This window comes from Lissotriton vulgaris, chromosome 4_1, assembly GCF_964263255.1.
Source record: "Lissotriton vulgaris chromosome 4_1, aLisVul1.2, whole genome shotgun sequence".
Classification (NCBI taxonomy): domain Eukaryota; kingdom Metazoa; phylum Chordata; class Amphibia; order Caudata; family Salamandridae; genus Lissotriton; species Lissotriton vulgaris.
In genome coordinates this window covers 5,456,409-5,744,766 of record NC_141691.1, presented here as the reverse complement: position 1 = coordinate 5,744,766, position 288,358 = coordinate 5,456,409, and the positions used below count along the sequence as shown (strand labels likewise).

Sequence of the window (288,358 nt, the reverse complement as noted above, 5' to 3'; positions counted from 1 at the left end):
CTACCATACCAGTGACAACGTTACCAGTAGCTACACTACCAGCGACAGCACAGCCAGTAACGGTCGACCCAGGCGCAGGTCTAGGCGACCGCAATTTAGGAGCAGCGGGAGGAGGACCCCCTCTCACCCCGCCTCAAGTAAAACGAACATCACTAAGAGAACTAGCATTACAGCGTACGCCAAAAGTAGCTACATACACAGCCCTTAAACAGTACCTTACAGATTGCATATATGATCCAGTACCAGGCGAAGACCAAATGCTTGTATATTCATTACGTGTACGACGTGTTACAAACTATTTGACTATTCTACCAGACATGAGGGAACATTTAGGCAACATATATCACTTTATTAGGACGAAGGAGAGACCAGAAAGCATTCACGAGGCCATGGCACACAGGAAAGTGGAGATCCAACATATGACCTTACAGTTTTTGATAAATTGTTTGATAAGGGAACAAGACCAGCCAGGTAAAGATAAAGATGAGATGAAAGTCCTGACAAAATGGAGTGACAACATAGCTGATGGTAAACATAGTAGACAGAATTGTATAGAAGCCATGTACAGAAAGATTCTTAAGGTAATCCTTGACACACACGAGAGGGAAAGGAGAGAGAGAGAAGCCGGAAAAGGGGAGGTTGAAGTCTCAGAAGACGAGGATATAGAAATCGAGAACCCGGATAGAATACAGTACGTAGGTAGGGCGAGACCCTTTGATAGACCTATACGCCCAGAATGTAAGAAACGTTTTCCCATACCAGAACAATGTTCTCTTGAACATCTATTCCAAGCCACTGATAAAGTACTGAAACAACGAGTAGGTTATAGTGAACTTAGTACTATGCATGAACAGGAACTAGCCCGGTCAGCAGTACAATGGACTGGCAATACTAGTGTATATAAAGACGACGTAGTAGCGCAAACATTTTTGAATCTTTCCCCAGACGAACAGCGATTAGCTGGTATGTACATGATTCAGCATCTCATTACATTGTACGAAAGTCAGCATTCTGATCCAGGTCCCCTATGTAATATATTGGAAGAGTTACTCCTAGGTAGATGGAGAGGCCTAGGTACCGATTTAATTAATGTCATTCTAGAACAGCGACACAAATACAGGACTTTCCTGACTCCACATTTCGTTCCTGTTCCACACCCAGAAAGGAAAACATTTCACATAGACAGACTGAATCCCTTACGAGAAGTTCATCCCGTTCGGACAACAGGTGGAGAGCTTGAACGAGTATTTGTTTACACCCCCTTAACGAAAATAGAACTATTGGAAATGAAAAAATTAGTGCCCTGTCACGATAAAGATCCAGAAGGGTTCCACCGTGAATTAAAAGATATGCTCCGCATGGGGGAGTATACGTATCCCGATATTATTAAAATGTTAAAGGTACTGTTGCCAGCCGGCATTTACGAAAAACTTAAAGAAAAAGAGTGGGAGGTGGGAGAGAAAAAGATTGACTGGGCAGAATTAGAAAACGAAGATAATACACGAGTCCCTGGTACTGGTCTTGGGGAAAAAGCCAGAGCATTGCCCGAGTTGTTAATGCAGGTTTTGCCAATATTACTAGCTACTAAAAAGGAAGACTGGGATGCAATCTCAGCCTGCAAGCAGAAACAAGACGAAGACACTAGTGATTTTTATTCCAGATTCGAGAAATGTTTCATTAGTAATAGTACTGCGCATGAGTCTGTGTGTAGTGCTGTCCTAGACGCCGTCGATTTGAAAGCTTGCTCGGATTTAAATCTTTTAATATTCACTGCCGAATGCGTGGAATAGACATGTCGGCGCCTTGAATTGAAACAATCTTGTGCGCTATCCACCGCGGTCACACTCATGTGACTAGTTATTTCGACGAGCTCCGTTTTGGACGTCTCCCACTAATAGGGTTCCCATGAATAAGTGCAACTGTATCCCTCTGCAAAGAACAAATTACGACGGTTCTAACAATTGAATACGGACGGCCACTATGCACACGGCTTCCTCTACCTGCACTCTACTAGGTCCATCACCATCAAATTGTGTCAACCAATACCCACCTTGATACTTTTTCATTTCTAAATACAGAAGAGAACTTCAAAGGCCCTGAAGAGAATCCCCACAAGTCATTGGGATTCGAAACGCGTAGGCCCCAGCCATAGTACTGTCTGCTTTAGTGAAAAGCGTGAATGTCATGATTATTGTTGCTTATCACTAACTTTTGTACATTATCCTTTCTCTAATGATTTATAAAGTATTTTTTACACTTGACCATAGGAATGTACGGTATAATTGATTACGCACCAAATGAAAATATTGTTTAAGTGTTTTGCAGACGTTGGCTTTTCTTGTCTTATGTTTAACATTACATTGTAAATATTGTATGTTTTGGTAATTGTTGTAGCTCTCTTATCCAGTGCCCCCCTTCTCCCCATGAATGATTGCATGTTGTATGGTTGTGATATGATTGACATGATGAATGATTCCCCCCTGTCTTGACTTTTTGATAAATGTGTTTTATATGTTTGTTTTTTGAATACGAAAAAAGTTTCTCTTGATAAAATCATAAACAAGAATAAAAAGCTATTGACTAGCCCCCAGTCTTGAATGTTTTCTCAAGTACTGTGTCTGAATTCATGTTACTGCTGTGTTATCAGTACTGGCAATTCCTTTTTGTTATGTTCTATGACGGCTCAGCCATACTGATTAGAGCCAACCCTTAGTTGTTTATTGGTCATTATTAATAGCGGCCTGAAGACAAGTAGTGAATCATACCCATATCTTTTTGTGACCAAATTAGTAGAGAATTTCTTACCACAAGTTAAAAATAGAGTACTGAAAGTTGAGAGTACATGGCAAGCGAATAGCCCTTCCCAAATGTTACAAATGTTACAGTACCATCAAAACCGAATTAGAGAAGAACACGAACACGAACAGAGACGTATAAAAGACACGAAAATGAAAGTACTAGTTGCTCAGTCTGTCCCAGATGATGGTCAGAAGAGGGGTATGGCACCGCCAGGTCATTCTGCAGCTCCTGTTAAAGGGAACTGCAATTACTGTAAACAGCCAGGTCACTATATAAACGAATGTGCCGTTCTGAGACACAATATCGCTACCGGCAAGACGAAAGAAAGACCGCGTCCACCTAGAAAAGAACATGTTCCACAAAATATCCCGCAGAACACGCAACCTCCACAGAATGCACAACAGACAGTAGCTGTACCCAACCCCAACCCATTGCTGCCACACAACATGTCACGCAACAAATGTACCAGTATGCACAGTCAGACTACCCAGATTATCAGCAGTACTCATGAAACAGCCTAGAGAGGGAGGTTGGCTTGCCCCTTATCGAGGTACCTGTAGATCAAGATGGTCCCTATGTACATAGTCAGGTATTAGGGAAAGACAGACATTTTTTTATTGACACAGGGGGGAGCAGAACTACCATCAGTCATGACGAGGTTCCAGGGGCACCCCTCTCAGGCTCACAGAATGTTTCCCTGGGATTTTCAGGAAAGCCTATTGTTAACGAAGTATCAAAACCAGTTTCCCTAGAAGTTGGTCCATTGTCCCGCACTACAGATTTGTTGCTTACGAAATCATGTCCTGAAAACTTGCTTGGTATAAAAACGTTGAAAGCGCTAGGAGCAGTGATATGTTGTTCTCCGGAAGGAGTGAGATTATTTTTACGTGATTTTAAAGGACATTATGTGTTGAGAGATTTTGATCCAAGATTACAGAATGTTCCACAACAATTATGGGCACAAGGTCCGACTGATGTAGGTTGTATGCATATTACACCATATCGTGTTACCTCCTGGTTCACCGATGACCTTAAGAAATCCAAGAAATTCTGTCGCTCCCTCGAGAAGGCCTGAAAAAAAGACCCAACCACCAGCACCAAGGACGCCTTCAAAAACGCCACCCGCATACACCACCAACTAATCCTAAATGCTAAGAAAGCAGCCTTCAAGGACCGTCTAGATAACAACGCCCACAACAGCAAGGAATTATTCAACATTGTCAAGGAATTTACCAACCCATCAGCCAACTCCAACGACATCACCCCCTCTCAAGCCCTCTGCGACTCCCTAGCCTCATTCTTCTACAACAAAATTGCAGACATCCACAACAGCTTCGACAACCAACCCGGAGATCAACCCACCCATTCCCCTGCAGGACCCCTTCCCCCCCTGAACATCCTCAATGACTGGAAGCCAATCTCTACTGAGGACACCATCCGTCTGATGAACTCTATCCACTCAGGATCCCCCACAGACCCTTGCCCTCACTACATCTTCAACAAAGCAGACTCCATTATTGCACCGCACCTCCGAGACGTCATCAACTGCTCCCTCAACTCCGCAACCTTCCCGGAAAGTTGGAAACACGCCGAACTCAGCGCCCTCCTGAAGAAACCCACAGCTGACCCCACCGAACTCAAAAACTATCGCCCTATCTCACTCCTTCCATTCCCGGCCAAAGTCATCGAGAAAGCTGTCAACAACCAGCTCGCCGCCTTCCTCGAAACCAACAAATCCCTCGACCCCTCACAGTCCGGCTTCTGAGCCAAACACAGCACTGAGACCGCACTCATTGCAGCAACAGACGATATTCGAAAACTACTGGACAATGGAGACACAGTCGCCCTCATCCTCCTCGACCTCTCCGCAGCCTTCGACACAGTCTGTCATAGCACCCTTTTACAGCGCCTCAGAAACATCGGAATCCAAGGAAAAGCACTGGAATGGATCACCTCGTTCCTCACCGGAAGAACACAGAAAGTCCGCCTTCCACCATTCAAGTCAGAGGCTACTGAAGTCATCTGCGGCGTACCTCAAGGGTCCTCACTCAGTCCCACCCTCTTCAACGTTTACATGAGCCCCCTCGCGACCATCGCACGCCAACATAACCTCAACATCATCTCCTACGCCGACGACACTCAACTGATCCTATCACTCACCAAAGACCCTAACACAGCCAAAACCAACCTACACGAAGGAATGAAAGAAGTAGCCGAATGGATGAAGCACAGCTGTCTGAAGCTGAACTCGGACAAAACAGAAGTCCTCATCTTAGGTACCTCCCCCTGCGCCTGGGACGACTCTTGGTGGCCAGAGGCTCTTGGAAAAGCACCCATCCCGACGGACCACGCACGGAACCTGGGCGTCATCCTGGATTCCTCACTCTCGATGAACAGACAAGTCAACGCCGTCTCTTCATCTTGCTTTAACATCCTTCGCATGCTCAAAAAAACATTTCGCTGGATCCCTACCGAAACTAGAAAAACAGTCACCCACGCTCTGGTCACGAGCCGACTGGACTACGGAAACACCCTCTACGCCGGCACCACCGCAAAGCTCCAGAAAAAACTACAACGCATCCACAACGCCTCAGCCAGGCTCATATTAGACATCCCGCGTAAAGAACACATCTCTGATCACCTGAAAATCCTCCACTGGCTCCCCGTCAATAAGAGAATCACTTTCCGGCTCCTAACCCACGCTCACAAAGCACTCTACGAAATCGGACCCGAATGCCTCAACACAAGACTATCCTTCTACACCCCCTCCCGCCAGCTACGATCCTCCAACCAAGCCCTCGCCACTGTACCTCGCATCAACAAAACCACCATGGGAGGTAGATCCTTTTCCTACCTAGCAGCTAAAACTTGGAACTCACTTCCCACTCACCTTCGCCTTACCCAGAACCACCTAGCATTTAGAAAGCAACTCAAAAATTAGATATTCGACAAGTAACTCCCCACCCTTCTTCAAGCCCCTTGAGACCCTCTGGGTATGTAGCGCGCTATACAAATTTTTGGACTTGACTTGACTTGACACTCAAGCAAGGAGTTGTACTGCCACGAATCCGACAATACAAATTACCACCTGATGCTGTAGTTGCCTTACTGAAAATTGTTGACGAGCTCATTGCACAAGGAGTGGTTGTAGAAACCGACTCCAATGTATGTAATTCCCCTATCATCCCGATCCTTAAACGAACTGACCCAAATGCACCACCGGTCTACAGACTGGTGATTGACCTTCGAGAATTAAACAAATGCATAATACCCCAGTACCCAGTGGTCCCAGACATTTCTTCCTTATTGACTGCCATTGATTCCGAAGCTGCGTTCTTTACTGTAATTGATCTCAAGAACGCCTTCTTTAGTGTCCCCATTCACCTGGAAAGCCAGTATCTTTTCGGATTCTGTTTAAATGGCCGAAGCTTCAAATTTGCACGTGCTCCTCAAGGGTTCACGGAAAGTCCTAGTATTTACAGCCAAGCCCTGAAACGACAACTAGACAGTATTCACATGCCTACTGACACTGCCCTACTCCAGTATGTTGACGATCTATTGATCACAGCATGAACAGAACGAGACTGCGAACGTGCATCACTGACAGTCTTATTCTTCCTGGCCGAGAAGGGGCATAAAGTGTCCCCTTCGAAGCTACAATTCTGTGCCCAGCAAGTGGTATACCTTGGACACTTGCTGTCCAAGAGGGGTAGACAGCTGACACCCGACCGTATTCAGTTAATTGCACATCTTCCACAGCCCAAGACACAAAAGGAGGTACGGGCCTTCATTGGCCTCACTTCTTACTGCCGACAATGGATTCCTCAGTATGCATATCTAGCCAAGCCACTCATACAGTTGACAACACAGGAGGCAGCGACTTCGACTGTCCTCCCTTGGACTCAGGAACATACACTTGCTTTTGATGAATTGAAGAAAGCTTTATGTCAAGCACCTGTTTTAGCGACACCATGTTACAGCAAACCTTTTACACTTTTTGTCACTGAACGTGATGGCACAGCATTATCTGTTCTCACACAAGATCAAGCAGGAAGACACAAGCCTTGTGCTTATTTTTCTAGTACATTAGATCCAGTAGCCCAGGCTCTGCCTGCGTGCCTCAAATCCATTGCAGCAACAGCTCTAGCAATCAGACAAAGCGACTCAATAGTGTTAGGACATCCCCTGACAGTACAGGTTCCACACTCCGTGGAAGTTCTCCTGAACCGAACCCAGACACAACACCTGACCATAGCAAGACTGACAGGATATGAATTGACACTGTTTCAGCCACACATCGAGATCAGACGTTGCAACACGTTAAATCCTGCTACACTTTTACCTTCTAGTGCGACAAACCCTGCACCACATGACTGCGTGGAAATAATTAATACTGTAACAAAACCGAGACAAGACTTGACAGATATTGCATTACCCGACCCAGACCTGACACTTTAAGTGGATGGTTCATGTATGAGAACAAGCACAGGAGAGTTAGTGGCCGCATATGCAGTGACCACTGAAACTGAAGTCATAGAAACACATCGTATTGACACGTTGTCTGCCCAAGCAGCAGAACTCATCGCTCTGACCCAAGCCTGCATACGAGCCAAGAACCTGAAAGTAAACATATACACAGATTCACAGTACGCATTCGGAGTCGTTCACGACTTCGGTGTTCTCTGGAAAGAAAGAGGTTTTTTGACTTCTCATGGAGCCAAGATACAACATGGTCCCCTCATTCAAGCTCTGTTAGATGCAATACACTTACCTACAGCCATTGCCATCATGAAGTGCAAAGCACATACGAAAGTTACTGACACCATTTCCCAGGGCAACGACCTGGCAGATCGAACAGCTAAACTCACAGCTCAGACTCAAACAGACAAACGGACTGACCCGACAAAGACTGAAGTATCATCACAGACACATTGCATGACAGTTAAGGATCCCACACAAGATGTACTCGACATACAGACACATGCCACTCCGGACGAAATTAAGAAATGGACTGAACAAGAAGGGGTCCAGACAGATCAGGGATGGATGACGAAGGGAAAGGCCACATGGTTTCTCCCTGACTCTATGGTTCAAGTTATCATTAATACAGCACATAGTCCAGCACACTTAGGAGAAAAAGCCATGTTAGACAGCATACAGAATATTTGGTCCAACAAACATTTACGTGCAGCAGCAAAACAGAAAGTGCGTACCTGCATGATCTGTTGTCAGTTCAAACCAGGCAAAGGCATTCCCGTGGAACAAGGTGGATTTCATCCTCCTGACCACCCTTTCGAAGTCCTCCAGATGGATTATATTCAGATGGACAGATGTCAAGGATTCAAGTATGTCCTTGTAGTTGTACATGCCCTTTCCAGATGGACAGAAGCGTACCCAGTCCCAGATTACACTGCTGTAACCACTGCCAAGCAGTTGGTTCGTGAATTCTTCCCGCGATACGGCTTGCCCTGTGTCGTGTACTCAGATTTTTTTTTTTTTGTATGTTCTTATATAGCGCTCGACTACCCGGAGGCATCTCGGCGCTTGCCTTGGGAACCCGTCCTGGCTTTTCCCTGTGAGATAGCCCCTAACGGGCATCCCCAAGGTGAAAGCCAGGCATCCCGCCGCAGGGGGCCGTTGTGGAGATTAAGCAAGCTTAATGCCCAGAGTTGCAGAGTGTGAACCCATGATTAGGTCAGGCACCGAAGCGAGAATTATCGAGTCCGTGGACATTTGAGCTCAAGACCCTGCCGCGCCCAGATAATGGACAGCCATTCTCGTCCGAACTGATGAAACAGGTATCACTCCTGTTAGGGTACCAGTGGAAGTTCCATTGCGTACGACATCCAGAGGCCGCTGCCCTCGTGGAGCGTCATAATCAGACTCTGAAAACACGGTTAGCGAAGGTCTGTGCAGAAAAAGGTGTAGATTGGATGGTAGCCTTGCCGGTTGCCCTCTTTTACCTGCGCATGGTAGCTCATTCCAGAACCGGACTATCCCCGTACGAAGTGGTCTTTGGAAGACCACCGAATATGTGGGGTACGCCTATGCCGCGCAAGATCACCGATGTTGATAGTAATATGATGACAGATTACCTGGCTTCCTTGATGTCTGCACTACTCTCTTGTCGTTCACAGGTCGCGGCTGCTTTCCCGGACAACACCCAAGTGAAACCGCATGAAATCATTCCGGGTGATCTCGTTTGTATAAGGAACTTTGACCGCTCAAGCCCTCTGGAGCCCAGGTGGCCGGAGCCGAAGCTGGTGTTGATGACCACGAGGACCGCAGTGAAAGTCGAGGGAAGGAAAGGCTGGCTTCATTCCAGCAATGTAAAAAGATTCCATGGACTGTGTCCAGAGACATTTCCCAAGGACTGCCCTGATTCTGATACTGACACTAAGCTCCCCTTGTTAGAAAAAACTCTGCAGCAGGAGTATAGAAGCAAATTACGGTCTTGTAAGTCAGACAGCGTTTAATTGTTTAAGTCCCCCTCGGGTGAAGCGGTTAGACAGGTTTCTGACATGTATGAGATAGACCCAAATAGTGAGAGAGATAGACAGAAAGTCAAGAAAAACAAATACTGCAAGAATCTGCGTAGTAGATGCATTATTTCCTTAATCATTATGTTTTTTCTGAGTATATCGATTATATGTATAAGCTTGATACTACATGTTTTCTTTCCTCCTCTTGGTTCACATGTACATTCTTCCACAGAGCACACATTCAGTGATCTACCACCTCACGAACTATCCTATCGACTAGCAATGCGCAACAACACTTTCATTCGTATGTTACACCATTCTCACCAGACCAGCAATGCCACAAAGTGCTGGGTATGCGGCCGACTCCCACCTTATCAGAAATACAAGGGAGCTTTGCCCCTCTTTCCCTACCCGTTTACACATAATGGTTCGTGCGGAGCATGGTTTGCTTTAATGTCCTCCTTAGACAGTAAGTCCCAAGTTTCCCAGGGCAATTGGATATGGGGGGAACCTGAATACAGTCATGAATAAAGCATGTTTTCCAGACGCAGACGGTCTTCCCCAAAGGAAAGGAACCGATCTAGAAAATGATGTGTATGATTTAGGTAATTTTTCCCTTAACCTCATGATTCTGAACGTTCAGTCTGAGACTAATTCGGACTTACCGTTTATAACAGTTTTACCAGTAAAAGGTGAATTAGGCGTTAAAAAGAATGGTTCAGTACATCTAGGACACAGTGATTGTAATACTGTGGTCGAATTCAGTGATAAAGGAAAGTCTTCTTTCAGAGCTTCTCGCCATTCCTATTTTATTTGTGGTCAGACAGCTTATGTACATCTGCCCCTGGATTGGGATGGAACGTGTTACATCGCGTTCCTATTACCACCTGTTTTTCTAGCCCCATCCGATTATCATCGAAATTCACACCTTGTACATATAAGACATAGAAGGGAGATCGAGTCCCCGATTGTCGATCAGACTGAAACAACATTGGAGCAATATACCGATTTCAATAAAGGATTCTTTTTCTTCATAGGCCCTGTAGGAAGGGGGAGGCTCTAGTTGGCGCAGTGTAGCACTAGCGACAAGCAGGGACTCTCTCTTCCTCATCAGGGCTGAGGGTTACCTTCCAGACAACCTCTGCTTACCCTCTAGGTAGTGTGGCTTAAGCAGTCTTAGGCTAATCTTTGGGGCACATAGGGTTAAACATTTGCAATATTACACCATCACAACCAACCCACCACACAATGACACCAAACTGTATTTGTAAAAATATATATCTTTATATAAATTTCAAGCAGGCTTGTAAATACAGTTGTCAAACTTTCAATTGCGGTTCCAGTTTACTCAAGTTCAGGTTGCCACAGTTCTTTCTTAGCAATACGTAATCTTTTGGGCCTTCTGCCCAGGTTCAACAAGGTTCAGTGTCTCGTAGCGCCTCAATGCGCTTTCCGCTGTCTCCGCTCGCTTCAGAGAGGAGATCGGGCCTCGAGGACCAGGAGCTGTGCGAGCCTCGGTTCCAGAGGCGGCTCGCGTTGGGAGCAGATAGCGCGGTGCGAGCTCGAGTTGCAGGACGCTCGCACCGTGAGGATACAACACAGTACCTTTCAAATTCTTGTGGAGCGGGCGGCTTCCAGGGGAGCTGTCCCACGTCGCGTTGCTTTTCCGGGGTCGCTGTTCGCTGCGGCTCTCAGCCGGGCAGGTCACGGGTCATCCGGGGCGGCGGTGTTCAGTGGCGGCAGGGTCCTTCCTTCGTCGTTCGCTCCGACCCTGGAGGCGGCGGCTGTGTGGGGGCGGCAAGTGGCAGTACGGTCCCCAAGTGCAGGACGTACCCAGCCAAAGTGCCGGTTGCAGCTGTGCGTTCACAGCTGAGCTGTCGGGCAGGCTACCGACCAGAGGGGGGTTATCACAGGGCGGCTGTCCGTCTTCGCAGGTGGATTGACGGCTTGAAGCGCAGTCAATTCGGGAGCTTGGACCGGGCGGGTCCTCCTTCACTTTGCTCTCGGGCTCCCGGTGCAGATGCGGTCACGGGGTTCGGGCCAGCAACGGCTGGACCTCACGTTGCTCTCGCTGTTGCTTTGGGCCCCGGTCACGGTGCTTGGGGGGATGTCGATGCCTTGGATTACGGGGAGCGTGGCAGGCTTGCCCAGCACTCCCAGACCCCTCTGTCAGTACTGCAGCGATACGCAGCACACACAGTGGCTTTCTTCAGGATGTAGCGCCCACTGGTCCTGGGGCACTGGTCAGGGGGCAAGTTCAGCAGCAAGCCCTTGGAGATCTTTCAGCAAAGTTTGGCACAAAGTTTCATAAAGCAAAAGTCTTCTTCTAGTCTTTTCTTTTCCTCTCCTTCTGCAGCAAGGCACCAGACACAGGCAAGAGACAGCACTCTTCCTTGTCCCTCCAGGTCCTTCTCGTCGGGTAGAGTTCCTTCTGTAGCCCAAACAGGATCTAATTTACAAGGAGCAAGGCTCCGTCTTTTATACTGCATTTCTTTTGTTCTCTCAGGCCAGGGGGGGCCTTTGCATAGCCACTTTCAGTCCTTGAGTACTCTGGTGGGTGCACTCCGGCTTCTGCTTTCAGTGTGAGGGGCAGGCACATCAGACGCCCCACAGGAGGTGGAGCCAGCATTGTGTGGACAGGGGCAGCCAGAAGTACCTTGTTGATGAGGCTTCGCCCTTCCTGGGCCAGGTGTCGGCTGAGTCATCAGTCACTCCCCAGGAGGGTGGAGCCAGCATTGTGGTGGCAGAGCACAGCAAGATTCAGAGTCAAGAGCCACTCCTACCTCCCACTAAGGTGTAATCTGCGCCTTCACCACCTGTCATCCCCCAGCCCTGTCACTCACACATCCCAGACAGTCAGATACACATACCAGCAGAGGCGGGCTGAAATGGTTAGGCAAGCAAATGCTAACTTTCTAAAAGTAGCATTTGCAAACACAGGATATTAAAATAAACTTTGCTAAAAGAAATATTTTATTATTCTGAGTTCAGGCATACTAAACACGACTCTCTACCATGCTCCCTGAGCCTGCTGGGATTATAGAGTGTAATAATTCCAGCAGCCCATTCTGGCCTAACGGAAGCAGGTAGCAGGTAGCCTTACAATAGTGAAATACGAATTTAGTTGTGAGTCACTACTAGGACATGCCACACACATCAGGGCTTGTCCTACCTTACACCGACAATGCACCCTGCCCGCAGGCCTACCATAGGGGTGACAGCCACACCACAGAGCTTCAATGGACGGACCACAGCTGCGTCCACTTCACCTTCAAGAAAACAACGACCCACCACCACCAGCAACAGACCGCCCGCAGAAGCTGGAACAAGATCACAGCAGACCAGCTCGCCACCTCCCTGAGCCAGCACCCTCCTGCCAGCTCAGCGAACCCCAGCCAGGCCGCCGACAACCTCACGAAGTGGATCATCAACTGCGCGGACGAACTCGCCCCACTGAGGACCCCGCCCAGCAGACCCGGCAGCAAGAAAGCCCCATGGTTCACCGACGAACTCAAGAGCTCCAAGAAGAACTGCCGAGCCCTCGAGAAAGTCTGGAGAAGGGAACCGACACCGGACAACAGGACCTCCTTCAAACTTGCCACCCGGAAACACCACCAGCTGATCCGCGCCGCCAAGAAAACAGCATTCAAGGACCGGTTGGACAACAACGCACACAACTGCAAGGAACTCTTCAACATCGTCAAAGAGCTTTCCAACCCCAGCGCAGGAAACAACAACATCACCCCATCGCAAGACCTCTGCAACTCCCTGGCTTCATACTTCCACAACAAGATCGCGGACATACACAACAGCTTCAACAACCAACCAACGCACACCATGACCGAACAACCACCCCCCACCACCACCCTCCACGCCTGGACCCCGATCAGCACTGAAGACACCATCCGCACGATGAACTCCATCCACTCCGGATCACCGACCGACCCCTGCCCTCACCACGTCTTCAACAAAGCCGACGCTGTCATCGCACCCCACCTGCGAGACATCATCAACACATCCCTCGACACCACCATCTTCCCCGAGAGCTGGAAACACGCCGAACTCAGCGCCCTACTCAAGAAACCAACAGCGGACCCCACCGACCTCAAGAATTACCGCCCCATCTCGCTCCTCCCGTTTCCAGCCAAAGTCATCGAGAAGACCGTCAACAAGCAGATGGCCGCTTTCCTCGAGACGAACGGATCCCTCGACCCCTCACAGTCCGGCTTCCGAGCCAACCACAGCACCGAGACCGCCCTCATCGCCGCCACCGACGACATCCGAGCCCTGATGGACAATGGAGAAACAGCGGCCCTCATCCTCCTAGACCTCTCCGCGGCATTCGACACGGTCTGCCACCGCACCCTAGTACGGCGTCTCAGCAACGTCGGAATCCAGGACAAGGCGCTGGAGTGGATCACCTCCTTCCTCGACGGGAGAACACAGAGAGTCCGCCTACCACCGTACAAGTCAGAGGCCACCGAAGTCATCTGCGGCGTCCCCCAAGGATCATCTCTGAGCCCCACCCTCTTCAACGTCTACATGAGCCCCCTCGCGGCCATCGTACGCAAACACAACCTCAGCATAATCTCCTACGCCGACGACACCCAGCTGATCCTCTCCCTGACCAACGACCCCGCCGCCGCCAGAGCCAACCTGCATGAAGGGATGAAAGAGGTAGCCGAGTGGATGACGACCAGCCGCCTGAAACTGAACTCGGACAAGACGGAGGTCCTCATCCTGGGCTCCTCTCCCTCCGCCTGGGACGACTCCTGGTGGCCTCCCGCCCTGGGCACCGCACCCAAACCGACAGACCATGCACGCAACCTGGGCTTCATCCTGGACTCCTCCCTCTCCATGACCAGGCAAGTCAACAACGTCTCCTCGGCATGCTTCAACATCCTACGCATGCTACGGAAGATCTTCTGGTGGATCCCCACCGAGACCAGGAAGACCGTCACCCAGGCCCTCGTCACCAGCCGACTGGACTACGGCAACGCCCTCTACGCCGGGACCACCGCCAAGCTCCAGAAGAGACTCCAGCGGATCCAGAACGCCTCAGCCAGACTCATCCTCGACATCCCACGAACCAGCCACATCTCCGGACATCTGCGAGACCTTCACTGGCTCCCCGTCAACAAAAGAATCACCTTCCGCCTCCTCACCCACGCACACAAAGCCCTACACGACCAAGGCCCGAGCTACCTCAACAGCCGAGTCAACTTCTACGCTCCCAAACGCCACCTCCGATCAGCCAACCACGCCCTCGCCGCCGTCCCCCGCATCCGAAGAGCAACTACAGGAGGAAGGTCCTTCTCCCACCTGGCCGCCAAGACCTGGAACTCCCTCCCGACCGACCTGCGCCTGACCCAAGACCACCTCTCCTTCAGGAAGAAGCTGAAGACCTGGCTGTTCGAGCAGTAGCGGCTCCCCCCCCCCCCAGCGCCTTGAGACCCCACGGGTATGTAGCGCGCTTTATAAGTGTCACTGATTGATTGATTGATTGATTGACTGATATGAAGTTAAGGGAAGGTTTAGGGGCTGGCAAGAGGGTGCACTTGCCCAGCCAGCGTGACAGTACAAGCCTGCACGCGGGGTCTGCAATGGCGGACCCCAGACACATCTTAAGGCTGCTTCTGTGGGTGGCGCAACCAGCGCTGCAGGCCCACTAGCAGTATTGGCATTTACAAGCCCTGGCACTCCTGGAGCACTTTACTAGGGACTAACAGTAAATCCAATGAACCAATCATGGACATCAATCACATGTACAATTTACAGTAGGGAGCACTTGCACTGCGGCACGGGTCGGCCGTGGCGCAGTGCCCTGAGTATCGGAAAACCAGCAAAACATCGGAGGCACACCAGCAAAAAGTGGAAGGGAGACTCACGCCAAGGTGCCAGGTCTAACAGGCCCCATCCAAAATAGTAAATTAATACGTAGATTAACCAGAACCTTGGAAGCAGTAGTGAATGAAACTACATTTGCTTTAGGTAACTTAACCGAAGATCAGTCTGCTATGAGACTTGTTGTTCTTCAAAACCGCCTTGTTCTTGACATCATCCTGGCCGATAGGGGCGGGGCTTGTAGAGTGATCGGATCCAGTTGTTGTGTGTTTATTCCTAATAACGCACCGTCAGTATATAAAGCAATAACAAGGCTTCATACAATAGCTCACCAGATACACCAGAATCCAAGCACCTGGACTTGGTCCGGTTGGCTCTGGAGTGTGATATCCACCTGGGGATGGAAAGTGTTATCATTCCTAGGCATAGTACTGCTATATTATTCAGTTGTTGTCTCTGTCTGCAATGTGGGCCAGCAATTTGCGGCTTGTGCGCCACTGCTTGTGTTCCCCGTCCCCGTCCACGTTCCCGTTCCCATGCTCGAATAAGAAAAGATGAGCAAATGATGTTATATGAACAGATAGATGGTCTCATGAAAATAGACATATCCTAAAGGGCGCAGTGGGGGCCAAGGAGGGAATGAGGAAATAGAAATTTTTAGGTAGTCAGTGTGTCCCCCACTCGTACCCTATCCATGCACCTGTGCCCCATGTATGTCATGTAATTCCCTTCCCTTGTCTGCCTTGATAGTGCTTCTGCATTTCCGTCTAAATGTTAACATGTTAGTTAGTGAGCCTTCTGTGTATAAAGTATTGATTCCGCATTAAGGCCTACGTTTCCAATGCATTTACATGGTGCACTTTTAAATACCGCAAAGCACACGTCTTCCACGTTTTTCCAGCTCAGTCGAGCCAGGCCTTTAATTGAGGCTCCGAGCCCCTTATGTCTCGGAAAGCTGCAGTTTAGGTATGCATCCCTGACCTCTACCTTACTTCCTACCCAGGCGAGCGGTGCCCGGCTCGGCCTGGCCTGCCTGCCAAGACGGTATTTTGCCTACAGTTATCTGTTCAGCCTCCATGAAAACACATTCCAGTCTAGTGAAATAGGTAAACATATTCCCGCCTGCAGAGCAAAGGGCCCGGCCTTCCTGTCTCCTTGCAAGTGATTTACTGAACCAGTTGCAATGGTAGGCCCATGGCCCCCGTACATTGCATGAAGAACCATATGCACGCACTAGCATTCAGTAATGAACGGCCTCTGCCCGAGAGACCTTTTACTTCAGATAATACAACCTCCAAACACAAGATATCAGATATGCTATAGGTGCAGGTCGTTCTGACATCCCAGACACCAGACTCCTCTACTAGTGCTAAAGTCAAGCCCCCAGCTCTCCCCAGTTACACGTCAATTACACGTCATGACTAAAAGTTGTGCGCGCATGTCGAGTAAAGGTTTCTGCTGACCCTGCAAACTTTCTCTAAGCATCCAGCCACTTGTGACACTTATCTGACTCATCAAGTGCACGCCTATGTGTATGCCTCTTTACACGCCTTCTTTTATGCCAATATGTTCTTATCTCTCTCTCTTTTCACTTGTTACGCCTACTGTATTCATTTCAATTATACAGTTTTACTATATATATTGTGTGATGTTAATAAAACGTTGAATATCCCTTCCTGAACCTTAGTGGTGATGTAACCCGATGTCCAGTGACTCGAGCCACTTAATTAAAGCCCGTATGACTCAGATACCACGGACTCTGCCTCTCATTTATTATTGAGCTATCCTTATTGTCATTTAATGTATAGAAAAATAGTCCCGGTAATTTTAAATACCGGGTACAACTCGATGTCTGCTTTGCCACCACCTCCTGCCGGAGCCGGACACCAGAGCCCAACCAGACCCAGACATCTCAGAGCCCGATCCACAGTCCCTGCAAAGAAGAGACCTGTGGAGGCACCGAGAAACGTGGGACCGGACATCTCAAAAGACCCCCGAGAAGCTGACTGCGCAGCACCCGAGGCAACCTTGATCCTGTGCTTTAGGGTTTGACAAGCCCCACCACAGAGCAGCATTTGCACGGAAGATCAGCCCCCCATCTCGCTTCTTCCATTCCCGGCCAAAGTCATCGAGAAAGCCGTCAACAACCAGCTCGCCACCTTCCTCGAAACCAACAAATCCCTCGACTCCTCACAATCCGGCTTCCGAGCCAAACACAGACCGCACTTATCGCAGCAACAGACGACATTCGAACTCTACTAGACAATAGAGACACAGTCGTCCTCATCCTCCTCGACCTCTCCGCTGCCTTCGACACAGTCTGTCATAACACCCTTCTACAGCGCCTAAGAAACGTCGGAATCCAAGGAAAAGCATTGCAATGGATCAACTCGTTCCTCACCGGAAGAACCCAGAGAGTCCGCCTCCCACCATTCAAGTCAGAGGCCTCTGAAGTCATCTGCGGCATGCCACAAGGATCGTCACTCAGCCCCACCCTCTTCAACGTTTACATGAGCCCCCTTGCGGCCATCGCTCGCCAACACAATCTCAACATCATCTCTTACGCTGACGACACTCAACTGATCCTTTCACTCACCAAAGACCCTAACACCGCCAAAACCAACTTACACGAAGGAATGAAAGAAGTAGCCGAGTGGATGAAGCACAGCCGTCTGAAACTGAACTCAGACAAAACTGAAGTCCTCATCCTAGGCACCTCCCCCTCCACCTGGGATGACTCTTGGTGGCCAGAGGCCCTTGGAAAAGCACCCATCCCGACGAACCACGCACGAAACCTGGGCGTCATCTTGGACTCCTCACTCTCGATGACCAGACAAGTCAACGCCGTTTCATCATCCTGCTTCAACATTCTTCGCATGCTCAAAAAAAACATTTCGCTGGATCCCCACCAAAACTAGAAAGACGGTCACCCACGCACTAGTCACGAGCCGCCTGGACTACGGAAACACCCTATACGCCGGTACCACAGCTAAACTCCAGAAAAAACTCCTACACATTCAGAACGCTTCAGCCAGGCTCATACTAGACATCCCGCGCAAAGAACACATCTCTGGTCACCTGAAAACCTCCACTGGCTCCCCGTCAATAAGAGGATTACTTTCTGCCTCCTGACCCACGCTCACAAAGCACTTTATGACCTTGGACCCGAATGCCTCAACACACGACTCTCCTTCTACACCCCCCCGCCAGCTGCGATCTTCCAACCAAGCCCTTGCTATCGTACCTCGCATCAACAAAACCGCCATGGGAGGTAGATCCTTCTCATACCTGGCAGCTAAGACCTGGAACTCACTTCCCACTCACCTTCGTCTCACTCAGAACCACCTAGCATTCAGAAAGCAACTTAAAACTTGGATATTCGACAAGTAGTTCCCCACCCTTCTTCAAGCACCTGAGACCCTCTGGGTATATAGTGCGCTATATAAATATTTTGACTTTGACTTTGACGATCTGCGTGGGGCCCTTGTGCACTTTGCCACTCGATGCGCCATCCCGGCCACTTGCCAGGTGGCTAGCGGCCATCTTAGCAATGAAACCTACAAATAACACCACTGTTCTGGTTGCTCCAGACTGGCCCTCGCTCCCCTGAAAAGGAGCACCCGCTCTGACCTTGCTAGTCCGAGTGAAAAGCTTGCATCGATTCCTGCGTGGCTTGCATTAGCCAAGGCCTGTTTGTTCTGATCAAGAAGCCGATAGTGCCAACAGCTAGAGCCTTTTGTGGGACAGCTTGTGACTAAAGCCTGTACATCCTTGACCTCTTCGTGTCCACGTGGCTGCAGAGACAATCTTCACCTCTTTGCCTGTTTGCACCCGACATCGCCTGGTACCATCCTGGTTCCATGGTAGTCACTGGCTAGTGACTTTGAACATTGTCCCCTCTGCTTTCAGGTCTTCTCCTCTTCAGATCCACCCCTGGATCCACCTGAACCCTCCTCGTACCTGCTAGGTCCCTCCTCTGGGTGGGACCAGGAAGGAGGACGGTTACAACCCCATTCCTTTGTCTAGCTCTGTGCCAGTACTGGGGCTGGAAAGCCCCAGCACCGGTTTGGACTGGCTTATGCACGGGGACACCTTGTGTGCTCCAGGCATGTCTCAATCTATTCAGCCCTGTCCTACCCAATACACAAAATCCTGTCTGGGGTCGTGCTCGCACCTCCCAAGGCAGGAAACCCTTTGTCCAAGCCTCCCTCACTGGAAGGACTCCCAACAGCAGGAGGTCAGACTTGTGTCTGTGGTGGCAGAGTCCATTTTGTGATGCTGAGGCTCTGGTTAACTTTAACCGGGGTTAAGGCTACACATATATCGTGTCCCTCCAGAAGGGTGGAATGCTATCCCCGTCAACAGAACTGTCGAGGGGATAGTATTCCAAATAATATGACACCTTACTCGACATGTTTTGATAAAGCCAAACCAAAGTTAGCATACAACTGCGAGGATTATAATGCACTTAAGAGTATATGGTATGGCAATATCCCGGAACAGCTAAGGGAGTGGGTCCCAACAGCTGCAGACAGGCTCAGCTCATGCTAGAGCACCATCTCACATATTTCCAAGCACTCTGCCTCCAGGATTGATGAGGCCTTCCATAGGAGTGGCTGATAGGAACATAGGTGTCCAGTTTAAGGTTAGATATAGGGATACTATATCTAAGTAAGAGGTTATTACACCAACTTAACCCAGCTGAGTGATCAGCCAGTTGTGTCAAATATGGAGGCCAGGCCAGGGGTGGCACAATACATGCTGCAGCCCCTGGTAGGCCTTGGATGCACCTATGCCCTGGGTACCTAGGGTACACTGTTACAGGGGCCAATAAGGTGAACCAGTTCCAATTCGTAATGCACCTAGAGTGCATTGTCAGTAATTTAGAGCGAGAACAGCAGGCTGTGGGTCTGATTAGCAGGCCCACAGCCACAGTAAGTCATAAACCAGTGAAGCAAAAAGCAAATATTTGGGGTGACCATAGGATAGCAGACCCTACTCTCCTACACCACCCCCCCACCCCCCCAAACGCAGGGACATTAGATTAACTAATTTCAAATTTTTTTCAAACATTTTCTGGCAAAGAAGTCACTAAACCATTGCTTAGTAGTTATAAAAAAAATAGGCCTGCCCTGAAGTGGAGGATGCGTTAAAGATTATGGGAGTCACCTCAGCAAATTGAAAAAAGGAAGGTCACTATTTTATAAGGAATGCACTTCTCTGCGAGTGTTAGCTAAGTGAAAGAGATATGTTTGTGAACAGATGGTAGGGTAACTTGTTTTTGTGACAATAAGGCTCTTGTTCATGTCTTGTGATTCAACTTTGAATTCAAGGCCGGAATTCGCTGCCAGATGGAAACATCAAGGTTCCCATTCGGGGGTGAATAAACTACATTCTTACAGGGAAGCATATGCAGAGTGACTATTACCGCGTAAGCTTTGTCGTTTAAAAACTCATAATAATTTTCATTACATGAAAAAAAAATAACCACTGTTGAAGAGTAAGGAAAAAGTCGGCATTATAGCAGGCACTGGTGTATCTTTGAAAAGACATGCAACATTACAGAGTTTTTAGTTAAATAAGTCATGTAATTGAATGTGCCTGGATGTGAACGACTAATTACATGTTTTAGTACACTCATCTGTATACAGATATAGGGGCAGATTAACATGCTCCGTGCAGCACTTTTGCTCCACTTGTCTCATGTTAAAAGTGACGCTAAAGTGGCGTAAGGGGATTGTAAATCTGCCCGACATTTTTTTGCCGTCTCCAAGGCATTTGTAAGTGAAAGGAAGTGACTTGGTTTTATGACTGTAGGAGGTACTGAGCCACTTGTATCTATTTATGTGAAGAAATTTATAGAATGTGAACACTGAAAAAACGTGAAAGATAGACTAATTAATTCGTGCAATAGGCATGTTGCAGTTGCAGTTTCGGATACTAAAAAGGGAAAAGTGTCTAGGCGTTGAATGTGGAAAACTGAAAAAAAGCGTGTGTCATGGAAAGCAAACATGGTTTGAAAGTGAAATGTAAAGGTTTAAAGAGAGAGGAGACATTAAGATAGTTTCAGGCCTTTAAGTTGGCCGGGTCTCTTCGGGTCTCAGAACAGGCAGTTTCTTAAAGGTAGGCTTGCTGTCTATCGGGCTCCACTTTTGAGGCCTGGCGTAGGCAGACTGTTTACTTAACTTGTGCAGCTATGAATCTGTGTCAAAGGTATTAGTACTCAGTTGCTGTAGGTATAATGTTACCTGTTGTACCATACCTACATGCAAAAATATGGAGGGCAAAATGTACAGTGTGCTTTGTGGCCGAGAGCTGCACTGGTGAGAGGTCAGAGGGGAAAGGGTTGGGGCTAAAGGGAAACGAGAGTTGTGAGTATGAGGTTATGCAGAAGTTCCTGCAACAGATACGTTCTAGCACTAAGTTAATGGAGTCAGTATTAATATATATGCGTTGCTGTTTTCCTTTTCTCAACATACTGTTTTTGTGCTGCTTACTTCATATATTTTAGTGTGTCTGGTTCGCCCTCTGTATCTCTGTCTACTGTGAAGTTTTTGGCCATGTTGCCTAACCTCTAATTTCTACCGTTCCTGTGTCTCATACATTTTCTCTCTATGCAGTTCTTGTTCTCCCTCACTCTGTGTCCTATTCTTTCTGTTTATTATTATTTTTTATTTTTTCAAGTTATAGGGCGCAACAGCTACCCAAAAAGGGTTTCCCGGCGCCTAGACACAGCTAGTTTGAGGACAGAAAAAAAGGGGGGAAATGGCTGTTGAGTATTATTGTTCAAATATCCAGGTCTTAACAAGCTTTCTGAACCTGATGTAATTTTCTTCCTTCCGGATGAAGGGAGGGAGCGTGTTCCAAAGAGAGGGTCCCAGATGGGCGAAGGATCTGCCACCTGTTCTCGCCCGTTTGAATCTCGGTACACAGAAAAAGGCTGCCATCTGCGACCGAAGGTTACGCTTGGGAGTGTAGAGGTAGGCCAGGGTTTGAAGATATTTAGGTGCTGTACCTGCTTTAATTCTGAACATATAGTTCAGGGCTTTAAAGCGGATTCTGTTTTCAATCCTGAGCCAATAGAGTTCCCGACGATGGTTTGAGACTCCGGAGTTTTTGGGAATATTGCATAGTAGCCGAACTGCTGCGTTTTGCACCACCTGCAGTCGGCCGACTACAGATTTGTTTGCGCCCAGGTACAGAATGTTGCCGTAAGCAAGCCTTGATGTAATGAGGGCATTGACTACGGTCTTTTGCGTGGACAGGGGCAGCATCCAGAGGATCTTCCTCAACCATTTAACTATGGTGAGGCATAGGCCAGTTACTTTACTGGCCTGTTGGTTCATGGATAGGGAATTGTCCAGAATGAAGCCCAAATTTCGAGTGTGGATCACCGGAGTAGGAAGGGCGCCCATCTGGTCAGGCCAGTGTGCGGGATTCCACAGATCTTGATCTTTTCCCAGGACCAGTATCTCCGTCTTGTCGCCGTTTAGTTTTAGCTGTTTTTTTGTCATCCAGTTCAGGATGTTTAGGAGTCCTTCTTTGAGTAACGAAGGGGAGTGAGGACAAGATTCGGATAGGGAAAAAATGATTTGGGAGTCATCGGCATAGTTCATAAGAGTGAGACCTGATTGTTCAACAAGGTCGGCCAGGGGTTTGAGATATAAATTAAAGAACAGAGGGCTAAGAATAGACCCTTGGGGCACTCCATGGGATGCAGGCCGGATGTCCGAAACGGCTCGTGAAGATGTAATCTGGAAGGTTCGGTTTGTCAGGAAGGACCGGATCCAATCCAGTGCCTTTCCCCGTACACCATTTTTGTGCAATTCTTTGATAAGTGTTTCGTGGGAGATGGTGTCGAACGCCGCGCTCAGGTCTAATAGCACGAGCGCGACCGTCTGACTTTGATCAAGTAGCTTTCGGATGTGTTCAGTGACTCCAAGCAGGGAGGTTTCTGTAGAGAAGCCAGCCCTGAAACCAGATTGTGATGAATGTAGTAGAGAGTTTTCTTCTGCAAAAGTAGCTAAAGCAGAATGCACGTGTCTCTCCAAACATTTGGAAAATGCCGGGAGCAGGGATATGGGTCTGTAATTGGTGAGGATTTCCGGGTTTGCAGTCGGTTTTTTCAGAAGGGGCGTAACCATGGCATGTTTCCATAAGGCTGGGACAGTGGCAAGATGAAGGGATGAGTTCAGAAGATTTGCAATGATCTCCAATGAGTTTTCACCAAGTTGTTTAATGATTTTGATAGGGATGGGGTCCCTGGGGGAGCCGGATTTTATGGTTTTAAGAATTAATTTCAGTTTGTCTACTGAAAGAGCAGGCCAGGATTCCAGTAAGTTGTCACCAAGGGATGTTGGTACTGAGTCAGAGGGAGAGGATGGTTCTGTATTGTTTGCCTTGATATCTAGGATGATTTTATCAATTTTCTCAGTAAAAAAGCATGCTAACGCCTGACATTGTTGAGTATTTAAACTCAACAATTAACATTCTCTTGCTCTCTCTGTCTTTGTTGTGCTTTTTACTATATTTTTTTCATTTCTGTCATTCTTTTCTTTTCTGGCCTAAAATCACTCTTACCTTCACTCTCCCTTGTGATATCTCTCTCCTTCTCGTGCTCGTTTTGTATCTTTCTCTGTCTCCTGTTCTCAGTCTTCCTCCTACATTGTCTGTATGGTGGTGTATATCTCTCTCTCTCCTATTCACTCTTCTTCTCTCCATCTTTCTCTCTCTTCTGCTCTGCTTGTTCATCTCTGTGTTCTTTCTGCTGTGTCTCTGTCTGTATTATACTGTTTGCCTGCTGTCCTCTCTGTCCCTGTGCCTCATGCCTTTTGTCTCCTTTGTGCTCTATCTGTTATTTATACTCTGTGACTCCCTTTCTATGTTCATCTTTTACTTTATTGTACCATCCTTCTCTTTCTTGACTTTTCTATGCTCCTGTTTTTTTCTATCTCTCCATTTGTGCTTAGAATGCTGGTCTGGCTCTGCATGTTGCTACTGTCTCTCTCTCTCTTGTACTCTGTATCTCTCCTGTCCTGTGTCTCTTTTCTACTCTATATTTAATATTGTATTTAATATTTAGTTATTTGATGTGGTGAAAAAACAATTCATTGAATTTACTTAGGCATTGGGATATCTAATGGTAGAGAATCTTAGGGAATTTACCTGTTAGGCTTGTTGTTTGCTACAATGGGTGTATGTTGTGTAATAAATATGTCTCTAATATGTTAATTAAATTTACGTATTTCTCTTTTTTATAGTGTTTGGTGTTCAACAGCAACAACCTCTATTCCACGCTATCGAATTTTCAGCAATCACATTCTTTTTTTCAGGTGAATTGGTATTTTTGAAAGGCAATTTTTTGGGGTGCAGATTGAAATAATAAGCAAGATTATGTTTTGCGTGAAATCTGATGCCATTTGTTGTCTGGAGGTGCATGTTGCAGCATCTCTATGTGATTGTCACTATATTTGTGCCTGTGATTAGAATATTTGGAAAGTTTCGGTTTGGTGCATGATTTTATCTTCTATTTTTGCCATGTGTGTATCTGCTTGCACTAGATATGTATTTTGAGATACTTTTCCACTATCTGTTGACAGTATCTTTTTATGGGCCTGGTCCATGTGTTCTTTTCGATGCAGTTCTGGTTAATCTATCCTTTGACTATAATTCTTTGCTGTTTCCATGGAATAATTCTTGCCAAGTCTTCATTATTTCTCTAACTCATGCTGTATTATCTTTGGCAGTCTTTTTTATTCATTTACAGAGGTGTATTATGATATGGCTCTTGGAGTGATGGGCATCTTTTCTGCATATCTGTGACTGTACTATCTGTGAGCACTGTTTTACATACATTTGCAGAGCTTTATTATGATGTGGTTCCTCATGGTTAGAATGACATTTTGTACATGCTATGAAATTCACATGCTGAGTATGCTGTTGAAACATAAAAGCAACTGTCTCTGTGGGAAGTAGTAATCTGTTAAGTGAATGTTATGCTTTGTACAATGTGAGACTCCCCTTCAGACTGTATATAGTTTGAATAGCAGTTTGTAGTGGTGAACTCAGAAAATGGATCCCTAAAAATCAATTATAAAGTCTATCCATAGTTGTGATATCCAGAAAATCTAAAAACACATTTTACAGTAAGATTTCTTTTTTTACAGCAGTAATTATTTAATGAAAAAAAAGGAACAGTGTTAATGTCTAGGCTCATAGTGTCAATTTGTTTTCAAACAAGAGGAAGGTGCTATATTAATATATGTATGTAGTTAATGGGTTACAAAGTATAAAAATGAATGTACTTAGTAAAGGTAGTTTTAAGTAATCTTTTGATGAAAAAGATATAATTTAGTCTTTATATTTTTTTAAAAGGATACATAAGACAAAGATTACAAAAATTGAGAATTATTCTGAGAAAAGTGAATTAAACTTTGAAACCGCTAATGAACTACTAGAGGAAATACTAGATGGAGTTTTTGAGGAGGACAATGATACTGAAAATGATAACTTTATGGATAATACTTAGGACAGTGCCTATTTAGAGATGGTGGAAGGGGTAGAGCAGAGTTTGGAGGATGAGAATTTTGAATGTGAAGAAGTACCCGATAAAATAATGCTACAATTCCTTCTAGATTATGAACTTTTAAATAAATACAATTATTTTTTCATACTAAAGCATTCTTGAAGACAGTTGTATTGTACTATTCGTCGTTGATCTGCTTTATGAGAGTGACAATACATGTTCTCATGAAGTGTATAAGAGATTATAGTAAAAAAAATAAAAGCACTAGGATCACTGATAGTTCTTGAAAAACAGTGTACTGTTTGTATGCTTTAAAAAATAGAATCAGAAAATAATAATGTTAACACAGCTATGGACTGTCATAAATTTAGAACCAACATTCACTACAGGATTTCCAACTCTGTTCAGAGACTGTTTATTTGTCTTTATTCTACTTATAAATGAACCTGTGGTTATAATTTGTATGTTATATGTTAGTAGCGATCTATAATATTTGTTATCTTTGTTCTTTACAGATTGTCATTTTTATCAAAAACATAAATTAGTATGCCGACCAGAAATGAAAAAAGAAAACTGTATAAACGGACATACCATTTGAAGAGGAAATAATTAGAAGAATTATCAAAACAAAAAAGGACGGATAAAAAGAAGAGTGCTCCTGGTAAGAAAATCAAGGAATTTTTAAAAAGATTATGTCAAAGGAAAAATGCAAAGGATAATCTTCAAAAGGAAAAACAGTTATCAGTATCTACAAGGACAAATGCTAGCAAAAAGCAAAATGTTTCTCAAATCAGCAGAGAGGAAAATATGTACAGTAAAAGACGTACGAATCAGTTTACCGAAATCAGGAAGCCTATGTTTTATAACAGAGTAGTTTCGAATTTATTAAAAAAGGGAAACGTTTCTAAAAGAAAATCTGCTTTTTATAAGAAGAAAAAATATATAGAGGATGTTGCTGAGCACGCGTTTGAGACAAAAAGAAAATTATTTATTTTAGTAACTAATAGAGTAAATTCACTAAATAAGGCAATCAGAGTTTTAAAAGCTAAGAGTTAATGGAAGAGACACATAAATAGAAGTAATTTTTGTAAAGTGTTTTCTGGGAAATGGATGCATACTTCAACTTCTGAGCCATTTCTTAATGAAGAGAGTTACTTTCAAAGTAACGATTTGTTGCATGCAATTGACACCAGTGGTCGAGCATATGAGGTGAAGGATGGTTCTGCTATTGAGAAAGAGAAAATTAAATTGTGGTTAGAAATGCAGAAGAGGTGATAGCTGGAGAAGTTTTAGAGGGACGTCCTAATGTTCCTGTTTAGAGTTGGAATTGTAGTAGCATTTGCAGTGTACTACAGGATTCAATTGATTTCTTTCGCAATTTCTCACGTAAGTACACTAAGGAAAGTCTTAAAAAAATTGTATTGTTGCAAGAATTAGAGTGCGAGAAAAAATAGGTCTGCAAGGCCATTCTCTGGCTTGTCTTTCTAAAAAAATATGCCAGAGTGTGTTTCATCACTTCAGGATGTTAGCAGTGCATCATACGAAAATGAGAAAATTAGTGAGAAAGTTGTATTATGCAAAAAGTCCATCACTTAAACTTAAACAGTTAAATAGTGCTCTTTTGCATGGATATGAATTAGATGTTAAGAAGATTTGTGCAGAAATTGAGGTAAGTTATTTTGGTCCAGATGAAGACAATGCAGAAACTGATATAGTTATAGAAGGAAATGTGTTAGAAAATGTTGGAAATTTTAATACTGATGACTTTGAACAGGAAATAACAAAGTTTAAGGTCATTGCAGGTGAAAAAACAAATTTTCCTTGTGTGTGTTGTCGACGCATTCATTACAAAAGTCAAACTAGGTTAGTGGATTTATATTTAAAAAGTGAAGATGAAAATAATAGTCAGTGAAATATTTTGCAACGTATTTGTTGGTAGAAAACTATTTTGATTTGGGTTTTGAGCAAAGTATTTGTAAGTATTGTTATAATAAATTAAATGAAAATAGAATGCCTGCTAGAGCTGTACATAATAATCTTGAGTTGATAAATATTCCATTGGAACTGATGGATTTAAATACTTATGAGACTATTCTGATTCAATGTGTACATCCTTTTCAGGCTATTGTTCATATGGAGCCTAAGACTGGCAAATCCTTCAGATTTACAAAGAGGATTAAAGGGTAGAGATGTATATTTGCCACTTGATTAAAAAAAATATGGAGACAATTGGTGTTGAAAATGTAGAAGAGGAACCTTTAGTTATTCTAGTTAATGGTGTACCTACAAAGAGTAAGAAAATCTGGCAAGATTTAGTGGATGTTAGAAAAGTCAAAAAGGCAACGTTGTATTTAGTCCAAAACAATAAGTACTATAAAGATGTATACGTAGAAGAAGAAGAAGTAGTGAAGAAGAGGACAGTGATTTGTATATTGGACAAATTGAAAAAGTTGACTTATCCAGAAGTGAAGAAATATATGAGCATTACAGTGTTCATCCACTGCATTCCAAAGAAGCAATAGGGAATGCTATTGAATTATTTCAGATGAAAAAAGCAAAAGGAAATCCTATTAGTGTATGGGAAGAAATTTTGGAAAGTTGTTGTTTCCCACAGTTATTCCCTACAGGTGAAGGTACACGATATGATGATCGACCTATGCAGATTCCTGCATCCGAGTACCGGACAACAAGATTATATGCAGATGATCCGAGATTTCGTCAATGTATTCCATATTTGTTTCATCTTCTGTTTGAGAGTGACTTATCAATGTATTCCATATTTGTTCAATGTATTCCTTATTTGTTTCATCTTCTGTTTGAGAGTGACTTATCTGGTCTTTCTTATGCAGTAAACCATATCTTAAAATGTGGAGGGCATCTGCAAAATGTTTCAGCAAAGGAATTTATGGATAAAGTGCAACAGAAAGATAGTGTTTTGGATTCACACCTAATTAATTTAATGGCTTGTCAGCGTGGTACTAATGAGTATTGGTACCGACGTCATGGAGATTTGAAATGCATGCTTAGAAACTTAGGAGCACCTACATGGTTTTTAAATCTAAGCTGTGCAGAGTATGCTTGGGAAGATTTACTTGAATTTCTTCGGGAGGCGAATGCAAACATGGAAAATATAAACTACAAGACACCTGGAGAACTGTGTTCGTTGGATCCGGTTAATGTTTGTAGATATTTTAATCATAGATTTGAAGCTATGATGTCTTTTATTACAAATAGGAAAAATCCACCTCTTGGTGAAGTTCTGGATTTCTTTTGTAGAAAAGAATATCAAGCAAGAGGTGCTCCTCATATTCATATGCTGTTATGGATCAAGGATGCTTCCAAATTTGGAAGAGACACGGATGAGACTGTACTGTCTTTTATTGAACAATATGCTACTTGTGACATACCTAATAGTACAACTGATAAAGACTTAAGAGGAAAAGTGTTACGCTTTCAAAGTCATCGTTGTGGAAAATATTGTCGGCGAAAATTCAAATCAAAGACTAAATTCTACACCAAATGTCGTTTTGGATTTGCACGACCGGTACTTTCAAAAGGAAGAGTCAACAATTTTATGTCATCTTTGCGGCATAACATCACAAGAAGGTCACCTAAAAATACATACAATTTAAGAAGAGGTGAAGAGTTGAAATATATAAATGACTATAACCCAGTCATTTTGTCCATGTGGAATGCTAACATGGATATACATTATGTTGCAGACAACTCTATTGCTTGTGTCGTCTTACATCACGAAATCTGAAAAGACAGAACTCAAGGAGATGTGGAAGCCATTTCTCATGAAAAGAGCCTAAGCAAGAAATTGCATACGTACAGTTTGAAGATGTTATCTCATCGGGAAATTGGAGCATATGAATGTTGTGATCGCTTATCATCAGCAAGTCTTTATGCAAAATCAAGAACTATCCTGTGGGTGAGTTTGGGTCATGCAGAAACACGAAACGGTGTTCTGAAACCTGTGCAAGAACTTGATTATTTAGCACAGAAAGAACCAAACAGTACAGACATTCTGAAAACAAATATGTTGGATTCATACTATCCAAATAGAAGTACTCTGCTTGACAACATTTGTCTGTATGAAATACTTCAAAACTATAGTTTTAAAAGGAATATTACGGAGAATATTGATAAAGGTGTACATGCTGTAATTGGCCATGAAGGATTTTTGGTGAAACAAAGAAAAGGACACTTGATTAATCAACAAAAACTGAGTTGCGAAACACCTGACAAAAGAGATTTTTATTATTTAGCTCTTTTGCAACTCTTTAACCCTTTCGATGCTCATGACGAGCTCAGCTCGTCATGAGGCACAGTTGAGCTGTGCTGATGACGAGCTGAGCTCGTCATGAACAATGAGGATTAATAAAATTTCAGCACAGGAGGGGAAAATGCACAGCAGCCAGGGTGTTAAACCATGGCGTACAGAAGAGGAACTACTTGGTGACTTTGATAGTTATGAAGATTCATTTAACGCATCTAAATTAAGGTTATATAAGGTTATATTAGAGTCTGAAGAGGTTCATCGTATTATCACATGAATGATGTCATCAGTGATGTGATCAGTAATGTCAAATGAGATGTCATCAGTGATGTCATCAGTGATGTCATTTGAGATGTCATCAGTGATGCCATCAGTGATGTCATTTGAGATGTCATTAGTGATGTAATTTGAGATGTCATCAGTGATGTCATCAGTGATGTCACTGACCATGTCATGAATGATGTAATATGTGAAATGATCAGCAGTGGATTGCGGGTGCGCGATATATAGTTAGTGCAACTAACTATATATGCGAATTTCAATGGTTTTGTGTGAGTAAAATAAGGTTTTGTAAATGCTAATTCCTAACTATATATGGTTTATAACCTATGGTTTTTTCAGTGAATTTTCAAGGTTTTGTAAATGCTAATTCCTAACTATATAAGGTCTATAACCTATGGTTTTTTCAGTGAATTTCAATGTTTTTTTGAAAGCTAATATCTGTAGCTGTAAAATCTATTCTTTTTTAAATCTTTAAATATATTTTACATGTTTTTAATACATTTTTTAAAAAAAAAATGTTTTGTTCCGCTCCCAGTTCGCGAACCGGTCAGCTTTCCGTTAGCTCATTCTAAAGCCGCTCCTAGTCTGCGAACCGGTAAACGTTCTTTCAGCGTAACTGTTACGTTAGAATGACGTTTTGCGTTGTCGCGTAATACGTCATCGGACGCGCCAAGTTAGCGGACCCGGAAGCGGACCGGAAAGCGACGCAAAGCGCGAAACGTAAACACAGCAGGTCATGTGACTCGGTAATAACACTTTTCATTGGTTCATTTCACTTTTGGTTTCCTAATGATGTAATACTAGGTCATGTGATCTAAAATTAACACTTTTCATTGGTTTAGAACTTTGGCTTTTCCCAAATGATGAAAACCCCTCCTTCTTTCCTCACTCTGACTTTCATCTTGGTGAGAGAAAGACCTTTGTACAATCCAGAGAAATGGCTTCTGTTGTTGCTTCTGGTAGTGTTCCCCCCCCACCACCTCCACCTCCTCATGGAAAGAAAGGACCACCTACTCAACCAATCTTTCAAGAAGAGGAAGATCAGGAAGAGGAGGAAGAGCCTGAATATTTGCCAGAGGAGCCCAGGAGGTACAACAGGAAGGAAAATTTCATTTGGCAATTTTTTAAATTTCCACCAGGGCAAAAGAAAGTGAACGCCAGGTATGTCTTTTGCCGTATCTGTGATGATCGTCTTTCAAGAGGGACGGACAAAAAATATAGTTATGGGAATTTTACTATGCACAGGCACATGAGCAGGTGGCACCCAAATAACTATAGTGCTGCTCAGCTTCGGGACGAACAACAGAATTCCCCAGCAATAGCCAGAAGATCGGTCGTGCCAGAAGTTTTGGGACCAGAAGCAAGGGAGTTGATCCCGAATATTCAAATGGACATGGGGGAAGTGAAACAAGTTTGTGTGAGGTGCAATCAAATATTATGCTACCGCGAAAGTAGCATAACTCTTATAATAAGAGCAATCAAAAATCATGTATGTCCAAAACGCCCCCAAAAATAAATTCTTCTTTTTTTTGTTGCTCCTGTTGAGCCCTCTTCGATGAATCATATTTGTTTCCCCCCTCCCCCCAAAAAATAAAAAAAAATACAAAATGTTCAGAAAAAAACAAAAAAATATAAAAAATGTTCAGAAAACTAATAAAAAAAATTTAAAACAACAAAAACAAAAAAAAGTTCTTTTCAGAACTACCTCCCCATTATTAAAAAAAATTGGTAGAATTCTTTGAACTCTGCCAAGCTCTATTTCTATTAGTTCGCTCCCAGTTCGCACTCCGGTACGCGAACTTTGAGCGAACAAAAACATTTTTTTTTAAAAAAGAACAGTAAGTATAAGGAAAGGAAACAGACAGTTATGTTACAAAAAAGACAGCTATAGGGAGTAAAGAAAATATACTGTTACCCGCAATTCACTTCTGATCATGTCATATATTACATAATTTTTGACATGGTCAGTGACATCATCAGCAGTGGATTGCGAGTAACAGTTTTTTTTGTTTACTTCCTATAGCTGTCTTTCTTGTAACATAAATGTCTTTTCCTATCCTTATACTTACTGTTCTTGTTTTAAAAATTTTTGGAGATCATTCAGAAACAGAAACATTAATAGAGACAGAATTAGTGAATAATAATGAAGAAGTATGAGAAGAGAGGGAGTGAGAAAAATACTGGAAGGAGTAGAAAAATTAAGTAATAGAGAAAGGAATGAGAGAAGTAGCAAACACAGGAAAGTAAAGATTAAAGAAATGAAGCAGTAGAACTAATAGATGTTAAATGTGATAGATTAAATGATTGATTGAGGGTGACGATAAGGTGTGTCCTCTCTAAAAGTTTGTTTAAGGTGAACCGTACTCTGGGTTGCATATCAAATTTATGCTTGTTGAAGAATACAGAGGAGATAATAGATGTGAAGACCTACCATTGTAGTAAAACATACCCACTTATTACATCATTCATAACATAGTCAGTGACATCATCAGCAGTGGAATGCGGGTTAAAAAAGTAGAAAACATTTACCTTATAATTCTTGTTAACTTTTAAAGAAAATTTTTCATACATTCAATCTGTAAAAGAGAGAACAAACATTTCCAAAAATATTAAAACATGTATTTAAAAATTAGAAAAAAGAAGGGAAAAGGTTCAAGAAGAAACAGTTTTTAAACAACTTTGACACTTACAGAAACCTCTACTTCTCTACGACCCGTACACAATCCTAAAGATATTTATTTTAAATAAACAGTATCTTCATGCTGATGAAATGAGGCCTATTTTGAAACATGGTGCTTCTTTTGCATTGCTTATGTCTCACAATAGTGATGCAATAGCAGCGCAAAAGAGATGTAAAGCCATCATAAAATTGTGTCTAACATTTTAAATGATTGTTTTAGGATGCAAATAAGATGTGTGCTTTCAAGAGCTTTCTTTGAGGTGAGGCCTATTTCTTTTTTTAAAAAAAAAACAGTACCCAGAAGTACAGCACTGTAAGCATTAAAATTGACACTTACAGAAGACTCAGTTTCTCCATATCTACCTCACATTTCTAAATGTATATCATAAGTACAAAAAGCAGAACATTAATTATACATGTTAAATGGTTTATTTTTGCTGTTCTCAGAATGTATCAAATTTCACTTAAATCAGTGACTTGAAGGTATTCATCATGTAACAGCGGGAAAAAAAAAACACAATCAAAATGATTGTGTTTAAAAAACCCATACAACCTAAGAAATCTGAATTCAAAACTCCTTAAAATTAACTTACTTTCAATAACGTCGAAGGATCTCCTATGAACAGCATCCACTCTGTTGTGCTATAAATATTTTCAGCCCGCCACTTTCTGAAAGAAAACCTCCATCATTTCGAAAAATATGTTACATACAAGAAAAGACTTCTCACATTCTATCACATGTTTCCACTAGGCCAAATCATGTTGCAGCGATTCGCAACTCTTGTAATTCTTCCAATCAAATCCCGTCATTTTCTATTTTCGCATCTTTCAAAAAGAAAACATTTGAGATTATTTTCACAATCCTGGACTACTAATATCTTACTCTTCGTTGTCACTCATGTTCTCCTTTTCCTATGGCACTGATACTGCTTACTATGAAGCAGACTTACTTGCATCAGGTTTATATAGTTGGATTTTAAAATTGACATTATAATTAAAAGTTTTGGACCAATAATCTAGACAGCATTGCAGACTTACATTCCCTCTACTTGATGAACAATTTCCAATTCCTCACAGGAAATCCCAAAATTCTTTCTTTAAAATATTGGTTTTAAAAACACCAGGTAAGAATTTTTAAGGTCAAACGGCAATTTTTTTTTGAAAGTTACAACAGAATCATTGCAGAATGACCAGCCGTTTCGAGACTTTAAGTAAGCTGTATAATGTCCTGATGTTGTTGAAGGACCATCGTGATAGATAATTGCTACAGTTACAAAAGTCCTCCCTGATATTGACAGCTGAGAAGCCACAAAATGTTTTATTAAAGTTGACAATTTTGATCCATCAGGCCTACATCGTTGGATCATTAAAATGACATACTGGCCATATCTACGTATAAATAATGTTGACATCATATCACATTTACATTGGCTACACTCCATGTTGTGATCCGCTGCATTTACTAGCTTATTAAAGGACACTGATTTACTGTCTGGCAAAGTTAAATATATAAATCTTTCTGAGTCTACACTAGTAGTACTTGATACCATACAGTTCTCGCAGTCATGCTTCCATTGATAAGAAAGCCCAAACAGGTGATCTACATCTACACCCTCATCTTGCAATACATCAAGCCTATACATTAAAAACTCCTGACAATCTTGCTGATTATTTTCAGAGAAGTCTGTTTGACATGAACATTCATCTAACAGATAACGAACTTCAGACACACTTTCTACTTTTGTTCGATCAGTGCTACATTTCTCGAAAACAGAATTCAACAAACAGCATAAAATTTGTTCTGAATTCAACAGAATCTGTTCTTTTAAACTCTCTAGTGAAAAGAGAACATTAACCACTACATTTGCATAGCAGTTGACACCAGAACTGTTTTCAAATTGAAAACCGACAACATCTTCAACAGAATCCACTTTCTTTCTGCTAACAATTTTCGGTTCATTGAGTTTTAGTCTTTTTGCAACAACCTCCCTACTATTACTGATATTTCTACGTTTCCGGCCTACCACACGTTTCTCAAACAAAGGATATTGAGGCAAATGTGGCGCATACTCTCTTCTTAACCTATTGTATTCCTTAACACAATCTAGATCCGCACAAATGTTTGTGACATCACAGTCAATCAAGTACAATCCCGATAAAGTTCTAACTCGTGACAATGCCACATATGCCATACCCTCCTTGAACACAGAACTGCCAATATTCACCAATGCACTGTCTACACTTAAACCTTGCGATTTATGGATTGTCACCGCATATGTCAAGCAAACAGGAAACTGTTTACGGCGAACATATAAGTCTTTAACAAGCAAAAACCTAGCAGAACAACGACCAATTAGCTGTACTTCCTCATTGCCATCAAATTTAATTTTTAAAAATTCTATTCCATCTCTATTTCTGTATTTCTCAAAATCAACAACATTACCCATTGATCCATTTACCAGACCTCTTTCTACATTTAAATTCCTTCTCAAAATGATTTGGCAATTTAAGCACACATTCAGAGTCTTTTCAAAACCCGCAGTTTTAGATATAGTCTTCTCTAATGAATCCAATTTTGATTTCAAATTGTCTGACAAAATAATTGTTGATCCCATATGCTCTATTTTGTCGATAGCTTCAAGTTTCATAATCTCTTGCTTTTCTAAATTCAACATTTTGTTGTTGAAGATGGCACATTCTGCAAGAGTTGGCATCAAACATATCCCGGATTTCTTCTCAGTAATTTTCTGAAAAATATTCTCAGGCACAATCTCTTGTTTGGGATATAAATTTGACAGTAATCGTGCATTTAAAGCTTCTTTCCCATGCTCGGTCACTTTTCCAATTCTAATATCTTGTAGAATATTCTTGTAATCTTCATCCTTTGCCTGACGCATATTTTCATGCAGTTCAGCATAATTGAAGTTTAACCATATATTGACGTTGCCAATGCTCCCTAGGCACTTCCTGGTATCTTCATGCGTGAGTATTTTGAACACAGGTTGACCTTTTACTGGTGTCAGCTGCAGAAGATCTCCGAAATCAATGATTTGTTTGCCACCAAATAACACATCATATTCAGTTTTAAGTACTTCTTGCATTCTCAAATGCACAAAGGCAAGCATGACATTGGAAACCATGCTTACTTCGTCAATGATAAGTAGTTTCATTTTCCTCAAGACTCTTGAAACTTCACAGCAAGCATCCCCAGATAACTTGTGGTATTGTAATTTGTTGTCATGCTCCACTGGCAGCATCAGTAGACGATGCAAAGTAATACCTTTAATGTTATGTGCTGCCAGTCCAGTAGGAGCGGTGACAACACAAGACAGCGATGACTCAGTCCTTTCCTGCAAATAACAAGAAATTGCTTTAATGAGGAAACTTTTTCCAGTTCCCGCTTCTCCACTCACGTACAGTCGGACAGGCTTCAACGATGTACATGAGCACTCTTTCTTCTCATGACTTAATCCGTGCTCAATTTCCTTGGTAACGTCATCATATATTTTCCTCTGCTCAACGTTGAGTTGTTTTTCCAAGTCTTCTAAGTTAACTGAATCCTCCTGAGCATGTGCCATGGCTCTTTCCACTTCATTCATAGCAGTGGCAGCTTCATTTTCGATAATAGGTCCTCCAAGTGGATCTTGACTCAATGAAACAGAACTCTGACTGTCCTGAGAACTGTCTCTGGCAATCTCGGCTGCAATCGTTGCTTCCTGCTCAATTTCCAAAGTTAGCATATCTTGATATTTAGGAAAAGCAGGACATTCTATGGTCTCCTTAGCAGCAGTGAAAGAGTCTTCGTAACAGAGGAAATCTCCAAGCAGTTCCTCTTCTGCACGCCAAGGCTTGAAAAGTTGCAAAAGTGCTAAATAGAAAAACTCCTTTTTTTCTGGAGATTCACCACTCAATTTTCGATGGTTTACTAATTGGCATTTTCTTTGCTTGACCAGGCATCCCTCACTTCCAATTACAGCATACACTCCTTTCTCAATATCTTCTTTGATGTTCCTCTTGAATATATAATTTTGGAGAACCTCATATAGACAAACATTCTCAAGGTGACTGCTTCGATTTGGATAATATGTATCCAACATGTTGGTCTTCAAAATGTCGGTACTGTTTGGTTCCTTTTCTGCCAAATATTCAATTTCCCGGACAGGTTTTAGAACTCGATTTCGCGTTGCAGCAAGACCAAGACTCGCCCAAAAGATACTCCTGGATTTGGCATAGAGACTTGCTGAAGACAATCGATCAGAACATTCGTAAGCTCCGATTTCTCGATGCGACAACATCTTCAGACTGAAACTGTACAACTTCTTGCTGAGGCTCTTTTCATGGGAAATGTCCTCCCACATATCCTTCAGTTCTGTCTTTTCTTTTTTGGTGATGTAAGATGTCACATACCGAGCCACAGCCATACAGTTGTCAGCCACAAACTGTATATCCATGTTAGCATTCCACATGGACAAAATCACTGGGTTGTAGTCATTGATGTACTTGGACTCTTCGTTCCTTTTCAAATTGTATGTATTCTTGGGTGATTTCCTCATCACATTATGTCGCAGCGAAGACATCAAACTGTTCACTCTTCCTTTAGAAATCACCGGTCGTGGAAAGTTGAAACGACATTTGGTGTAGAACTTGTCCTTGTTTCTGAATTTACGACAACAGTACTTTCCAAAACGATGGCTTTGGAAACGTAGAACTTGTTCTCTTAGGCTTTTCTTCTCCGTTGCGTTTGGAACAGCACACGTAGAATACTGTTCTATGAAATTCATCACTAAGTCATCCGGATCTGTTCCAAATTTAGGTGCATCCTTAATCCACAACAACATATGTATATGAGGGGCACCTCTTGCTTGGTACTCCTTTCTCCAGAAGAAATCCAACACCTCTCCAAGAGGTGGATTCTTCTTATTTGTGATGAAAGACATCATAGCTTCAAATCTATGATTGAAGTACCTGCATACATTCACTGGATCCAAAGAACACAGTTCTCCAGGTGTCTTGAATTCAATGTTTTCAATATTTCCATTTGCCTCTCGTAGAAATTCAAGTAAGTCTTCCCAGCCATACTCGGCACAGCTCAGAGTGAGGAACCATGTCGGAGTTCCTAGGTTCCTCAGCATACATTTTAAATCACCATGACGACGGTACCAGTACTCATTAGTACCACGCTGACACGCCATGAGATTAATTAAGTGAGAATCCAAAATACTGTCTTGGACATTGATTTTATGCATAAAATCACTTGCCGAGATGTTTCGCATCTGTATACCACTTTTTAACCACATGGCTGCTGGGCGTTTTCCCCCCCCTGTGCTGAAAAATGCCATTTTAGTGGCACTATGACGAGCTGAGCTCGTCATCAGCACACGACACCCGTGGGTGATGACAAGCTCAGCTCGTCATCAGCATCGAAAGGGTTAAAATGTGGTTCACTGCATATGACAGTCCTGACAGATCGCTTTCAAACAGGAGATGAAACAAATAGGGAATGCATTGACGAAACCTAGGATCTTCTGCATACAATCGTAAAGTCCGGTATTCAGACGCAGGAATTTGATGAGGTCGCTCATCATATCTTCCTCCTTGACCTGTGGGAAATAGCTGTGGGAAACACTGAGCTTCCAAACTTTCCTCCCAAACACTAATGGGACTCCCTTTGGCTTGTTTCATTTGAAACAACTCAATAGCATTCCCCATGACTTCCTTGGAATGCAAAGGATGAACACTATAATGTTCATATATTTCTTCACTATTAGACACCTCTACTTTCTCAATTTGGCCAGCACACAAAACGCTATCCTCTTCATCACTTACTTCCTCTTCTGCAACATATACATTCTTATAGTACTTATTATTTTTCTTCAAATACAAAGTTGCATTTTTCACTTTCCTAACATCCACTAAATCTTGCCATATTTTCTTATTCTTTGTCGGAACCCCATTAACCAAGATAACCAGAGGTTCCTCTTCCACTTTCTCAACTCCAATTGTGTTAATGTTTTTGTTCAAATCTAGAGGCAAATAAACAACTCTTCCCTTTAATCCTCTCTGTAAATCTGTTGGAGGCAACTTCCCTGTCTTTGGCTCCATTCTTACAATAGCCTGAAAGGGATGGATACTTTGAATCAAAATAGATTCATAAGTATTTAAATCCTTCAATTCTGAAGGAATCTCAACCAATTCCAGATTATTATGAACTGCCCTAGCAGGCATCTGGTTTTGATTTAATTTATTGCAACAATAAGTACACACACGTTGGTCCACTCCCAAATCAAAACAATTTTCTACCATCAAGTATGTGGCAAAATCCTTCCATTCACTATTAATTTCCCTTTCAGTTTTTGCATATAAATCCACTAACTTAGTCTGATTCTTATAATAAGTGCGTCGACAACATACACAAGTGAAATTAGGCCTCTCACTTGATTTCATCTGAAACGTGGCAATTTCCTTCTGAAAATTATCTGAACTAGAAACCTGTATATTATCTTCAACATAACCCTCTACTTCTGGGTCAATTTGAACATTCTCATCTCTACTACCAAAGTAACAAAACTCAATTTCTTCACAAATATTCTTCACATCTATTTCAGAACCATGCAAAAGAGCAGCACATAATTGTTTAAGCATAATTGCTGGACTCTTAGCATAATACAACATTCTCACTAATTTTCTCACTTTATTATGATGCACTGCTAGCATCCTGAAATGATGAAAAACACTCTGGCATACTCTCCTGGAAAGACAAGCCAGTGAATGACCACGCAAACCTGTCATTTGTCTCACTCTGCAAGGATCTAAATCTTGCAACAACTTTATTTTCTGCTTCAAACTTTTCTTATTAAATGTCCGTATAAAATCACAAAGCAAATTGATGGAAACCTGTCGCACACTGCAAATAGAACTACACTTCCAAATGTACACAGGACCCTTAGGACGTCTTCCTAAAACCTCATCACTTAGCGCCTCTTCTGTCTCTGTTGTCACAAGTTGTTCTTTTTCAACTGGACAACCATCCTTCACTTCATAAGCTCGACCACTGGTGTCAACTGCAAACACCAAATCATTATCCTGAAAATAACTCTCCTCATTAAAAAATGCCTCACAACTTGAACTATGCATCCATTCTCCCGAAAAAACTTCACAAAAGTTAGTACGATTTACTACTCTCTTCCATCTACTTTTTGTTTTGAAATCAGAAATTACCTTGCTTAGTTTCCTAATTCTATTGATTACCAAAATAAACAACTTTCGCTTAATTTCAAAAGCATGATCAATAATTTTCTCTACATTTTTCTTCTTCTTATAAAATGCCGCTTTCTGTTGGCCTTTTTTTTTAATATTTTTCAATAAATTAACTATTATCCTGTTACGGAACATTCGATTTCGAAAACTGTTGTTTCCTTCTACTATCATGCACAGAGTTATCTCTTCCTCTACCAGTAACATTTTTGATGGGTCTCTCCTTTCCATTTAAATTGCTTTTCTTTTTGTGGACTGAAACATTTTTTGGAGAAATACTTTTTTTACTACAAATATTTCTTAAGAATGATTTTGGAAAGGGGCGACCATTCGGTCCCCCCGAACGTATGGCGGAGTACCACGATCCCCCCGGGAAGCCATCTCGGGCGGGAGGCGAGTCTCGGCTGGTATGCCCGAAGCGGCGTAGCCGGGGCGCGCCTTTTCCCGCCCTAGAGTGGGTTGGCCTAGACACGGACGCGGCTGGCCACGCCCTTGGGGCAGGCAGGGGCGGGTTTACGCCCGCCCTGAAGACGGATAAAAGGAGAAACAAGACCAGGAAGCATCCTCTTGTTCCTGTGCTCTGAAGCTGCACCTCCTCGCTGCACGTGAGCTCGAGACGGAACGAAGAGCCAATTTTGAGCGTTGTAATCGTTCTTGTTTGTTTTTCAGATACTCTGTCGGAGAATGCCGAAGAAGGCGGGAAAGCGAATGACTACCGACCAGATGCTACGTGTTCTCATGAAAGAGGTGACCGACCTAAAGAGGCGAATGGATAAAGACGAGGAAGGGGGGCCGAAACGTCCTTTGGCGGGAGCAGCCCCGGGAGGAAAAGGCAAGAGGCCCAGGAGGGGAGCAGCTGGGGGAGACATCCCGGGTCCCAGTACCCCGCTCGAAGCACCCACTCCCGTGCCGGAGGAAGGGAACCCGATTCCCGTAGTGGTCACTCCCGTGTCCGGGGAAGATATGCCGCCCGAACTGGCAGCACAATTAGCAGCGTGGTTGGGTAAAGGTAGCGAGGGCGCCACGGCTGTCGACGCGCAGGTGTTGATGAAGCAACTGCGTGAAACACGGGAAGCAGCGAAGGCATCCACGCCGGCTGCGGCAGTAGAGAAGTCACAGGGGACTGGTTCAGTCGCAGAGACAGCGTCCGGTTCAGGTAAGCGGCCATTGCCGATTGCGAGGGATGAGTCAGCACCCTCTCGAAGGGAAAAGTTGGGTCAGCATGTCCCTTTAGCTATTAAAGAAAAGATATGGGCAGGGGAGTATGTAAACATCTTCTCGTTGCTTACTGATCATTATGAGATGGAGCATGTTAAGGGCCAGAAGGACCTCATGCATCCGAGTGTTTGGCGCGCAAAGATGGCCGCCTTTAAGGTAAATGAAAACATTGGCAATTGGGGCAAAGCGTGGGGGATTTTTAAATCGATCTTAGGGGAACGAAGGCCCGAATTGCTACCCGAATTGCCGATTTATCAGTCACGGATCATGGGGTACTCTGTATCACACGAGGGTAATCATTGGTTCTGCTATGATAATCTGTTCAGAAAGGCAAAAGAACATGATAAAAACTTAACTTGGGATTGTTATGATTCTGTGTCCTGGTCCAAAATGGAGGATACTGGTATGTTGAAATTGCCATTGGTAGGGAGTAACGTTGGCGAATCCTCCCGCCAGTATGCGGGGACGCCCTTTCGATCAGGTACGGGTACCGACAATCACTCGAGGCCTACCGGCAATACAGGTAAAAGGGGGGTTTGTTGGAACTTTAACAGGGGTAAATGTACTAGGCCCCAGGGGTCGTGCAAATTTAGACACGAATGTAGTGGGTGTGGGCAATCATCCCATCCTGAGTCCACGTGCAGAGCCAAAACGGGTGATAACGGGGGTAGAGGAGGCGCCAAACAGGTCTAACATAGTCCGAGGGGCGCCTTTACCTACCCCGATTGATACCTTGGCAATGATTCCCTGGCTCAGCGAATACCCGGATCGTGCTTCCGCCGGGGTGTTGCGGAACGGGTTTTCATATGGTTTCCGCATCCCAGTGGGGGACTTTCAAGGTGTAGAGAAATGTAAAAATCAGATATCGGTCTTGCAGCATACGACCGTGGTACAGGAAAAGATCCGGAAGGAGGTTACTCGAGGTCGAGTCGCCGGTCCGTTTAGTGTACCCCCGGTTGCTAACTTTGTTTGTTCTCCTTTAGGGGTGGTCCCCAAGAAGGACCCGGGGGAGTTTCGGCTGATACATAATTTATCAGCCCCACGTGGTCTTTCCGTAAACGAAGCGATAGACCCGGAAGTGTGTTCGGTGCGGTACGCATCCTTCGATGAGGCCGTAGCCATTTTGAATCGCCTGGGGCCCGGTGCGCTGATGGCAAAATCTGATATCGAGTCAGCGTTCCGGTTGCTCCCGGTACATCCAGACGATCAGCGTCTCCTAGGTTTCATGTTTCAGGGTCATTATTACATGGATAGATGTATGCCGATGGGGTGCTCTATATCTTGTGCCTATTTCGAAAAATTCAGTAGTTTCCTACAATGGGTCTTCACAAAGAAGACGGGTTTCCAACATGTGATGCATTATCTCGATGATTTTTTGTTCCTGGGGGCAGCCGGGGATCCGGAATGTGGGCAGGCTTTGGCTGCATTTTGTGTCTTAATGAATCAGTTTGGCGTGCCATTGGCACCAGGTCAGACTGTTGGTCCTTCGACTTGCCTCGAGTTTCTGGGGATCGAGTTAAGACTCCGGAGAAGGTTGTTTCCGTTTACCAGGTGACAAAGTATTAAGGTTCAGGACATCCCTGCAAATGTGTATAAGTGAATCTAAGGTTAAGCTGCATCAATTACAGCAGTTAGTGGGACAGTTGAATTTTGCCCTAAGAGTTATACCAATGGCCCGCCCCTTTTCCCGCTCGATCGCTCAAGCCATGGTCGGCCTGAAGGAGGGCCATCATCGCACAAGGCTCTCGGCTGAGGTCCGCCAGGACATGCGCATTTGGTTGGCATTTCTGGCGGATTTCAATGGTCGAGTCGTCTGGAACAAACCGGCCGTGTCCTCTGAGGAGCTGGGGCTGTGGACAGATTCGGCAGGGAGCATAGGTTTTGGTGCCATTTTCGGCACTCGATGGTCTGCACAAAAGTGGCCGGCATGGTGGCATGACAGTGGACTGACAAGTAACATTGCTTTCCTGGAACTTTTCCCCATTTTGGTGGCCCTGAGAACGTGGCCCGAAGGGTTCAGAGATCACTCTGTGGTATTCTGGTCTGACAATATGACCGTGGTTGAGTGTATCAATAGCCAGGTAGCACGATGCAAATGGATTTTGAGGCTGCTCAAGGAAATCGTATTACTGTGTATGCAATTGAATGTGCTATTCAAGGCAAGACATGTCCCGGGGGTAATGAACCAGGCGGCTGATGCCCTTTCTCGTTTTCGTATGCAGGCCTTCTGGGGTTTTCTTCCCACAGCGGACCCGGAGCCGGCACCCTTTCCCGAAGCTCTCTGGTCTCTCGGTGCCCCGAACTTCGTAACCTCGTGGGAGAGAGTTTAGCACCCAGGACAAGGAAGGCATATGAAGGGGCGTTCCGGTCCTATTTAGCCTTTTTGGGGACTGCTAGAGAGGAGCTTTGGGGCCAGGAGGAATGGGTAGTGAACTTTCTGATGTCTTTACATCTGGCAGGGAAATCGGTGGCCACGGCCCAGAGGCATCGGGCTGCCATTTCCTTTGTTGCTAGGGCTCATGGGATCCAGGACCCGACAGCGTCTTTCGTTGTACAAAAAGCGCTACGTGGGTGGCAACGCCTTGAGGGTCGCAGAGTAGATGAGAGGCGCCCGATAGGTTTGGATAGGTTGGCCCAGTTATTATCCAGACTCCCTGCAACTTGTTCATCTCAGTTTGAGACAGTGTTATTCCGAGCCGCTTTTACGCTGGCATTTCATGGGGCTATGCGGGTAAGCGAATTAGTGGCGAGGAACAAGCAGGATGTGACGGGAGGGCTGTGCGCAGAGCACGTGCAGATCAGAGGGGAGACAATGACTGTCTCGTTTGTGAGGTCCAAGACCGATCAGAGTGGGATGGGTGACTGCATAATCATACGCAGGATTCCCGGGTCCTCCATGTGCCCGGTGAAGTGTTTAGAGGATTATTTAACACGAAGGGTGGCATCATGGGGGGGGACCTTGTTGAGACACGCTGACGCCACCCCACTGACAAGGTTTCAGTTTCAGCGGGTGCTTGCGATGTCGATTACAGCTGCGGGCTTGAACCCGGGCGAGTTTGGGACCCATTCCTTTCGGATAGGGGCTGCTACAGAGGCTACAGCCAGGGGTCTGAATGTGGAACAAGTTAAACGGGTGGGGCGTTGGTCCTCCAATTGTTATAAAAGGTATGTGCGTTTGCACATGTTGTGAAGCTGTAATGATGTACTCACGCTTCTTGTTTTGTTTGGTTTTCAGTTACGCAAGCCTACGAGGCGGGGCGGACTATGCAGTCGACCCAACACCGGGCCAGCGGTCAGACATCACCGGCTGTGAAAAGGGAGGTGTGGGTCGTGGGCCACTCATACGTGAGGCGTGCCGTGGACGTATTCAAGACAGGTGACATGATTCACGTGGCTGGGGAATACGGGTACAGTGTGTCCTTCTACGGAAGGGGCGGTCTCTGTATTGACCAGTTTCAATCATTTTTCGAGGGTTTGCTAGGGCGGACGAGGTCACCGCCGTCTGTAGTCATAGTACATCTTGGGGGCAATGATTTGGTCACCATTGGTAGACGACTTCTCCTTGAGGCGATGCTTTCCACTGTAAGTTGGTTAGCAAGGAGAGTTCCAGGGTGCACAATTGCGTGGTCCCATATGATCCCACGAAAAGTGTGACGGGGGCTTTTTCTGTTTCTGCTTTGAATCATTCTGTAAGAAAAATTAATAACAAAGTGAGTAGGTTGTTCCATTCCAATACACTGCATTCTATTTCGCATGGTTGTATTAATGAGGACAGTATGTATTTGAGGGATGGTGTTCATTTGTCTCGGGTGGGGAATGAGTTACTCATAGGAGACTTCATAGCTTGGCTAAAGACGTTAAAACATGACCTTTAGGTAGGAGTGTTGTGGGGGGTCCGGATAGCCGGTCAACTATCCGGGCCTGTGGCGGTAAGGTCATGATCGGTGAGCACTAATTGGAAGATCCCTATGAGTGGGCGTCACCCATTACGGATGGGAGCGCTCGGGGGAGGTGGCCATTGGCCCCTCAACGGGGAGGCGGTCCCTTCTAAGGATGGGTCGCCGAAAGGAAAGGAAAGGCGGTCAAGGCCCCTTCCTGGGTAGGAGGGGTTACAGCCCCCTCCTGGGGAATTTCCCGGGGCCAGGACGTCTGCGACGGCAGATGTGGTAAGTTGTGTGGGGTTTGGGAGGGGGTCTACGCTACCTTCTAGATACCTCACACGAGTCCTCATACGACCTTTAAGTGGCGTCGAGTTTTATTGGGGCCCCCGTCAAGTCAAGGGAAATTGGTAGTTGCACTTGAGGTACGCCTCTGTGCCGCCCCACACAAGTGAGGGGGATATTTCTGGGTTAGGGATCTTGACACCGGTTACGACCTTGCCGTTGGCCCTTAAACGTTAGGATGTACAATTTCAAAATTTCAAGTAAATGTTTTGTAGGATGTTAGTTCGGCTAGGAGAACCTTTGTATTAGAGAATATGTTAAGGTTAGCCAAACATCGCAATGTGGTAATGAAATTGTACATAATATGAAACTGTTAATTTTGTTTTAATTTTGTTTCATATTTTAATAAATACGGCCGGGAGGGTCACTCCCTCCCGTCTTCCAAAAACTTCAGAATTGTTTCCGGTTTCCCATCCTTGGGGATTGTGTTGAGAGGGGGTGGCGGGTATCTCAGCCATATGGAAAGGGGCGACCATTCGGTCCCCCCGAACGTATGGCGGAGTACCACGATCCCCCTGGGAAGCCATCTCGGGCGGGAGGCGAGTCTCGGCTGGTATGCCCGAAGCGGCGTAGCCGGGGCGCGCCTTTTCCCGCCCTAGAGTGGGTTGGCCTAGACACGGACGCGGCTGGCCACGCCCTTGGGGCAGGCAGGGGCGGGTTTACGCCCGCCCTGAAGATGGATAAAAGGAGAAACAAGACCAGGAAGCATCCTCTTGTTCCTGTGCTCTGAAGCTGCACCTCCTCGCTGCACGTGAGCTCGAGACGGAACGAAGAGCCAATTTTGACCCACCCACCAGCCCCTGAAGACAGCGAGTGGTTTTGAATAAAGTTTGATGGATAACTCTGATTTTCGTTTACAGGTTGTCGTATTATCGTGATGACTTTGAGTATGCAATAAAGAATGGTCCATTTGTGTTATGTTTCGCAAATAAAGTAATTCTGCTTTAGTGTTCATCAGTAAGCATGCTTTTAATAAAGTTGTTGTTGCTACTGTCTTTTTAATTTAGTCATTTGTAATTTAGTTAGCATTGTCGTATTTATTTTGGTCGGGCGGTAAGGTCATGATCGGTGAGCACTAATTGGAAGATCCCTATGAGTGGGCATCACCCATTACGGATGGGAGCGCTCGGGGGAGGTGGCCATTGGCCCCTCAACGGGGAGGCGGTCCCTTCTAAGGATGGGTCGCCGAAAGGAAAGGAAAGGCGGTCAAGGCCCCTTCCTGGGTAGGAGGGGTTACAGCCCCCTCCTGGGGAATTTCCCGGGGCCAGGACGTCTGCGACGGCAGATGTGGTAAGTTGTGTGGCGTTTGGGAGGGGGTCTACGCTACCTTCTAGATACCTCACACGAGTCCTCGTACGACCTTTAAGTGGCGTCGAGTTTTATTGGGGCCCCCGTCAAGTCAAGGGAAATTGGTAGTTGCACTTGAGGTACGCCTCTGTGCCGCCCCTCACAAGTGAGGGGGATATTTCTGGGTTAGGGATCTTGACACCGGTTACGACCTTGCCGTTGGCCCTTAAACGTTAGGATGTACAATTTCAAAATTTCAAGTAAATGTTTTGTAGGATGTTAGTTCGGCTAGGAGAACCTTTGTATTAGAGAATATGTTAAGGTTAGCCAAACATCGCAATGTGGTAATGAAATTGTACATAATATGAAACTGTTAATTTTGTTTTAATTTTGTTTCATATTTTAATAAATACGGCCGGGAGGGTCACTCCCTCCCGTCTTCCAAAAACTTCAGAATTGTTTCCGGTTTCCCATCCTTGGGGATTGTGTTGAGAGGGGGTGGCGGGTATCTCAGCCATACGTGCTCTTACCCGGACCTTTCTTTGTGTTTTGACAAGTATTTGGGGAAGAGGACTGCTGCAATAAAACATCATCCTGCTGTCTTTGACGTTTTCTAGCCTTTCTAATTCTATTTTTTGTAGGCATTTTCCAAACTATGAAAGAATCTGCAGTTGAATCTGTGGAAAAATATAATAAAAAATGTTATTAACCACTATTACCAAACAGTAAATGAATAACAGTCATCTAAAACTTAATGCCCTACTAATTATTTAACATAGCAAATCTTTTGCACCAGCACTGCATCACAAAAATGACACTCAATGGTACAAAACAGGCATAGAACAATCATAAATCACTCCCTAATATTTTAAATGATTAATTCAGGATGACGATAAGATGTGGCCTATCTAAAGGTTTGTTTAGGCCCAGATCTTTGGACTGGGGTGAATGTGTGTCATTGATCCACATTCGGTCCATCACCTGTTTTGTTTATTTGAGGTGAGGCCAACACATGGTTGCAGATAAGATTTTCACTGAAAAAAACCAAGGAGAAAATACATGTGAAGGCCTACCAATGAAGTAAGTCATTATTTGAAAACCATTACATTTCTGGATATGTACTGCTAGTGCTTCATAAGTTGTTTTGGGTCATATTTATAAGGCATTTGAGTGTCTATTATGCTATTTTACGTTCTTCATGGTGCAAATTTCTTGTAAATACGCTCCCACCTGCGGTTGGCAAATTTAAATTTCGATTATGGGAGTTACATAGGCATGTTAATAATTTCCCAAAAATGGTGTATGACCCCAAACAACCTATGAAGCTCTAGTAGTACATATTCAGAAATTTAATTGATTTCAAAATTCGTTTTTAAACACAGCATATAAATCAATTGTATACCTGCATTCATGAAGAAATGACTGAAAATGTCCTTGAGACACATGAAAGTGTTTTCTGGAATGCCCTAGCACCATTTTTGGGACACTATTAACATGGCTAGGTAACTCCCATAATCAAAATCTAAATTTGCCAAGCGCAAGTGGGAGCGTATTTACAAGACACTTGCCCCATGAGGAACGCTTTCCATTTAAAAAGGTAAACATAACATAAAAGACTCTAAAATGCCTTCTAAATATGAGCCCAAAGAACCTAAGAAGCTCTAGCAGTACATATCCAGAAATGTAATTGATTTCAAAAATCGTTTTTAAACCCAGCATATAAATCAATTGTATACCTGTATTCAAGAGGAAATAACTGAAAATGTCCTTGAGACACATGAAAGTGTTTTCTTGAATGCCCTAGCACCATTGTTTGAACATTATTAACATGGCTATATAACTCCCATAATCAAAATCTAAATTTGCCAAGCGCAAGTGGGAGCGTATTTACAAGACACTTGCAAACACAACAAGTGATGGACAGAATGTGGATCAATGTCACACACTCACCCCAGTCCAAGGATCTGGCCCTAAATCCATCGTTATTTTCCACTCCACACCACCCTGGGTCACATTCGGTCCATCACCTGTTTTGTTTACAAGACACTTGCCCCATGAGGAACACTTTCCATTTAAAAAGGGAAAAATAACATCAAAGACACTCAAATGCCTTATAAATATGACCCCAAACAACCTATGAAGCTCTAGTAGTACATATTCAGAAATGTAATTGATTTCAAAATTCGTTTTTAAACACAGCATATAAATCAATTGTATACCTGTATTCAAGAGGAAAGGACTGAAAATGTCCTAGAGACACAGGAAAGCGTTTTCTTGAATGCCCTACCACCATTGTTTGGACATTATTAACATGGCTATGTAACTCCCATAATCAAAATCTAAATTTGCAAAGCACAAGTGGGAGCGTATTTACAAGACACTTGCCCCATGAGGAACACTTTCCATTTAAAAAGGAAAACATAACATCAAAGACACTCAAATGCCTTATAAATATGGCCCAAAACAACCTATGAAGCTCTAGCAGTACATATCCAGAAATGTAATTGATTTCTAAAATCATTTTTAAAAACAACATATCTGTTTCAGCTTACATAAGAGACCATGGAATGGGCTCCATGTACCACAATAACTTGTGTTACTGCATGCCAGAATGCTACACCGAATATGCAATTACAATTTCTCAAAGAAACTAATTCTATTTGTATATCACTAGAGACAAAACCACATTTTAAAAACACAGCTTTCTTCATCATTTTCTTCTTAAATCATACTATTCTCTTTCTAAATTAAATAAATCTTTTCTCACCTTAGCAAATAGTTTTTGAGTTTTGAAAACAGTCTCAGAAATACACCAAATTGTCTTCAGCAGAAGAAAAAGGATGCACTCCAGAGGCTGCAGCTATTGAAAGCACAGACATACAGATATTCATTTCACATATCTCTCATATTAGCCAATCATAACTCTTCCCTCACTTTTTTCAAATCAAAACCCTTCCCCCCTCTGCCCTCTCTGCCTTTTTTCCATAGCAACCACCTCCTGGAAGACCTCTCATGTTTGCAAATTCACACAACAATGTTTCAATTGAACTCTGAACTCTCAGTGCACCTGCGTATCCAGTGCAATCTTTCATTAAATGTTTCTTCCTTGACCATTCAAATTACATCTTTCAAAGAACACATCCATGCACCCTAACTTTCTGTTTTCAGAAATGGAAATGCACCAATCACTGCTAATGATTCATTAGCATTGGAAATCCACAGTTTTTTTTCTTTACAAACTCCTACTGTTTCAACTGCCCTTTCATTACCACACTTCATCTGACTGCAGAACAACCTTCTCCCACCATGTTTAAGGTCTGGATTGTTGGACATAGTTACATCCACTGGGCTCAAAGGTATGCTGAGAACAGAAATCTACCTAACCTCAATTTACAGGATGTGGAAATTAAGTGGTTGGGCCAAAGAGGATTAAAATGTCACCAATTGATACCATTGGTGAAAACCTTTATGCATTTGCCAAAACCTGACCTGTTAATAGTGCACTGTGGAGGTAATGATTTGGACACTTTGACAGGGGTAGGTCTGGAAATGCTTTTAAAGGACACCTTGGAGCAATTAATGGCACTTTTTCCTCAAACTGCCTTGGTATATTCCAATATATGCCAAAGACAGAAATGGAGGTGGTCCAACCAATTTTCTCCACAAATTGAGAAAGCGAGGAAGCATGTAAACAAATCTGTTTCAGCTTTCATGAGAGACCATGGAATGGGCTCTCTGTACAACAATAACTTGCGTTACTACATGCAAGATATCTACAGAGGAGATGGAGTTCACTTCTCGGATGAGGGCAACAGAATTTTCATTCTGAATTTAAGACTGTGCATTGGTACCTACTTATAAGTACCTAAATGTACCATAAACCCAAAAGCTCTTCTCAGAGCTACCCTTCATCTGATCACACACTTTTATTATTTTTTTTCTAACTTTTTTCTGTAATTTTCAACAAACTACGCTCAAAGAGCGCTATCCGGTACGCGAACTGGAAGCTAACCGCGCAAAATTTCAAAAAAAAAGTTTTTTCTTCCCACATATAGTCCTCCTCAGCCACCCTCAGAAAACGTAGGGGGGCAAAATACTTGTACCATGCCCCCTTCTACCCATTCAGAACATTATTTACCCTCCATTTTATACCTTGATTCGACCGAAACACAAAATGGTGGACTCCCGTTACGCTCCTAGTTCCCGGACCGGACCGCTTTCCGGGAAGCGGTCCAAAAAAAAGGTGGGAAAGTAATTTACAGAAAAACGACTAGAGACACTCTCACCAAATATAAATTAGCTCATACTACATAACAATCCCTTTCATTCTCACAAATTTGATTGAAATTTCATTTAGCCATTTAGCCTGTAGACCTCTCCAAGTACCGTGAGGTAAATTACTTCACAAAACACATCTGAAGTGTTGGAATTGACAACCAATGAAAATGTTACTTTCATTTTCTACTTTTATTACCTGACATTTGATTGGTTATATACTTGAATATATATAAAGGAAGAGAAGAAAACACAGCCATTTTGACTACTACTTCTTGTTGTACATCACATTTCAATAGCTTCCAAAAACTTCAACTTCTTTGTGAAGGTAAGTTATAATTTTTAAAAATGAAATATATTGTGCACTATAACTTAATATAGTAGACTTTTTCTGCTAGATATACACTATCCCTCTGTAGTAGTAATGTATTTAGATAGACTTCTCTGTTATAGTTATGAATGGAGTTAGGCTTGTCTTGGTTAAATCACATACACTTTTTTATAGTCCTATTTCCACTCTGATACTATACACTGCCAAAAGATAAATTCACTGATAAAAACTGCCTATCTAAAATTAATCCCAACAGTGCCCTATCTCTACTAATATATATTTTTTTAATCCAAATTTCAGGCAAAATGGAAGGCGAAAACCAAGTTTCTTTTGAAATGGACCTGCAAGAGAGCAGCCAGGAATTGATTGAACAAATTGACATGGAATTTATGGATGAAAGCTTGGATAATGAACTGCTGCAATGTGTCCAAGCAGTAGATGCCCTCCTTGCAAATGAGGACATTTTACAACCTCACAGATTGCAAACAATATTTCAAGAAAATAATGACATTTCAGACACTGAAATGTTAGAAAGTTTAATAAATTATGAAAAGCAATCAAAATAAAAAAAAAACTTTAAAAATAAAGAAAACAAAAAAAAACAACAAAAACAACAAACAATTAACATACAGTCTTTGAAAAGTGTATCATTCTTTTATCCATAAAGTTCGCTGCCTAGAACGCTTTCCGGTTCGCGTACTAGGTGCTCATCGCGCAAAAAAAAAAAAAAAATGTTTTTTGACCCTGCTGGGCCCTTTTAAAACCTCCACATAAAACTTAGGGGGTCAACGAGGATCTACTATGCCCCCTTATGGTAATTTCCCCCTTTGTTTTGGCCTCCTCTTGTCTCTCGATCCTACCGAGAGACAAGATGGCGGCCGCTCCGGACTGTTTAGAATGTTGACAGACACCGGAGAACCAATCAGCTTCGCATCGCAAAGTTCCGATACGCGATAAGTACGCGAACCGGATCGCTGCCCGGAGCGCTGTTACAGATATATATCTTACTTTGAACGTTAATTTCTCAAAATCCACTGAAGCACATATATTGAGACCTAGCAAAGGCACATCGGGCTAACAGTCCCTACAATTTTGCCAAGTTTCGTGTAAATCCATTCAGGCGTTCGAGCTAAAAGTGAGTCCAACCGCCCTATGGAAATTAACATGGGAAAAACGTGTTTTGGGACCCCCTTTTATCTCAGCCCCCCCTTTCCGAACACCCCCTAAATTTTCAGGGGCTGCTCAGAAACAAAATGTGCCATTTTTCTGAAAATTTCAGCCGATTCCGTCCACAAACGCCAAAGTTATTAGACATAGAATTTTCAGAAATCCCATAGGGAAAAAAATCCTAACTATATATACCTACTGGCGACCGCCAGTAGGTAATATATATATATATATATTCACGGAAAAAACCATAGGTTTTACACACGTTATAGTTAGGAAGTAGAATTTAAAAAACCTATGAAATTCACTGAAAAAACCATAGGTTTGACACATGTTATAGTTAGCTGGAAATTTTACTGACATAAAACCAATGAAATTCCACGTTATAGTTAGTTGGACTCACTATAACTTGCGCGTGCAATGCACTGCTGATGACGTCACATATTACATCACTCATGACATGGTCAGTGACATCACTCATGACATCACTGATGACAGAGAGACTGACCTACTTTCACTCGCTAATATATGTATTCACTAAGATACACTTAATAAGGCAGATATCCAATTATTTTTTTTTAAAAACATCCATTAAGACAATAATTTAAACAAATATTCTTCCATCGACCTTAACATACATATATAAAACATATTTATTTATCTGAAAGACACACATTCACTGGATGGTGTCATCAGTGCATTACACGTGCAAGTTATAGTGAGTCCAACTAACTATAACGTGGGAATTTCAATGGTTTTATATCAGTACAATTTCCAGCTAACTATAACTGGTGTTAAACCTATGGTTTTTTCAGTGAATTTAATAGGTTTTTTAAATGCTAATTCCTAACTATAACTGGTGTGAAACCTATGGTTTTTTCAGTGAATATATATATATATATATATATATATATTACCTACTGGCGGTCGCCAGTAGGTAGTTATAGTTAGGATAATTTTCAATGTTAAATCTCAACATTCTATTTTGAATAACTTTGGCGCCGGTTGACGAATCTGCCTGAAATTTTCAGGAAAATGGTCTCATGGCGGTCCGGTCTTTCCCTGAAAGTTTGGGGGGGATTCGTCAAGCGGGGGCCGAGATAAAAGGGGGGTCCCAAAACGCGTTTTCCCCATGTTAATTTCCATAGGGCGGTCGATTTCACTTTTAGCTCGAACGGCTGAATGGATTTCCACCAAACTTGGCAAAATTGTAGGGACTGGTAGCCCGATGTGCCTTTGCTATGTCTCAAGATATGTGCTCCAGTGGATTTTGAGTAATTTAGGTTCAAAAAAATATATATATCTATAGCCGCGCTCCGGTGCGCGCACCGGAGAGCGCTCGAGGCGCGACACGCGACTTGCGCGCAGGAAGCTGATTGGATCTCAGTTGTCTGTAAACATTCTAAACAGTCTGGAGCGGCCGCCATCTTGTGTCTCGGTAAAATCGAGACACAAGAGGTGGCTAAAAGAAAGGGGGAAATGACAATAAGGGGGAAGAGTACACCCCCTCTGACCCCCTAGTTTTGATGTGGGGGCCATTAAAGGGCCCCGCGGGGCCTCAAAAAAAAATTATTTTTTTTCGATTTCCGCGGGGGGCGCACCCGGTACGCGTACCGGGGAGCTTACTGAGGAGCGTACTAAGGAGAAAAAAAATGACAGATTTTTTTCACAAAAAAATGCATTTTTTTATAAATTAGAGGTAGTTCTGAAAAGAACTTTTTTTTTTCTTCTTTTTGTTGTTTTATATTTTTTTGTGTTTTTTGAACTTTTTGAACTTTTTTTGGCTTTTTAAAACAATTTTATAATTTTTTTGGATTTTTGTCAAGGGAAAAACAAAAAACAGGAATTCAAAAACGGCTCAACAGGAGCAAAAAAATGTGAAAATTTAGGGACTGTCAGGGCAGCGGTGTTGCTGTTTCTTTAGGGCAATAAGTTCAACACTCTGCTCCCCATAGCAGAGCAGTTCGTTACACTCCGTGCACAGAAATTTGATGCCTGCAAACTCTGGCTGTATGTTAGGGACCATTCTTCTACGGGATGGTCCCGAAGGTGTTGCTCCACCAGTGGAGGTGCTGCCGCCATCTGTGGGTAATTTCCGTGCCAGGTCTCTGACACTCTCCCTCGCAAAGTTGTTTGGGTGTCTTCTTTTGACATGCCTGATTAAATTGGCATTACCAAAACTATATTTTTTCAGAGGATTGCCTCTGGATAAAGTACTCCCACATATTTTGCAGGTTACTTTTGGAGCGTTGACTTTTTTTTCACCTTCAGGGATGTTATAAAATTTCCAGATGAAATGGATTTTTTTCTTCTCCGTAGGAGGGTCCTCATCTACAAATGCATCTGAATCACTGCTGGATGACTCTCTTGCAGCCATTGCTGTAGATCAGGAAAGTAGGAGATGAAGATAGTACACAGAACAGCTCTTGCTCTCTCCAAGTACAAAGCAATAGTGAAGGAAATGGGTGGGGATTTCATTCTTTGTAAAAAAAACTGTTAGCAACCAATGAAAAGTGTTATTTTAGGGTCACATGACCCGACGCGCTTACGCTGCGCGCTTCGGAGCACTTCCGGTGCGTTTACGCGGCGCGAGCGGAGGCGCTTCCGGGGCGCAAACGTGGCGCGATCGTAGGCGCTTCCGGGTGCGTTTACGCGGCGCGATTTGAGGCGCTTCCGGGGCGCACATATGACGCGACCGTAGGCGCTTCTGCGTGCGTTTACGAGGCGCGAGCGTAGGCGCTTCCGAGGGCACTTACGTTGCGCGCCGAAGTGATGTCATCAAACTTTTACAGAAATGCATAATCATTTTCCTTATTAAAAAAAACTGATTTTATTTGTATAGTACGAAAAGTTTTGCATTATTATTATCTTTTCATTCATATTTTTTTTCACGAGCGACAATAGCGCTCCGGGTGCGCTTTCTGCTAAGCTCACCGGAAAGCTTACGGGAGCGCTTAGCTGAAAGCTTCTCGGAGCGCGCACCAAGAGCGCAAAAAAAAAAAATATATAAAAAAAAGAATACTTACAAAAAAACAGCAAATTGTAAAAAAAAAAAGGATACAAACTCGATATAGAAAGGAATTAGCATTTAAAAAACCTATGAAATTCACTGAAAAAACCATAGGTTTCACACCAGTTATAGTTAGGAATTAGCATTTAAAAAACCTATTAAATTCACTGAAAAAACCATAGGTTTGACCCCAGTTATAGTTAGCTGGAAATTTTACTGATATAAAACCATTGAAATTCACACGTTATAGTTAGTCGGACTCACTATAACTTGCGCGTGCAATGCACTGCTGATGACATCACATATTACATCACTCATGACATGGTCAGTGACATCACTCATGACATCACTGATGACACCATCCAGTGAATATGTGCCTTTCTGAAAAAGTAAATATTAGTGAGTAATGTTTAAATATTTAAATATATATATTAGTGTTTTACTTTGTGTATAAGTGGCTACATGTGTTGGTAAGTAGCTACATGCGTATGTATATGGGTTATTAGATGTTTCTCTTAGTATCAGTATGAGTGTCTATATGGTTTGGTGGGGGTATTACTTAGCACATAGATGCATGAGTGACTGACTCTCTGTTTCTATGTGTTTTGAAGACAGCATATGTACAGGACTGTATGGGTGGATGAGTGTCTATATGTGTTTGTTAGTGAGTGAATGACTGTCTCACTAGTGTCTTTATCAGTAACTACATATGTTTTAATCTAGTATATATGAATATTGATGTATATAAGTGAGTATATGTGAGAGTAAGAGATTGTAAGAGTTCCTGTTTAAATAAGTATGTGTTTCTATAAGTGATTGTTTAAGAGAATAAATATGTGTAATTTTAAATAGAAGTAAGGTGGAAGTGTGTGTATAACTCTATATTCAAATAAATGGATGTCCAATAGTTTATTTGCACGTGTGAATATGTGTGTGAGTAACTTTTGGATGAATGTCGGTGTGTAACAGGATGTATAGGTGTATCACTTCATATGATGAGTGAGTATATGTATGAGTGACTATATAAAACTATTGGTGAATGAGTGGATGTGTATATAGATAGTGGAATTACTGAATTGCTTGTTGTAACTGATATAGGTATCTCCATTTTTTTAAAAATTTCAGTTTCTATTTTTGAATATGTGTCTCAAGGGTTACATTATAGTGAAAGGAGGTCTGTCACTATGTCACAAGGATGGTGTCATGAGTGATGTCACTGACCATGTCATGAGTGATGTAATATGTGATGTCATCAGCAGTGCATTGCACGCGCAAGTTATAGTGAGTCCGACTAACTATAACGTGTGAATTTCAATGGTTTTATATCAGTAAAATTTCCAGCTAACTATAACTGGGGTCAAACCTATGGTTTTTTCAGTGAATTTAATAGGTTTTTTAAATGCTAATTCCTAACTATAACTGGTGTGAAACCTATGGTTTTTTCAGTGAATATATATATATATATATATATATATATTCAATGAAAAAACCATAGGTTATAGGCCATATATAGTTAGGAATTAGCATTTACAAAACCTTATTTTACTCGCATAAAACCATTGAAATTCCATATATAGTTAGCTAACTATAAGCGCTAACTATATATCGCGCACCCGCAATCCACTGCTGATGATGTCACATATTACATCATTCATGACATGGTCAGTGACATCACTGATGACATCACTGATCAAAACAACCAGTGATTGTATGTGTCTGTAAAGTTTAAATCTGTTTCACATATTGAAGAATGAGTGGATGTATAAGTGTCTGGATGAAGAATTTAGTAGGTGCATGACTGACTGTATGAGTGAGTGATTAAATGTGTCTCACTGAGTACATGGGTTAGTGACTAAACTGTCTTAATTCGTGCATCAGTATGTTTGTTGTTGTGTAAGCTGCTGCATGTGTTGATCAGTAGCTATAAGAGTGGCCATATGGGTTATTGATTGGTTGCCCAAATATTTGAATGGGAGGCTGAGTGTGTGTGTGGGTGGCTGGGAGGTGCGTGACTCTGTGCATAGATGTGTAAGCAGTTGATTCACTAGGAGTATGAGTTCAAGAGTGCATGTGGAAACAGCTATATGGGCGGTTGACTGTGCATGGGTGTGTTGGTGAGTGAATGGATTTCTCATTGCTACATGTGCAAGTAAGTACGTATGTAAAACACAATACATGTGAGAGTTGAGATATATAAATAACTGAACATAAGAGCCAGTGAATGTGTGAGTGGCTGTATCGATCACTGTGAGCTTGTATCAGGGATTATATAAGAGAGTAAATATGTGTTATTATATGTTTGAATAAGTAAGATGTGTATAACTGTATAGTTGAGGAAATGGAGGTGTGATTGATTCTTTGCATGACTGACTAGGTGTGTGAGTAACTCCATGGATGAGTGACAGTCTGTGAGTGTCTGTTTATACTGAGTGTATGTAAGGTTATATTAGAGTCTGAAGAGGTTCATTGTATTATCACATGAGTGATGTGATCAGTGATGACAAATGAGATGTCATCAGTGATGTCATTTGAGTTGTCATCAGTGATGTCATCAGTGATGTCATTTGAGATGTCATCATTGATATCATTTGAGTTGTCATCAGTGATGTCATTTGAGATGTCATCAGTGATGTCATCAGTGATGTCACTGACCATGTCATGAATGATGTAATATGTGACATCATCAGCAGTGGATTGCGGGTGCGCGATATATAGTTAGCGCTTATAGTTAGCTAACTATATATGGAATTTCAATGGTTTTATGCGAGTAAAATAAGGTTTTGTAAATGCTAATTCCTAACTATATATGGCCTATAACCTATGGTTTTTTCATTGAATTTTCAAGGTTTTGTAAATGCAAATTCCTAACTATATATCCACTATAACCTATGGTTTTTTCTGTGAATTTCATTGGTTTTTTAATAGCAAATATGAAAAGCTTTAAAATGTCAAGTACGTGATAGATAAAAACATTTTCGTATTTATGCACGCTGATGTGCTTTGAACGCTGCCCCCCCCCTCCCCTCTTTTGCCTTAGTAGTACTCTCTCTTTGCAGATACAGAAGGGTAGTTAACGCAGGCCTTTACCCCCGTTGTAATCCGTCGTACCTCCTTGTCTCTCCATTTGATTGATTGTTGTCCAAGCATTTACTGTTTTAGAATTGGTTCTCTTTGGATCATTCTCTATTTACAAACAAGCACAAAGTCGCAATACTCTGTTTAGTCTTTGCAGATAGTGAAAAATCGTGTAAAAAAATAAAAGTAATCGAGCAAAATCAGTAGGCCACTAATTGGATCTCTTTTTGACCTCGCTAAAATAGAAATATTAGGAACAACCCTTCTTGAGAAATACGAAAATAGTGAGATGAACTGAGCTCCACACCATGAGGGCTGCAAGACAGCTCGGCTCCATCACCCATCCCGCACAAAATAATGACAAACCCTATGCAAATATTAAAAATATAGACAACACACCAGCAAAGAAACAGGGTAAAACATTTTATTAAAAAACTATTTACATAACGTTGGTTTATAAGATGATGTCAGTAGTGGACCGATGTGTGAATAGATCGAAAACAGCACAAGGCTCCAAGATCCGGATAGCAAGCTCCTGGATGTTGGGTGCCATAGTTTAGAGTTCTGAATTTCAGCCTTTTTCAATGCCTGTGCTTTGTTGAATCAAAATGGCGGCTTGACACAAAGCTGACTCAAGCGTTGTTACTGATGCTATGCAGACCAAAACTGGTTTTCAGTTTGTACATTTTTCTAGATTTTTCAATCCAACTTTGGTTGACTTTGTAGAACGATGGCTTCAGATTTTCAACATACGGTGTGGTGGCGCTGACTGGGAGGGGGCGCTTCGCTCCTGCCCCCTCCCCAAGTAAGATTTTCATACGTGAAAGTACGTTAATGGTTTTGGTCCCTGAGATGCTTCGATGTCACTACCATTCTCAAATAGCATAAGTTCTAGATGTTGGGTGCCATAGTTAAGAGTTCTGAGCAGCGCTTGTAACACTGTCTGAAGCTTATTTCCACCTACTGCAGCTTCACTATTCTCAAAGTAAGTGAGTGTCGTTTGTGGACCTGACTGCATTAGAAAACAATGTGATATGTTACCTTCCTAAACAGCTTGACGGAGGCCCCTGAGGGGCGCTGTGATGGCCATGGACTCGGAGAAGACGCTTGGCTCCGACACCCTCCCCAAGTCTTATAGCACTGGTGTAGCCTGAGATCGCCCCCGACATAGGCGGCCGGCTCCCGGGGTCCGGCGGTACTTTTTGCCTTTTGATGACTCTTCAATTCTGGACCTTGTCCCACAATCCGTTTGACCTGAAGACAAGCTGTAGTGAGGCGCCCCTTTATCGTTTTAGTTGCCATTCCGCCCGCTTTTGCTACACTGTGCCTCTTCCGCCATTCAGCTGTTTTCCGCCCGCTCTTGCGACTACAGCGTCTCGCTCACCATGTAGTTGAGATGCGCCCGCTCTTGCGGTGCAGCGATAGGCGGCTGCCACAGGACTCTCAAAATGGCGGCCGGCTCTTCGGTTTTGGGCCTGGTCCACTAAAATGGCCCTGGGACACCTTGGAACTCGGACGCTTGTCTGCTAGGGCTTGGGTCCCATTCTCGAAAAGCGTCCCCTCAGCCGTGAAGATTCTACAAAAGTCTTGGGGGCCTCCGACTCCCGCAGGCTTCTGGTGGGGAGCGGCTGCCATGATTGCTCGTGGAATGGCCACGACGGAGCTACGAGATGGTAGTGGTCTCATGCTGACGCCAGCTTTAGTCTGAAACATCCAGAAACACTGTAGACTACCAATTCGATCAGTTCCGGTAGCGCCCCAACATGACCCGGAAGAGAAGAACTTGCCCTCCCCTCTTTGACTGATGGTTCTTATTGCCTGTCCCCTCTGTTGTCATTTAACAGAACTTTTTGGACTGCTGAAAGGGGTTGTGTTCTGAACGCTGGTTGGTGGAGACATTTAGACTATATTCTTGACCTACGTTGTCGCGTAATGCGTTTTATGACACGCCGCGTTAGCGCACCCGGAAGTGATCCGAGGCGCGGCGCGCAGCGCGTAACGTAAGCATAACAGGTCATGTGACTTGTTAATAAAACTTTTCATTGGTTCATTTTACTTTTGTTAATTTAATGATGAAAAGCTTGGTCATATGACCTAAAAATTACGCTTTTTATTATTTTCGAACAATATTTTTTTTTCAAACATATGTTATAATATTCCAGGCTAATGTACTTTCCCTGAAAATTTACAACTGTCTTGCAAGTAAAATATATTCCTTTTTCGAGAAAAAGGGCGTTTTTTCCTTCCATGACGGAGCCGTTGAGTAAAAGAGATTCGGCCTGCTGTCTTAGTCGCCGATACGCCTGATTATCAGATTCTTATCGATCACTTTATGTTGCAGACATGAAAAACACAACTGCCCTTGACCATTTATCTTTACTGCGTTCCTACATATTATACCTTTTATCCGTCATGTAATTGGACTGCTTTATTTCACTTGCCTTTTACTGATTCGAAAACAGTCACTAAAAGTAAAAACTTTACAAATGAAAATACTACTACCGTGTTTTGTTTTAAAAACCTTTATTGTGAAAATGTCAGTATACAAATACGGGCCTATAACCACGTGGGCCGGCCACGGAGCAAACTCAAATCGTATATGATGAGGAGACATTTACACTGTAGAAGAACGTAACGAGCGGGCCATTAGGTGACAAGAACAAAGGTGTCTAACAGTTGCGGAATCGGTGGACGTACATTTTGTAATTAAAATACGACAGGGCCACTTACAATAACATTTTCTAGATATACATTTGCGGGCAAAGAGTTACGAGTCCCATTTATACCGGCGCCATTTTGGGCGAGGCCGGGCAGGTCCAAGATATAGTCAAAATGTCTCCACCAACCATCGGCCAGACCAGAACCCCTTTCGGCCCTTTATGTTACAAGATGGTGTCTTCCATTCAGAAAATATTGGTGGCAGCATTTTGAAAGGAAACAGAAACAGCCGTTCTCCTAGTGAGTTTCACATTGTTACATTTAGGAAGAATGTTGAAGAGTAGTATGTGGAAAATCTGAAGCCATTTTTCTACAAACTCTCAATCAGACTTGGATGGAAAGAAAAACCTGAAGAATGTACAAACTGAAAACCAATTTTTGTCTGTATAGCACCAACAGTAACGCTTGAGTCAGCTTTGTGTCAAGCCGCCATTTTCATTCAATCAATAGCGTCCCCCTGCACACATTCAGGGACCTGGTCGTGTCTTCAGATGAAACGCATTGTAGGGAAAGAAGCAGAAAGGAAAAGGAAAAAAGTTCCGCCGGACCTAGTGAAGCTGCAGCAGGTGCAAATAAGCTTCAGACAGTCTTACAAGCACTGCTCAGAACTCTCAACTGAGGCACTCAACATCCAGGACTTGCCATTCGGATCTTGGCGCCTTGTATTTTTGTTTTGTTTTTGATGGAGGGGAAAGAACAAAAAACAGACATTGAAAAAGGCTCAACAGTGCAGGGCGCCTTGTGCTGGTTCCGACCTATTCACACATCGGTCCGCTACTGACATCACCTCATAAACCAACGGGGCACCCCACGCCGACTTTCGGCGCAGCATTGTAGGATGGCCACACCAGTGCAGCCACTTGCTGGACACCACCTCGGTGCCATCCGGATCTCAGCGCGTTCGAGTCACTGTGCCGGAAGAGTGACCGGAACTCAGCTGAACACGCCGTCTTTCGGCGCAGCATTGTAGGATGGCCACACCAGTGCGGCAATTTGCTGGACACCACCTCGGTGCCATCCAGATCTCGGCGCGTTCATTCATTCAATAGCGTCCCCCTGCACACATTCAGGGACCTGGTCGTGTCTTCAGAAGAAACGCATTGTAGGAAAAGAAGCAGAAAGGGAAAGGCAACAAGTTCCGCCGGACCTAGTGAAGCTGCAGCAGGTGCAAATAAGCTTCAGACAGTTCTACAAGCACTGCTCAGAAATCTCAACTGAGGCACTCAACATCCAGGACTTGCCATTCGGATCTTGGCGCCTTGTGCTGGTTCCGACCTATTCACACATCAGTCCACTACTGACATCACCTCATAAGCCAACGGGGCACCCCACGCCGACTTCCGGCGCAGCATTGTAGGATGGCCACACCAGTGCAGCCACTTGCTGGACACCACCTCGGTGCCATCCGGATCTCAGCGCGTTTGAGTCACTGTGCCGGAAGAGTGACCGGAACTCAGCTGAACACGCCGTCTTTCGGCGCAGCATTGTAGGATGGCCACACCAGTACGGCAATTTGCTGGACACCACCTCGGCGCCATCCGGATCTCGGCGCGTTCGAGTCACTGTACCGCAACAGTGACCGCAATTCAGCTGGACACGCCGTCTTTCGGCGCAGCATTGTAGGATGGCCACACCAGTGCGGCAATTTGCTGGACACCACCTCGGTGCCATCCGGATCTCGGCGCGTTGTGCTGCCTTCGGCCTATTCGCACATCGGTCCGCTACTGACGCCGCCTCACGTGCCAACGGATTTTCTACGCTTTTTGTAGCCCTATGTCGCATAACAGGTCATGTGACTTGTTTATAAAACTTTTCATTGGTTCATTTTACTTTTGGTTTCCTAAAGATGGAAGGCTTGGTCATATGACCTAAAAATAACACTTTTCATTGGTTTAGAACATTTTTTTTTCCCAAACGATGAAAGCCCCACCTTGTTTCTGGATCATTCAGACTGAAGCTGGCGTCAGCATGAGAGCACCACCATCTCTTGGCTCCGTCGTGGTCATTCCGCGAGCAATCATGTCAGCCGCTCCCCACCGGAAGCCTGCGGGAGTCGGGGGCCCCCAAGACTTTTATACAATCTTCACGGCTGAGGGGACGCTTTTCGAGAATGGAGCCCAAGCCCTAGCAGGCAAGCGTCCGACTTCCAAGGTGTCCCAGGGCCATTTCAGTGGACCAGGCCCAAAACCGAAGAGCCGTCCGCCATTTTGACAGCCATGTGGCAGCCGCCTATCGCTGCACTGCAAGAGTGGGAGCAACTCCACAACATGGTGAGCGAGACGCTGTGGCCGCAAGAGCGAGCGCAACTCAGCTAGATGGCCGCCACCTGGGGAGGCCCGTTCACGCCGCCTCCCCCCCCCCCCCCCCCGGGCCGCCGCACGCCAATTTTCGGAGCAGCATTGTAGGATACCAAAACCAGTGCGGCAGTTTACTGGACATCACCTGGGTGCCTGTCGTACATGTTGTGTCAGCCATGTGACACTGGACACAGACCGCTACTGACGAGGCCTCCCCCCGCACCACCCGGGACGCCCCACGCTGTTTTTCTGTGCTGCATTGTAGGATCCCTAAACCAGTGCGGCACCCAGGCGACATCACCTGGGTGCCGTCCAGAACTCTGCACGTTGTGCTGCCTTGGGACTATTCGCACAACAGACCGCTACTGACGAGGCCTCCCCCCGCCCCACCCGGGACGCCCCACGCCAATTTTCGGAGCAGCATTGTAGGATCCCTAAACCAGTGCGGCACCCAGGCGACATCACCTGGGTGCCGTCCAGAACTCTGCACGTTGTGCTGCCTTGGGACTATTCGCACAAAAGACAGCTTCTAACCATTGTTGCTTTTTGTGTTAATAAATGTTTAAATGTTTTTAGTTTTTGTTCTGTTCATTATCGTTAAAAGTTAATAAAGTTTTATAACCTTAATTTGTTGGAGTGTTATCTATTTTTTGAAAAACGGGTGAATGGGGCCTTGAATCGGGTTATTGTCATGTGTGGGCTTTGGAAGTGTGCTGCTGCAGGATCGGACATTTCAAACTCAAATGCACGTTCTTTTTCTTACCTTTCCGAAGCATGGAGCGCAATAGCAGGCAGAGAAAGGGTGATGCACGTGTTGAACACTACCTGACCTGGCAAGTTGCTGGCAGTGCCCCCCCCCCCGCCCGCTCCTGAAAGAGGGCACACACACACCGCCGCCCCGAGTACTTCACAAATCTTTAAAAGACCATGCGCTTGTTCATGAGGCTTAAATGGTTTATCACCTCTTCTAGAACCCCTACATCGACCCTCTGACGTTTCATGGAAAAATTACCATGTAACACAATACCAAGCCCTGTCAGCTGAAACCCCCAAGGAATCGTGGGGCATATTATCAAGGGGGTTTATCTCCGCTTTTTTGGCTTTAAAAACCATGAAAGCGGAGATAAAATTATTTCCCTATTATCAAGCTGTCGCTAACACCAGTTAGTGACACCTAAAAGGAGATAGCGACCATCTTGGGCCCGGCTTTGCATGTCAGTGATACTTATCACTAATGACATGCAAAGTGGCGTGCCAAGATGTTAGCGACTGGAAACAGTCCCTAACATCGCTACCTTCTATTACCAACTTTTGGAGATATTCGCGCTAAGCGCGAATATCTCCAAAATCTAACACCTGCCCTGAGCAGTTCTTAGCCATGTTATCCAATGGGAGGTGGATAACATGGCTAAGAGCATTAGGTCGATAATACATGAATATCGCTGACTTTTCTGCGATAATAGCAAGGTTTATCTGCGATAAAAATCGCCGATGTGCGGCGATAATTTTTGTCTCTAAACAAGTTATAGACAAAAATTATCGCTAGTTGTTCGTAATATGCCCCCGGATTTTTGCTTGCAGAAATCGGGAGGCGGGAGACTAGCACTGAAATCAGTACTCACACGCCTGAATCAGGAGGATTGGCATGTCTGAATTCTCTACAGCTGGGGCCATAAACTACATCCGCAGGGGTAGGTGATAGCCTGGGACCAGCCTGGCATCTAAAATGGCTGCCGTGCACGACAAAATTGTGGCATTCGAAAAAAGGCAAGATGGCGCAGCCGCTGGAAGAGATATATCAACATATATCAGCCTCCTCAGCCACCCTCAGGAAACATAGGGGATTAGGATATGTCTCCCGCACCCCTTATACCTAGTACTTTAATTAACGAAGCACAAAATGGCGAATTCCCGTTTCGCTACCAGTTTGCGGCCCAGTTCGCGGCCCGTGAAGCGCTTCTACCGTGAAAAATCATTTTTTTTTTATTTTCCCCACGGGACCCTTTAATAACCCCAACAACATTCCTAGGGGGTCAAGAGGGGGATACCTTGCCCCCTTTCATTAAATTCCCCCTTAGTTTTTCACCTTTTCTTCTCTCTCGATCCTACCGAGAGACAAGATGGCGGCCGCTCCGGACTGTCACGCAGCAAAAAAAAAAAAAAAGCTCACGCACAGCCGCTGGAAGAGATGTATCAACATATATCAGCCTCCTCACCCACCCTCAGGAAACATAGGGGATTAGGATACGTCTCCCGCACCCACTTATAACTAGTAATTTAATTTACGAAGCACAAAATGGCGAATTCCCGTTTCGCTACCAGTTCGCGGCCGCGCTTCTACCGTGAAAAATCATTTTTTTTTATTTTCCCCACGGGACCCTTTAATAACCCCAACAACATTCCTAGGGGGTCAAGAGGGGGATACCTTGCCCCCTTTCATTAAATTCCCCCTTCGTTTTCCACCTCTTCTTCTCTCTCGATCCTACCGAGAGACAAGATGGCGTCCGCTCCGGACTGTTTAGAATGTTGACAGACACCGGAGAGCCAATCAGCTTTCTGCGCGCAAAGTTCCGATAAGCGAAAAGTAAGCGGACCGGATCGCTGCCCAGAGCGCTGTTACAGATATATATCTTGGTTTGAACGTTAATTTCTCAAAAACTACTGGAGCACATATATTGAGACCTAGCAAAGGCACATCGGACTAACAGTCCCTACAATTTTGCCAAGTTTCGTGCAAATCCATTCAGCCGTTCGAGCTAAAAGTGAGTCCAACCGCCCTATGGAAAAATGAATGGGAAAAACGCGTTTTGGGACCCCCCTTTTTTCTCAGCCCCCCCTTGACGAAACCCCACCAAATTTTCAGGGACTGCTCAGAAACAAAATGTGCCATTTTCCTGAAAATTTCAGCCGATTCCGTCCACAAACACCAAAGTTATTAGACATAGAATTTTCAAAAGTCCCATAGGGAAAAAATTCTAACTATATATACCTACTGGCGATAGCCAGTAGGTAATATATATATATATATATATATATATATATATATATATATATATATATATATATGTATATCAGTGATGTCATCAGTAATGACATCTGAGGTGTCATCAGTGATGTCATCAGTGATGTCACTGACCATGTCATGAATGATATAATATGCGAGGTCATCAGCAGTGCATTGCGTCAGCGCGAGTTATAGTCAGCTGATCTAAGAGTAAAATGTCCAACTAACTATAACGACCCTGAAACCTATGTTTTTTCCAGTGAATTTCAATGTTTTTTTAAATGTTGATTTCCTAATGTATTGTCTGTAAAACCTAGTGATTTTTCAGTGAATATCAAGGGTTTTTTAAGTATTAAACTACTATACTGCTAGTTCTCAGTAGTACTGTTTTTTCTAACTTTTCCACTACAAAAGAGAAAATAAACTGTAAAATTGTTGTGTAATATAATATGTTTCACAAATTACAGTGTTACTTTTCAAATGATAACAAGTAATTTAATATTTTGAAAAAGTATTTTTCTCCCTTATTTTGCTGTTATCGGATTCTACTTAACTTCACTATTCACAGTGATGTTAGTGTAGTATCATCATTAACAGCTTGGAAAAAAACAATCAACTAGATTGTTAAAAAACAAACAAACAACTGATTGTACTGAAGCACAATACAAAATTAACACTAATAACATATCCAATACTATTTCAAATGTTTTAATCTTACCTGTACTCCGTGGTTTCAGTTCACATTTTTTAAATCATCCAGTATGAATTTCTTAAAGCATCTTAATATGTTCCCTCTAGTCCGAATAAAGTATCTAACATTTTTGTTTCAGAAAAATTAAATACCAGTTTCGTAATTCATAAGGCAATGTGCATATCATTGCAGTGACTCCAACCATTATTGCATTTAAAAATATACAGTTTAAATTCCACATGTGGTAGTAGCTCCAGCATGGAAAATAATAGCCAGTGTTGCGAAAGTTCTTCCATAAATAGAGACTTGACTAGCAACAACATTTTTAATTTTCAAATCCACTTTTCTTACATTTGGTCTACAGCCTTGAAGCATTAAAAATACATATTTTCTAAATCTTTGTAAGCATAATGTAGTTAACATTTCTGATTGATAACAAGAACATTTTATATCATGATTGGCTTTTTTACTAATTTTGTAAAAGAGACAGATTTGCCATCAGGTATTGTTAAATAAAGAAACTGTACTCTGTCAACTATAGTGCTTGAAGTTAATGAACACTGTTCACATTTATGATCCCATTTGTAACTGAGTCCAAATACATTCTCAATCTGGATTCTTTCATCTTCTAATACTCCAAGCATAACCATCAGAAATTCATGTGCATCCTGTTGAATGTTAGGTCTGAATGTTAAAGATCCAGGACATGTATCCAAGTGTTGGAGAATACCAGAAGCAGTATGGATCTTACTTCTGTCAGTTCTCAATTGTTGAAATAAAGTATAAAGTGCAGAACATAATCTTTTTTCCTGACTTTTCATAATTTCACCATAAAAATCTTCAAGATGAAATATAATGTTTAGAATAACATTACCATAGCAGTTGACAACAGAAGCATGTTCGTGGTATCCCAAAACATCATCACTTGTTTGTATTTTCTGTTTCTTTACATCTTTTCTGGTCTCTTGAATGTATTTTCTGCTTTTGAACAACACTTGATTCATCAACATGTTTGCGTTTTAAACACACAACAGGTTTTTCATGAATAGGATATACACCTAAACGTGGAGCATAAAGCCTTCTCAAACGGTTATATTCTCTTACACAATTAACATCTGAACTAACCTTGTTTTCATCAAAATCAATTAAAAACAAACCAGACAATGTTCTAACTAGAGATAATTCAACATATGCCATTCCTTATTTAAACACAGTTTTTCCAACATTTACTAAAGCATTATCTACCCTTAAACCTGTGAGATTCATGAATGATTATTGTATATGTTAAACAGAAGGGAAACTGTTTTCTACGAACATACAAGTCTTTTACCAGCAAAAAAATGCACATAACTGCGCTCAATCTATATTACCTCTGTATCTGATCAAATTTAATTTTCAAGAATTCAATTGCATTTTTGTTTTGATATTTTACAAATCCAACAACTTTCCCCATTGCTACATTCACTAAACCTTCTTCAATATTCAAATTACACCTCAAAATTACCCGACCGTTTATACATACATCTAAAGCAGTTTTAGATACTGACTTTTCCAAAGAATCCACCTAAGACCCCCAAGTTTCTCCAAAACTAAATATTTGACTGTTTTCTAACAAAGGCTGCCTCTGCCTCTGTTATTGACAAAGAAATGTTGGCAGTCGAACAGCGGCTATCCATAGAGAGGAGTTCGTTTGTCTCCTTGGACCAATATTTAGTGAACAGCGGGGTGCCCAAGGCTAATGAGCATGGAGTCCTGGAAAGCTCACAAATTACGTCTATATCCCTAATTGAACTAACACGCCTCCTGAGAAAGCACCCCCTGTTACCAGGTCCTCCTGCCAAAAAGAAGAGGAAGTTGAAACATTTGTAACCCTCAGTTGGAGCAAATACCAGGTCCAAGAAAAATCTGCAGCACCTATCGCAAGGGCACCACCTGGGAAGGTTCCATGGGCTCCCAGTGATTCTACATGTTCTTTGCACTGTTTCTAGTCAAAACGTGGTTGTTACGCCATTTTTAAGTATATGACTTGGTCTCCCCCTGCAGCCCGCTGTGTATTGTGCTACTTACAACTCTGCTATTGTGTGCTTTGTGTACTAACCTCGTGTAGAGGATAGTAGAGAGTGTTATATTAATAAATACATATTTTATATAACTACTATGTGGTGCTGCTTTAATTTAATCATTCAGGAATTTACGTTCTTGTAATACAAGCTGCTTTACATTCCTTCAAGATTAAGCCTGAAGGCTGCTCACCACAGCTACCACTAGGATAGAGTTGTGTGCACTGGTACAGGGTGCCAGTTTAATTAGTGGACAACATATCCCAGGCCACCTTCTCACAATATTCTTTACCGAAACCTGTGTTTTTTTTCCATCGCAACTATGTGTATAGGTTTCTTTAGAGTACAGGGCATATACTATGGAACCCAGAAGAATCACACACGTGCCTGCTGTGCACTAGTGAATATCACAAGTAGTGTAAGAGTCAGAGTTATCTTTTAGAAGTAGGTGCACTCCCATCTCTGAAGGAATCTTCAAACTTTATGTACTCAAGCCTCACCGCTTTCACAATGGTTCTATGTATTCAGGTACCTTAAGGTACAGATGGGTTGAATGACTATGTGTCCTTTAGGTTAGCATAGAGTAGGCATGGCTCTGTAGGAAGAGTGAACATTAGAAGGTACCATTGGCTAATCCATGGCATTTCTAGGACCCCAGGAGATGAAAGTTTAACCCACCCCCTTGATTGATCACGGGTCTTTCTCCTGAGTCTAGCTGGCTTCCACTCTGGTTCAATGAAAGAGTCAGCAGCAGTGACAACCTAAAGGTCTCTCTGTCAACAGAGGTCCCGCGCCTGAAACTGCAAAAGACTTGGCTTAAGTAGAGAAGAAAAGATTCCATACAGGAGGCTCTCTCTTCATTTAATAATTTAAAAAAGGCTTCAGAGTAGAAAAGGTGACCCCATGGGCAGATTAGCTGCTGGGGATAGTAGTCTATTTCTTTATAGTATTTCTGACTATTATGCGTACATCACACCCATCTAAGTAGGGTCTCTCGAAGGTGCTCTGGTCCTTTATCCCTCCTAATGATCGAAGCAAGCCTGATGTTAGCTGCAAGCTGGTATGTTGGGAGATCTGCAGTTTTTCAAGTGTTCTTCATTGAAATCTATGGTCAATAATCTACAGTTCAGAGCACACTCTTCATTTTGCTAAATTTTTGAAATTCACTCAGTTGGAAGATTTATCACTAACTCGACCACACTCGGTACATTGAATATTTCATTTTTAGAAACTATTTATTCCAAACCAAAACCCATTAGTGGTGCGGTTCTTTATAAACACATAGGGCCTAATTTTCTATTTTTTGACACAGGGCAGAGCTGCACACCGAATATAGCATGTTACAATGCATACTTTTACATCGCGGTTACAACGCAAGTCATTACATTGACTTGCAGTAAAATTAGGAATGTATAATTTATTAATCCAACTCTAGCCTACGCAACAGTAGGGGTGTTGTAATAGTAAAGTATACTATTCCTTATGTTAGAGCACCGTCTACTGCAATTCGATGAAATGACTTGTGTATTAAAGGCATTGTATTGTAACAATGCGGTTGTTGTAACAACCACGCTGTAAAGGAATGGCGGTCTAATGAACATGATGTAAAGGTTGTTTCCCATAACACCACTATGCTGCACTGACCTGCATCAAAGAAAATGACAGGAATGTGCTGTATCTATGAGAGAGTATTTCTATCCTCTTCACTTCTGCTGGCACCCAATTGGCTGTTTTGCGCCACCTCAGGCACCCTCGCACTCTGGTCAAGGGTGACTTCATTATAGTAATGTTTTTTCTGCAGAAATGGACACCTTCCTCTACACAATCTAACAATGGAGTTATTTCCCTTGTTCTATATGTGGCTCAGAATTCAGCACACATAGAAGGAGAAAAAATGAGGAGAAATACAGATATTTCTCCTTGTTACACCTCCGCTGGGGTTGGGTACGCTTATGATGGATTTCCAGGTTTACAAGTGCTTGAAAGTCTGGGAATGAATCAAAATCCTTGGGTATTGCGTGATAACACCCACTGTATCACCTGTGGAACTTCTCTCTGTTGACGAGTAGGGCAACGCCGCAACTTGCACTGATTTGCTTTTCTTCATATCTGTAAGGCCATTAAAAGCCATGCAAAGCAGCTTGTGTAGCCTCATAGGTATGGATCAGCACGATGCACCACCGCTGCATAAAAAAAGCACCGATGGAGCAATGGGCTTGAAAATGATTCTCTAAGGGCTGCATTCACTAGATTTTGATGCAGTCAGTTTGTTGCACTGCTCTGCCCGGCATCAAGAGATAAGGGCAGAAATGCACTGTATCTGCAATATACAGTGCATGCCTGGCCTCTTCCACTGCCATAACATACAATTGGCAGCTGTGCGCTAATGCAGACATCCTTGCACCATTTTGCAGGGGTTTCCACATTGTAGGAATCATTGCACCTATAACCATGCACAGTGGCTTTTCCTGTCCTTGTAAATATGGAGGAGCAAGATACGCAACCAGTACGTCACAACATGTGATGTACTGGTGGTGCAGGGGGCTTCCTAGAGAATGAAAAATCCAATCCTCTGCCTCAGGCACATTTGCAACCTTGCGACCGTATCACAGGTGCTCCATTGTCTAATAAGTCCTGACCCTCCAGCGGAAGTTCAGGGAGTTTTGTTCTCTGTAGACAGGAGTACAAACTGAGAGGAAATACCTCTTACATATATCAGCACCTTAGTGTGTGCTTCACATACAGGGCACAGACAATCACATAGATCCCTGTCACACCCCCACACATAGGTCCCGAAGAAAGCCAGTTTAATAAAAAAAGGCCTGGCTGAAACTATTCGACCACACTGGACGTGGGAGACCACAAGTCAACTCCTACACGTCCCAAGCCTTTGTTTTTAACCTTTTACTGGGGCCTACCAATAAAGTAACCATTAGGGACCTCAAGGACAGAATTTTAAAATCTCATGCAACACACCTGCACAGCACACTCACCTGCCAAAAAACCCACTCTGCAGTAATATGGTGTTGCAGCACACCTGAGGCACACTTGGTGCCTCGGGTGGAGCCCGATGATGAAGCATGCCACCAACTAGGTTGGTGGGTGAGGGACTTCATACTAAACCAAATGGTTATCCCATGCAGACACATAGCTCACAGACATAGCTAGTTCTCTTTGATTAACCACTATATCCTAGGGGAAACAAACTATCTACTTTAGTTCCTTTCTCTCTCCTTGATTAACAGAACATTTGCAACCCTGGAAGGTGGGAACATAAGGTCCTCAAGAGGTGTACATCCGCAGAAGCCTAGTCACACCCCTAGGGTGGGCTACTTGGTTTGTACAACCGAATAAGGGTTCTTCCATTTATAAAAGTAAGGGAACAGAGGTGACCACATGCGCAGATTAGATGCTGGGGATAGTAGTCTATTGTCTAATAAATCCCACCACCCTAAAGCCCCTAAATAAGGATTTAAAGAGCTCTTCTGACATCAGAACCTCAGATCTGATTGACTTTCAACCAAATGACAAAAAGAGACCCAAGGCTGCAACTTCAGGGCCTGAACAAATTAAAGGGCATCAAAGACTACTCCTGTGGCAACCAACCTGCAACTGCTCAACTAAGACTCGTCCTGGACTAAAAACTGAATCTAAAGGAAAGAGGTACTCCCAGGTGCAAGCCAAAGGGTACTCCAGAACCCCCTTGGACTACAGGTACTAGTCCCCTGCAGCCTGGAGCTAAAACCACACCCACATCCAAAGAATCACTAACCATCTGGCTCGCCGAGGGAATCACCCGAAAGTAAATGTTGTATTAGTATGTGAGATAAGTAGTTCTAACCTCCAGCAAGTTCTGAGTGGCTACTCTTTACCACCGCACTCCAGGGCATCACAGTGACCAAAGGCTGAGCTTGATTCTGCCAAGGCTTATTGGTGGCCAGTCTGGCTACTACTACCTTGGTTCGATGATGTGGCTTGAAGTAACCCTGCAGCGTCCTTGACCTGCCACACCTGTGATTTTGCATCTTCAAAAGATGATCATGTTCTTCAGCAACAGGAACAGCAAAGGCAACTCTACACCCGAGCCCTATAAGCCAGGTAAACATCAACTGACTATCAGAGCCTGGTACCGGGACCCACTTCACCTTCCACCCTCTTCCAATAAATTCTACCTGCAAGAGACCGTTGTCACAAGTGTATTTTCTTATTTACTGCAAGGCTACCATTTTGTAAGATTTAAATGCAGAATTTTTTTTCTTTGAAAATTTCAAAAATTCTGTTATACTCATCCGATTGTATCTATTTTAGTGTCTACATTTATATCAGAATTGACCTTATTTCTATAAACTGGTATTAAATTTCATTTAATTCATGACAATTAGTTGTCATCCATGTTAGTACTCTGAAATACTTGTTTCTCTAATAAAGCCCGACTACACTGTGCCACACTACCAGAACTGACCTAGGGATTTATTAGTATGAATCAAAAGGAACTGTTTGCGGTATAGTGAGATTACTAAATCATGAAGTCTAGCCAGCCTTACTGCATAATAATCCACTATTTTACAATAGCATTCTTCAATTTCATGGGGGACAGACATAAGAAAAGCAAGCAAGGCTGAATTATGGACAGATATAGTTTATGCTGGCAATGTTTTGTTCTACTAGCCACTTCTACTCCCACTATTGTTTACGCACCAACCTTGCCTTTGGTCAGGCCTAGTGATGAGAATGAAATGAGGAGGATGTCAACTTTGCTCCTTACTCACTGCTCCATGGGAGGGTCTCTATAAAACATGAGTGGTCGAAAGAAGGATCCAGAAAAGTAATAGATGTAGATTTGCTTGCAGTACAATCCATTGAAGTAATTTCCCTCTGTTCCTTTCCCTGTGGCAAATTTTTCACATGTGCTCCAAATAGTCACCAACAGGAAGGTGCATTTTAGAAACCTGTTTCCCCTCTTCCTACAATTCCCACTAAAAGGAAGAGCAGAAATGCCCTGTGATTATATGGGTATGTGTACACCACAACTTTTTTAGTAAATATTCAACCCCATGCATCAGTTCAGTAAATGTATATCTTTCCTCCAATTCACTTGTGCCACCTGAGTTGTCCCTTTGTATTCTGAGTCCATATAACAATAAAAAAAGATCAGAACAAAAAGTGTACATTATTCAGTGTTATATAAGTGATGTTACATTTAGATTACTTGATAAGACATGCAAACACATCTAAGCTCCCTAGGGTTGTAGTCACTCTGCTGCTCATTGTAAAATATCCGATGATCCGATTAAGAGGTCTTGAATAGCCATGCTGTGCTATGAAAACACAAAATCCACATGTGCAGAAATTGATCAATCACATGTACACTTTATTGGTTATTGCTAGAGCCGGTCTTTTGCATTAAGTATTGCTTGGTATTCAAGTCCGGCCTCCAGAGGATGATATAACACTTGGGAATGAAGATGCATCCCAGTAACCCAGCAGCTGAAGACAAGATAGCGAAGATCTCCACGGCCACCATGTACTTCCCCTGTGTGCTCAGATATGCGGGTATAAATGAGATCCAGACGGCCAGAAACATAAGCATACTGAAGGTGAGGAACTTGGCTTCGTTAAAACTCTGCGGCAAATTACGGGCATAAAATGCAACTAAAAAGCTGACAGAGGCCAACAAGCCCAGATATCCCAACATCAGATAAAAGAAGAGAACAGAGCCCTCGTCACACTGGATGATGGTGGTGTCCTGTATCTGTATCTTCAATGGGAACGGAGGATCAAGAAGCAGCCAGACTGTGCATATCAGGACTGGAGCAAATGAACACATAAGGACCACTCCACTGGGGACTCTGGTCCCAAGCCACCTTGAAGACCGGCTGGTTGGATCGCGAGCATTGAATGCTATGATCACAGTGATGGTCTTAGCCAGGATAGTGGAGATACTGATGGCAAAGCTAATACCAAAAGAGTTTTGTCGGAGCATACAGGTCACCATCGATGGATAGCCAATGAAGGTAAAGGAGGAGAGGAAACAGAGCATGATGGCAAATAGAAGCACATAGCTGAGGACTCGGTTATTTGCTTTGACAATTGGTGTGTCTTGGTACCTTCTGAAGGCACAGAAAACAAACAGAGTGATTAGGAAGAGAAGGCTGGTTAAAAATGAAAGAGTTGTCCCCAAAGGTTCTGCAAAGGAGAGGAACTGCAGAGTTGTGGAAAAACATTGCGTCTGTCTTTCATTTGGCCACTGGTCATCAGGACACGGCCAGCAGTCAACTGAATCTGAAAGGAAAGAATGAGGCTGTGGATAAGAATTTTATGGCAAATGAAATAGTGTATGGACTGGCTATCAGGTTGAGTTTAGCACAAATTATAAGCTAATAAACAACAACAATAACAACAATCCTGTTTACAATAACAATTTGCATAATTGTATTGTCTGATTAATTGAGAAAGTGTTGGGGTCTTTTTGAAGATGGGAAGGCTATTCAATTCTGTTCTCACACCTCCCATCTCTCTACAACCTTCACTCCCCTTCCTATGCCTCACATCCCTGCCTCCCCTCTTCGTAATTCCATGATATTCCCTCCCTCTGACCTAATACCTCCCATCTCTCCACAACCTATACTCCCCACTATGCTTTACAACCCTGTTTTCCCTCTTGGTAATTCCCCCCTCTTCCCTCCCTTTGACCTCATAGTCCTTCACTCCTCCCACAAGTACCATTTAGCTCAACCCCCCTACTCTGCCTGTTGCCTGTACCCCTAAATTCAACATTCATCACCCATGGTACCTGGCCTGCACTTTCTCTCTTCTCCCCATTCCTGTGGTCTTCCTTTGACTTCCCTCCCTCCCCTCCCTGTACAGCCCCTTCTCCTCTAATCTTACCATATCCATGGCCGTCCCATAACCCCCCTCCTCCCCTCCATATCTCGCCCTCCATTTCTACTGCTCAATTTTCCCCTCCTATGTATGATCTCTATTCTTCACCTCTGCTCATCAACAGTGAAAATGTCACTGTAACTTCATCCACTCCTTTCTACCACCATCTTTCCCCCATCCGACCCTTGCATTACATCACTCTCCCCAGTCCCCCACAGCCCCCTGTCCTCCTTTGCCTACTTCACTTCCTCCCCCACCTCCAACCATCGCATCCCAACACTCTCCCTGGTCCCCCACAACCCCCTGTCCTCCTTTGCTTAGTCCACTGTCTCCCTTAACCATTGAGCCACCCTTCATTCTGTGCTCAGCCCACCTCTCCCTGGAAACTGAACTTGATTCTCTCATCTGTTCCATTTCCCAGCTTGAAGCGTCCATTTCACTCTTAAGTGCTAAGATATCCCCCTCCCGAATAACCTCACGAGGAGTTCCTTGCTCCCGCGCCCCGATAAAGCCAACCATAGTCTGTCCTCCACAGACATCACCAACTTACTGGCTAGCTACAAGACTACCAACGTCAATTCCCCTCCACTCTCTTCTCCTAACAATTCTACTCAATGCACCATTCAGACCATCTCTTCTATCAGAACTTACCAGCCTCCCCCTCAAGGGGCACCCTCATTCAAGAATCTATTCCCTATCTCCCTTATCAGTCCAGACACTCACATCACCAAACAGTTGTGTCTGAGATACATTGTATGCTCCATAACTGCAGATCTGCAACCAAACACAAACTGGAAATCTCTGACACTATCACCCACCACAATACTCTTTCTCACTGAGACCTGGTTTAATGACTCCTCTCACACTTTATTTGATCTTTTGATACCTACCGACTACTCAATCCACAGAAACGACAGAACAGACAAGATTGGGGGAGGTGTTGTGATTATCTTCAGAAACTCCCTTCAAATCAAAGCCTTTCCCACCATCCTCTTCCGCACATTTGAATGCCTCTCTCTGGAACTCCAAGTTCATCACGGTTCACCCTTCAGATTCCATGCCATCAACCACCCTCCTAGTAATTGCTCTTCCTTCATGGAGGAACTCATCAACTTCATTAGTGATCAATATTCACAAAGCCACAAGCAGATCTTCCTAGGTGATTTCAATCTTCACTGGGGCTCCATGGAAGACTCGGCTGCCAACAAGCTTGCAACCTTTCTCTCAGCTAACGATCTTGTCCAACACTGCTCGCAAATTAAACGCGCCAGGGGCTCAATTCTGGACCTTGTTATTTCTAAATCCGACCAGCTTACCATAGCTCCCCCTATCCATGTAGACTAGTCAGACCATTTCCTCATTTCATTCCGTTTTCACCTCTCGTACATTATACCTCTTGGCCAACCTAAAAGGGCGTCTACTTGGTTCCACAACACAAAAAACATTAATCTTGAGACTCGATGTGATTCTGCTATGCGTTCACTTCCTAGTCTAGACCCCAATACAGATGTCAATGATCTCACCCCCATTGCCTCTCAATTCTTGAAGTCGAAATCAACAAGGTTGCTCCACTCCAAAGAAAAAGGAAAATACCCACTCCCTCAGCTCCTTGGTTCAATAAAGCTCTCTATGATGAAAGGAAAAACCTTAGAATCTTGGAGAAACATTGGAGACAATCTCCATCCACCTCCAACCTCTCTCTTTTACGTTCAGCAAGATCCAAATACCACGAGTACACCTTCCAGGAAAAAACACCACATTTCAGATCCTTCCTCGATTCAGCTAAAAACAGACCCAAAAAACTTTTTGACCTCATCAAAAACCCAAACTTTTCTCGTAAAACCATCAATCCTGAGGACGCTTCAAATAAAGCAACTGACTTCGCTATATTCTTCGATCAAAAGGTAAAATCACTGGTGGAACAGGTTACCCACCCCACCCCATTGAGGAGCAAAAATCCTTATTCACTTGGCAGAACTTTGCCGCCAGCTCGGAAGATGATCTCCTCAAATGCTTCCTCGAAACTAAGCCCTCCAACCATTCTTCTGACCCCATACCCAGTGTCATCACCATTGATTTCTATACCAATACTCTCTCCTACTGGACCAGGCTAGTTAATCTCTTTCTCAGTCAAGGATCCCCCCAGTTGTCCTCAAAACAGGACAGGTTACCCCTTCTAAAAAAAACCTCTGCAGATGCGAACAACCTCAATAACTTCCGTCCCATCACCAATCTCCCTTTTCTTTCATAGATCACAGAAAAATGAGTTGCAAAACAAAGTTCCCAACACATTATGGACAATAATTTCCTTGACGTGTTCCAGTCTGTCGTTATTCAAAATTGCAGTACCGAAACAGCCCTGCTGCGAGTGATCTATGATGCAATGCATATATACCTAATTCAGGGGAATTGTACCTTCTGATTCTTCTTGACCTCTCTGCAGCCTTTGACACAGTGAATCACAAAACCCTCCTTAGCATTCTTCAACAGAGAATGGGTGTGGAAGGCACAGTACTCAAATGGTTTCCTCTCGGACAGATCCCAAATGATCAAGATTGCGAACAGTCTCTTGTCTCCACTCGTGGTTGGTCAAGGCATCCCTCAAGGTTCTATACTGGCTCCCACTCTGTTTAATCTCTATCTGGAACCATTAGGGAACCTTCTAAGCAAATGTGGAATCCTCTACCATCTCTGTGCGGATGACACCCAAATCTACCACAAGGTGTCTTCCCCTCATGATCTCTCACTACTCAGCTCTACTCTCAACTCTATTCTACTGGATGTTAGCTGATCAACTCATTCTCAATTCCTCCAAAACTAAATTCCTCCTTCTATCTAGCTCTCTCTCCCCGCCTCCTTTCAATCCTGGATGGTTCAGTTGAATTTACTCAACCGTAAACCCATCATTGTCGACTGCGCTAAATCTCAAGGTGTCATACTTGACAAAATACTCAACCTGATCTCACACATCAACGCGCACGTTATCAGCTGTGCCTTCTTTGGGGTATTCATCAGGTCTTCCCAGAGAAAGACCTAAAAGCCTTGGTCCAATCTCTAGTTCTCTCTAGACTGGATTATTGTAATTCTCTTCTGACTAGTCTTCAAAAATCTCACCTCTCCCCCCCTCAAATCTGTCCTCCATTCAGCAGCTCGCATCATTTCAGGGTCAAACGAAGTGACCACATCAATCCTATCCTGTCTTCTCTCTAATGGCTTCCCATCGAGGCTAGAGCTATTTACAAAACAGCGTGCATCACCCACAAAGCTTTGCACTCTTCCTTCCCTCACTATCTGGCGAATAAACTGAAATTGTTTGGAGGCTCAAGACCTTCTCAGAATGCCGAAAAGTTCTTGCTTGAGCCCCACTCCTTCAAAAGGGAAAAATGAATGGCTCAATTATTCTAAGGTATTGTGGTGAGAATCTGAAATTTGCATCCTCCTTTACTCTGTGCCATCACCTCCATCCAGCTATTCAAAGCAGACCTAAAATCTCTTCTAGTCCAATGACACTTTCAGAACTGATTCCTTCCTTCTCAGACCCCGCCAGGAAGTTCTTTCGTCATTGTATATTTTTTTATATTTATTTATATTTTTGTCTGTACATTCTTTGCTTGCTGTGTTTGATATTGTGTTCCTTTTGCCTGCAGTGTTTTGATTCTGTGGCCTGCTATTTTTGTATGTTCCATTTTTTTACCATTTCGCTCATGTAACGTAACTGCTTCTATTGTACAGTGCTCTGACACCTTCGGTAAAGTCTGCACTTTATAAAAATGCATTAAATAAATAAATAAATAAATACACTATTAGCTATAATACAGGAATTATCTAGTGAATTCAGAGTGGTTTAACTAGGCATAATCTGATTGGTGGTGGTAGTTTTTTTCAAAATCCTAGATTGAATTCCTTTGATTATTTATAGGTCAAAATCTTTAGTTGTTACTCTTGACAAGAGAAATCATCTCCAATCACAGATTAACAATTTGGGTGAGTCGGGGCATATCTTTGCTGAGCAGCAGGATGGCCGCACCTTAGAGGGCTCTGCCGGTCGGACACCAAATCGGTTCATTCATCTGTTATTCTAGGGGTGCCTGACACTGTAAAAACATATGTACGTCTTTGCACTACACTCATGACATACCTGCTGCAAGCAATAACTGGGCGGTTGCTCTCAAGGCTCATATTGAGGCATGTGAAATTGGTCCTCCCGGGGCCTGGTGTTGCCTAGCTGGGATGTTGCGGTTGGCTGGAAATTACTACTTGGGTTGCCCCCACTTGCCACACCTTGTGCCGTGCCCACCATGGCTGGTTCATGCTACTCATGGGTCATGGCTGGCTGTGTCCTCTGAGCTATGGGCAGGACCCACCTGATGCCCCTTTGAGAATGCTGAGCTGGAAGGGCGTCCCATGATTCTCCTCTATCATGTTTGGGCACACCATCTACCTGTTATCCCTGGAGGAGGGGGCTGGGGCACAGCCACTGTATGGGCTGTGGCACTCACTATAAGTGTGCCCACGCCCAACTGCTTAGACCAGTGGGTGCGCAGGGCTCAAGGGTCACCGGTCCCCTATCGCAATGGGGTTGCAGCTCATTCCTCAGCTGGTGCTGTCTCCCACTTGCGTACAGCACCCTCAGGTTTGCCTGTCCCCAGCATCTGGGCTTGTGCATCTGAGGGCTGAGTGGTGTGCTAGTGCATCTGACATGGCAAACCCTGCTGTGGAGCCTAGATTCAGTTGTGGGCTGGCGACTGTGGTGGAATGCTCTCCGGCATGTAACTTATAGCCCTACTCCACAGGCTGTCCACTCCTCCATGAACAATTGGGCCTCTGTGCTCTCCCATGGGTTGTGCGTGGTCTACATCTCTCGCAGAGGCAACTCTTCCCTTAGGGCTACAGTCCGCATATCATAGTGTCTCCGTTAAAAACACAGTTGCAAACCTGCTGGACTATACCAATGAGGCCCTGTTCCACCTCAAATTGGGCAGCCAATTAAATCTGGCCCCACCCACCACACCTGCTACACCCTTTCCAGGTGTCCTGTTGCTGGCTACACTAACTGAAGTCCTGAGTCTGCTTGTGCCCCCTGTGCTGGTAGGAACCCAGGGTTAGGCGGGTATCTGTGAACCTCTGCTCTCCAGGCTGAATACATCAGCTCACAATTTCATTCCAACCTGGTAGCGATTGCCGACTTGCTCTTCTCTGTTTGGGTGCCCCTTGCTTAGGTTTGCCCATGCCAATCACACCTCCCATTGCACATCATGGACAAACACATTACCAAAGAATCCAAGCTCTCCTTTGAGAACAAGTGCCCTCCTCACCATGCTGACTAGAGTCAAGATCCTAAGCCCACTGCAGCTAGCGTGGGGCACAGTGATTCGCAGGATATAGACCATTGTGCTTTATTTATGGATGATAAAACAAGACTGAAAACCATTAAATCTAAACTTGACCTTCTTGCTATCAGACTAGATCAATACAAATAATGTGTCGACAAATACAACATCTGAGCTGACCAGCTAGGAACCTCGGTCTAGATGACTTCCAGGCTGACCCTAAATTTGTATTTTGTATTTGTTTATTCCAAGTTTCGGGTGGTACCCGGGAGGAAGATTTACCACCATGTATGACGGTGTGGACCTTTGGCACTGTCAAAAGGTATTTGCTATTGGATCTAAGGGTTCTTGCCTGTTGGTGTATAGTGAGTTTTTTAGCTAGGTAGTGAGGTCCTTTGTTATTAAGCGTCTTATGCACCAGACAGCACAGTTTGAAATGGATCCTCTTTTTGATTGGAAGCCAGTGGAGGGTCCTTAGACTGGGTGCAGAAGTAGAATGTGGGGGTATATTAAGGACCAGTCTTGCTGCTCTATTCTGCATGACCTGGAGCTTGGCCAGGAGTTCTACATTAGAAGAGGCAAGAAGAGAGTTACCGTAGTGCAGGTGACTAATTGTTAGTGCCTGTACTAGGGGGATGCGGGAGGAGAGTGGGATCCACTTGAATATTTTTCTGAGACTGTCCATAAGTCCACAGCAAATGCCGACCAGATTGTTAATGTGATCTGACATAGAGATTTTGGAGTCTAGAATTACACCAAGGTTGCGTGCAGCTGCCTTGGGAGGAGGACGAGGTCCTAGGATAGGGGGCCACCAGTCGTTGTTCCGTAGTTTGGCTGCGTTCCCAAAAGCAGAATCTCTGTTTTGTTGCAATTAAGGAGAAGGTGGTTGTTCATCATCCAGTTGTTTAAGGATATCATACAGAGTTTGAAGCGCTTTTTGGTCTCTGGGACATCTGATCCCATGGTGATTAACAGCTGAGTGTCATCTCCCTAAGACACTGTTTGAATTCAAAAAGATTTGAAAAGTTTGGCTAAGGGTGACACGTACAGGTTGAATAACGTAGGGCTCAAAATGGAGCCCTGAGGGACAACTTGGTCAATAAATTGGCTATCCAAGGAGAAGTCTCCTATTTGAACTGTAGTAGAGGAGTCCGCCATATAGCAACTGAGCCAGTTCAGGGCTACGCCTATGACACCAGATATGCACAGGCAATCAAGAAGGATGCCATGCGAGATGGTGTCGAAGGCAGCCGATAGGTCAAGTAAGACCAGTATTGCTGATTGTCTGGCGTCAAGGGAAAGTCTGATATTGTCGACCATTTTGAGTTGGGCCGTTTTGGTGCTGTGGAATGCCCTAAATCCTGATTGGGGGGATCCAGTAATTTATTATTTTCCAGGTGATGGGTAAGTTGTCTATTTACCAAAGACTCCAGAATTTTGCCAAAGAATGGTAAAAGGGATATTGGTCGATAATTGAATAACTGCTTGGGATCAGCAGAAGGCTTATTTAAAATGGGTCTGATAATGTCCTCTTTCCAGAGGGTGGGGACCATGGACTGCAACAGGGAGTGGTTACATAGTGCAGTAAGGTGGGGAAGGAAGACAGGGCCAATTTTGGATAGGACTTGTGCAGAGGTGGGATCGGTAGGAGAAGCTGATTTGATACGATTAAGAGTGGACAGTACTTTGTCCTCTGAAACTGTTCGGAAGTCAGTGAGAGGGACAGTTTGGAGATATAGGGGGTCAAAATTACTCCCACTGGGTATGAAATAGCTTGTGAATATCATTGATCTTTTCAACAAAGAAGGTGGAAAGGGAATTCACCCACTCCTGCGAAGCAATTAGCGGTTGTTGACAGGAGGGAGGGTTGGTGAATTCCTTAACGGATTTCCTGGGCAGGTGTCTCAACATTATAAATGCTACAAATCTGGAAGCACAGTCCAGAAAACACAATCTCTGTATCACTGGTATTCCAGAATCTACAGCTATCACCTAGATGGAGGACTATGCTGAGAACTTGCTGAGTGAACATTTTGGAGTAGGTCTGTTGGTGTTCTCCATTGTGGAGTGTGCCCACCTCTCTCCTGACCCGAGGTTGCCTGCATGTGTTCTGTTTTGCTTCATAGTGGCACACTTATTGAACTACTGAGACCGTGATGCAGTCATGTGACTGGCACGTGAACTTGGATCCCTTCAGAACCAGGGTAAAAACATCTCATTTTCACCCTAACAGTGCAAGCTGCCTGCTGGGTCTTCCTACCTGTCTAAAAACTCTTTCAACAAGCGGATGTACCCTGACAACTTGCAGGATTAACAAGAATGCAAAATGTACCTTTTTTTGCTGAAGTTAAAATTTGCTAAAAATGTAGAAACTGCAGTTCCAGGCAGACTCAATTCACTCATCAGTGGGTGCCCAGATCAGCGATAATGACTGATTGACTACAGTGAAGGACATTTTCGATTGTTTACCTCCATGGGTGGCTCTGAGTGTGGTCTATATCTCTTTAACCTCCTATAAATTTGACCACTCTGTGCTATTAGCAATGTAACTCCTAGGCAGAGCTCGCCCTCTTCATCCTCTGTCTTACCACAAAGCCACCTATGCAGGGGTGTTTGCCCTGTGTTTCCTTGTCCCCGTGGGATGACTCCCAAACTAGTGGGTGGGAGGCTAAAGCAAATAGCCTTATTGGGCAGTTGGTGTGGGTGGGGGGTTGCGGATTGCTTTGTTTGAGCTGTTGTTTAGTTTCCTGACTTTATTCACACCCTTTTCGACACCATGCTGCCACAATTGCTCAAAACACAATTGTCAACTGCTTGAACCATGACACTAGCCATCAACAGCCTCGTCCCATGACACTCTCCTGGGGATAATATAGCCAATATCTCTCGGATTGCATTGCGGGCTTAATGATCATAAAAAGTCATGCCTTGTTTATGCCTTTTCACAGAGACACAAAATAACAATTTGCTTTTTATAAGAGACACTTTTGAGTGCCCATTGGACCATGGCCTGCAAGTACACTGATGTATTCTCCTGCATACTCAAACTACACTGGGGATGTTGCTGTGCTTTTGCACATGTTTCTCCGCTGACAGTTATCTCATTCTCTCATAGAATATTATACCAGAAGGTTCCTTGCATAGGTGGCCAGTGATGGTGGCCACAGTGTATGAACCAAACTTCTATGACCCCGACTTCTTTTCTGGTATTAGGATAAAAATCTCATGCTTGGGCCCATGGGCTCTCATATGGAGCCGTGATTTTAATGCCATTATGGATAGCTAATTGGATCTCTCTGGGGCCTCACATCCATGTTCCCCTACAGCCCTGAACAAATAGTCCATGACAATTGCCTGCTAGACGACTGGGGAAAAGCACACCCTCTGACTCGAGAGGGCACTTGCATTTTAGCCTTTTATAAGGCTTGGTTCTGACTTGAATTCTGGCTGGTGTCCAGGGATAGCCAATCTTGGATCTCCTCGCTATCTCATCTACCATGTGTAGTTTCTGTCATGCTAATGTCACAGATTCTGCAGGTGCCTCCTCGTGCCTTTACTTGATGCTTGCCAGAGGGAGCACTACTAGACGCAACCTTTTGGGAGGAGATCTGTGATGACATATTGAAATATTTCACACATAACGTAGGCTCTGTCCAATCACCATCCACACATTGGGAGGCATTCAAGGTGGTAATAGGGGGCACATTTATTGCAATCCAAGTTTCTGAAGGCCATCAGGGGTATTCTAGCTAGACTTAAAAGAGATATTCAGTCTCTGGAAGAACATTAGTGTTAGAATTCTTGAAAGATGACAGGACGCAGTAGAATAGGAGATACAATTACTTTCACTCTAATGGCACTGACGCACTAGCCAGCCTCTGAGACAAACTCTCTGGATCGCAGGAGGAAGCCCTTTGTGAAAGTCGCTTTTTACACAACCATTCTAAAGCTAAAAGGTATCCGCCAGAGCAAGACACTTGGAAATATCTTACATACCCCTTGAACCTCTGCTTAAATCACTGAACTCCTGGACTCCAAACCTGTATCCTCTACAACTGAACTTCTAGAATTCATGACCTCCTTTAATGCCCAATTATATTCCTGGACCTCAACTGTAGATACTGTAGATACAGGCCGCAAAGGTTAATTATTATGGCACTCTACAGCTGTCATGGTTTGATAATATGTATTTGTAAAGTTCAAGCATATCACCCATCAAGGGTTTCAAGGCGCTAGAAACCATTGGACATATGAGGTCAGCTATCATTCAGAGTCACATGACGAGCTGAGCTGCTGCCGGCGATTGAACCATACTCCCTGTGCTCCTGAGTCAGCCACTCTGGCCGCTGCATCACAACTTTCCCACCTATTGCATGCTTGGTCATGATCACAGTGACTATGTAGACATGTCCATTCCCATAGAAGACTTTGAACTGCTCAAGATGGCAATGCCCTTTGCACTAACCTTGATGCCTTCCCCACTTAGCCTTCCTCCTATTTCTGAACCCACCTGATTTGAAGAAATTAATCAAGTTATAAGAAGTCTATTTGGTGATAAGGTGCCTGGCCTTGATGGGCTCACCACTGACTTTTATCAAAGAGAATACCTCATTACTAGCTCCTGACCGAGCCATGTTCCAGGGCACCCTGGACACAGGAGCGCCGTCACCTTCACTGAAACAGAGAGGTATCATTATACTCCTTAAACCAGGAAAACCTTCCAATCTCTGTGATTCTTATCGACCCCTCTCATTAATATTTGTGGACAGTAAAATCTTTCCCATGATCCTTGCAATGGACTGCAGCCTCCCCTGCCTATGATAGTATGACTGGATCAGTTAGGCTTCACCCCTGGCCACTCAGCATCTCACAATCTTCACACAATATATGCAGTCACGCACCGCCTTGAGCTGTGATTCTCGGCAATTGCTGACCTACTTGATGCTACTAAGGAATTTGATTTGCTGCAATGAGAATACCTCTTTCCCTTTCTAGCCCGGCTAGGTCATAGCCCTGGCTTTGTCAAACAAGTGCAACATCTGTACACCCTCCGCACCGCACAGTGATGCCTAAATAGGCAAATCTCTGACCCTCTTCTAGTTACATGGGGCATGCAACAGGGGTTCCCATTGTCACCGCTCTTTTTTGCAATCACAATTGAGCCATTGGTGGCAAGGAGGGGCATTGAATTCACATTCAAGGGACTGGCGGTGTCCTCGTATGTGGATGATATCACTCTGTATACCTGCAGACCAAGGCATAGTTCCAAGGAGTTATTTGATGTTTTACTACCAGCTGTGTTATAACTGGTGCATCCATCATAGCGAAGTGCTTAGAGATTGAGGTTGTGCTAGTATTGTTTTGCTATTCCGTCGGTGCCTAAGCAGTATATGTGAAGGAAAGTAAGTGTTTTTTGACTTTACTCAAAAGTAAACACTCCACTGTGGTAGATTCCTTCAACTGTATTACTGTGTGTTATTGGCAAATGCTTTACACATTGCCTCTTAGATAAGACTGACGGCTCATACCAAGATACCAAGGGGTGAGCAGGGGTTATTTTAGAAGTGTAATTCCCCCCGTCCTAACTAGACTGAAGGGTCCTTACTTGGACAGGGTACAAGCATGCCAACCAGAGTCACCCATTTCTAACATGGTCTAAACACCTAAAGTGTCTTTACTACACTTTCCTTTAGTACAGAAATCATTACAATGGCTTGCCTTAGGGAAAGCACTGGACTTCAAATATTATAATTTACTATTCCAACTCCAGTCTACGCAACAGTAGGGAAGGTGTTGGACTTTAAATCGAACACCAGTCTAGCCACCTGTTCTCTAAACTTGCTGTAACGTCTTGCATGGTAAAACAATGCGTCCTAGCGAGGCAGCCATTGTTGAGACAGACTTCTAAAGGCACTGTGTAGTTTAGACTGCGGGTTAATGGACGTTTTCTGCCAAACTGACCGCCACCCTTCCACAGAACAGAGACACAAAAAGCTCAATGGCCAAGGTGAACAAGAGCCTCATACAGCTCGATATCACCTACTAGGACAAAATTGCTCCTCCATTAATCCTGGCTATCAAGGAAGATTTACTCATTGTAAATAACCTTCTCAATCCCGTCTTTCTTTTTACTACAAACAACAAACAGGAACGATCTTAGCAACTTGTCTAACGTCTTCTCTATATCCAATTACATGACCATCGGCATTCCAGAGCTCTCAGAGTTTTGTGCAAGATTCAGAAAAAGTGCTATAAGTTCATCTGTGTTCCTCGCTAGTATAACTCTACTCTGGTCTGTTTGAACCAAGTTCACCATCAATCGTGCCAATCAAATGGCCAATATGTTAAGTAGTACTTTTTACTCCACATTTAATAATGGCAATTCCATGTAAGACTTAAAATCAAGAGGAGCCCGATTCTGGTTGGTCAGTACCACTACAATTATCTCTCTTATTGTGCATTGGAGTCTTCCCCTTTCCATGGCATTGTTTTGCATAGCTAAACATTTGGGAGCAATCATCCATGTATATATTGCATAGAACTCTACCCGTAATATACCTCCCAACAGTGTTTTTGCTTTTTCTGGCTGATTCATAGCCAGTTTGATCTCTTGTACTAATATTGATGAGTCTGATTCTTCTAGTTGGGTCTCTGAAATTGTGGTCTGCGAGATCAATCTCAAATATGATATAATCCCTTGTCTACTGGTATCAGCCACCCCGCTGTAAAGGTTCTTGTAGTAGTTAGCAAATATGTAATTTATTTGGTGTTGCCTATGCACTATGTGAGCAGAAGTGGAATGGAGGGCACTTTTTGAGATTCAGTTTGCTTCAGTGCGTACCAACCATGCTGGCAGCTGTTCAATCTTTCTCCCTCTAAATGCTGCCTGGCTAAACATTCCCAATAATGCACCCTCTGAATGCCCATGTTAATTGTATCACACACTTTTGATGCACCAATACGGACCCCTCATCTTCATTTAAATATTTGTCAATGTGGCACCCCTCCTCCACCCTAGCAGCTTCATCTAGCACGTTGCAGCCCCAAGTAGGTCTCTATGATATGAGTTCAGCAACTGTAATGGACAATAGCAGTAAATTATTGATTGACAGTGTATGTTGTGTGTCCCGATCTCCACATGTCAAATAATATGTCTAGTGAAGTGTGTATTTCTTGTACCAGTGATTAGAAAGAAAACTCCATGAGTTGTTGGTGTGCCTCCCCCATCTGTCAATCAGATTCCACTGACTTAACCAAATCAAAAAAGGTTGGGCATGCACCATTTGTTACCATATTAAAATCCCCTCCTATAAACGCCTTATCTCTGAAGGATGACAGTGCTGAATTCAGCTCCATTAGATCTTGTATCTGATTGACATTATGCCTGTATATGAACATTAGCGCTCACTGTGCACCTACCAAAAGGCATTTTCATATCACATAACAACCCTCAGTATATATTTATGTGAAGCCCAACACATATGGAAAAAGGTGAGCATGTGTTTCTGCATAAGTGCCTCTGCCATTTCATTTCCAGCTTTCTGAGCTCAGCTGCCATAAGATTGATTTCCCGGACATAAGCCACTTGAGGTTTTCTCCGTTTTAGATACAACAAGACTTTACGTCTCTTTGCTGGGGCATCCAGCCCTCTAACATTCCACCTGAGCCAATTATATCCTCCTAATTGTGCCATCTACATTACCTCCATGAACCAGTGCCCCGGGATTTGCTCCTATATTAGTTATCTGTTGGTCACCCTTGTCCCAACTCACCAGCCCCATCCAACAGCTTTCATTCTGATAAGTGTATCTGTAGCTACTTCCAACCTATATTTGCCAAAACCTTAGAGATTAGCAAAACAAGTTTTTGAATAATGCCTTCAGTTGTTATTTCCTTTCCCACTCTGGAGTTAGTGGAACCCATCATGCAAGCTTTCCTCCTGTACATTCAGTTTGAGCGTGTACTCAGGAACAACTATACATACAAAATTCATATTCCAGATAGACTCCCTATCCATTCAAAAATTGTTCAGTAACCCATTGATCAAGTAGGTCTGCCATGTTCTTTATATGTGCTGCACCATCCAGACCCAACTATAGGTCATAGGTTAACCTCCCACTTTACCTTGATTATCCATTAGCTACCACCTTTCCAATCGAACCCTTTCCTGAGAGAAGTTCAGCAGTCATGGGCGTCAAGTCTGGGCCCTGAGTCAGAGCCCCCAGTTCACTCTGACCATCCCTGTTATCTTCTAAGACTGTATGTTCAGTTTCTGACCCTGAATCCAATGAGCTTTGATCTCTTCGGACATCCACTGCCCTAATGCTGTGAAATCACAAAATGATTGTATTTAAGACATGTTTGATATTTGATATTTATGGGTATTTGTAAAGCGCAGACGTTCGCTCCCAGGGGAGCATCATGGCGCTGAGCGAGCTACAGTGAATAACTGAAAAGTGGAATGTGGTGAGAGAATTGAGGCTAGATGGCAGCCAGTACAGAGGTGTCAGGTTGTTGGTACACCCATGTCTTAAGGAGTTTTCTGAAACTGTTCTAGTTTTCAATTAATCTAAGGTTTGCTGGAAGGTTGTTCCAGGCCCAGGCTGCCAGGACAGTGAAAGATTTCCCACCTTTAGTATTATATTTGAATCTGAGGATCATGATGAGATTTGTCCCAGAGGATCTCAAGCAACGTGGGGGATTGTAACGCATAAAGCCATTTGCCAAGTAGTGGGGCCCTGTGTTTTGTATGGATTTGAAAACAGTGAGGAGCAATTTAAAGAGGATTCTTTTGTGCAATGGTAGCCAGTGCAGAGATTTTAGTGCTGCTGAGGCTGATGACCTTCTAGGGAGTTTTAGGACCAGTCTCGCAGCTGCATGTTGTATGCTCTGCAGCTTTCGGAGGGTGGACTTTTTCACTCCAGCCATTAATCCATTGCAGTAATCAAGTTGGGAGAGTATTAAGGCTACCGCGACTGATTTTCTAGCTGCAATGGGGAGGAAGTCAAAACATTTTTTCAAGGATTTTATGAGTCCAAAACAGCATCCAGCAGTAATCCTAACGTGGTCATCGAAAGAAAGGGATGAATCGAATTGCACGCCAAGGTTTCGTGCTGATGATACTGCACTGGGAGGGGCCTCCGATCCCAAAGGCCACCAGTCTTTCGGACAGAAAGACAGATTTTTACCCAGCGGAATGATTTCTGTCTTGGCACTATTGCATCTTAAGTGGTTTGTATTCAGCCATTTGAATACATCAGAGAGGCAGTTTTTGAACCGTAGGTCCGCATCCGACCACTTTTTGTCGATGGTGACGACAAGTTGTGTGTCGTCGGCATATGACGTGACAAGGATCCCATGCGATTCTATTACAGCGAGGAGGGGTGCCATGTAGATGTTAAAAAAAAGAGGACTTAATATAGACCCCTGGGGCACTCCGGATGTGATGGATTTTTCGCTGGATAGATAGGGACCAAGGGACACAGTCTGGGACCTATTAGATAGGAAAGATGTAATCCATGCCAAGGCTGTGTCTGTCACGCCAATCTCTCGCATTCTGTTAATCAGGATGACATGCGAGATAGTGTCGAATGCAGCTGTAAGGTCAAGCAGGATGAGGACTGCTTGCCTTCCCTCATCCTGCAGGAACTTGATGGAATCTTCTAGTTCGATCAAAGCTGTTTCGGTGGAGTGACCGGAACGGAAACCCGACTGTTGAGGGTGCAGGATGTTATGGGCCTCTGCAAATGTTTTTAGCTCTTCATGTACTAGCTGTTCCGTGATTTTACTAAGGACAGGTAGTAGAGAGATGGGGCGCATGTTGGTGAGGTCCGTTGGCGATTTATTCTGCTTCTTCATCAGGGGTTTGACACGATGTCAATTTATTACGGTCAGTGTTATCTAGCTGCTTATAATTGTTGGTTGCAATCTCAATAATTCAGGAAACTGCAATGAAACATCTCTGTGGGCCCCCAGTAAAAGATACTAGCCGGTTAAAAAGAAGAGGTGGTGTACCTTTTGAAAATATTTTGTGCGTACCAGTTCTCAAAATACTCCTCTGTAACTCTACCTTCTAATGCTTCTGAGAAGCCCACAATATACACATTATTGCACTGCTAACAAACCTCAGTAACCTCTAATCCATTTACACAATGAGACATGTTATTTGTCAATGTAGCTCACATACAATATATCGAAGTGCTGACAGTGTAAATGTATGATTGTGACCCTTTCATTTAGCAGTTACTGCATAAAGCTTGGTCTCAAATTATGTTTTGGTATCAAGGATTGCTTGTAGTATGACCTCAAATTTGCAATTGTGTAATTTCAGCACAGCTTCCCTAGCTGTTGGGGCATTATACGTCAAAACGTCATTAATTTGCTGCACCATAACATCTTTGTGACCAATTTAGATGTTTCTGTTTCTTAGTTTTCACCATTCATCTCTGTCAAGACATCCACTAGGTGTGTGTCTATTACCTGTTCGTATTATGGCCAAAACATAGGGGACATTGCTTCCTGCTACGAGGCTGGATCTCCGTGCCCATTTGCCAATGAGTACTCTACATTCTCTGCTTGCATCAGTTGTGCTTCCCTGTAAGCCCAGCCACTGTTAAATCATTACCAGCTTAAGCTGTTGGTCACTTCACATGTCTTCAAAGAGATAATTATAATTGGAATTGGAATTGGAACTTCTAGAGCTCATAACCACTGCCAGGTCTCTAACCGCTGTGAGAGGGAGCCCAACCTTGGACCGTCTACCAGAGAGTGTGTTGTGATTTGGTTAGCTTGGGCCCCAGGCTTCCGCATAGAGAAGTGATTTTAGCTTCTTCCTAAATGGGAGGAGGGAGGTACTGCCATATGTGTGTTTAATCTGTCACTTACTCAACCAATACATCACACTTGATCAGCCCCCCGAAAAATACAACAACTCAACGTATTACTCAACTTATCACAACTCACCTTACCAAAAATGGAGTGCCTTTTCTTGAGGAAATAAGTTTCTATTGTTGCCCTTGTAAGGAGCACCCGGGCCACCATACCTCTGTGTCTAAATATTATTGTGTCTTAGTAATCAGGGCTGCAAATCTTCTCAACACGGCAACCCTCCTATAGTTCTCCTGAGCCTGGAGGTAATTCCGTCCATACGTGGGGCCTCCAGCTGTCCAGGCAGTGAGGGTGCCAGCAGGCTTTTGCCCATTTTTGATATTTCAGACGACTGCTGTGCCCCACAGCTCTGTTTCAGATGCTCATCACAGCATGGCCACCTATTCTGCGTGGTATCTGCCATCTTGGCATGCAACCTTTCTCCTTTGTTCGCTGATGTATTTTGTAAAGACTGGGGGAAATAGAGGAGACCAGTGGGCACTCACTTGATCATTTCCAATTGCTTCATAGGTCTGTTGTCATTCCCGTCACCAAGACAAGAGCATGTTTCAGCAGGGCTGCTATGCCTCTGTTTGACCATGGCCTCTTTGGCCCTTTACTCATTCTGCATATGACTGCCATTTGCGGTGGGCTGCTAGGTATCAGGACAGCCTTCACAATCTCAATCATTGTAGAACCCTCTTGAGCCCCTCTGTATTCACGGTCAGGTCACAGGCAATACATTAGCCACTCTTTGGGGCTGGCCAAGCTAGAACACCACTGAAGTGCGACCTGCTCCTTTAGGCTCATGGACATGTCCCATTCACATATTTTCTTTTCTCCATTTCTTACAAATGTGTTTTCCAGTGATAGGTGGGGCATCTTTCTACAATCTGGTGTTGGGGACATGGATAGATATGAAAATAAAACTCATTCAGCTAGACGTAGAACCAAGGATAATCTGACTAGAGGTGAATGACTAGCCCTGAAAACTTTGAGTACGGAGCAAGACATCATCATAGGAGAGGCAGATAAGGGGGGCACTGTCATAATCATGAATAGCACGGACTATCACTATGAGATACTGATCCAGTTACAAGACAATTTATGTTACAAACTATTGAGCAGCAACCCCACAGGCCCTTTGACTCTGCTTAAGAACAGTAACCATGCTGATTGGCACACGCAAGGACTCATAGATGAAGACGAGACTCTGTACATGAAAGTTATGAGACCCACTTTTCCATAGATGTAAACACTTCCCAAGATATACAAACAAGCCTCATTTCCCCCAGGGAGACCGATTGTCTCAGGAATAGGAGGCCCTACAGAAAACTAGCAGAGTTCGTAGACTTGTTCCTGAACCCTATGGTCAAAAATCTACCCTCTTTTAATTGAAGACATGAAACACATCCTAGGTATCTTGGCAGAGGTTCAGTGACAACCCAACATGATCATGGCCACCCTTGATGTGGTATCTCTCTATACCTCAATCAAACCTGACTTAGGGCTTAAAGTAGTCACTCAGTTCCTATACAACAGGCCCGCCAATCTTTGGGAACACACTTACATGATCGTCTCCATGATGGAAATCATACTTTATAACAATTGCTTCATGTACAACTGTCAATGGTACAGAGAAATCAAGGGTGTACCCATGCGCCCTAGGTTCTCTTCCTCGTTTGCCAACCCATACATGGGGGTACTTGAACCGAAGTGGATATGGGGGAAGAAGGGAGCTCCATGGACAGATTGCATCATATACTGGGGCGGTATATTGATGACTGCCTTCTTCTCGCAAGAGAAATTAGAAACATTCTGTGAACACCTCAACTCAAATGACATGGACATGCAGTTCACTTGTCATTCTAGCCTCACCAACGTAACCTTCCTGGATGTGGAATTATATGTGAAAGGGAACACACTACAGATCAGACTATACCGCAGGGAGACCTCTTGCAACTCTACCCTACATGCTGCAAGTTTTCATCCCATACACCAGATACAAGCCATTCCATATGGTGAATTCACTAGAGCTAGAAGGAATTGTAGCGAAGACACTGAATTCGAGAAATGCTTGACAGATATGAAAAACAGATTTACCAAAAGGGGATACAAACCACTCAACATAAACAAATCAGCAAGAAGAATTGAAAAAATTGAAAGAAACATGACTCTTCGGGTCAAGAATAAGCCCAAATCGATTGAACAACCAGCACAGCTCATCGAAGATTACAATGAAGTGAGCATAGTAATGAGGAACAGTTTCAATAAACACTGGAGAACCCTATGAGCTGATAAATCATTAGAGAAATTCATCACCACAAGACCTCAGATCACCTTCAGGTGTGGCAGATCCTCAAGAAACAGACTGAGTCCCACTGTTCCATGCATGACCACTATCCCTTCCTGGCTCACTCCACACACAAAACTTTTTTTCAAATGTGGCTGTTGTACAACATCAATTGTAATATCAATTGTAACACCAAATATGTTGTATACCTTCTTGAGTGCACATGCACAAAGCAATATGTTGGGATTACCATAAGACCCTTGAAGGAATGGATCTTCGAACATGTCAGGGCTATGCACAATGGGGATGCCAGATACCCTATGGCTATACATGTTGCATCCTGCGCAACACAAGGACCTCACAAGAGACTAGCATTCTTTGGAATCGATGTCACAGAACCTAGTATCAGGGGAGGCAATCTTGAACTGAGACTGAGAAGGCTTGAGGCAATTTGGATAATGTGTCGACATACAGTGAAACATGGTCTGAACATCGAGCATGAACTTCAATATTTAATGGGCTCCTGAGACTCTTCATCCACTTCACTAGGAGTAACAGTATAGAATAATTGTCTCTTAACGATTCTACTTCCATATTGCCTACGTCATTTTGTTAGTGTTTCTATGTATAGGCTCATCTTGATATCACTGGTCTTGTTTCTATTCCTTCAGAGGCCCGATCCACCTGAGCCTGTTACATCACTTGAAATGTTTGTTTGCTATCTGAACTTGTGCCTTTTCCTGTCAACAGTTTTGAACGATCCTGTTTGATGTGTTGCTTTCTACTTTGTAGCGTTTTAGATGTACACCCACTCATGATGTTGCTGCACAATTTGTTTCTCCACACTTGTGAGGGATGCTTGTCCATACAGATTCCACCTTTAGTTTCTATTCATCAGGTTAGTGCTGCTCCGTTGTAGTCGACTCAATGACACCAACATATTGAACATACCTAATATACCTAATGTTGGTTGTTATTTAATTGTATTTTGATATATGTGCAAACTCTTTTAGATGTCTATCCTGTCCATTTTCATTGGTCCATGTTCTCTCCCTGCCTATTTTCAACTTACTGACTTTCCCTCCTTGCTGCTATCTGGTATTTCTAACAGCCATCGTGCCTGGGGTTATTAGCCCTTACGTTTAGCTGGATCCTATCCCACACCTGGTTAGTCTTTTACCCACTCCCCTTTCTCGGCTAACTATGGGGCGGTTTGCTTGCCGCTGCGTATGTTCCTGAACCCTACAGAGGAGTCTCAGTTTATGACCATTTTCCCCTTCTTTTAGGTGCCCCGACTGCACAGACGCATCCGTCCTTTGCGTTGGTGTTTTCAGCCTACCTTTGAAACACGGGGGAAGGACGACCCTTGCCTTCTCCTTCATTAGCTCTACTTCTTGTTACATGACCTGTTATGTTATGTTATGTTATGTTATGTTATGTTATTGGTTTTTATACCGCGCACAGCTGCCCCAGCAAAGGGGCGTCCTGGCGCCAGGAAAGGTAAACACAACATCACAGAGCGCAGCAAAGTCAGGGAAAATTAGTTAAAAAGAAAAGTTTTGATGGCACGTCTGAATAGCAGTAAATCCTCCATAGCTCGGATTTCACTGGGAAGAGAGTTCCACAATTTGGCCGCCACTACCCGGAAGGAGCGGCCACCCATCCTGCTCAGCAGAAAGCGTGGAACAACAGACAAATTCTGACCCATCAATCTCAAGGATCGAGAAGGAACATATGGGGTCAGTAAATTCATCAAAATAGGTGGAGCCATACCTTTCAAAATTTTAAAAGCTAGGCAGAGCACCTTAAACTCGATCCGACGAGCGACAGGCAGCCAGTGGAGCGATTGCAATGCTCTGGACGCCGAGCAACGACGGGGCAATCCTAGTACCGCTCTTGCGGCGGCGTTCTGCACTCGTTGCAGCCGCATGAGTTCTGCCTTGTTCGTACCTGCTAGTAGGACACTGGCATAATCTATCCTGGATAGGATCGAGGCCTGAACTACAAGCTGTCTAGTGGGGGCATCGAAGAATTTAAGCACCGGCCTGATACCCCTGATTATGCCGAAACAGGAGGCAGCCACCCTCTTAGTTTGGCAGATGAAGCTCAATGTAGGGTCCAGCCATACCCCGAGATTTTTTATCTCGACGGCAGGAGAAGGAATCGATCCTAACTCGGGGGGCCACCAGTTGTCATTCCACCATCCAGGTTGCTTTCCCACCACCATCACCTCGGTCTTCTTTGTGTTCAATTGGAGGCAATTTAGGTTCATCCAATTGGCCACCGCACGTAGCCCCTCACAGAAGTTGAGGGCGTCCACAGCTGAGTCCCCACTTAGTGTGACCGCCAGCTGCGTGTCGTCCGCATAGGACACCATTGTCAGGCCCCAGCGTTTGACTACCGCAGCCAGCGGGCTCACATATAGGTTAAAAAGAGTGGGGCTCAAAGATGAACCCTGTGGAACTCCCAAGGTGAGCGGGTGAGAGGTGGATTTGCCCGGTGGTATCGCAACCTGAAAGGATCTGTTGGTAAGGAAAGAGTGGAACCACCCTAGCGCTGAGCCCCTAACCCCAGCTTCCGCTAGCCTCCGCAATAGGATCTCGTGGGACACCGTATCGAAGGCGGCACTCAAGTCTAACAACAAGAGTGCCGCTGTTCGTCCGGTGTCCAGCACGGAGCGCAGATGTTCAACCATGTATAACAAGGCAGTCTCCGTGCTGTGGCCTGCACGGAATCCATTTTGCGTGGGATCCAAGATGTTAGCTTTGGCAAGATGGTCGGCCAGGATCCTATTCACGTGGGCTTCGGTGATTTTAGCAGGCCACGGCAGCAGTGAGACCTCTGTCCCGCTCGCCCGATGGACCTGGGAACAGAGGATAGCCCTCCGCCCACACAATGTCCTTTGCCCTGAGCTGGTTTATTCCATTCTGATCACCTCCCCATTCGTACAGGTCGCCCTGATACGCGGACCTATTAGTCCGTGTGTGCACTCATTTCACATGATACAGCTGAGGATTGGCGATCCTTCCTTGCCATCCTTTCTTCCGGTTTTCACCTGTGTTTTATTATTCACAGACCCATCCAAGTACCGGCTCGGAAGGATCACCGGTACTGCGGCGAGTACTCCTGATGCCAACCTTCATGATTGCATAACAGAAAGTACTTTGATTCATGGTTTTTACTCTAGTACCTATACTTCATATAAGTGTGAACAGGACCTGGTTATAGGTGCAGCATCTTGTTAACATTTCTAGATTGATGTATGATCGTTCTGTGTAGCCAGTGAGTCGCCTTCGATTACTGCAGGGTCTATATCTGTGTAATGACTTATAGAGTGTGAACCCAGCTCTGTATGAAATGCAAGGGTTGGATAAACTTGAATTACTAGTAGTAAGTGAAACCCTAGGAAAGATAAAGGAAGGGGACAGGGGTCTTCTGCATTATGTGTCCACGAAATGGAGCTGTTTACTTACAAGTGTTATGTGTAAAGAGCACAAAAAACATATCCAGTCCAGTTCATCTGATGCTCCCAGAGCTGTTGTTCTACTTCTGCTGAGTATACAGTTTTAAGCCTAGACAAGGCAGGGGGCCCTCTCTTGCTTGCATGGACTCAGCGTTATGCCACCATGTTATCAGCTCATCAACATGTCAATGCTGGCCTAACATTGTACTAGCTTGCATATAATACTAATAAGACCTTATTCTCACCTGTCTTATTAGAAATCTCTCCAGCAGGGCAGGGGACACAGTCAAAGCAGCAGATGGGCTGCCCTTTCCTCGCAGCCTGTCTGAACCCAGGAGGGCAACTCTCGCTGCAGAAGGAGCTGGGGACCTGATATCAAAGCAGAGGAAAAGTCAGAAAAATAAAGCCTCACTCAGAAACAGGGAGAGTAAACAAACATAAAAGACAAACACATGCATACACTAATAAAGACAAACACACACTGCACACACAGACAGACAGACACACACAGACACACGTACCCCCACACACACACCCCACACACACACACACAAATGCTCTCACACACACACTTACCCAGATCCTTGCTGCACATCTGGGATTTACGTACTATACAAGCACTGTGACACAGACGTGCAAATGAACCCCTATGTATAAGATATTTGATGCTTTTTTATGTAGGGTAAATAAATGACATTCATAAAAGGCACATATCTGAGTGAGGAAGCTGTGCTTTTTGTGTCAGTAAACCATTAACTAATCATAAAAACGTGTGTTGAACTGTAATTGCCTTCAGTTCCAGGCATGTGCGGCAAAGTCTGACTGAGTGTCAATTATTAACTGAATTGTGATAGAAAGGTGAGATGGCTCAAAGTGCGCATCCTATCTGCCCATACTCACCAGCTCTTTACATTGTGCTGTAGTGACGCACTGATTCTGTGATCTTGAGTGACGAAGAGCTGTCAGCTCCTCACGATTCTCCCAGCACAGGGATCTCAGCAGTTTGAAAGGTGTGTGCTGTCAGTGGTTCACAGCTCTCACAGGGCTCAGATGACACATTTGTACCTTAGTATTAGGATCACTCTGAGGAGCCGGCAGTACTAAGATCACAAGGTGCAGCCTCGAGTGCTTAGAGAGCGTGGGATGTGGGGACCAGGTAAGCAATAAAACCAACAGCTGCATGTTGGTAAAACAGGTTGGATAGGGAACGCACATGGGCAATGCAGAAAAGGAGATGTGGTACACCACAGCTCTGGCATTTTTTGACCACTGTACCCTTTGCAAGTAGGCAACGCAAGAGTGGTTTGGTGGCAAAGCCTGAGACTTATCTTTGGGCAAGTTTGGGACTTTCTTTTAAGACCCTAATAGCTTTTGGTCCAGGCAAGGTAGTTCAGGGATGAATGGTCCACCTCTCTTGGCCCTTTTTATTGTCTCTGGAGCAGGTCTTCCCAAACATTTTAGAATCACAGCCCACTTTTTAAAATGACAAACATTTGTAATGCACCTAGCTTTAACAGGCATGAGTTGGGGTGTTTTTCTGATCTAGTAGTAATTATGCTTTCAAAATGCAGTGAATGAAAACATTCACATGGTCTTTAATTTGGTAAGTCCATTGATATACTTTTATCAGACTTTTGCTGGTTTGTTTGCATGGATCCCAAGTCGGACACCTTGGTATACTTATGATGTGGACACAAGTGCCCTTCTAAAGAGAGATTTATAGGTTCTCAAACCAAGTCAAATCTATTATAAAGTCTGAGGTTGTTAACATGCTAGAGTTGTGGGTGTTTGAGCCCGGTGGTAGTGCACGGGGCAGGTCCACTGGTTCTGGCACCAAATCCAAACCAAATGATTTTCTGTGTGGACTACAGAGTTCTAAATGAAGTCACAGAGACTATTGCTCTCCGCATGCCCAAAGCCTAAAAGCTCATAGACAAGTTGGGGGCTGCCAGGTGTCTATGTGCATTTGACTTCACTTTAGGGTGCTGGCAGATAGGCCTCACATAAGGAGCTAAAGAGAGGTCAGCCTTTTCAACTCCTGAAGTCCACTTTCAGTTCAGAGTGAGTGATGTCCTTTGTGTTGACAAATGCACCTGCCACCTCCCAAAAGTTGATGAAAAAAGTTTTTTCATGTTTGGAAAGGGTTAAAAATTGGGCTACTGGTTGAGGGGGTAGAATGCTTCCAAAGCAACATCCACAATCCTTTTTTAGGGTGAATTAATGAGCAAACCCCAAATTAACTGGTGCGTAACCCTCTCATAGCGTTGCACAAAAGCTTTAAAGGTTTAACCTCAAGGCAATGTGTAAAGTATTTATGCACCACTTCAAACAGTAATGAAGTGAAACAACAAGGAAAAGCTCACAAAAATTTAGAAAAATAGAGTCAAATGCAACATATAATTTAAAACCAAAACAACCAAAATCTAAGCACAAAGCACTAACTGTGGTTGTCTAGTTGCACCGGGAGGAAGTCATAAGTTTAGGCTGACCGTGTTGGAGCACCAGTCAGCTATAGGGACCAAGCTAGTTATGATGCAGAGTCTCACGTCAAGGGTGTGTTGTGCAGTTGTGGTTCTTAGGAGCTTCGTGGCTGCAATGCAAGGTTATGTGTTGTCATCAATGATGTCATTGATGAGGGCCTTATAATGGGAAGTCCTGCGTTGAAGATGCATCATGCATTGGCTGTTTCAGAAGCAGCTGCGAGGCTCGCAATGCAGAGTCTTGCATTATCATGGGGGATGCCGTCAATAAGGGGCTTGGGATGCAAAAACCTGTAAGGAGAATTTATTGTGCAGAAGCGGCTCTTAGGAGGTTGCTGGCAGCAATGCAAAGTCCTGCATTGGGGATTCGTTATGCAGTGGTCGCGATGTGGAGTTTGGTGTCTGACATGTGAATTTTGCTTCCACCACTGGTGGGCTGGTAGTGCACCTTGCAGGTCCAGACTCTTGTGGCACCACTTAAAGGATAAAGGACAATTACGCACTTATATAGCGCACGACTACCCGGAGGCATCTTGGCTCTTGTACGAATACCGCCGAGGAACCCTTCCTGGCCTTTCCCTGTGAGGAGCCCACTTTTGGGCACCCACAAGGTGAAGTCAGGCATCCTCAGCATTGTTGAGATTGCAGAGATTAAGCAAGCTATTGCCCAGTGGTGCAGAGTGGGGCTCATGATCAGAATAGGCACGAGGTGAGAATGATCAGGTCAGTGGAATTTGAGCCCGAGACCCGCCGAGGCGGGAATTGAACCCTGGTCCCGGGCAGACTACTGCATCAGGGTCTGCAGCTCTAACCATTGAGCCACACTTCACTTGGGCGGACAGTGTTCTTAACTACCAGTGTTCAGATGATGGGTTGAAGATGGAGGAAGTCTGATCTGTCCCTAAGGCTTCTGATTGGGAGTAAAGCCAACTAGCCTTTGGAGTCACTCTGGTTTTCATAGGAAGGATTTGATCTGGATCCTGGGTACAGGATGCAGAAAAAATCATTCCCACTAAGTCAGGAATGCAGCACCGCAGCCCATCAGGTCAGCAGAGAGGCAGTCTTTCTTGCAGCAAAGCAGCACAGCAATTCTTTCTCTGAAGTCCTGATGTGTACTGAAGAGTTGGGGTCTAAGGTCCAATATTTACAGCATACCCACTTTCTAGTAGAAGGTGTTTCTAGAGGTTTCTATCCCCTGACTGAGAATGCTCAGGCAGAGCCTTTGTGATGTGCATGTGTGGTAGATCACAGCTTCTCCGACTTGTAATGTCAGAGGGGTCCTTCCTGCTAACACCTAGGTTCACTTTTTTCTCTCTACCTGGGAGCCAAACGCAAAGACCAACTACCAGCTACACCTAGCCATGTGACCCAGGAACAGGCTGCAGACACCAAATAGTTGTGTCAGGAAAATGGCAACTTTCTAAACGTGACATTTTCAGGATTGTGACTGAAAATCTGACTTTACCATTAAAGAGGGCTTTTAATTACCATTTTTTATACACCAAACACAACCTGATTGTCTGCTCCAAATTACAAGTTAACACTTATTAAATGAAGTATGGGAAACCAAAATTAGCCTATGGGAGAGTTAGGTGGTGTAGTAGTGAAAAACAAATTCGAGAGTTATTTTCTATCAGGACATGTAAAGCTTAAAGGTACATGCCCAGCATCTTAAACACACTGTTCAGGGCCTACTTTAGGCATGGATGCATGTATTAAAAAGGAAGGTAGTTGGCAGATCGAATTGGCAGTTTAGAAATGACAGACTCAAATGGCAGACCCGGGATATTCTTGTCGTACTACTTACGTGGGTGGGACAGTCAGTGCTGCAGGCCCACTAGTAGCATTTAATTTACAGGCTCTGGGAACATGAGGTGCCACTTTCCTAGGGACTTACAAGTACATTTGATGTGCCAAAGGGGTATGAGCCAATACTACCATGTTTAGTGGAAAGCACACAGACACTTTAGCACTGGGTAGCAGTGGCAATGTGCACAGTGTTCTAAGGCCAACAAAACCAAATTCAGAAAAACATAAGAAGGGTGGTAGGCAAAAGGTTTGGGGGTAACCCTGAAGAGAAGCCCAGGTCCAACAGAATATATATAAAAAGCTATGATCGTTCAATTAGCTAGATCTCAACTAGAGGAGTGCCACTACCCTAACAAGATCATATGAGAAGAAAAGACAGGTAGGCCTCAACCACATCTTTCTGGCATGCTTCATCATAGATGATCCTGTCCCATCTTGGTTAGATAATACAATCAAGGTGGTCTCTAGCTCAAGGTGAGGGAGATCCAAGAAATCTGTACTGGATAGAACTGGGATCAAGAAAATGTTAAAACTTCCTTGGTTTGGTTATGGGTATGGCAGGCACAAATAAAACTACCTACTAAATTTAACAGATGTATCATATATTGTTCATCCTTTCTTCCAGCATATTTTGCCCCCTATCCTTGTGCCTTCATCCGGGTAACCTGGATCCCATGTATATCAAGTTCCTAACAAGACCTGTGCTAAATGTGAGAAGGTCTTACCTCCTAATTCCGTCCAATATAAGCTGTTTGTGGAGAAAAACAGAGGTAGGTATTCTAACCACAATAGCACTGCAAATTAAGTCCTTTTATGTTCTGATTGTCACCTTGTATTCCAATGCAGGACATAAAAGCATAGGATACATGTGAGGATTTTAGTACATCCAGGTGGTATAGCCTATTACCCTACATTCTAGAGATTCGGGCTCCATGTGGTGTGGTAATTTACCCTACATTGTGGGGGTGTGCGCTTCATTGCAAATATGCATACAGCCCATATAGAGATATTTAAATTGTGTTTTGTGTTATAAACAAGAGCATCTTACAACTTTTTCTTTCACAGTCTCTGTACTACTCTACACCAGCAAATGTGTTTGATAATTCACTTTAAAGCTCCTCTTACTTTGCAGTCAGAGAAAGAAAATAAACCACCAAACCCTAAAATAACAAGCAGAAGACACAGCTTGACACTTATTTATTTCTCTTTCGCTTGTGATTCACTAGTGAGTCGTGACCTACAGTTGGGGAAATGCTGCTCCGGAGGGAAGAAAATACTTTTTCCCAACCCCAAACAGGGGGATGTTAAAATAGCACTAACCAATGGTTTATGGGTAAAAGCCCTATGTTCAATTTGTCTTCCTTAAATTAATTAGGGTCAAAACTTATTGACTCATATTTGACCCCATACTGTATCTGTGTGTATGATAGTGTAGGAAATGACCATCCTTTGTGTAGAACACACACAGATTTGCTGGCTGAGGAGCTCTGTGCACCGCTCTCTTGCTAACGAGTAGTAAAGTGCCTGTGCTCTCCCATTAACCTCTTCGATGCTAATGACAAAGCCAGTTCATCATGGGCATTACCTGCGCTACACGGATGACGAGCTGGCTTTGTCACGAATAATGGGATTCATAAAATGTCAGCACCCAGCGGGGAAAACCCATAGCACCCAATGTGTTAAATGTGATTCATGCAGAGTCACCTCATAGGCTGCAAGCCACTCATCTATGCCATCTCCTACCACATAAGTAAGCTTTGTTTAACCTTGTAGGCCCTGTGGGAATTCAAGTCCATCTTGCGCTGGCTTCTCCTATGGGCCAGCAGAGCCTTATTTTCCTTTAAGCCGAGGGTCAACTGTATTGATTGGTTTTGTAATACATAATTATGGAACTGAAACTAAATTATATCTAGACTCATTTTACTAAATATTGCTTAATATACATACACAATCATCAATAAAGTTTTTCTCTACAACATAGATTGCAACTCAAGTAAAACTTTTTATATTACCCATCACAGTTAGGACTTTCAAATCTAATTTTGTGTACTTCTTTTGCGTTAGACTTTTAGGAAACAATCCATACCTTCCTGTAATACATTTATATGTTGAACTATAGTGTCTAATGGATAATCACTGACCCATTTCTGACAAACATTACCTGTACTCTCAGTGTTAATATCTACTTTATTAAACTTAGTGTCCATTGTGTTTGCACGTGTGTCCGCCGCAGCGCGGGAAAATAAAAGGCAATGGCAAGCCTGTCTGTGCCCGTCTGCGCCCATACGGGTCCAGGGGCAAGACACCATGCCCAAACTCTCATTTACACCTCTGAGGAACTTAGGGCCCGATTCACAGATCTAACTTAAGAAAAAATCCTAAACCTACTACTATTTTGGTATTCGCAAAAGGCACTTACTCATTTTGGTATTCACAGACGGCACTTTCTCATTTCGGTCTTCACATAAGTTAGGAGTGCTAACTTTGGGACTCCTAAATGCCTTCTGTGAATACCGAAAGTCTTAAAGTTAGGATTTTTCTCAGTTTAGGAGTCCTAAAGTTAGGAGTCCTAACTTTACTACTCCTAAACTAATAACTTCTGTGAAAACCAAAATGAGTAAGTGCCTTCTGTGAATACCAAAATGAAGAAGTGCCTTCTGTGAATATCAAAATGGTAGTAAGTTTAGGATTTTTTCCTAAGTTAGTTCTTTGAATCGGGCCCTCTGACAACACAACTCGGTGTCATACGCACTCAATCCAGTTACATGGGCGCTTTTTAGCCACAAAAATACCCTGCGGACACAGAGATCCTTTACTGAAATCTTAGAACCTACTTCCCATAACCCCCGGTCACTGGGAACTAATAGACTCAGGTATTCGGCACTACGAAAATGCTTTCTAAACACCCGTTCTTTAGTAAGACATCAGCTTGCATTTTTTCTCCTCTTAGCGTCTGACAAACCAGACATCTTCTTCGTAACAGAAACCTGGCTGGCACTTGACTCCACCCCTGACAGTTTGGTTGCACTACCTAATGACTATTACATACTTGAAGTTAACAGCCCACCAGGAAAGGTAGGCGGCGGAGTAACAGTGATCATTCACCAAGACCACAAATTCACTGCCCTCACCTCCTAAAGTCTCCCTGCAGTAAATAACATTGCCATCAAATTAGAGTCTGACTCTGCCCTGCTCATCTGCGCTCTGGTCTACAGGCCTCCGCAGCACATGCCCCTGTTCCCTCTTTCGCTGAGTAAAACAATTGCCAATCTGGTAATGAATTACGCTAAAATACTATTAATAGGCGACTTCAACTATTGGTCTACTTGGCGGGCATCACTCTGCTAAATTGACTGATCCCCTAACCAACCTAAACTTTGTCCCGCAGGTATCCTCAGCCACACACTTTAAAGGTCACATCTTGGGCCAAGTTTGGACCTCTAATCTAACAGTGTCTACATATGGTCGGATCATCACCTAATAAAATTCACAATAACGATCCTTACCAGCAGCAAAAACCCCACAGTCGAGGGGGGAATAATTAGGAACTGGAATTCCCTTAACAAAAGGAAATTTCAGGACACACTGGCCAGCTTCAACCCAACCTTTGATCCTGATGTCAATGAATCAATCTATGAGTAAATCAATACATTTGTAGAGTGCACTACATACCCTCGAGAGTCTCAAGGTGCTGGGGGGAATGGGGGTGCTGCTACCGCTCGAGTAGCCAGGTATTGAGGTCTTGAGGAGTCTCCTGAAGGCCAGCAGGTCCTGGGTCTGTCGTAGGTGGATTGGGAGGGTGTTCAAGGTTTTTGCAGTGAGGTGGGAGAATGACCTGGCACCGGTGGTCGATCGACAGATGCGGGGTACCCTGGCAAGAGCAAGGTCAGTGGAGCAGAGCTTGAGGTTCGGAGTGTAGAAGGTGAGTCGTTCATTGAGGTACGCTGGTCCTGTGTTGTGGAGTGATTTTTGAGTGTGGGTGAGGAGCTTAAAGGTGATCCTCTTGTTGATAGGGAGCCAGTGCAGGTATTTCAGGTAGGCTGTGATGTGGCTGTGCAGGGGGGATGTCAAGGATGAGGTGTGCAGAGGCTCTCTGCTTGCGTTGTAATCGTTTCTGGAGTTTGGCTGAGGTTCCTGTGTAGAGAGCGTTGTCATAGTCCAGTCGGCTGCTGATGAGGGACTGGGTGACCATCCTTCTGTTTCCGAAGGGGATCCATCTGTATATCTTGTGGAGCATGCAAAGGGTGTATTAGGAGGAGGAGGAGACAACGTTTACTTGCTGAGTCATAGACAGTGCGGAGTCCAGGATGACTCCCAGGTTGCGTGCATGGTCAATGGGTGTCGGTGCAGCTCCCAGTGTGGCCTGCCACCATGAGTCGTCCCAAGCCTGAGGGAGTGGATCCGATGATTAGGACCTCCTTCTTGTCTGAGTTCAGTTTCAGGCAGCTGTTCATCATCCATTCGTCGATGGCCTTCATCCCTTCATGGAGGTTGGGCTTGGCGGTGGTGGGGGCTTTAGTGAGGGAGAGGTTCAACTGGGATTCGTCGGCATATGAGATAATGTTGAGGTTGTGCGATCAGGCAATGTTGGCAAGCGGTGCCATGTAGATGATCCTTGGGGTACGCTGCAGATGATCTTGGTGTCTTTAGAGCGTAATGGGGGAGGCGAACACTCTGGGTTCTGACGGTGAGGAAGGAGGAGGCCCAGTCCAGGGCTTTGTCACAGATCCCTGCTTTGTGGAGACATGTGCGAAGGGTGTTGTGACAGATGGTGTCGAAGACAGCTGAAAGGACCAGGAGGATGAGGGTTGCGGTTACTCCATTGACCATCATAGCCCTGATGTCGTCGGTGGCGGTGATGAGGGATGTTTTGGTGCTGTGGTTGCGGTAGAATCCAGATTGGGAAGAGTTCAGGGTGTTATTCTTTTCAAGGAAGGAGGTCAGTTGCCTGTTGACAATCTTCTCGATGACTTTCACCAGGAATGGGAGAATGAGGATGGGCCGGAACTTATTGAGGTCCTTGGGGTCCGCCTTGGCATTCTTGAGTAAGGTGTTGATCTTGGCGTGCTTCCAACTTTCTGGGAACGTGGCTGTCTTGAAGGAGCTGTTGATGATCTTGCGGAGATGGGGTGTGATGGTGGAGCTTGCTTTCTTAAAGATGTGGTGCGGGCAGGGGTCAGATGGTGAGCCGGAGTGGATTGTGTTCATGATTTTGAGGAAGTTATTGTCATTGACATGGGTCCAGGAGAGCAAGGGGTCGATTTTGCTGATGGGCAGTGGGTCTGGCATGTCTCTGTCTGTCAGGGGGTCTGTTTGCTGAATCTTTCGTGGATGTCTGCGATCTTGTGGTGGAAGAAGGTGTCTAGGGAGTCGCAGAGGAATGTCGTTGGAGTTGGAGCTGTGGTTATAGAGTTCCTTCACAATGGTGAAGAGCTCTTTTATGTTGCGTGCATAGTTGTCAATGTGCTATTTGATGGAGGTCCTTTTGGCGGTCCAGATGAGTTGCTGGTGTCTGCGGATGGTGCTCTTGTAGGCTGTGTTGCAGTCTGGTGTCTGTTTGTGGAGCCACTTCTTCTTGAGTCTACGGCAGGCCTGTTTGAATGCCTGGAGGTCAGCGGTGAACCAGATGGCTTTTCTGAATGTGCGTCTGTTCAAAGGTTTCTTGATTGAGGTGAGAGTGTTGGTGCAGTCCTAGATCCATTGTCTGAGGTTAAGGGTGGCGGAGTCGGTGTCGGTAGTGTCTGTTGGTGGGTTTCGGGCAAGGGTGGTGATTAGCTGGTCTTTGTTGACTTTTCTCCAGCTGCGGTGGGGGGCGTGTTGTGTGTGGTGGGGTGTGGTGGTCTTCTTGAAGATGAAGTGGACGCACTGGTGGTCGGTCCAGTGGAGGTTGGTGGTGTGGCTGAAGGTGACGTGGTTGCTGGCGGAGAAGATGGGGTTGAGCGTATGTCTGGCGGTGTGGGTGGGAGTCGTGATGAGCTGTTTGAGTCCGAGGTTGGCGAGGTTGTTGAGCGGGGAGGGGGAGTTGCTGTTGTTGATGTTCTCGAGGTAGAAGTTCAGGTCTCTGAGGAGGATGTAGTCCGTGGCTTCAAGGGCGTGCATGCTGACAAAGTTGGCAATGGAGTCACTGAATTGCGGCCGGGGGCCAGGTGGTCTGTAGAAGAGGGTTTTTTCTGAGGGTGGTGTTGGGGTCGGTGTGGATCTGGAAGTGCAGGTGTTTGGTGGCAATCGTCGTGTCGTCGATGCTGGTTGAGATTCTGAGGGTGTTTCTGTGGACAATGGCGATTCCTCCTCCTGTTCCGTTGATGCGGTCCCTGTCAGTGATCTTGTAGCTGCCAGGGATGGCTATGGCATTGTTGAGTGCCGAGGAGGGGTTCATCCATGTCTCTGTCAAGAAGGCGACTTCTGGGGAGGTGGAGTCGAGCACGTCCCAGAGTTCGATGGTGTATTTGCGGGCAGAGCGGGTGTTGAGTAGAAGGCATCGGAGGCTGTTTTGTCCTACCACGGCTGGCGTTGTGAAGGTTTGTAGGCTGTTGTAGTTGCAGTTCCGGCAGGAGAAGGGTCCATGGGTACGCTTCGGGGTGGCCAGGAAGCAGGTGTGTGATCGGCCGGAATTGACTGCCTGGAAGGTGTACAGTACACGGTCTTCTTCCTGTTTTACTTACAGTTCAGGATCTTCCTCCTGTTTTACTTACAATTCAGAATCTTCTTCCTGTTTTACTTACGGTCCAGGATCTTCCTCCTGTTTTACTTACAGTCCAGGATCTCCCACCTGTTTTACTTATAGTCTGGGATCCTCTTACTGTTTTACTTATGACCCAGGATCTTCCACCAGTTTTAATCAAAGTCTGGGATCTTCCTCCTGTTTTACTTACAGTCCACAATCTTCCTTCAGTTTTACTTACAGTTCTGTATCTGCTTCCTGTTTTACTTACACTTCATGATCTTTCCTCCTGTTTTACTTAAAGTCCAGGATCTTCAACCTGTTTTACTTACAGTCCACAATATTCCTTTTGTTTTACTTACAGTTCTAGATCTTTTCCTATTTTACTTACAGTCCAGAATCTTCCTCTTGTTTTATATTCAGACCAGTACCTTCCTTCTGTTTTACTTACGGTCCAGGATCTTCCTCCCGTTGTACTTACAGTCCAGGATCTTCTAACTGTTGTACTTACATTCCAGATTCTTCAGACTGTTTTACATACCGCCCAGGATCTTCCTCCTGTTTTACTTACAATCCAGTATCTTCTTCCTGTTTTACTTAAAGTCCGGGATCTTCCTTCTGTTTTTTTACAATCCACAACCTTCTTTCGGTTTTACTTACAGTCCAGGATCTTCCTCCTGTTTTACTTACAGTTTAGGATCTTCCTCCTGTTTTACTTACGGACCAAGATATTCCTCCTGTTTTACTGACAGTCCAGGATCTTCCGATTGTTTTACATTCCGTCCAGGATCTTCCACCTGTTTTACTTACAGTCCAGGATCTTCAAACTGTTGTAGTTACATTCCAGGATCTTCTGACTGTTTTACATACATTCCAGGATCTTCCTCCTGCTTTACTTACAGTCCTGGATCTTCCTTCTGTTTTGTACAATCCAGTATCTTCTTCCTGTTTTTCTTACAGTCCATGATCTTCCTCCTGTTTTACTTACAGTCCAGGACTTTCATCCTATTTTAATTACAGCCCAGGATTTTCCACCTGTTTTAGTTACAGTGTGGGATATTCCTCGTGTTTTATTTGTAGTCTGGGATCTTCCTTCTGTTTTTAAAAATCCAGGATCTCCCTCCTTTTTACTTACAGTCCAGGATCATTCTCCTGTTTTACTTACAGTCCAGGATCTTCATCCTGTTTTTAACAATCCAGGATCTCCCTCCTGCTTTACTTAAAGTCAAGGATCTTCCTTCTGTTTTACTTACAGTCCAGGATCTTACTCCAGTTTTATTTACAGTTCAGGACCTTCCTCCTGTTTTACTTACAGTTCAGGATCTTCTGACTGTTTTATTTATTGTCCAGGATCTTCCTCCTGTTTTACTTACAGTCCAGGATCTTCCTCTTGTTGTACTTGCAGCCCAGGATCTTTCACCTGTTTTACTTACATTCCAGGATCTTCCACCTGTTTTACTTACAGTCCAGTATCTGTCATAAATTGACAGCAATGGGTTAGCATTTAGCTGAAGCCATCTTGTATTTAGAAGTTATCTTATCCACTTTGTGAAAGCCATTTTATATTTCTGGCATCCATTTTGTTTGCCATGTGCTTGCCATGTGCTCTGTCCTCCCTCACTGTTAACTGCTCTTGTAGTCTGCCTCGAGACAAACTATACTTAGCATCTTCCACTTTCACACATGACCAGAAGGGCCTAGCTAGTAGAATGCACCTGCTTCTCTAGTATAACTGTCAGGCTATTTTTGCTGCTGCATGGAGAAGCAACTCTCCTCCCACGTTGTAGAGCAAGCACATCTTGTATGCCCATCTTAGACATTGTGCATGCTTTCATGAGCCAGGACTGCCCCTTGGTTTTATGCTGAGTATGTAACCGTAAACATATATGAAGCCTCTGTTTTCTGTACTCGTCAGACTGCCTCATTCAATTGCTGTGTGACGTAGTCTCACTCATTTGAGTTTAATAAAAATGCTTTTTTATATTTCAGCTTCTGTGCCAATTTCTTCTTTGTTGGTTTAAAAGGACTTAAGTATCAGTGAGACCCCTGAGATGGATTTTTGATACTTCAGAATTGCGCTCCAACGTGGACCTCATCAGAAGTGGCTATCTGAGGGAGTGATCTTGTCAGGAGACAGAAATCTACTGTGGAGGATAGGACAGGACTCTACTAAGGATGTACTCTGTGCACTGAGATTCTGGGGATTCCCTGTCTCTGCAGCCCAGTATATGTCTGATCTTCCTGATTTTGATCCTCCATATGATGTCACCCCTGACTGAGAACATTTTTGGCATGAGTATTTAAAAAAAATGACTGTTAGGTCATTCAGAACTTGGCAGTTAGAATTTGGACAACAATTTATTAGGCAATAGTGGTTCTGCTGCTCTTGCTGTTGTTTTAGATGCCTTGGATTGGTAAGGTAGTTTAGTAACGCTTACTGTGGCTTTGGAATTTTGGAATTTGTGTTGGCCAACCTTGGATTTGTATGGGATAGATATGCGAATTGCAATTTGTGTTGGCAGGTAATGAGGAGATTTTTCTCTGTCTGATTTTCGTTGAACGGTGACACGTGCGAAGAGTACCTTAAACACTACTTTGGGTATAATATTTGCATATTATGCAATATTTTCGGCATGCCTGGTTCAAGCACACATCGAAGAATGTGTTGCTATTTGGAGGTACCATAGTGAGATGTGAATTAAATTAGCCGGCTCCCTTGAGCGAATATCTAAATAGGTTTAGGTATTAAAACATATTTCTTCCTTGGTGATTCTGTATCCCCATGGAATTCAAATATTTACAAAAAAACATACAAGGATCCTTTCTCTGCGCAATTTTATGAATGGAGATATGCAGAGCAATATTTTGTTGGTGTTCTGCCAGTCAAAGCTATTGAATTGAGTGTATTTTGGCTTCTTGGAAATAAAACAGTCTGTTGGGCTGTTTTTGAAGTCTTTTGGAATACTATTGAGAAGAATTTCTTGTAAATATGATTTACAACTAGTATTTACAAATGGTTCAAGTACAGTCTATGGGCAGTCCTTTGTTTATGTACTGCGTGTTGATCTGTGGGTTAAATGTGTGTTTAAATGTATATGTGGTTCGTGGTTTTACATTGCAACTTCTGTAAGTAAATAGCTATTAAGCTATTAAGCGCGCTGTATTATGTGTCCTGAGTGTTTGACCCCTTCTGTATATGTCTAAAATGAGCTCCATGTGTGTGTTTGTGGTTTTTCTTGTTGTCTTCAGTCTGTTATGCAAAATGTCATTTAATTAATATTAAATAAAAATCCAGAAAAAAACCATATGATAGGCCTCATAAACGAAATTGGGTGTTTTGAAAAAAAAAAGAATTACAGCGTTTTTCTTAGATACATTGTATTAGATATTAACAGGCAGACACTTCAGCTGAAGTACATTTTTGCTGAACTGAAACGCATATTATAGAATACGCATTGAAAGGCCTCAGTTTTAAATAGACTGCCACCGTGCTTACATTTCAACACTAAGAAAAACAGGATTTTGTCAGTTAAAACACAGGGAAAAATCTTGCATTTCAGACTAATGTTTTTAAAAAGCTACAAAAATTAGGTTCATTATTTTAGATACCCAGAAAATATTTTCAATTGAGGATTTCCTTTTCTTACAGCTTTTCTTATAAGCATATTCTTGGTTCTAATGTTAAATAACTGTCCTTTAAAAAAAAAGTGGCACAAAAATTTAGCAAGTTTCAAGTTAGGCTTCTGTGCTTAGGCTTGTGAATGAAAGCGCCTAAATATGATAGGCAAGGGATGCAGCTTGCTTTTCCTATGTGGAAATATCAAAACTGATTGGTTTAATAAAAAAATATATATATTAATTATGTAAAATTATTAAAAAACATAAGTGCTTTTCAATTCGTTTTTAATATTTATAAAGCTTAATACTTATGCTATGACCTCCTAGCATTAAAATGTAATTTAAGTTGTGTTGTACCTCATAATGAGGACATTTGCATATGGAATTTCACTCTGTGCAGGTGTAAAAAAAACTCATTTTTTGAAGGTATTTATGATTATTTTCAATATCTAACTCCTGGGCTATGTAATGAATATTCTGATAATAATTATTATTCAAAGAAATTATAGGATATTTATTTTTAAATGCCCCAAATATCAAAGTCGCAATTGGGTAAAAAGCACCATTTAAACAGCCTTTTTTTCATTTAGAGTAGCTTTTAAACTGCCTTAGGCTTCAGTAAATGCATACATTTCGGTATAATACAAACAGCTGAGTTCTATATTATTAGACAAGTATATTGCACACTGCTTATAATTGAAAAAAAATATATAAAAAACAAGCAGAAGTTATTATTTTAACTACAAACAGGGGGATAAGTGCTTTCCAGCTTTCTGCCTCTAGAGTGACATTGAATAGGGAAAGCTGCATGGAAAATTTTCACACAGAAAAGGACAGCTGGGAAGAGTTAAATGTCAGCTCTATATTTAGATGCATAGCATGGCTCCCAGAGCAAGGTCTGCGTTGCCATATTAAAATGCACTTTATGCACTCCTGTGATAGACAATGATAAAATGGTATATGTGAACTTCTATTAACAGATACGCTTTGCCATATTTATACAGCACTAATGCTTAAAAGCTGAGGCAATGAAATTTGCTCTCAAACGTGCTATGTACCTCCTATAACTTTGTTTATGCCCTGTTGCTACACACAGGGGTTGATAGTGTTTACAGAAGTGAAACCTGTTTCAGATTTCAAATTGTCAAAATGGAGGAAGGAGGCTAGCTCCTATAAAAATTAAGGCTAAGTAATATGTATGTTGCTCTCTCCTTTTTTTAGCCTGTCTAATCTGTCTGTGAAATAGCAATGAGACATTTAATTGGCTATTAAGTAATACTGTTTTAAACATTGTTAGCATTAACAAAATGAATTAATATATAGGTTGTATTACTTCCCATCCTGTTTGATGAACTTATGACAGGATCAGTAGTTTAGACTTATGTTCCCTTATTTTGACCTTTAAGGGGAATTAGATGTGGGTAGTTTTGTTCTACAAGTCTTAGGTGATAACACCATTATCGTAGTTTTGGAAGGGCATTGCTATTTTTTTATTAGCTAGTCTGTGTAAATAAACTGACAGTCCTTATTAGAGCTGATGTTGCATAGTTTGGATGAAAAGTATAACATAGGGAAGATGCCCATGTGATCCTTAGAAAAAAATGCTTTGAAGGAAATATTGTTTTATAGATAAGAACTCCTGTTAAATTAGCAGTTTTAGATTTTCCTGCTGCTCCTATAACATGACAGAATGGTCCTAAAGCGTACAATGTAGGTATTGCCCACAAATCTGTCACACCTATCTCAGTTCTGAGCACTGAAGCTGACTATGATTGTAATAATTTACCTGTAGGAGTAAGGGTAAGATGTGTCAGTATTTCTCTGCATTTTATGTTGATTTGTAGACCGTGTATACCCTGTAAGGCTCTCTGATACCCTCACGAATCAAGTTTGCACTCTATTAGACACTAAAATAAAGGAAGAAAGAAAGAAATAGGAAGAATCATTTTAGAAGTGCCTGCAGTCCTGTAGAAATAATGTAAAGTTTATGAGCAAAAGTGTAGAAAATTTCCTTTTTTTTGAGGGTTTTCAGATTAGTACACCGGAATACACCAATGTAAGGATTTAGAGTATGTCTGTGTTTTTTCTCTTTTTCCTCTGAATTTAGAAAATGAATATACACTTTCTTGGCTGCTTAGGATTGGGTGATGTATTAATCTTGTTAGTTCATCGAAGAGTTCCTTTTATACTTGCCAATAGGTCCACAATGTATTTTTTTACTCTCTCATAGATAGATTAAAGTTGATGTTGGGTGCCTTGCTAAAATATGGGTCGTCCCAAGACTAGGACATTTTGAGACTATCCTCTCTGTTGATAGACTGTTTATGTGCCTTCTCTAAAAAACTTTTGTTCTGTCCACCAATAGATATTTGCTGTTGTACAAACCACTACCAGAGGGGTCCTGACATCAGATTCAGCCTGGGGAGTCAGCGTTAGCACCAGTCCAGCTTGAAGCAAAAGTGAAGGTAACCAGCACAGGCATCGCTGGGAACTAGGACCTCAGTGAAGGCAGAAGCCCTGGAATTAAGTGTGTAGCTGTCTTGAGCGAAAGACTGGGTCACAAATCAGAAAGGAGAAATTGTGGTTGATGCCCAGTTGAGAGTCACAAACCAACCAGAATGGTGAGGAGGCTTTGCTTGAGGTGACCCCTTTTGAAACAAGGGTTGCTTCAGAGATCCTAGCATCAGGCCTCTGAATCCTGGTCCCACAGTGAATACAAGTTTGCTCCTTTGTTTGTTGGTCAAGAGTGACCTGGGTACACTAGATGTAATGTTTAGCCCCAACGAATGAGCAGTGCGCCAGCAGAACAATACAGGAGTTAGAGAAGGACTTGAGATTAGGGCACAAATCCTGTGTCTGTGGTACCTGTTAGATTAAAGTGAAGAAAACGGGTGCACTGCCTGAGACACTGAACAGGATCTCTAAGAGCATTTTCCTGTTCGGTGACTGCCCTATCCTGAAAGAAGATACTTTTTTCCTTGAAACTGGACTGTGATTTTTGAGTTGCGAGTTTTGCAGCTCCACCGTGGAAACAACAAGGGCCTGCCTGTGAGGCTCAAATGGACACAGGGAGAAGACTCCCCCCTGGCTTGGTTGTACAACAGCTTCAATTTCCCCAAGGACTTCTTCTTTTTCTTGTCAATAATGTACCCCTTTAGTCGTCCCATTTTTGAGGAGGAGCAGCCCTTTGCAGCTCTTTGTCCTAATTCCTATGGCCCTGTGTGGTCCTCCTGGTCCCAGATATGATTGATGTTCTAGCTCTCATAAAAGGTAAATGTAACAGTCAATTGGAAAATGTTTTTATTAGATATGTGCTGTTAGCTATTCTGAAATTTAAAATGAATAGTCACTGAAATGCATAGGAGGCCTGAAAATGTCTAATAGATGATTTTAGGATTTACTTTTTCTTAGGACTAGGAAAAATGATAATTCTGTTTGTTATAGTCGTCATTACTTTCTCCTGCTATCTGAATGTTAATTGTGACCCAATGCCCCGTTCTATTTGTATTCCTGCTTATAGCTCACATGTACGTGCTTAAATGAAATGTTTAGGATGAGGAGCCCCCAGCACCTACTATGGACACCAACAAAACAATGGTGGTGACATACTGTGAAGCAGAGCGGAGAGACAAACAAGGCGCAGCCGATAGATGCCTGGCCTGCCCTCTTTTCTAGGATCCTACTCACACACTCAGAAAACAAAACTTTCCCAGGCATGTGGATATCACAACTGACTACAGCTGTGGTGGACTAGTAACAATAGGGCATGACAGAGAATTCAGGTGAGCAAACAATTGCACTGTCCATACCCTGACTTTGCCCCTCTTCCCTTCCTTCCCCTCCCTCTTTTTACTTATTCACCCACCCTTAGCATACAGCATGCAGACATGGGAGCTAATAACACCAGCTGCAACAGCCCATTCTTATTTGTAACATGTTACCAGGCAACATGAGCTGCAGTAATGCTCAATCTAGAGAACATTAGTGACGATCATGGGTACTGCTGCATCCTTGATTTTTTGAGCTTAAACATCCATGTCCCCAAATCTGCGTATATATTATTGATTGTATGCGTAAAATGATGATGTTATCTCCAAAGTATTAGTATTTTTTTATATCTTGTCAAACTTCAGCAAAACAATTTCCATTTACTTCTAGGCAGTTTGTTATCTTTAGATACTTCAACTTTATTTCTATTAATCTAATCCTTATGTAAGGCAACAGGACTAGGCCATCGCTCACCCCCTCACCTGGCCATTTCCAGTGTTCCACATCATGGCACCACTCTTCATCCTGACCTGCTTCCCTTCAGGGACACTGGAGTCATAAGTCCCCACTTTCACCATGTGTACTGTATCATTCTGTGAGATCTGGAGGTTTAAAAATTCAAACGCAGGGGGCACGTCTCCATTCTGATCAAAGAAGATTTCCTCTCCAGTGCTAGTGGTAAATCGCACATTCCTCACATAGTACAACATCTGGAATCAAAAATTAGAGGGCACAGTGAAAAATCTCATATGAACTCAGAACCTGTACCAGGCGAATCTTTTTCGTACATGTAAATAAATTGGCAGGTAGCCCCTTCGCAGCAGGGGTAAGTCCCCCGCTGTGCTGGGGGTGGGGGGACAGACACAGTGCTCCCGTGCTCATGATGAGCTCAGCTCGTCATGAGGCACAGTTCTCGTGTGCTGACCACACCCGTTCCTGTGGTATGCTCAGCACAGCATGGGAATTATCCTCGTGTGTGAGCATTCCACGGCTCATGACAAGCTCAGCTCGTCATGAGCACCATGCCTCAGGACGAGCTGAGCTCGTCATGAGCACGGAAAAGGTTAATATCAAGGTCAGTTTGAGTTTTCCTGCCAACATTTACAACTTAACCGAATATGCCTTGAATTTCTGCAAAAACACTAAGCACATTTTATTTATTGATATATTTCCTTCCACAACTGCCTAACATGCCGCTACCACGATTGATGCTGTTCTCTCCCTTTGATGCTAACATATTCCCTGGCTGCAATTGGTGATAGAATGTCACTAGATGAATCAATTCTTGGGACCAAATTTGGCATCTACGTCCTTGATGACTGACCAGGAATCATAATGTCATTCTCATGTTCTTAGGTTTCCACAGTTGGATTTAGTTTAAAGGACAAAAGAATGCATGCTGAAGTTTGCATCCAATTCTGGAGCTGCCAACAGAACGCATCCCATCTCTTCGCCACAATGCCCACCCACATGCTTAACAGATTTCCTTATCCACCCAGAAGCAGGCATTGAAGAGGTGACATGGCGAGATTGAAAATGTAGAGTGGATCAATATATAACGCCTGCATGTTTTCAGGAAGAAGGATTTACAACCCAATACTAATTGGTAAGTGGATGAAAATGTGGAGGTGGAATTTAGTCCATGTCATGAATGTTGTAATATGTGACATCATCACCAGTGGATTGCGGGTACAAGTGTTACAGTTAATACAACTAACTGTAAAGGAGGAATTTCAATGGTTTTGTAATGAAATGTCCAGCTAACTATAACACCCCTAAAACCTATGTTTTTTTTAATGAATTTCAAAGGTTTTTTTTAAATGATAATTCCTAACTATAACCTGTTTGAAACCCATGTTTTTTTCAGTAAATTTTAATGTTTTTTTAAAATGATATTTCCTGACTATAACCTGCCTGAAACGTATGTTTTTTTCAGTGTATTTCAAAGGTTTTTTAAACGAAAATTCCTAATTTCAATGTTTATTAAGCATATCTGTTTTTTTCTATATTTCTTAATTATTATCCTGTTCTCAGCATCGTAAGAACTGCAAATATTACCATTCTTCAAATTATTCCTTCCTCCAAGAAAATCGCCTCAAACCAGAACCGCAACTAACATTAACATTAAACAAACTATGCATTCCCTTTGTAAAAAAACAAAAAAACACCACTTCCCTATATTTTCAACAAAAAGCCAAATCTGCAATGCTACCTAAAAAAACAGGCAGTAGTTTCACTTACCACTAACAAATTAATATCAACTTTTAACTAGTGTAAGGACGTGGACTATGTACTGTGTAAATTACATCTAGTTCACATTCATATCGAAAGACAAATATGTAATACAGGTTCTAATTATTCACTTCCAACACCCAACAAAATGACAAGACCTAGTGCCACCACCACTACAACCACCTCTCCTGACCCCTCCCCCTCTACTACCTCAACAACAGTGCAAAACAGGACAACATACATTCCCAAAATAATATATCCCTCAACAGCACACTAGCTCAATGTTCAGAGATGTGGCAATCAACTATGTACAAGGGAAGGAACTCGCACATCAACAATATTGTACACAAGGCATAAGCATTAACAAACAACATTGAATTCAGTCTCAATTTATTTAAGGCAGAGACAATTGTACTCAGTCTTCAAATTTTCTCAAAGTATGTGACAAAAAGCATTCCTAGATGTTTGAATCTATTACTGCCTTACATATACACTGCGGACAGCAGGGTTCACAACTTGAATTCAGCTTTGCATCTACACTACAGACAGCATTGAAGTTAGCCTTGATTTATGTAAGGCAGAGACAATTTTGTTAAAGGATTTGAAATAAAAACATTTTTCAATGTCTGTACTGAGTACTGCCTTCAAATTTACACTGCGATCACCAGAGCTTACTACTTGATACCAGGAGCGCATCAGCACTACAGACAACCTTAAATTCAGTCTCAATTTATTTAAGGCAGAGACAATTGTACTCAGTGCTCAGATATTCTTAAAGTATGTGACAAAAAGCATTCCTCAGTGTCTTTGTCAACTACTGCCTCCGATCTGCAGTTCGGTGAGTAGAGTTTTCCACTTGATACTAGTTGCGCTTCAGCACTACAGACAACATTGAATTCAGTCTCGATAAATTTAAGGCAGAGACAATTGTACTGTGTCTTCAGATTTTGTTAAAGTATATGACAAAAAAGCATTCATCGATGTCTTTGTCAATAACTGCCTTCGATCTACACTGCGGACAGTAGGGTTCACTGCTTGAATTCAGCTTTGCATCTACACTATAGACAGTAGGAAATTCAGCCTTGACTTATTTAAGACAGAGACGATTTCACTGCATGTATTTAGATTGTGTTAAAATAAGTGACAAAAATCATTCGTCGATATCTATGGTTACTTTCCATCTACAGTGCGAACAGCAAGGTTCACAACTTGAATTCAGCTTTGCATGTACACTACAAACAGTAGGGAATTTAACCTTGATTTATTTAATGCAGAGCCAGTTGTACTGTATGTGTTCTGATTTTTGTTAAAATAAGTGACAAAAATCATTCATCGATATCTCTGCTGACTACCGCCTTTGATCTACAGTGCGGACAGCAGGGTTCACAACAGGAATACAACTTTGGATCTATACTACAAACAGCATGAAATTTAGCCTTGATTTTTTTAAGATAGAGATAATTGTAATTTATGTCCTCAGATTTTGTTAAAGGATACAACAAAAATAATTTCTTGATGTCTGTGATGACTACTGCTTTCGATCTGCATTGTGAAGGCTCACGATTCAGAAGGAATGGTGATTGCAGTTGACGCACTCCACGGGGCAAGAGACATTGTACCAGTGCGACTCGCCCGAACAACGAATCATTGTAGGGTGCGCACACGCTGAGTTCTGCAGGTACCACTAACTCACTGCACCACAAGCCATCTCTCTGTGGCCTTATCAAGGCAGAATTCACTAGGCAAAAAACATTACTCCCAGTGCAGCCTGCCCGGACCATGCATCATTGCAGGTTACATACAAGCTCAGTGCCAAAGGAACTACTAACTCAGTGCACCATAATTCATCGCCACATGACCGTATTGAGTCAGATGTCTTATTTGTAAGAAAAAATATCATAGTTTATAGAGATCTACTGCAACTTACTCCCGTAAAAGGACAACCAGTATTCATAAGAAAACTTGATTTTAAAGACTTTGCTACCAGTGCGTCCTGCTCAGATCACGCATCATTGCAGGTTCCACAGTACCTTGTTGCTTCAGGTGCCACTAACTCTGTGCAACACGTATCATCGTTGGCTACACACACACTAAATTACCAATATTGTGCAGCTCTACTCAATGCCATGTGGCTGTGGGCTCTTGCTAACCGCTGCCTCCTGCCTAAACTGTGGTCATCAGAGCTCACAATTAATTAAACTGTTGATTCATTATTTGCAGAGTACAATACCAAACCAAACTAAGTATAGCATTTTCAAACCCTATACAATATCCCTTTATTATGCTTCCTTTAAGAACTTCTTTTATATCACTTATATATTTAGTTGAATAATACAATTCACGCTAATGGGGCATACTTAAAGACAGTCTACACTGCGGACAGCAAAGGTCAAAATTTGAACCTCACTTTTTCTTCACTTTTTCTTCATTGGAAACCTGAATTTCTTTTTGGAGACAAAACTGGCTACACCACTGGAAGAATCATCTGGTTCTGATCATTTTGTTGCTGAAGAATTGATAACCATCAATGGTATTTAGTTTTTCCCCTCAAAGTACATGCAGTCCAGGATGCAACAGTCAATGCTTCGAATTCAGCCTGTTCAGACCACTCATCATCGTAGGGCGAGCATACGCTAAACATCAGAGGTACCACTAACTCAGTACACCATAAATAATCACCACAAGGCTTTATTGAGGCAAAATTCAATAGTCAAAAAACATTATCCCCAGTGCGGCCTGCCTGGACCACGCATCATCACAGGTTATGTACACGCTTAATCCCAAAGGTACGACTAACTCAGTGCACCATAATTCATCGCCACATGGCCTAATTCAGGCCGAATTCAACTGATTATTCATTCAGTGCAGTACTGAACAAAGTATAACGTCCCTCAAACTTAAACAATATCCCTTTAGTAGCCTTCCTTCAAAAACTTCTTTTATATCAGTTCTAGGTTTAGTTGAAAAACAAAATTCACCTTGCGAGTGTAAAGGAACACTCAATGATAGTCTACACTGCAGACAGAACTGATCACAACTTGAACTATAATGTCTCTGAAACATACATATTTCGACAATGTATTCCAAACATGTTTCATATTTGATTTCAATCGTGATTACAGATGATGCAGTCCAGTAGGCAACACGCTGAGCACCATACATACCACTAACTCAGTGCATCATAAATAATCGCCATGAGGCCTTATTAAGGCAAAATTCAGTAGCCAAAAGACATTTTTACCAGGTCTGCTTGAACGACGCATCATTGCAGGTTCCACACAAACCGACCCTACCTTATTGCACCACAACTCATGAACCCTTTACGATAGAATCTTCGGTGTATTATTTCTCATATAGTGCTCCTACCTTTCTACAGCAGAAGTCATAAACAATTTATGATTGAATATCTGTGTATGACATCATGATTACTATCCTACTTGTTACCAACAGCAACATAAAAAATTGGAGTCGTACCTACTTCAACTATCTATCTGTGTCTGAGTATTTATTATGTTTGTAAAATGCGGCTCCTGCGCCTTACCACATTATATTGTACTGGAAAAAGTGTATGCAACCATCTTACCTCTGCCAGTAACAAAAACTTTGATTATATAACCTTCTCTTGCTCATTCTACAATTACGAATGTATGAACTGGATCATTACAATAATGCAAGCATGTATAGTAAATTTACAAGTGTGTGCTATTTCTCTTTTTTTTTACCATATTTATATAGCGCAAAGTCGACTCAAAACTATATCAGCAATTTACATGGGCACCGTATTTACAGTACATTTTCAGGCACGCGTAGATTATGTCATTTCTCTACAATAACGAGATGTGGAAGCTACTCCGAGCCTCGAACACTGATTTCCAGCACCAACTGCGACAGTGTACCCGAATTACCACATACGTATTTATATATTAGCTGCCCTTCATGTGCCAAAAAATGCATCCTAAAGCTGTCATAGCCCTGTATTACAACAGCTACAACACTCCACTGAATGTTCAACAAACATTCATATTTGTAGAAATGCATCATGTCCACCATCTTTTATGGGTGCAACTATGGATGAATATAGGGTCAGTGATATCCCGTACCTTCCATGTTGGCCATGTTGTGGGACTTAACAGACATAATGATGCATTTGTGTTGAATACCAGGGTGACAGCAGCACTACAACATGGACACCGGAATCACTTGATTTCTCATACAGCTCACGCCTGAACCACGCCCATAACTCTAGAGTCATCGTTCACAGCCTCACGCAACACTGCCATACGTCAGGCCAGCCCACTTTGCTAACACTACCAGGAAAACACAACAACAACACATGGCCCAGATTTCCATTGTAGTGATTTCTTAGTTCCAGGTCTCATTGTAAGAACAGCACATACACTCTCTCGTGGCTGGTATACACCCAGACCACACCCATCCAGCACATGCGTCACAACATACCTGACCCTACCAATAAAAAGACTGGACGCACGTGCTCTATGCCATTTTAGGGTTACTTCCATCGCCAGCGTTATGATAGCCAGTGCTGGTGGTTCGGACACCTCCAGTAAGACCAAACTACGGAACAATGGGCCCACCACCACATGCATGGCCTCTTTGGTCACTGAGTTTGTGGTACCACAAGGACTGACAGGGAGAGGAACCTGCAATGAAGACGGGTGCACAAGTATGTCCTTTCCCATAGCGACATCAAGACTAACCACCAAATATGAGACTTCTTGGTGGCAGAGCAGGACTGCATGATGTAGAACATGCCATGTCAGTGAAAAGATAAGGAGTGAACCCTGGGTGCGCAACGGAGGAAGCCGACAGGGTGCAGCAGACTGCATTCATAAAGGCGACGTATCTTATTGAATTTGTATTTTTTTTCTATAGTCAGTCAAAAGTCCATTGAGTGTGATGATTGAAATCACGTGTATCACTACGCACCACTTGTTTTCTATAACCGTATGGAAATCATTACTACTATACTAATTGTTTATAAATCGAACCCCATTATATAAATAGTTCTATTTTTAATGCGGGAGGGAAGGTGAGTGAAAGGGCAATGTTATTCTACTCCACATTAAGATAGTGGCAATTATCAATCATAACATCTTTCTTTTACTATCTTTTATATGTAGAGCTTCAGGGTGCACTATGTCCCGGCATGTGGTGGAAAAGACACCGGTGACAGAAAGCTGCGAATATTCTTTTCAGTCACTCTCTCACTTCCTCTCTCCTTTCATAAACAAATTATGCACAATCGTATCTTCCTTTCAATCTAACAGGTTGTGTTTTAAAAATTGGCGTTCCCCCCCACAACACCTCCAAAGCGCAACGTTTGAAGATTCTGCGATGATGTGTGGCCATCGTAACAATGCATAAGAAGGCTGCTTTGACACGTAATGCACCCTCTGTCAAATCATGCCAATGGCACAAGGTGAGCAAAGAAGCTTGTTTCAAAAGCAACGAGATGTCACCTGTGTGTGGGGACAGTGGATACTGTGCAGCAACTTGAGTGCGTAGGAATGTACAATCACCCCTGGGCAGTGGGAGTGGATAGGTTACAACAGTCTGGGTACGCAGGAAAGGACACTCACTTCCAGACACTGGAAGTCAATGGGGTGCAACAGCCTGGGTACGCAGTAATGAGAACTCAACACTATGCAGTGGGAGTTCATGAGTATAGAACTCTGGGAGAAAAAGAGTGCACAGACATCTCCTTGCAGTGGACGTTGATGTAATACAGTATCCTGTGTGTCCAAAGGCATAACGCAGAAATATACTTGTACAGTTATATGTACTCTACTATCACTAAATCTATACTATCTTTCAGATCACTAAACTTGAGGGTGCACTGTCAACCGACACATGCTTGGTCACACAACGTAGGCAAAAAGGTGAGCTGCAAAGATTTTCTCCAGTATCAACACTTCCTCTCCTGTTCCATCTATTACTTTCTCACTCTCTCACTTTCAATGTTGTTTTTTCTCTCTTTCTCTATCTCCCTCTCTCTGACATTATTTCTCTTTCTTTATTCAAGTTATGGACGCTGCTGTCCACTCTGCAGATAAATAAATCAAGGCTGATTTTAATACAGTCTACAGTGTAGAAACAAAGCAGAACTCAAGTTGTGAGCTCTGTTGAACACAGTGTTTACAAAAGGTAAGCAGAGCAACCTAGATACACAATGCCTCAAATTTAATGCTTTGCAAATAAATGATATTGTCCTGCATAATGATGTGATCTCTTACCTAATTCTGTTTTATCTCTGAATCATTTTAAAGACCTACTCGATCATACTGTAGATCTGACACAGTATGCGCTTCCCTGCAAACACCTCTTCAACGCGGGCCTATGAGATTGGTGGGATGTATTAGGCACACTGCACATGTGCAAATAACCAATATTGCCAAGTGTTATGTTAATTTGTGATATTTGACCTCATTCAGTCACATCGAACTAATTTTAAACACTTATTTTCATTGTTGTTTTGCAGGTTATCTACCCTCCTACCATTGAAGTCCATATCACATTTTGTTTATTATATTGTTATGTTAAAGTTATGTTTATAGGTATTTATTTTTGTTCTAATAAAAGTTAATAAAAAAAGAGTGTATATGTCTTCTTTACCTTTGGTGGTAGTTGTATTATGTAGCACCGAGGAATGGCGGTCACCAGGCTACAGGGCCCCTCGGAACCCCCATCAAATGTAATATTTTTAGACCACGGGGTTTATCCATCCCAGGTACCTAATTTTTAAACAAACACAGGAGCCTGTGCTTCTTTTTTTATCTTTTATACGGTGGATCCATGCACCCAGCAAACATTTATCTGTTTATTCAAAGGGGGTTAAAATATTTGTTACCTGCCCCCTTTATACATTTTGAACCCTTGTTTCACTAATTTCTAGATCCTTGCTTCTACCGAGGCACAAAATGGCTTCCAACACTTCCTGGTTTTAAATGTTCACAACCACTTGACAGCCAATCAGCATTTAGCGCGTGATCGGGATAGTGCAGTGCGCTTATAGACCGCGCAAGATGCACGGATCCACTGAGGCCATAGATTTCTATTAACTTTTAATTGTTAATTTTCTCAGAAACTACTGAACAGATTTTCACCATTTAAGCAAAAGGCACGAGTCTGAACCAAGGACTACCACTTTGCCAAATTTGGTGTAATTCTGTTCAGCCATTCGGGCTGTATCCGCAGTGAACGGTTCCGATGGAAAATTGCATGGGGGAAACATGTTTTGAGACCCCATTTTTCTCAGCCCCCGCTACACGAATCCCCCCAAGACTTTCAGGATAGGAGAGGACAGAGTGCCCCACTAGTTCTTGAAATTTCGTGAAGATTCATCAACCGGCACTAAAGTTAATCCAAATAGAATGTTGCGGATTTCCTATGGAAAATAGGTCTTAACTATAACTACCTAGTGGCCACCGCCAGTAGGTAATAAAAAAACATAGGTTTCAGACATGTTACAGTTCGGAATTAGCCATTAAAAAAAACCTCAGAAATTCACGGAGAAAACCATAGGTTTTAGGGGTGTTAGCTGGACATTTCATTCGTACAAAACAATTTAAATTCCCTTGTTATAGTTAGTTGTACTAACTACAACTTGCATGCCCGCAATCCACTGCTGATGATGTCACATATTACAGCATTCAAGACATGGTCAGTGACATCACTGATGACATCTCAAATGACATCACTGATGACATCACTGATGACATCATCCAGTGAACGTGGTTTGATTCAATATTTAAATATGGAGTACCTACCCAATATATAAATCTGGGTATTCCACTTTTTACACACCGGCAACAAGCTCAGGGAAAGGTCAACCATCAGGGGGGCTCCACATTTGGGTTAGGATAGCATTAAATTGGGTAATTACAACTAATAATTCCATGTCAGAGGACCTTTTACATCTTACCATTAAGGGGAATCAGAAGTCAAACAACGTAGAAATGTATAATATCTACGTGAGCGGATCCCTGGGTGCCCAAATGTCTTCTACAATAACAGCCCCTGAGTCTGAATTAGCTAATAGGCCCCCACTCTCTAAAATTATTGTGGCCGGGAACTTAAATTGTACCCACGAACCCCTAAGCGGGGAAGATTTCCTAGGAACAGCAGAGGAAGATGCTAAATGGTCCATACCTACCTTGACGCTGGCACCTATCAAAAGATGGTCCCCTAGGGCAATTCAGATCAACACCCCAACCGTAGAATATAATTTAAGAGCGGTAAATGGAAGAACACCCTCAGACCAAGACAGGGCTAATACATTCAATAGGCTTAAGAGCCCATCTCGTATAGATTATATCTTAATAGACACCCGCCTTTGGGACAATTTACTATATATGGAAGTTATACCGTCCCAAGACAGTGAACACAACCCCCTATGTATGAGACTAAATTGGGAAATAACTAAGGTAAATAGAAGTACAAGCTCCCCAAAATTAACGTAGGAGGTTGCGCTTTGGAATTGCAACCGGCGGCTGAAGTGGGACAAGGTGAAATGCCAGGTAGGAACTCTAGACTCTATTAGTGACCCTATAATCCTGTTCACTGATGTGCTGAAACAATATGAGGGGGCAATTGATTGTCCCGTGGGCCACTCATTTGCTAAAGATCATAACAACATAATTGAGAAACTGAGTCAGTGTTTCTCTATGATGGGAAATGGTAAACAGAAACAGTGCCCACAAAAAACAAGTTTTCCTTGGTACACGGCCAAGTGTAAGGGTATGAGGAGGATGCTAACCACAGCACTGCTTAAAAAAGATCCATCCTTAGTAAGATCAGCTAGAAAGGCCTATGCCAGGGCAATAGTGCTAGCAAAGTGTGACTGGGAGGTACAACACTGGCAGGATCTCAAATATGCGTCCCAGAAGAAAGATTCTAAGTTATTTTGGGATTCAGTTAATAAGGCCAAGAGAAGAGGAAATAATCCAATTTCTAACCATATAACAGAACAGCAATGGTTTTTACATTTTCATGACTTGTATTGTGGTGGCACTGAACCAGGCCCCCCGATGACTAACGCTGTTCTCCCTGGGTCAGAACTCCAGGCTCCAGAGGAACCATTGACCTCTACGGAGGTACAGGTGGCTATAAAGAACTTAGCCCCGGGTAAGGCAGCAGGCCCTGATGGTCTTCCGGGGGACCTGCTTTTATATGACCCCGAATCCTGGGCAAACCTCATCTCCCGAATAATGAACTTAATTACAAGGGGCTATCTAGTCCCGGACTCATGGAAGGGAGCAGAGGTTGTGACAGTATTTAAAAAGGGGGAGAGAAATGACCCTGCTAACTACAGGCCGATCAGTTTGATTGACGTCCAAAAGGTGGTTGGCAGGGTCATTATCGCTAGGGTGGGGTTATGGCTAGAAGAAAAGAGTATTCTTTCCCACTTCCAAGCGGGTTTTAGAAAAAAGGTGGGCACAATGGACCAAGTATTTAGAGTTTTTGCTGTGTACCGGAAGACCGTTACAATAGGTAAAGGTAGCCTCTACTTGGCATTTATAGACCTCAGAATGGCTTTTTACTTGGTGCCACGCCATAAACTATGGCAGGTATTGCAAAAACTTGGCTTCCCCTTCGCCCTTCTTGAGTTCATAGTGAAACTGCATGAGGGTTATTATGGTAGGATTAGATGGGAGGATAATGGGCAGCTGACAGAGAGGGTAGCTGTGAGCAGGGGGTCCGCCAGGGCTGTGTGATGGCGCCGACCCTGTTCTCCCTATTTGTAAACAGGGTGGTGGACCATCTGAGGGAGATCTCGGCCGACTCCCCAGTCCTGGCGGGGGAGAAAATGCCCTCCCTGCTCTTTGCAGACGACACCCTCCTGTTATCAAAAACCCCAGCAGGCCTCCAAAAGTTGTTAGATCATTTTAGCTCATTCTGCGATGAAAATGGCCTTACCATTAACATCTCTAAAATGAAGCTGATGGCCATATCACCCTCAAAGAGGTTCAGGAATAACATCTCCCTCAATGGCGCTCCATTAGAGATGGTAGACTCTTTTGATTATTTGGGAGTAAGGGTGAATAGACGGATGAACTGGAAAGATCATATGCCCAAAATGCTTTTAAATCATAAGAGAGCATCAGGTGCAATTTTAAGAGTACATAGAGAGTCTATGAGTAAACCTATAGCCCCGGCCCTTGAGATGTATTCAGGGAAGGCACTGTCATCGGCAGTCTACGGATCAGAGCTATGGGGGTCGTAAAACACCGCCGATTTAGTAAGATCTGAAAATAAATTTCTAAGAGACTTGGGTTCACTCACCGTTTCTAATCCTATAAAACCTTTTCTCCATGATATGGGGAAGCGAGCATTAAAATATATAGTTTGTCTGCGTCTGCTACTTTTCTGGGCTCGCCTCAGACGAACACCAGAGTTGGCTAACTACGCAACTGTCCTTGATGAATTCATCAAACTCAACACCAGAAATAAGATCAAGTGGTTGGGTAATCTCAGGCAGTTGGTCATGAAACTAGGGCTGGGAGACGCCTGGGATAGCCAATGCCCCCCCTCGAAACAAATACTAAAGAGGATATATTGGAACTGGGTACATCAGGAAGAGCTATGTAATTGTAAATGGGGGTCCCTCACTGAGAAATTGTTGTCACATAAACCTGTGAGGAGTTTGGAACCTTTCCTGGATTTTATAGAAAAACCCAGGGACAGATGTCTCTACCTAAAGCTGAGGGTTGGGTCCCTCCCGGTAAATGCAATCACTGCCTGTTGGAAACATTCAGGCTTCCCCAACTCTTCCTGGCCCTGATACTTTGCCCCTAAGGAGTCTGTGGCCCATTTTCTCTTTGCTTTTCCTGCTTACAAGGCAGCTAGGAAAATTTGGATAAAACCAATTTGTAAGGAGTTGGGCCTCAGATGCCACAAGATGGCTTTACGTGCCTTGTCCACTGACACGTCATCCCTGATGGTAGTATGTGGGGTAGCAAAGTTTTTGGGTAGCTTTTGACAGACCCGTACTAGGCTGTTAAAAGTGACCCCCTCTTAAAAAATTCTGGCTGTGGACAGATAAAGGTTTTATACTTTATAAGATTCCTATGAGATTTTCTACGTGTTTTATTGTATATATATATATTTTTAATCTATTTTTTAAATGGTTTATGTATGCAGTATGTACAATGGATTGATGGAATTCTAATTACGACTGTCCAGGGATGTATAGACTTTTATGATAACATGTTTTATCGAATTAAGTATATTCAAATCGAATAATATTGAAATATGTATTATATATATATAGCAATCTGAATTGAAGAATTACTGGATGTGTAGGTGTCGGGATGGAGCATTTAGTAGCACTGTGATTGACAGTCTAAGTGACTAATTTATAGTGTCTCACTAAATATATGGATAGTGATTAAACTGTGTGAATATCTGTTCACTGTATCTCTTGTTGTGTAAACTACTACATAAGTTGGTTTCTACCTCCAAGTCTATATTACTATTAATTAGTTAAGTGAGTATCTGTATTGGATAGTGAATGTACTTGTGGTTGGGTTAGAAGTGTGTGACTGTCCAAAAATGTGTAACTAGTTGATTTAGTAGTTATATGAGTTTAGTACTGCATGTGGAAACACTTGTTTGGGTGAATCTCTCTATAGGTGTGGTGATGAGTAAATATATTTCTCAAATATACATATCCAACAAAGTTGAAATATAAAAGGCAGTGTATATGACACTTATTGTTTATAAATAAGTATACTTAAGACTCAGTGATTGTAAGAGTGACTGTATTGAAAACTGTATACCTGTAATAGTGATTTTATAACACAGTAAGTATAAGTTACTATCTATATGAATAACTAAAGTAGTTTTTTATAAGTGTGTAGATTAGTAAATATAAGTATGATCAATTGTTTGCAGAAGTGTGTAGGATGACTGCAAAGTGAATAGAATGTGTGCTGGTGTGTAATGTTGATGTAGGTGTATAAGTATATTTGATAATGTTCTATTGATCTATTTAAGCATGTATGAGTGAATCTATAGATAAGTGCTTAGATGTGTGTGGCGATGTAGGAATCACTTAGTGGGTTTTTACAAACTTGTATTGGTGTGTCAATGGTTTTAAACATGGTACTCCATATTGTATAATGAGTGTTGAAAGGTTATGCTACTATATGATGAGGTGTTTCAGTTTGTCACGTGGATGATTTCATCAGTGATCTCATTTGAGATGTCATCAGTGATGTCATCAGTGATGTCACTGACCTTGTCATGAATGATGTAATATGTGAAATAATCAGCAGTGGATCGCGGGCGCGCGAGTTATAGTTAGTACGAGGGAATTTCAATGGTTTTGTACGAGTGAAATGTCTAGCTAACCATAACACCCCAAAAACCTATGGTTTTTTCCATGAATTTCTAAGGGTTTTTAAATTCTAATTCCTAACTATAACATGTCTGAAACCGATGGTTTTTTCAGTGAATTTCAAAGTTTTTTTTAATGCTAATTCCTAACTATAACATATCTAAAAACAAAGTATTTTTAGTGAATTTAAAAGGTTTTTTAAATGATCATTTTCAAATATATTTATTGTTGTTTTTTAAAATATTTTTTAACTACTTTTTTAATCATTTTATTTTTAGATATGTTATTTTTTAAATTACATTATACATATTTTCTTAATATATTTATATGTTTAAATATATATTTTTTAATTATATTATATTGTTTATAATATGCGTACGTTATTATAATTTTTTTTATTGGAGGCTTGCATCCAAAGCGCACCACGCTCGTTCACTGCGCGAAACGTGTCAGCCTTTTTAGGATTGCTGTATAGGATCCGCGTAGGGTGTGCAATGAGTACGACTCTTCCAACGTGGTTGCTATGTGACTCGTACGGGACTTCTGGCGGATATGCCACATGTACGTATTACACAACCTGACGGACGCGCGGTAACAAGTGACGTCATATGCCTATCGGACGGGGTGGCTGCAAGACTCTTGCAAAGTTTTTTTAATGTTCAAAAACGTATATATATATATTTAAAATAAATATTAAGACAAGAAATTATCTGAGGTAATTATAAAAATAATGTTCTTTAATTTTCTAAAAAAGAACATCACTTTTAAATGATAATTTTTTTATTTATATTTATTTTATATAGCAGGCAATGATTTCCTAAGGAAGGAAATTCAAGTTACTGGTAAGTACAGTTAAAATTACTTTTCAGGAACAGTAGTGACCTGAAAGATGCAGCACTGAGGTGTCTCCTGATAACAGGTGAGTAAATCGGAATTCGTAGTTTGGCTGATTTTGGAGGAATTTTTTAAAATTCCAAAACTCCACACTTAGTAGAATTTCCAAGTGAAACTAGTCAATGTTAGCCTATAGAAGGAATTTCAAGTTACTGTAACTATGATTATAATTACTTTTCAGGATCCGTAGTGGGCTGAAAGATGCAGCACTGAGGTCTCTCCTGATAACAGGTGAGTAAATCGGAATTCGTAGTTCGGCTGATTTTAACGGAATATTTTGCTCAATAGTGAAGGAAGGAGGAGGGGCCTGAGGTGACATGTGTGCAAACACACCCTGTGGCGCATTTTAGTTTGGGGAATTAATTCCTCTTCAATCACACAGTTCACACAGGTGTTCTGTGGTAACAGGCAGAGAGTTCATTTGCGGTAGGTTGAACATTATTTTAGTTTGAAAGTATTGAAATGTACAACCAATTAAAATGTTAGTTTAGTTTAGTTTTTGCGTGGGAAGAAATTTGATTGGTTATGTACAGGGATATATGTGTGAAATGAGAGGAAATGACGACCATTTTGTCATTGCAGTGTCTGAGGTACATTTGTGAAAATGTGGCTTCATAACATCTGGTGTGTGATTCACACTGTAGTAAATCTTCAGCAGCATTTTAAAAGATGAGTACTTAAATTGTATGGGCAACTATGTTGTACAATTTCAGTTAAAAAGAAAAATGTTTTCTAATGTGGAAGTTTCTCATTTTAGTCTCTTTTTCTCTCTATCAAAGTCTCCCTTTCTCTCCACCACTGTTCTTTTTCCTTCCTCTCTTTTTCAAAAAATCCTTCTGTTTCACTTACCCTTTTCTCTTTTCTGGTAATATGTGTTTTTTTCTCACTCTCCTTTCCTCGCCTTCCTATCTCTCCCCTCACTTCACTATAAGTGCCATAGAAACTCTTTTACTAGCATTTCGTAATCATTTCAGGAAAATTCTGACAGAATAATTTGCATAGTTGATGTGTTTTTTAAAAATATGAGAATACATGTAGTCAGGAAGTTAGTCTGGCTTTAGAAGATGTAGTGTTAGAAAGTCCTATGCAGTATGTCTGTCAGGCTTCCTAATTCCCAAGTAGTCTCCTTGCTGTGTAAAAAGAAATGCTGGGTGTGCTGCATAAATGCAATAGAAACTCTTTCACTAGCATTTAGCACTGCCCTAAACCCTGAAATAAAGATAATGTGAGTTAGTGTGTTTTAGGGAATATTGTGACAGAATACTTGTTAAAGCTAGTTTTATTTTATCTATTACTAAAAATGATAAATTAAAGTGTTTAATTTTTTTTGCAAATGACAGCAACAAATTTGTTAAAAATATGGATCGCAATGAGGAGACAGTGGAAATTGAATTGAAGTTTCATCTACTTTCGTAGTAGATTTGAATGTTCCGTTTTATGACAACACTAATGAAGAAGAACTTAGTGTAAGAGATGGAACAAGTGACTTTTTTAATGAGTCTTTGGACAGTAAATTTCTGGAATGTTTGGAGATGATAGAGTTTGAAGAATCATGTTTGCCGACTTACGAAGAAGAAATTCCTGATGATTTGATGTTAGAAGTGATTTTACATTATAAAAATTCAGAAGAATACATTTATATTTAGAAATCCAAAATTTATTTGAAAAATTGTTCTATTTGTAATTGTAATTTATGAGGTAGTAGCCAAGTGATTGTGGTATAAAGTGAGATTTATAGTATAGAGTGCAACATTTTTGTGTTACATTGTAAGTTTACTTATAGTTACTCCCTTTCGCCCACTATACTTCCTTCTGTGTGTATCTGACATCTGTTCTCTTTTACGTATTTTTTCTGTCACTCTCCATCACCTACTCTCCTTCTCTTATTGAAATCCTGAGTCCCCTTTTTTCAAACCAGTTTTGTAACTCCCTACATCCCTTCACTGCACTTCTCTCTCCTTCACTCCCCCTCCCTCACTTTCTTTTATTCCCCTTTACTTATGTTCATACCCTTTCTCTCACCATCACTCCATTTCTGTTACTTTTACTCCCTTTGCCCTGCTTTACTTCTTCCTCTCAGCATTTTACTCACCTTTTCTATCTCCTGCTCCCTTTCTCTGACTCTCCCTCTTTGAAGCACCCTTCAGCTGCCATTTTGTGTAGTTTCAGAGGAGTGAAAAATGAAAGTTGGGAATGTGAAAAGGGGGCAGGGTAGAGACTTCCTGACCCCCTAGGCCTTCTCAGGGGGTCCCTGAAGCACCCCAAAGGTTAAAAAAAATGTTTTTTTATGAAAAAACGTTTGCGGGGTTCGTGCACAGTGCGCGCACCTCCCTCAAACTTAATGAAAAAATAAAGTTGTAAATCAAATTTGAGTGTTTAGATGTTAGTTGGCTGTAAAAAGAGCTGTTGTGTTTATTGTGTGTTAGGCATGGGCGGAAAATCCGTTCCGCTCGCGGATTTTGCGGATTTTCGGGAAATTCGCAATCCGCGAGATTCGCGAATCTCCCGCAAAATCCGCAAATCCGCGAGCAGCGGATTTTGCTCGCACTGCTCGCACTGTTCGCGTGAGTTCGCGCCCCGCGAATAAGTGCAAAATTGCAGAAATACGATCTTAGCAAAACTGAAAGTAACTACTTACCAGGTTCAAAAGTTCAGGCTCATCATTAGTAGCCATTTCCTGTAGTGCTTCCTGAGGGGCCCCTCCAGAGTTCAGTTGCCAGTTGAAACTATTATGTGACCCTGCTCTGAACCTCAGAATAGTTACACATATGCCACAAAGGTCCTGAATTACAGCTAAGGGAGACAAGCAGGAGCCAGGCTGGAAGTTAAAATCCATTAATCAGCCCCTAATTCATTATTGTCAGTTGGGGCAGGGCAGGTGTTGTAACTAATTTTGCAACAATGAAAGCACTTAGCAAGTGCAAAAGATCACTAATCAGGGCGCACTAAGGAAGCAGGTGCCAGCTAAAAAAATATTCTGTGACACATTAATCAGCCCCAAATTAATTCAGGTCACTTGAGGCAGGGAAGGTGTGCTTTGCTTTGCCGAAAATAATGTACACTGGACAACCAGAGGGTGTGGTGATGAAACAGAGGGTGGCATGGGTGGGCCAGAGGGTGGCATGAGTAGTCAGAGAGTGGCAGTGGTGACAGAGAGTGGCAGTGATGAAGAAGAGTGTCCCAAACAGGCTGGACACGTAGAAACAACAAGTTCGCGAAACTTGCGACCCGACAGGTAAGTTCGCAATTTGCGACATTGTACAAAACCCTCGCGAACTGGCAGAAACCCGCGCAAACACAAAAAAAAAAAAATCCGCAAATTCGCGAGAATTTGCGGATTTTGCGGATTGCGAATCCGCAAATCCGCAAAATTCGCGAACGCGAGATCCGCAAAATTCGCTCATGCTTATTGTGTGTTTCTTTGTACCTACAAGTAAGTACGGATGCAGAGTCTCATGTTACAGAGGAAGATTCTGTCCCACTCATCTGTGAAATGTACACCATCTCTCCTATATATGCCTTGCATGTTGTAACACAAGTTGTTGTGGTATATAGAACCTATGACACAGTCTCTGAGGAAAGCAGAAACATATTTATTCATATGTTTCCTTGCTTTCTCAATTTGCGGACAAAATTGGTTGGACCATTTCCATTTCTGCCTTTGGGTTATATTTGAATATACAAAGGCAGTTTGTGGAAAAAGTGACATCAATTGTCAAAAGGTGTCCTTTAATAGCATTTTCAGACCTACCCCAGTCAAAGTGACTAGGTCATTTCCACCACAGTGCACAATTATGAGGTCAGGGTGTGGCAGATGCAAAAAGGATTTTACCAATGGCATCAATTAGTGGCATCTCAATCCTCTGTGGCCAATCCACATAATGTCCACATTTGGTAAATCAAGGTTGAAAAAGCATCTATTTGCTGCATACCTTTCACTCCAGAAAATAAAACTGTGTCCTACTATCCACACTCTAGGGATTTTGAAGGCAGATCTGGTTGTACTCAGATGGGTTCTGGAAATGAAATGGCAGTTTGAGAAGCAGGAGTTTAGAAAAAAAATTGTGGAAGAGATTCAGTGCACCTGAAAAAAAAAGACATGATTGGTGGTTTCTGAAACTTCAACATTCAAAGCTAGGGTGTATTCTTCTGTTTTTTGAAAGAAGTAATGCTAATGGTTGAGAAAAGATCATTGAAAGGAACATTGCACAGGATAAGCTGGTGTATTGAGAGGTCAAACACCCTTGCTGAGTTTATTTGTAACATTGTATGATGCACTTTTCACCTGTGAGCTTAGTTTGTTGTTCTGTCGAGTGTTACCATGGTAACAGGTAGAAAGAGCAGAGGGGGGGATGCTTGAATATTATGTGAGTTTTATAGTGTTGAAATGTAGAACCAATTAAAATGCTAGTTTAGTTTTGAATTTTTGTGGGAACAAATTTGATTGGTTAAGGACAGGGATATGTGTGAAGAATGAGAGGCAATCAGTGCCATTTTTGGTTGCAGTGTCTGAGGTACATTTCAGAGATTCTGCTAAAGAAAATCTGGTGTGTCATTGCCACTGTTGTAAATCTTCCAAAGCATTTCTAAAGGTGAATTATTCATTTGAAAGGGGATATATGTTGAGCAGTTTAAGTTAATATTAAAAATGTCTTCTAATGTAGAAGTTACTAACTTTCCCTCTTTCACTGTCTCTTCTCTCTCATTGTCTTCCTCTCTTTTTCAATAAATCTTTTTGTTTCACTTAGTCCTTTCACCTGTCTCTTAATATGATTCTTTTTCTCTCATTCTCCTTTCCTTAATCTCATAACTGTTTTCTCACTGTAATTATCCCTTTTCTTTACTCCTCTTCTGTAACTGTGTTTACTCCCTCTTTCTCTCTCCCTTACCTTTTTTGTCTTCACTGTGTGTTGTGTCTCATGTTTGTATGTAATGCTGGCAAAATACGAATGGTGCATATTGGAAATGTATTTTGGAAAAGAGTCAGGTTTCTGCATTGTAATGTAGTTGTCATTTATATGGGCTGTGCTGTGTGTTTTAAACGATTGACTGTGCTATTGCTTTAACATTTTTTACTAGGATCACACTCAGTGTTTGTGTAAAGTAAAGAAATATATTTGCACCTTTTTCTAAAATGTTACCTGTGTCTATTCGCAGTTTGCATATCTTTGCTTTTAGGGAACTCTTTTTTATATTGTTTCTCATGGTTTGATTAAATGCTGGTATAGACATAGTGATGTAAATTGGAAATGGAATCTATTGTCTGTCTGCACTATCTCTGTGCCTCTGCCTGCACCATCTCCACTCTGCCTTTATCATCTCTCCCTCTGCGTGCGTCATCTCTCCCTCTGCCTGCGCTATGTGTCCCATGTCACCTTCTGCTTGCGCCATATTCCCCTCGGCCTGCGACAACTCTCCCTCCGCCTGCATCATGTCTCTCTCTGTGTGCGCCATCTCACCCTCTGCCTGCACCATCTCTCACCCTACCTGTGTCATCTTACCCTCTACCTGCGCCATTTCACCCTCTGCCTACGCCATCTCTCTCTCTGCCTGTGCCATCTCTCACTCTGCCTATGCCATGTCTCCTGTGCCTGCACTATCTCTCCCCTTAATCTGCACCATCTATCCTCTGCCTGCACCATCTCTCCCTCCACCTGCGCCATCTCTCCCTTTGGCTGCGCCATCTCACCATTTGCCTGTGCCATGTCTCTCTCTGCCTGTGGCATCTTACCCTCTGCCTGTGCCATTTCACCCTCTGCCTACGCCATCTCTCTCTGTGCCTATGCCATCTAACCCCCTGCTTGCGCCATCTGTCCCTCTGCCTGTGCCATGTCCCCTCTGCCTGTACCACTGAATGATTTCCTACTTTGGTCAGACACAGTTGCTGTGTTTTAAACTTACTTATGAAGTAAACCAGTGTTTATATCATTTAGTGATTCTAATTGCTATGTAGTATGTTAATAGTGGTCTATAACATGTTATTTTTTCTTCACAACAGATTATAATTATCTACAGAAAGATAAAGCAATATGCCTACTAAGAATGCAAAAAGAAGAAAATATAAACAGGCTTTATTGTCCAAGAAAACACAATTAGAAGATGTATCCAAAAAACAATGTTCAGAGAAAAATAAGAATGTTCCTGGTAAGCCAACTAAAGATTTTATAAGGAAATTAACCCAACGTAAAAAAAATGTGGAGAATGTGCAAAAGAAAAAAAAATATTTCGTAACTACTAAGAAAACTGCTACCTACCTTTTCCCTCCTGAGGCGGAAGCCGGGAGGTCTTCTTGCTTTTCTTTGGCTTTTTAATTTTAGCGTGTGAGACTTTCATGCTGTCATTTTAATTGTGTGCTTTTTGAAGCTCGTGCTCGCGCTTGTGTTATAAGCGTGTAGGAGCACAGCGCTGCTCGCTATTAGACTTCCCAGCGCTTGTAAGCACTTCGCTTTCCCCCCTCCTTTGCCTGGGACTCTGAGACCGCCCTCGGCTGAGTGTTGACGCCGAGGGCTGGGATCTCACTTTTGGCCGCCATCTTGGGGGTAGGACTCTTCACCCTCGCGCTCTAGCAGCGCTATAAAAAGCTATCCTTTTCCTCCGCACAGCGGACGCGATCAGCGGGCGCGCCGGATCTGCGCCGGAGTCGTGCCAGAGTCCTGCCCGTCTGCGCCCGTCAGCGTCCCGGAGGCGTTGGGCGTGGCAGGTACCTCTGGCCACTATGCTTTCCTACTCCGCTCAGGAGCTCTACTCGTTGCGCAACTGGAATGCGTCGTGTCACTCAGTTTTTCCTGGTCGCTATAGGGGTAAACATACGTGCCCTGCTTGCCATTGGCACCCTGTTCGCTCCCTCCCTTCCCCTATCCCTGCTAAGGAGTGTAGCATAAAACACCTTGGTTTACTCCTCAATACGAGGTCGTTGCACCGACACACTCAAGAGATTTTTGATCTCCTTTCGACGACCAGTCCTACCTGTTTGATGCTTACTGAGACATGGCTTAATGATTCCTCCCACCCGGACATTGTGGCAGCCATTCCCACTGACTATACCATCCATCGACAGGATAGAGACAAGGGCAGGGGAGGAGGAGTTGCCTTGGTTGTGAAAAAATCTCTTCCGTGCACGGTCACGCATACTCACACCATCGCAGGGGCTGACTCTTTAGCCTTTACCATCTCCCTATCGCCACAACAAGCGTTGAAGGGTCTGATTGTTTACAGACCTCCGGGCCCAGTGGGATCCTTTCTTGATGATCTCCAGCAGGCCATGTCGGTCCTTGTCCTTAGATCGGAGCGGTGCTTACTGGCGGGAGATTTTAATTTCCATATGGACGACCACAATGACCAGGACGCCATCAAACTGCTGGATATCGAATCCACCTTAGGCCTTTCCCCCTATCTCTCTGGTACGACCCACGACAAAGGCCACACACTTGATCAGGTTTTTTCCACCACACCTATCACGGCTGTAACACTTCTGCCAGTCGTTTGGTCTGATCATTATCTTGCCCATTTTGAAATACCATCTACTGTGACCCCTCCGGCCAGCGCCATGAGGCAGCAGGGCAGCAGCTATAGGGCACTCCATCGGGTGACCCCAGATATGCTAAGGCATGCCCTGGCAGATCACCCTGTGTCCTGTACGGGTGACCTGGAGAAAGATCTGGAGAGCCTGCAATCCTGGCTTCTTGCCAGACTAAATGAGCTCGCTCCCTTACAGCCACCCAGGTCTGCTGCCCTGCGGGTCTCTGCCCCCTGGTTTACGGAGGAATTAGCCCACGCCCGTAGGCAATGTAAAGTTGCTGAGCGGGCTTGGAGAGTCCATTATGAGCCTGAGGCTAAACAACGTTATAAAATCATGATGAAGTCATACCATGATCTAATTCTTCAGGGCAAGAAATGTTACTTCGCCAAAAGGATTGAAGACGCAGCTAACTCCTCTAAGGAGATTTTTTCAATTGTGCGTGAATTCACCAGCCCCCGGTCAATCTCTACTCAGGGTGTTCCGGTGGAGACCTGGGCTAACACTATTGCCAATTTCTTCACCACCAAAATCAGGCTTATTCAGGATTTTTTCCCGTTGTGATCTTTAGATGACTTATCTACGATGCTGACTGGGACAGCCTCTCTGTCTCCTCCTGGCCCAGTTTTGCTAGACTTTCCTCCCCTTCCGGTTGCCGCATCCTTGGCCTTGATGAGGAACCTTAAATCTGGCTCACCGTTGGATCCGTGTCCAGCAAAATTCTTAGCGAAAATGGCAGACGTCATCAACCCCATAGCTAATCCTATCCTCAATCTATCCCTGAGTCAGGGTTTTCTGCCCCAGGCCAGGAAGCAAGCCATGGTCATCCCCCTGATCAAGAAGCCCAATCTTGACCCAGAGGCGCCTTCCAATTATAGGCCAATCTCGCTCCTTCCAGCACTGACCAAGATCCTGGAGAAACACGTGCACAGCGTGCTTTCTAACTTCCTGGAGTCTAATGAGTTACTTCACGAATCCCAATCGGGCTTTCGTTCCAACTTAAGCACCGAGACGGTGCTCCTGGAAGTCTCGGAGATCGTTAAGGAGGTGCTGGACACGGGAGGCAGGGTGATGTTAGTCATGTTAGACCTGTCGGCGGCGTTTGACACCGTCCCCCATGAGGATCTCCTCACTAGACTTCATGACATCGGTCTAGGGGGGACGGTGCTCAACTGGTTTCGTTCCTTTCTGGCCAACCGCCGGCAGACGGTCTGGGTCCCACCCGCGTCCGCCGAGATGCCGCCATTGGGAGTCGGAGTGCCTCAGGGCTCTGTATTGAGCCCCACTCTATTTAACATCCTTATGACCCCTCTGGCGACATTGGCGGAGTCCTACGGGGCCCGGATCGTCTCTTATGCTGACGACACCCAGCTCCTATTCACCTGTCGTAAGAGCGAAGAGTTCAATGGAGAAAGGATCCGTGAGTGCCTTGGGGCTGTCTTTAGCTGGTTCTCACACAACAGCCTCAAGTGCAACTCGGACAAATCCGAAATACTATTCTTCGGATGCCCATCAGAACCAGATTGGCAGGGATGGTGGCCTGCTGACATGTTCCCTCCCACTCAGTCCTCTAAGTGGGCTAAGAACCTGGGAGTTAAAATTGACAACGAGCTCTCGCTCAAATCCCAGGTTTCTACTCTTACGGGAACATGCTTTGGGATCCTCAGAATGTTACGCAAGTTCTTTCCCCTTCTCTCGGAGGAACATCGGAGGATCACTGTTCAGGCACTCATAGGGTCCAGATTGGACTATGCAAATGTCCTATATCTGGGTCTGCCTGAATACCTCCTCCAGCGTTTGCAGGTTACCCAGAACGCCGCTGCTCGTGCAATTTTTGGCCTGCACCGCCGCACCAGTGCCTCCAATCTCCTTGTATCCCTTCACTGGCTTCCGGTGCGGAAGAGGATACTGTGTATTCCTTACCGGTGTCCTTGCGAAACACCGCAAACCTGCTGGTCTTCAGAAAAGACTTAAAAACCTGGCTGTTCGCTGGATAATCTGTCCCCTCTTTTAGGCCCCTGCTTTTTTAATGTTATGTTTTCCAGTTCTTTCTTTGGTCTGGAGCACAAAGCGCCGGGACACTCCTTTGGAGTAGCCGTTGCGCTATAAAAGTCCCATTTTAACATAACATAACATAACATAACAAAAAGCAGAGCCCCCAAAAAAATGTTGGAAATGTAGATGGAGATTATATTGTCTATAGTAATAGAAGCAAAAATCAGTTCATTGACATTCGTAGACGAATGTTTTATAACAGAGTTGTTGTTAATTTATTTAAAAATGTAAATATTTGTAAAAGGAAAACAGCTTTTTACAAGAAAAAGAAATGTATAGAGAGGACAGTTGATCAGGCTTTTGAAAATGAAAAAAAATTATACATTTTAGTAATCAATAGAATTCGTACACTGGACAAGGCAATCAATGTTTTGAAAGCAAAAAGTAAGTGGAAAAGAGTAATTAATAGGACTCATTTTTGTGATGTTTTTTTCTGGAGAATGGAAGCATAGTTCAAGTTGTGAGCCATTTTTTAATGAAGAGACTTACTTTCAGACTAATGATTTGTTGCATGCAGTTGACATCAGTGGTCGAGCATATGAGGTGAAGGACGGTTGTCCAATTGAAAAACAGAAAATTGTGTCTAGAAATTCAGAAGAGGTGTTAGCTGATGAAGTTTTAAGGAGACTTCCCAAGGCTCTCGTGTACACCTGGAAATGTAGTAGTATGTGTAGTGTGCGACGGGATTCAATTGATTTATTTCGCAATTTCTTACGTAATTATACTAAGAAAAGTCTCAAACAAAAGATGAAGATGTTGCAAGAATTAGATCCTTGCAGACTGAGAGAGAAAACAGGTTTGCAAGGGCATTCACTGGCTTGTCTTTCTAGAAAAGTATGTCAGAGTGTTTTTCACCATTTTTGGAGGAAATTAGTGAGAAGGTTGTATTATGCAAAAAGTCCAGCACTTAAGCTAAAACAGTTAAACAGTCCCCTTTTGCATGGATTTGTATTAGATGTAAAGAACATTTGTGAAGAAATTGAGTTTAGTTATTTTGGTGAAAAAGAGGACAGTGCAGAAACTGATACAGTAATTGAATACAATGTGGATGAAAATATACTGAAATTTAGTACAGAAAATTTTGACCAAGAAATTACAAACTCAAGGTCATTTCAAGTGAAAAGTCAAATTTTTGTTGTGTGTGTTGTCGACGAACTCATTATAAAAATCAGACTAGGTTTGTTGATGTATATGTAAAAAGTGAAAAGAAAAATAATAATGACTGATTTTGCAACTTATTTGTTGGTAGAGAATTGTTTTCATTTGCGTTCTGATCAACGTATTTGCAAATATTGTTATAATAAAATAAATTATAACAACATGCCTGCTAGAGCTGTACATAATAATCTTGAGTTGGTAAAGATTCATTCTTAATTGATGAATTTAAATACGTATGAGTCTATTCCGATTCAATCTGTGCATCCATTTCAGGCTATTGTTCGCATGGAGCCTAAGACAGGGAAATTACCTCCTTCAGATTTACAGAGAGGATTAAAGGGAAGAGTTGTTTATTTGCCTCTAGATTTTAGGAAATATATTGACACAATTGGTGTAGAGAAAGTAGAAGAGGAACCTCCGGTTATTCTAGTTAATGGCGATCCTACAAGGAATAAGAAAATCTGGCAAGAATTAGTGGATGTTAGGAAAGTCAAAAAGGCAAAGTTGTGTTTGGTAAAAAACAATCAGTACTACAACAATGTATATGTAGGAGAAGAGGAAACAACTGTAGAAGAGGACAATGATTTGTGAGCTGGGCAAATTAAAAGTGGATGTGTCCAGAAGTAAACAAATTCATGAGCATTATAGTGTTCATCCACTGCATTCAAAAGAAGTGATGGGGAATGATATTGAGTTATTCCAAATGAAAGAAGCAAAAGGAAGTCCTACAGTGTATGGGAAAAAAGCTTGTAGGTGTAGGTGGAAGATCTGATGACTGACCTGTGCAAATTCCTGCGTCTGAATACCGGACATCAAGATTATATGCAGAAGATCCAAGGTTTTGCCAATGCATTCCATATTTGTTTCATCTTCTGTTTGAGAGTGCCTTGTCTGGACTTTCTTATGCAGTGAACCATATACTAAAAAGTGGAGTACATCTGCAAAATGTTTCAGCAAGGGAACAGAAAGACACTTTTTTTGATTCTAAGCTAATTAATCTCATGGCTTGTAAGTGTGGTACTAACGAGTATTGGTTTCGTCGTCATGGAGAATTGAAATGTATGCTAAGAAACTTAGGAACTCCTACATGGTTCCTTACTCTTAGCTGTGCTGAGTATGCTTGGGAAGACTTACTTGAATTTCTTCGAGAGGCAAATGTAAATACAGAAAATATATATGCAGGTATTTCAATCATAGATTTGAAGCTATGATGTCTTTTATCACAAACAAAAAAAATCCTCCTCTTGGAGAGGTTTTGGATTTCGTTTGGAGAAAGAAGTATCAAGCAAGAGGTGCTCCTCACAAACATATGCTGCTATGGATCAAAGATGCTCCCAAATTTGGAACAGATTCGGATGACACAGTGATGAGTTTTATTGAACACGTCCACTAACATTGAAAGGAAGAGTGAACAATTTTATGTCATCTTTACGACATACTGTTACAAGAAAGTCACTGGAAAATACCTACAACTTAAGAAGAAAAGAAGAGTCTAAATACATAAATGACTATAGCCCAGTCATTTTGTGCATGTGAAATGCTAACATGGATATTCAATAAGTTGCAGACAACTCCATTGCTGTGGCTCGATAACGTCTTACATTACTAAATCTGGGAAGACAGAACTAAAGGAAATTTCTCATGAAAAGAGTCTAAGTAAGAAATTGTACAGTTACATGTTGTCTCATCGAGAAATTGGAGCATATGAATGTTCAGATCGTTTATCATCTGCAAGTCTATATGCCAAATCTAGGATAATCATCTGGGGAGACTAGGGGGGTCATTAGGATGACTGGCGGAAAACCACCCCGATCGCCATGGAGGCGGAAATCAATCAACCGCCACTAAAGAACGACCGTGGCAATAGCGGGCCAAGGAAGCCGTCCGAGGCGGGCGGTGATGGCCAAAAATCGACCGCGGCGGTCGGAAAAGCTGCGGAAAAGCTACAACCCGCCACAAGGACAGTGGACACACCGCACAGGAAATTAGGATAACCCCGAGGGTGCCGCGGTCGGAACCGCTGTTACCGACCGCCGCGGTCGCACACAGGAGTGAATGGGAAAAATAGCGGAAGAGCTGCAGCATAAACACCGCAGCAGACGGGACATGAAAAACATGGCGGATGATGCCAAAACACTGCAGTGATGCCAAACAATGCACAAATAAAATCGGACATGACCCCCAAATACATAACATACATACAAATAAAACAAATAAAGCTAAAATTAAAATCAAAACTCTGGACAACTCCCACAACACACCTGACACCCAAAATCCACTTGGACACACCCACACAGCTGAGTATAAATCCCCCCCCTACACAAACCACAATCCTTTGCAACACTCCAGATTGGAAGGCCATACCCCACATCTAACAGGAGAGGCAAAAGAGCACAGCACACATACACATCCACCACCACCATCACCACCACCTTTACACTAGCATAAATAATCCAACAGCACACAACACACCTCGCACCTCAACACCATACCCCTGCACCCACACCTCTGCACCCACAAACACCTCAACCACCACACACCATGACAACACAAAAAAATTCCCAAATTCACCGAAAGTGAGTTAACAGTCATGGTCAATGAGATTGTAAGAGTAGAGCCACAACTGTTTGGTAGCCTGAACCTGCACCTGAATGATCCTTCTTGCTCCACCAGCAGCAATCTTTTACAGGACTTGGCTGCTTTAAATATTACTTTACATAATTCTGGTCCTACTCATTAAGCAGGGAACCTTCTGGACTTCATTCTTTCTAACTTAGAAGCCATTGTCTGTGAGGCTCCTTCACCTATTGTATGGCCTGACCACTATATGGTGACTTTCATTGTTACCATTGGCCGTCAACCGAACACCCCCTCTAACTCTACAGAATCTAGACTATCCAGAAACTGGAATAAATTGGACTTTAGGAAACTCAACTCCTGTCTTGAGAATTCTAGACCTCTCACGGAAGTCACTAGTATTGAAGCAGCTGATGCTGTAAATGTCTGGCTTGCACAGGTTGCCGATGCATGCCTACCTCAGCGCATGCAAAAGGACAACCTTCACCACCCGCCTGCGCCCTGGTTTACAGCTGCCTTAAAAAAAGAAAAAAACATCTGCAAAAACCTTGAGCGCAAATGGTGCATAAAATATGATCTATGCTCCAAGCAAATCTACAAAGCTGCCTTAATAAAATACCATTCCTTATGCAAAACTGCAAAAGTTGAACATGTCAACTTAACTATCCTTGAGGCACAAAATCGTCCTAAAGCACTTTTTAAGGTAGTACAAAAGCTCTCGGGCGCATTGTGTCAGCCCAAACCACCATGTCTAGATACTGCACAGTGCAACTCACTGGCTGAATTTTTTATCACTAAAATTGATGATACCATTTATTCTGATTTTGAGAAACCTGCCCCCACCCCTTCTCTGCCCAACCTACCAGCCCCAATCTCATCTTCTGATCGAGTGACCTCAGAGGATAGGTCCCTTACCCCTGCTCAGCAGACCCCCCCGACAACACCTAATCTTACAATCTCCTGTGATTCAAGGTTCCCACGGGATACCTGTCCTCCCGCCTTACAGTTGATCGACACATGGGATCAGCTTAACATCAATACTCTTTCTGATATTATCAGTAAAATTAAATCGGCTCCCCACTGGATCCTCTTCCCCCCCAAATATTAAAAATGATGGACAATTCTTCCCTCAAACTCATTATGGATCTTCTAAACTCCTCCCTTAGAGAAGCTACAGTACCCTCTGCATGGAAACATGCGATGATAGTGCCTTTTCTAAAAAAGGCTAATGCTGACCCTAGCATTCCATCTAACTTCCTTCCAATTTCACTTCTTCCGGTTTTTTCAAAAATCATAGAAAAGCACATCAACTCCCAACTTTCAACCCATGTTGAATCGAGGGGAATTTTACATCCATCCCAATCCGGTTTTAGATCTGGTTTCTCGACAGAATCTACTCTGCTGGGGGTCTCTGAAAACATTCGATGCCGAGTAGATAGGGGGGAAACCGTGGCACTCATTCTGCTTGATTTGAGTGCCGCATTTGATACGGTTTCCAACCCCATTCTTATCAATGCCCTTAGATCATCTGGCATCACCGGCACAGCCCTCAACTGGTTTGTTAGCTTTCTATCGGACCGCACCTTCCAAGTTTTCTCTTCCTCATCTGCTTCCCAAACCTATACATCGGCGTACGGTGTTCCGCAGGGTTCCATCTTGAGCCCCTTGCTCTTCAATTTGTATGTCAGACCTTTGGCTACTATTGCGGAGCAAGTTGGGCTCACTATTTACTTGTACGCCGATGATACCCAGGTCATCTACTCTCTTTCCTCGGGTTCTCACTCCTCTTCCTCTTCCCTCTGCACAGGATTGAGTAACATCGCAGCCTGGATGTTTGATAACAAACTGAAACTGAACGGGGGGAAAACAGAACTTCTTCTGTTTGGCCATAACACCACCTTATGGGGATCCCAACACCGGCCCTCCCAAATGGGCACTTTACCCAACCCATCTAAACAGCACGCAACCTCGGTGTCATTTTTGACGACCAGTTATCTATGAAGAACCACGTGGTTAAAACTTCCTCCACTTGCATCACTATCATTAAGTGGTTGTGTAAGATCATCTGCATGCTCCCCCAGGATACTCAGAAAACCGTGGTCCAGGCTCTAATCACCTCTAGACTGGACTACGAGCAAAGAGGTGATTCGTAAATTACAGACAGTCCAGAATATGCAGCACGACATCTCTGTAAATTACCCAATATATCCCCTACCTCCAATTCCCTACGCACTCTGCACTGGCTTCACATTGAAAGCCGCACAAAATTTAAGGCCCTCTGCATCATGCACAGAATAAATACTGGCTTGGCCCTACCCTATCTTAATTCCTTGGTACAGCACTACTGTCCCCTCCGCACTCTGCGATCATCTAATCAGCACTTATTCTCAGTTCCCAGCATCAAAAAATCCAGAATGGGTGGCCGCTCTTTCTCCTGGCTGGCCCCCTCACTCTGGAATTCCCTTCCCCTCCTGTTACGAACTGAACCCTGCTACCTTAGGTTTCGCAGACAGGTAAAAACTTGGTTATTCAACATGTAACAGCCTTCCTTCTGACTCTCCCCTCTCATTTGGTTTTAGCGCCGGGAAACCTATGAGTGTTTTATAAACTTAAATATAATATAATAATAATAATAATAATAATAGCCTGGTCCAACAGACACCATTAGCCACTAGGACACAACTGTGGGAAAGGATAGTCCAAAGGGTGAATGCAGTGGGAACCACCCCAAGATCGAAGAAGGAGATCATTAAGCGGTGGAATGATCTCAAGAGGGTTGTCAAGAAGCGGAGGAGTAAGAACTGGACGCTGGCGAACGTGACTGGCAGTGGCATTCCCATCCCACAGAAAACACTCACACCATGGGAGGAGAAGGTGCTTGCCATACTGCTACCTGAGAGTCACACAGGAGTAGCCAGGGGAGCGGAGGCTAGTAAGTACAAACAAATGGCAAACAACACACTGAGAACTACTTCCTTGCTATACCTAAACACCATTACACTGTCCGGCCTCACACAACAGGTAGCTAGCCATCTTGCCTAGGAGGCCTGAATGGTGGAGGGAGGCATGCCCTACCACTCTCAGCATGCCTCCTGTCCCACACTCAAGCAGCATGGAGGCCTCCTCACCCAGGAGCATGTGTCAGCCATTGCACTGTTACATTCACCTAACAGGTAGGTAGCTATCTTTCTTATGATGTCTGTCTGTTGGAGGGAGGGAGGCCTGCACTACCACTCCCACCATGCCTCCTGTCCCACAGCAGAGCTCGATACAGGCCTCCCCACCCAGAAGCATGTGTCAGCTATTGCACTGTTCACCCTCATTTAACCGGTAGGTAGCTATCTTTACTTTTCCTGATGTGTGTGTGGGAGACCTGCATCACGAAACGCAGCAACAATTGCATGCAATGCATTGGCATCTAACATGTATGAGTAAATGATGTTCCTGTGCACCATGAAATTATACACAGTGTTGCCATGAATTGTACTACTGGTTACTTCATATTTGTGTAGTGTACAGACAGTCATTTATACGCAGCTGACACAACACTTGCACAGTGCCCAACACTGACCATTCCCCATCTACTCCACAGGTGATGAAGAACTCACTGCTGAGGACCACACCAACGACCAGCAGAGCCAGTCTCTACCCCCGGCACATGGACTCTCAGATGTGGACTCCCAGGGTAATTTGGACGATGAGCTCCAGCCCGGCCCATCTGGTGTGCCACAGACCCAGAGGCCACAGGCCCCCATCCTCCCAACCACCACGTCTGCTGCAACAACAGCGCAGCAGACCCTGCCGTCACGGCCTCTGCCTCCACCGCAGCCACCACCATCACCACCGCCACCGGCACTACCACTAGTATCACCAGTACCACCTGCAGCACCCTCCCTGTCCCAGGGGATGACCAGCCCACAGCAACTAATGTGGAGGGCAGGGGGAGAGTGCGTGGACCGACAGTGGTGATGCAAGAGGTCCATGGCAGAAGAGCAGGTGGGAGGGACAGGGCCGCCACCAGACCTCGGGAGAAGTGGACACCATCCCTGGACCACTTCACCAGAGTAGTGGAGGCATACCAAGAGGTCCAAGGATAAAGTGGCCGGTCGGATAAACTGTTAAGAGAGCTCATCCTGCTGATGAGGTCCATCGACAACCGCCTTGGACAGATGGCGGACCTCATAGGACAGCAAGTGGTGTTGCAGAGGGACAAGCCTGTGTCCCAACCACCACCTCCGTCCCCTCCTGTTGTGCTGCAGCATGACAGTGCACCATCCTCTCCTGCCCCAACAGAGAGGGACGAGTCCCCTGATGCTGCTGGCCATTCAGCAGGCCCCCACCACCAAAAAGACCTAGGGGGCATCAAAAGAAGAGCCTAGGATTCTCCGGAGGCAAAGCACATGCAACACGCTAGTCACAGAGCCAGCCGTAATGACAACCCTCTTCCCTACTGCATTGACTGTTTCGACTGTCTTTACCCACATTTCCTTGGCAATGTCACCAGTCTGTTGGACTGGGTCACCACATCCATGTGGACTCTACCATTGCATCTCAGCGAACAGGACTGTCAACTCACTACTCATTCCCCACTGTCATGTAAATATTCCCGCAAAAAATCACATGTACACTGTTAAAATAAAATACCTGATGCACCGGATGTTGTGCCGTATTGTTTTTAGTGCAATATTTACAATTTAGACAATGTCCATGCTGTGTCCAAATGATGTACAGTATGTAGTGCAGGATTTGTCTGTAGAACCTAGGGAGACACAACAGAACAACAGTCACTGGTCTCATTGTGCCATCACAGGCAGAATACTACACAAAACATACACAAGACACTACAGGCATACTAGACAATGGGCTGCAGGTGTGAACGAATATGGTCCAGCATACGTTCACATATGGAACGTCAATGTCACTTTTACCACACACAGGTGACTAAACGTGTGCCTGTCTGTTACATCCACACATAGCCCTTCACAACAACAGCAACCACACCACACAATGTACACAAAGGTACCTTGTCACCCACCTTCAAGTAAAGTAGCGTTCGATGAACTGCTGGCGCAGGTCTACTCCTTCATCCTCTGCACTGTCCTCATCACTAGACTCAGGTCCTTGAGCAGGTGTTGGCCTTGGTTCCTCACCATCGTCCGGGAGCAGGGGGATCCCCTTGTGGATGACCAGGTTGTCCAGCATACAGCATGCAAAAACTATCTTGCATACCTTCCCAGGCGAGTATGCCAGTGCACCTCCTATCCTGTCAAGGCAATGGAATCTAGACTTCAGCAGCCCAAAAGTCAGTTTGATTACCCGTCGGGTCCTGCCATGGGCGTCATTGTAGCGGATGTCAGCCAGGGTCCTGGGATTCCTGAGGTGGCTCAACAGCCATGGCCGACTGGGATATGCAGAGTCACCTGTGAATGACAAACACCCATTGCAATGTTGAACAGCCAGAGTGCAGCAGGTAACACACAGCACACCATATCAGTAGGCATACTCACCCACAATCCAAGCACGCTCAGGATGCAGATTCTCCATCATCCCAGGCACCATGCTGTTCGTCGTGATGTATGAATCATGCGCCGAGCCAGGATACTTCACACACACATGAGAAATGGTCATGTCCACAAGGCACACCACCTGCACATTGATGGAATGATAATGTTTGCGGTTCCAGTATATGTGCTCTGTCGCCTGTGGTGCCTCCAGACCTACATGGGTGCAATCGATGACACCAACAACATGTGGGATGCACCCAAGGGGATAGAAGTCACCCTTCACGGCAGCAAATTCTCCTCCCCTAGGGAAATGGATATGGCGATTCCGATACAGCATCATGGCAGCAAGAACATCCCTTAGCACCATGCTGAACATGGGCTGTGACATCCCTCCAGCGCTAGCCTTGGTCTCCTGGAAGGAACCTGTCGCAAAAAAGTGGAGTGCTGCCATCACCTTGTATGTGGGAGTGAATGCCGTTGGATAGTGATGGCGAAGCTCCAGGTGGGGCTCCAATAGATCAACCAGGCTCTTCAGTGTTGGTCTGTCCAGGCGGAATTTCCTAATTAATGCAATATTCTCCATGTCCTCCAGCACTGTCAGGTGACGTAGGAGATTTGGCCTCCTCCTAGTTGAGAAGTAAAAATCAGTGACAACCATCATGAGATGGCCAAAGCACATACCATCAATGATGTAATGGAAAAACATTGACTGCCTGAGAGATGCATGGCACACCAGGTTACATGGCTGGCCTTTTGATACACACAGAGGGCACACCTCTCCACTGTCAATACACAAGTGCCACAAACCCATCAGAGAATGTGAAAGCACACATACTGGAGATCACAATTCACATGTGCAGACAAGGTGCAGCAACATCGGCCAATCTTTGGAAAATTACCATGTCTGTATCACACCCATCTGCTGTACCTGTCACACCTCAATGCAACATCTTAACTCTGCACACATCCATCAACACAATGATCACAGTATCAGGAAAACGTTCACTTGTGTGCATGACCTGTTGTGAATGCACCAGTCTGATACGATACAAAGCAGTGACACAAGCCTTGTCAAGGTCATCACTGACCCACAACAAATGGATTTGTACCACACCATGAACACCAGCTCAAGAGTGTCAAGCATCATCAGCCATGACATGCTTTAATAACATGACAGGGACCACAGACCAAAGTGCGTCACACTGAACATGTGTCCACCTGTGGATGACATGGAAGTATGGCATTGTGTGTACAATGATGTGCCCTTCACCATGTTGCTGCTGTGTACTGATACAGTGTTCAGGATTTACATAGCTATTCATGGTCATGAAAATCGCGGTACCGACAACCTGTCCCCGGCGGAGTGACACCAGCACCACCCCCTTTACAAGTGTGGAAGCCATTGGCATATGGACCTGTGTACATGGCGGTGGGCATGCTCCGCCGCATGAATCACGGTACCTACCGCCTGTCCCCGACGGAGTGACACCAGCACCACCCCCTTCACAAGTGCAGAAGCCATTGGCATATGGACCTGTGTACATGGCGATGGGCATGCTCGGCCAGAGTGTAGGCGGTCATTGGATGATTTTGAATGATGCACCATCGCGGTAGGGCACCCCGGGCACCCGCGGTGCATCACCGCCATCGAGCATTGCCCACAGCTAATGGGAACGATGATCGCAGTGGCATGATGCACATTTGAAAAACGCGGAAGGTGTGCTTTGGTCATTGGATGATTTTGAAAGAGGCAGACCTGGACAACTAATTGTTGCTGCTTTGCAGCTTACAGACAACCCCATTGGGATATACGTTTGTGGGAGTGAGCCTCACATTTCCACTACTCACAGAGCCTGCTGCCTGGGACCCTCTCCTGCTACTGCCTCCTGAGCCTGCTGCCTGGGACACTCTCCTGCTGCTGCCTTCTGAGCCTGCTGCCTGGGACCCTTCACTACTCACTTCCGCCACAGGTGTTCCATGTCCACAGGGATGGTAAGGACAAAGAAGATCTGTGCCAGTCCATTCACCAGCGAGGAGCTAGAGGTCCTTGTGGATGCGGTGCTGGCACAGTACCCAAGGCTGTTTGGTGGTCCCAATGTCTTGGTAAGTCACAATGAAGGTAGCTGTCGGGCAGTAGGGTGTCAGACGTGTAGTTGTGCTGCTGCAGTATATGCCTGAGGGTGTGGGGTTGTGTCAGACACTGACAGACAAGCTGTCTCCAGGATGATGGAGTGTGTGTGTCACAATGTCACTCTTTTCCATGCCTGCTCCTGTATGTGTGAGTAGGGAGTGTCACATTCTCAGCTATCCAGAGCCACAGAATGTATGCCATGTAGGTGCCAGGACAGTAATTTCTTGTGTGAGTATTTCTGTGTGCCCCTGTTGTCTGACTCAGTGTGACCCAGAGAGTTGGACCAGTGGCTGCCCACATATCAGAAAAACACTACCAGACTTACATGGTCCTTGCTCCAGTTCCTTCCCACTGAATATTACATATGCCACATCTGTGCCATGTGTAATTACAGACTTACACACTTCTGTCGATGCATATTAAGTTGATGCATCTTGCATTTGTGAGATTATCCTGGACCCTCTATGCCCCAATGTGTGCATGCACTCACATCTGTGTGGGCCTTGCAGAGTGCCCTTGGGAGAAGTCCCCCAGTTTGGGAGGGAGGGAGGTTACAATAGGTCCTGAGTCTGGGTCTTGGTACTGTACTGATTGATGTTGGTACCTGACATTGTGGAACTGGTGATTGACACTTATTTTCTCTCATACATGCAGCTCAAGGTAAACCAGCGTAAGGCCATTTGGAGGGCCATTGCGGCAAAGGTGCGAGCCCTGTGGGTATCCAACTGCCGATGCACACACACACTCCCACAAGAGGTGGAACGACATCAGTCGGCTTGCAAAAAACGTGGCTGAGATGACATTGGGGATGCTACCAAGCACAGGGCGTTTGGCACGGCGCAGCATGACTCCAGTGATGGCAAGCATCTTGGCAGTGACTCATCCAGACCTGGATGCACGTCTGAAGGAGCATGGCAAGAAAGGCAGGGCTGCTGAGTATCTGGGGAGCGTGACTTAGGCTTGGAGTGGATGCATGTGTACAGGGCGTGTGGCAGTGTTGAGCCATGTGATGTGTGTGTGTTGCTGTGCTGTGCTGTGTCATGTGAGTGGCTGCTGTGATATGTGCTTGTAATAGGTACTGTGCCACCCTGGCCTTACTGAGCAGATTCTCCCTGCTGTACTTTCACATTCCTAGATGTGTTGGGCTCCACATGGTCATTCAGCGTTGGGATGGTGTGGGTGATCTTTTATGGGGTGAACATCAGTGTCCACTTTCTGAGTGTGAATGTATGTATGCCGACATTGCCTGCACCATGATCGTTGGTGCCCCAAAATCTGCAAATCATGTACCCCAGATTATCACATGGTGCTTGCTATGGCGTACGTGGCATTGGGGACTGAGATGTCCTAATAGGTGTGTGTGTTGTCCCCTCCTGTTCCCTGAAGGTCTGTTAGTGGTAATAAGTGTTGTACCCTCATCATGTCCCAAGGTGTGGGCAAGCCAAGTTGTGTGTGTGGTACACTTCATCTACAGGCAGGGTGTAGTGCTGTGTGGCATCAACATGGCTCACTCATGGCAGATATTCAGTGTTGCAGGCACTGTTGTGGTCTATGTTGTGTGTTGCTGCAAAGTGATTGCAGGGGGCTGGTTAACATGTAGATTTGGGCCTCTGCTGTAGTGCATTGTCTTGAATTTGTGTGACCAGATGATGACACTTACACAACCCTGTATCTCTCTCTCATGCAGATTTGCAAGGGACCACGGGGGAACATGAGCCCGAACCCAGTGGAGCCGAGAGTAGCACTACAGCTGCAGCCGAGGTCAGTGACACAGAGCCTACCAGTGCATCGGAGGGAGACAAAAGTTTGCAGGAGGAATCTGTGGCTGAGACACAGAGTAGCACTTCATCGAATTCCAGCGGGGATGCATCCATGCTGGCAGGCACAGGTGATGGGGATTCTGCATCATCATCTACCACCCAGTGGCCAGTGCCCATCCTCCCATCCACTTCTTCTGGTGCTGCCCATATCCGTGTCACTAAGAGGGGACGGGTCACATTCACACCTGGCACTGCTGCCCTGCACCTGTACCCCCCGCTGCCCTCACTGCAGAGTGTGTAGAGCTCCTGGGCCAGCTTTGTGTGGGCCAGACCGTCCTACTCAATGCCTTCAGTGACCATGACAAGAAATTAGGCCAGGTGGTTGCATACATGGAGGGCATACACTCTGAGCTGGGTGGGCTACACTGTACAGTCCAGGCGTTGTCATCCACAGTGACATCAGCTCTTCAACAGGCACATGCACCCATTGCAGCTCTGGTGCCTTTGTCCACCCCCCAGTCAGTGGCCACTTCAGGTGACTGTGACCACGGTTCGCCTGCGTCACCAAAAAGATACATCACAAGGAGCACACAACAGACACAAGGCATGCACTCCCGCCCACAGACACCATCCCCACTGAAGAGCAGGGCCACCCCACAATGCACAGACAAGAGCCATTCAGGGAAGATCAAGGCCAGGTGATCAATGAGGCAGGCATCAGGCTCACATGCAGCAGAGGCATCACCGGCAAAAGACTCTCCTGTCACTGAAACTTCACACAGACCTACACATGCAGTGTCTGTGTCTATTGAGGAAGTGTTGCATATCAGGGGTGCACCTAGGAAGAGCACAGGGACACATACACCCACCACATCTATTCCGAGTCAATTGAAGCAGGTGGAGGAGGGCACTGTAGACACCACCCCTGGCAAAAAGGCTAAGCAGGCCACTGTCGACACCACCCCTGGCAAAAGGCAAAGAAGGGCACTGTAGACACCACCCCTGCCAAAAAGGCAAAGCAGGGAACTGTAGACACCACCTCTGGCAAAAAGGTAAAGCAGGGAACTGTCAACACCACCCCTGGCACAAAGGCTAAGCAGGACACCGTTGACACCACCCCAGGCACAAAGGCAAAGCATGCCACTGTCGACACCACCCCTGGCACAAAGGCAAAGCAGGGCACTGTAGGGGGTACACCAGGCAAAGAGGGGAAGGAGGTCCTGAGGCGTAGCCAGACCAAGTGTTCCGCAGGTTCCAGCAAATCACCAGAGGTAGTGCCAGTGTCTGCACCTGATGTGGGACTTTTGGTGTGTGCCTGTTGGGTCATCAACACCTCCCATCAACCCCAAGACAGGGAAGCCAATTCATATTCCCAAAAAGTGGTAGGGCACCCCTCAAACCTCTCCCACCCACACTGTGTCAGAAGCCTGCATGACTCCACCTCCACGTGCCACTATGCCACCTGGTCCACACAACCCTCCAGCTTGCCAATCTACTGTTAGCCCAACATAACCTGGGGCTCAGTCACTCCAGTTAAGTGGGCCTGCTGTCACCAACACACAGCCAGGTCCAAGTCTGCAGGACTTCCAGGAGTGAGTTGACATCCCCCTCATGCTTCTGTGCCTCATATATGTGTGCTAATCCTGACCATTGTTCACTAGCATGGACACTGGCCCTGTTGGTCTGCTGTGTTGGCCTCTCCCCTGCCTTGGACACTGGCCCTGTTGCTCTGCTGTGTCATGCTCTCACCTGTGCCTTGCACACTGGCCCTGTTGCTCTGCTGTGTCATGATCTCACCTGTGCCTTGGACACTGGCCATGTTGTTCTGCTCTGTTGGCCTCTTCCCTGCCATAGACACTGGCCCTGTTGCTCTGCTGTGTTGGCCTCTCCCCTGCCATGGACACTGGGCCTGTTGCTCTGCTGTGCTGGCCTCTCACCTGTGCTATGGACACTGACCCTGTTGCTCTGCTTTGTTGGCCTCTCCCCTGCCTTGGACACTGGCCCTGTTGCTCTGCTGTGTTGGCCTCTCCCCTGCCTTGGACACTGGCCCTGTTGCTCTGCTGTGTGGTGCTCTCACCTGTGCATTGGACACTGGCCCTGTTGCTCTGCTGTGTCGTGCTCTCACCTGTGCCTTGGACATTGGCCCTGTTGCTCTGCTGTGTTTGCCTCTTCCCTGCCTTGGACACTGACCCTGTTGCTCTGCTGTGTTGGCCTCTCCCCTGCCTTGGACACTGGCCCTGTTGCTCTGCTGTGTGGTGCTCTCACCTGTGCATTGGACACTGGCCCTGTTGCTCTGCTGTGTCGTGCTCTCACCTGTGCCTTGGACATTGGCCCTGTTGCTCTGCTGTGTTTGCCTCTTCCCTGCCTTGGACACTGACCCTGTTGCTCTGCTGTGTTGGCCTCTCCCCTGCCTTGGACACTGGCCCTGTTGCTCTGCTGTGTTGGCCTCTCCCCTGCCTTGGACTCTGGCCATGTTGCTCTGCTGTGTCATGCTCTCACCTGTGTCTGGGACACTGGCCCTGTTGCTCTGCTGTGTTGGCCTCTCCCCTGCCTTGGACACTGGCCCTGTTGCTCTGCTGTGTCGTGCTCTCACCTGTATATTGGACACTGGCCCTGTTGCTCTGCTGTGCCGTGCTCTCACCTGTGCCTTGGACATTGGCCCTGTTTCTCTGCTGTGTTGGCCTCTCCCCTGCCTTGGACACTGGCCCTGTTGCTCTGCTGTGTTGGCCTCTCCCCTGCCTTGGACACTGGCCCTGTTGCTCTGCTGTGTTGGCCTCTCACCTGTGCCTTGGACACTGGCCTTCCTGTTTATGTTTCACGTGTGCATGGTATATGGCATTATTGCATCATTTTGAGCCTTGCTGTTGTCTACTATTGTTGTACCGCTGCATTTGTGCAATATGTGAATAAATACATTTACTTCTGGTGTGTGTTTTGTCGGTGTCCTTGCTAATTTCAGTTCTGTTTCTGTTCGCACATGATAGCCTGTGCACCATACTCCAAGTATCACTTCAACATTGCAAGGCTTTTTGTAGCCATCATAATTTTGGGCAGGGGTGACTGGGTCTTAAGTCCATTCTGAGCCTGCAACTTGTGTGATCTCTGATGGCTATTTTACCTGGTATTCAGTCATCTTGTTAGTGATTTGCAGTTGTTGCCTACACTGTTCACATGTCTGGTTGTGGAGCACTGCCAGCACAGGGTGTGATGCTGTGCAAATGTATCGAAGCTGGCTGGGATATGTAATGAAGTATGTGTGTGGATTGCTTTCTGTGTGCCCAGCTTGTCTGTGTATGGTCATCTTGTGTTGGGCCTTGGTACTGGTGCCATGGCCTACATGAGATGCGTGGTGTTGGGTGTAGCAGAGGTGTGCAGTGTGAAGGGTGTGAGTTTTTAGCAGATGTGTGAGTGCCCCTGTGTTGTGTGAGACACACATGTGTCACCCAGGAGTTGTATGCCTGCTGTTTGTTTTGTCTTGCCCTGGGCAGAGGATTGCATGCACTTATGTGAGCTGTTTATAGTGCACTGTGCTGTGTATTGGTGTGTCCATATTGATGTGTGTGACTCCTCCTTTTTGTGTTTGTCATTTTGGAGTGTACAAAGTGTGTGAGTTGCACATCAGCGTTGTGTTTGATTGATCCTCATTGTGTCTTGGATGCTTTTGTGTGAACTGTGTGGCCCTGCTGCTCAACACTGGCATTGTGTTTGTGTTAGTCATGCATTGCAGGCACATGGTGGTTTTGGGACTTTCGTATGGCATGGTGTTTGTGGTTTTAGGTCATCCCCTATGTGTGCCATTGAGCCTTCTCATTGTGTGTTACGTCCCTCTATTTGTGTGTGGTACACCCCTTACATGTCTGCTACTGACATGCAGGCTGTTTGACTTAGATGTCAGCTTTCCCCTTGGTTTCCATGTGTGTGTGCCTACCTATCACTTCATGCGTGGGCTTGTACTTTGTGGTGCAGCTCTTGGGCCAAAAGTGTTGTTCCACTCTAGAGATTGCCCCAATGGTTTATGTGTGATGTCCTTGTGCTATTGGTCATTTTGTAGTGGTCATGTGCACTTCATCTGTGTGTGCTGGCCAGTGCTCTGGTGGAGGTGGCTGTGCTCTTGTATCCCAGAGTGGTGCATGTGTAGTTGTTCTGTTGGATGTGTGGATGTAGGGTGTGGTATTGCTTCAGTTCCTGGGTGTGGTGTAGTATTTGTGCAGTGCTGATTTGTGGTGTGTGGTGCAGTTGTGTAAATTATGCCTGTTCTGCAGACAATGCTTGTCGTGCATGCGGTGCTGTGCGTATGTGGCCTTGGCATTGCCTGATGTGCATCCCCGATGTCTTGTGGTGTTTGTTGATTAAGGTTTCATATGCATCTGTGATGGGTTTGATGTGGCTGTGTGTGTTGGTCCAGATGCACTTCTTGTGTGATTTGTGTTATGGTGTGTGTGTTTTGTTCCTGAGTGATGTTGTTGTGTACTCCTGTTGTGTGTGTTCTGCCATTGATTTTCCCCAGTTTGGCTGACAGGTTAGGTGTGTTTCTGTTGGAGTTCAGTATATGTTCCTGTATTGTTTTTGTGTTGTTCTTGTGCAGGCATCGGTTGAGGCATCCATGTGTGTGTGTTGTGTTTGTGGCTACACCCAGGGTGTGTGTTTGTTTGTGTGTGTGTGCGTGTTGCCAAGGATTGTGAGCCTTGAGTGTGTGTGGCAGTGGTGTTGTGTGTTCCTTGTCGGCCACTCCTGCAGTGGCTGTCTCCCTGGTTGTGTGTTGTGTGGTGCAGGGAGTGTGTATTGTGCTTGTTGTTGCAGTGCTTGTTGGTGTGCATGGGATTGCATGGGATGGGCACCTGGCCTGTGAGTTGATTGTGTGTGTTGCTGTGTGGTTGGGGGATGTGTGTCCCTGTGGTGTTTGTGCCCTGCCCATGCCTTGGATTGACCTGCCTACTGCATAGTGCGCATGTGTTGACCGCAGCGGTGACGTGACCTGGACCGGGACGTTGCTGCTGGTTGGGGGTCGTTGTGTGTCCCAGATGCTGAGGGGTGCCTTGTTGTGAGGTGGGTGATGTTTGGGTGCCCTTGTGGATGTGTTGTTTCCCCCAGCAGGGTGTCTATGTGGTGATTGGACCCTGTGTCAGCCTGTGTTGTGTGTTGCATATGTGCCTTGGCATACCTGCGGTGGCATCCGCAACGGCCCATCTGACGATAGTGTTGTAGGAGGAACATCACCGGATTTATATGGAGGGCTGGGTTTATGGCGGTGAGGACCAGGTATCGACTATCTTGCTCCGCTGTCGAGTTTCCGCCTGCTCAGGCTGGGTGGTGTCTCCGCTGCGGTGCGTCTGCTTGTTTGAGCCATCCTAATTTGTTGAGCGGGGCGGACGTCATTCGGCATGGTGGAGAGTCTCGATTGGCTCCCGCCACCGCAATGGCGGGCGCACTTTGATGGCGGTGCGTGTCGCTCCGCGGCTGACAGGAAATTACCTATGTTTACCTATCCTAATGTAACGGACGTGAGTTCCGCTGCTCGCGGGTGGAAAAAGCTGTTTTTCCGCCCCTCTACCACCGCGGTGGTGCCACCGCCCGACGTCCTAATGGACCCCTAGGTCTTGCTGCAACATAAAATGGAGTTTTGAAATCGGTACAAGAAATTGAGTATTTAGCAGCAAAAAGAACCAAACAGTACAGATATGTTGAAGACAAATATGTTGGATAGAAACAATCCAAATAGAAGTAATCATCTGGAGAACATTTGTCTATATGAAGTGCTGCAAAGCTATACTTTTAAGAGGAATATTACAGACGATATCAATAAAGGAGTATATGCTGTGATTGGATCTAAAGGATGTCTGTTGAAACAAAGAAAAGGATATTTGATTAATCATCGAAAACTGAGTTGTGAAACTCCTGACAAAAGGGAATTTTACTATTTAGCTCTTTTGCAACTGTTTAAGCCCTGGCGTACAGAAGAGGAACTATTTGGAGATTTTGACAATTATGAAGATTCATTCAACGCAACTAAAGATATTATCCAATGTCCTATTTTTGCTACTTATCTTAAAATGTTAAATGACAAACTACAGCAAGAAGCTACAATTGCAGCAGAGATTGCAAGAGACAGTTCTCAAGATAGTCAGAGTTCTGCTTTGTTGAGTCAGGATCCACTAGGAGGACCAATTATCCAAAATGAAGCAGCTACTGCCATGGATGAGGTGGAAAGAGCAATTGAATAAGTTCAGGAGGATGTAATTAACTTAGAAGAATTGGAAAAACAACTAAATGTTGAACAAAATCAAATATATAACAAAGTGACAGAGCAGGTTGAGCACGATTTATGTCATGAGAAAAAAGAGTGCTCATCTACGTCATTTAAACCTGTCCGACTGTATGTGAGTGGAGAAGCTGGAACTGGAAAAAGTTTCCTAATTAATGGAACTGCAACTTATCTACAGAAAAGGACTGAGTCATCGCTCTCTTGTGTTGTTACTGCTCCAACTGGGTTGGCATCACATAACATTAAAGAGATTACTTTACATCGTTTATTGATGCTGCTAGTAGAGCATGAAAATAAATTAAAATACCACAAGCTATCTGGAGAAGCTTGTTGTGAAGTTTCTAGAGTCCTGAAAAAAATGAAACTTTTCATTATTGATGAGGTAAGCATGGTATCAAATGTAATGCTTGCTTTTGTGCATTTCACAATGCAACAAATTCTTAAAACCGAGTATGATGTGTTATTTGGAGGCAAACACATCATTGTTTTTGGAGATCTTCTGCAGCTAACTCCAGTGAAAGGACAACCAGTGTTTAAAATGCTTACACATAGAGATACCAGGAAGTGCCTAGGAAGTATTAGAAATGTTAATATATGGTTATAATTAAAATATACATAACTCCTTCAAAATATGCGTCAGGCAAAGGATGAGGATTATAGAAGAATTCTTCAAGATATAAGAATTGGAAAATTAAGTGAACATGGGAAAAAAGCTTTACAGGTACGATTACTTTCTAATTTGTTTCCAGAGGAAAAAATTCTCCCAGAGAATATTTATAGAAACATTGCTGAAAATAAATCAGTGATATGTTTGATGTCAACTCTGCACGAATGTTCAATCTTCAACAACAAAATGTTAAAGTTAGAAAATCAAGAAATTGTCAAACTGGAAGCTATTAATAGAATAGAGTATGAAGGAGCTACTATTATTTTGTCAGATAAGGTGAAGTCAAAATTGGATTCTTTAGAGAAGACAATATCTAAAACTGCTGTTTTTGAAAAGAGTCTATATGCATGTTTAAATTGTCGTATAGAGGTAGTGTAAGTGTATCACATAGTGAGTGATATCAGCATTACAGGAAATGTTGATCATGATAAAGATAAAGATAAAGGATGAGCAGAGTGTCATCAGCATACCACATGATGTTGAGATTCTGATAGCTTACTGGTTGTTTAACGTTCTATGTACATGATAAATAGCATCGGGTGGAGATATAACTATTGTTAGATGATAGAAAATATGTTGGAGCTTTTGATTCAGAAGGTTGCAAATTGGAAGTTTAACAGTACTATTAATTAAGTTCCAAACAAAGGACTTTCTATATACTATTTGGCAATGTGGAATAGTATGTCAATCAAAAATGAGTATTTTGGGTAAATGTTGTTAATATATGTTTACACATAACTTTACTTTGAGAGTATAAAAAAGAAGCAAGAATGTTTTATTAGTTTGTGATTGTTGTTATTTATTTAAGAAATTGCTGTTTTGGAAGAAAAATTATGTTTTTGTATAATGTTTACATTATTTATTGAAATGTTGTATGGGTTTTTTAAACACAATCTTTTTGATTGTGTTTTTTTTTGCCCGCTGTCATATGATGAGAAGTATTGAACTCACTGTTTTTAGTGAAATTCAATATATTCTGAGAACAGCAAAATTAAACATATAACGTATTGTACAAGTTATTTTGTATTTTGTATGGTGAAATATATATTATAACGCAATTGTTTATTCTCTTCCACAGATATTACATTTATAAGGTAAGTATGACAATCTAAAAATACTTTCTCATCAATTTCTTACTTTTCTTTCTCTCTATCCTTTCTTCAGTTTCTCTCTTACTCCTTTACCTTTCCTCATCTTACTCTTCTTCCCTCATTGTACTTACTCCCCTTCATTCACATTTACCCTCCTTCTTTCACCATCAGTACTCTTCCTTCACCCTCCCTCATCTTGCCCAACTCTCTCATTCTCCTGTCTGTCCCTGACTTGTTTTTGTATCTTCCTCCATCACTACCTTTGTCTTATTGTATCGATCAGCCTGTTTTCACTGTCCCCTTACTCTATTTTTTTCACTTCATCCTTGACTGATCTTCACTCACTTCACTTGTTTCACTTTATCACTCCCTTTCGTTCACTCCCCTTACTTCCATCCATCTGTAAGTCTTTTCCTCTGTGTCAGTCACTATAACTGATTTAGTTCCTCACAGTCCGTCACTCTTCCTCCGTTTCTCTCTTTTACTATCTCCTTCTCTCTCCACCAGTCTTCCTTTTCTTTTCTCTCTCTTTTCATAAATCCTTCTGTCTCTCACTTATTTGTTTTTCCTTTCTCAATATGCTTCTTTTATCATCACTCACCTTCCCTCACCTTTATATTCCTTCCCTCACTGTCCCTCCCCTTCATTCAATCTGAGTCCTGTTCCTCCACTTCATGTTCTCTTCTCTCTGCATCACTCTGATTCTATTTCTGCTGCTCCCATTCCCTCACTCTCTCTCATACTCTTTCCCTCACTCCATCCGTCGATCGTCTTCTCTTTTTCCCTGTACCTCATTATTTTTTGATAACTCTCATTCCTTTATTTTCTTACTCCTTTCACTCCATTTTTCTCTTCCTCTCTTCCTCTGCGGGAGCCCTGATGTAAATGTAAGTGCCTCCTGGCGCACAAAGATGGCCGCAAACTTCAGCACTCTCCCTCTCTTTTTCTTTCTTTCTCTCTCTCTGTTTATCCCTCATTCTTCTTCTCTTTCCCTTTCTGTTTCTTTCACTCCTACTATATCCCTTAGTTTCCTTTCCTGACTCTTAATCTCGTTCCTTCTCTCTGGTATTGTGAAATATATATTGTATATATTCTAATTCATTTTTTTTATCTTTACAGATATTATATTTATTAAAAATATTTAATTACCTTATTTTATTTCTTAGAAGGTAAGTATAACAAATAAAATACTTTCTCATCTCAGTCTAACTTTTCATTATTTATAAGGTAAATATGAGAAACAAAAAATAGTTTCTTATCACTCTCTTATTGTAACTGCCTCACTCTTTGTCAGTTCCTTGCTCTCCCTCTCTCTCTCTCCCTCTCCCTTACACTTAATCGTCTTTCCTTTCTCTTTCTACGACTCCCCCTCTCTCCCTCATTCACTTTCCCTCTCTTTTAATTTTTTTTCTTCTCCCTTATTTCCCTTCCCTCACCCTCTTGTCCATTTCTTAACTATCACTAACCCTTCACTCACCGTCACTCCCCTTCCCCCACTACACTTCCTCCTGTTTGTTTCTCACACCCCTTCCCTTTTGCGCTCACTTTCGCTTACTCTCCTTTGTTTTCTGTTGCAAACAGGTGCAGGATTTTTAACGTTGTATAAGTGCAAAAGTGAATGAAAGAAATATTAAAAAATGTCACTTATTCACTTTTAGGAGGCGTTCCTGCACCAGAACATTACCCATGTATACAGGAAAGCCTCCTTTTGGTGCATAGTTTTACAATATGATGCACCTTGCAAGTACATAAGATTTTAAAAACCATACTTTATGGTGCATCTTTTGTACCACTGCTGATCACAAATGTGATGTAACGGTTGTGTAAAAGACACACAAAGGGATTATAAAACTGCCCTTAATACATATAAATTCATTCATGGACTTTCACTAATAGTGCAAATTGAAGCATAGAGTTGTAACATATTTATATACATATGTTACATTTCAGTGCTTTGGAAGTACTACAGTATACTGTAGGTAAACACCCTATAGGTTTATGCTGTACCACATCCTTATAGTCCATCTGTTGGACCCAGTGCTTAGTAACTGTCCCAACCTGAGGGTGAATTTTCCTATCTCTCTTCTTTGGACAGACCATTTATTAATTCCTTTTATTTGGGAGATTCATAAACCTTCCCCTCTAATACCTGGACTACAGAAAGCACAACACTGGGCAAAACTCTCGTCAGAACAATGGACTAACGATCTAGAGATAGCCAGGAGCCCATAGCAGCGAATAACAACTTTAATAACTGGATACTGAACTCCCTTAATTCCAAACTGCCCATCCGCAAAACGGCCCTAAAAAGATCTAGGACGTCCGCCCCCTGGTATTCGGCGCTCAGGGAAAGAAAATGCCAGTGCAAAAGACTGGAAAGAAAGTGGCGACTGGAGTACGCTACAGCACATAAAGTTACTTATAGAGAGGCAATAAGAGCCTATAAACGGGAGATAAAAATGGCCCAATCCATAAACTACACTGGAAAAATATCCACGGCTAGCTCCAAACCTAAGGAAATATATCATATTGTGAAAAGCCTTACTAAGCTTCCTCCAACTTTCTTAGTTAATCACAAAGCACAATCTCGTTGTGAGGATCTGGCGGAGTTTTTCTTTCAGAAAATCCATCTAATATATTCATCATTCCCTGATGTGGGCCTGAATAACCATGTGGAATCACCTCTTCCGGTCTCCCCTGTAACCCTTTACCCATTTTGAATCAGTTTCCTCTGTTAAACCCGCAAATACTTGCTCCTTTATTGTTACAAGTAAAATCAGGCTCCCCCTGTGATCCCGCCCCCGTATATTGGCTGCTGTCTCCCACACTGTTCTTCCAACTATACTGGATGTACTTAATGCATCCATCTCCTCAGGCACTGTTCCACCAATGTGGGAACAGGCCATGGTTCGGGAATTGCTGAAAAAACCTAACTTGGATGCTGATAATTTGAGTAACATTTACATTTTACAGTAACTATTGTCCTATCTCCTTGCTCCCCTGGACCAGTAAAATCCTAGAGAAATATATTAACGGCCCCCTGACACTATTTCTGGAGAGTAACCATCTGCTTCATGCTACTCAGACCGGTTTTCGCCCTAAGCATGGGACAGAAACTGCCCTGCTCGCGGTGATGGAAGAAACCAGAGAGATCTTAGACCGAGGGGGACTAGTGGCAGTTATCCTCCTCAATCTAAGTGCTGCATTTGATACGGTAGATCACAGTATCCAATTGCAGCGTCTCTGTAATGTAGGAATATCTGACAGAGCGTTAATTTGGCTAAAATCCTTCCTGAGTGACAGAATTTTTCAAGTTTTTGTGGAAGACTCCATCTCTTCCAGGAAACCCCTGTCATGTGGGGTTCCACAAGGCTCATCCTTGACCCCGACGTTATTTAACGTCTATATGAGACCACTGGCTGGGATCGTCCGTCAATATGGTATTAGGATCATTACCTATGTGGACGATACTCAGCTGGTGGTTTCTCTTGCGCAGGGAGATAGCTCACCAGGAAAAATTGATCTGGCGGGCTGTCTAGAGGAAGTGAAAAACTGGATGACAACGCCATGTCTTAAGTTAAACGGACACAAAACAGAGCTTATGCTTCTAGGTCATTCTGCTCCGTCTACAATCAACTCTATATGGCCCATCTGTCTTGGCCCACCACCAGCCCATAAGGACACCATAAAGAGTCTTGGTGTCTGGCTGGACAAGTCCATGAGGTATGACAGCCAGGCTACCAGGCTATCTGCCAGCTGTTTTGGTGTTCTCAGACTCCTCAGGAAGATTCTTCCTTTGTTACCCTTTGAAGCCAAAAAATCGTGGTCCAAGGACTGATTCAATCTTGCCTTGACTTTGGCAATGCTCTGTATTTAGGAGCTACTGAATATACCCAGTGGAACTCCAACTAATCCAAAACTGGGCTGCGCGTACACTTCTTCAGCTCCCCCGCAGGAGTTCAGCCAAACCCGGGATTAGAAGCCTGCATTGGCTCCCTGCTAGGGAGAGAATCAATTTGAAATCACTATGTATCGCACACCAGGCCTTCTGGGAAACAGGACCAGCGATCAACTACTCTTTAATCACCCTCTAACATCCAAGCAAACAGTTGCATTCATCAAATGCTTTTCTGGTCACAGTCCCCAAGATCAGGAGATCTAGAGCCGGAGGTTGTTCTTTTTTATTTAATGCAGCTAAGATGTGGAATAACCTTCCCCTACACTTGAGGTCCAACTCTATTCTTACTTCTTTTTGTAAACAGCTGAAAACATTTCTGTTTAATAAATAGAGCCTTTTCCCCCCTGCTCTTCTTCTGTCTCTTTGGTTTAGGACCTTTTTTTTCTTATTAGCGCTTGGATGCCTCAGGGCAGCTATTGCGTTTTACAAAACGCATTTTCATTTCATTTCATATAGTTTTGCACTTTGTTATTCATTTATTCATTTATGAACTAGACATTCACTTTGACAGACTTTTACATACAAACTTCGAAATATAGTTCTTTTTTTGACGAGTAGAGGTAGTTCTGAAAAGAACTGGTTTTTTTTGGTGTTTTGTTTTGCTGCAAAAACGTAGAAAAAATGAACTTTTTAAACCAAACAATTGTTCAAAAGGAACAAAGAACTGAAAAAAATTAAAAAATTAATGAGAGCACTTTTGGCTCCTGTTCTTCTGCAGAATGTTTTCTATGGACTTTTGTCCATAAGTAATTAATTGTTTGCAATGCATGCACCGAATGATTATATCTTCAAACTCAGGCTGTATATTTGCAATCATGTCAGGTGTTGCTGGTGGTGGTGGTGGTGCCGTTGATGTGCTTGGACCAGACCCCAGCTGCTCCTCCCATCGTCGCATCACAGTTCTCACCCAATTCATGGGGTGTATGTTCTTCACATGGCGTTCCATGCTGAAAGTGCCAAATGAATACTTCTTGTTGGCATTTCCCCTAGATAGTACAGTTTGACATATCTTACATGTCACAAGTGGGGCGTTCACTTTTTTTAAACCTTCAGGGAAGGTAAAACATTTCCACACAATGGATTCCTTTTTCTTGGAAGGCTGTGGATCCTCTTCAATAAATTCATCAGATGAAAAATCATCTGATTCTGGTCGTTCAGCCATTTTCAATTGTTTCTCTAAATCCCAGGAGCTGAAGAAAAAAGATGGTTCTTCTGTGAAAGCAAAAGAAGAATGATTAACATGGCAGGGGTCTTTCAACAATTGGAGTAGGAAATATTATAAACCAATAGAATCTCTTGTTTTAAGGTCACATGGTTTGATGTAATCTTACGGTGCGCTTACGTAGCGCTTAAGTGCACTTACGTAGCGCTTACGATGCATTTATAGATCGCTTACGTAGTACGCACCCGCGCGAGATTCGTAATTGCTTTTAAAAGTAATATACTGTTCTTAAAAGTTTAAAAAAACCCATTTTCTTCATTACACCAGATATTGTCTACCTTTAAAATTTACATTAAATACGTAGATATTATGTTTTTGAACTTCAAAAAACTTTCGGGTGAGCGCACGTATGTTTCACGGTGCGTGCACGGAGCGTGTAAGTGCAAAGTACCTTTGCAAGATTTGTAATTACTTTAAAAAATATTATACTGTTCTTTAAAGTTTAAAAACCCATTTTCTTCATTATACCAGATATTGCCTACCTTTAAAATTTACATTAAATACGTAGATATTAAGTTTTGAAACTTAAAAAAACTTTTGGGGTGAGCGCACGGAAAGTTTACAGTGTGCTTACGGAGCTCTCACGGTGTGCTTACGGTGCGCGTACCTTGTGACAAAAAAAAAATTGAAAAAATTATTTTTGTACTTAGTTTTATAATTATTTTACTATAAAATGTGAAATATAAATAAGGGAAATATGATATATAAATATTTAATATAAAATACAAAAATTAGAATAAAAAGAAAGAATTTTAATAATTAGTACATTTAAAAATTATCTTTTACAAAACATTTGAAATTCAAGGAAAAAACCATAGGTTTTAAAAATGTTATAGTGAGGTATTAGCATTTAAACAACTGTACAAATTCACTGAAAAAACCATAGGTTTCACACACGTTATAGTTAGGAATTACTTAGCATTTAAAAAACCTTGCAAATTCACTGAAAAAACCATAGGTTTCACACATGTTATAGTTAGGAATTAGCATTTAAAACACCTTGCAAATTCACTGAAAAAAACATAGGTTTCACACATGTTATAGTTAGCTGGACATTTCTCTCATACAAAACCATCGAAATTCCCCCTTTCAGCTAACTATAACTCGCCCGCCTGCAATGCACTGCTGGTGACGTCACATATTAAATCACTCATGACATGGTCAGTGACATCACTCATGACATCACTGATGACATCTCAAATCACATCACTGATGACTTCACTAATTACATCATCCTTGTGGAAGAGTGGCAGACCTTCTCTCACCCTAATATAAACTTTGATACAGACATTCAGAAATAGAAAATAACATTTACAATACAATAGACATACCAATGCTAGTTAAAACACACTTATTTAGTAATTCCAAGATCTTTACACACATCCACTCATTCATCAACAGTCCAATACAGTCATTCATACATGTACTCTCTCATCATATGTACTCATACACTGATACATCCTGATCATCCCGTTACACACTGACACTCATCCATAGAGTTACCCACAGATAACTCATTTGTACTAGTTTAAAACATATGTACTTGCTCATAAATACACTAGTGAGAAAGTAATTCATTCACTAACACACCTATACATACACTCATCCACCTATACAGTCAAAGAAACAAATAATAACCGACATAGACACTTATGTAGCTACTCACCACACACACTCATCCACCCATACAGTCTTGCACACATACTGCCTTCAACACGTAGAAGCAGTAAGTCACACATTCATGCATCTATGCACTACGCAAGACCTCCCATCGAAGCATAGAGAAACTCAGACACTCCTACTGATACTCAATCAAACAATAACCTATATAGACGGTAGGGAGACGGTGGCAGTGTCTCCCGGACCCGCTGCTGCACCCGTGAGTTGTTAGTGAACTTTTGACATCTTTGCGCGGGCTGCGAGAAGCAATAGTGGATAATTTTAAAAAAGCAAGTTTCATTTTTAATTTCATTTTAATTAGGACAGCCTTACTTGTTCCCCTTATATTGGCATTCTCTCCCCGCATTTGACCGCCTGGGCTCGATATTGGAGCCTGCCCGCCTCGTTCCGACTCGGCAACCAGTGCCGCTGTGCGGAGGGCGGACAGGTAAGAGCCAGGCAGCACTTCCGGTTCTGCCGGAGCTGAGGTTAGCGCTCTAGTGGCTACCTCACTCCGGGCTCTAAGCGCGCAGCGGTTGCGCGCAGGGGGCACCTTCGAGCGCGCCTAAGAAGCGCCGAAGAAAAGCCCGTCTGCGCCCGTCCGCGACAGGACGGGGCGAGGGGCGATGAACCCTGACACTGCTCAACGAGCCTCCACTGGTAAGGGTAACCACATCATCACGTACTCTGGCCAAACGCTACTGAGCCTCAGACCATCTACGCATTGTAGCACCAAAATTCCATGGCACCGTATAGAGGGAGGCTTTTCCTGTCTACAATGTCGGCGTCACTCCAATTGCAGCACACCCCCTCCCGACCTAAATACCCTTCCACAGGGCCTGAAGAGCTTCCTTTTAAATGTGCGATCGTTACCCAAACACCAACATCAGGTTTGGGATTTAATTCACACCATTCAGCCGGACATATGTTTTCTTGTCGAAACATGGTTGAAACCCCATACTATTACAGCCATAGCAATGGGGATCCCATCCGGATATAAGATCAAACATTTAGACAGAGAAATTAAAACAGGAGGTGGCCTGGCAATTATACATAAGGAATTCATAAAAATCACGATAACAGAACAACATCTACACTCACAGTTAGAAATTATGATTTTTAGAATCATTTTAACTAGCCACATTACCTGGAAAGGTGCTTTGGTTTACCGGCCCCCGGGAACAAACCCTAATTTTGCGCTTACCCTCCAGGAAATTTTAGCTCCCCATCTCAAATCCAAAGAAGACTTTATTCTTCTGGGAGATTTTAACACGCATGTAGATCTGCCAACACTGTCTGAATCAACTGCTTTGATCACAGACCTCCCTAACCTAGGTCTAGAACTACAAAACCATGGATCTACCCATAAAGGAGGACATATGCTTGATCTACTTTTCTGCAACTGCGACAAAGTAATCTGTTCCATGACAAAAGAGATATCATGGACAGATCACTCTATGTTAGAATTTTCACTATTGACTCCAACAAGACCTGTTAAAAGGGCTTCTCTCCCCCCTATCTGGCGACGACAATGGCACAAAGTGACTGCCAACAAAGTACAGGAAGTCTGGACAAGTCCTGATATTCTGGCAACAGACACAGCAGATATGGCCTTAGCGAAGCTCAATGTCTCCATTAAGCAAGCCATTGACATCTTAGCTCCTTTAAAGCGACATAAGCAGTACCCTGCGTCTAAACAAGAAAGTTGGTATACCCATGAATTAAGAGCAGGGAAATAAAAATGCAGACGAGCTGAGAAGGCATGCAGGAAAAGGAAAACCGAGGATAGCCGTGTAGTTTTTCTAGATGCTCAATCAGAGTACTACAAAAATATAAAACTAGCTAGGAAACAACACTTAACGCAACAGATAGCAGAAGCGGGCAATTGCTCTAAGGAGCTCTTCAAAATTCTGCAGAACTTTATAAAACCAACTGCATGTGAGAGCTCTGACGATTTCTCGCAGGCCTTATGCGATGAAGTCTCGCTATTCTTTGAGGACAAAATAAATACTATCTACGAAAGAATAGTAGCAGCTAATAACATCACAAATAAGACCAACAAATGCCCTCCTCAGACCCCGCCAATATATAATAAACCTCCTCTGATATCCTTCCCTCCGATTGACAATACAGAGCTCCTCTCCCTTTGCAGTCACATTAAATCAGGGTCCCCCAACGACCTCATTCCTGCCAAAATGGTTGGCCCCCTGATTTCTCTTCTGGGACCCCCTATACTGGAAGTGATTAACACCTCCCTTATGAAAGGTCAGACCCAGCAGACTGGAAAAAGGCAGTGGTGAACCCTATAAGAAAAAAAGCAGCATCTCCATGGACAGACCTATCTCTCTCCTACCTTACTTAGGCAAGGTCACGGAGAGGCACGTGAACACCTATCTTTCCCAACATCTTGAAGCGACGGAAGGCCTGGACTATTCACAATCTGGGTTCAGGCCAAACCACAGCACAGAATCAGCCCTTCAAACAGTGACCAATAATCAAAATGGCACTGGATGATGGCAGCTCTATGATTCTAGTGCTGCTGGATCTTTCCGCCGCTTTTGATACGGTGTCTCACACGGTGCTTCTCAACCGCCTGAGGGAGGTAGGCGTGGAGGGAGGGGCTCTGGCGTGGATGGAGAGCTTCTTATCCGGTCGATCCCAAGAAGTTAGGCTGGGCTCCCATAAATCCATCCACAGGGAGCTCAACAAGGGAGTGCCACAAGGCTCTTGTTTAAGCCCCACACTTTTCAACGTGTATGTGGCCCCCCTGGCCAACTTAGCAAGATCTTTCGGGTTCACCCCGGTGTCGTACGCTGACGACACCCAACTCATTTTTCCCTTCAAAAACCTTACACCTGCAATACAAAGATCTTTTGCAGATGGCATGAGAGCCATTGCAGAATGGATGTCATCAAACTGTCTGCAGTGTAACGTAGGGAAAACTGAGGTCATGCTGTTCGGGCAAGCGGCAACACACTGGTCATCTGACTGGTGGCCCTTAGAGTTAGGCCCCGTCCCCACCCCCAAGAGTACGGTTAGGAACTTGGGAGTGCTACTTGATCAGCAACTCACATTTAAAGATCATGTAAATCAAGTTGCCGGTACCTGCTTTCGGGCTATCGGGATGTTAAGACGAGTCTTCCCCTACTTACCAGACCATCATAGGAAAACGCTTGCGCAGGCTCTTGTCATCAGCAGGGTGGATTACTGCAACGGTTTGCTCCTTCGAGCAAACGAGGAACAACTTAACAAACTACAGGTAATCCAAAACACAGCAGCAAGGATTGTCCTGAACGCTCTACCGTGGACTCCCTCCTGTCCCTTGCTGACTAGACTCCACTGGCTTCCAGTGAGGAAGCGAGTCCAGTTTAAAACCCTATGCACCATCCACAAGAGTATGCTAGTGGAAGGTCCTAAATATCTGACTGAAATCTTTCAGCCCTATATCCCCGGGCGTTCTTTACGCTCCAGTAACCAGCAGTTACTGCAGGTGCCTAGAGTAAAGAAGACCAGACAAGGTGGTCGTGCGCTGGCCCATGCTGGACCAATACTCTGGAATTCTTTGCCCCCAGAACTAAGATCACTTACCAGTCACCTGACTTTTTGGAAAACCTTTAAAACATACCTGTATCCCAGTAATTAATGCCTCTCTTGCTTGCATTCCACCATCACAACATACCTATCTAGAACACTCCCCTTTGCAGCGATAGCGCGGAGATACCCCTTCGGGGGTCTATTCAGGCGCTTTACAAGAACATAAAATAAATAAAAATAGACACTCATCTATCACTTATGTAGCTACTCACCAACACATGCAGCCACTTATACAGAAAGTGAGAGACTGATACAGAAAAGTATATATTTAAACATTACTCACTAACCCATGTATTCACTAAATTACACTTAATCAGTCAGTTATACAATCAATTTTCCACCCAAAAATCTGCCATTTAGACACTTATATACCCATTTCTTCTTTCATCAACCTTGAGATATACATATTTAAAACATATTTAATTTTCAGAAAAACACCCATTCACTGGATGTCATCAGTGACGTAATGAGTGATGTCACTGACCATGTCATGAGTGATGTAATAGGTGACGTCATCAGCAGTGCATTGCGGGCGCGTGAGTTATAGTTAGCTGAACTAACTATAACGGCGGAATTTCTATGGTTTTTTATGAGAGAAATGTCCAGCTAACTATAACTAAGCAGCTTGTCAACATGCTAACCACAGAGCGGGTCACATCCTCGACCCCATCTTTGCTGGAGGACAAACATCCGCTTCAGCCACACCAGTGGTCAGTCAAAATTTTGATTTTTAAATATCAATCTACATCAATATCGAGTTTTTAATATCGTAGGGACAGAATATCCTGATTAAACGATTAATAAGTCCATTATACCCTTGACCAGAATATCAACAGTTTTTTTTTTTATATCGAAGTAAGTAATATCGAAGTAAGCAATATCGTAGTAAGTAATATCGAAGGAAAAAATATTGTTGTCAATATTATTGAAAAAAATGTGTGTCATGTATTTTAGTATGTAGTACATATGTATGTTAAACTTTTTTAATGTATTTTCATAAATGTTAAAATAAATGTTTAGAAATTAGTAAGTTTGTTAAAGTAAATTTTGTATTTTAGTATCAAAGCGGGTTGTGGGTTTATAGGGGAATAGGGAGGAAAGTACTTTAATTATAATTAATTAATTAATTATTATGTTATTAATTATTGGTATTGATAATTAATTAATTATGAATTGGTAATATTTTTTATTGATTCGTTAATTAAGTTAATTATAATTAATGTAGTGCTAATTTTTATTTATTGTTATTGTTAATTGATTTATTGTTATTGTTAATTATTTGATGATTATTTTGTTACTAAGTGATTAATTGATAATTAAATTAATTATGTGATTTTTATATGGGTAGTGTGATTGTTTTTATATATTGGAATTGAATATTCATTAATTGTTACTTGATTATTACTTGGCAATTAATAGGTAATAATGTGTTAATTTATAATTATATTAATTATAATCAATGTAATATTATTGTTAATAATTGATAGTTACTTTAATAACGTTTTTCTATGTGTAGTGTGTTAAAGGGGGAATATAGTGGGATGTCATTTGATGTTATTTAAATAAATATTATGTTTATGCTATCCAATGCTTTCCTTACTGTTGCACTCTCTGGAGTGGGAATAGTAATTTTTACCCCTACGCTATCCAGCGCTTTCCCTACTGTTGCACTCCCTGGAGTGGGAAAAGTAATTTTTACCATTTCGCTATCCAGCGCTTTCCCTACTGTTACACTCACTGGGGTGGGGATAGATATGTTTACCCCTACCTTATCCAGCATTTTCCCGACCGCTGCACTCACTGGAGTTGGAATGGTAATTTTTACCCCTACGCTATCCAGCGCTTTCTATATTGTTGCACTCTCTGCAGTGGGAAAAGTAATTTTTACTCCTACGCTATGCAGCGCTTTCCCACCTGTTGCACTCTCTGGAGTTGGAATAGTAATTTTTACCCCTATGCTGTCCAGCACTTTCCCTGCTGTTGCACTCTCTGGAGTGGGAATAGTAATTTTTACCCCTACGCTATCCAGCGCTTTCCCTGCTGTTGCACTCTCTGGAGTGGGAATAGTACTTTTTACCCTTACGCTATCCAGTGCATTCCCTAATTTTGCAATATCTGGAGTGGGAATAGTCATTTTTACCCCTAGGCTATCCAACAATTTCCCTACTGTTGCACTCACTAGAGTGGGAATAGTAATTTTTACCCCTATGCTATCCAGCGATTTCCCTAATGTTGCACTCACTCGAGTGGGAATAGTACATGTTTCCCCTCCGCTATCCAGCTCTTTCCCTACTGTTGCACTCACTGGATAGGGAAAAGTAATTTTTACCCCTACGCTATCCAGCGCTTTCCCAACTGTTGCACTCTCTGGAGTGGGAATAGTAATTGTTACCCCTACGCTATCCTACGCTTTCCCTACTGTTGCAATATATGGAGCAAATATATATATTAATTTATATGTAGATGGTTTATTAATTTTAACATTATATGTATTTGTTATTATTTTTAAATATGTTTTAATATTTATAACTATAATTTTGTATTATTATATGTATTATTTACTTATTTTTACATTATTATTATAAATTTTAAAAAACTATATTTTGACTTCAATATTTCTGTGTCGATATTTTTGTAGGTCGATTTTCTGTCTGTCGATATTTTGTCAGACATTTAGCCACACCACCCAGCCCCTCTGGACGGACGACCACTGCACCCATTTCACATTTAACACTACCACTGCACCGAAGCCCATCCCGCGCCCGCCACAATGGAACTGGAGCAAGGTCACAGAGGAAAACCTCAACATCACCCTCTGTCAAAACCCCCCAGTGCCACACCATTAAGAAATACGCAGCCAGAGAATTTCACCACTGGGTTGCCTGCTGCGCCGACAAGCTTGCACTCATCTGCCACCCTATCAAACAACCACCTCTGAAGGCCACCTCGTTCATCGCTGAACTTCAAGAAGCCAGACGCTCCTTAAGACGCCTAGAGAAATTTTGGTGAAACCAGAAAACCACAGAAGCCTGTAACAACCACAAGAGCGCCCTATAGGAATACCACAAGCGCATAACAGACACTAAACAGGCCTTCAAAAGAGACAAAGTCCAGACCAACGTGACCAACGCCAAGGAACTGTTCAACGTCATACAGCAGTACACGAAACCCCCCTGCTAAGCCACGGATGTCACACCCTCCCAGGAACTTTGGGACAAACTCCTACTTCCATCGGAAGATCAAAGTCCTCTATGACAACTTCAGCAGACCAGTGTCAGACACCACCGCCGGGGATAAGCCAACCATCACTTTCTGGGATCCCACCACAATCGAACTCATCACCACGACCATGAAGAAAACACACTCAGGAGCCCCAACAGACCCCTGCCCACCACACATCTTCAACAGGGCCTCTGGCATTGTCGCACCCAAACAAGTATGGACCATCAACTCCTCCCTCAGAATCAGCGTCTGCCCAGATGACTGGAAAAGGGTGGAGGTGAAATCCCTCCTCAAGAAACCAACGGCCAACCCTACTGACCTGAAAAACTACCTGCCCATCTCTCTCCTACCCTTTGCAACCAAAGTCACAGAGAGACTCGCTGCTGACCGCCTTCATTGAAGAAAACTCCATCCTAGACACCTCCCAGTCTGGATTCTGTACCAAACACAGCACAGAGACTTTGCTCCTCACCGCCATGGACGACATCTGCATGCTACTTGACAAGGACACACCACAGCCCTCATCCTTCTAGACCTTTCTGCAGCATTCAACACCATCTCACATAGCCTGCTTGCAGCCAGACTTCATGATTCAGGGATACGAGAAGCTGCCCTTGACTGGATCCAATCCTTCCTCTCCGGCAAAACCCATAGGGTTAGCTCCCACCCTTCCTCTCCAAACCCAAGGAAATCAAAGGGATCATCACTCAGCCCCACGCTCTTCAACATCTACATGGCCCCCCTTGCCACCATTGTCAGACAGCATGGGCTCAGCATCACATCCTATGCTGACGACACCCAGCTCATACTTTCACTCACGAAGAATCCGAAGACACCAGACTCTGGTTACAGGAAGGAATGAAGAACGTGGCACCCTGGATGTTATGCCATGTTATAAAAATGAAATCCTTGCACGGCTACTCGTGAGTGTCCCGGCGCAGAACCATCGGGCTATAACAGTTTTAATCAGATGAATAAGTATGTTTAAATTTTTTTTTTAAACCGCTAGATCCTGGAGGGAACGCAGGACCACAGTAAGGTCATTCCATGCAGCCATTGCTTTGACTGAGAAAGAACTGCCCCCATCCTCTGACGCTTGAAGCGAGGTACTTGAGCACAGTGGAGGGACGAGGAGAGTAAAGGGCACGCAGGAGCATGAGAGACAATACGCCTCTGTAAATAGAGTGGGCCACCTCCATGCAGAGCGCGATGTGCCATGATCAATATTTTAAATTTCACTCTGGGGGCTACCGGCAGCCAGTGATGTAAACACAGCTGGTTTTGAACACTGTCTCTGCCAGATAGTTCTGATAACAGTCTGGCAGCAGTGTTCTGGACCACCTGTAACTTCTTTCACAGGTAGCCCGGTATGCCATAAAAAGGGCGTTAACATAATCAAATCACGACAAAATCAGCGCACATGTGACTGTTTGTCTGCAGTTGGGAGAAGGGGACAAAATCTTCTAAATGATTTAAGCAGTCCAAAGCAGCCATTGTCCAACTTCTTATTGTGTACTGCAAAGGAGAGAACTTCAAAACCAGACTTTTTGTTGGTTTCCCAATGGAGGTCAGGCAGGGGTATGCAGGAGGTAAAAGCGGCTCTCCGAAGTTTGAAGTAGATGTACCAATCAACAGAATCTCCGATTTACCCTCAGTGCACTTAAGTTGTGCCTCCGCCAGCCATTTGAACGTTGATGCGAGACAGTGTCGGGCCTAGGATACAGAGTCTGCCCCTTTGGCCCAGGTAAAAAGCAACTGCATATCATCTGCTTAGGTCATCACCTTAGCTCCTAACTCCTCTGCTAAATATATTAGAGGAGTCATATAGATGTTAAACAAAAGGGACTAAGGGAAGAACCCTGTGGGACACCCGTTGTAAAGGGCTGAGAAAGGGATAAAGACGGTGAAATCCAGATCTGCTCGGAGCGCCCTTCCAAAAAAGAGCGAATGCAGCCCCACACAGCACCTGACACTCCAATCCTGGCCAGTCGAAACAGAAGCAATGGATGCGGGACAGTATCGAACGCCGCTGAGAGGTCGATCAGAATTAGCGCCACCCTCCCGTCAACATCCAGACAGTCCCGTATAGCCTCTGCCACCTCAACCAGAACTGTTTCAGTGCTGTGGGATGAGCAAAATCCGGATCGCACTGGATGTAAAAGCGCTTCCCTTTCCACAAACTCGGTGAGCTAGTTATTTACAACCTTCTCACACACCTTAGCCAAGGTAGGGAGAAGGGAAATGGGCCTATAGTTCCCTGGACAAAGGGGGTCTAATGTCTGCTTTTTCAAAAGGTGCCGATCTTAGCCTCCGTCCAGGCCAAAGGGACCAAAGCTTTCCGGAGTGAAAGATTAATGATGATGTTAACTTCTACATTAACGGCCTCTGCTACTGCTGCTAGCATCCTAGCAGGGCAGGGGTCTAATGGGGAACCTGATTTTAAGCCTTTAAGAATTTTAAAACATTCCAATGGGACAACAGGCCTAAATTCGGACAATGGGCATCCAGTGGCTCCAGAGGAGCACACCAGGGCAGCCTCTGGGTAAGTGCTGCTTGGGGTGAAAGTTGATTGGATGGCTAAAATCTTATCTCTAAAGGAGTGAGAAAGAGTATTACACCATGAAGGTGAGGATGGCATCACACTAGTTTGGGCAGCTGGAGACATAAAGATTTGGACAATCGCATACATTTCCCTGGAGTTATTATTGGCAGCTTCAATGCGAGCTTAATAGAATTGCCTTTCAGCCGTCTTGATGGCTGCATAATATAGCTTCTGCTTATCTCAAAGCTTGCTCTTGTCCAGAGGACAGTAGCCACTCCTCCTCCACATTCGTTCAAGAATTTTACATTCGTGCTTCAGGCCATTGAGCGACGGATTAAACCAAGGTTTAGATGGAGATTCTCTGGCTGGCCTGATGGAGCGAGGGGGGCCACCACTGCAACTGCAGTTGAGACCCAGCTAGAAAAACCCACAACTTGGTCCTCAAGCTCACCTTTCAGGTTAGGTTTAGAGGCAGCCAAGGCCAAATTCAGTGCAGTCAATTTTGCCAGAGGCTGATATATAACCCGGGTGCAACAAAGGCTCAGCCTTAGACACTTCCCAAGAAAAGTAGGATATAAAATGGTCCGACCAGGTGACTGGAATAGGGTCCTTTAGCTGAATCGGAAAATGAGTACAAATAGGATCAAGAATATGTCCCCCTTGATGAGTAGAGAGGCAGACAAGTTAGTTAATCTGGGCCAACTGCATCCCATCAAGCAGAACTTGAGTATCTTTAATATCTGCCTGGTCCTGATGTATATTCTGACCGCCCTGGTGGTAACTGCATCACCCCAATCCTGAAGAAAAGGGCCCGCTGAGCCCGGAGGCCTATAGATCAGTAGGCCTCCAAGAGTGAAGTACGCAGACAATCGGATGCTAAAGTCTAGAGCTTCACAGCTACCCCAGAACGAAACCTCTTCTCTGTGAAGTTCCTACTTATTATTGTATATAATGGCAACTCCACTCCCTCGCCCCAGTGGACGATCAACTCTGGAGATTTTGTAGCCCTGAGGCATTGCTAGAGTCGTAATCGGGTCAGAGGAGGTGTCAAGCCAAGTTTCTGTCAGGAACAGTAGATAAAGTGAATGATCCTCTATAAGTTCAAAGGCTTCAACATAGTGTTTCCTGAGAGAGTGCACATTAATCAAGGCAGCCAGGAATAGAGAATCCTGTGACCATTGATCGAGTATATGGCCAATCTTATTAGGAGCACCTTGGCCCAATGACAGTTGAAACACACAGGTATGGCAGACGTGATAAGATGTCTCAGTCAGATCCTAACACCCTGCCGGACAATGCTGTGTGGAGTCAAGAGGCCGTAGAGCACAGCCGTATACCTTCTTCCTGTGCCTGGCTGGTGCTGGTTGCTTCTGAGGCGCTGACGGGTACAGACGGGCTTGACTTAGACACACCTTTGGTGCGCCAGCGGCTTGCCCGCTGGGCGCCCAGAACGTATGCATTGAAATAACGCCTGGTGCACGAGAAACTAGACCGCCACCTCAACAAGATGGCAGATCGTCTTTGCACCAGGGAGAAACAGGAAGTATGCTGCTGAGGTAGGGGAATTGTGCAAATAGGCAATTTGTTTTATGGTGCAAATATGCAGAATCGTGAGAACAGTCCACTTTTAAAAATCATCTATCTCCAGCAAAAGCATAAAAGCCAATAGAATAATTAGTTTTAAAAAAGTAGCGTCATTTAGCAACAACCCAGAGCGAGTGCGAGGTTGACCAACCCCCTAAGGCACTGACCTCCACGTGGCGCGCATTGAAATAACGCCTGGTGCACGAGAAACTAGACCGCCACCTCAACAAGATGGCGGATCCTCTTTGCACCAGGGAGAAACAGGAAGTATGCTGCTGAGGTAGGGGAATTGTGCAAATAGGCAATTTGTTTTTTGGTGCAAATATGCAGAATCGTGAGAACAGTTCACTTTTAAAAATCATCTATCTCCAGCAAAAGCAACAAAAGCATAAAAGCAAATAGAATAATTTGTTTTAAAAAGGTAGCGTCATTTAGCAACAAGCCGGATTGAGTGCGAGGTAGACCAACCCCCTAAGGGGATTGAAGGAATATACAATTGATACTATATAATGTTGTCATAACATATCCAATATATATCTGCAACCTCAATAAAAGCCCCTTGTAAATACACTTGACCCATGTACATCTTAAGAATCAGGCCCAAATTGAATAAAACGCCTTCTTGATTTCGTTTCCCGAGGCCTCTTTCGTTAGTAAGGAACACCGATATCAAAAGAAGTGGCAAAGTGGTACTGGGCGTTAATTACTGCTGGAGATAGAAACATAAATATCGAAGGTCAAATCTGGGGGAAAGACCTATTGACAGTAGACTTGGATTTAATTTGGGAAAAGTCAGTGGGGAAATGCTGGTCGACTCTTAAATCTGCGGCACTGAAAAGGAATCCTCTATATACCATACATCGAGCATATTGGACCCCAAAAAAGCTGTCCAAATTTAAAAATGCAGGAATAAAGAAATGCCCGAAATGTGGGGAAGAAAAGGCAGACGATATTCACATGTTTAGAAACTGCCCCATACTAAAGGAATTCTGGAATGAAGTTGGTAAGACCCTGAGCATAATCATGAACAAAGAAATAACTGTGAGTACTACTCTTACTCTTTTTGGGATCGAAGATACAGTTAATGGAGGGGGTTTAAACAAATGTCAAGAAAATTTACTCTTTGTATTAATTGTACTTGCAAGAAGGGAGATTTGCATTAAATGGGTTGGTTTCGGGGGAGGAGCCAAGATGGCGACCTGAACGGACGTGTGGTCGCTCGCTCCGCCGGCTCTGGAGACCCGCGCTACATCCTGACTCCTATCCTGGGGTTTCCCTCGACCGGAATATGCGGGACACGGAGCCGATCCTGACGGTGTCCCTCTGACTTCTCTGCCCGCCCGGAGTCGTGAGCTCTGGGCGGCTCGTCTCTTCCCCGGGTCACCGCCCGCCCATCGGCGCCTGCCGGACCTCGCATGCCCCGAGGCGGACAATCTGCTGCGGCGCCTGGCTAACATACGGGCGCGCTTTCACCCATCTGCTGCTTGCCATACCTGCGTCCTCAGCCCTGCCGAGATCCAGCGGAGCAGCGCCGGCACGGATACTAGAGGGCTCACGAGGTTCCCTTTGTTTGTGGCCGCCATGTTGTCGGTCGGACTTCTCCGTTGCTGTGCAGGCTGCCGGTGAACTCCTCACGGCCCTATTTGCCTGCCTCACTACCGGCTGTCCTCGGCTTCCGTGACACACCGGAGGGGGTACAGTTTGTTGCAGGGGCAATATCTACCTCCCATCGGGGCCCGTGGCCCCCGTGTCTCCCCCTCCTGGTGCCCTGTGGACGGCTGGCAAGATGGCGATGCCTGTTCACCAGAGCTGCGGAGATGGCGCAGTGCCCTCCTCCAGGGGAGGTGAGTGCATCCTTGCGCAGGGGACCGGAGTTGACTCTTCCTCCATGAATAGAGGACTACGTGAAACACAGCCGGACTACACCCTCAGGGACGTGATGACTATCCTGGGTGAAGTACGATTGGAAATGCGGCGCTTCTATAAGGTACTGGCTGAGACTCTGGATGCCTGTATTATTGCTGAGAGCCGAATGCAGGGGGCCCATCCCCGACAAGAGCCGGGACTGACTATGTTGCAGCTTGTCAGCCCACCACTATCTCCTGGAGACACTGTATCGATCGAGAGAACCATTGCTGGGACTTTTGAAGATTTGTTGCCGCTAGTCGACTCTGCTGCTGCTACAATGTCTCCCCTTTGTTCTTCAATCAACTGTCTGCCTCGTGCACCAGTCTCGCTTAGCTGTTCATTGCTAGCCTGTTCTCCTGCCCTGTCCTCTGCTCCTTCTTGGAACGATTTTATTTCATCCTTCAGTGACTTTTGTCGCCAGTATGTCTTGGAAGGGCATTTTCCTATGGGACTATTGTTTGTGAGGGACGGGCTATGCTTCCTCTGCGGTGATGCACCTCCCCCATCCTTGAGGCGGCCATGTTTATTTGTCGACGCAGACTGTATCGTATTACCAAGTTGGTTGGGTGATGGACTGTATCCTAGATCGGGCCAGGGTTAGGCGATATCCTAGTTGCATCAATATAGTGGCGGGTTGAGGCGGGGAGAGACTTGGGTTGTGTATGTGACACGGTGTACTATTTTCTGACTCTCTCCAATGGCAGGATCTTTGGTGAAGTTCTCCGTTAATTGATATTGGGGCGCAGACTGTTAATGTGCCGGCGGTGTCCGAGCGTGTACGAAGTGTACCTCCTCCTCCAATGTTCTTTCATGGGAGTCCAGGGATAGGCTTTTTCCTTGCTCCCTCCATCACTGGAGACTTTTTCCTTTCCTTTCCCTTCTTTCCTTTCGCCACTTCTCTTCTCTTTCTAAATTTCGGGTTTTTGGGGCGACAGACACTCTGCTGGGGGGGGGGCAGGCCGTAGCCTCTGCATGTGTGTAGGGTGGGGGGTTACATTTAGTTTTAGTTTCTTTTCTATGGTGCCTACGTATGACCTTCTTTTATGATTTCTTCTTTTTTCTGTCCTGAGTCTGAGATAGGGTTTAGGGGGTGCGGGTAGTACTATGTGCGGTTCGTGTATGCTAGCCGACTCTCCTGATGTTATGTATTGAACTGCAGATTTGATGAGGGGTTCCTTATTACTGTTGTTACTTTTTGGTGCTGCCTGCCCATGTGGTGAAGTAAATGTACGGACTCAGTACTCCTTGGTTCTATTCTTCACTGATTTATCTCTACACTAAAATCTTAAAATTTAAACCTCACTGCTCCTTCCCCTGGCGACTGGGTTCTGCTAAGTGTAACTGCTGTTAATTGACGCTATATTGCCTGCTGGCGCTGGGGGACCGTATGGTTTGTCTCTGTGCATAACAGTATTGTGGCCGGCCTGACGGTTGTAGGCCCGTATTTGTACCATCCTTACTGCACAATAAAGGTTTTCAAAAAATTAAAAAAAAAAAAAAAATGGGTTGGTTTCTCCCCACCAACACATGGAGAGTGGATGAACTCGGCTGTAAGAACAAACAAACTAGATAGAAAGGGAAATAACTGTAAGAGATTTAAGTACTGGGAAAGCTTTGAAAACCATCTAAATCCCAACACAGAGTAAAACACAAGTCCTATCATTAATGCGAAAAAACTTCTGGCGAACAAGTATGGTACTTGTTGAGTAGCCATAATGGCTAGCTCCCCCCTGTTTTGAAACCGAAGTTTAAATTATGTGACGGTTTAAGGGTACTCCTCTAAAAAAATCATCGGGAAGATGATAAACTCCCCAGACAAGAGAGACCAAGGGGCAGAAACGGAAAGGAACAATAAAAACTAGAGGTATTCACCTGAAACTCCGAGCACATAGAGCTTCGCAATATGAGGACAAAAAAACAAAACAAAAAAAAAAGAACATTATTTGTTCTGGGATCATGCAGGCGCGAAATAATGCTCCTAAACCTTGGACCTGCCATTCTTTTGTACCCCAGATGGTTTTTGTTTCAATGTTGTTTTTCCAGAAATCAAAACCAAATGTAATAATTTTTTCATAAAATGTTTCCTAATAAATCAATTTAGTATTTGTCAACATAGTTGTTATCCCTGTTTTATCTAACACTTTATAATAAAATGTTTCTGCATCACTTGTGTGAAACCCTGAGAAGTATGGGAATTTCTCATCAAATGTTTTCGAACTGCTTTTAGGTGGAGTTGCACAATGTTCCCATTGATAATGCTTAAAAACATTTCTAGGTTGTGCAGATTTATGCAAATAGTGATGTGCATTGTGGTTATAGCAGTACATTTGTTCATAGTTCGATAAACCCTGTAAATAATCATGTTCTGTAAATTTTGCTGACATTACTAAATCTGACATCATATTAGTTATGCTTTCAAAGTCCCAATCATCAGAGAATGTACTTTGGTTTACAAAGTCACTTAATGAAACCTTGAATTACTGTGGATATTTCAAGAGTTCTACCGGGCCATAGATTTCGTAATCCGTTTTGTCCCAAACTACCTCACCGGGTATTGGAATGGCTGTGACATTCACTGATGATAGTTCTCTTTTCTCGATGTGAGATGACTTGTGTGGCTTTAGGACCAAGTTGATGTACTGACTTGCTGTGTCCATTGTACTGTAATACATTTTCCTAAAATTAGAACTAAAATTAGACAAAGAAGGAGTATATGTACGCCTAATATAATCCAAAATTCAATTAATGGTGCATTCAGATATGCTTCTTTGAGTTGATGAAAGAGTTCTGTTGCTTTGTCTTTAAAAGTTTTTGTTGCTGGAGTTTCTTCAGGTTCGCTTGGATCTTCAGAAAAGTTATCGAAATTGATAAAATAGCCAGATGCAGTTCTATCAATTGTTGGAATTGCTTTTTCAATTTTTATTTCATTAGCATAGTCTGAGGCTACATCGTAGTTGACTGGTGTTTCTTGACAAACTGTTTCAATTTGGGTTTCAAGAGGCACAAGTTCCGTGGCATTGTTGCATAGTCTTTTTTTATTCACTGCAGTTTTATCAAATGTGATTAGTCTCTAAGTTTGACCTCTTGGATTGTAGCAAGTTTTGGAGTTCTGCTAATTCTTTGGAGTCCACTGGGCCTACTACATATTATTGGCCACATGATTGTGGTCTTACCAGGTCGATGGATACAACTTGGTTCTCCTTTTTACCAGCAAGGGGCGGTAGTACAACTGATCTTGTTCCGCTGACAGCTAAGACAGGTACTGCTTTTCTGAAGGAAGGCCCAAATTCCTTCTTCACCACGATCTTCTCTCTGACCAGATCCACAATCTTTGGAATCCAGACAGGTCTTGCTGGGACAAGTGGTGTATCTTCAGTGGTTGTTGGCTGTTGTTTTAACTTTATGTTGCTCAGGGCATTTCTTGTTTCATTTAAGTCCTGTAAAACAGCCAAACGATCTCTGATGCATTTTTTCTTATCTTCTACCACTGAAGTCTGACTGTCTAAATCCTGAATATACATTCTAGTTCCGAACAATAGTTCGTACGGGCTGAAACCTTTTAGAGAATTTCTTGGCAGATTGTTAAGACTACGTTAGACATTTGTTAAATGTCGGACCCACCCATCACCCGAACCTAATATCTTTGCCGTTATAGATTGCTTTATGTCTCGGTTTTTTCTTTCCACAATCCCATATCCCTCAGGATGGAAGGGACAAGAGTACCGCAATGCAATGCCCATGCGGGTCATGGCCTCCATATAAGCTCAATAGCCAAAAGCATGACCCTGGTCAGAATGTAGCATGCCAATTGCGTATGTGCCGATAAAGACTTGCAAATCTTTTATAACAGTTCTGGCGTCAGCCGAGCGCTGGGGCCACATCCAAATGAATCTCGTGCAGGAATCCACTGCGACTATGATATATTTATAGTTACCATCCCTTTGTAAGGGACCACAGTGGTCCAGGTAAAGACATGCTAATGGTTTATCTGAGATTAGAAGGGGTGTCTGCTCCGGTCGTTTCACAGTTGATACTTTCATTCTTTGGCATATTTCACATTCTAGATCATATTTCTTAGTTTGTATTCTCATGCGCAGCCACCAATATCTCTGTTTTAATAATGATATTGTAGCTGAAACACCAGCATGTGCAGAAGCAAGCCCTTTGTGTGCCGCTGTAATTAGTCCTAACCTGTGTTCCATGTTTGGAATTGCCCTATCCCCCACTCCAGGGATTCGAGCAAATGGAACATTATTCGCATCAGTTATGTGTGAGTACTTTACTGGAAAGCCTTTCGGGAGTGTTTTTCTGTCATCTTTTACTGACATACTGACAGCTTGTAGTATGTTGCTGTCTATTTTTGTGTTTGACCGGGTTATAGCAGCTACAGAAGCCGTTTGCACAGCTGCCTTCGCGGCTTCATCAGCCAATGAATTCACCGCAACGTGAACACCGTCACATTGATGACTCAGTGTGTGTATCACGTGAGTCTTTTGTAGTTCTTTTTGTAAAAGAACTACTTGTTCCCAAAGCATTTTATGATTGATTATGCCACCTTTTGCATCTTTGAACCAGTTTTCAACCCAATTCTGCAAGTATTCATTATAAGACTGAACGCAGTAATATGAATCACACACTATAAGTGTGGGGAATTTGCGATCAGTATTTTCAAGCACCATCTTAAATGGTAGTAGTTCAGCTCGCTGAGCTGTACAATCTCCTAGAGATTGCGTTTTAGTGACCAGTGGTCTAAATTTTCCTTTGTGCCAACGACCTTTAACAATCGCGCACGCAGCACTGTAAGCTTGTTTACCCCCAACTGCGGGTTGTGCTGATCTGTCTGTATATATTATACATCCGTAGTGTTCTAGAGGCAGGATTTCGGTTGGCAGAGGACATTCATATTCATATTGTAGAAATTCTTGTGTTTTTAGATTAGGATCAAATTTGTATACTACTTCTGTTGCAGCAAGAGAATTAACCCATTGGATCCATCTCGGATATAGTGCTTTAGCATTTGGAATGCTTGCTTTTGTTACCGCTTCTAGGGCTGGTATCGGTGTAACGATTATTATTTGTTTACCTTGTGCTAGGGCCCTTTCTTTTGCTACAGCAGTCTGAACCGCAGTTAGAATTTTTTCAGTTGAACTGAACTTTATTTCAGCTTTTGTGTACAAATGTGATTTTTAAGCTATTGGTACCGTTTCTCCCTCATTAGAGGTCAGGTACGTGAATCCGCAACTTCCTGGGATGACCCGGATTACAAGGTTGCGTGTATTGTCGCGAGTTTCTAATTTTGTTTTAGCTAACATGTCTGTTTGCAATGATCTCAAACTTTCTGTGTGTTTCTGAGTCCAATTGATTGGTTTAAAATCAGGTTTTATTAATTCATAGAGAGGTTTAACCCTCTCTGCATCATTCAGAATGTAAGTTCTTCTGAAATTCAGGTAGCCTAGTATCGATTGTAAGTTCTTCAGCGTTTTTGGTGCTTGGCGTAAAGCGCAATTCTCTAAGAAGTTGTCTGCTAGGCTTTTGCCTTCAATTGATCATTCATATCCTAAAAATAGGACACTTAGATGGGCAATTCATGACTTTTTAAAGTTGAATTTGTAACCCTCTGCTGCGAATCCAAGTATTATGGTGTTCACTCTTTTCAAGGGAGTATCCAAGTCATCATCTGTGAGATAGATGTCATCGACATAAGATAATGCCTCATCATCATATATTTGTAGTAACTCTGTTACTCTTGCTGAGAATAATCCTGGGCTATTCTTGAATCCCTGTGGGAGTCGACAGAAATTTTTCTGTGACCCCATTATTGAGAAAGCGGTTAAATACCTGCTTTCCGGTGCAATATTTTGACAAAAGAATCCATTAGAAATGTCCAAAGTTGTTTTGTATTTTTTGAGAATGATGTTATTCATTAGTGCCGCACTGTGTGAATTTTGTACCGCAAATGTCTTGCAACATGAGTTAAGGTGTCTGTAGTCCAAGACTAGACGATATGAATCGTCTGGTTTGGAGACAGGAAACAAAGGATTGTTCATTTGAGAGGTGCATGTTTCAATCACCCCTTGGTATTCAAGTTGATCTAAGATCTCCCTGACCTATTTTTTAGCTTCTTGCTTAATTGGATACTGTCTGTGTGCAGTTGGTTGACATTTTAACTGCATTTTGTGAGGAGTAGAGTCCTCATCCCATCCTACATGATTCTTATATAATGCAGGTGCTTGGGCTACTGCCCATTTTCTCGCATATATGTATTTTCCATGTATTGGAATATGATTTGAGAAGGCAGGCATAATCATTTCTTCGCCATGAGGGCACTCCCTGACAAACTCTGGTGGCCATTCTTTCTCAGCTAATAGGATGTCATAGCCTTTTGAGAGGTTATCCCATAACAGACCCCTTACCTTCCTTGTCTTATCTCCCTCTATACACAATGTTATTTCGTATATTTTATGAGGTTCGCTAACTCTGGTATCTGCAGTTTCCACCTGAATGTATTCATTTGTGTCCACTGTCTCCAGATGATTCATCAGGATCTTGCGAGCTATGTTCACTTCTGCTGCGCTGTCTAGCATAGTCTGTTTGAGCAGGGTCCTTGTCTTTGGACTTGACGTGCTCTTCCCTGTGTTCTGACCATCCTCTTCTTTCCGATTTCTGTGAGGAAGTCTGAAAAGATCGAGAGGGACGTGTATCAATATCTTGATATCTATCAGGCTTTTTCAAATTATCCCTATTTCTAAGGTTGTATCTGTTTTCAGAGGGCTCCCTTTGAGGAGACTTGTGTTCTCGGTTCGGAGTTCTTCCCTCCACCGAGGAGACCTTCCTCTGGACTGGAATCTTTTTTCTTTGGGAGTGGATTGTTTATTTCCATCCCAGCTCTTTTTTGGAGTGTTTAGATTATTTTTAATAAATATCTTTTCAGAATTTTCAAGTAGTTGGGGGTTTACCGGTTTCCCACCCAAACTATCTCTACCTAATTGTTCATAGCATTTTTCTATGATTCTGGCAAGTTCAATTGGTTGGTCTGTTATATCTGTTTCTTTCAATGTTTGGAGGTAAATTATATCCTCCATTGCCAATTGAACTAACTCTCTATATGCCTTTGTTAATTCTTTTGTTTTAACTAAGAATTCTTCGCTTGACATTTTATCAATGTCTGGATGTGGTGTGCAGCTGGCTAGAACCGGCCACGTTGCTCCTGGTCTACCTAGTGGACAGAGCCTGGTGATGTGATCATTATGTTTTAGGGCGCCTTTAAACCAGAGCAGGTGCTCTTGGTAATTTAGTGGGATTTCAACATCCTCAAAGGGAGTGTATTCTTCTGGAGGATCCTCTATTTTGTAATAGTGGAATTTGTGTGTTGCAGTGTTTGCTGCTGGAAAGTTTATCCATGAATAAAATACCTCTGTCTGCCGATATTCGTGTGCCTCTATCATGAATATGACTGTACCACCTCATGATGTCAGTCCGTTTTCTATAAGTTTTAGAGTTATAGCTCTTCTTAGATTTGCCGTGATGATAATTGCACCCGGTTCATTTTCATTAAACCCTGTACCATCGAAACCCCGTTGATTCGCATCTACTGCGGCTTCACCGGTTTCGTTGCTGTTGCCGTTATTTGACATTGTTTTAATGAAAGCTTGCAGAGCAGGTTTCCAAGGAAACAAAAGATTAGGTGCACAATATTTTGGAACACTGTATCCTTCAACATTGACTAAACCAAAAACTCTACATAGGAATCTCTTCCTACTAAGTTCCGGCGGATTTTAACCTTTCACCCACTCCAGCCGTCTATTGGAGTATTTATGGGAAAAAGGGTCTGTGTGAAAAAGCACGACTGAGTTACTCTAACGTCTTGCGTTAGTTTGATCGCCTTACCAAATGTTGGGTGTCATGTAGTGTAGTTCCTATTTTCCCAATAGGCTCTGCGCATTGGAATAACACAAACAGCAGTGTAGACGTAGGACTGAGGTCATCTAGGTCTCTACTGACTATGTTAAACTTAATTTAGGTTTGCGCCAGCTAGCTCAGAGGTCACTGGAAACTTTCTTGAATGAATAGGGAGGATAAGCTTCCCTGGCTCAGACAAGAAGGGATTCAGCTTCCGACAACCATATAACATGACAACTTTGCTCCCCCAGAATAAGAGTGAATCTCTAGAGTCGTGTGAAAACAATAGACAGCTATTTCACTCAGTCAAATGTGCGTTCTTAGTTTCACCAGAGTGCAGAGAAGAGAGAGACGGGCGTTTTCAATAAAAGGTATTATTTATTGAGCAGTCTTCCTTCTCATGCAAGAGAAATTAATTGCTACAATTGCAATACTTATTATAAAGTAAAGTACGTACAGTAAAAGGAGTATTATGAAATAATACTGTAAAAGCATTGATATGGTTTCTTAGCCATAAGACACTTTAAAATGGATAAAATATATACATACATATATACATTGACTAACGTGCTCAACTGGTGCTTCTAAAATACGCCTACTCTGGTGTACCTGACCTAAGCCTAATACGTTGGAAGGAGTAAGTAAGTAGCAGTTTAAGTTAAGTTGGTTTTGCCAAGAATCTGATTCAAGAATTCTCTTTAAGGGTTTAGTCAGCACTGTACCTTGGGAATAGAATGTAGGAGGTCTGGTATCTCTCTTTCAGGACTCGATATCCCAGTCACCCGCAAGGGTAGGCTGGAAACGCCGGAGCAGGATTTTCTCGGCAGGAGAAAAGACAGCGTCTTTCTCAGCGCGTCAAAGAGGAGGGGCAGTGTCCGTGGGCTTCTCGCATCAGCTGGGCTCTTGGCAAGTAGATAGCTGCTCTGCTCCAAAACCACCACCGTGTATTTGCTTAAGGCAACGTTGGTATATTTATACCTGAAAGGTGCCGAGTTTGACGTAAGGTTTGGACATAAGACGTCAATAAAGATGTCACTAAGAACTTGCCGTTCTTACAGTGCTCACAGGAGTTCTATTACAAATCAAAACAAAGCAATTGGGGATTTCCCAGGTTGCTGGAGGTTTGGTGTGTCGAAAGAACTCTTTGTGCTTTCTAGGAATCCAAGGAAGTAGCTTTTTGCCATGCCTTTCACTGCAAGGGCTATTTACTTAAATATGGATCTGATTCTTATGCCATTATAGGGATATTATTGATTATAGCCATACAAGGGCATAAAATAGCAATATTGAATCAGGTTCCTAGATAAAAACACAATAGTTTCTCCTAATATTTCCGAGAAGTGGCCAAAGTGCATCATGTTCTGTGGTCAAACCACCTGATAATGTCATTATTTTGTGGTCAATGGTTCCTCATTAAAAGAGTATACATGATCTGCTCTTAAGTCCATTTGGCGGACTACCTTGCACATTTGATCCCTTGGGTCATGACATGTGTGGGTGGTCTCCCTCAGCCATCTTCTGGATCATCTTTGATTTTGGCTGAGGCTATAATGCTTACTATATCTTCACACTGTCTCTTTCTCTCTCCTCTGCATTTGCCATGATTTTTAAACCTACAAAATTGCATGATTTACTTTGACCTTTGATGCTTAAAATTGTTCTTTAATACATTGCCACTCTGACTCAATTCCGACTTTTGTCCAATCAGTCTTTGTGTGAATCCTTTTTTCTTCAGCCATTTTTTTCTGTTTACACTGTAGTCTAACTATGAAAGCACCATCATTTTATGATTGTATTGTCTTTTATATTATTTTTTCATTCAATTTGCATATATTTTGTTATTGTGTAGGGGTATTTTTTTAATTTTGCATAATTTGCTTTACGTGATGCAGTTTTTACAATCTTTTCATGCTTTGATTATTTCTAATATTAGTTAAATGTATGTTTAGTGTAATTCTGTACTTGAACCTTTGTTAGGATTATAGTCTTTATTTTTGTCCCAGGTTCTGGTAATAGGGCTGTCCCTGTTTGTAGTAATCACTTCTGTAAAGCTGATTGCTGTGAGGGCCTGTGTACCTTGACATTACATCTAAAGTTTTATGACTAATGTTGATACTCTAATTTATTCAGAGGAATATATCTCCAAGATAAAAAGCAGTCCATCATTGTTGGGACCTCTTATAGCTGCACCTGTCATAAGTACTTGATGAATTACAAACATGTCAGAAGAAACATGTTTGAACTACACTTCATGCCTTAATGATTAATGAATACCTTTAAAAAAGATACCAATCCAGTTGGCTTACAAGTGTGTAATGTCCCAGTGATTTTTATGAACGATCCACGTTTCAAAAGGGTTTCAGTCACATTGGAGTTAGTCATTGGTTAGCCCTTGACATTGATACAGCAATAGGGCATAGTAAAACGGAATTGGAGATTATTTATGATCTTGAGAGAAAGATAAACAAGGGGAACCAAATCGCTGATGCCAAAACTGCCCTTGAAATTTTGAATGAGACCACTGCTGAATTTGAGAGGATTGAACTTAGCAAATAAAATCTAATAAAATTCAAAAGGACATTACTAACTTTAATCAAGAAAAAGCACATACTTACCATTTGGTTGAGTTTTTTTCACAACCCAAACAACAATATTTTGAAGATTATCAGACTTTGGGCCATTTCAAAAGAAGCACAGCTATTACATTCTCTGACTCGTTTGGTGGTTCAGCAGAAGAATCGAACACAAGGGAAGTCCTGGGGTCTAATCCATCAACCTCGGGATACTCACCTGTTTGTGGAAGAGGGCGGGCAAAAATCAGACAGGCAACACAACAATGGAATTTCTATTCCTGGGATGCCATATGTGCAGGAAATTCTACCAAAGGCGCTCACCTCTAGAGTGAATAGTTCTACTGCAGATCCCAATGCTGCCCTCATTCCTATTTTTATCCTTACTAATCATATTCTGTCAATCCCGAAAATTGCAATACCTAGAAAAGGAATGAGTTTTGTACATTCGGAAAAGACTGGCCTTTATGACATCTAAATTGAACAACTTGTTTGTAAACTACGACTTAAAGCCTTTTTCTTAGACAAAGAATACACATAACACTTCACACCTTAAAGTCTAACAACGAATTAATCAAAAAGCCAGCCGACAAAGGCATGGGGATTGTTATCAACCAACTGTGACATATTAGGCTGAGGTAGTTAAACAGTTGTCCATTGCAATCATTATACAATATTGAGATCCAATCCCCTGTTTGAAATTAAAAAACGAATCACTGATGTTACATCTAGGGCTAAACACAGTGGTTTTTCAAGGAGCCAGGAATTTGATTATCTTAATGCAAAATCTCCAAGGACACCGGTCATGTATACTTTACTAAACATTTATAAAGATCTTACTTCCGCCCTGGGCCGATCTATTGTTTCAGGCTACGGCTCGGTACTTGAACAACTGTGTAAGTATATACATGTTATCATTAGGGCTTGGTATCCATTCAGATGGTGGTGATATTATCATCCAGCTCGAGCATCTGGACTTTGACTTAAATGCTGAAGTGTGGGTATGCTTGGACATTGAGTCCCTGTATACCAACATTATCCAGCAGGAGGCTATCCAGGAAGCCCTTCAAACTAGACCTGGTCCAGTTAATGTTCCAACCGAATTTATCATTGATCTTTTGACCATCTGTCTAACTTTCAACTAAATTGAATTTAATGGAAAGTTTTTTATGAAAGTGAAAGGTACTTCGATGGGGGCTTCTTAAGCCCCCAATTGTGCAATTTTGTATGTTGATAACTTTGACAGACTCAACATATATGATTGCACAGTAAACACTTATTTTTACAATGTACATGATTGGAGACATTACATTGATGATATTTTTTTCATCTTGTCAGGATCCAACCTATCCTTTTTCCTTGATTGGCTCAATTCTTGTTCTCCTAATTTCATTTTGACATTGCACTCAAGTAATGAGCAGGTGGGCTTTTCAGATTTCCCCATCACCCCCATGTGTGTAAATTAGCAACTAAACTCTGCACCAAACCCACTGCCTGCAAAACCTTATTACAATACACCAATTCATCATTCCAAAGGCCTGAAAGATGGATTGCCCTTCGGTAAATTCCTGTGCATATGCAGGAGTTGTAGATTTCAATCAGATTACTTTTGGGGGGCAGACAGTTTAGCCTAAAAACCTGAAGCTCTGGGGTATCCTCCAAGGCTAATAAAAAGATCTCTTGAAGGCAGTGGCACAATCATCGTGAGTGTTTGCTTGCAGTTCAAACTGCCAAAAAGATGGATATAATTCCTTTTGTAACAACATTTGGTACACAGATCAATTGGATTACCAAAATCATTAAAAAACGTTGGCCTTTACTCCAATCAATAGGCATTACAAAAGAACAACCCTTGTTTTTCTTCAAAAGAGGCTGGAATATAGGTGATCACCTTGTACGAGCCTTTTTACCCACAGTCAATTCCCCTGATCCGGTCTCTATGTTGGGCTTCAAAAAGACCATGGGATACTATCATTCCAGCAATTGCTTAATGTACGATTTGGTATACAGATCAACAAGAGAGAGAGGACTAGATAAGCTAGCCTGTATCCCCAGTATTATATATATCAATCAATATAGGCTAGCTAGTTTAAGGGAAATATTTAGGAGACTCAGGTACGTCAGCAGTATCAATGAGGAAAAAACACTGTTTTCCTTTGAAAGCCCTCACCCACCGACCTAGTCGGTGGCATGCTTCATCATCGGGCCCACCACAGTGGCACCGAATGTGCCCCGGGTGTGCTTCAACGCTAGGTGACTGCGGAGCTGGTATATTGCTGAGTGTGCAGTGAAGGGGTGTGAAGGTGAAAACTTAAAATGCTATCCAGGAGGTCCCAGCACCCGAGGGTTTAGCAATATTTAATGAACTGGGCCTCTGTTAGCAGGTTAAAAAGGCAAGAGGACGTTTAAGGGAGAGTTACAATGACCTCCAGCGTCCAGTGTGGTCTACATGTTTCAGCCAGTGCCTTTTATTCTAAGCTGGCTTTCCTCAGGACCAAAGAGAAATGTGAAAGGTGCAAAATTATAATAAACTATATTTTAAGTGAGTGTTGTTTTTTCTTTCTATGTGTTGCGCACGCTAAGGCGCTGTAACTGTTAGAGGGGGATTCCCTCAAGCTTTTCTACACAGAACACATAGGACAGAAACAAGACGTACATGGAAGAGTCATATTAGGGTTGCATAAAATAAAAGAACCACTGTTAGCCGGCTTATAAGGTGGTGTGCGACCTATATGCGGCTATGGTGAGCTCATGGGGACTCCATAGAGCTTGTGAGGGTATACTGAACCGTTAGTGAGGGGTGGTGGGCTAAAAACGAAATCACAAGGTGAGGTACAGGAAAGTATTGGTACTAGATCCTCACTCTGTTATTTCTTAGTAAAAAGCCTCATGGGTCGCCTGGCAGAGAAAGAGACCCTGTGGGGATAAAAATGAGATATGCAAGGCTTTCTAACCTGTAAGGAGAGAAGATGCTTACCCCAATTGCAGGATTTAGAGGGTTACTCACGAGTAGTTCGGTCTGGTTCCTCCTGGGACCTATTCGTCCATCCGCGGCGCCCGAAATGCAGTGAATGGGCCGCATTGTTTGTTTTTTTATACTCGTCTCGTAATGTATTTCACCTGTTCGAGATAGAAAGAGAGGGAGGTATGCGCGCAGATCGCCATGTCATGCTGCTGTGGGCTGCTCATGTGCAGGGAAGCAGCGTGTGGGATCGCGCATGCGCAGGCCGTGGAGCGCGTCAATGCGCATGTGCAGGAACGAGCCTCCTCTGCGCATGCGCTGTGCGTCGGCGCGTCTGTTGACAACGCGATCGCTGGAGGTGTGTTTGCCGGCCAACGTAAACAGGATATATGATGTTACAACGCGGACTTTTACTCCGCATACTGTTACAACGCGGTTTTTACAACGCGGGTCATGTAACAACGCATGTATTTACAACGCATTTTTTTACAACGCAGGTACCTGGCGATCTGCGCGCATACCTCCCTCTCTTTCTATCTCGAACAGGTGAAATACATTACGAGACGAGTATAAAAAAACAAACAATGCGGCCCATTCACTGCATTTCGGGCGCCGCGGATGGACGAATAGGTCCCAGGAGGAACCAGACCGAACTACTCGTGAGTAACCCTCTAAATCCTGCAATTGGGGTAAGCATCTTCTCTCCTTACAGGTTAGAAAGCCTTGCATATCTCATTTTTATCCCCACAGGGTCTCTTTCTCTGCCAGGCGACCCATGAGGCTTTTTACTAAGAAATAACAGAGTGAGGATCTAGTACCAATACTTTCCTGTACCTCACCTTGTGATTTCGTTTTTAGCCCACCACCCCTCACTAATGGTTCAGTATACCCTCACAAGCTCTATGGAGTCCCCATGAGCTCCCCATAGCCGCATATAGGTCGCACACCACCTTATAAGCCGGCTAACAGTGGTTCTTTTATTTTATGCAACCCTAATATGACTCTTCCATGTACGTCTTGTTTCTGTCCTATGTGTTCTGTGTAGAAAAGCTTGAGGGAATCCCCCTCTAACAGTTACAGCGCCTTAGCGTGCGCAACACATAGAAAGAAAAAACAACACTCACTTAAAATATAGTTTATTATAATTTTGCACCTTTCACATTTCTCTTTGGTCCTGAGGAAAGCCAGCTTAGAATAAAAGGCACTGATTGAAACATGTAGACCACACTGGACGCTGGAGGTCATTGTAACTCTCCCTTAAACGTCCTCTTGCCTTTTTAACCTGCTAACAGAGGCCCAGTTCATTAAATATTGCTAAACCCTCGGGTGCTGGGACCTCCTGGATAGCATTTTAAGTTTTCACCTTCACACCCCTTCACTGCACACTCAGCAATATACCAGCTCCGCAGTCACCTGGCGTTGAAGCACACCCGGGGCACATTCGGTGCCACTGTGGTGGGCCCGATGATGAAGCATGCCACCGACTAGGTCGGTGGGTGAGGGCTTTCAAAGGAAAACAGTGTTTTTTCCTCATTGATACTGCTGACGTACCTGAGTCTCCTAAATATTTCCCTTAAACTAGCTAGCCTATATTGATTGATATATTAATGTACGATTTGACATTTAACACTAGGCAATTCCTACATACTACATAGTGAACATTCCCAGGGACCATGCGAACTCCAACTCACAAAATTCTGTTTATGCAGTGCGGTGCACTTGCAAATTCCTCTCTGTGGGTCAGACTACCCTAAAAGTTAAGACTCGTCTTTCACAACACAAAACCAGATCTGGTGTTGAAATGAACATGCCCCTTTGGTGCCTCATTTTCTTAAATTCAATCACTCTCCAGTCGAAAACAACATACAACGCAGAACTTAAAATGACTAGACTTTCATACACAAAATACATTAATTCAAAAAATAGAAATTTGAAACATCAAACAGTGTAAATGTTTAAAAACAAGACATGTTTCTGCAAGAAATCTGTCAATAGCATTATCTCTCCTTAAATGTGAGCAGAAACCATGACATGAATATATAACAACAATTATTTGGAAAGAGAAATATACTGATCAACATGTTTGAACATCACATCAATGAATCGGAGGTGCTCCTCAGGACCAAACACTAAAAAAGAAAAACAGAGATTGTAATTTGATCTAAGCCCTACCAGTGTGTGCAACATTGCATGTTTACAAGGTTCCATAAAACAACTTACCAATTACTAAAGATCAACAGATCTTGAGATCTTCAATTTTCTATTTTTTTAATTAATGTCTTTTGTCTTTGAACGTCTCGTCATTTTATGTTCTGTGTTGTATGTGGTCTCAGTCTTTGTCTAAATGGTATCAAAGAAATGTGTTCTTTGAATGTATTGTCAATTGCTTTGTTGTATTAATTGTTTGTGTTAAAGAAATGTTTATTGTGTGTGTATTATTGAAATTGAGAATCACTTTTAAATGAAAAATGATGTGACTGCTCTGATGCAAATTAAATTAAAGTTGTTTTTTTAAATGTGATTCCCTGCACTTTTGGGCATTCATTGGTTAAAAAGAATCATCAGTATTGGCAATCTTGTTGTTTTTTGTCTATCTGGCTCAGCCTTACTGATTCAAGCCCTACCTTTCCTGGTTACATATAGCCTTCTATGGTACAGCACATGCAGGGAATCACACATGTGGTGAGAGAGCCTCAACTTCCAAGTTGTACTGGTACAATCCTTATTTCCAATCAATGGCAATATGTCTGTGTCAGCTTTGCGCTATCAACCAGAAGAAAAAGGTGTTAAAAATGTTGGTGACCACGGTTGGTGACTCACAAATGGTTCAGGCATTCCACACCAAGAGATGTGATAGTCTGACAGTTGCTTAACTATTGCTGCAGGAGTTAATACTAAGTTTTAGGATGTCAGTCCATCTTGATTCGGAAAGGAACTCACTTCAAAAATGAGATCATGTAGTTGTTTTGCAGAGTACTAAGAATTGACCAGAGATGCCATTGTAGTTTTGGACATGTCTGCAAGTTGTACCTGGAGTACCATTGGAGAGTGAGAAGCAGAACCAGCATCCTCTAAGTCCTCGAGCCATCCACCATGGATTTGAAGTTTCTGAGGCTTCTGAAAAAGAAGAAGACTAGTCTGAGGGGTCACAATTTCCATTAGTAGAGAATCCTCAGCGGAGAGAACCAGGTAAAGATGTTATTATTCCACTAACCAGTGTTATACCACCAGTGGAATAAGAATAGACATTCATTGAGATTGTGAAAACTTATGGAAGGTTGAAACAAGCCTGCCAAAGTCAGGATTCCAGCAGCCAGATGGTAGTGTGGCACAAGAAAGCTCCACTTCTGAGAGTGAATCAGCTTTGTCAGAACTTACGATTTCAAGTATTTCCAAGGATTGAGGCTCCCCGAGGAAGGATGGCCAAAGCTTACATCATCTCCGAAGGAACTACTGACAACCATAAATGGACCTAAGACAATAAGGAAAGTTAGTGAACTGGAGGAGCCGGAGCAAAAGGATCAAACTGAGGTCGGGTTGAAGCATTGACTTGACTATTTCCAAATGACCCAAAAGAAAGAGGAAGATCAATCGGAAGTATTCAGGCCCGGATTGGACATACCAAGCCAAAATCAACTTGGAGTCCAGTGATTGTCCAACCAACATTGATGAACCTCCTTGAGGCCAAGGCAAGTTATCCAAAGAGCTCATTTATGTAAATCACTGGACTAGAGTTAGGGTAAGAGTCAGAGGATATTGGAGCATTAGGCTTCAGGTTGGCACAGAATAGTGACAGTAACTGTAAAGGACAATATGCTCCAATCTAAGATTCTGATATTTACTTGATCTGATTTAAGTTAACATAGTGCAGCAACACTGCAAATTGTTACTTGTAGTTTTAATGGTAGCCTTTTCTGTTTTTATGACTGGATGGATGTTAGATATTTATCTACTGGGTGGTAAAATCTTGCATACCACAATGAAGAGTTCAGTTAAACTTGTTGTCAATAACAGTACAGGAAAACAAAGTTTCACTCGTTGCACAACATTGAGAGTATTCTAGCTACAATGTCCATTTCCAAATGCAAGCTAGTTACGTGAGAGATATGCAGGTAGAAAACTGTTATGTGTGTTCTTACCTTCCAGCCCTGCAGATGAGGGGTCAGCATGTATTAATTAAGCCCCGTCCTGCACATTTTTATGCTCTCTATTTTTGAACCTTTATTATAAACAAAACTCTAGAAAGCTATCTTGGAAAGTATAAAAAATGTGAATGATGTAAATATGTATTTCTTGGCTACTAAACATGTTCATCACTCTCACAAGGCTTTTACATCAATGGATCAATCAGTGTGAGTACACAATGAATGTTTTCACTGGTTCAATTAATATAAGCGCTCCTCACTAAAGGATGCATGATGTAACATGTAAAATTGATAAAGATGACAGAGAGTATTCGTAGATTTACTGAATGAGAGGATAAGAGTCGATGAAGAGAAAGAGGAAAAGAAAACTACTGCAGAACACAATATTGGGAAGGGTGAGGGGATTTTAAATGAACCATCCCCAAGATTGAGTATTGAGAGTGTGAAGAATTTATAAGGAAGCAGGAGGGAATCAACATGTCTAGAAATGTGGGTGGAAAGAGTGTGCGCATTAATATTTATTTAGAGGCATTTTCAGTTACCACACAACTGGGTAGGTAGTTGTATTGCAGTTCTAGTTTTCCCCAGAATCTATCACATTAACACACTTGATTTGCCTCTTGATTGCTGCAGAAACAGAGAAAATGAAGCTTTGATCCGATCCTTAGTGACATCTTTGGAGCTCTTATATCATCAATAGGATTTGCATGAAACTATGTTAAGTTTGAAGCTTTCTTCTTTAGTAGATTGGTTTTCTTCTAATATCATTGGAGCATTAACAGTTTTAAATTAGATTTTCTCCTTGCAATGAAGGCTGAAGTTTGCAAAGTGATTCATGCGTATACATTCTGTGCATATATAAGCAGCTTCACAGCTACATAGCTAATACTGCAAACATAACACAGGAACTGACATAATTAGAAGGGATAGGTGCCTGGGAAGGAATAGTGTCTCCATTTAAATCCGTTGGGAGAAGTTTTGCAACGATAGGGGAGTGGCTTGGAAGCGTAGGTGGAGTAATACTAAAATTGGTTTTACCCCTTCTCTTGGCCATACTATTTCTGCATTGCACGTGTGCTTGCTTCCTTCAAATTTTACAAGATATTTTATTCAAGCAATGCTGTGGACTTGAGTATAAGAAGCTGTAAGCAACAAGAGGAAAAAACAGGAAGAGAGTTGATGCAAAGTTGAAGAGGCGCAAAGTGATCTCTATGATATGGTGAAGGATCTGGGAGAATGTAAGAAGAAGAACCCGAAGTCGTTGAACTCTGTACTCAAATGGCAGTATATTTTTATGAACTAGAAGTCATCAGAGGGGGAGTTGTGGGAGCTGTTTTTTCCTCTTCTTCACTTCATATACATTTAAAAAGGAGCTTACACTAACAGAAACTGTGTTTACACTCGCCTCCATCTTGAATTGGTGTCATAGAACGCCATCGGATGACTAGTACTGTTATTTCTTGTCTAAATACAGAATTCAAAACGTTTCACAAATAAATGGAGAACATTCTCAGTGGTTTCCACTGTACTGTACCTAACCAAGGACATCCAAACTGTCCCAGAGTATCCATGTACAATGTATCAACCATCAGGCTTGAAGACACTTCAAAGGTATTCAGCAGTAAAATGTTTCTTCTTGTTTGATCCTCATTGGTGCATACTTTGAGAACCATGGATTTGTGTAGTAATGCATGAACACCATTGTTCAACGTCCTGTAAACGTAGAATGCACCCCCTGTGGATTTTGACACATTTTCGGATTTACCGGAATTGGTAAACCTGAAATGCAGCAAAAAGGTATGCCCTCCCAGGAGAGGAGTAACAAGGAGAAATATCGTTATTGTTCCTCATTACTTCCACATCCTGTGTGAGCTGCATTTTGCAGCGCACATAGAAAGAGGAATGTGCCTGCCAGGAATAATCCTGCACGCAACAGAGGCACGCTTGAACCACCTTGCAAGGGTGCCTGCATTGAAACACGGTGCAAGGGTGCCTGCATTGAACCACTGTGCAAGGGTGCCTGCGTTGAACCACGGTGCAAGGGTGCCTGCGTTGAACCACGGTGCAAGGGTGCCTGCATTGAACCACGGTGCAAGGGTGCCTGCATTGAACCACGGTGCAAGGGTGCCTACATTGAACCACGGTGCAAGGGTGCCTGCATTGAACCACGGTGCAAGGGTGCCTGCATTGAACCACGGTGCAAGGGTGCCTGCGTTGAACCACGGTGCAAGGGTGCCTGCATTGAACCACGGTGCAAGGGTGCCTGCATTGAACCACGGTGCAAGGGTGCCTGCATTGAACGATGGTGCAAGGGTGCCTGCATTGAACGATGGTGCAAGGGTGCCTGCATTGAACCACGGTGCAAGGGTGCCTGCATTGAAACACGGTGCAAGGGTGCCTGCATTGAACCACAGTGCAAGGGTGCCTGCATTGAAACACGGTGCAAGGGTGCCTGCATTGAACCACGGTGCAAGGGTGCCTGCATTGAAACACGGTGCAAGGGTGCCTGCATTGAACCACGGTGCAAGGGTGCCTGCATTGAACCACGGTGCAAGGGTGCCTGCGTTGAACCACGGTGCAAGGGTGCCTGCATTGACCCTTAGTTGCCATAGGGGCACCAGAGCAGGGGGAAAGCAGGAATTCATAGTATTGACTGAACTATTATGCATTCCTGCCCTTTGCGTGTCATGCAGTTCACTGCAGCAAGGCTGCCAACTATGCTGCAATGACACGATTGTAAATCTATCCCTGACTTTCCTCTGTATCTGGAAACCCCATGTCCCATTCTTAGATCGCCAATCTATGCCAGATGTTCTATAGATTTTTTCTTTGTACTTATGAATTATACACTTTGCTACTAAAAGTATTGATGGCATATTTCCTGTATATTTCCCATAACTTCTTACATAAATATTCACATTTTAACCTTTCCCTGTCATTCTATCAGAATGCTACAGCCCTTATTATCAGAATTGAACCTATATGTATGTCACTTGGGTCCTGTCGGAGAGCACCATAATCCGTATAAGGAATACACCGCTCCCAGTCCTAGTCATTGGCATGCCTTGGATTGAATATTAAAGACTGACCTGCTCCGACGCCAACACTACTGTTATGAAAACCCTCAATATTTGGTTAGAAACATATTGCAGTGTTTGAGTTTGGTCAATTATATCTCCTTACCTGCCATGGTTTCAGATGTTCCACATCCGCACAGCTGGCATTCAGGAACGGTCCCTTCCCAGGTTTACACAACATCATGTCCTGCAGAGCCCATGCCAGGGCATACACAGCCAGGTAGTTCTGATAAGTATAACTCATATCAGACAATACAAACATTGACTCCAGGTCATCCAGCACCTCTTTGCCTGTGCAGTACTGCTTCTCACCCGGTGATTCTCCGGTAATTGGTACTATAGAGGTGGCATTGCCCGGCCACTTGCAGCCAAAGGCTTCCTCCCAGAAAAAATGGATGAAAATGTCTTCTGGGTACCTGGACGGGTGAAGGCTCTCTATAAATATCTTCAGATTTGGCATTTGTGGGGCATTTAGCACAAATATCAGGGAACCATTCAGTATTCTTAAAGAGGTCATTGGAAAATATCCAGGAGTTAGAACAAAAGCAGTTGGAAAAATCCAGATTATATCAGTCATATTAAGGTCGATCAGCTCCTGTAGAAGAGGCTTGATGTCCGGCTCGACACAATTACATACGATAACCCTGGCGGACGAGCTCCTTATTCTTTGAGCAATGGACCTCATCTTTTTCTTGGAGTAAGAGTCTTGGATCTTCTCCCAGAAAGAGACACAGATTCCCATCCCCTCTACCTCCTCCTTCATCTGCTTCATCGCCATGTAGCATGCATCACAATCTGAGGCCAAGATTCCAATCCAGGCCCAACCAAAGTGCTTCAATACCTTGGCAAGTGCTGAGATTTGAAAGTGCAAGGGTGGGACGGTACGTAGAAAGGATGGATACTGGGTCTTGTCACTCAGGACATCATGTTGTGCAACATAACTGACCTAATGAGGAATCAACAAGCACAGATTATAGCACTCTGTGATAGACAAGCCAGAGCCACACCACTCGTCAATGTTGAAAGTAAACATAGTATAAGCACTGTTTAAACAAAATACATATGTTTAAAATTTAAGAATAACAAAGATGGCAGCCATACATTCAGACCTGGGTTCAGTGATGGTTGGTCTACATCAGTGTGAGAAGCTCTGCCTCATCTTTGATTGGGAGGGTAGAGTGATGGGCCCCAGTGAGGCAGGCTGAACTACTTCATTGCTTGGGGGACTATTTTCTTTTTGGTAAATCTATGCATGAGTTTTTCCCTCAACTGCCTCAGTGGGATCCAAAGTAAGATTCTGCCAAAACCATCATGGGCCTTATTTATGAAGGTCTTACGCCGCCGGTGCATCACTTTTAAAATGGGAAAAAGTAAGGTACTAGTGGCGCAAGGCCTTCATAAATGTCTTCATAAATCTCATGAGCTGCTTTCAGTAACTTGAGAGTTTCTAAGGAAAATGTCTTCCTTCCTGTTGACCACTTCCTGGGTCACTGGCTCATCAAACCTTTGGCTCAATTACAAGTGAGGTGTCATTAGCTGTGGAGTTTCATGACTTCCCGAATTTACACTTCTGCCCAGAATGGGGAATAACTGCGCAGGATAGGATTTGCTGGCAATAATTCCACAAGCTACCCCCATTCCATTTGGTTTACCACACACATTAAGCAAACTATTCTGAACTTGTGATAAATATGTATGCATCAGGGAGAAGGTGGCTCAGTGAAGAAGAGGCAATGACCTAGTAAGGGAAAGCATTATGCAATCCTCAATGCCTTACAAAAGAGTCGGGAAGAGTTTACGGTATGTGACCAGGCTGCACACAAACCCTTTTTAAGATCAATCGTACCCATTAATTATTTCAGCCGGTAAAATTGGATCTAGTCTTCCTACAATGGTGACATCCAGGTTCGGAAACACAAGGCCACCTATAATTGGAGGGAGCAGCGTTTCAGCTAGGGATACAACTCTGTCTATCTCTCAGCGGGGGTCTTTGAGAAGCTAGGGAATGGGGTAAGGTCAAAGAGCAGAAGTGGGCGACACCTCTTCTGGCACAGCTGAGTAACTCGCTATCCGGCCCATATAATCACCTAAAGGGTTTTGGGGACCTGTTTACCCTCTTCCTGCCCAGTATGCTCTGGTAAGGTCCTGCAAGCCAACCTGTGCCACACAGATTTTTTTCATGATATTGTTCTCCTGCTGTCCCAAAGACCTACTGTGGAAGAAAGTGACGCAACCCTCTTATCCAAACTTAACATGTGTTAGGTCCCTACAGACAGGCCTGGTCACTGGCTCGTGCCTCCAGACAAATATAGCTTATTCTGGCCTTGTGAATCCTGCATTCCAGGCAAAGCTCCACAATTTGCTGTAGGACAAATGTGCTCCGGTAGCTGTATCAGCCATCATTCCACCTAGTATGCTTCTCTGAATTGGCAGTCTTGCATATGCACTGGCCACGGCCAGTAGGCCTAAGGCCCCATGGTTAGGAATAGGTTGAGCAGGCAAATACAAAACATATGACCTCTAAGTGTTGCTGCTTGGTGATGAAAGTCTGGCGTGGCAGAGGCTCTTCATCACTAGCTTCTCTGATGGAGGATCATTTTAATACCAACATCAATGGTGTGGTAATGTGACCAGAAGTAAACCTGAGGAACGTTAGATACCCATGCAGTCTGGCAATCAGTAGAGTATATACTTTACACTTGCATATGTTCTAGTGGTCACAATCATTGATGACATTACAACACACTAATTACTGCAAGTGCTACCTTTCACATGTCAAGTGGTCTCTCATTCTGTGGCTGCAGGTTCAAAGACTTTGCTGCAGAGAGCTTGGACATGTGAAAGAGTGTCCAATGTATAGAGAAATAGGTCTTATATTAAAGATGTGTGTAATGTACACAGTAGGTACAGAGTACGTAATAGATATTATAGGAAGTAGTGTATAATGTGTACTGTGAGTAACAGGGCTTACATATAGGAGTGTGTAATATACACAGTAAGTACTAGGTATTATGTGAAGGAATGGGTTATGTACACCTTAAACAATAGCTCTTATGGGAAGGAGTGTGTAATGTATACACAAATAGGTCTTATGTGAAAGAGTGTGTAATGTTGACAGTCTTGAATCAGTCTTATGTGATAGGTAATATGCAATACAAACCGTAAATAAGAGCTCTTATGTGAAGGAGTATCTAAAGTACACTATAAATAATAAATCTTATGTTAATAAGTGTGTATCGTACAAAGTAATGCAATTGGGTAATTCACACAGTAAGTAACCAATTTTATGTGTTATGTGCACAGAAATAGGTCTTATGTGAAAGTGTATGTATGGTACTCAGTAAGTAATAAATTTTATGTGAAGGAGTGTGTAAGTACAGCGTAAAGAATAGATCTTATGTGAAGGCGTGTGTAATACAGACAACAATAAGGCTTGCATGATGGAGTGTGTAAGATACACCGAAAGTAATAGGTTTTATGTTTAGGAATGTCTTATGTACACCATTCAAAATAGCTCTTATGTGAAGGAGTGTGTAATGTACACACAAAGAGGTCTTGTGTGAAAGAGTGAGTAATGTTCCCAGTAAGTAGTCAGTCGTATATGATAGGTCGTATGCAATGCACACCTTAAGTAAGAGGTCTTATGTGAAAGAGTATGTATGGTACTCAGTAAGGAATAGATCTTATAGTCAGTCAGTCAGTCAATAAAGCTTTATTTCGGTTGGAAACCATAAAACCAGAAATACATAATTAGATAAAACAACCGATTGATCACAAATGCGCAACAATACATTATGTACATGGGTAAAACTGTTAAGTTAAGACAATAAATAGTGTTAAGAGATGATAAAACGAGTAAAAAAAGCCTACGCATAGTGGTATTTGAGATTCCCTAATAGATGCAGGGGGGTACGCCACAGTTATGTAATAGAAGCAACTTGCTGCTTGAGTTTTGCTCTTCTGGAGCACCACATAGAGAACAAGTATCTAGAGGTGGCGAACACAGTCAGCGGAGAAGTATTGTATTTCAGCACTCTATACACCACCTTATAGTCCCTGAAACCCCTGGACTTGCATAATTGTAGGATCCATTTGGCTCTGGCCGACGAGTATGAAAGGCAGAAGAGCAGAACGTGCAGATCTGTCTCTTCGGCATGTTCACACCCCAGACATAGACTGGATGCATGGTGAGCCATTGTCCACTTGTTTGTGACTACCATCACTGGGAGAGATCCATGTCTAAATTGGACATACAATTTCTTCACCAGTGGGGGCTGGATGTCGTCCAGGAGATTCTCAAAGAAGTACCTATCCTTGGCTTCGAGGAAACTACTTGTGAACCTGCCCAGGGATGGTCTTATTGGCATCTGATCCCATCGGTGATGTTTAAATGCTGTGACCAGCATCCTGTACAGGATCATAACGGAAGCGGCTGCAGGGGGGAGCCACAGATCTCCCTGCCCCAGGGCCAAGCATAGATCTTTAACATGCTTTACCCAAGGGATTTTTCCCACATCCCTTAGCGTCAGTAAGTAGCTAACTTCCTCCCGATAGGATAATAACTCAGGTGTGAATCAAAATCTCCTTCAGTACAATAAGGGTCAGTTGGGGATAACTTCATGAATTGGGACGAGACCCAGGTCGAGACATAGCGGGATCAGTGGTGTGCTCTGTGGGAGTTTCAACAGATGCCTTATATAACTATTCTCAGAATTTGAGAGCGAAGAGGTGTTGGCGTAACCCCATAGCTCTAGGTCATAGAGCGTCCCACCTCTGGCTTGTGTTTTATATATGTTTTATATATTTCTATTGGAGGTCCCAAGATTTTAGATTTGCACTTGTTATGTACCTTTAGGATAACTCTCACTGATTGAGCCAACTTTATATTTGCCCTGGCTATGTGGGGCCCGCATTCCATCTTATCTTTCAAGATTACCCCAAGGTATTCAAAAATAGAGACTCTTTCAAGGACCGTGCCATGCCGTCCATGTGAGGAAGGGGACAATTAGGGAGTTTAGAGTTGAAAACCATAAATTTGGTCTCTAAATTCCTTAATGTACAGAAGGAGCAAAAAGCCTCCAATGTTCGCTGAATACCTGTTGATGATTTTGATAACAGAAGAGTATCATCAGCAAATATCAGGGCTGGCATCTTCAGGGCTGCCAAGCTGAGGGAATCTAAGTCCTGTGCGTCCAATAGATATTTGATCAACCCATAAGAAAAAGGGAGAAGAGTGTGGGGGCCAACATGCACTCCTGCCTCACTCCCTTTTTAACCAGAAAAGCGGCAGAGAGCTCTCCAGTCCTCCCATACCTCACTCTTGCATAAGTGCCCTGGTGTAGCCGTTTAAATAGATTACACAGATAGGCTGGAGCTCCCGTCTTGAACATAATGGCCCATAGCTTCTCCCTCTGTACCAGGTCAAATGCAGATCGAAGATCTACAAAGATCAAGTACAAGCTACCGGCCCCCAGAGTCACCGTCTTCCACAATACCATCTGTAGTCTTAACAGTAGGTCGATGGTGGAGACCTTGGCATGAAAGCCCGCTTGCAGGAAGGTCAGGATGTGTTGTTCGTCCATCAAACACTGTAACCTAGATAGAAAAATGCGGGCCATTAATTTCTGCAAGACGTCAATAAGACTAATGGGGCGGTAGTTGGCCGTATCCAGGGGGGAAGCCTTTTTATGGATGGGAATGATCTCGGCTCCCAGCCAGGTTGGAGTAATTTCCATACCCGAGAGTATGGCATTGAAATATAAACACATGAAGGGAACCCACACCTTCAACTCACTCAGGAACAGGTCTCCCGGTATGAGGTCCAATCCGGGGGCTTTCCCTGTAGCCAAGCTTTTAAGGGTGCCCTAAGTCTCCTACAGGGTTATCGGGTAGTAGTCTGGGTCAGTAGTGACCTTTCTTTCCGAAGCAGATACACATGAGTCTGCTATAGTCACAGTAGTAGTAGGTGCAAAAAGAGGTTTAAAGTGCGCTATCCACACATCTTCATTTAGGTTGGGTGTTATGGCACTCAACCCCTGAAACGAGCCTGATCTAACCAGGTTCCAGAATGCCCTATAGTCCCGTCCATCAAGGGCGTCTTTTATATTGTCCCATCTGCGTGACTCCCATTCTGATTTAGACTCCGCTGTAATAGTTTTATAAGGGAGTCTGGCCCCTCTTATACTCTCAACTGAGCCAGTTTTAACCTCCCCAACAAGAGCACTTTTAGACTCCCTACAAGATTGCACATGCCGTGGGATGCTGAGTCTGGCTGTGGTGATCTGGATGGTCTAGGGTTTGCGTGGCAGGGATTTGTTGGTTCCAGCATGGAGGTCATTTTCGTACTCCAGTCTGCTTGTTATGAGTACATGGTTACTGTCTTTCTGGCTTTGGGGGAGATCCACTTGAAGGTCTTGTGGAAGATGGGGAGGGTGTAGAAGCATGTGGAAAGGACGGCGTTGATCTGTCGGGTCATGGTGAGGGAAGAGTTGAGTATGATGCCATGCTTTTGCCGTGGTCCATGGAGGTGGGGGTGCTGAGGGCAGAGAGCACCAGTTGTTTTCCCATGCAGAGGGGACGGGTCTGAGGACTAGGACATCTGTCTTCTCCAAGTTGAGTTTCAGGCAGCTGCTGTTCATCTAAGCTGCAATGTCTTTCATTCCTTATTGAAAGCTGAGTCTGGTGGTTTTGTGATCCTTCATGAGGGAAAGGATGAGCTGGGTGTCTTTGGTGTAGGATACAATGCTGAGTCCATGTTGTCTGATGGAGGCGGCGAGGGGGGGCCATGTAAATGTTGAAGAGTATGGAACTGAGCAATGATCCTTGTGGTACTCTGCAGTTGATCTCTGTGTATTTGGAGAGGAAAGGTTTGGGTTCTGCTGGCGAGGAAGGACTGGAGCAAGTCGAGAGCAATTCCCTATATTCCAGCATTGTGTAGTCTGGCTGTGAGGGTGAAGTGGGAGACGGTGACGAAGGCTGCGGGAGGTCGAGTAGGATGAGGGATAAGATGTGGCCTTGGTAGAGGAGCGTGTGGATGTCATCTGTGGCAGCGAGGCTGGCGGTCTTGGTGCTGTGGTTGCTGCGGAATCTGCATTGGGAGGATTCGAGGATGGAGTTCTCTTCAATGAAGTTTGTCAGCTGGGCGGTGACGATCTTCTCAGTAACTTTGGCTGTGAAGGGAAGGAGAGAGATGATTCAGTAGTTCTTCAGGTCCATTGGGTCTGCAGACGGTTTCTTGAGTAGGGGCTTGACTTCCGAGCCTTTCAACTTGTCTAGGAAGGTGTCGATCTGAAGGTGGTGTTGATTATGCATCGTAGCTGGGGCGCAATGGTGGCGGCAGCTCTGTGGAAAAGAGGGCAGTGGTTCATGCGGGCTCCTGAGTGGGTGCTCTTCATAGTAGTGGTGACCGGGATACAGCCGGTGATGGTGGGCTGTCTATCATTACTGGAGTGAAGGGTAGTTTCTGGAGTCTGCTCGCTGAAGTTGTTGTAGAGAGCTTTCATTTTCAGGTGGAAGTAGGAGCAAAGCTTGTGGCAGAGGTCTTGGGAGGGAGTGATGTCTGTGGCTTCGCTGTCGACCTTGGTGAATTGCTGGATGATGTTGAAGATTTCCTTCGAGTTGCTGGAGTTGCTAAGGATTTTGTTCTGGATGAAAGTCTTCTTTGTGGATCTGATGTGTTGGTGGTAGTATGTTTTGGTGTTCTTGTAGGTGGTCAGGTCTTCCGAAGTTTAGCTGGTGGGACTAGGTCAGCAATAGTAGTGGTGAACAAAGCGCGGGGACCAGTGGGTCTGTAGGTGAGGTTGCCACAAAAGGTGGTTCTAGGGCTTGTCTGGATATGGAAGTGAAGGTGTTCAGTGGTGGCAGAGGAGTTGCACGTGGTGGAGGTAGAGCATAGCTTTCCAAACTGTGTGTTGCGACACGTTAATGTGTCGCAACCCACAAGTAGGTGTGTTGCGCGATGCGACACGATGACGTCGGCCGGCCGATATTAGGCTGGGGAATGCGACTCCTCACTCAAGGATTACTACGTGCACGCAGGCGGAAGGTAGAGCAGCTGCGGAGCGGAGCTTCGTGAACTGGAGGTCGATCCCGGACTGCAGGCCTATATAGCATTTAAGCTCCTTATAGTCCGCCTGAAAGTAGTGTAATAGAAGCTCCGATTGTTTACAAAAATCTTTCGTTTTCCCCTAGCTCTCTTAAAAAGCTTTTTTATGTATGAGGGTAAAGATAGATGGACATGGCTGGATGGAAATCCGGGAATTATTTTTCCACCAGCACTGTGCCGGAACTTTGGATTCTCAACAGTTGCCACAATTGGAGATTTATTTTGAAAAATCACACATAAATGGGCTCTGCAAAAACAAATAATTAGGGTATGTTGATGGCCATTTGGAGTGTGCCACATATTAGAAATGCTCTTTTGTACAGCATTATGCAAATATTGTCTCCGCGATAACCACCGGGTGGAAAGCACACACTGTCAGTCTTACTGTGATTGATTCGCCCTGTGTAATCGGCGAGAGTTCAGTTCAGCTAGTGACCTCACAAGACTGGTGACAACTAAAAACAAAGAAAATAACAAACACGAAAGTACTGAGCCTTTTGTAATTAGATTTAACATTGAAACGTCTGCCATCCAGAGGGGTGCAGCACAACATAATCACATGTCATACGTGATTGGCTAGGAGTAAAATGCCATGCACCCACGAGGTCAGGCTCTCTCTGTGACCCCCCAGCTTGTTACTGCCTGTGTCATTGGTGGTGGACTTACAAGCTCCCTAGAATCCAATATTTTGCTCTCTAACTTTGAAAGCTGAAGATGCCATATATTTTTTATTCCTCAGAGCTATTGTGCGAAAGGGTCACTGTGATTTGTGATGTAGTGTTAGAAGAATCTCGTGAGACTTCCTACCTGTAATTGCCCATATAAAGGTCATTGGCCGTAAAGTAAAACAGTACACCTCATATGAAACAAGCATTTGCAATGCAATAGGTCTCGCATTATGAAAGTTTGAGCTATTGGTCTTGTAAATGACATTTTTTTTATTTATGTGCTGTTTTTGAAAATAGCTAAATTAATAATTTTGTCATTTACAATGCCAATAGTTATAACTTTCCCAAATGTGTCACCCATAGTATTTGTAATGCAACATGTTTTGTATTTACGTGACTTTTACTTTTTTTATTAATTAATACTTAAATAAAAGTGATTTTAATTTATAATGGCAATAGCTTAAACTTTTGTAAATAACTTTTGTGAAGATTATGTTCAGTGTATTTTATGGTGACGAAAATCCAAGAACAGAAGTGAAATATTAACATTGTTTTGGGACATTTCTAATAAAGCTGGAAACATTAAGATAACATCTTATCTTGCAGAGGTAATAGAGGGGTTAGTAAGCAACACTCAGCATGGGTTTATCCCTGGCAAAGGCACTACGCAAGACATTAGGCAGGTGATTACAACTTTTGACGCGGCGGGTGTCCTGGGGGACTCTATAGCGGCACTTTTTTTGGATGCCGAAAGGGCGTTCGATAGAGTCTCCTGGGAATACTTATGGCAAACATTAAAATGGAATGGATTGGGGAATAGTTTTAAAACCGCAATGCAGACTCTGTATAAGAATCCGTCAGGAAGGATTAGAGTCAATAGAGGTAAATCGGCAGCAGTTAGAATTGGGAGAGGGACTAGACAGGGCTGCCCATCCTCCCCATTACTATTCGCTCTCTACCTGGATCCATTGATAAGGAAAATGGAAAGCAATGAAAGGATTCCTCCAATAAGGTTGAATGGATGTGAGGTAAAGACTCTCGCCTACGCCGACGATGTGGCTATTTTAACACCCAATCCCAGCATGGCCATAGGGGAAATTGAGTCCGAAGCACAAAGATTTGGGCAAATATCTGGGTACAGCCTAAATAGTTCCAAAACTCAAATAGTATGTAACCAACATATTGTGTTCAATAATCAAAGAGTTGTGGATTCAGCGGTATATTTGGGGGTTGCAATCACAGCTGATTTAGACTCGTTGGTACAGAATAATCTAGCGCCCCAGATGCTAAAGGTTAAGATGAATCTGGATCGAATGAACAATCTGCATTTGTCGTTAGTGGGCTGCACTAACGTTCTAAAAATGTTAATATTGCCAAAGTTTTTGTACTTTTATAGGACAATACCGTTATTTTTTGAGATAAAATGGTTTAAAGATCTTGAAAAAATGCTGAACAGATTTATTTGGGGCCATGGTAAGACCCGTAGGGCATATCGCTTTATGTCTTTGCCTAGAGAGAGGGGAGGTTGGGGGGTGCCCGATTTCAGATTATACTACTGGGCATCTGCACTGCAATATATGCGGGGACTGATAGGTGGGGGTGGCTTGGACGTTGGAACAGAAAATGATTCATCCAGGATATACTCCATTGTGTTGGGACCGTAGGTAGAGAATTCCTTTCTTAAATGTATTGATTTCGCATACTTCTAAAGAACCAGATTCAAGACAGTCCAAGCCGCAATTAAGATTTGGAATGCAGTGATGAAGAGAATTGGCCTGGGCCGATATAATTGGTATACCAGGATGTATAAAAATGTCTCCCTCCCAATGCAGATTTTTGGTGATAGCACAATGGCGGGCTGGATGGAGAAGGGGATAGTACAGATTGGGGATGTGAGGAATACGGAGGGGGTGTTCCAATTTACAGAGCTAATGACCAGATTCGGATTAGATAGGAGGGATCTTTTTAAATTTTTGCAGTTAAGATGTTTTTGGGGGAATAAGCAGGGTGGGAGTGTAGGGTTTACTAAGGTAGAAATACTGGAGAAAATAAGGTTAGGGGGAGACTCTTCTATGCAGTGTTTTTACGCAAACTTGTTAGCAGGGAAACCAGATGATACGGAAAAGTACAGTGAAAAGTGGGCAGACAAGCTGGAAGGTGAGGCTATTTGGTTCAAAGAGTCACTGGATTTAGGGCGTACTCTCCTTTGCTCAGCACCACTGCAATCACAGCAGTATAAAACCCTTTACTCATTATACTTCACCCCTGCAAAGATAGCAAAATGGGGGGGTCGCGTAGGCATCACATGCCCAAGCCGTAGTTCCCTTGATGCAGACCTAATACACTTATTTGCTGTATGCCCGCAGATAAAAACAGTGATAAAAGACATAGAGAAGTTTCTTGATGCCACTCTGAATATCCAGATTACCTTAAAACCCCCAGAAATATTGCTAGGGATAGTCACAGATACTAATGTTAATCAGAGGGAGTTTATTTTTGTCGCAATGGCAGTTTTTAGGCTATGCATAGCCAGGGCCTGGCTGGATAAAAACCCCCCAGCAATGCAAGTTTGACTGTCTAATCTTTTATCAACTTATAATTTGGAAAAAAATATCTACGCCCGGAAAGGTAGAAAAGGGAGGAGACTGGGGTTAAGGATATGGGACCCCATTATAGAATGGAGAGAGGGCCTGGGACTGAGGGATTAAGCTAGAAAGATTTGGATGAATATATGTGGCATTTTCTGTATTAATTTGAGTTGATATCAATTTATTGTAATATGTAGGATGCTTTGATGAATTTTGTGTATGATGTAATACGTTATATTAATTTAAATGTATTTTTGGAGAATGTGCAATGAAATGTGCGAACTGTGCAATGGTGAAAATAAAAAAATATTTATAAAAAAAAAAGAAACATTAAGATAACATATTTGAACCAGTGATGCTGTGGTGGCGCTGAGTGATGCTGTGGTTGCGCTGAGTGATGCTGTGGTTGCGCTGAGAGGTGCTTTGGAGGTGCTGAGAGGTGCTCTGGTGGTGCTGAGAGGTGCTGAGTGGTGCTGTGGTTGTGCTGAGTGATAACGTGGTGGTGCTGAGTGATAATGTGGTGGTGCTGAGTGATGCTGTGGTGGTGCTGAGTGATGCTGTGGTGGTGCTGAATGATGCTGTGGTGGTGCAGAGTGGTGCTGCTGAGTGATGTTGTGGTGCTGCTGAGTGATGTTGTGGTGGTGCTGAGTGGTGCTGTGGTGGTGCTGAGTGATGTGGTGGTGCTGAGTGATGTTGTGGTGGTGCTGTGGTGGTGCTGAGTGATAATGTGGTGGTGCTGAGTGATAATATAGTGGTGCTGAGTGATGCTGGGGTAGCGATAAGTGATGATGTGGTGATGCAGAGGGCAGAAACGCACAAAAAACAAGTCTAACAGAGGGCAGAAGGGCACAAAAAAACCAGTCCAACAGGGGACACAAAAGCACAAAAAACTAGTCTAACAGAGGGCAGAAAGGCACAAAAACGGAGTCTAACAGAGGGCACAAATGAACAAAAAATGAGGGCATAAGGGCAGAAAAACAAGGGAAAAACCAGTCTAATAGAGGGCAGAAAGGCACAAAAAAAAAACCCGAACGCCCCTTAGGTGGTTCGTGCTCGCTCGCTCTCATTACCGTGTCCCTAAAACTTTTTTAATAAAAAGGTGTGTCACCAGCACGGAAAGTTTGGAAAGCTGTGAGGTAGAGAGTCGTAGGGTGCTCTTTTATGTGATGGCGTGTCTTCCTCTTGGGCAGTTGTGGCTGTCCTTCCTCTGGATCTTATAGCCATCAGGAATGGGGATGGTGGTGTCAGGTGAGAAGTAGGTATAGGTTTAGGTTTCCGTGAAGAAGATGACATCTGATGAGAGGGTGTCGAGGAGTTCATAGATCTCTAATGCATGTCTGTGCAGAGAGAGCACATAGAGCAGGCTGCACTTCAGGGTTTCAGTGGTGTTGGCATCTGGTGTGGGGCTGTCGGAGTGTGGTGAAGGTTCAACAGCAGTGGTGGCAGGAGAAATGGCTGTGGTTGGTGTTTGGTGTAGACAGCTGGAAATTGTTGTTCCTTACAGGGTTGAGTGCGAGGAGGGCAGCTGAGTTATAGCGGCGGGTGGCTTCAGGACCATGGTCCCGGGGTCAGCAGCGGTGGGAAAGGGAAACAGGCAGAAAATAACAGGACCAACTGAGAGAGACAAGGCAAATAGATAACCAATACAAATACAGAGGCAAAAGACAGGAAAACGGGCACAATAAGAAAGACAGAAAAAGTGGCACAATACAGCACAGACAGCAGTTTAATCAGCAGAAGAGAAAAGGTCTCCCTCTGGACCACTAAGGATAAGGCACAGTCAGGAGCATATGGGTGGAGGAGGGCCTCGGTCACCTTCCTGTACAGACCACTGCATAGGGAAGCAACACTTAACAGCGGAGCTGCAGGGGGAGAGAGCAGGCCTCTGACTAAAAGGTCAGAGGTCTTGCTCATGCTCTCTCATAGCGGCCGCCATTAAATAGGGGAGGTAAGTGCAGCTGGGAGGCGGGAGCGCCTAAGCAGCAGGGGGAGGAGACTTTGGGGCAGCAGGTGCAGGAAAGGGAAACGGGCAGAAAATAACAGGACAGAGAGAGACAAGGCAGACAGATAACTAATAAAAATACAGATGCAAAAGACAGGAAAACAGGCACAAAAAAAAGTCAGAAAGCAAAGACAGAATATTGAAATAAAAAACAGGTACAATACAGCACAGACAGCAGTGGAACCAACAGAAGAGCAAGGCTCTCCCACTGGACAACCAGGGATGAGGCGCAGTCAGGAGCCTACAGGTGGAGGAGGTCCTTGAGAACCTACGTGTAAGAGCACTGCACAGGACAGTGTCACTTAACAGAGGAGTTGCAGGGCGATAGAGCAGGTTTCTTACCAGGAAGTCAGAAGTCTTGCTATGATTATAAACACCTGAAAGATTGATTATAGACAGCAAATCTCCCTCCAAACCCATTAGAATTGTCTTCAGTTCCCTTGTCTCCTGGAGAAAGTGGAGCAATAGTTTTCTTTGCCAATAGCACATAGTTGGGTGTTTCATGTGGTGTATCCAAAGTACACAAAGAACTGGGGGTGCCGTATTTATGTGATACTCTGGCACTGCGTCCTCAGGTTCTGGTTAACCAGTTGGTTGAACAAGGAATTCATTTTAACCAAGTTGATTTTAAAAAACTGTTTCGTCCTTGACAACGCGCTCAGTATATCCTGGCTCAGATATGAAATTAAATTAAAGGGACACTTGTAAAGCCCATGGCTACCCGGAGGCCTCCCAGCGCTAGTATATAAAGACCAGCTTCGATAAGCTTGGGAGGGCTGACCGTTTCACTAATCTCGAACTAATCACTAAAAAGGATGTGGGGTTAATCAGGGAATCCTTCAACAGTCGAAGGAAATTGGAAAGGGAAGAGGTGGAATTGCGGAAACCCAGTGTCTGGGAATTTTTATTGCTAAAGACAACTTTACCTGCTGAGCCTTATATTCTGTTTTTTGTATTTACTTATGAGCAGTTTCTATTAACTGGGTTCTGTTTGGATATTTTTAACCTCCTGCTTGCAATCCCCAGAGGAAGAAGTAGAGGCCACTTGTTAGCACCCTGTAGCTGCGACGGAGAGTCTACACAGGATTTGTTTCACTTTATGTTTTTTTGTAAATTTTATGATGTGCTCCAGAAGTACTTTTTAGATCCAATTTTAAAGAAGATACATTTTAAGCAGGCTCTTCCAGCTCTACTGTATCTCCAACTGTTAAAGGATGATTGTATTTTTTTTATTGTTGGCTGTCTGAAATCCTTTATGAAGTCCAGGGTTTGTCTTGACTAGTAGTTTATTAATACTATAATGATGTTATATTCAGGCTGAGGGTGGGGTTAACTTTTAGTGGAGAATGTTGATTAAAGGGGAATATTATCTGAACGTGAACATTTTTTTTTTATTCATTGAGATTGTTCTGGAAGAGTGTGCTATGAATTTTTATTATGTTTAATGTGATTTGATACTATATGGAATCATCCACCCTGTTTTGATTTGTATGTTCTTCAACTTTTATGGTTTTATATCTGTAAAACCAAAAAAACTTTATTATTTACCACTAGCACAGAGCCTTGCTCTTGAGAGGATCAATGGGGGCTGGCTAAAGGATGAAACCTTCGTCTGGAGGCTAAACATCAAAGTCTATAAATAACATGTTTTGATCATTCTTAGTACCGAGCTGCTTGAAGCTGTGTGGTCATTCCCTGCATACGTTCTTCATTCTTCCTCCACTGAGTCTGGATTGAAAGGATGAGAGTTATTGTCAGGATTTGTGCTTATAGTCTATGGAAACACAAGAAGGCCTCTGACACTTAGACGTGTTCTTCGGCTGGAATTCCTTTCTGCACAAAGAATAAGTTTTTGATTCCCTGTTGTTGCTGTCAATGAAGTACCTGCTCCAAGCACCTGGATACCCGGGGGTCATAAGCCATGCTTTAAAAATACTTATTGATTGATTGACTTTCTCTCCATTGTACCTGTCCCAGCAAACCCCATCCTGGCTGACTGCAGGCACAAGTCCAGCTGTTGACATTGCTCCCCTTTGGAGCCTGGAAAACACCCCAGGAAAAGGTCACTAAGATTCACGCCGCAGCCTCTCCCCTCAAAAAGGTAAACACATATCTGCAGTCAGTGCTCTGCACTTGACTAGAACGTCATATATCTTAAAAGCACAATAAAACAAGATGTGAAGGATAGGTCAGGGACATTTATACCTCACTATGATCCGGATGGAGTAGTCACCATTGGCCAGGCGGATGACTTTATCTCTGCCAGGCTGTAACTACTACATCCGTAAAATATATACATGACCACGTCGTGGGAAGTCATTTAAAAAGGCTTTGGCAGGAACCTCTGTCACAGCAGTTCCAGTAAAAAATGGGTGGGTGGACATGTAGTAATTTCTCCGACAGCCCTTAGTCCCCAAGGCCGTCAGAGAGGATTAATTGAAGTGGAGACTGAATAGTCTTCACCGTGCTTATCCTAAGGTCCATCAACATCTAAATGCTGCAGGCGGACTGCATTGTTCGGGTGAAGATACTCTGGTGTGATGTAGTATCCTTACTGCCAAGAATTGAATCCGGCCGTATGAAATGAATTCAAGACATGGGGAGGAGGAGGTAATGAGAACCATCTAGTCACATAGGAAACATTTTAGCACTTATCATACGTTGTCTGGTTAATTGTGTATGTGAGGTAACTACTCTCCCTGTATACATGACATTCACAAGTTTTGGGTTAAATATCGGCAGGTCAAAGATATGCAGACTTTGTTGCCATAAGCAGCAACATTCTAATGCAAATCTCACAAATGGTTGGCATTTATCACATTCAAAAAAGTCCAATACAGTGGAGTCAGATTTTATCAGATGCAATTCATATCACCAGTTACCGGACTGCTCGTAATGAAGGCCATGGAGTAGGCACAATAAACACAATCAAACACTTATTAAACACTACAAAAATGGGAAACATAGCACAATATATCCTTTCATTATGAAAACTCATACCTGGGGAATTTTGTAGCGGTCTAATATATAAGACATTGCTATGGAGAGTGAAGAGGCACTCCCTCCAACAAAACCAAAGAGGGTAGAGTGAGGCTTGCACTGGTAGTTAGGAACCATCTCCTCTGTCCCAGCAAGCATTGCAAGAATACCCCCTAGGGCTCTCATCTCCTGCATGCATGAGTCTGATATCTTCAGTGCTAGAGTTTTATTCGGAAGGAGATGCAGGTTCTCGTTGATCTCAGAAGCAGCATGAAGTATGGCCAGTGTGTCCCTGTAGTACCGCATCTGAAAACTAGCAAAGGTTTAAATTTGTAGCAGCTTTATCCAGCAGCACCATATTGTTCATAAATGTTGGAAGCTTTTTTATATTAATAACACATGTTTACACTGGGTGAAATATCTGGGCAAAACAGCTGTGTGTGTGTGTGTGTGTGAGAGAGAATGTGGGTTTGTGAGTGTTTGTAGGTTTGTGAGTGGGTAAATGAGTGGTTTTGTGTTTGTTTGAGTGGATATGAAGTTCGATTTATGGGTATGTGGGAATGTGACTGATGAGTGTGTCTGTGTGCGTCTTTCTTCGTATATTAGAGAGAGACAGACACACAGAGAAAGAGACAATATGAGAGAGAAAGAATGGTGGGTGAGGGTGGGGGAGAGAAGAGGAAAAGATAGAGAAAAGGAAGTGGGACATAAAAAGAAAGTGACTGGGAAGAAACTTGCTGGGGTACAGGAAGAAAGTGAGCAGAAAGAGAACCCGAGTGAGGGCAGAGAAACTGTAAATAGACAAAAAGGAAGAATGAATCTTCACAAGGAAAAGTGATCATAATAAACTTAAATCTATACAAATTCTAAAGCAAAACAACTAATTATACAGAATAGTTCAATTGTCAACAGCTTTTGTAGATGGGGGGGAAAAATAATGGAGATCTGCATTTTAAATCAAGGGATTGAACACAATTATTTTCATCAAAGGTTTTAACAGACTCTCTTTCCATATTCGACCTTCATATATGACCTATAATTAGTATCCAGGGCTCCTTTGGTCTTCAGCTGTATGTCATATGCTGAAAACACCAAACTGGTTCTTCATTTTCACTGCTATACAGGAGAAATTCTGCAATTTCTTAAGTCATGACTTTCAGCAAACCAGTCTTGGATGAGCAGAAGCCTGCTTGAGTTGCTGACAAAACTGAGATTAAAATATGTGAACCAAGCCTTCTTTGTAATAATAGCCTCTTGCCTGTCAGATAGACACTCAAGTCAATGTTAGCGTTATAAACAAAGTGCGGTGATCAGTTGAACACAGAGGCGCTCTTGTAGTGCAACTAACTCTGTGGCATCTGTATGTCCTTACCATCTAGACCTGATTAGGAAAAGCCTCACATGTGTTCCCCTTGTTAGCCTAGATTCCTTACAGTAAGTACCCCTGAGGTGTGTTGCAGAGAGGTGTAAAAAGGGGCGTAGCCTCAGAACACCTCTCTGCAACGTAGCTCTGTGCCACTTCTTGGATGTACCTGGTTGGCTAGTTGTCTCCAGGAATGCTCAGGATTCAAACGGACCTAATCCCCCACCTACAACATGCTAGGGGGCACATTTGCACAGTGGTGCAGGGAGAGGCGGGCCTGATATAAGAAGTTAGCAATCTTACTGTAAGGGAATTACTGGTGGTAATAAACAGGATAATTGCCCCCCCAAGGTTGATGTTGGGAGCAAACTACTCCTCCTGTTACCTCCAGTAAATACCATACAGTGGGATCGCTAAGAGGTGTTTTCAGAGGCCACACTCTACTTTCTCCACCACCCTAGAAATGCGACTGGTATGTTATAGTTAGAAATTAGCATTTAAAAAAGCTTTGAAATTCACTGAAAGAAAGGTAGGTTTAAAGGACGTTATAGTTAGAAATTAGCATTTAAAAGAACATTGAAATTCACTGAAAAAAACATGGGTTTCAGGCACGTTATAGTTAGAATTTAGCTTTTAAAAAACCTTAGAAATTCACTGAAAAAAACATAGGTTTCAGGGATGTTATAGTTAGTTGGACATTTCTCTCATACAAAATCATAAATATCGGCCCATTATATGTAGTTGAGCTAGCTATAACTTGCGCACCCGTATTGCACTTCTGATAACTTCACCTATTATGTCATTCATTACATGGTCAGTGACATCACTGATGACATCACTGATGACATCTTAAGTGACATCATTGATGACATCATACATGTGAATATCTGATGCACCTCCTCACACTCTAATATAACCTTTGATACACCCACTGTAAAATACAGCCTACCATTTTCAAAACCATCGACACACCAATACCAGTTACTACATATGCACTCACTGAGTCCTAGGTCTACACATATCCACTCATTCACCCATAAAGTCACTCATACATGCAGTCACTCATCAACACAACACTATCATAAGCACTCATACATCTAAACAGACACTCACACACCACCACTCATCCTTGGAGTTTCTCTTACAGCTAGTCAGTCATGCAAAGAATCAATCACATTTCCATTTACTGACCTATACAGTTATACACACACCACATCACGTATTCAAACATAAACAGATGCATACTTACTCTCTTATACAATCACTGATACAAGTACACACTCATCCATACAGCCACTCTCACAATCACTGACTATCATGTATAGTCATTTATATACTACAACTCTCACATACACCGCCTTTTACATATGAAGTTACTCGGACATGTACCACTGAGACATCCATTCTCTCACCAACACACACATATACACACTCACCTACCCATACAGCTGTTTGCACATGCACTCTTGAACCAATATACCCAGAGAATCAACTACTCACACATCTATGCACAGAGTTACACACCTCTCACCCACCCACACACACACTCAAGCACCCATATAAATACTCAGGCAACCAATCAATAGCCCATATAGATACTCATAAAGCTACTGACCAACCCATGCAGCAGCTTACACAGCAACAGACAGACTGATACAGACATTCACACAGTTTAGTCACTAACCCATGCATTCAGTAAGACACTTTTAATCACTCAGTTATACAATCAATCACTCACCTAAAAAATCCTCCATCCAGACACTTAAACACCCACTCATTCTTCAATACACCTTTGCATATTTATAAAGCATATTTGAACTTTATAGAAACACACAGTCACTGGATGACATCATCAGTTATGTCATTTGAGATGTCATCATGTCATCATTGATGTCACTGACCATGTCATGAATGATGTAATATGTGATGTCTTCAAAAGTGCAATGCTGGTGCACAAGTTATAGTTAGCTCAACTAGTTATAGTTAGGACCTAGTTTCCATAGGGAAAACTTTTATTGATTTCCAAATAACTTTAACGCCGTTTGACAAACCTTCCAAAAAATTTCAAAACTAGTGGCCTACTCCGGTCAGCTCCTGTCTTGAAAGTTTTGAAATGATTCATTAAGCGGGGGCCGAGACAAAAGGGGGGTCCCAAAATGTGTTTTCCCCATTTTATTTTCCATAGAAAACTTTAGACTAAGTTACAGCCCAAACGGAATTGTACCAAATTTGGCAAACGGGTAGCCATTGGTTCTGAAAGAGCCCTTCTTTAAAATGGTGTTAATCCATTCAGTAGTTCCTGAGAAATAAAAAAATAAAAAATGCTAAACATCTGGGCGGGACGTAACTACACAAGCACAAGCTTGGCTCTACTTTGCTGCCAACACTTCAAACAGGAAGTGTTGGCAGCCATCTTGTGCTCAGACCGAGGGAGAAAGAAAAGGTGAGAAAAAAATAAAAGAACAAGAAAAGAGGGCGGGATTAAAATACTCTACCCCCTGGGCCTGCTCATGGGGTCCCTTAGGGACCCCCAGGCTCCAGAAATGCATTTTATTTTCTCCGGTCCCCTGTAGCACCGATTTGAAGCAGAACCACTGAAGTGCCTGGTCACGTTACTGAATAATAATTTGCTCTCACAAACCTACAAGAAGATTTTTTTTTGATCCGCGAGCCAAGATGTTCCTTTCCTGCACTTGCAAAACATTCAAAGGCAAATCGCTCCGAGAAAGTAATGCCTGCAGAAGTGTTCCATGGAGAAATAGAATGTTTTCTGTAAGAGAGTAACGGCGGTGCAGGTTTTCTCCCCTCCTGTCATACGGATGGGAGCTGCCATCGGTGGAGTAGTTCTCAGACGAGCAACTCTTTACTTTGTTTAAAAATTAAACGTCTTTCTCTTTTTTAACTGGGTTGGGACACCAGCGAGGCTTGGGCACTGTGCATTGACTGTTGTTAGCTACCCCTTCCTTTCAGGGGAGGGGGATCAACCAAAGACCCCCACCCTCTTTCCCGCCTCCATATCGTGTAACCTTGTATTTGATGTTCATATTACTCTGTTATTTGCTTCTAGTGGCATGCCCCGGGTATCCTTTTCCCAATTTCCTGGAAATGGTGTTTAGACTAATCTGACTTCTGGTGTTTTGAGGTACAGCATCGGCCTGAGTGTGTATCATACACTGGGCTTCTGTCACAGTTAAGTCGACCTAAGATGCGTCACCGTATTTAAGAACCTTTTGTAAACTGGGGAGCTTGGAGTTAAGGAAGGGGGTAAGGTAGGGGGTAGAAAATATGTGCATCTAAAATCCAGATGGTACCTTAACTGTTGTTACATATTATTATTTCTTTTCATTGCGCACTTGCTGCCCTGGAATGACTGGTGATGCAGTATTAATGTTTCCATAATATACACAGGCTGTAAGCTGGCCTTGTGCTTGTTTGAGGAGCAGTGTGCGTGGCATGCTGAACTCTGCAGGGATGAAGTCTGTTACAGGAGGACTCATACATATTTAAGCTGGATTATATATTTGGGATTAATTGACCGCTTTCTAAAAATATGTGTCAGAGTTGTGTGGTTCCCTGGGAAAGTACATTTGAATTGTAAACAGTAATTTCTGTGCCGTTCTACAGGTGCTTCTGCTTGCCACGTTGTTTAGAATATTTTGATAATTGTAGCCCATTTTATGTTGGTTTGCTTTCCCGGAGAAAGGTGTTTTTAGTCAGCTGTGCCCATGGATCCTGGCGATCAAACAGGAACACACAAGGAAGTAACAGCAAAGGGCTAGAACTAAACACAAGCACAATACACAAGGAGCTAGCAAGGAGGAGTGTTTAATACGAAAGGAAGGAAATGACAGGGCACACTTGGCAGAAAGCAGGTAACAAACATACAAGGTAACAGAAGTAAGAGAGCAGAATAGAAAGAAAGCAAACTAGAACTGGAACCAAGGAAATGGGAAGAAAGGCAGGGCCTGGAAAGGGATATGCTGAAGGGGATGCTACAAAGTCACACTATAATAGTGCAGGTTAAGGAATCAAGAACACAAAGTAGCATAGAGGCAGTGCTGGGGCAGGAACAAGAATTGAGCTAAGGCTCAGGAGTCAAGGCAGCACTGCAGACAGTGCTGGTTCAGGAACAGGGAATTACCAAAGCTTCAGGAGTCAAGGTAGCACTGCAGGCAGTGCTAGTTCAGGAAACAGAGAAATTACTTTAGCTCAGGAGATAATGTAGCAATACCGGCAGTGCTAGTTCAAGAAACAGGACATAGCTACAGCTCAGGAGATAAAGTAGCACTGCAGGCAGTACTGGCTCGAGGAAACAGGAAAGAGCTACAGCTCAGGAAACAAGGAGTCAAGAGAGTACTGCAAGGAATGAAAATCAGGAACAAGAAATAGTTGAAGCCCAGGAACAGGAACAAAGAATAACTATAGCTCAGGAACTCAGGAAACAAGAGCACTGCAAGCAGTGCTAATTCAGGCACAAGAAATAACTGTAGCACATGAACTCAGGAAACAAGGTAGCACTGCAAACAGTGCTAAATTCAGGAACAAGGAAAACAGCAGCAGGTCAGGAACAAGGCATAACTAAAGCAAAGGAAACAAGAACAGCAAAACAGCAGCACTGGAAAGAAGGATCAGTCTCACCGGTCAACAGCTACAATGACCAACCTTTGCCTGAAGGGAGCTGGGGCTTAAAAGAGCTCACAGTAATCACATGCATCAGGTGTGAGCAGGCTAGCAGCAGCCAGCAACAGGTGAGCTGAATTCCTCCACCCATCCTTGGCCTGCAGGGGTGGAGACAAAGCAGTGAGCAGGGAATTCTGGGTAATGGAGTTTCAGGCATGAGAAGGCTGGCTTCATGTATAAGCAGGCTGGCTTTCGCAAAACCCAGCATGGATAGGGAATGGATATCAATTCCCAATAAGTGTCCAAATGCCTGGCAGTCAGGATATGCATACAGGTGAGTGTCTGGAGGCATATTATAACACTGGAAAGACCCACAATTTGGCCCCCTGGTGGTGGGCACGAGAGCACAGGGATTGAATTGTGACACATTGTGCTTGTTCCCAGTTAGAAACAGATAATGGAACACTCAACTGCACTGGCAGGTCACAAGTTCGCAGTTTTATTCAAGTACACCACACAAAATTGCAAATGCAAACAGTAGGTGTGGTTGACATTTCCAAAATATCAGCTTATCTTTTCAACTGTACCTTCCCAACATTTTTTACTAACTAATAATAAGTATGCTATTATCAAAAAAGTTAATTACACCCTACTTTGAAAGTGCAATTTTCTTAAAGACATTCTTTTACGAGGCCGCTCCTGTGGGTGGCACAACACGTGCTGCAAGCCCACGAGCGGCATTTGTATTTACAAGCCCCGGCACTCCTGGTGCACTAGACTAGGGACTGACAGTAAACCAAATAAGCCAAACATGGATACAATCGATACATCAATTTAACATCGGGAGCACTTGCGCTGTGGCACTTATCAGCAGTGGCACAGGGCCCAAAGCATATACCAGCAAAACATCGTAAACAGTGGAGGCAAACAGAAAAAATGGAGGAGAGACTCAAGCCAATGATGTCAGGTCTAACACGTGTCCCCTCCAGCTGAAATGTGGGGAGAACTACCCTTGACCTAGGGAGTCCTCATCACTAAGGCGGAAAAATCTGGACAGACCATCAGCATTGGCCTGATCTGTACCAGGGCGGTGTTCCACCGTAAAGTCCATCCCCTGTAGAGAAATGGACCACCTCAACAGTTTCGGATTCTCACCCCTCATCTGCATCAACCATCTGAGGGGCCTGTGGTCTGTCTGAACCAGGAAGTGAGTCCCAAACAGGTAGGGTCTTAGCTTCTTCAGCGCCCAGACCACAGCAAATGCTTCTCGCTCTATCGCACTCCACCTTGTTTCCCTGGGAAGTAACCTCCGACTGATGAAGGCTACAGGCAAGTCTCGGCCCTCTTCATTCACCTGGGCTAGAACAGCCCCCACGCCATGCTCTGAAGCGTCCGTCTGGACAATAAATTCTTTCGAAAAGTTGGGTGCCTGGAGTATAGGTGCTGTGCACATTGCAGTTTTCAGGGTGTCGAAGGCCGTTTGACAGGCATCAGTCCAGATCACGTTTCGTGGCTGCTTCCTGGAAGTCAGCGAAGTCAAGGGGTGCACAATGTTACCGTAATCCTTGACAAACCTCCTGTAGTAACCCGTGAGTCCTAAGAAGGCTCTCACCTGCGTTTGGGTTTTGGGCGGTGCCCAAGCCAGGATGGTATCAATCTTGGGTTGCAGGGGGGCAACCTGGCCGCTCCCTACTTGGTGCCCCAAGTACACCACCGAACCCTGCCCAATCTGGCACTTACTGGCTTTGATTGTGAGGCCTGCTCTGCGCAGGGCCAACCACACTTCCTGGAGGTGGCGCAAGTGTTCCTCCCAGCTGGCGTTGAACACTGCGATGTTGTCCAGGTAGGCGGCACTGAAATCCTCCAGTCCAGCCAAGACCTGGTTGACCAACCTCTGGAAGGTGGCAGGGGCATTCTTCATCCCAAAGGGCATCACCCGGAATTGGTATAGCCCATCTGGTGTGGAGAATGCTGACCTCTCCTTTGCCCCATCAGTCAAGGCGATCTGCCAGTACCCAGACGTTAGATCAAACGTACTGAGGTACCGGGCAGCCCCCAACCGATCGATGAGCTCATCAGCTCTGGGGATGGGGTGCGCGTCAGTCTTCGTGACCGAATTGAGTCCTCGTTAATCCACGCAGAACCGGAGTTCTGGTGAAGCACCAGGCGCTGCAGCCTTCGGGACCAAGACCACTGGGCTGGCCCAAGGACTGCTAGAGGACTCAATCACCCCCAACGCAAACATTTTGGAGACCTCCTCCTTAATGTATGCTCGGACCTTGTCAGTCACCCTGTAAGCCTTGTGCTTCACAGGAGGGCTGTCTCCGGTGTCAACGTCATGGACACACCAATGAGTGACACCCGGAACCAAGGAAAATAGATCCGGGAATTGTCCCAACAGGTGTCGACAATCCTGTTTCTGCTCAAGGGTCAGTGTGTCAGAGAGGACCACACCATCCACTGACCCATCTTGCTCTTTAGCACACAGGAGGTCAGGAAGAGGCTCACTCTCCTCCTCCAGTCCAGCATCTGTAGCTAGGAGCATGCCCACTTCGGACCTTTCTAAGTGGGGCTTCAAACGGTTGACATGCAGGACCCGCAAGGGGTTCCTGGGAGATTTCAAGTCCACCAAGTAGGTGACATCGCTCTTCTTCTCCACAACCTTAAACGGTCCAGTCCACCTGTCCTTGAGCGCACAAGGTTCCACAGGGGACATGACCCACACTTCCTGACCAGGTTGAAGCTCTACCAGAGTGGCATTCCGGTCATACCAACGCTTCATCTCCTCCTGGCTGGCCTCCAGATTTGCCTGAGCAAGTTCTCTGAAGCGCCGAGTCTGGTTCCGAAAGGCCAGCATGTAACTGTATACATCCTGGGGAGGTTTCCTGGGAGATTGCTCCCAGCCTTCCTTGACCAGGCTCAAAGGCCCTCTTACCGGGTGACCGTACAGGAGCTCAAAGGGGCTGAACCCTAGAGACTTCTGTGGCACCTCACGGTAAGCAAACAACAGGCATGGCAAGAGGACGTCCCATTTCCGCCTCATTGGTTCTTCAAGACCCATGATCATGCCTTTCAGGGTCCGGTTGAATCTCTCAACCAGCCCATTTCCTTGAGGGTGGTAAGGAGTGGTGAACTTGTAGGTTACCCCACACTCCTTCCACAGAGACTTCATATAGTTCGAAATGAAGTTGGTGCCTCGGTCTGACACCACCTCTCTGGGGAACCCCACCCGGGAGAAAACACCCATCAGTGCCCGTCCCACCACGGGGGCCGTCACTGTCCTGAGAGGGATGGCTTCCGGGTACCGTGTGGCATGGTCCACCAAGACCAGGATGAACCTGTTGCCCAGGGCTGTCTTGGGGTCCAGGGGCCCAACAATGTCAATACCCACCCGGTCAAAGGGGGTACTGACCACTGGAAAAGGTTGGAGGGGAGCCTTCTGCTTCCGGACGCTTTTCCCACTTGCCTGGCAAGTGTGACAAGTCTTGCAATGGATGTCTACATCCCTACGCATCTGAGGCCAATAAAAATGGGTGACAAGCCTGTCATAGGTCTTGTCCTGCCCCAGATGTCCAGCTAACGGAACGTCATGAGCCAAACCCAGTAGGAAGGCTCTGAAGCGCTGGGGTACCACCAGCACACGGGCTGACCCAGGCTCAGCAGCCTTAGGCTCGCTATACAGGAGGTCGTTCTCCCAGTACACAAAATGTGACCCTGACTGATCACCTGAGGATTGGGCTGAGGCCTGCTGCCTCATGCCCACAAGAGAAGGGCACACCTTCTGTTCGGCACAGAATTCCTCCCTGGTGGGACCACCATCCTGCTGCCAATGGGTCAGCTCGGGCAAGTGTCCCAGTTCGGCAATTTGTTCCCCTGTGGGCTCCAGGGCATCCCCCTCAGGGTCTACCTCCTCCTGGACCACGGGAACTACGGGGGCCGGTTTCCCGCGCCTCCTGCCTCTTCTCTTCACAGCTGAATTTCCAGATCCACACCGACCCGAAGAACACCCTCAGAGGCACCCTGATCTACCGACCTCCGGGACCACGCACTCAATTCAGCGAGGACATCGCCGACTTCGTCAGCCCGCACGCCCTCCCCTCCGCGGACTACATCCTCCTGGGGGACTTCAACTTCCACCCGGAGAACAACAACGACTGCAACACCAGCACCCTACTCGATAACCTTGCCAACCTTGGACTCAAGCAGCTGGTGTCCACCCCCACCCACCTCGCCGGACACACACTCGACGGCATCTTCTCATCCAGCAAAGACATCACCTTCAGCCACGCCACAGAACTCCACTGGACGGACCACAGATGCATCCACTTCACCTTCAGAAGAACGACGATCCACCACCACCAGCAACAGGTTGCCCGAAGAAGCTGGAACAAGATCACAGCAGACCAGCTTGCCGCTTCCCTGAGCCAGCATCCTCCGGCCAGCTCAGCGAACCCCAGCCAGGCCGCCGACAACCTCTCGAAGTGGATCAGCAAATGCGCAGACGAACTCGCCCCTCTGAGGATCCCGCCCAGCAGACCCGGCAATAAGAGAGCCCCATGGTTCACCGACGAACTCAAGAGCTTCAAGAAGAACTGCTGAGCCCCCGAGAAAGTCTGGAGAAAGGAACCCACGCCGGACAACAGGACCACCATCAAGCTCGCCACCCGGAAACACCACCAACTGATCCGCACCACCAGGAAAACGGCTTTCAAAAACCGACTGGACGACAACGCACACAACTGCAAGGAACTCTTCAACATCGTGAAAGAGCTCTCCAACCCCAACGCCGGAAACAACGACATCACCCCATCGCAAGACCTCTGCAACTCCCTCGCCTCCTACTTCCACAACAAGATCGCGGACATACACAACAGCTTCAGCACCCAACCAACGCACGCCACGACCGCAGCAACGCCACCCACCACCACCCTCCTTCGCCTGGACCCCGGTCAACACCGAAGACACCGTCCACATGATGAACTCCGTCCACTCCGGATCTCCGACTGACCCCTGCCCTCACCACGTCTTCAACAAAGCCGACGCTGTCATCGCACCCCACCTGCGGGTCATCATCAACACCTCATTCGACACCGCCACCTTCCCTGAGAGCTGGAAGCACGCCGAACTCAGCGCTCTGCTCAAGAAACCTACAGCAGACCCCACCGAACTCAAGAATTACTGCCCCATCTCTCTTCTCCCGTTTCCAGCCAAAGTCATCGAAAAGACCGTCAACAAACAGCTGGCCGCCTTCCTCGAGACGAATGGATCCCTCGACCCATCGCAGTCCGGATTCCATGCCAACCACAGCACCGAGACCGCCCTCATCGCCGCCACTGACGACATCCGAGCCCTGATGGACAACGGAGAAACAGCGGCCCTCATCCTCCTAGACCTCTCTGCGGCTTTCGACACGGTCTGCCACCGCACCCTAGTGCAGCGCCTCAGCAACGTCGGAATCCAGGAGAAAGCACTGGAATGGATCGTCTCCTTCCTCGACGGAAGAACACAAAGAGTCCGCCTACCACCGTACAAGTCAGAGGCCACCGAAGTCATGTGCGGCGTCCTGCAAGGATCCTCGCTGAGCACTACTCTCTTCAACATCTACATGATCCCCCTCGCGGCCATCGCACGCAAACACAACCTCAACATAATCTCCTACGCCGACGACACCCAGCTGATCCTCTCCCTGACCAACGACCCCGCCGCCGCCAGAGCCAACCTGCACGAAGGGATGAAAGAGGTAGCCGAGTGGATGACGACGAGCCGCCTGAAACTGAACTCAGATAAGATGGAGGTCCTCATCCTGGGCTCCTCGCCCTCCGCCTGGGACGACTCCTGGTGGCCCCCCGCCCTGGGCACCGCACCCAAACCAACGGACCACGCACGCAACCTGGGCTTCATCCTGGACTCCTCCCTCTCCATGACCAGGCAAGTCAACGCCGTCTCCTCGTCGTGCTTCAATATCCTGCGCATGCTGCGGAAGATCTTCTGGTGGATCCCCACAGAGACCAGGAAGACCGTCACCCAGGCCCTTGTCACCAGCCGACTGGACTACGGCAACGCACTCTACGCCAGGACCACCGCCAAGATCCAGAAGAGACTCCAGCGCATCCAGAACGCCTCAGCTAGACTCATCCTCGACATCCCACGACACAGCCACATCTCCGGACACCTAAGAGACCTACACTGGCTCCCGGTCAACAAGAGAATCACCTTCCGCCTCCTTACCCACGCACACAAAGCTCTCCACGATCAAGGCCCGAGGTACCTCAACAACGGCATCAACTTCTACGCTCCCAAACGCCCCCTCTGATCTGCCAGCCACGCCCTCGCCGCCGTCCCACGCATCCGCAGAGCCACCACAGGAGGAAGGTCCTTCTCCTACCTGGCCGCCAAGACCTGGAACTCCCTCCCGGCCGACCTGCGCCTGACCCAAGACCACCTCTCCTTCAGGAAGAAGCTCAAGACCTGGCTGTTCGAGCAGTAGCGGCACCCCCCCCCCCCAAGCGCCTCGAGACCCTTCGGGTAGGTAGTGCGCTCTATAAATGTTTTTGATTGATTGATTGACTGGGTCCTGGGCCGTACTTTCAGGCTCCGGGACCCCATCAACACCCTTACTCACTGTCATCGATCGAGTGGTTGCACACACCCACTCTGGCACGCCCAACATTTTCAAGTGCGCCTCCCTCTCCACCTTAGCCCAAGGGGAGTCTTCCAAATCATTGCCCAGGAGACAATCGACAGGCATGGCGGGCCTCACAGCAACCTGAAGAGTACCTGAAACTCCCCCCCATTCAAAGGAAACCTGAGCTACCTCACACTCTTTCTGGGAGTTGTCGGCAGCTATCACAGGGTAGAATGCGTGGGGAACCACCTGCTCTCTGGACACCAAGTGACACTTGACAGCTGTCACACTCGCTCCGGTGTCTCTGAGAGCTTCCGCTCTATGGCCATTAATGGTCACCCACTGCCTATATTTACTAGTGTTACTAGGCAGAGGGGGTGGAGGGACCATCTGCATGTCTCCTAGCGAGACCAGGGACATCTCTGCGGGACCCCTCCCACCATGGACAACCATCTCCTCCCCTCCCAGGGCTACGCTCGCCAACTGACGGGGGGTGCACTCGGCGGTGCATTCGATTTCTTCATGGGACACTGGGGATCGTAATACCGGTGTCCCAACTGCCCACAAGTGTAGCAGGTTAGGGGGCCCCTATGAACAGGTTTACCCGTCGGGGCCCCTGGCTTCTTCTCAGGGGGAGGCTGGGAACCTTTCCCTTGGTTCCCTTGGGGATTACTTTGGGGCCCTTTCTGAGACTCCTTCTGTTTACCCTTGTCCCCCCCACTCTTCTGCTGGGGACCCTGCCCACCTTTGGCTGAGTCTCCCACTGGACCCTTGTGGACCCTGGTACTGACCCAGAGGTCCGCCTCCTCAGCAAGTTTTCTAGGGTTAGATATCTTGCTATCAATAAGGTGCTGGCGCAGCTATGGAAAACAGTTATTAGACAAATGCTCCCAAGCAAACAAATCATAAAGAGCTTCATAACTTTCCACTTTGCTGCCCTTTACCCAACCATCCATGGCTCTGCAAAAATAAGACACATATTCAACCCACGTCGTCCCAGGCAACTTCTTACATTCTCTAAAAGCTTGTCTGTACTTCTCGGGGGTTAGGCCATACCGCAACATTAAAGCATCTTTCATATGAGCATACGACATCCTATCCTCAACGGGCATGTCTAACAGGGTATCTCTCCCCTCATTCACAAAGCGACCCCACAACCCCGCTCCCCAATTCTTCTCAGGGACCTGGTGGGCCAACAATGCTAACTCATATGCTTTAAACCACTGACCAATATCTTCGTTCCTATGATAATCTTTTATCACATCTTTGGGAAAATAAAACCTACTTTCTGCAGGCACAGATGGGATGCTGCCACCAGAGGGATTCAACTCTAACTTCTTAGCTTGGATGTCCAACTCCCTCAACTTGGTTTCACGCTCCAAAGCTAACTTCTCTCTTTCAAACTCTAACTTTTTGATCTCCAAATCAGCTTCTCTTCTACCTCTTGCATTTTCTAACTCCAACTGCCCATTTATCTTTAGCCTTGCCATTTCCATGTTGTATGCACGCTCCTTCGCCCTTTCTTCTCGTTCTTCAGGGGAAAGACCTTTGGAGGAAACACTGCTTCCGGGAGAGGACTCAGGCCCATTCGCTGGCGCCTCCTCATCCCCTTCCACTGGCGGTACCACCACCGGATCAGTGGGATCTCTGGCTTCCAACCAGGCCTGCAATGCTTTGAGATAGTTTTCCTTAGCCTTGAGACCTTTGGTAGGAACTTTAAACTTCTTGCAAAAGGATTTCAACTCCTCCAATCTGTAGTCGTTTAACTTCGCCCTGTCGAATTCCTCCACAACAACAACAGGGGTAGTGACTCCGGTGTCACTCATGTTCAAAACTGGCAGTGTTAAAAAAAATCAAGCTTCAGAAAAGCGGAGAACCAAAAATAGGATCCTTCCCAACTAGATTGTGACTGCGCTATGGTCTGCTTTTACTATGTAGCGCACACTAATCACTGTACATGGGTCATAAATGCAAGGTCCAAATCCTCACCGCTGCATCCAATGTTAGAACCGGCTGTCTCCAGTTGGCAGAGGTATACACTTCTGACAAATAGGGACACACCTTTTCTAGTCAGGGCAAGGGGATCACACCCTTTGATAACCCCTGCTCACCCCCTTGGTAGCTTGGCAGAGCAGAACAGGCTTATCTCAGAGGCTGTGTTTTAAGCATTTATGACCACATACAGTAATACAGTGAATACACTACAAATGGACACGACACGGTAGTATTATAAAAATAAGTATTTTTATATAAGGCTTAGCACAAGACCAAATAACGACAAAAAGGTACACAATCTTAATAAATACTCTGGGAAGGGAAAAGGGATAGTTCAAAGGTAGGTTCTTCTTTAGCACAAAAGTCTTTTTAGTATCACAAGCAAATCTTCTTCTTGGCAATACAGTTCTTAGCAACAGGGTAACCCACACGGGGGCTACACGACGTCGAAGCCAAGTTAATCCAAAGGTTCGGCGTCGACCGCGAGGAGCGCTACGTCGAGCCCGGAGTCACACGGACCCCCAACAACACAGTACCTTTGGAAAATGAATCACACGATGATCAGCGGCGTCGAGCAATCCGGCGTCGCGTCTTTGGTGTCGATCAGGCCTCAGCAGGCGTCGTCGTTGATGATGCGGTTGCACAGAGTGAGCAGCGCTCACGGCGTCGAGAGGGCACGAGGGCGATGCGATCAGCAGCGGTGCGGACACGAGGTCCCTTGGAGCTGGAGCCGTACTCCCACTCACTGGCGTTGCTGCTGGCGTCGGTCGGGCCCGGCGGCCGGTCGTCGAGGAAGCGGGACACTGGGGCCGTTACCCACTACGTCGAGCTGGATTCGGCGACGTCCGTCAGCGTCGAGGTTGCTGGCTCTTTCAGAGGTGCTGGATTCACAGGTTCCAGCAAATAGCACTTTAAGCAGGTGAAGTCCTTTAGCCCTGTGACTTCGGCAGGAGACTGGCACTCTTCCAGTCCTTGGAGATTTTCTTAGCAAGCGTGAGAGTACACACACAGTTCCTCTCTCCTGGTTTCTTGGCAAAAATAAAGAAGCACTGCAGGATTCCCCCCAGCAAACAGCACACTGGCAGAAGGGGTAGGCAAGTCCTCAGATCAGCAGGCCTCTTGTCCTTGGTTACAGGGTTCCTTGTCAGAAGTGATCTTCTTTCTTAGTTCAGGGGTCCTTCTCTTATACCCCTTTTCGGCTTTGATCCCTTTGTCCATGCCGGGGGCTTTCCCAACATCCTGGGTCTGTTGTGGGTGGAGCCAGGCAGAAGCACCTGGCCTATTCACTGAGCAGGGCTGGGTCCTCAGACGCCCAGCAGGAGGTGGAGCCAGCATTGACACTGGCAGGAGCAGAGCTATCGGCCTCCTGGCAGGAGGTGGGGCTAGGATCGTCCATGGCAGGCACAGAGCCATCAGCCGCTTGGCAGGAGGTGGAGCCAGCATTGTATCAGGTAGGGCAGGCTATCAGCAACTACTCTCCCCCTACTCTCAACGCAAATGTCCACTCATCCCACACTGACTCATCCAGACCTGTGGAGCCACCCAGCTCCTGTCACACACACGCAAGACCAGCAGAAACCAGAAATGGTTAGACCAGAAAATAGACACTTTCTAAAAGTGCTATTTTCAAACCCAGAGTCCAAAAACCATCCACACCAACGGATGCGTAATTAAACCCAGAGTTCAGGGATACCAAACTCGACATTGCACCATGCTCCCCGAGCCAGCTAGGATCATAGCATTAATAATCCCGGCGGCCCATTCTAACTAATGGAGAGCAGGCTACCTCGCGATAGTGAAGAACGAAGATGGCTGTAATTCACTATTAGGACATGCCAACTTGGTCAGGCGTGTCCTACCTTACACTTACAAAGCACCCTGCCCGTGGGCCTACCATAGGGGTGACTAACATGAAGTCAAGGGAAGGTTCAAGGGGCTGGCAAGTAGGTATACCTGCGCAGCCTGCGTGACAGCACTAGGCTGCACGTGGGTCTCGCAATGACCGACCCGTCGACATTCTTTTACGAGGCCGCTCCTGTGGGTGGCACAACACGTGCTGCAAGCCCACGAGCGGCATTTGTATTTAAAAGCCCCGGCACTCCTGGTGCACTAGACTAGGGACTGACAGTAAACCAAATAAGCCAAACATGGATACAATCGATTCATCAATTTAACATCGGGAGCACTTGCGCTGTGGCACTGATCAGCAGTGGCACAGGGCCCAAAGCATATACCAGCAAAACATCGTAAACAGTGGAGGCAACAGAAAAAAATGGAGGAGAGACTCAAGCCAATGATGTCAGGTCTAACAACATAGTAATTTCATTCAAGTATTTACATATACAGTATACTTCAGGGGACCTAAAGTGCATATACTGGGTCCAGACTATAAAAGAGTGGAGTATATTTACAACATTTTACTTCTGTAAAGAGTAGAATATATTTACAGCAATTTACTTCTTATTACCCAGGCCCAGCCTAAATATTTTGCCACAGCAATGGCCACAAATTGATCAGGGCAAGTACATATTAATCTTACAGCCACCAACCCACTCCTAGTACCCAAGGTTTTGCACATAGGAGTTAGCCACACCCTGCGAGGTGTAGCATATACAGGGCAAACAAACAGTAAGTGGTCAACAGTTTCCTTAGGGTACAAACAACCATGGCACTCCACTTTGCCTCCACTAGACCAACTGTTGGTAAATGCTCTAACTGGTATACTACCAATTCTAAGTTGGAAGTAGAGCTTGCGGTCTAGGGGTCGTGTAATGATATCCCAAAAATCTTTGAATCTGGGCTGATCCTTAATCACCAAAAAAGTACTAGTCAATGAAAGTGGAGCAGTTTTCCTAAATGTTTTCGAGGCAACAGCCTCCCAATACATAATTTTTAAAGCTTTTTTGGAGGGAAACCTGGCATTTGTGGGATCTTCCCATATTTCGTTCAACCCTAGGTTCAATAATGTCCCTCCAATCTTACACAACCACTTAATCTTGTGGAAAGTGTCAGATTTGATGATATCCATAAGCCGATTTGCAAATATTCTCAATGCAGGTGTTGTCCATAATCGTCTCCAGTATAAAACTGGGCGTAAATAAGCAATTAAAGCAATAAGGTTTAGACCCAAGTCAAATAGTAAGGGACTCATTGGTGTACTCGCTGGGGTAGCTTAGTAAGGTTTCTTAAAAACAGGTTTTCTGAAGATGAAAATTTCTGTAGATTCTCGAAACCCCAAACTTCGACACCATATAAAACAGAGCTAACAACTTTTCCACTGTACACTGTTAATGCTGCGGCTATTGGCTTGGTAAGCAACCTAGAATGCTCCTGTCTCAAAGCTCCAGCAAGCTGTCGATGTTTAAGGGTCTGTAGCTTCCAGGAAAGGTTGTGCTGAATACAAACACCCAAATAGTTAAAAGCTTGGACCTTCTCAAGTGGCAATTCGTTCATAATTACAGTACTCTTGAAGTATTTTGATTCATTAAAAGACATAAATTTAGATTTTAAAACATTCACCTCTAGACCTCGAACGGTGCAAAAGTTTTCAAAAATTCCTAAAGCCTTTTGCAACCCACTCAGGGTTTTTGCAATGATCAAACAGTCATCGGCAAACATTAAAATGGGGATTTTCTTTCCTGCAAGAATTGGAGCGTCAATATTTGATTCTATCAGCAAACTTGCCACATCATTGATGTACATGGAAAATAGAGTTGGAGCAAGGACACAGCCTCGTCTAACTCCTCGTTCCACAGGAAACTGGGATGTAACATTTCCTGGGCGCCTCCATCTAATCTGAGCAAAATTCTGCTCATATAATCTGATGATTAGAGTGAGGAGGGTACTCGGCATTCTCATATCTTTTAGTACGCTCAACAAAATAGGACGGGGGACAAGATCAAATGCTGCCCTAAGATCTATAAAGGCAGCATATAAGCTACGCCCTCCTATTTGTACCGTTTTCCAGTACAACATAGCAAAGTGTAACACTTGGTCAACTGTGCTGATAGATGATCTAAATCCTGCCTATAAGTGGGAAAGGATGTTCTGATCCAATTCCCACTCTAAGACCATGTTTAAAATTAACCTACCGAAGACCTTTTACATAGTGTCAATCAGGCTGATTGGGCGATAAATCCCAGGTAGCGATTTATCGCCCTTCTTGAACACGGGTATAATTTCAGCCCTGTTTCAAGATTTAGGGATAGGTGCTCCTCTTGCTATGGCATTTGCTAAGAGAAATTAAGCATGGGCGGAAAATCCGTTACGCTCGCGGATTTTGCGGATTTTCGGTAAATTCGCAATCCGCGAACGCTCGAGAATTTACCGAAAATCCGCAAATTCGCACGCAGCGGATTTTTTTTCTTTGCGGTGTAAGTTCGCAATTGCGAACATGTAGGTGCGGCTGGCAGCAACAATCTTGCAATCGCGAAATTATAAAAATTGGAATTCTGCACAAGAAATCTACTAGCAAGCGGCATAGATCTTCTGAAAATGATGATTTTTATCAGAATAACTCCTCAGGTTGACATTTGCCTGCACTTTTTTGGATTTGAGGCCTTTTGATTTTCTTTGGATAACTTTTGGATTAGAAATCAACTTTCTCATATAAGCTTGGTGGGGCCTTACAGTTGCTGTAATGCTGTTCTGCAGAAAACGAGTTTTGCAAAAGTGAAAGCAGGTTCAAAAGTTCAAACTCATCATTAGTAACCGTTCCCTGTAGTGCTTCCTGACATGGGCCCCTCCAGAGTTCAGTTGCTAGTTGCAACAATTGTATGACCCTGCTCTGACCCTCACAGCAGGCTCATAGAATAGCTACAAGTAGGCCACAAAGGTCCTGGAAAAAAAATGCACTGCAACAGAAAGCAAATTACAGATAAGGAAGCAGGTGCCAGACTGGAATTTTAAAACAGTGACACATTAATAAATCAACCCCAAATTAATTCATGTCAGTTGAAGCAGGTAGGTGTGCTTGCTTTTCCCCCCATAATCTACAGTGATGATGAACCAGAGGGTGGCATTGATGTACCAGAGGGTGGCATGGGTGAAACAGAGGGTGGCAGGGGTGAAACAGAGGGTGCTGGGAACCTGTGATGATGAACCAGACGTAGAAACAACATAATCGTGACCGTTGCGAGCCGACATGTAAGTTCGCAATTGCGAACTGTTACAAAACCCTCACGAACTGGCAGAAATCCTTGCGAACTGGCAGAAATCCTTGCGAACACAAAAAAAAATAATCCGCAAATTCGTGAAAATTCGCGGATTTTGCGGATTGCGAGTTCACAAATTTGCAAAATTCGCGAACGCCAGATTCGCAAAATTCGCCCATACTTAAGAGAAATATGTACCTGGCCCAATATTCTTTTCCATACAAAAACATGTCAGCAGGGACACCACCTATACCCGGTGCTCTACCAGGAACCACCAGGTCTAGGGCAATAAGAACCTCGGCATGATTGAACGCATATTCCAATGGGAATGTGTGCTGAATATCCATGATTGTGCTCGGTTCCGGACCCTTGACGTATTGGCGTTTAAAGCCATTTCCTGGGCCACCCAATTTTGTGGTTTATCCGGAGTCCCATCACTATCCCACTTAAGGACATTCGGGAATCTTCTTGGGTCTTTTTGGGTACCTGCTTCTTTTAGATCCAACCATCTTTGTTCGTCACATGCTCGCTTTGATTTATAGACTACATTCTTGTATGCCGCCCTGGCCAACTGAACATGACTATGTGTTTCACTTTTTATAGCTCTACCAAGGTCCAGTCGAGCCTGCCGATACTCCCGAGTGTACCAACACGGAGGGTGGCAAGCACGATTGTCATTCGGCTTTGCTGGTCTTACAAAAAGGCTTCTTAGGTCAATAAAAAAGGATTCATGGATCTTTGTGCTCTTTTCTAGAGCTAGACACTCTACCCCTTTATAAGCATCGTCTGCCAGATTACTTGTAGATTCTAACAGCTTGTTTGTGATAAAATCAATGTGCTCTTGGCACTCTACTACTTTGGCCCACCGAAGATGACGCATGTCGTTTGTCACAACTACCTCACTGGACAGAACTTGGCCAGCGTCCCTTGTATCGGTGGATTCCTCCCAATATGTTAAAGACATGCAAAGTGGATTATGATCACTCTCGTCTCTTTTGACTACCATCATATCTACTAAGTGAATACATAATCCCAAACTAATCAGGATGTAGTCGATTCTGCTTTCTCGGGAACCAATCCTGAAGGTGTTGGCCCCACGTTTGTCGTGCACAGTCCTGCCATTTGTTGCTCTCAACCCCTTGTTTAGGCAAAATTAATTTAACTGAGTTGAGAGTTCGGTCCATCTTTTAACTGGAGTCAAGTCAAGTTTCGGAACACCCCATTCTCTGCCTTCATCATCCATGACGTTCCAGTCGCCACCTAACAGGGGCTCAAAGGTTGTATTAAAATCTCCCCCTAGAATAATGTAAGAATGCTGCGAATAACATTCAATACATTCATTCAGGCGGGCTAAAACGTCCGACTTCCTACCCCCAGTGCTCCTTGCGTACAAGTTATAAATGTGGATTGACTTTCCATTTTTATTACTGAGCGCAAGAATCTGAAGATCCTTATGGTTAGAGTCAAGGGGTTTGATGATAAGTTCAAGACTCTGGCTGATCCAAATCGATAGGCCACCGAGGGGCGTCCTCTGTCACTCTTAACTGCGTCTACACTATAGTTCAAGTAACCTGGTAAATGTAAAGCTTCTAATAACCAGGTTTCTTGGAAAATACATATATTATGTTGGTTAATAAATAAGGCCCAGTCTGGGAATTCTAATTTAGATTTGAGGCCGCCCACATTCCAAGATAGAATTGAACATGGTTTGTCCAATCCCACTGGGAAACTAACATTTGACTTCATGTTAGGATTCAGATCTACCACAAAGTTAGGGGGGTCGACAGACGTATTCACAGATGTTAGTTCCGGGCTGGGACCAACAATCCCTACTTTATACTGGGATAGTTTTGCTCTATCAGGTCCATCCGGTCCTCCTATGTGAACTGAGTCATTTGATAGTCAATCGTTAAAATCCAAGCCTGAACTTCCCTCTACATTCCCTCCCAGGCAATCTTTGCAATTCGTTAGCCATCTCTGGGGGGGGAGAATATCTCATTTATACTCTAGAGTGGTCTGGAGAATAACTCCTAAATTCCAAATCAATTACATTTTCAGCCAACTCAGCATGCTTATATCTTAACTCAATACAGTCCACTGAGTCCCCTGAGAATGACAACCGTTTAGAGCTAACAATCTCATCTCTAATAATAGATCTACAGCCCTGACATACCTTATCCAATGTACAGCTTTGTTTGTTAGTGATTCATTAGTGTCCGGGGCCTTTCCGGGGCTCAGTTTAGGAACATTAACTAAATAGGCTAGTGGTGGCTTTCGCGCATAGGGATTAGGGCTTGAGCGAGAAATACCTGAACTCAACATATCCCTACCGTTCATCCTGGATCTATCAGCCCTATCTTGACTAACATGACTACCAGTTGGCAGAATACAAGTTCCCCTCCTTACTTGCTGATTCTCGCCCCCCATTAACGGGGTTTGCCTGGGGGCAACGGCAGAACTACCTGTTAATAAGGTGACAGAAGTTTTATTTACTTGCAGATTCTCACCCTCTGTTTGCACAGTTCGCTTACTGGTGTTTGCAGACTCATGGTTTGTTTTTAATACACCCCTCCCAGTTCTAGTCATCTCGCTATATGATATGCCAGATTCAGCACGGGTGCTATGCTTGTCTCTGCCTGTTGCAGTTTCTGTAGGCCGGGACCCGCTTACCCTTCCAACTTTCTTTCTGGCTACACAAGTGGGGCAAGAAGCAATAACCTGCCTAACCTTGCCCTCCTTTACTACATCAGTAAGATGGTCTAACTTGATTTGCATAGCCTCAATCAGAATACACAGTTGTTTAACTACTGAAGTTAGTGGGTTAGTGTCTGACTCTATTTGGGCTGAGATGCTAGAAGAAGTTTGCAATTGAGAATCACTCTAACATAAACGGGTATCTCCCTGGGGAACATATGAAACGGGATTACTGTCAGAAATATCAGTTTGCGCAAAAACTGAAAACCTATTTTTACACGACAAGCCCGGTGACTTGGGCTGGAGGGGCGACGAGGGAAAGGGGTTCTGGGATTGCTCATTGACCAAATTTCTAGTTATACTTTCCCCTTCACAATCAACAGTATTAGTAGTACCAACCATTTTAGTTTTGTTAAAAAACATTTCAGGTATTACCGTCACATACCTCTTACCCCCGACCCCACAGTAGTATATGAATTATTGCTACCCCCACAGTTCTTCCCACTAATTGGAGATTTTGCAGTCAATATTTCCTCACATTCTTCGATTAGCTCATCAATCCGGTCTATGACACAATTTCCCCCAGCATGTAGTATAGGTTTCTTTGGGGGGGTTTGCTTTGTTTTTCTTTGTTTCTTTCCACCCCTAGGGATACCACTCAACCCTTCTGTCAGATCTTCCACACTTTCCCTCTTCCCCATTGTTAATGTATTTCAACACAAGCTTGGACAAAGGAAAAACACAGTACCTTGTGATAGTAAATCAAAGGGGGTGGCCCAGCCCTGCCTCGTCCTGCCCCGGACTGCCACAGACTGTCCCGCCGTTGTCCCGGGCTTAGCCCAGAGCACGCCTGCGCGCGTCCCGTGGGGCCAGAAATGTAGTTTGCTTAAATCACCCCCGGTATCAAGGGGGAGGGTCCGCTCATCTTGTGGGCTCCCTTGTGGCTCCTCGGTCCTGCTGCCGCAAAACGATGCGTCTCCCACGAAGCGGGAGGCGCGAGGTCCAAGATAATGCCCCAGGTGTCAAGGGGGAGGGTCCGCTGGTCTCGTGGGCTCCCTTGTGGCTCCTGGGTCCTTCCGCCGCAAAACGCTGCGTTTCCCCCGAAACGGGAGGCAGGAGGTCCAAGATAATGCCCCCAGTATCAAGGGGGAGGGTCCGCTGGTCTTGTGCACTTGAATGCATAATAACGGTGAACAGAAGGTGTCTGCTTTACTTGTTGTATATGTTGTATATGGACAACAATTTCAATTCATTTGATATGAGCTTGCTCATAGAGAAGAGTGAAGTAAAATAGACTGTGGGGCACATTTGTTAAGGGTTTTGTGTCACCCTTGTACCATGCAAAGGCTGACAGGGTAACATAAAACAGATAATGAGATGTACCAAGATATGCAACGTTAGCTTGTTTGTCTCTGAGTGGCTTGGTGAATCTGGAATAACTAAAGGTGTCCCAAGTCACTGCCTTGCATTACTTTGCTCCAGGGAGGCTTCCATGGGTGGGGTGTAGGCGTGCCTAAGCAGCCATCCGTGTATTTATTTATTTATTTATTTTTCAATTTATAGGGCGCAACAGCTACCCAAAAAGGGTTTCCCGGCGCCTAGACACAGCTAGATTGATGGCAGAGAAAGGAGGTGACTGTAAAGTGGTTATTGTTCATACAGCCAGGTCTTTACAAGCTTTCTGAACCTGCAGTAGTTTTCTTCCTTCCGGATATAGGGGGGAAGCGTGTTCCAAAGGGAGGGTCCCAGATAGGCAAAAGATCTGCCACCTGTTCTTGCACGTTTAAACCTAGGTATGCAGAAACAGGCTGCTGTCTGTGACCGAAGGTTTCTCTTGGGCGTATAGAGGCAGGCAAGAGATTGGAGATATTTTGGTGCTGTTCCTTTTTTTATTTTGAACATGTAGTTCAGGGCTGAAACAAATTCTGTTCTCGATCCTGAGCCAATGAAGATTCCGACGATGGTTCGAGACTCCAGAGTTCTTCGGAATATTGCAGAGGAGTCTGACCGCAGCATTTTGCGCTACCTGTAGTCGTCCGATCACAGATTTGTTTGCGCCCAAATAGAGGATGTTGCCGTAGTCAAGCCTTGATGTGATAAGGGCATTGACTACGGTCTTTTGCGTTGACACTGGCAACATCCACAGGATCTTCCTCAACCATTTAGCTATGGTGAGACAATCCCAGATTTATCATGAGTGGAAGACCTGGGAAGACCTGGGAATGTGTAGAAAGAGGAAAAAGCCTTGAAGGATTGTTTTGGTGCGGGAAGGTGTCTCTTCCTACAAAACTGCCTGTAATGTAGGAACACTTGGATGGTGGTGCAAGGGCAACAGAGGTGCAGATAGAGGCAATAAAGGTTCAGAAACAGGCACTAAAGATGCAGAAAGAGTAACAAGGGATGTAGAAAGAGGCAAAAGGGGTGCAAATTAAAGCAAGAGTGGTACAGAAAGAAGAGAAGTGCAGAAAGAAACAAAAATGTTGCAGAAAGAAGCAAATTAAGTACAGAAATAGGTAAGAGGAAAGAGGGGTGCTGAAAGAGGCAAGAGTGGTGCAGAAAGAAGCAAAATAGGTATAAAAACAGGCAAGAGATGTGAAAAAAGAGGAAATGGGGTGCAGAAAATGATAAAGAGGTGAATAAAGAAGGAAGAGGGGTACAGAAAGAGGGAATAGGGGTGTAGAAAGTGGCAAGCTGTGTACAGAAAGAAGCACAAGTAGTGCAGAAAGAGGAAATTAATGTGCTGAAATAATCAAGAGTGTTGCAGAAAGAAGCAAGAGAATTGGAGAAAGAGGCAAGAGGGGTGCAGAAAGAGGCAAGAGTAGTGCGGAAAGAGGCAGGAGGGGTACAGAAAGAGGCAAGAGTGGTACAGAAAGAAGTAAGAAAAGTGCAGAAAGAAGCAACAGTGTTGCAGACAGAGGCAAAATAATTGCAGAAAGAAGCTTGAGAAGTGCCAAAAGAAGTAACAGTATCAGGAATCCAGGTGCTCCAACGCTTCGCAGAGGCAGTACTGACGAATGTCCCGATCACCCTTCCACCGGTACCCTCGCTACAAGAGCAAGACCACCAGCAGCAGGGAAAGGGGAAGTGGACAGAGAAGAGAATACCTGTACTTGACTGGCACCCTACTTCCAGCGACTGCTATTCATCTTGCCGCCATTTCGAAAGGTGCCTAATACACAGAAGGGGGAGAGAGAGAGAATATACCACAAACCTTCTCACACTGTGCTGACTATTCATAAATGATAAACGAAACTTGTCCTACCAGTTTCTGCCCAGGTATTTGCCTCTCTTCTATATTTTGAAATGTTATCTGACTGAACTTCCTGCAGTGAAGACATATACGAACATTAGTATCTCTCCCCAGAATAGTACTACACAGACACACACTCTCCCTCTATGAACCCAAATTGTACCTGTGAAGTTCTTCGTCAGACTTTGTCTTGGGGTTCTGTGCAGAGATATCTTCGGGTTAGAGGTGCAGGCTAAAGTTCACAAATTTCATGAAGCACGCAAAAAGGAAAAGGGGAGGTACATAGGGGAGGAAAGGCAAGGAGAAACGCACGGGGGAACGACTGCGGGGGAATGCGAGTGAAGCAATACAGTTTGGATATTGGTTGACTTGACGAGAAGATGAAACACCTTACTTGTAGAGTTCAAGTTTCTCTTCAGACTGAGTACTCAACTACGTCTTGTCAGGTTGAATCCTCGTTGCCACTCGTCTTCTTCTGACGAACCGCAGGATAGTGGATGACAGCTGTCACAGCTCTGGAACTGCGACGGAGAACTTCGCTTGACCAAAATGCCTCTCTGAGTAAGGAGAGCGCACGACAAAGATTTCTCTCACGAAAGTCTCTGAAAACTCTGATACTATGGTACTTAGAAGGTCTTTGATAATTGCTGATAATCTCCCGTCATGAATAGTTGACGCGGAGCAGCGACAAGAACAAGCTTCTAGAACGGAATCTTCGTTGAAGTGCGCAGTTAGGAGCGCGCGTCTTTCCGAAGTCCACTAGAGGGCGCATCGATTGGATGCAGTAAATGGAACATTGAGCGGCCATCTTAGGGAGGGGAACTATATACAGTCTTAGCAGTTCATTAGTTCATTGACTCGGATTACCTCTGGAATTTCTCAGTCTACCAGAGGGACAAGGAAACCACACATTAGCTCGTGCAGAGCGGGGCCAAGGCAGGGAGCTAACCCACAGTCTTGGGGAAACTACAGTGGCTACTCGGTGAATCCTGACAGTACCCCCTCCCGAGGACCGATTTATCGGTCTTGGTTTGTGTGGAAATCTGGAATGAAAGCGTTTCAACAGTTGTGGGGCGTGAATGTTGCTGACCGGTTCCCAAGACCTTTCTTCTGGGCCAAACCCTTTCCAATCCACTAAATACTTCAAATTCCCTTTTACATACTTGGAATCTAAAATGTCCTTAACCTCATATTCCGGATGCCCTTGGACTGTAAGTGGATCTGGAGGTTTGGTAAGCCGTATAGGCACTTGGACCTTTTTCAGCAAGGATACATGAAAAACTGGGTGTACACCTATCTTGGCTGGGAGTTTCAGTTTTACTGTAACTGGTCCTAACACCTTCTCAATAGTATACGGACCCACAAATCTAGGCTGAAATTTTCTGATACCTCTCAAATGCAAATTTTTAGTGGACAACCACACCTGATCTCCTGCTTGGTACTGTGGGGGTTTTTTCCTATGTGAATCTGCAAACCTTTTATAGGACGCCTTAGCTTTCTCTAAATTCTTTTCAGCTGATTTGTGCAAAGAACTTAAGTCTAAAAGGGCCCTCTTGGCTGCAGGGACGTCTAACTCCTCTTGTAGCACCATAAAGTTTGGATGTCTACCAAAGTTCAAATAAAACGGAGAGTAACCAGTAGATGCACTCTTCGCATTATTGCAGGCAAACTCGGCCATCCACAACTTTTCGGACCATTCCCCACCTTGATCCAACAAGAATAGCCTCAAGTACTGTTCTAATTCTTGATTGGTCCTTTCTGTCTGCCCATCGGATTCTGGGTGGTAGCTAGTGGACAATCTACCCTCTATCCCCATCCCCTTTAGGAAGGCCTTCCAGAAATGGGAAATAAATTGGGGACCTCGGTCTGAGACCACTATTTTAGGGACACCATGAATTTTGACAATATTTTCACTGAATACTCTAGCTAATTGGACTGCCGTGGGAATTCCTGACAAAGGGATGAAGTGACTCATTTTCGTAAATGTATCTACCACCACCAGGATGGTATCAAATCCCTTGCTCAAAGGTAAGTCTACGATGAGATCTAAGGAAATCGTATGCCACGGGGAAGGGGGAGTGGGCAAAGGCTGAAGCAACCCTTGGGGAGCCTGTCTAGTGGGTTTACTCCGAGCACAAGATTCGCAAGACTGAACATATTTCTTGATCTGATCGGACATCCCAGGCCACCAAAAATAACGTTGCACTAATTCTTGAGTCTTGGCAATTCCTTTGTGACCCGCAAGAGGATGGTCATGACAATTTCGCAAAGCTTTTTCCTGAAGCTCGAGGGTTGGGAGATATAAGGCTTCCTTGACATATGGTAACTGTTGTCGACACTGACGCTCTTCTCCAAGTAACACCCACTGTTGAATTTCTTCTGAGGTTAAACTCTTACGGACCTCTTCTTTGAAATTGTCCAATGTAAGCGCCCCCACGATCTTTGTTTCTGGGATGATTGGTTTCGCTTCTACGATATGCTCAGATTCTTCGGTTTGAAGTCGAGACAGCGCATCCGCTTTCCCATTCTTGGGGCCAGGTCGATAGTTAATCACGAAGTCGAAGTCCGCGAAGTAAAGGGACCAACGCAGCTGACGGGGAGTCAAGGTCTTAGCCGTCTTCAAAAATTGCAGGTTCTTGTGATCAGAATAGACGGTGACTGTATGACGTGCTCCCAACAGATAGTGTCTCCAGTCCTCAAAAGCATCCTTTACTGCCAATAGCTCTTTCTCTGTGATGGTATAATTTATTTCAGCAGAGTTCAATTTTCTGGAGCGGTACGCCACAGGATGCAACTGCCCAGTCTTTGGATGACGTTGAGAGAGAACTCCCCCGATGGCCTGATCTGAAGCATCAGCTTCCACGTAAAATGGTTCAGCAGGATCCGCATGCAGTAAGATAGGGGCAGAGGTGAATTGTTTCTTCAATTTCAGGAAGGCGGAGTTTGACTCATCAGTCCATTCAAATTTTACTCCTTTCTTCAAGAGAACTGTGATGGGAGTAATCAATTGTGAAAATCCTTGAATAAATCGCCGATAGAAATTGGCAAACCCCAGAAACCTTTGAATTTCTTTCACATTCTTGGGAGCTGGCCAATCTTCCACTGCTTGTACTTTTCTTGGGTCCATGGTCACTCCTTGAGGCGAAATAACGAATCCCAAAAACTCCACTTGAGACACATGAAAAACACACTTTTCCAATTTAACAAATAGCTGGTTTGCTTGCAATCGTTCCAGGACCAAACGTACATGCTGGGTGTGTTCCTGGGGATTCTGCGAGTAAATCAAGATATCATCCAGATAGACGATGGCAATCTTATCCATAAGATCGCTCATAATGTCGTTGATAAAGTGTTGAAATACTGCAGGAGCATTACAAAGGCCGAATGGCATAACGCAATACTCGAAAAGACCAAACTTGGTTCGAAAGGCGGTCTTCCACTCATGCCCTTCCTTCATTCGAACCAAGTGATAAGCTCCTCGTAAATCCAGTTTGGTGAAAATTTGTGCTTCCTTAATCTGATCCAGAAGAACTGAAATCAACGGCAACGGGTATCTATTTTTAATGGTGACCTGGTTCAAGGCACGATAGTCTATGCAAGTTCTGAGACTACCTTCTTGCTTCTTCGGTATGAAGAACAGAGGTGAGGAAACTGGGGACTGAGAGGGCCGGATAAATCCATTCGCAAGATATCGATCCAGGTATTCTTTTAAATGCACATTTTCGGCTTCAGTCAATGCATAGATTCGGCTACAAGGAAGAGCTGCTCCCGGTTCCAAGTCGATGGTGCAATCATAAGCACGATGGGGGGGCAATACTTCAGCTTCCTGTTCACTGAACACCGTCTTGAGATCTCGATATTCAGGAGGAATCTCTTCCGTCACAATTGCTCCAATGGACTGTCCGCCAAATGACAATAGCATGGACGGCGTAGGCTCTTTTTCCGTATTCTTGGCTCCGTAACAGTGGGACAGGCAAAACTCTGAATGCAGACTGACTGTCCGGTTTTCCCAATCTATAGTCGGGTTGTGGAGGGTTAACCAGGGCAGTCCCAGGATTAATTGAAATTGGGGAGCATCGATCAAATTGAATTGCAACACCTCCCGATGCCCTTCTCCTTGAGTAATTTCCAATTCTTCAGTGTGACTAGTAATGGGTCCGGAGGTCAAATTAGTCCCGTCTACAGCACGTACTGGCTCGGGATGTTCCTTTGCGATGGCCTTAATTCCCATCTGTTTAGCATAGCGGATATCACAAAAGTTTCCAGTGGCCCCAGAATCGAGCATAATGGCCACTCCACAAATCTGGTGTTCACGGAATCGCATGGTTACATGAAGGATGACATGAGGAGTCATGGTCTGCAGCGTATTCAAAACCAAATGAGACTTTGGAGTCGTCTTATCTTCTGTCACCACCAGAGCGACCCCGTCTACTGGCGGCTCGTCTCGTTTCCCTTAAACGGAGTCTTCGGACGCTTCAAACAATCCTTCACAAAATGGCCGGCAGTACCACAATACAAACATAACTTCTTTTGTCTCCGTAGTTCTTTTTCTTCGTTGCTCAAAGGGCCTCGAACAGTCCCTATTTGCATGGGTTCTGCCTCTGAATTTCCTCCGGGTCCTTTTTCGCTCTTCGCTCGGTCAAAGCGCGGGAAATTTATCTTCCAATCTTTCTTCTTCTCGCCTTTGCGTTCCGAGTTCCGAAAATCCAATTCCAAAACCAAATCTACCAACGCTGACAACTCGGTGGGTCGATTGGGAATTTGAGCCAGGGTGTCTTTGATTTCATCTCTTAAACCACGATAAAACAAGGCAGCTCTCTTTTCTTCTGGCCAGTTAGTCTCTAAGACCAATTTATTAAACTGTGTGAGGTAAGTAATTAAGTCTTTGGATCCTTGACGCAGTTCCAATAATTCGTTATCAGTGGCCTGAGATATCCTTCTCCGATCAAAAATTCTAAGAAATTCAGCCTTAAATTTAGTGAAGTCACTAAGCAAAGGATCATCCTCACTAACTAAAGGCATAGCCCAGTTGGCAGCATCACCACTTAAGTATGACAGGATAAATGCTACTCGAGATTGGGCGTCTGGAAACAAGGTGGGTCGGCACATGAAATGAAGGGAACACTGGGTCAAAAAATATTGAGCCTTTTGAGGATCTCCCGAAAACCTTTCAGGAGTTGCCAAAGGGATCAACGGAGATACCGAATGAATTACCTGAGCTACAGATTTGGGATCCACTGCAGCACCACTAGTGGTGGGTACCGCAGGACTCTGTACGGGATTCCCCATAGCTAACCCATCTACCTTTTGTGCTAACAACCTAGCCTCTTGACGGGAAGCTACTAACTCTGCCCTTAAACTTTGGTTTTCATCTCTGACGGCTCCCAAATCTCTCTGAATCCCTACTAGAATAGCGCCTAATTCCTTCAAGTCCATTCCCTCAGCCATACTGCCCGGGCGAAGGTAAAATACGTGGGCACTTCAAACTATCAGGAATCCAGGTGCTCCAACGCTTCGCAGAGGCAGTACTGACGAATGTCCCGATCACCCTTCCACCGGTACCCTCGCTACAAGAGCAAGACCACCAGCAGCAGGGAAAGGGGAAGTGGACAGAGAAGAGAATACCTGTACTTGACTGGCACCCTACTTCCAGCGACTGCTATTCATCTTGCCGCCATTTCGAAAGGTGCCTAATACACAGAAGGGGGAGAGAGAGAGAATATACCACAAACCTTCTCACACTGTGCTGACTATTCATAAATGATAAACGAAACTTGTCCTACCAGTTTCTGCCCAGGTATTTGCCTCTCTTCTATATTTTGAAATGTTATCTGACTGAACTTCCTGCAGTGAAGACATATACGAACATTAGTATCTCTCCCCAGAATAGTACTACACAGACACACACTCTCCCTCTATGAACCCAAATTGTACCTGTGAAGTTCTTCGTCAGACTTTGTCTTGGGGTTCTGTGCAGAGATATCTTCGGGTTAGAGGTGCAGGCTAAAGTTCACAAATTTCATGAAGCACGCAAAAAGGAAAAGGGGAGGTACATAGGGGAGGAAAGGCAAGGAGAAACGCACGGGGGAACGACTGCGGGGGAATGCGAGTGAAGCAATACAGTTTGGATATTGGTTGACTTGACGAGAAGATGAAACACCTTACTTGTAGAGTTCAAGTTTCTCTTCAGACTGAGTACTCAACTACGTCTTGTCAGGTTGAATCCTCGTTGCCACTCGTCTTCTTCTGACGAACCGCAGGATAGTGGATGACAGCTGTCACAGCTCTGGAACTGCGACGGAGAACTTCGCTTGACCAAAATGCCTCTCTGAGTAAGGAGAGCGCACGACAAAGATTTCTCTCACGAAAGTCTCTGAAAACTCTGATACTATGGTACTTAGAAGGTCTTTGATAATTGCTGATAATCTCCCGTCATGAATAGTTGACGCGGAGCAGCGACAAGAACAAGCTTCTAGAACGGAATCTTCGTTGAAGTGCGCAGTTAGGAGCGCGCGTCTTTCCGAAGTCCACTAGAGGGCGCATCGATTGGATGCAGTAAATGGAACATTGAGCGGCCATCTTAGGGAGGGGAACTATATACAGTCTTAGCAGTTCATTAGTTCATTGACTCGGATTACCTCTGGAATTTCTCAGTCTACCAGAGGGACAAGGAAACCACACATTAGCTCGTGCAGAGCGGGGCCAAGGCAGGGAGCTAACCCACAGTCTTGGGGAAACTACAGTGGCTACTCGGTGAATCCTGACAAACAGAGGCGCAGAAAGAGGCAATAGAAGTGTAAAAAATGCAGGAGAGGTGCAAAAAGAAGAAAGAGGGGTGCAGAAATTGGAGCGAGGGGTATAGGAAGTTTCAAGATGGGTGCAGAAAGAAGCAAGAGTAGTGCAGAAAGATGAAAGAAAAGTGCTGAAAGATGCTAGAGTTTTGCAGAAAAAGCAAGGGAAGTACAGAAAGAGGCAAGAGGGTTACAGAAAGAGGCAAGAGTGGTAAAGAAAGAAGTAAGAGAAGTGCAGAAAGAAGCAACAGTGATGCAGAAAGAGGCAAAAGAAGTGCAGAAAGATCTAAGATAGGTGCAGAAACAGGGAATAGGGATCCAGAAAAAAGGCAAGTATGGTGCAGAAAGAGGCAAGAGGGGTGCAGAAAGAGGCAAGAGGGGTGCAGAAAGAAACATGTGGGGTGCAGAAAGAGGCAAGGGAGGTGCAGAAGTAGGCAAGAGAATTGTAATTGTAATTGTAATCACACTTTTAGAGCGCAACTGTCACCCAAAGGGTATCCTGGCGCTTTGACCAAAACATTACCTACTGATGTATAACACTACACCACTCTCGGGAAGAAGGGACTTTAGAGATCCTATTTAAAAGACAAAAGGTCCTGTTTGCATCTTAGGGACATCGGTAAGGAATTCCATAGTTTGGCGGCCGCAAAGCTGAAAGAGCAGCCGCCCATCCTCACCCTTTTTATCCTGGGGATTGTAACCAGGAACGCCGAGGAAGATCTCAAAGGTCTGGCGGTAGAGTACCAGGAAAATAGATCTTGCAACATCACTGGCCCCAACCCATGCAGAGCTCTGAAAACCAGACAGGAAGATTTATAGCAAATCCGTTTTTGAACAGAAGCAGTGCGTTGCAGTAGTCTAGTCTACTGAGGATGATACTGTGCACTGCTTCCGTCCTTGCCGCAGGGGGAAAAAACTGAAGAATTTTCCGTAACATGCGAAGTAATAGCATGCAAGTCGCCGTGGTTTTATTGACAAAGGCATCCAGCTGGAGGCTAGGCCCGAACAGGACGCCTAGGTTACGGGCGGATTTTGCCGCTGCTACCGTGCCTAGAGTAGAAAAAGGCCAAAACCCCTCGGGTAAAGGACGGGGTAATCAGTCCAGTGAGCAATGGAGAAATTCGGTCTTTGCTCCATTGAACTGGAGCGACTTCTGGTGCAACCAATCCGCTGTTGCAGTCATGCAACGATGAAAGGATTCCATGGAAACTGCTTCCCTGCCCTCAAAGGAAAAAATAAGTTGAGTGTCATCAGCATAATTGCTAACAGAAATGCCAAATGACTTAATCAAACTTATAAGAGGGCGAAGATATAAATTTTAAAAAATCAGGCTGATTGCGGAACCCTGCGGCACACCCTGATTTACATCTTTTATGGCTGAACGAAAAGGCGGCAGGGCCACAGATTGCTGCCTGTTGCGGAGGTTTGAGGCCAGCCAGTCCAGGGCCAGGCCGGTCACCCCGGTTTCCCAGAGCCTGCCCAGTAACACCGCATGGTCAACTGTATCGAACGCGGCTGACATGTTGAGCAGCACCAAAAAGGCTGCTCCTCCCATGTCGACACGCGATCACAGGTCACCCAGAACGGCCACCAAGGCAGACTCCGTTCTGTGGGCCGGCCTGAATCCAAACTGGGCCACGTCCAAAAGGTTGTTAGTTTTAAGAAAGCTGGAAAGGACCCTAGTACCCAATTTCTCTAAGATTTTTATCGAGAAAGGCAAGAGTGAAATGGGCCTATAATTGGCCGGACATAACAGGTCCAAGGTGGCCTTCTTTAGCAGAGGAGTGACCACTGCCAATTTCCAGCTATCAGGGACCGTGGCAAGGGACTGGCAGCAGATGGAATGGAGCGGCGGAAAAAGCTCTCCCTGAAACAGCTTCCAAAACTTATGTGGCAATGGGTCTAAAGGGGAACCAGATGAGAGCTGTTAGCCAGTAAGCAGAAGTCCTCAAAAGAGGGAGTAGGAAAGCAGGTCAGCCGAGGCTGTGCTGCTTCCTCCTCAAGGGCCTCCCGAGACGTTATACTGACTTGTTTCGCAGGTCCAAGGGCGAGGGGGCTAGTCAGATTGGAGGCTGAAAGTCCGTTCAGGATAGTTTTTATTTTATCCTCGAACGCCAAGGCAAGGGAGTCACTTAGCTCCTGGGAAGCCGGGATGGTAGATGAAATGCAGACTGGGTTAGAAAGGTTCTTGACTAATTTGAATAGGGTTTGAGACTTATGACCTGCTTTAGCCAAGGTGTCCTCTAGGAATTTGGCCTTAGCCACCCTAATCTGTACTCTATATTCCTGAAGGAATATAGAGCAGCTTATCTGCTTCCAGATAGTGCCTTCTCCAGACCCGCTCTGCCTGTTTACAGCAAAGTCGTTGCTGGAACAGATCACTGGAGAACCAAGGAGTGGCTTTTAACAGCTTGTCTTTCACCCTACGAAATGGAATCACCTTGTCAAGCGACTCAAGGATGTGCTGGCAAAGGGTGGAATAGCTTTCCTCCACATTCTGACCCAAGGAATAGGCCCCAGGCAGTAACATGGGTAAATTAGAGCTCTTCAACAGCCGAGACCATTGCCTTCCTGGGACGCTATTACTCAGTGAACCGGCTGGGAATAAGATGGAAAAGTGGATCAATGCATGATCTGTCCAGCATTGAACCGCTACTTCCTTAATCGAGACTCCTGCCACCTGGAGCCTAACCAGGCCGGCTTTAGGCCAGCCCACTCCACCAAGACCGTCATTTTAGCAGTCCGAGAGGGGGCAACAGTCATTGGGAGAGCCTGATTTTACCTGGGTTGCGAGTTCAGCTATTGATTTGGGGTTGAGGGTGGGGAAGTGGGTGAAGAGTTATTCGAAGGAGTGTCTAAGGGGAGAGTCTGGGGGAGTGGGGGGATGGAGTCCTTGTTTTTTTAGATTTTCTCAACAAAGAAAAGATTCAGAGCATCGCAGGTCTCTTCAGTGGGGGTCTGACCTGGGAGTCTGAGGTGAGTTTGTTCATGATTTTGAAGAACTCTTTTGATTTATTGTCTGCGGACGAAATTCTTTTGGAAAAATGTTCTGATTTAGCTGAGAAAATTGCATTTTTGTATTCTCTGCGAGCTATAGTGTATTGTAGTCTGTCTGGCTTGGAGTAATTGCGTCTCCATGTCCATTCCATCTGGCGCACCTTTAGTTTGTGTTTCTTGAGGTCGTCAGAGAACCATCCATGGGAGTTGTGGTGTCTGGTGGGGGGGAATTTGGTATGGGTAGCAAATTGGTCGCTGGCCGATTTTAGCCAGGTGCCAATGTCGCTTTCCATCATGTCGATATTGGTTAGCGGATTGAAGGCTGGCCAGGTGTCGGCTAAGGTTGCGAGGAACCCGTGAAAGTTGTGAGAGCTCCATTTGCGTGAGAGGCCGCCGGCCATCAGAGGGCTTGAGGTTCTGCCAATGACAGTGAAGGTGGTTTTGACTAGGTGGTGGTCGGACCAGACACAAGGGGAGACAAATGGCTGGGAAAGTGTTACGTTTTGGGTCCAGATCTGGTCCAGGAAGTGGCCCTTGATGTGGATGGGCAAGGAGATTTGTTAGATCATGTTAAGGCTGTTGAGGGCTTCAAAGAGTTCTGTGGCGTGGGGCCCGGCGTTGGTGTCATTGAACCAGTAATTACGGTCGCCAAAGAGAGCTAGTCTGGAATGCGATGTAAGTAGGTCGGACAGCTGTTCGGTCAATGTCGCAGCGAAGGATGGCATAGAGTGTGGGGGCCGGTATATTAGAAGTAGTGTTAGGGCTCCTGCATCAGTTTTTAGGCTGAAGATTAGGTTGTCTACTTCCGGGAGGGTAAGGGAAGATATGGAGATAAAGTTGAGCTGTTTTGATATTATGGCTGCCACCCCACCCCTGGGGCGATTTCCAGGGCGGTCGGCATGGAGAATGTAGTAGTCTGGGGGGAGGGACGCCAGAATATCAGGGAGAGAATCTGTAGTCAGCCAGGTTTCTGTGAGCAGAAGTATGTCTGGCTACTCATTAGACAGAAGGATATAGATGTCGGCTTGGTGTTTTACCAGGGAACGGGTGTTCAGATACAATACCCGGATGGAAGTGTCACTCCTGACCGGTTTAGCAGGTTGAGTGCTCCGACTAGGGGGGCGTAGGGCTGAGTGCACAAGGCCAGCTGTGGTAATGCGTATGATGGTGGTGGGAGAGGGTGGGAGGTGGAGGAGTTGCAGTTCTCTAAGGGAGTCAGCCGAGTATGTGATGAGATCGCCGGCATGGCTGGCCCTTGGGCCCGGCCTGGCGTGGACGGGCGCAGACGGGCTTCTTTGGCGTGCCTTCGGCACGCAGGCGGCGCACCCGCTGCGTGCGTCTGCTGCATGTTCGGGGGAGGCACATTGTTTTCTAGTGAGGGGGGAGCGTGGCCTCACGGCCGTGAGCATGGCCTGTGGGTTTCGAGAGTAATTGCGGCAAGAGATGTCATCCCCGCGGCAGCGTTTACATCGGCTGCGCAGGGATTCTAGATACCAAAGAAGGTGGGTAAGTGCTCAGGGCGAAGTGCACACAAAGTAAAACAATCAATTTAAGTTTGCAGTAATTTTTAAAAACAAGCGTACTCCCGGCTTCCGCCTCAGGAGTTGGTAAACCTCTAATGCGGGCTTGAGCACAGCAGCACGCCTTAAGTAGGCTAACTAGCCTACCTGCTTCCTCCAGTAAACCCCACACAGTGCGATTGCTGAGAGGTGGACACAGGCCACGCCCCTTATTACAACACTCTACAAACACTTTGGCATTTCTCATTGTGCATGGAAAGTTTCAGGGTGATCCGTTAATGGGGTGCAGAGAAAAAAAGGGGTCAGAAAAAGTACATTTACCATGTTAATTCCCATTGGAACTTCACATCAGATATTCTTTACACAATATTTAAACACCCTAAGCTCCTTATGAAGCTGGCTTTGTCTTAACAAATGATCCAGAGCAAAGCTCTGTAATGGATATTGAGAAGGATTTATTTTCGATAAAACCATCTACAATATTGTGAGAAAAAGTTAATATTAATTTGTCAAGAAGTCCACAGGCTGACTTTTTATATGCAGAAAATTAGTGAGTCACTAAATGGCCCTAAGGAAATCTTCATGTTTGATAAATCCTACTTATATCCTAGTGTATGTAAACCTGCCATTACTTCCTATTTAGACCTTTGAGTACACTTGTCTGACTTCTTTCAGCAGGCACTTCCAAAGAACAGAACTCATGGGGAGCTGGTTGGTGAAGTCTGTTGTCCCAGAGACTTTAGCAGGAGGCAAGCTCTATCTCAAGCTCTTGGAGGTCCTTCACAAGTTGAATTGAAAGTAGCACAAAGTAATTTCTTCTTTGTTTGGCAGTCAGGCAACCACTGCAAGCCAATCCCCCAAACAGCACTCAGCTTAGGGATAGTCTCTTCCTAAGTTTCTCTGGTTCTGCTCCTCAGCAAAGGTTCTTCTTGTTTCCCAAAAGTGGATCTAAAGTTCTTGGGTCTGGTTGCCATTATTTATTCTAGCAAATCCTTTGTCATCTGACGGCAGAGGGTCCTGTACCCAGTCCAAACCAGTTTGTGTATTCCTGGAGCACATTGTTGACAAGACTCTTTCTTTCCTTTGACAGTGTCGGCCAGAGACATCAGACGAACCACAGGAGGTAGAGCCAGCATTGTGGAAAGAAGGCACAGCCCTATTCGGGTCCCAGGTGCACACTTCTCACCCATCTACTTAAAGATAGCACTATTCAGCTCTGTGCTAACACACCCTGTCTCCTGGATTCTCCTAGCCCCTTGTCACTCAAACTCCAGACAAGGAATACACAACCTAGCAGAGGCAGGCTTGGACAGTTAGGCAAGAAAATACCTACTTTCTAAAAGTGATATTTTCAAGCAAAGTATGTAAAAAACAACCTTCACTAAAAGATGTATTTCATCATTCTGAGTTCAGGCATACTAAACTAGAATTTCAACCAGTTAGGATTACAATATGTTATAATCACACTGCACATTCTGGCCAAAGGGGAACTGGTAGCTTTGCAATAGTGAAAAACGAAAATGGCTGTAATTCACTATTAGGACATGCCACACACACCAGGGCATGTCCTACCTTTTACCTACAATACACCCTGCCCTTGGGCCGGATCACTGAAATAATATCGACTGACAAAATATCGACTTGCCAAAATATCGTGGACAAAATATCGACAGTCAAAATATCGAGTTTGTATCTACAAACAGGTAAGTACAAAAATATTGAGTACAAAATATCGTTAACAAAAATATAGATGTAAAAAATATCGACTTTATTAAAAACAGTGTTAAATTAAATTAATATTACATTTTAATTACTAAAATATACTTAAAACGACTTAAATTAAATTATAATAATAAAATAATAAATGAAAATAATAAAAATAATTTTTTAACATCTTATTTGTTGACCCTGAACCCTAAAAATACCCCTTTACCCAAAAACCCAAAAATGACCCTGAACCCTAAAAATACCCCTTTACCAAAAAACCCAAAACTGACCCTGAACCCTAAAAATACCCCTTTACCCATGACCTGAAAACTGACCCTGAACCCTAAAAATACCCCTTTACCCATGACCTGAAAACTGACCCTGAACCCTAAAAATACCCCTTTACCCATGACCTGAAAACTGACCCTGAACCCTAAAAATACCCCTTTACCCATGAACTGAAAACTGACCCTGAACCCTAAAAATACCCCTTTACCCATGACCTGAAAACTGACCCTGAACCCTAAAAATACCCCTTTACCCATGAACTGAAAACTGACCCTGAACCCTAAAAATACCCCTTTACCCATGAACTGAAAACTGACCCTGAACCCTAAAAATACCCCTTTACCCATGAACTGAAAACTGACCCTGAACCCTAAAAATGCTCCTTTACCCAAAATGTATCAATATTATTTAATTACCAATTAATTATTAATTAACAATAACAATAAAGTAAATATATTAGAACATTAGGTGTAATTATTTTAATAAATAATATTATTTTTTCAAAATGAATTACTTAAAAATAACACAAAATTATATATATAAAAAATGTACTCTAATTAATGTAATTAACTAATTACAATTAATTAATTAACAATTATTTACTAATACAAAATATATTCAAAATTATATTAATTAATTAACTAATTATTATTAATTAATTATCAATTAATTATTAATTAAAAATATTAACAAACATATATTAATTAATTAATTATTATTAAATTACTTCCCACCCTATTCCCCTATAAACCCACAACCCGCTACAGAATTACATTACGCAATTATTATCAAAACAAAATTCATGTAATAAAATATTTTATAACATTAATACACACTATTCACACATATTATTACATAAAAATACACTATAAAATATTATATATTATTAAAAAATCGATATTTTTGCTATCTATATTTTATACAGTCGATATTACTTCACTTACCTGAAAAACGATATTTTTGTAGTCGATATTATGTCCAGTCGATATTTTGTCCAGTCTATATTTAAAACTCGATATTATGTCCAGTCAATATTTTGGAGTCGATATTTTGTCTCTATACCCCTTGGGCCTAACATAGGGGTGACTAATATGCAGAAAAGCGAAGGTTTAGGGACTGGCAAGTGGGTGCACTTGCCCAGTCAGCATGACAGTACCAGACTGCACACAGACTCTGCAATTGCAGACCAGAGACACACTTTACAGGATGCTTCTGTGGGTGGCACAACCAGTGCTGAAGCCCACCAGCAGAAGATTTGATTTACAAGCCCCGGCCAAATGCAGTGCACTGTACTAGGATCTGACAAGTAAACCAAACAGGCCAATCATGGACTTAGCAGCAGTGATAAAGTGCCCATAGTCATAAAACAGCCAACAACAGGTCATAAAAAATACAGGAGGAAGGCAAAAAGTTCAGGGATGTCCCTGCACAAAGGGCCAGTCCAACATACTGTCTGAAGTGTTGAACACATACCTTACAGATTGCCTCTTAAGTTAAGCCTGACTGCTCTGTGCCATGCTACCTGAGGGTGAGCACAAGTTAATCCAGGATGTGTCTGTATATTACCCTAGTTTGGATTATAGTTCCTGCTTGGACAGGGAGCATACTTCGGTCAATCACAGCCCTCACTTGTTCTATTCCTATTTTTTCCCATCTTGTCTCTGTGGATTTCTCTTGTATGCAGAGGTAAATGCAATGCACTTGAATGCATATAAACGGTGAACAGAAAGTGTCAGCTTTACTTGTTGTATATGTTGTAACTAAAGGTGTCCCAAGTCACTGCCATGCATTACTCTGCTCCAGGGAGGCATTCCATGGGTGGAGTGCGGGCGTACCTAAGCAGCCACCCGTGTATTCTGAAGCATTCCCATATTTACCATCAGTGGAAGACCTGGGAATGTGTCAGAGTGTTATGACTTCAAAGGGGAGGCATAACAAGGAGAAATACCTCTATGTCAGTATGAGAAGGACCCGGGGATTGAGGAGAGACTTACCGGACTAGCGCCGGGCGGAAAGACACAATCATGGGTTCCGTCTCAGCAACGGCACACAGGACTTCCACAACCATCCTCCTCTACTATTTCTCCACAGGAACGCGTTGGTCGGTGTGACCCAGAAGTGACTCCTATGCAGGCAGAAAGTACTCAGGAGGAACCAATGAAAGACGGCGGGGTTCAGAGGGCAGCGCCAGAGAGTGGTGGTGCGAAAGGAGTGGAGGAATACAGAAGAAACGAAGAGCAGAGAGAAGACGTGGGACCCAATACACCGGACGCCGGAACACCAGGGAGCCAGGAGGACAGAGAGGAAAGCTGGTGCGAGGACTGGTGGTGTCCGGAGGAGGCTGGGGAGCAGCCGAAACTCTGGAGAGTTGCAGCAGAGCCTGTGAGTAATACCTTCTCAAGGTTATTAGAAAGGGGGGAAGCGGGAGAGAGTGCAGGGTGGGACTAGTAAAGTAGAAGGTTGCTAAATGTCTGCATGGTCTGACCCTATTGAAAGAACACGGCAGTCAGTTTTTGTAAATGCATGACCCTTTGAAAGCCTCACCATCTTGACAACATATATACTATCGAGCACTCTTGTACCTTTCTCGAAGCACGTTAAAAAAGACCCCAAAAAAAACCCTTCTTCCCTCTTCCTAAACTCGGTTTGGGCTCCACGGTCCTTTCACTCATCTCAATCTTGCAGAAACCAAACCTAGAGCACAACGGTGTGGTGAAGGAAGAAATAACCCAACATCATTAGAGCCTCATACTTTCGGTTCCCTTATTTGTTTTTGTCATCCTCCTAAGAGCCTCCGGGAAGACCACCGTGGTAACAAGGATAAGGAGAGCAAGACAACACCTCTACCTGTGTCTACCCCCCAAGCCCATCACCGGAGTCATGCGAAGAGGAGGAACCCAAGGGACAATCAAGCCACCAATTCACAACTCCTTCTGTTCTTAATAGATCACCTACTTTTGAACTACTTATTCAGCCTCCTCGCTTGTATATCGAAGCTGCCTCCCACAGTCAGCACATGTAGAAAGAGGAAAAAGCCTTGATGGATTGTTTTGGTGCAGGAAGGTGTCTCCTCCTGCTCATAAATAACCCTGCCTGTAATGCAGGAACACTTGGACGGTGGTGGAAGAGTGCCTGTATTGGAGCTAAGCAGCCGTGCGACACTGCAAGGAGAGCAGATATATGCCATATCTTGATAGATATGGCACATTCCTGCTCTATCAATTTAACGCTGCTCAGTGCAGCCAGGTGTGTTGTTACCTTGCATTGCATGAAATATTGCTATATGTGACCCACAATGTCTTGGGAGCTGAGAAGAGGTTCACTGATTATTGAAATTGAAATTGTGTGTGTCTTATAAAGCGCACTTCTACCCGCACCGCAGGCCTCGTAGCGCTATAGACCGCTGGGGAACCCGTCTTGGCTTTCCCTGTGAGATAGTCCCTCCTGGGAGTCTCCAAGGTGAAACCAGGCATCCCCAGCGTTTGTGAGGGGCCGTTGTGGAGATAAGGCAAGCTAATGCCCAGAGTTGCCGAGTGTGATCTCTGGTTGGAGTAGGCACCGATGCGAGAATTATCGAGTCCGCTGATCCTGGTCCAAAACCATGCCGTGTCGGGAATCGAACCCTGGTCCCGGGCCGTTCTCTGCTCTCGGGTCTGCCGCCTCTAACCAGTGAGCCACACCACTTACACACAGTTTCTCTTGTAGTCCTGCATCTTATGGTTTATCTGCTTTCTCCATGTGTTGTCCACTTGGTGGAAAGAGGAAATATCAGGGGCCGGACTGGGATCAAGATACATATTTACAGGAAGCTGTAATTAGACACGTCTGTTCATCTGATGACTTGTGAATATTAATGGCCAAACCCCATCCCAGTGGGTTTATGATGGACAGTGAGGGAAGATCCTACTCTTAACCCAGAGGAGACTGAAGTGAGAGGAGAGACAAGCAACACCACTCAAAGGGTAGATCCTATTCTTATCCCCAACAGAATGTCAGCCGGAAAGGATACATTTACGCCCTGACTCCGATAAGCACATCCTATTGTTACTCCTGACCGGGGACTGGCCTGAGAGAATAGACATACATCTCTAGGCACATGGATGGATTCTGGTCTTAACCCGGCAAGAGTTTATATGCACACACCGCCACTCAGAGACACAGGGTCTCACCACTCTCTCCTTACCTATGACAGGCAGCTTGCTCCGGTCTCTCCCTGTAGCTGATCTCACTCTTTATCACTCCAGTGTAAACATCACCGATGCCCCCGAGAAGAAGCTGCCCAGGTGTGGAGAGGGTTTCCAGCTCCCAGGACCGCAGCTTGCAGGCAGATCTCACCAGTGACTTCAAAGTGCAAAAGCTTAATATGATGATCAGATACCTATAGAGCTCCATGTCATGGAGTGCCTCAGAGCTGCAAGTCATGAGAACCTCTCTAAGGAGGGTGTAGGAGGTGAGTTAGGCAGTAGTGTCAGAATGGCTGAAACCACCAAGAGAGCCTGCCCTGATGCTCAAACCTGTCTCTGAGTTACAGCCTAACTTCCAAGATGTGCCCAATATCTTATCACAGGCTGGACCGGTTCACTTAAACCTCAGAAAAAGACTGAAATGACTCAACTTCCAGGTACCAGTCAAGCATCTTATGAAGGCAAAATAATGACAGGTTTCATTGCACCTAATGACGCAGTGGAAGCCCCTATTTCCCTGAGCAGCTAACACGGGTATTACAGAGGTGTGACCAAAACTCCCTTAATAGGAAGTAACACTCACCTGTAATTTCCAGAAATTGTGTCTCTCACCTGGGGGCCTTGAAATTAATTCTCTGAGGAGCGCAGACCAGAGCAGCCCAAACTCAGCAGAATGTAGAGAAAAATCCATGAAGTTAAGGTAGATACATAAAATGATTGGCCAATGGTAATGAACTGATACTTACCTTTCATGCTGCTTGCACTTTGGTGAAATAGTGCTTTTGCTGATTTGATTAAAACTAAGACATCAATATCGTCTCACCCATGCACCAGCATCTACATTAAGGGCTATATTTATTGCCACACATAACTCAGAGCAGCAAGCCACCTTGCTGTTGTGTGCTGTGTGACAGGGAAAGGACAGGAATGCACTGTATTTTAAAGAATACAGTGCATTACAGTCTTTTTCCCTGTGCCCCCACTCACATGTTTGAGGAGGAGGCAGGGTAAGGGTCATGCCGAGGGGTCAAAGGGCCCAGGGCAAGTGGGTCTGGGTTGAGGAGATGAGGCCCCCATTGTTGGGGGCAGGGACGGCCATGACAGCTCAGAGACATGATGGCGCTGGGGCCCCCGCAGGTTGAAATACCCCTGAGGGGCTCAAGTCAGCGGTGAAGGCTGATAGAGGCATGGGTGGGCCAGCGGGGCACAAGACTGCCCCTAGACACCAGGTGGAAGCAGCAGGGGGGTCCGCGGCAGACTGCCCTCCAACGAGGGTATGGGTATATGCAGCACCGGAGTATGAAGTTGTGGCTGGTATGAAATGGAAAGGTCTGAAGAGAGCAGTGCTTGAGGTGCCGGGGGCACCTGTTGAGGTTGAGCCGGAGGAGCAACTGGATTATGATGAGGAGAGTGATGATTTGGAAGAGGGTGAAGTGCATGTAAGTATGTATTGGGGAGGGCAAGGCTGCAAAGGGAAAGTTTTGTGTTTTGCAGGCACCACAGGCCAGCACCAGCAGGAGCAAGAAGGCGACCCAGAAGACAGTTGACGCCAGAGGTGGGCGCCCTGGGATGATGGCCCCAAAGGGGGGGGGGCAGAAGAAGGTCTGACAGTCGGTGGGTGTGGGAGAGGGATCCGTGGGGGACCTGGGAGTGCCTGCCATGTCAGCAGTGGAAACTGCAGGAGGAGCAGGCAGTTGGTAGGCACATGCGTCCAGAAGGACAAAACTGATGAGCAGGAAGGGAAGGATGACAAGGGTGATGACAAACATTGGAAGAAGCTACCGTACATGGGTTTGGTTGTGGCGTTGGGGTCACATTAGTCCGAAAAGACTAAGAGCAGGATTTGGAAGCATGAGTATGGGGACGTATTCAAGCTGTTGCATAGGGAGATAGAGGTCAAAGAGGGTTCTAAAGAGGAGGAGTGGGAACTGACAAGACCACCAAGGGTGCTGGTCAACATGGAGAATTGGACATCTGCGTTTCTGATTTACACGAGTGTATATTGTGAGAAGCATCTGGTTTGGGCGATAGCATTGCATAAGTATATTGATATTGAATTGAATAAAATTGAATAGGATTTATTTTGATAAAAACATATCATAAAAGCATCAAATTTTATAAAACACATTTACACATAAAAAAGAGATTTGATAGTCCATTACACCAAATATTTGGATTAAAAGCATGAAATAGTAAGACCACAATTCTTAATTAAAAGTGACAATTTAGCCATATTCTTTAAAATATAGATTAAACACTTTGTATAAGCCTTTTTGCTCTAATGGACCATGCCCATGATAAAAACTTTGAGAGACCACAGACGTACAATGGCAGTGTGTCTGAGATTAGAATACGGATTGCCTTATTAGAGTGCCTGGTACCCAATAACCGGCATAAAGGTTTAAGCCACCTTTTTCGCGGCTGCGCATATGCCGGGCAGGCAAACAAAACATGGGCTACAGATTCCATTCTGGTTGGGCAGATAGGGCAAAAAGGTGTTTGGAATGGGGGTTTCCAGCGAGCAGTTAAGACGCGCACTGGAAGAACCCCAACCCTAAATCTAAAGTACAAAGCCCTATCAGCAGATTTCCAGACAATATCTAGGTAGGGTTCCCATAATGGCACATCCTTATGCCTTAGGAAATCTTCTGTTAGCCAGCCAAGAGTTGGGTCATTGTTAGTTCTAGAGGCGACCCATTTCCAATAGTGGGTCTTTAGAGTTGCCTTCGGAGGGGAAGACCTGCTATCCAATGCTTCTTTGAGGCCTAGCTCGCCATGTAGGGATCTTACATCTTTCAGCCATTTTATTTTGTACCATCCCGCCATTGACATTACTTCTGCTAACCCCTTCACATACTTGGCGAGTTCTGGCATCCGCCACAGCCGGGCCCATAGGAGCAACGGCCGGACTTTGGCCAGATCAATGTTAGAGTGGCATCCTAGGACAAGCAACAAGGGTATCATTGGGGTGCTCTGCGTTGAGATATTAAATATATTGAGAGTTCTCCCCCAGCTTGGGCCTCCTAATGAGATCATGAGTATATCTGGTGAATTGCATTGCATTAGTGCAATACCACAACCCAGAGAAATGCTCACCCAAATATGAAGCCCACCTGAAGGTCGACCCCTTCCAGATGCTGGGAGTACTGCAGGTAAAAAAAAAGTAGTATAGCCAACTCTGTGGTTAGGTTCCAGGCTCCAAGTCTCCTGGAAAATACAGATCTGATGTGACTCCACCAAGGTATTCCAGTCTGGGAGATCTAGCTTTCTGGCAATACCTGCTATATTCCAACTAATAATCTTCTGCATCAAACTGTCTACCACTACTTGGTCCTGAGGACAATTTGGTCGTACACTAGATAGGATCGATTGCTCCCCTGCAGTCTCAGTTGTCAATCTCGATGGCAAAAGAGCATGCAGCGAAGGATCACTCCTCTGGTCAACAGGTTGAGCTACTGAGGTCATGCAGGTGCCTACAGGGACAACATGTGTATCCTGGCCATTGTGCAGCCAGACCAAAACTTGGGATCATTAGCTGGATCCTCCACATCGATGCTCCAAAAGTTGACCTCCTCAATTTGGAATATTAACCCATGCTTTTCCCCCGAGTGTACTGCTTCCAGGGGGGTTAAGTTAAGGGGAGTGAATGGGATCCCAAGGGATGTAGTTGGAGACCTGCACCCGTGAGGCCTTTTGTTGTCATCAGGGGCAAGCAATATATTAGTAAGCGGATAAACGCTGTGTCAATAGCCAATATTAGTTCCATGATAGCGGGGGACACAGAGTTATGGGACACACAGGAATCACCAGCGAACCCTCCCCAGGATTGATTACCATTACTCTGTCCCTGATGCCAAGAAGCTGACCTTGAGTAAAAGTACCTCAATTCATGTGTGCTAATTCCAGTACCATCGTGCAAATGTACCTTGCAACCCGTGCATCCCTAAAGTTACGTAGGATGCAGTCACCTGGAATGTCCTTAGTCCTGCTTCCCACCGAGCTAACTCGTCTAACAAGGAGGACCTGGCCATCAAGTTGCCTCTGAAGTGGCCTATTGTTGTTTAGCCAGAATGTTGTTTTATTTTTGAGTTTGGCAAATGATTCTGACTTACCTGGCATTAGCTGTGACAACTACATAAGGCAAACAGGCTGGAGGTAAATTAACATGAGGAAGACTGATTTCAGTAGTAACAACCGAATCAGGCTTTGGAGGTGGGTCTTCTCTCTGCCTCACAGCATTGCTATGAGTACGTACGCCTTCGTGGCTCTGTATGAATACACTGTCACAAGTTCTCTTGTCCTCCTTGGTCAAAGTTTGTTTTGGTGGTTTGCTGGCCTTATTGGTTATAACAGCTTTCACTAAGGAATTGGTTCCACTCAGGGGCCCTGGAACACCTTGTTGGTTTGGAGAAGCTTGTTTGCCTATTTGCGAGGGATCTACTGATGGGATTTGATTCTGTGCAACTGTATCAAGGCTATTTTTAGAGTGTAACTTGATTAAGGCCTTTACAGAAAAAAAAAAAGTTATCAAGGGTCTCTTGTTCTCAGCGATCAAGTCTTTCTGCTAGAACTTTTACCCTCTCAATTATTGGCAGTACTAGAGACTTCACAATTTGCTCAATTTGAGTGATGAGAGGGATTTTGTTTACAGGGTTTGAGTGGCAAACTGTATTAGGGATGGTGTAAGGTGACGGGGCGATATTACCACTGACTGGTCCACTGCTTACTGGGATATTAGAGGATTTCTCCAAAAGGGTCTCCATTCTTTCCCAAAAGTATGCATCAGCTGATAGGCTCTTCTATTAGTTTGAGTGGTTACAATATCAGTTGCGTTACTATTAGTGTTCTTCCCCTTTGTTGTATTGTACTTAGCAACCCCTTTCTTTTGTTTAGTTCCACCTACATTCCCCTTACACATTTTTGCAGTTGGACATTCCCTACTGGCGTATTTGGAGTTACGCCTAGCCAACTGCCCTCTGGTTGTTACACGTGGTCCATCGCCACTTGTACTTAGCTGCGAGTCAGAGGCCGAGTTTGAGTTAAAGGACGTATCACAGCACCCATTGACATTTGAAACCGCTATCTGGGAAGGAAGATCAGCAATGGCCTCATTTTGAAAAATAGAGGGGGTCAGTGATAAGCTTACATGTAAAGGGAGGATCTCAGGAGATGCATTGCCCGCCATGGGAACTGTATCATGGGATGCTGGAATATGGCCGACCATTGGGAGAGCAGCAAAGGATGGTGCTACGATTGAGTCCTGAGAATCAATAGTAAACATCGAGATATTAGTAGAGAGCAAGGGGGGAAGGGAACCAGGAGGGAGCAAAAGGCGTCGTTCTGTGCTTTCAATAGCATTGGCCACCACCCGATGGTTTTCTGCAGCATGCGATTTATTGCTGTCAGGCTTGGAAGTTGGGGATTCACAGCCGCCTTCTGTTTTCGGACAGAAACAAGCGTTGCAGGGTTATGCTTCGGCATTCTTTATCACTATGGGTCACTGTTCCCAATAAGCCGCGCGGCTGCGCGGCCGCGCACATCACTACCCCCGAGCGCGCAGTGCCATGTGTGGAGCGCGCACAGAGGGTACATCCCACGTGAGTATTCGCGTTGCCGCCGCTTTTAAAAGGTGCGCGGCGCGAAAAACGGTAATTTTGAAGTTGCGGAGCTAAGTGTTTCGATGTGCCCATTTGCGTGTGCTTTTTCTATTGCCCTGAAGCGCGATGTAATGTTTACTTAGTAACGCGAGGCTGCGGGGGAGATTGTCTGCCTTTATTTAGGTATCCATGTTAATCGCAGCCCCTTCACGAGCTGCGATTAACATGGATATTTAAACAAAAGCACTCAATCTCCCCCGCAGCCTCGCTTTACTATCAGAACAATACAGCAAGTTTCCAAACACAGCGTGTGTTTTGTAGGCTAATCTGCCTTGTTCGCAGACTTGCTGTATTGGTTTGGTAGTAAAGTGAGGCTGCGCGCAGATTGAGTGCTTTTATTTAAGAATCCATGTTAAGCGCAGCTCGTGAAGGGGCTGCGATTAACATGGATATTTAAAAACAAGCACATAATCTCCCCGCAGCCTCACTTTACTATCAAACCAATACAGCAAGTCTGCAAGTGGTTGGTGAAATAAATCCGTGCCCTTCTTCAAAGATAAAGGGAACAGCAACAGCTCCGCCGACTGGAAGGTACCCTTTCCCGTCTTTCCTCTTATAAACATATTTGTTTCTGCAGTTCTAGTTCACTGCTTGCCATGTAGGTGTCCTTGCTAAGAATATGTTCGTATTTGTCAGGTTTTAATTTGCAGCACATGTGACGGTCTGCTCTGGCGACGGATTCCCTAACTTGTACGAGTTTACTTTCGTTTTAGCACGCACCCCAAAGTCTCTCACTGTACCCAGAGTGCACAATGTGACCAGTATTCTGCTCTTTCAAAATGCCTGTAATTTGTATTTCGGAAGCATGCACGAAAGTCAGATGTGAGAGATTTCAGCGGGGCTAGAGGGATAGCAGGGCATAAGAGGCTGCATTATGGAGCAACAGTTTAAAGGCAGCAGTGAGGGGCAGGGGTTACAGTGAGTGGCTTTGATGAGGGAGGGACTGCAGTCAGAGACTAGTAGCTGGTGCCATAAAAGAGGCTTGCACTGCACTGTAGGGTATTATTGTAAACACCGTCCTGGCACACTGTCATACAGGCACAGAAACAGAAGGGATACTTGCATAACCCGCCACAAGGTTGGGTAATAACAAGTTGCCATCGATTGAACAGATGACACTAACATGCACACCGCAGTTCATACATCTGTTGAATCATTTCATTGCCTCAAGTTTTGACCTCCATTCAAATTATTAAATCCAATAACCCATACCCTGCAGAATATGGAGGAGAGGGAGTACAGAGAACAGAAATTAGAATACACAGTTTCTTTAAGAATACATGGTTAACACGGGTAACGAATCCAGGACCAATGCCAGTCTAAGCAAATGATACCCCTGGTCTGGTTTTTGGTTCTCCCGGAGACACAGTTGTGGTCCCTATTCTCAGCAGAAACTAGAGTGTTCTCTGGTATGCCCAGTAGAATGTTCACCTTATGTGTGCGCTATTTGATTCAATCCCTATGCATATTCCCTATTTGACTAATGTACTGATCTGTTACCTTCATTTCCCTCAAACTGTAAAGCGCTCTGATATCCTTCAGGATCAAGTTTGTGCTATATAAAACTTTATAAATAAATAAAATAATTCCTGCATGCCCTCTCCTGGCTCTGTTAAAAGCTTGGTTTACTTCAGGTGTTTCCCTGACAGCAATGCTGGCGCCAGGGGAATACCCTCTGGATTGTGTGGATTGGAGTGCACTGAAGCGAAACCTTTTTGGTATGTGAGGTGACTTCACTACCTGCTGTTAGACGGCTATAATGGACTTCTTTGAAAACGAGATGAAATAGAGAAATTCTGTCCTTTAAATGTATAACTTTTGTAACAATGTAACCTGCAACTTTGGCCTGATAACCCTGTAAAGCGCTCTGATACCTCTGGGTCTAGCTAGCGCTACATAAAACCTTTCAAACTAAAAAAAAAATCAAAAATATGGGGATAGTGGTCCTGGAGGCATTTATCACGGAGGGAGTGACTGGAACAAGGCAGAGGCTTGTGCACTGACTGTGAAATGTGTGCCAGCACTGCTGGGCCAGTTGCCTGCTAGGTTTGTTGGACATGGCTGGTGGTGGCTAATGTAGGCACTCAGGGGGCTTGAGCGTGAAGCCATGGTGATCCACGTCAGCGTGTGGAGCTGGGAAGCCTTTCCATGGGCATGAATGATACTGCCCTTGGCAGAAAAGATGAGATGCTATTTGCATCCCTACATTATCATAAACATGCACAGTTTTTTGGATGAAGTGTTGTATGCATAAATCATGACATGCAGCACAATGGGCTTGGAGGCCCAAAACAACTTCCTGTCTGGGAAGAAAATAGCCATGCTAATCTGCACAGTGCAAGAATGCTCTTCATTACTACACATGTGATGGCAGTGCCTACAATCGCATGTGCAGAATTGAATTAAAGCATGCATCTGCTTATCATGCGGCTGTGTGAGGTTTGCATACCATGGAATTCACACACACAAATAGTACACTATGTGTAAATTATAACCATAAGTGCATACAGTCAGCTATTCTTGCCTAATATCGAGACCCAAGCCCAATAGTGTTTCCAGCTTTAATACTGCTTGTGCATGAATGGAGACATAGCTATGATCTTTTTATGTTACCTGGGCTTGTGTTGTGTCTCTGTTCTCCTAAGGATTTGAATTACAACCACCAAAATGTAGACAATCATCTTCGTTCTGGTTAATGACAAAATGCTATGATTGCTAGACCTTCATGGTCATCTTTCCCAAGGGATACAATGCACAACTTTGCCAGATCATGATGTGATGTTCGGCTTGATTTCACATCCCCTAGTGGTAATGTGGCTGCACTCCTTATGAGTTAAAATACTATTAGTTCAGTCTCCGTCAGGCCCCAGTGCAATGTATGTTTTGAACTTTTATAGTGTAAACTTACCCATGGCACAACAAGAGCTTATTCAGTGTACACTATGTGTAGTCGCAAATGTTTTACTAGGGGCCAAAATGAATGGTCTGCTGTGACCGAGGGCAGCATTGAGGCCAGCAGGGTGGTGATAGGAGGGGTGAGTGTAAGGTGGGCATCCAGGAAACGAGGCATTTACATGGTATGGGCAGTGAGTTATGGAGTTATTTTGAGAGTTTCAATCTATGCTGCCCTCTAAACCATGCTCCTAGTTTCTAGAGGTGTCACAAATTTGATAGTACTGTATTATGCTCTATCTGAATCCGGATCCCTCTCCTGCACCCTGGGGTTAGCCTTCTCTGCTTGATTTTGCTCCTTTTGGTGAGTCAAGTGTACAAAGGAAGTAGCCTGATTATTGAACTGAACTGAAATAGAATCATGGGCCTCACAATCTCCTCATGCCTTTAGCCACTTACCTGTAAGCCATAGGAGTGGTAGAAACAGGCTCAGTTAAGGTAGTGAGTGCAAAGACCCCCAAACAAGGTGTTCAATTCACTGAGGTTGGCTGACACAAACACCCAACCTCCTCCATGAAATTTGGGACAATGCCATTAGCCATAGTGCTAGGAGATTTGACGTTTATTTCTGGCTTTACCACTTTTCCAAAATATGCTGAGTGTGAACTCTATTAAAAGTCTGGGAAGGTTCCACAGCACAGTGGCATTTCCTTGGTGAGAGTAGTCCCGGATCTCACCATGGATCCACTCACACCCCCGTTGTCTAATGAGCAAAATGGGAACTATGAAAACAAATGGCATGTTATTGTTCATTAATCGCAGCCTACCCTTGTGACAAATTTTGCGCTCTTAGGTAATCACTTTCTCAACATATTTTTCTACCCATTTCTTTTACAGAGATATGAAAACTAAATTACACTAAACATTGGTAGTAATTATTTGATAAGAAAACAAAACCATAACCCAACAATAATTTGATTTTACCCATGGGTAGAGAACACTGAGTCACATAGACCACTCACTAAAACGTGGGGTTGTGAAAACATTATGAATCTAGAAATAAGAAGTCATGCACTGTGGTGGTATTACGCCTGGTTCACCGAATTGTTTAATGCTAGTCAAACCATATCCTTCCTGTTACATCTGGCACCTTTGGTGTGGTTTTCCAAAAATGTTTTCCCTTCATTCCTCCTGTTTCACTGAATTAGTTTTTGTTGGCTCTAGAACTCTGTAAACTTTCCACTGCTAAAGTGCTTGTAAGGATGGTAAAACTGTCTTGCACAAATAATGGCATTTTTAATTTAATTGTAAATCCCTAGTAAAGTTACCATATACCCATGGCTGGTCAGTTATATGCAAAGAGTTGGCCTGCAGCACTTATTGAGCCACCCACTTATGTTGCCCTTTAAAATATGGCTCAGTTCCGCCATAGCTGCTTGTATGTGCAGTTTCAAACTGCCAATATAAACATTGTGCCAGGCCAAAACCACCCTCCTTTTTAATGCATATGTCACTCTAAGGTAGACCCTAAACATTCTAGAAGGCAGGAAGTGTTGTATTTAACAAGGTTGATATATACTTTTATGTTTTACATGCCCAGGTAGTGAAAAACTTCCAAATCCAATGTTCACTATTTCAAGGCCAACCTCTCCCTTAGGATAACATTGGATTACCTAATTATATTTAATAAGTGATTTATTTTGTTTTGGAGCAGGTAGAAATGCCTTGTTTGGTGTCTGCATAATTGTAATTTGGAATACTCTTCAATGGTAAATTCATATTTTAGGTCACAACTCTGAAAATGCCAGTTTTAGAAAGTTTTCATATCAAAGGGGGTATGGCCCTAAACGACAACTAGAAAGGGCCTACTATTAAAAAAACAAAGAGCATCTAGTCATCGCATTCATGTTATGCAATTATCACATGGCAAACCAAGAAACAATCATATGGTTTGGAGTATTTATCTGCTCAATTATTCATTATTTTGTAATTGAGCATAGTTATTCACATATGTTCAGTACAGGGTAAATATCACAATTCAAACAGTGAATGTACATTAACACAATTGACAAAAAACAGTTGATGAGAAAACATTACAATGCACATGACCATACATAAACCTTAAAACCAGTCATGGTTTCTAAAAAGAAAGAAACAAAGCTTAAGACCCTTAACATGGCGCTGTATGTGTGAAAATGCACCATCTCACTTTTTAAGTAAACATTCGGAGTGACATTTGGCACTGCAAACGCTCATGGTCTGGTTCCTGGCGCACGTAGCCATGGTTGCAGCGCACAGAGACCCTCCACTGCCGCACACGGAGGAAAAAAATTAGAGGGAACATTGCTATGGGTGCGGGGAAAATAGTATAAACACAGATGCTATACAGTCAACTGGCATTGACCGTAACCATGCAGAGTGCAGCATGGTGTAAAACCCTAGAGGGTAACCTGCTTTGCGCACAAATGCTATGTATCTTAATACTTGTTGGGACAGATGGCAATCGTGCAAAAGAAAACATAAAACAGGCTACAAGAGCACAAGAACATAAGACCAAGAGAGGTGGCCCAGCCCGGCCTCCCCCGGCCACTAATGGTCACAAACGGTCCTGCCCTTGTCCCGGGCTTCTCCCAGCATGTCCTGCGCACGTTCTCAGGGGACGAGGGTCTAGCTGGGGCTTTACGCGCCTCCTGGCGTGCACTGGCGCGGAGTTGAGCCCCAGGGGATCCTGGGGATTGTAGTAGGCAGTGGCGGCGTGACCGGCGGAGCCAAGCCCGGCCGGTCAAGATCCGAAGGCAGCCCAGGTGAGAGAATCGACAATGAGGCGGGGGCGGAGCCAAGCCCGGCCACTGGAAGCAGACTAGAAGAGTTATAGAAGCCCCCACAGTCACGCACAGTAAGACAGCTACTGATATCATTCGGAAAGCACAAATGTATTTCGGTCGTTTAGCTTGTCTCAGTTACAGCGAGGAGTTTAGGGTCAGGATTAGCGTCAATCTGTATTAGCCCTGGGGTGAGGTAGATCAGGAGCTCTGAATGTAGTGAATATTCTACACCCAGTCATCTGCATCCATGCACACAGCCAGTGGCCTGCCGGTCACTTATCGGCCTTTTCAACTGTGTCTCGTCCAAACTGGGGCGGGAGGGAGGAGCAGTTACACAGGGACAGGGGGCCAGTCACCTAAACCCACTGGGATTAGCATGGGGACATGTTGGAACTTCAACAAGGGTTTCTGCACTAGGCACCCCTGCAAATGTAAGCACGAGTGCTCCAAGTGTGGCGGACGCCACCCTCCCATGTAATGCTTTACTTTGGCCACACCATCGGAACAGTGGTGAGTCACTAAAGAATGGGGCAAACTGGGCTCAAGGGCTCCTACACAAGTTAACATTGAGGCCATGGGTCTGTGGCTCTCGAGGTACCCCGGCAGAGAGGCCGCACTGAGGATTCAATGGGGATTTAAAGGGGGTTTGCAGGTGGGTTACCAAGGCCCCTGGGAGCAGAGGTGGGCAGAGAATTTAAGGTCAGCAAAGGAATTGTCGGATGTTGTTGCAGCTAAGTTGTAGAAGGGGTGGTAGAAGGCAGGCTAGTGGGTCCATTTGACCACTGGCTTGTCACAGACCTGATTATATCACTCCTGGGGGTGGTGCCAAAGAATAAGCCCGGGGAGTAGAGGCTGATTCATCATATGTCCTGGCCTGAGGGGAGGTGTGTTAATGACTTCATTGCTGAGGAGGATCCCAGAGTGCTGTATGCTTCTGTTGACAATACGATCAGTTTTATGCGGGTGTGGAGGCAGGGTGCGGAATTGGCAAAGTGTAACATAAAGTCAGCGTTTCGCCTCCTCCCAATACATCCTGTGGATTTTTCTGTGCCATGGATACAGTTCGAAGGGGCCATCTTAGTCGACAAGGTCTTTCCCATGGGCTGTGCACTTTCCTGTGCCTTGTTTGAGGCATTCAGCTCCTTTCTGCAGTGGGCCTTTACATGACAGAGCAGGCATCATTAGGTGTCTCACTACCTCAATGATTTTCTGTTCATCGGGAGAGCTCAGTCTGGTGAGTGTGGAAGGGCGCTTAGTCAGTTTCAGGTTCTGGCGCAAGACTTCGGGGTTCCCTTGGCACCGGAAAAAATAGCTAGACCCAGCTGCAGGTTGACTTTCCTGGGCATTGAGTTGGATTTGGTCGCTGGGTGGCCAGGTTACCTGAACAGAAGGTAGCAGACATGCAGGCTTTCCTGTTGCAAGTGATCGGGGTTTCTGAACTTTGCATGATGTGGTGGTGCGTGCGGGGAGGAACTTTTGCAGTCCCCTCAGCATGGCTATGTCGGTTGCAGTGCCGCCGCATCACAGAGTCAGGATCTCTATGCGGGTCAGGGTGGACCTACGGGTGTGGCAGAAGTTTCTGTCGGACTTTAACGGTGTTTATTTGGATTTTGTGGACAACAGGACAATTTGGCAGGTGCAACATTTCTCTGATGCCACAGGGGCTTCCAGTTTTGGGGCCTTCTGGGATGGGAGGTGGTGCGTGGAACAATGGCCGGGGAATTGGTTGAGGCAGGGCAGAAGTATTGCGTTCTTAGAGCTTTTCCCATTTCTGGTAGAGCTAGCAGTGTACGGCTCTGAATTTTGAAATAGGTCAGTACTCTTCTATGTGGACAAAATTACAGAAGTGGACTTAGTGAAAAGGCCGAAGGTTAGAGATCTGCGTGTGTTGCACTTTTTGCAAAGTTTTATGTTGCAATGTCTGCGTTTAAATGTGCTGTTTCGTGCGCAACACGTCCCAGGTGCAAGTAATGACATTGCAGTTGCAATGTCTCATTCGAAGTGGCAGCGCTTCAGACGTGGTGCCAGGAGAGGATGCTTGCAAGGCCAAGGTGCCGAACAGTATCCGGGCCTGGGGGGACTGAGAGTAGTGGGCCTGGTCGAGAAATCCATAGCTGACTCTATGAGGCGCAGTTGCAGGTTGGCGTGGTCTGAATTTGGCAAGTTTCAGGAGTGGACCAGTGAGACATTGCGCTTGTCACAACAAGAAAGTGAACAGGAAGTTATTCATTTTGTTTTGGACTGCATTGACAAGGGTTTGTCTCAAACTACGATTGCGGGAAAACTGGTAGGGATTTCTTTTAACAGCATGCTGTACATGGGTTTTGATCCAGCCAAGAGTGAATTGTTGAGCAGGATGTTGAAAGGTTGGGGGAGTGAACGGGGTGAGGCGCCTAGGGAGGCAATTACTTTTGACCTGTTGCAAGGTTTGTTGGCTGAGTTATCCAATTGTTGTTACGATGAGTATGAGGTTGCATTGTTTAGGTTGTGCATGATATGGATGTTCTTTGGGGCTTTCCGGGTTTCAGAATTGGTGTGTATGAGGGGCAGGGCAAGTAGAGTATATGAGCACGTGCGTCTGGAGGGGACACGGTTGGGCATTTGGTTGGGCTGTTCTAAGACAGACCAGGCTAGCAGGGGCAAGTGGGTGCGGCTTGGTAAAAGTGGCTGCTTGGGGGCATGTCCGGTGCAAGAGTGGCAAGGTTTTTGTCTGGAGATACAGAGGGTAGCAGGTGAAATTTTTTGTGTAGTTTCCCAGAAGCAAGTGACGGCTTTTCAATTACTGGCGTGTTGCGAATGGCATTGAGGCATTTGGGCAGGGACCCCTCTAGGTGTAGGACACATTCCTCTCACTTTGGTGCAGTGATGCACGCTGGTCCTGTGATTAAGCATGGGCGAATTTTGCGAATTCGCAGTTCGCGAATTCGCATATGTGCGTATTCTCAATCCGCGTAATCCGCGAACTCTTGCGAATTTGCAGATTTTTTTGTTTTTTGTGTTCGCAAGGGTTTCCGCCAGTTCGCAAGGGTTTTGTACCAGTTCGCAATTGCAAACTTACTTGTCGGCTCGCAACGGCCGTGACTATGTTGTTTCTACGTCTGGTTCATCATCACTGGTTCACAGCACCCTCTGTTTCACCACTGCCACCCTCTGCTTAACACATGTTCAAGTTCAAGTTTAGGAATTTGTATAGCGCACTACTCACCCAGAGGGTATCAAGGCGCTTGGGGGAGGGTGTGTGCATTACTTATCGAATAGCCAGGTTTTTAGCTGCTTTCTGAAGGAGAGGTGGTTCTGTGTAAGGCGGAAGTGAGTTGGGAGAGAATTCCAGGTTTTGGCTGCTAGGTAGGAGAAGGATCTTCATCCCATAGTGGATCTATGGATGCGTGAAATTGCGGGGAGGGCTTGATTGGATGATTGTAGTTGGCGGGAGGGTGTGTAAAGGATAGTCGTGTGTTGAGGCATTCGGGACCTAGGTCGTAGAGGGCCTTGTGTGCGTGGGTGAGGAGATGGAACGTTATTCTCTTGTTGACGGGGAGCCAGTGGAGGTCTTTCAGGTGACCGGAAATGTGAGCTTGACGAGGGATGTCCAATATGAGTCTGGCTGAGGCGTTTTGGATGCGTTGGAGTTTTTTGCTGTAGTTTGGCTGTGGTTCCGGCGTAGAGGGTATTTCCATAATCCAGTCAGCTAGTGACCAGTGCGTGGCTGACTGTCCTTCTTGTTTCGGTGGGGATCCAACTGAAGATTTTTTTGAGCATGCAAAGGATGTTGAAGCATGAAGATGAGACGGCGTTGACTTGTCTGGTTATCGAGAGGGAGGAGTCTAGGATAAAGCCCAGGTAACGTGCGTGATCTGTAGGTATGGGTGCTCTACCCAGGGCCGGTGGCCACCATGAGTCGTCCCAGGCAGAGGGGGATGATCCTAAGATGAGGACTTCCGTTTTGTCCGAGTTTAGTTTTAAACGGCTGTTCTTCATCCATTCGGCTACTTCTTTCATTCCTTCATGTAGATTGGTTGTGGCGGTGTTTGGGTCTTTGGTGAGGGAGAGGATTAGCTGGGTGTCGTCTGCGTAGGAGATGATGTTGAGGTTGTGTTGTCGCGCGATGGATGCGAGGGGACTCATGTAAATGTTGAAGAGGGTGGGACTGAGTGATGATCCTTGTGGTACGCCGCAGATGACTTCGGTGGCCTCTGATTTGAATGGGGGGAGGCAGACTCTCTGGGTTCTCCCGGCAAGGAACGAGGTGATCCAGTCCAGGGCTTTTCCTTGTATTCTGACGTTGCTGTGGCGTTGTATGAGGGTGCTATGACAGACTGTGTCGAAGGCGGCGGAGAGGTCAAGTAGGATGAGGGCAACTGTTTCTCCGTTGTCCAGTAGCATTCTGATGTCGTCTGTAGCTGCGATGAGGGCGGTTTCGGTGCTGTGTTTGGCTCGGAAGCCAGCCTGTGAGGGGTCGAGGGAATTGTTGGATTCAAGGAAGATGGCGAGCTGACTATTGACGGCTTTCTCAATGACTTTGGAAGGGAATGGGAGGAGTGGGATGGGGCGGTAGTTCTTAAGTTCAGAGGGTTCTGCTGTGGCTTTCTTCAGAAGGGCGCTGAGTTCGGCATGTTTACAGCTTTCTGGGAAGGTAGCGGATTTGAAGGAACAGTTGATGACATCGCGGAGAATGGGTGCAATGATGGAGTCTGCTTTGTTGAAAATGTGGTGGGGACATGGGTCGGTTGGTGATCCTGAGTGGATGGAGTTCATCAGGCGGATGGTGTCTTCAGTAGTGATTGGGTTCCAGGCGCAAAGGTTGTGAGGGTGCTGTTTTGGTTCGGAGGTGGGTGGAGTGGACTGTTCTTCGGACTGGTTTTCAAAGCTGTTATGAATATCGGCGATTTTGTTGTGGAAGAAGGAGGATAAAGAGTCGCAGAGGTCTTGGGAGGGAGTGATGTTGTTGGTGCCGGCGGTGGGGTTGGTAAATTCTTTGACAATGTTGAATAGTTCCTTGCTGTTGTGGGCGTTGTTGTTGAGTCGATCCTTGAATGCTGATTTCTTGGTGGATCGGATCAATTGGTGGTGTTTGCGGGTGGCGTCCTTGAAGGTGGTCAGGTTGTCATTGGTTGGGTTTTTTCTCCAGGTTTTCTCGAGAGTACGACATAACTTCTTGGATTTCTTAAGGTCATCGTTGAACCAGGGGCCTTTTTGCTACCTTGTTTGATCTGGTGGCATTTCCAGGGTGCTAATTCGTCAGCGCTGTGGGTGATCCATTGTGTGAGTTTGGTGGCAGCTTGGTTTGGGTCCGATGATATGGCAGGAGGGTTTAGGTTAAGCGATATGAAGAGTTGGTCAGTGGTGATTTTGTTCCAGTTTCTTTGAGGAATAGGTTGTTGGGGGTTGTGGGTCGAGGTCTTTTTATAGCTGAAGTGAACGCAGCTGTGGTCTGTCCAATGGAGAGCTGTGGTGTGATCGAAGGAGATGTGTTTGCTGGAGGTGAAGATAGGGTCGAGCGTGTGTCCGGCAAGGTGGGTGGGGGTGTCAACAAGTTGTTTGAGTCCGAGATTGGCCAGGTTGTCCAGAAGGGTGGTGGTGTTGCTGTCGTTTTTCTTTTCCAGGTGGAAGTTGAGGTCTCCCAGTAGAATGTAGTTCTCGGAGGGGAGAGCATGTGGGCTGATGAAGTCAGTGATGTCTTTGTTGAATTGTGTGCGGGTTCCTGGTGGTCTGTAGATGAGGGTGCCTCTAAGTGTGATCCTTGGGTTGGTGTGGATCTGGATGTGAAGGTGTTTGGTGGTAGCAAGGTTATTGTCAGAGCTGGTCGTGATTCGGATGCTGTTCTTATGCACGATGGCGATGCCTCCTCCAGTTTGGTTGGTGTGGTCTTTTCGGATGATCTTGTAAGCGTCCGGGATGACTATGGCGATGGCGGGCGCTGATGAGGCATTCATCCAGGTTTCTGTAAGGAAGGCGACGTCCGGCGATGCAGTGTCGAGTAGGTCCCAGAGTTCAGTGGCGTGTCTGTGGACCGAGCGGGTGTTGAGCAGGATGCACTTCAGTTGGTTAGAGTCGGAGCTGTGTTTGGAGTATGTGGATTTGGTGTGGGTCTTGATGCAGGCGAACTTGCAGGAGTGGCAGGCGAAGGGTCCATGGGCGTGTCCTGGGGCAGCTTCGCAACATTGTGGTGTGCGTCCGGGGTTAAGGGCAAAGAGGGTAGCGGCGTCATACGTTATGCGGGTGGGGTGGATTTTACGGGGAGCAGGGGGTCTGCCACTGGGCGCGGTCCGGGCACGGACGGGCGTAGACGGGCTTACCTTTGGCGCCCCTTCGGCGCGCATGGGGTGCAACTGCTGCGCGTAAACGCTGCACGCGTAGACATCTGTCATAAGTTGATAGTGGAAGGGGAGGGGCGAGGGAGGATCAGCTGGGAGGCGGAAGCGGGGCGGAGATCCGGTCAGGGAGGCACAACAACAACAACAAAATGGCCGAAACCGGATTGGGTATAAACAACACGATGCCAATGGCAAAGGCACCGGTACAGTCAAGCACAATGGTTTCTAAAGGCAGCACAGCGCAGTTCAAACGATTATACAAACGCACTTTGGTAATCTAGCACTACGGTATAATTATGCTCAGCAGTTCATAAACAGACAAACAGGCAATCTAGCGCTGCGATATTCAGCAGGCAATAGCGATTATGGGAGCAAGGTAATGCCGAATTGACAGACAATGAAAGCAGGCAATCAGGCAATCTAGCGCTGCTATAATCAAGGCAATAGTGAATATGGGAGCAAAGGCGAGGTGGCAAATAGCAGTCTAGCGGTGAAGCACTACGATACCAGGCGTCCTGTAGGGCAGGGAGCTGCGCGAGGAGCGGCCGCTGCTGATGGAATCAGGGCGGTCACAGCGCAACAAGCGGGAGAGCGGCCTAACAGTTTCAGTGGGAGGGAGGATCAGCTGGGAGGCGGGAGCGGGGCGTAGATCCGGGCAGGGAGGCACAATAACAACAACAAAATGGCTGCAAGCCAAAAACAAAACCGGATTGGGTATAAACAACGCGATGCCAATGGCAGTGGCACCGGTACAGTCAAGCACAATGGTTTCTACAGGCAGCACAGCGCAGTTCAAACAATTATACAAGCGTACTTTGGTAATCTAGCGCTACGGTATAATTATGCTCAGCAGTTCGTAAACAGACAAACAGGCCATCTAGCGCTGCGATATTCAGTAGGCAATAGCGATTATGGGAGCAAGGTAATGCCGAATTGACAGACAATGAAAGCAGGCAATCAGGCAATCTAGCGCTGTTATAATCAAGGCAATAGCGAATATGGGAGCAAAGGCGAGGTGGCAGATAGCAGTCTAGCGGTGAAGCGCTACGATACCAATCGTCCTGTAGGGTAGGGAGCTGCGTGAGGAGTGGCCGCTGCTGATGGAATCATGCCACCCTCTGGTACATCACTGCCACCCTCTGGTTCATCACTGTAGATTATGGGGGTGAAAAGCAAGCACACCTGCCCTGCTTCAACTGACATGAATTAATTTGGGGTTGATTAATGTGTCACTGAATTTAAACTTCCAGTCTGGCTTCTGCTTCCTTATCTGTAATTTGCTTTCTGTTGCAGTGCAATTTTTTTTCACAGGACCTTTGTGGCCTACTTGTAGCTATTCTATGAGCCTGCTGTGAGGGTCAGAGCAGGGTCATAGAATAGTTACAAGTAGGCAACTGAACTCTGGAGGGGCCCCTCAGTTAGCACTACAGGGAATGGTTACTAATGATGAGTTTGAACTTTTGCACCTGCTGAGTGCTTTCAGTTTTGCAAAACGCGTTTTTCTGCAATTTTGCGGGATTCGCGGGGCGCGAATTCGCGCGAGATCGAATTTGGAAGCCACAAATTCGTGCGAATATGCGATTTGTTTTTTTGCGGCGTGTTAGTTCGCAAGGTTTTGTGCATTTTAGCGAGCCGCTTGTAGCGCAACGGTGCGAAGTTACCCTCACGGTTGTTCACGGGCGCGGCCATCTTGTTTGCATGACGTATTTCCGTTTCCGGGCACGATTTGTAATCTCGCAAAGTGTGCGGCTCGCTAGTAGAAGTTTGCGTGTGATTGCGAGGAAAATCTTGCTCAAACTTACCCACTGGGTCGTGAACGGGCGCGGCCATCTTGTTTCTCATTCATTGCTATGGTTCTGGGCATGCTTTCTGTTTCCTCTCTGAATCTCTGCCATCCTTTGCTTGTTTGAAGTTTTTTTTATCTATTTTACTTATTATCTATCCCTCTATTTTTCTAGCTCTATATTTTTGTGTTTTCTGCTACTTTTGGTTAATTTTAAACTACTTTTTTAAACTCTTCTCTTTTCTTCTTCCCTATTCTATTTCTTTTTTATTATTTACCTTCCTTTCTGCCCAGACCATTGTAAAGGGAGCCGGGAAGCAGCCGTAGAAGGGGAAGAGTCCCGCACCCCATGCCCGGCTCCCGTGCGGGTGTTTGAGGGGGAGCAGGTCACAGCCCGGGAGATCTTCAGCGCGGAGGAGGTGGCCACACTAGTTTTTTATGTTCAGCGCCGCCTCCCCGGGACCATCATGGCAGGCGGCAAGATCGCTAGCCAGTACGAGATCCGGGAGCGCAGGAAGCGGTTGGAGAAGGTGTGCCGGGGTATGTACCAATACTCTCGTGTCCGGCGCACCTACAACCAGGCCACCCACCATTGGACGGATCTCCTGGACCGGGAACGCGACTTGATCGACCTGCTCGGCCTTGAGATCCCCGGGCTTGGTGAGTAGTAGTAGCTATTTCTTCACTACTCTGTTTTCTCCTGCTCTGTGTGTTATTATATTGCCAATTTTGTTTTTTTAACAAGAGCAATAATGCTGCTGATTACATTGTAGGTAAATTATATTGCAAAATCTTCTGTGCATTTCAGGTGCACTGCTCTCCTTCTCAGTAGCGTTGCTAGTATGCTTATTTGTTTTCGATTTTCTGTTCATTTCATTGGCCTGAGAAATTATGTATGAGTGTAGTTTAAAGAACTGTGTAATGCTAGACACTAAGGGTCAGATTTTTAATTACCGGCGCATCCCTGCAAAGTAGCAGGGATGCACCAGTAATTGTGCGCCACGCCACCACCACCCATGGTGCGCCGTATTTGCAATGCGGCGCACCATGGGCCCAAAACGTCACCGAAGCGCTACGCATCTGTACCGTAAAGGCGTCGCATTGCTGGAGTTCCGCATTGCTGGCGGTGGCGCAGCTCCAGCAATGCTCTGGGGTGCCCTATCTCCCCAATGCTGCGTCAAGCCGAACGTCTGCTTCACGTATGAGTCACGCATCATTGTCCTAAAAGTGACTGATTGAAATCTTGTAGATTTCCCTCAGCCACTTTTAGGATGCGTTCCTGCGCAGGAACGCCCTCTGATGGCGCAGGGCTTTACAACGTGATGCATCTCCCACATGCGTCACGTTGTTAATATGCGCCGCACCATTGCGCCTCTTTTGTTCTGCCGCCGCATCACAAAAGTCACGCAACAATGGAGCAATAGAGCCTCAAGGGGCTTGTAAATCTGCCCCTACAGACTCAAGTCCAGTCCTTCCTTTGTACACCTGACAATAAGAAGAAATAGTGGTGGTGGATTGATAGTTTGAGTATTTTATTTACTGGTTAATGTAGTAGGAAACTTTTAGTGTTGTCGCTGATCTGCAATCACGATGGACTCTGTCTGTCACTTCGCTGGCTGTGGACTGCTGCCTGCCAGTCTTAGGCGAACCTTTTTAGTAGTTTGTTTAGTGAGTTACATAACTTTCCAAGTCGACGGTCCGCAAATCAAGCAATACTAATATCGTAGTAGACCACATGAGATAGGTCAACATATCCTCTGGAATAGTTGTCTATTTGCTATTTCACCAAAATATTTGTTATTGTTCTTTTGAAATGTTTGATTTGGTTGACAAATATCATCCATGTTTTCTGGTCTTTCTTTCTTTCATATTGTACATCAGCTCCCCCCAGGGGCAAGAGGGCATTGGAGGAGGCTGCTGCTGCTGCTGAACAAGGCCAGGATCGGGCAGGCGAGGGCTCCTTTGCTGGCCCCGGTAAGTTAATTTTATTAAAGTACCTATTTTTTCCTAGCGTTCCTCATTCGATTTTTTCTAAATCGTCTTTGATCTTCTTGTAGACTGTATCTAAATTCTTATCCTGCCTCGACTATGACTACCTGTGGTATTACTAGATTATTCTTATTAGTCTGTCTGTGTAGCTAACTAAGATTGCACATTTGGCAAAAGGTATAAAACAAAACTCCCATTCTAGTCAGCAATAGCTCTATGCACTGAGTGCAGTCCTCTGGGATTGTCCACAATGTCTTTTCAAGTCTTCTAAATGTTTATGCTTTGACAATTACCAACAATAAAAAGGTGAATGACCACCAAGAAAGAATAAGATACTACTTTACTTTTGGTTTGGATAGGAGGACAATCCATACTACTACTGTTGCAGGGACAAATCTGCACAAACAGAACTATGGACACTAAATAGTGCATTGTTTATCAATTATAATAGGCGCAGGTAGACTTCCCACATAGCTCAGTGATATCAGACTTTGAAGAACCCCCAATCTCCTTACTGACTAGATAGTGTGGCAGAGTCATTTAGCTCATGAATTCATCGATGATTGATCCCCAATGATGAGTATCCAATGCAGGACAAGAGTACGGAGTCAGAGTCCAGAAGTGTCCGAGGCACGGACTCATGCTTGCAAATTGCAAAACCTTTTGCTCATTCACTCATGACCAAAAACCACAGAGTCTATTTAAGCTTTAAAGCATTATTAGAAGTAAAAATATTTATTAAAACCAAGTTTCTCATAAAACATAAACGGTTGATTAAAAATGGAAACGTGCTTAGTAATTTTTTATTTCACACATTTATTGTTGGCGAGCCGAGCCCTCACCTGGTTTGAACTTTCATTTTTCTTTTTGGTGCTGAATCATTGGTCCCTTTGTCCTAATGATTTCTTCTTAGAAGTGAAGCTTCTGTCTGTTAAGAGAAAAATGGTGCGTGTTAAAAAGCAAGCATTCATCAGTTGTGCCAAAAAGTGCAGCAAGACAACACCCTTCCCTGGAAAAAGGGACATTTTTACTTTGGAGTAGACAGTCACAAATTATTAAATTGGTTTCTGTATTTACATTTCTTCATTCCTTGACAAAATACTAGTGAGTGGTGTATGTCTATGACATCTAACATTCTTAAATGTACTTTGTAGGTGGAACATCTGGTGCTGGGCCCAGCGCGGAGGTGGAGGAGGAATGCTCTGGGGAGGAGGCGGTGGAAGTGCCGGACCAAACTTTTGTGCGGGTTGGCACGGTAGTGGCGGGCAGTGGTAAGCTCTTACATTCCTCACTTATTAAGATTGCAGACTGCATAGTGTGTTGCTCCCAATGAGAAAACGTAAGGTTTGTCCAGATGAGAGACATGAAGAAGAATGATTGACATTTAGGGGCCTATTATGATGGCAGACGGACCTGAGTCCGTCCACTACCATAGGCTAGGAGGGACCGTCCGCAGGGGCTGCGGCGGTCCCTCTGTGGTAATTAGGATGTGACCACCACCCTGGCAGTCACATCCTGTATTTTTATCATTGCGGCAGGTGCTGCTTGAAGCAGCACTCGCCGCAATGATAAAAATGTAAGTTGTGCATTTGCATGCACAAAGCGGCAGGCACCGCGCGGTGCCTGCCGCTTTGTGCAGGTAAATGCAGGGGGGTACCATAGGTACCCTCATGTGCATCCCCCAAACCCCCTTCACCTCTGGTGGCCCGCAAAGGGCCCCCAAACAAATATCCATATGCATTTGCATGTCGGGAATGCCGCCGTGTCAAGGCATGTTCCTCCAGACATCCTAATATGGCTGGCGGTGTCCGATAGACACTGCCAGCCATGTCAGTGCTTTTCCGCCGCTGATGGGAGGCGACCGCGGCAGAAAAGCTGTGGACTGAAAAACGATCCCCCAGCCATCCTAATCTGGCGGGGGGTCTTTTTCAGTCCACTGCGGATTTCCCGCATCCTCCGGGCCGGCGGTGGATTCCGCCGACCTGAGGATGCAGGAAATCCGCAATCCTAATCTGCCCCATAGTTTGAATGGATGGATGCCTGGATCATGGTACTATCTGACTCTTAGATAGCATATGTGTATCTAGAGAGAGTAGACGGTCACTGGATGAACTAAGTGTTACCTTGAAGAGCATGTAACACCACACCCGCACGTCGGTCCCAGCGTAGGAAAGGCAAGGAAAAGAAGTTGTAATTTTGTCGAATACTACCATGAATAGTAGCAGTAGTTTTTTATTGCAAGCACAGCATATATCCGGCTATTACGATGGCCACGCACTACCTCTGTTAATAAGTTTAGTAGAACTTGGTCATTCATGTGTGGATGTATCACTGTTCACTCAATAAAAAGCAAAACACCTAAAGTCATCCCATATGTAAGTAAATACATACCATGTGCAGTGATCGATGATCAGATTATTTATCTTCTTCATTTTCCTTTTCTAGTAGTCATTGGCACTGTAGGGTGAAAGTTAAATTAATTAAGCAGTAGCCCCTGTAACAGTGTATTCTCAGTGCCACCCATAATAGAAAAGTAAGAGCATCACCACCTGTATGTACTGGACTGGTACAGTAACGCAAGTCTGTCTCACTCATCACGGCGGGCGTCTGTTTTTCTCGGGTGCAAGTTGACTGCGCTGGCATTATGCCGGCTTGCAGAAGTTAACGTACCAATTTTGCTAAACAAGAGAGAAGAAGAAGAATAAGACTGGTGTACTGTCATAGTCGACTCTAATGGAGTGAGTCCATAGTGCTCGTAGAATTGATTCCTTAAACTCCCACTAATGTTAGAGCAAGGGTGAAGAAGTGGGAGGTTAGATAGATACTTGCCACAACAGCTATGTACTGCACTTGCAAGTTGCTAGTTCTACTGTGAAACAACTTTCTGCTGAATCCTTTTGTGTTCATCTTAAAGAGCATTGGTTACAGACTATGTCTTTCTTTCTTCATATAGATGCTCCTTCCAAACCAACCTGGAAGCAGCTGGCTAGACAAGCCCGGCAACGGACGCTGGAGGCCACTGTCGCTGAATATCGGCGGCTGGTGGCCCAGGAGGAGGGGAACACGCAGTCAACAACAACATCTACCGGCACAGCTGCATCCTCCTCCGCGCTCCCTGGGTCACCCAGTCAGCACAGCAGGTCTCCAGCGGTACGGAGCCAGGGTACCGCTTCCGCAGCCACTCGCCACCGCTGAGTAGCAAAGAAATCAGCTGCCCCCCACAGCAGTTGCAAAAAACGGATGCACCGCCTTTCACTGAGGGTTTCCTACCTCGAGCAGGAGCAGCTCAACACGAAAACCCTGATTGAGGCCGTCCGCAAGGAGCATTCCGACCTGGCCCGGAAAGTCAACAGCAGCAGCCAGCAGTAAGAGGAGACTGTCCCTTGCCCCTTTTTTAAAGACTTCTGGGGGGTGAGAATTGGGAGTTGTTTTTTTTCACTTTTTCAGACGTTTCACGGACATTCGTTGGGGTTAGGGAGTGGGGGTGGGTTGGGTCTTGTGGGAGATTATTTTTGTCAGGGATATAAATATACTTTAAACTTTATCTTAGCATACTTTTTTTTACTGCTTTTGAGGCTGGTGGGTTGGGGTTTAACAGTAACTTTGTTTTCGTGAATCTTAAGTGGCATCATTCTTGATTGAAGTTGTGTAATTAATTGCCCAAAAGTTTTCAAAACTAAGTGCCTCTCACAGAGTAAGTGAATTCAATAGTCCTAGGACTTTACTAGTACTAGCGTCAGTCTCTCCTAATACTCCATTATACTTCCTCTCCCCAAACGCTTATCTTACCTGTAATTTGTGTTTGGAAATAGGGCTAGGCACAGGGCTGGCTGCACGGCAAATGGCGATTAAGGTTGGCAATCCTGGGCGGATGAATTGTCATCATTGCGTTGGTACTAGTGGTGTTGCACAGTGGCAGTTGTAGCATCTGAAAAAAAAAGAAAATGAAACCTTGTTTGTCCTTACCGTAGCATTAGAACAGTACGATAGATAATATAGCAGGTGACAGTAGTACACTAGAACAGTGCCACAATGTAGCCTAACAAATGGTAAAGTATTGAAAGTATAACTAGTAGTTGCGTTGAATTTCTTTGACATTGGCTACTACTACAAGAAATAGTACCAAAGGTGAAGGACACAGCAGCGTAA

General features: G+C 44.2%; 1 protein-coding gene across 1 annotated transcript; it reads right to left on the bottom strand.

Annotated features, from left to right (window-relative positions):
• Positions 1 to 74,875: 74,875 nt before the first annotated feature.
• Positions 74,876 to 203,999, bottom strand: LOC147718194 (extracellular calcium-sensing receptor-like). The gene is made up of 7 exons (XM_086967158.1): positions 203,328 to 203,999; positions 199,030 to 199,116; positions 172,871 to 172,971; positions 167,745 to 168,027; positions 117,157 to 117,384; positions 98,584 to 98,707; positions 74,876 to 75,786 (listed from the first exon to the last, which is right to left on the bottom strand). The coding sequence occupies exons 1-7, from the start codon at positions 203,997 to 203,999 to the stop codon at positions 74,876 to 74,878; spliced, it is 2,406 nt and encodes an 801-aa protein (XP_086823284.1).
• Positions 204,000 to 288,358: the final 84,359 nt, after the last annotated feature.

Excerpts from the sequence above, each read along its gene's own strand:
- LOC147718194 (XM_086967158.1), bottom strand. The coding sequence starts at position 203,999 with ATGGCGATGAAGCAGATGAAGGAGGAGGTAGAGGGGATGGGAATCTGT. Across the intron at positions 199,117-203,327 it reads AACATCTGAAACCATGGCAG|AAGCCTCAGAAACTTCAAAT; the intron begins GTAAGGAGATAT and ends CTTCTTTTTCAG. Across the intron at positions 168,028-172,870 it reads CGTTTTCCTATGATGGTCTG|CTCCTGGGATTTAGAGAAAC; the intron begins GTAAGTAGGGGA and ends TTTTTTCTTCAG.